The sequence below is a fragment of the Pelmatolapia mariae genome, linkage group LG23, assembly GCF_036321145.2.
Source record: "Pelmatolapia mariae isolate MD_Pm_ZW linkage group LG23, Pm_UMD_F_2, whole genome shotgun sequence".
Lineage (NCBI taxonomy): Eukaryota > Metazoa > Chordata > Actinopteri > Cichliformes > Cichlidae > Pelmatolapia > Pelmatolapia mariae.
The window spans coordinates 12,288,730-12,577,087 of record NC_086246.1 but is presented as its reverse complement, the minus strand read 5'-3'; the positions used below and the strand labels follow the sequence as shown (position 1 = coordinate 12,577,087).

At 40.8% G+C, this 288,358-nt stretch overlaps 8 protein-coding genes across 24 annotated transcripts; 5 read left to right on the top strand and 3 right to left on the bottom strand.

The window, feature by feature from the left end:
* Positions 1–77,640: 77,640 nt before the first annotated feature.
* Positions 77,641–86,382, top strand: LOC134620483 (L-threonine 3-dehydrogenase, mitochondrial-like). 6 transcript variants are annotated; one of them, XR_010092124.1, is made up of 12 exons: positions 77,641–77,750; positions 81,397–81,558; positions 82,112–82,154; positions 83,261–83,331; positions 83,533–83,682; positions 83,756–83,928; positions 84,070–84,160; positions 84,508–84,600; positions 84,696–84,872; positions 84,963–85,076; positions 85,202–85,475; positions 85,616–86,382. XR_010092124.1 is itself a non-coding variant. In XM_063466659.1 (12 exons), the coding sequence occupies exons 3-12, from the start codon at positions 81,405–81,407 to the stop codon at positions 85,384–85,386; spliced, it is 1,251 nt and encodes a 416-aa protein (XP_063322729.1). In that variant the 5' UTR covers positions 77,663–77,750; positions 79,952–80,059; positions 81,397–81,404; the 3' UTR covers positions 85,387–86,382. The 6 variants fall into 6 exon arrangements, 4 of the variants coding, with proteins under 4 accessions (XP_063322732.1, XP_063322728.1, XP_063322730.1 ...); XR_010092123.1 differs by having other exon boundaries at positions 85,572–86,382; XM_063466659.1 differs by adding an exon at positions 79,952–80,059 and having other exon boundaries at positions 77,663–77,750; positions 85,202–86,382.
* An 895-nt stretch (positions 86,383–87,277) lies between these two features.
* lg23h8orf74 (linkage group 23 C8orf74 homolog) lies at positions 87,278–112,929 on the bottom strand. Of its 5 annotated transcripts, none has more exons than XM_063466175.1 (6): positions 94,315–94,440; positions 89,627–89,776; positions 88,936–89,119; positions 88,387–88,610; positions 88,085–88,240; positions 87,278–87,859 (listed from the first exon to the last, which is right to left on the bottom strand). In XM_063466175.1, exons 2-6 carry the CDS (start codon positions 89,705–89,707, stop codon positions 87,596–87,598), a joined length of 909 nt encoding a protein of 302 aa, XP_063322245.1. In that variant the 5' UTR covers positions 89,708–89,776; positions 94,315–94,440; the 3' UTR covers positions 87,278–87,595. The 5 variants fall into 5 exon arrangements, with proteins under 5 accessions (XP_063322245.1, XP_063322246.1, XP_063322248.1 ...); XM_063466176.1 differs by having other exon boundaries at positions 89,627–89,740; XM_063466178.1 differs by lacking the exons at positions 89,627–89,776; positions 94,315–94,440 and adding an exon at positions 112,681–112,929.
* On the top strand, positions 91,190–110,322 carry rp1l1a (rp1 like 1a). Of its 2 annotated transcripts, none has more exons than XM_063466168.1 (8): positions 91,190–91,332; positions 97,407–97,659; positions 98,453–98,851; positions 98,946–99,189; positions 99,299–104,049; positions 104,527–105,495; positions 105,591–106,604; positions 107,815–110,322. In XM_063466168.1, the coding sequence occupies exons 2-8, from the start codon at positions 97,426–97,428 to the stop codon at positions 108,238–108,240; spliced, it is 8,037 nt and encodes a 2,678-aa protein (XP_063322238.1). In that variant the 5' UTR covers positions 91,190–91,332; positions 97,407–97,425; the 3' UTR covers positions 108,241–110,322. The 2 variants fall into 2 exon arrangements, with proteins under 2 accessions (XP_063322238.1, XP_063322237.1); XM_063466167.1 differs by lacking the exon at positions 91,190–91,332 and adding an exon at positions 95,132–95,325.
* A 103-nt stretch (positions 112,930–113,032) lies between the features above and the next one.
* gckr (glucokinase (hexokinase 4) regulator) lies at positions 113,033–128,748 on the bottom strand. Of its 5 annotated transcripts, none has more exons than XM_063466169.1 (20): positions 128,621–128,748; positions 123,734–123,781; positions 123,466–123,615; positions 123,312–123,380; positions 123,152–123,220; positions 122,843–122,916; positions 122,499–122,565; positions 122,374–122,427; positions 122,109–122,203; positions 121,904–122,009; positions 121,668–121,786; positions 119,247–119,345; positions 118,855–118,952; positions 118,640–118,716; positions 116,591–116,687; positions 116,409–116,518; positions 115,036–115,119; positions 114,584–114,724; positions 114,148–114,282; positions 113,033–113,238 (listed from the first exon to the last, which is right to left on the bottom strand). In XM_063466169.1, the coding sequence occupies exons 1-20, from the start codon at positions 128,669–128,671 to the stop codon at positions 113,125–113,127; spliced, it is 1,857 nt and encodes a 618-aa protein (XP_063322239.1). In that variant the 5' UTR covers positions 128,672–128,748; the 3' UTR covers positions 113,033–113,124. The 5 variants fall into 5 exon arrangements, with proteins under 5 accessions (XP_063322239.1, XP_063322240.1, XP_063322241.1 ...); XM_063466170.1 differs by having other exon boundaries at positions 114,148–114,279; XM_063466171.1 differs by having other exon boundaries at positions 121,904–121,970.
* Positions 128,749–139,243: 10,495 nt separating this feature from the next.
* Positions 139,244–147,478, top strand: xkr6a (XK, Kell blood group complex subunit-related family, member 6a). The gene is made up of 4 exons (XM_063467926.1): positions 139,244–140,402; positions 143,550–143,746; positions 144,320–144,737; positions 145,938–147,478. Exons 1-4 carry the CDS (start codon positions 139,813–139,815, stop codon positions 146,440–146,442), a joined length of 1,710 nt encoding a protein of 569 aa, XP_063323996.1. The 5' UTR covers positions 139,244–139,812; the 3' UTR covers positions 146,443–147,478.
* A 7,204-nt stretch (positions 147,479–154,682) lies between these two features.
* On the bottom strand, positions 154,683–164,464 carry enpp4 (ectonucleotide pyrophosphatase/phosphodiesterase 4). 2 transcript variants are annotated; one of them, XM_063467928.1, is made up of 9 exons: positions 164,320–164,464; positions 162,355–162,592; positions 159,982–160,275; positions 159,768–159,872; positions 158,407–158,605; positions 158,124–158,303; positions 157,708–157,977; positions 157,430–157,553; positions 154,683–157,025 (listed from the first exon to the last, which is right to left on the bottom strand). In XM_063467928.1, exons 2-8 carry the CDS (start codon positions 162,589–162,591, stop codon positions 157,450–157,452), a joined length of 1,389 nt encoding a protein of 462 aa, XP_063323998.1. In that variant the 5' UTR covers position 162,592; positions 164,320–164,464; the 3' UTR covers positions 154,683–157,025; positions 157,430–157,449. The 2 variants fall into 2 exon arrangements, with proteins under 2 accessions (XP_063323998.1, XP_063323997.1); XM_063467927.1 differs by having other exon boundaries at positions 154,683–157,553.
* Positions 164,465–171,428: 6,964 nt separating this feature from the next.
* Positions 171,429–180,062, top strand: clic5a (chloride intracellular channel 5a). The gene is made up of 6 exons (XM_063466160.1): positions 171,429–171,640; positions 174,129–174,238; positions 177,003–177,128; positions 177,213–177,319; positions 177,406–177,569; positions 177,663–180,062. The coding sequence occupies exons 1-6, from the start codon at positions 171,584–171,586 to the stop codon at positions 177,825–177,827; spliced, it is 729 nt and encodes a 242-aa protein (XP_063322230.1). The 5' UTR covers positions 171,429–171,583; the 3' UTR covers positions 177,828–180,062.
* Positions 180,063–181,114: 1,052 nt separating this feature from the next.
* Positions 181,115–286,416, top strand: mgat5 (alpha-1,6-mannosylglycoprotein 6-beta-N-acetylglucosaminyltransferase). Of its 2 annotated transcripts, none has more exons than XM_063465800.1 (17): positions 181,115–181,252; positions 200,749–201,212; positions 211,596–211,760; positions 230,392–230,468; positions 235,475–235,564; positions 240,669–240,740; positions 243,479–243,640; positions 245,008–245,177; positions 245,631–245,765; positions 252,616–252,749; positions 260,794–260,927; positions 273,896–274,045; positions 280,865–281,011; positions 281,118–281,234; positions 283,460–283,534; positions 284,321–284,478; positions 284,770–286,416. In XM_063465800.1, the coding sequence occupies exons 2-17, from the start codon at positions 200,972–200,974 to the stop codon at positions 284,966–284,968; spliced, it is 2,226 nt and encodes a 741-aa protein (XP_063321870.1). In that variant the 5' UTR covers positions 181,115–181,252; positions 200,749–200,971; the 3' UTR covers positions 284,969–286,416. The 2 variants fall into 2 exon arrangements, with proteins under 2 accessions (XP_063321870.1, XP_063321869.1); XM_063465799.1 differs by having other exon boundaries at positions 200,746–201,212.
* Positions 286,417–288,358: the final 1,942 nt, after the last annotated feature.

The window sequence follows — 288,358 nt, the reverse complement described above, 5'->3', positions numbered from 1 at the left end:
AGAAGTGAAGTGAGTTTTTAAAAGAATGTGTGAGTTTCCGATTCACTCTTGTGTCCATTCAGAGCTACAGCACGGACATATTCAGGAAGAAAACCTCAATTTATTTAACACCATTATGTGTGTGTGTGGGGGGGGGGGGGGGTTACTTCACTGGTTGTATCAAATTTTGTTACACCTCAGTTCCCAGTATCGATACTGTGTCGCTATTTATGAAAATATGTATATAAATATAAAAAATGTTAACATTTTTTGCAAGTAGAATGACAGCATAATTATTTCAGTGAGGTCAAACACGTGTAAAATACGATATTATTAATTAAATATGTCAATCACTGAAAAAAGTATGGGGAATTAATTTACACTATACACGCACACTAGATGTTTGCTAGCCTTACAGAGGACAGCCAGATCAAATGCGATGAACTGCAGAGTATTCATTTGCAGTACTGGGTGGCCTGCGGCCTGTGGCATTACTACTGTCCCTTTCATTTGGAAGCGCCTGGAATGATGTGGGTGGATGAGTGTAGGTCCCCGTATCCCATTCGTGTGCAGTTTGTATCAGTCTGTGCATCTCTGTGTATGTGTGGTAGACTGAGCTGAAGGCCAAATGAAAGGAAATCACAGTAATCAAAGTCGACACGGTGAGATGCACTCACACAGCAGATATGGAATGAAGACACAGGGCTGGACCCGATTGTTAGTTTCTTGTACTCACTCTCATACTTAAGAGAGGCAGAGACAGGACCTAGCTGAATGACTGGCATGTATACAAATAACAAAAGACAGGAAGTGTATTGAATGCAAATGTTCTCTTTAAACCCCCTCTTAAATCTGGTTGTGATATGAAGACGAGTATCACTTTACTTTCTTTGGGTCATCGAATGCAGCAGCCTGCAATCACTGGCAATGGGTTACTGGCAAACCATCCCAAAAATACTGAGAAGAAAGATGGCAGGATGGCCCTGTGGTTAAAGAAACTATCATTCAGCCAGAGAATGCGGGTTTAAGCTCCATTCATGAACTGTAAGAATATCTCCCTACTGAGGTGTTCAGCTGAAACTCAAACATAACGCCTCACTGATTCCTGATATTGGATGATTCTTCAGGACCCCAGATAACAATCAATAACCGTGCTGGTAAAAGTTCCCTGCAAACATTTTAACCTCTTAACATTCACCAGGTTTCTGATGAGCCACTTAGGGTTAGAGTTTGCATATTTTTAGAGACTAAAAGTGGTTATTTTTCAAAGTCTGATACAAGCATTTTGGCCTTGCAGTTTGTCTTTTATAAGCTGTTTCGTTTGGGTATACCATTTAGGCAAAATGCTGTACATCAAAGACAGAGTGGGGTTAAGCAGCCTGGCGGAGGTTTAAATGCAGTTTGACAGGTTACAAGCTCTACTTAACAAGGATGTTTAAACATATTGTACTTGACTGTAACGCCTACTGATCTGGTCATACTACAATTAAAAAAGCAAACTTTCACTGGCAATCATTTCATTTTTATTGAGTTGCCATTAGATGTTAATGTAGATGTTTAAATGTAGAATATTCATTTCTGACCATGACAATTCAAATTGGACCAAGAATCAAAGCTTTTTAGCTAGTTTTCATAGTTAGCCATTCAATAACAACTTAGCAAATGTTTCAGCACTGAGTAACGCTCAGCTGCCGGCTGGCATTCAAAATTAAAGTTGAACCAACATTGCGGCTGTTACCACAAAGTCAGTTGGAGGTACGTCTGTAAAAGTTGGCTGAAAGTCTTTTTTAGACAAACATAAGGACATTTGTGTTCATTTACAAATCATATAAGTAATTATTGTTCTTAAGAAAACAAAATTACCATCATTAGCCTTTTATAGGCTACAGTACGTTATACTATACAAGAGATTTATTTATGAAATTTAGTTTGAAATTTTCCTGTTTGCAAGCATCTGCACAGACAACACACTAACACAAAGCTAGCTAGCCAAGAACCCAGAATAGTTATAAAGTTGTATACTGACCCCAGCCCAGCAGCCAGAGCCTGAGCTTCAAGAGGCGACAAAGGCAGTAATGAGCAGTCCAGCGTGCAGTATTGTAGCTTCAGTCTGTAGTTGTGCATCTTTCTATCACTGTGGCGTTGAAGTCTTTTTCAGCTAGTTTTCAACGTTGCTTTCTTTTGTCAGATTTGTGTTCATAGGTCAACACTAGAAAGATCGAATGTGTGTCCTCATTAAGAAAGGGTCTTGTGTCAGTGTATGGTTCTGTATTTTAAGTTTATATAATTAACTGGTAAATATGTAATGTGTTCAGGTCATTTCACGGTGTAACATTAATATAGTATAACTAGTATTGTAACAGCTTTCTCTGGCAAGTAATTCAGTAACGTGTTGCACGCTTTGCAAGAAAAATAACAAGTACAGTGTAATCTGTTAACTTTGTTGGAGTAGCGACCTCAACAAAGTGTCAGTATCCAAGGACTGCATTTTACAGTATTAGCCAACCAGTATGCTAGCCTCAGATGTTTTTTTAAATTCAGAATTTAAACATCTTTGGGTTTGTTTGTTTTTTTACTCTTAATTTTTTTGTTTTCAGACTTATGTACAGTGTGTCATTCAAGGCTTGGAAATTTTATTCTCCAAGTCTGATATTAAATACATAAAGAAAATATATTTTATGTGGTTTCTTGGCATAGTTATAAGTATAGTGCTCATAATTACATACGTTTCATATTACACAAAACAGATCTTGTATCTGGTTTCACTGTTACAGGTCTCAGATCAAATATATAAGTCTTTAGTTTAAAAAAACACATATACATATATATATTTATATCTTTTCCATATGGGACAACCTAGAACACTGTTAAATATGTAGTCTGGTCATGATCCTGTTTCACAGCTCATGGGAACCAGACAGCACTTGCAAGAGGACTGCAGTCCCCTGTGAGGAACAGGAATCTGAAAGGAGTGTTTGAGGAAATTTGAGAACAGTCAGGGAATTTTTGAGCAATGCTGATGTCAGCTTTTATGGCTTTTAGACATCATAAACTGTATGCTGAATACAGGTTAAGCTACATTGCAGATTTAACTCCAACAGGAGGAAGTCAAATTTCAAATATAATAAAAAAATTATTATAAAGCTACGAAAATGAATATTTGTCCTGAAACAAAAAACATATTGTAAACATATTGTGTGTTTAAAAATAGTGTAAACTTAGATGTCATTTTATAATTTATTATTATGTTGTTTTGTTTCTTCAAACATGTTTGGAAGAAATCTTGAGAAGATATTGCTGATCAAAGCTGCAGCCAGAATAATTTTGTAATATTTGGCATTTAACAGGTCTATAGCACGTCAGCATTTAAGGAAACCAAGGAAGCTGCCAAGGGTGAGTGTTGATTACTCTTATCTGAGTGGATAGATTTTCACTTGACTGACACATTTTTAGCATCTGCCCACTGGTTTTCCATCAAAGTCTCTGAAAACTTCTGTGATGACACAGTGCTCATCGAATCCGAGCACCAGTTTTCAATTTTAATTTCAGTAAAGATAAATAATAGCTTTGACTTTATTTCTATGAGATTGCTTTTGAGACATGGTTGACTTTATTTTCTGGTCACACACATTTGCTCACACTACTTCGGAGGTCACCAAATCTTTTCAACCGCAGGAGCATTGAGATAAATAAAGCAATCTAAAGCTGGTCTCTGGGCTCAGCACAGAGCGTTATAGTGAACGTGAAAGAATGCAGATGTCAACATCTCAAACTGGCCACAAATTGGCAGTTGTGACACTACTGAGGTTTTAACTACCCCCCACTCCCATCTTCTCCTTCTCCTTCCTCTAATTCTCCTCCTTTTCCTCCTCCTACTCTGTTCGTATAGTCAGAAATAAAAAAAATTTTAAAAAAAGAACAATGAAAACAGTATTGCAATCAACATTAGCTTTGAATACGTTATGTTTAAAATGAAATTCGTCCTATATAAAGTTAGGTTTGTAAGAACAGTAACATATTTTTTACATCGCCAATCAATATGTAAATGAAGTGCTTACTTTCAGATTTGATTTAAGGTGTATAAAAAAGATATTGAATTAACAAGTGATCGATGAGCAGCTTCATGGTGAGGTATGTTTTGTCATTATTAAGTGAGAAATGAAGTGGATAAAAGAGGTTTTTTTTCCTTGTTACAAATAAAAAATGAGATACTAAAAAATAACAAAGCAACAAAAAGTGAAAAACACTCTCAAAGAGGTAGGCTTATCACTGCCAAAGTATATAATCAATGTGTCTCAATGACTGTAAATATAAAGGTTTTAAAAGATGTGCAAACCACTGGTTACACTCAAGAACAAGAGAGAACCAGAACATTAGGAAGAGAAGAGCATGGAGGCGGAGAAGCTGGCAAACACGGTGAAGGAACTGTTATACTATGGGCATGAATGGCTGCCAGTGGATCTGATCTGTACAGAGATTCAGTATCAATAATAATAATAATGGATTGCATTTATATAGCGCTTTTCGAGACCCTCAAAGCGCTTTACAATTCCACTATTCATTCACTCTCACATTCACACACTGGTGGAGGCAAACTACAGTTGTAGCCACAGCTGCTCTGGGGCAGACTGACAGAAGCGAGGCTGCCATATCGCGCCATCGGCCCCTCTGGCCATCACCAGTAGGCAGTAGGTGAAGTGTCTTGCCCAAGGACACAATGACTGAGACTGTCCGAGCCGGGGCTCAAACCGGCAACCTTCCGATTACAAGACGAACTGCCAACTCTTGAGCCACGATCGCCAGTATCAATATCATTGATACTGATACATTTTTTCTCTTGGTGCCTTTCAAAGCAGCCAAGGTGACCTTGAAACACAAAACTAACAAGGAGAACAAGATTAAAAGAGATTTAAAATCCAGAAATATTATGATTGTAATACATGTAACACAAGATGGTTATAGCTCATCAGAACAGATTGGTTTTGGGTCATGATTTGAGCTATGGCAAAGAGGTTAAGAAGGTGAAGTGGTGATAAGTTCCAAAGACAAGGTGCACTTATGTTGCTAAGTCTGAAGCAAGTAAGTCCTTTGAGCTAATAAGGACAGCTTCCCTTTTATTGCCATTTAGTTTGAGTTGATTGACTTTCATTCAAGTGGCAATGGCCTTGAATGACAATCAGGAGGTAAGGATAGGAAGGGGAAGAGAGGTTCCAGGTTTTGCCTACTGAGACTACAATGACTACTCAGACTACCAAATGATAACCCAAAGTATTCTGCAAAAGCAGCCCAAAAGTTTCTCAAAGCAAAGAAATGGGATATTTTTTAAATAGCCAAGTCAGGCGCTTGACCTTAACCCAGTAGAGCAGTTACAGAAGACAAAACTAAAGACAAAGAGAACCACAAACAAGCGACAACTAAAGGTGACAGCCTCGTAGAGCATTTCAAGGGAGAAAACAGCATTTGTTAATCAATGGTTTCTAGACTTGAGGCAGTCCTGCAGTCCAAAAAGGATTTTTATCCAAGCATTAAGAATGAGCCAATTTAAAATTATGTTAGACTTTCCATTTACTTTTGAGCATTACAAAAACTGAATCAGCACAGAAAGCAGAGATAAGCAGAACTATAAGTTGGTAGGTAGTCAAAGTCATATGGAAGCCCGTTTCCGCCACTAAAAAAAAAAAAAAAAGCAAGTATCCATAACTCAAAATTTCAAGTTATTTTCTTGAAATTTTGAGTTACTTTTCTCAAAATTTCGAGTTAGCTCTGCCAATCAGTAATCTACGGGAATGAGGTCACTTTCTTGTTACCCGGAAGCATATGGCACAGAGTAACGCGCACTCAAAACCGGATCGCAACAAATTGGCACTTTCGCGAGTACGTTTGCCGATAGTAACGCCATGTGATTCAGCTAATAACACAAGAATTTCATCATTTTTGAAGCCACGCTGAAAATACTCAGCAATCTCTGCATTCATGACTGGATGTAATACTGGTAGCTTAGCTGTAGCATTTATACCTGAGGGCTTCAGGTTCCGGGTAACAAGGAAATGACGTCATTCACATAGATTACTGATTGGCAGCGCTAACTCGAAATTTCGAGTTACTTTCGAGTTAATAAGTCAAAATTTCGAGAAAATAAGTCAAAATTTTGAGAAAATAAGTCGAAATTTCGAGTTATGGATCCTTTTTTTTTTTTGTGGAACGTAACTCCAAATTAATCACAGAAAATCAGCACATTCTTTTGTATCTAAAATATTTTCATTTTATTTATTTATTTTACTCATTTTTAAATATTAATGTGAAGAGCTAAATGTCAATTAAATGTATTTTTTACTTAAAAAACATTAACCAAATGATGGTCAAATTCCAAACACAAAGCTCCCAGGAAAATTAAAAAAGGCAGTTATATGCGTATAATCAATGCAAATACCAGGGGTTGACTGTATAATGTTACCCCATGGATACAGTGGGCTAGATGTATTAACTATTCACTAAGGTTTACAGCCAGTTAACCACTAATAATAATAATTAATAAGATAATAAAATTAAGCTGTTCAGCTTTAAGTGCATTTTTATTCACTTTATCCATGACTGCAAAGCTGTCCTGGATATTAAAGTCTTGGAAGTTGAACTAAAAAAAAAGAAAGAAAGAAAAAACACAGTGGTAAAAAGTAAAAGGGTTACACAAACACAGAACCCTTTATGAGACCAAGGATTCAAAAACACCAGACGACAGTGAAGTTCAAATGAGGATACGACTAGGAAGTCAGTCGAGGGAGATGAGCCACCCATCTCAAAAGGGCGGTTTATATCTGTCATTTGTTTTAAAAAAAATGCCTCTGGACATGGAGGAATTTGGCACAGTGGAATTACACAGAAAATATGCTGTGGAGGGGGGAAAAGAAAGGGGAGCGATGGGAAAGAAAAAAGAAAATGTCACAGGCTGAAACAGTGTAGCCTGTTTTGACACGTGTCAAACACAGCAACAATCAGTGCTGCGATGAGTCCTACGAACGATGGCTTTGCGAGAGAAGAAGGACAGAGAAAAAGAAGTGATGAAAAGTTGAAGATTGGGCAATGAATTACAGACAGAGAGGGAATAACTACAGACAAGAAATAATCCATCCCCTCAATTTTATTACAAATTCACACACATCCTAAGATTGTGTGCAAAAGGAGAATTATTGCAGATTAAAAAGAGCGAACAGGAACACTACATGAATACGAATCATTGGATAATCTCCTCATATTGTGACCGTAACTCATTTCTCACTTTCCTCAGTGGCTATATGTGGAATTCTGCTGTCCTGCCAAAAGACAAGACACTGAATTGAAACCAGGAGGAGAGCAGTGTCTATTAACAGAGCATCAGCATCAGGCTTTTGTCCTTTGCCAGGAATTGTCATCCGGAGAACGTGAACAAATAGCTTTATATGCTCTACAGCAGAACAGAGTCTAGCACTTCATGAGGTGTCATGAAATGAAACTGCACCGACTCTTCCAAACCACGGATAAATATTTATTTGGTTTTCTGGTGTCGCCCGTCCTCATGCTAGCCGAGTTGATCTGAGTATTTGATTATCACAGTTGTCTTTTAGTAATAATAATATAGTTTGTGGGTTTTTTCTATTGGAGAGGATTTTGTTTCAGATGGCTGAGATGGTCTGCTTTTTACAGTGTGTGTGCCAACCCTCACCCCTAATGAATCATGCTTTTACAGAAAACACAGAATTCATAATACATGAGAAATAAATCAAGATATTATTTTTCTTTTGTCTGTAACGTTTTTATTAATTTATATTCAACACCCAGTCATAATAATATGATGTAAAGTGAGTGAAGAAACCTTTATTCGAAACCATTTAAAACAGGCTCTTTCGTGGACATAAAACACTTTTAGTTTTTAAAAGTTATTGGTTATAAATGACATTTTGGTAATTAATTTTTTATACACATGGTTTTTACTGATTAATGTTCACAGAACACATTTTGGGGTAATACCGTTTTGTGGAGCTGAAAATTATTCTTTTGTAGATCATCCAGTTTGCCTTCCAGTTAGCATCTGTATATTTTAACAGTTTTAATATACATGAATTGCAATATTTGAGTTTTTAACTCATCCAAGAAGATTTAACTCATTTATGTGATACACCTATTAAAAGTGCCGAACACGTGTTTTGGGTTTAAGCGCTTGTAAAGCCTGTGTAACCACACCTGGCGAGTTTGGCCATAACAATATTACTGAGTACAGTGAGGAAAGATCAACTTATTAAACAACAACAACAAAAATGTAGTAAGAAATTCAGAAAATCCAATTACTCATGTTACAGCTGTTGATCCTTGTTGTTCAATTTCCTTCTGGCTGAATAAAGCTTTACCTTATTACTCTTGTACAACTTAATTACAGTGGATATATAAATCATGTTCAACATTTTGTAGGTTTTTTTTATGTGCAAAACAGGCTCATTCATTTTTACATCACTGAATAATGAAGGAAATATTGAATCAGATGTCAAATTTCTGCAGCAATCAACTCCTTCCACTTGCTGAGCTGTTTAAAAATGATACATGGATTCAAACAGTAAATAAAAGCCCTGCATCCTGGTTATTGAACCTCATCACTCTCAAATTAATTTAAAGGACTTAGTGGAACGGCTGTGGAAAAGCTCTGAGACAGCTCGTGTAAAATATTGGTGCTGAGGGATGAAGGGGGTCGCAGAACTCATCAAGTTTCAAATTCCACTGGTAGTAGCTTAAATTAAATGACTTGTTAAGGTGGATATTTTGGCATACAGGCAGACAGAGCTCAACATATGTACATACAGTATATAATATTGACTGATGGCATTTGCAGGCACAGACACGCTCTCAGTGGTGGCATGGACATAGACTGTAAACTGTCAAATGTCACCAGCCACTCTACACCGTGACACCCAGACGTGTCTGCATAATAAAATAAAACGACTCGATTTCAGTCCGTGATTTAGAGTTCAATTAAAAATAGATCAGGAAGAGCATTTGGACTAACAGGTAACCTGATTACCGATTAGTTACATCGGTTTAAAGCATGATTATTTTTATTAAGTGGGTCTCCTATAATATGAAAGGTTTTTTAGGTATTTTGAAAAAAACAAATATTGCTGCGCATAGTATACATGTGTAGTAGTCACACTAGTTTAAACATGTAGGAAAGCTTTGTGGTTGCTCAGTGATTGCATCAAATGCAAGTAATTGAGGGCTATCTCGGACTGACTGCATAAGGTTTGCAATTAATTACCATTAAATTTATGAAAACAGACAAATTGCCAATATGTTGAAATCAGTGTGACTCAGTCTGTGCTGATGAGTGCAACTTCTCTCTTTGGAATAAGGGACTTTTTAATTTTTATACAGATTAATCATAAACAGGTTGCTTGTAATTTCCAACTGACTCTATCTTATTGCAATTTTTTTCATCGTCTTCATGAACCAGAATTATTTTGAAGATGACAACTATAGGTGAGTTCAATTCAATTCAGTTTTATTCAGTTTTATTTATACAGCACCAAATCACAACAACAGTCGCCTCAAGGTGCTTTATATTGTAAGGTAGACCCTACAATAATACATACAGAGAAAAACCCAACAATCATATGACCCCCTATGAGCAAGCACTTTGGCGACAGTGGGAAGGAAAAACTCCCTTTTACAAGGAAGAAACCTCTGGCAGAACCAGGCTCAGGGAGGGGCGGGGCCATCTGCTGCGACTGGTTGGGGTGAGAGAAGGAAGACAGGATAAAAGACATGCTGTGGAAGAGAGGTAAGTGGTCACAGACCTGGTCTCCATCTTTGAAGCAACCACTTCAAAGGCAAGAAGATCACAAGTTCATAAAACAGGGTTGTGTAAAAATTACAACTGTAGGTCGACTAACTGCAGTGGAGAAAAGTGGGAAACGATCAATCCACAGCTGTGAGATATTTACCTCAAATTTGCTTTGTCAACATAACTTGTCCAACTGCAGCAAAACCTTCATATTTGAGGACTAGAAGAGGATTGGTGTTACTACTATATGCAACATTTGGATCACAGATCAGAACAAAAATCAGACAAACTCAGTTGAAAATCACTGAATTATAATAACAGGATGTATTAAAAGCCCCTCACCATCCACCCCCGCTGGGCCTTAGCACTGGGGACTTTTTTCACATATGACACCACAAACAGTTAACTTTGTCAATCTGTATTATTTGCCTACCTTTAACCATTTTACATATATAATAGACAGCTTCAAAGATTATAATGAAGTTTTAAGACAGAAGTAATAATTGAGGCAGCAGGTGGGGCCAGTCATATTCTGGCAGAACCCACACTTCCCAAATATTCCCCAAAATTAGCAAAATACCTGTTGTAAAGGGCACTCGGATGAAAAAGGCCAATTACCAGCAAAGTTTAATACCAAGATGAATGCAGTGTGACACAACAGTGCTGTAGTAAGTGTTGATTCAGCTTTACGGATGCCCAGATTATCTGATGTTCCAATGGACACTGCTGTTATTTAGCCCAGAATTCAGAAAACCAGGGTTGGCATACGTATGACAGCTGACCAGGCACCTCTTTGTCTCTTACAAGCTTCTTTATTAGCTCCGTCTTATCCGGGGAGTAAGATAAAACATGCATTTGGAGTTCTACCAAACTTTGCTGGGGAACTTGCTGTGTAACTTTCTCCACGCGCCTGCTGCAGTTATTAATAATTTAACTTGAGTGCTGGGTGATAAACAAGCTGGAGAGTAAATCCCCGGGTGTCAAAACAAGTCAACCACACCTCAGCGAGGTCAAATATTTCATCGGATTGTTACCTGCGTCTGGTTCTGTTTCCTATAGGAATTTCGGATAAAAAGAAGCAGTTGCAGCAGTTATTTTGATATAGCTGCTCAGAGAGAAACATAACTCAAATGTCTCAAATACAAACAGACACATGCCAGCACATGTGTAAAGTCTATACAGCTGAATGATGACTAAATCAGTTTGAAAAGCGGGAGAGATGTAAAGAGAGACGACTTTGTTCCCATAAACGAGCAGGCATTAATTTTATCAGTATGGTTGAAGGAGCCTGACTAGAAGGACTTCTCCAAACACACACACACACATAAGCGCACAGAACCTTTCCAAATGAAGGTTTAATGAGGAAGACATGGGTCGGAGAGTGAGTGAGATGATGGTTGTAATGTCAGAGACAGTCTGTCCCACATGGTTCCCATAAGTGTGTTTGTGTGTGTGCATCTCTATTTCTGAGTGGATGTTAATGTGAGTGTGTGGGTCTGTGTGTGTGTGTGTTTTGCTTTAGTGGGATGTGACTTTAAATCACCAGCATCCTTCAGAATGAAATGAATGAAGTTTGGGGGGTCTGGGTAGTGACGGGGCGCGAGTGCAGTAGATATTTAGACGCCAACGCACACATTCAAAACCCCCAAACACACACACACACACACCAGTCAACTACATCTTGATCGTGTTGTCAGCGATCGGTGCCAGCACTCTCATCTCCCTGTCCAAGTCCATATTTCACTCTCACCCTGTCCAACAGCACACACATATATAAATTTATCCACAAACATGCACGCACACACAAATATCATCTCAGCTCTGTATGGGTCACACTTTGCTGCTGATGATTTGTCTGAACATACATACTAAGCTTGCTCATTAATAATACGGTGAAACAAAAGGAATACTTCCCATGAGCCTCACACGCTACTTTTCTTTATGCTAATGATTGAGCTCAAGCTACATACGGTCGCTGTTCAGAATATAATGGCCTTTTATGTGTGGCCTCTTTGTAAGAAGCTGAAAATATAACTACAGGAACTCAAAGGAGAAATTTCCAAGAGGAAAAACACTTAAAGATGAGAAAGCACTGCAGAGACATGCTGATGTGGCTCTTTGGTTTTCCTATCATTTTATTAGTTGCAGGCATAACTCTTGATTTTTCTTTAGTTGTCTGGCCAGTGCCTTCATTCAAAGTGGTTACTGAAACAGTTGAGACTTCAAATGATGATTTTTAGCCATGTTTGAGTTGGAGGATTTTTCTATTTCAGTGTTATATCCTGTTTTATCTATGCTCTCTATTGGCGATTACTTTGGCTCCCATCAAATCTCTCCAATACTTTGTGGCTAAGACTGATTGCTAAACTACTGGTGTAAGAGATGCTGTCGTAACCATCTAAAAAAATGATAAATAAATACATAAATTTAAAAAAGTTCAGGTTTTATGTTTAGTGTTATGTTATGTTTAATAGACAGACTGCATATAAAAGATAAAAAGTCAGATTGCTCATTGGTTGTTGGATCATTACTGAGAAGCCCGACTTTAGCATTATGGTCACCGCCATATTATTTTTTGGTGTTAGAGCTAAGTTATTAGCTATGAATGTGTTGCACAGACATGTGTACCTGCTAATTAGGACTAACATATGTAGTCCTGTGAAAAACTAAGTACACCCCATGTAGCTATTAGAACAACTTTTAGCAGCAATAATTTGAAGTAATCATTCTCTGTACGACTTTATCAGTCTATCACGTCATTATGGAGAAGTTTTAGCCTTTTCTACTTTACAACATTGCTTCAGTTTATTGAAGTTTGTGGGCATTCATTATGCACAGGTTGTTTAAGGTCAGGCATTTGAATCAATTTGAGGTCTGGACTTTGATTGGACCAGTGCAACACTGTGACACCACCACATTTCTTTATTCCATTATAGATTTGCTGCTGTGTTTGGGATCATCGTCTTGTTATCCTGGCCTACCTCTAGAATGCTTTAGCCTACAGAGGAGTCCATGGTCTCAGTGACTGCTGGTGCCCAAATCAACATCCCTCCACCACCATGTTTGACAGTTGCTATGAGGTGTTTGTGCTGATATGCTGTTTGGTTTCCACCAAATGAGGTGTTGTGCATGGCCAAACTCTTTGTCTGTCCAAAGGACATTGTTCCAGAAGTCTTGCGGTTTGATTATATACAACATTGCAAACCTAGGCAGTGCTGCCATGTTCTTTTTAGAAAGAAGATATTTTTTGCTTTCTTCTTTTCTCAGTTATGGTGAGATCGTAACAGTTTACCTTGTCGGTGTGCAGATGTTTTATGTGAGTATATTTTAAGGTTGTTGACTGATTCTCATGTTTGTTTCTATGTAATTATGTTCTTGGCCTGGTCTCCCTTAAAAAAGAGATCTTTGACCTGGTTTCATAAAACAAAATAAAATGGCAGGCTGACTCACTGAAATCAGCCCCCAGTGGCCATTTGAGACACTGCCGTTCTGACACATTTGCACTGGCTTCATTTGTCAGCTTAAAAAGTTGCTGCCTGGTTAAATCAAGCATTTAAGTAAATGAATGCCCTAGTGTCCTAGGTCAAGACAGTAAATACCTACTACTGAGCTACTGCTGTAATTGACTCTGAACTCTAACCTTGCAGTTCAAGGGGTGCACGAGATAAGAGAATATTCACAGTCAGTTCATTAGAAAGCTTTCCTCAGACGGGAGGAATTTGTATCCTCTTGTCTTTGGGTCTGCACATAGTTAAGGCTGTATGAGCTATGCAGAGAGCTACATGTCAGTTTGTGTTGACCTGTGCCTGCCTGAGGCCACTTCTACCCCATAATTAAGTGAATTATCTTGCATAGGACAGCGCCATACATTCCCAGTGGCGGGCAGAAGGCTTGCTGGCTGCTGCAGAAGCCGCCCTGACAAAATGGCCTCTCTGTACATAGATAATGAGGCAGGGGCCTGACAGGTGGGCCCTGATTAGGAAGGAAGGGTCCTTTGGTGGGCGGGGAGGCAACACACACATCCACCCACACACATACACACGCACGCCACACATACGCACAGAGCTCACCCAGTAAACACACTCATCAGCGGGGAGTCTGTCCCTGGAGAGGGAGAGCATGTTTGACATCATTAATTGGCTTTTTCAGTGCAAGGAGTCAGGGAGATGAAAAGCTTTATCAAGCTGAAATAATTAATTTTGCCCTCGCCACCCTGAATTCGCTGACACTTCACTTCTCTCGCAAAATGAAGAAGGGGCAAAAATGACTACTTTTTTCCCTCTCCCTCCCTTTTCTCGATTCACTCCCTCTATTAGCCTCGGTTTTTTTCTCACTCCGACTTGAGGAGACATATTTAATGGAGGTAATATGCGTTTTGTATTAAAATACAATTAAAAGGAGATTTAATTAACTTGAACCTGTATGAAGAGGGAAAAGGTTAGCTTTATCTCAACCACTAACAAAAGCCATAGATTAGAGGGCCACACTATGTGCCCAGTGCACCGTTCATATTATTTCCAATTAATTCTAAATAACCACGAAAATTATAAGGCTTTGATAATACACCATCAGCAGGACTAAAACTTTAATCACTCTGACAATCTAGCTCAGCTCTGGTCGAATAATTAGTTTAATTAAGCTCTTTGAAAGGCACCCGCATGCTGAAGTTGTAAAAGTTTAAACTGCACCTGAACTTTGACAATGTGGCCAAGATGTAGACGCAATTAGTCTGGGAAAAGAGTGGAGTCCTGCCCGGGACCATGAATGGCAGTGAATACACTGTGTTTGTACATCACCCCATCAAAGGGAGAAGTATTGTGCTCATTTCCAACTCCATATTTTTTATTTTTGGACTCCAGTAAAATAGCTTTGACTGAGTGACAGTTCAAAAATAATCCATATTTATATTAGACTGGACCTTGGTGCAGTGGTTTCATCCACTGTCACAAACCAAAGACTGTATATAGAAGATGGCTATACCTCAATGAGACCTTGTTACCTGCTAACTGCAATTTTAGCATCTTAGTTACCAACATGTTGTTTTTCTAGCAAAAAGTCCCAATATTTGGATGAGAGCGTGACGTGCTACAGCATCGGTAAACATTAGCAAGTTTGGTTAGCAAGCTACATTTATTAATTGTACAAATGCAACACGCAGACACACACATTTATTAATTACTGCTGAGCAACAGGTTATTTAAAAAGTAGACTTTTACTCATCAAAACTATAGCACAAATTTCTTGGATGGTCAGTACTCCACAGGATGCCATGTTGGTCAGATTAACCAATTAAAACACTCAGACATGCTCTAACTGAGAGACATATTCATCACCTATACAGTTGTTGTGAAAAAAACCGTAGAGGCCAAAACCATTTTTGTACAAGGTTGTTTATAACTAGGTTGTAAAAATGCTGGAAGTCTATGGGGACTGAATCAAGTTCAAGTAGCCATCTTTTTTTGTACTTTCGCAGTGGCTGTCACTTTTTGTTGCCCCCAGATGTTGCCATTTGCCTGAAACAAACCATTTTAGCTCCATTTTCCCTGCCTTACAACCAACTTTCTTCTAAATCCATATCCTTTGGAAATAGAAGGTTTCAACATTGGAGCTTCTTGTGTGCCTGAGGTGGCGACATTAGGGATATCTCTCATTGACATCATACATTTCTGAAGCCTGAAAATCAGTTTTTGTTGTCGTCTTTGCATAATAGAAACTTTAACCTGCTGTTGACAGATAATACTTTGTGAAAGTGCTCCTGAGCCCATGCAGTGATTTCCATGTCAGACACTTGCATGTTTTTAATACAGTGCCACCCAAGGGCCTGAAGGTCAAGGGCCCAAAGATTTTCAGTCTTCTCCCTTGCACACACAGATTTCTCCAGATTCTCTGAACCTTTTTGATGATTTTATGTAGTGTAGGTGATGATATATTCAGAGTGTCTGTTTACAATTTTATGTAGAGGAATATTATTCTGAAACGGGCAGATGAACACCTGCCCAATCATCTTACCAACCTGTTGCCAGGTAACCATGTTCGTTGCTCAGTGTTCCTCTAGCGGTTTCTTTTTAGTACCATTTACTTTTCCAACCTTTTGCTGTCACCAAATTCAAAAAGACCAAATATTTTTCCTAAAATGCTGAAAGTTTACATTCATGATTTTTTTCTATGTTCTATTCTGAATAAAATATGGGTTTATTGTATTTGCAAATCTTTGCTGTCTGTTTATATTTACATTTTACCCGGCATCCCAACTTTTGGGGAATTGGGATTAAAGTTGAAATTGTGTTGTCAATAGCAACAATAACACATAAAAAGTGTCACTGGAGTTGGAAAGGGAGAAAAGTTGAGAGACTCGCCCAAGGGGGAGGAGGGGATTGCAGCTTAATGTGTTGCACTGTCCACTTGCTACAATAGCATTAGCAATAAGCTACATGCATTACAGATAAAACAGCTTTGCTGTCCCTGAAAATGGGCTTCTATGATCTTTGATGGTCCCTAGCTCCTCGTTGTGGACACACAAAGAAGGGAAGGACTACTTCCAAGGGTTATAAGAACTCTGAAAGTGGTGCCTGTGCATTAGCATTAGCATCAGGTATTTCTAAGCAACAAAGGCTTTTTCAGACTATAGCTATATTCTTCCAAGACACTAGCTGTGAGTTAATCCCTCAGTAAAATACAGTCAGACTTTCCAAATATTTTTCTGTGTGGATCCCACCTCCTCTAATGTTAAATAACAACAACAATAAGAAGAAAAAGAACACCAGCTCCTACAGTCCTCCGGGGCCTGTGCCACTTTTCCCTGCTGGAGCAATTTGAAGAATATGAAGAGACTGAATAATAGAGTCAACTCTTAAGCATACCCACACACACACAGACATACACACAAATACACAGCCCATATTCTCCGAGCCTTCTGGTGGGAGAACAGCAAGGGTTCTGCTTCACTTCCCAAGTGGAGAAGCTACATATTAAACCAAATTCATGTGTGCTTCGTGTGTGTCTGTGTGTGTGTGCATTTGTGTTTTTTTCCCTCTCCTTCTCAGTACCTCTTTAGGCTACTGCCTCGCCTCAGCAGCTCTCAGATGTACACAATATTTACCCTTCTCATTCGTCACACGCTTGCACCGTTATTGTGTTTGCTGCTCTGTGGCCTGAGCCTCCCACACTGTAAAAAATGGAAAAAAAATCTCTGCTATTACAAATAAATTATTGACACACACACACAGGCTTCCATCAGGAACAAAAGCTGCTTTAGCACACGGGTTCGAGCTATATAACCTACATGACTAATAACATATAATGACATGCACATATAGCCGTGTGCTATTAACATTCCTTGATTAAAGTCTAACAGTTATTAATGCTAAGATCATAAGCCAATTAGGATAAATATGAGCAGCTTGTATAAGCTACCCCCATGGTAAATGTAAAGCCACTACTCAATAAAGCGACTGGAAATTATTTATTTATGCTCAGTGTGTGTGCACCGGCAGTTTATTACTTTGAAACCACACAACGGCATGCAGCAATTTTAATTAAGACTAATTGTTTTCTTTATACACACGCTAAAGAAAGCTAATTAAATATAATGCTGGCAACATTTCCCATAAGAGGACAGACACCGGTTTATTCGCAGTGGGATAGTATCTCCGAGTTACGCTTCATCATGCAGCAAAGTTTCGCACAACTCGCACTCAGAGCACCGCCAACACATTTGACTTATTTCTAGTTATTTATAACGTTTTTCCACATTCTCCTTCCAAAACATAATTACAAAAATGAATAATTGCATCTTTTAAATACCTGATTATGTTTCATTTCTTCTTTTTTGTGCTTTAATAAATCAAAGAGTGCTGACTCATGCTCCCTTTTCCACAACATTCTTCTTAACTCCACACACTCTCAGCTGAAAGGAAAACCGCAATCCTCTGCTGCCGCAGCTCTGCCGGAGCCACCGGGGGTTAAGTGCATTGTTGGTTCAACCTTGACAGAGAGTGTTAAAGAGGAGTTTGCAACAAGGGATTCGCTCCAGAAATCGCCCCTCTGAGAAGCTCTCAAAGCGCTGGGCTGCTGCCACCCCATTTGAATTGAAATGGCGTGGAGGTCCCAGATCCTCTGAAGTACAACGGGGCCACACTGCTTCAGTTTCCTGCTTGTCTCTGTAACCTTTTAATGTGTTAATAAACTACTTCTACCATGTGCTTCACATTTGCTTGGAAATCACTTTAATGTGCAAATGTGACGTTTATTTAGTGTTTCAAAATGCTCAAAAAGAACGCTGAGGGTTTTTCAATCAGCATTCATAAAACAGTTGCACTGTCCTTCACAGAACTAGAGCGCTCGACCGGAAACTCCTCACGTAAAAAGTTCCAAAACTTACCAAAGCCACCAGCCCACATGGTCCGCATTCCCATGATGGGCCATGATGCAGAGGGGCTGTATTCAAATGCAAACATGTGGTTTCTACTGCACGGACTGCAGCTGCAGTTTGAAACAGCGAGGGCATTTTGAAAACAGAGGCTGTACACCAGCTGCACGCTGAAGCCTTAAAACACCTCGACTTGAACTCGTATTTTTCTGTTTACAACTTTGAGCTGATAGCTGGCAGCAAAATGTTGCCGCTTTATCTTTATGGATTAAGAAATGAAACAAGAAAAACATAAACATTTTTCCTTCGTTCACTGAGATCTTAGTTTTGAACACTGTATTTCAGATATGCAGCATTATTGCTTGTGTTTTAGCACAGGGATCACTCCTGACCGCAGGGTTGAAGTGGGCTGGAACGATATGGTCCAGCACCTTGGTGAGCAATTAAATCTGATAAGCAGGTTAATGCATATCACCGTCAGACAAGTTCATTCTTCATGTGCTGCAGCCTTTCGTGTGCATTGCTTCTAGAGAAGATGTCTTCCCATAGCCTTCAGTATACCCCGTTCTTGTTCTCATCCCTGTGATATAAATATATATTTGTGGTGGCAGTACTCATTTTCTAGCAATGAAGCATGAACACAGTAATGGTTTTTGTTTGGTAATTAGTTGGGGGGGGGGGGGGGGGGTTAAGTGGCAGTTTATTTCAAATACAACTTTTCAGACAGCTCAATGAGTGCCACCAAACACGCATAATGTGTCTGCTAGATAATATAGAGTTAGCTAGCAGTTAGCTAGATAATGTGCAGTTAGCTAGCAAACAGTTAGCTAGATAATGTGCAGTTAGCTAGGAGAGTAATTATTAATGTTTGCTTTGTTATTGATTAATGTTTGAGAAATTGAGATGTAAGAAAAACTGGATGGAAAAAGATGAGATTATTTTTGAAGGTAAAGACTGCTCAGCAATTGAAACGGTATAAACTGGAAAATTGTAGCGAGCTAAGGAGGAGACAGAGATCTCTATTTTGATTTGCAGTTCCTGTTTTCCATACAACTGCCAACTACAGGAATGCAACTTTATTAGCATAACACCCCAAAACTCAAATGTGACCAGAGCAGTCTCATTTATGTTGGGCATTGCTTGCCCCACTTAATACAGAACAAGCAGCTGCAGTTATGTTATAAATTAACAATATAACAGATAACTGTTATAACACTGTAACTTAACACTTGTAACTTAACAGCATGAATAGTCCCGTGAGGCTTTAGGTTAGTGGCCCCTCCCATCACCCTCCCCAGTACAATATCCTATTTGGTTTAGAGTTTTAAATCATATATTGGATCGATACATGATGTGTTGTGTTGTATTATGTTTGAAAGGTCTCGCAAAAAAGTACACTAATTTTGTGTGGTCCAAATCTTGCAGTTTGGTGCATTTTAGTCTAGACTAGTTAGGCTAGTTTGCAGTAGTGTGAAGTTTGCAGTGATGTGCAGTTCAACATAGAGTTGAACTGGCACTGGGCAGCAATGTTCCCTCTAAGCTGCGCACGTGCGCAATTGCGTACTGCTGGCACGGTCTCTGCGCAAAGAAAATCTGCGTTGCGCACAAAAAAAATCTAACCTGAATTGAAATTAAAATTAATACTTCAACAATCCTGTTTTGCAGTGTTAGTAAGTGAGTGAGTGGCTCCTCCCATATTGGATTAGAACGATGCCACCTTATCCCATAGTTCAGCCAATAATGCGATTCACATTCGCATATACGCAGCCAATCAACGTCGTCGACAGGCTATGACAGCGTCCTTATGTGCCGACACCGGTGTTTTAGCTAGCAAAGCGGCGTGGCTGATCTGGAGTGAAGCCACGTTAATGACAACGTGTACAACCATTGGAGATGTGAGCAGGACAGACGGAACAACTGACGGAAAACGTGTGGACTTTATAGCAGTTTTTAAATTGTGTTGATAGGCCACGTAAAACCAGAGTTATGATAAAAATATATGCAATGTTTGTTTTTCTTCCTGAATACTATCGTTGTTTATATTTACTGCAGGAAGAAACGGTAAAAACTGCGTTTTATAAGGAAAAAGGCTCGAAAGCACTCTCCGCCTGTGAGCAAAAACAAACTCCAACCCCCTCTGCCTTTCCTATTGGTCCAAAAAAGTACCATGTCGACCAATCAAAAAATTATATGGCAACGTAGCATCTAGTTGTTAAGAAACGGGGGGAAGTTTTAGGAGTGACGGCGGTGTTTGAGATGTGAGAGATTTGAGACGTTTAGCACAAATCTTGTGTAGTTAGTGTGTAGTGTAGTCAATAGTTTTGTTGGTGTGTCAGAACAATAAGGCGACTGCTGAATGTTACAGGTGTTACAGGAGTGATACATCTCCTGCTGTCAGGCCTGCAGGTATCAGGCTGTTGTTCTCCTTTATCTCATAGTGGACAGAAATAAATTTTTGGAGTGACACAAATAATTTGTGTGGCATCAAATTTGATGCAGAACAGCTGATTGTTCTGTAAATAGTTTGAAATGTTTATTTAAAAAAATGCCTTGGCTGCATTTAAAAAAATAGCTGCAAAAAACTTTGTTGTTTGCCAAACTGAGTTACTTTTTTGAAGAAGTAACTATATAATTAATTGCCCAACATTGGTCATTATATACTATATTTTGCAGACAAAAAAAATAAAAAAAAGAAAGTTGCGTTTTCGAAATTGGAGTGCAAGTTATTTTTACTTCCAATAGTGTTAACATACTACACAGATCAATGACTAGATTTTTTTTTAATTTTCATTGTAAGTGGGCTAAAGCAGTTAATTAAAAGTAGTCTAACATAAATGTAAATGCTGTAATTTGATTATTTTAATAAACCATGTAACTTGGATGGATTCGATGCTGGCGTGACCACAGTGCACACGTCTGTTGTCGCTCACAGTGGTCCAAGGGATCGCTCAGGGAGTTTGTGTGTTCGCTCAGACACCTGAAAAATTAGAGGGAACATTGCTGGGCAGCCTGTGATCTTCATGGTCAATGCTAAGTTACATGGAGGATAGGGGAGGATAGGGAACATCAATTTATCAACATCTAAACCACATATCAGCCAAATATTTCATGCTGTTTATATCTTTTTCGCTAAATCAAAAAAAAGAAACCAAAAAAAATAAATGATCCAAGCTCAAAAAACAAGTCATGCTGTATTGTTACAATGGATCTTAGGTTTCCTCAACTGCTAAAACCCACTTTAGCTACTTAGTGCATGATGTTAATGCATAAGTGCAACTACTTGTAGTGTACCTTAAATATTTTTTTTTTCAATATGTTGCAAATTAGCCCTAAACAAATTCATAATTTCAGTTACACCGGAGAAAAGTCAGCCTAGCTTGGCAATGTTTTGACAGTGAGTGTATTAATATATACACATATGTGGCACATTAGCTTAGCTTACTCTCTCTCAGTGTCAAACTACTATTCCTTTAAAGAAATTGTTCAGCGTATTGTGGCATAATTTTATTTTCTTGGAGATTTGTTGAAAATGTTGTTGGACCTCATTTCTGTGTTATAAATACAAAATTATAACCAGTTAGAAGTTAGCCTAGCTTCACGTAAAAATCTGAAATCAGAGGAAACTTGGGCTTGGCTTTATCTTGTTCATTTGATGAATGCTCAGTTAATATTAGTTTAATGGTCAGGTACCAACAGACACTCCGTCCTATTTAACACACTTATATAAAAAGCTATATCAGATCCCGTATACTAAAATTCAAAGGCATTTTTTAACATGTTAAAAACTATATTTAAGGTTTTACTGCAACTGCAACAGGTGCAGCTACAATTAGCATCATTTCGTGCAGAGAAGAGGAGAAGCTTTTATTCTGGATGATCAGCCTGTGAATTAAAAAATTACGATTAATCTTGGCTTGACAGAAAATAGCTACGTCCTCTGTGGCCTCCATGTCCACTCTGGGTGACAGCTGCTAATTGAAAACGAAGAAATAATTACTGTCTTAAAAGTGATAGAGGAGACACTGGGGACTCTGGGAAATATGGGACTCCACCGAGACTGGAAAGTCTCACTGGGAGTCGGAGTGCCCACTGGGAATTCCTCCATTGTCCATCAGTCAGCACCCAGTGGGACTTACACATATGCATGCATTTATTTCACATTTGTTTTTCCCTGCATGCACATATATGAACACAATTTTTCGTCGCACAGAAGTATGTGGAATGCAAAATTATTCTTCACACTCACAGCAGACCCTTACAGACACACTGTAGTCCTGGGGGACCAGGACTATAATAACCCCACCAGGCTGTGCTGTGTGTGTGAGAGCTGATAACAAATGGCGATGGACTGGCGGCTCTGTGGTGTTGTCTGAGGAACAGTTGGTCCTCTGACCATCCTCATCAGTAGATTTCAATTGGCAGTGCAGCCTAGCATGAAGACCCTAATCTCTCTGCAGACAGTTATTTACATTTATTACCTTGCTAAGGAAGCACAAGATACATAAAACATATACACAAGTATGCAGATCCACAAATAAAATTCCCAAAATATTTACTTATTATTATTTACAGGCTGATAGACTGATGAATGATAACCTGATACTGAATTAGTATGAATAAAACAGAGATTTAACGAGAAAAGAGTTGATGAAAACACCCTGTCCATCCATCTTGCTTTGCAGACACTCGACTCGCCCCTTTTGATTTTCAGTTGGCCCCGCCCCTTATTGCTCATGTCAAACAAATCCGTCTGATACAAATGAAATCAATGCACCCGTGTTAGACCCTGCAAATGACGTTTTGCACGTAGCGTAATCATCTTAAAACACTAATATGTTGAATTTATTTACATTTTTTATTTATTTAAAACACTTTCAAGCCCTGTAGATATACAAAAGGGCAGTGTGTATATCTATTAGACAAAATCGCTTTGCTATATTTCCACACACGATAGGCTGAAACAGAGCAGTGCACAGTGTGTGTGTGTGTCTGTGTGTGTGTGTGCATGCAGATCCAACGCGGGGGACTCTAAGCGAGGGAGTCGTGTATAATCTGCAGAAGAGCACTTTCTAGCGGCGTGTTCAGAGCACAGCAGTGAGGGCTCAGCGGGAGCAGACTGCCTCTCAGTCTGTTGTCTGTCGCTGCTTCATCCTAGCAGCCAGGCTTTTCTCTCTCACAGACACACACACACACACAAATATGTATCTGAGAGCAGGCTGTCTTTTCACAGCAACAACAAACACTGTACTTGCGACATGCCGCTACATGGGAGATGCCACAAATAACCGACTGGTTTTGGAGAAAACATGTTTTGATGTGGAGAAGTTGTCACGGCACTGGTCTAGATTCTGTGAGGTTCTGCTATAAGAATAACCCAAGCTGACTTTTGGTTTTTATATTCAACCTTTGACTGCCCAAAGTTGTCTATTTTCCCATTATATTTTTAGGCATCTTCACTTTCTTTAGTAGAGCAGTGAAGAATGGACACTTGGAAGAAAAAGCATGTGGGGGAAGATTTGCAGCAAAGGGCCCCACCTGGACTTGAACCCGAGCCACTGCATTGAGCCTTGTGGCATATGGTTGCCTGCTCAGTCAGGTGAGCTGAAGCAGGACCCACTCCCACAGCATTTTACTGGGGAGAGAATTTGTCTCCATAAAAATGAAGATTATTAGATGTGAAAACACTGCACCCTAATTTTCCCTCTTTAAAGTGTCATTTAGTATCCATTACACCATCATCAAACCTCATTGACCTCAGGACTAGAGGCAGGGTTATCCTTCAATAGCCACCATTTACAATGGCTAACAATAGGACCAAATGGCCTGGATGTTTGCATCCACAACAACAGACCACCAGCATCCACCATCCATCACAGTCAGGACGGTCCCAGTGTCCCGGATGAACTGGATGATATAACTCCCTATTTAGAGCACAGTCTAAACAGGGAGTTGCTACTCCCTACACCATTACCAGCTACAAATATACATTTGTAGTTGGTCATGGTGGATGTATGATAGCTGCTGCAGCATGCTTATTAATAATAAAAAAAAAGGTTAATCATTAAAAGCAACAACTACTAACCACTCATGTCTTGCTTTCTTGTTTAACTGTTATATTTCAGATGAGTCTTGATTGGGTTCCTCAAAGGCGCAGCATTTGTGTTACCTAGCGGATGTCTGTGCATTTTCCTGTTATTGTTGTCCATTTAATAAAGTCCTCACTTCAAACGGTGGATTAAAAAAGTTTCATTGTAGTCCTCGTGTTTTCATACTGGAGGAATTCCAAGAGGGCGCCAGCATGATCGTGGTGCAGAGGTTGCATTTCAGCCACATGCCAATTGATTGCAATTTCAGAAAGTGAACTCTCTTACATGTATCTTGGCCTTGCATTTCTTTAGGACGATGTCATAAGATCTTTTTCTGAGTTTTACAAAAAAGGTGAACTTAATCCTTACCCTGAAAATGTCATCACCTATAAACCTTACTTACCTGCGACCATGAGCCCACTGAGCTCTACAGACTAATTCTTAAAGACAGGACATAAACATACAATTAAACTATTAATAATCACTGAGCTCTGTAGGTTTTCATGATCACTACTCAGATAGGAAGCTTTTTTCATCTGTAGATGAATAGACATTATTGTCGTAATGACTATTACTGACTAAAACTGATCTATAATGATGTTCTCAAAACAGACAATGGGGAGGAAAAAGATATATCAGGCTTTGGATACACACCCAGTAATTGTTTCACTTGTAATATAATTCCATGCTCAACCATAATATTAGTCAAGCATCTGAACTAGGAGACAAAAGACTCTTTTTTCTCACTTTCCTCCTGGTGCAGCAGCCCAAGCCTGAGCCAATCTGTAGGACAGCCGGACCCGAGGGACCCTCTAGCCACCAGCTGACTGACCAAGCGGTTTACTCAAAGGCACAATTAGAGGGTCTTTGTTTCACCCGGAGTGGCCCTTTGTGCCGTAATGTCGCCTGGCACTGGAGGGGAACGTCATCAGTCACTGGCTGAATGGTGTGAGTTGAAGGAGAGATCTCGCACATGCAGGTTGGAGGTTTGTGGTCCTATCAGAACGAAGGATCTGATGGCACCCTGAGGCGCTTCAATAGGCAGCTCTCCCAGCTCGCTTCTTCAATAAAAGCGGGTGCTAATGTCATGCGGATGACGGTTCATCAATAGATTCTTGGCTGTCACTTTCTAGCTTAGTACATGCAGGATTTGCCAGACTTTTACTCGGGCTTTACCACGTAAGTGCTAATTATGCACCCAGCTCTAACTATAATCCCCTTCTTCTCCTCACCACTGTCCATTTCTTTGAAAACACTTAGTTGTAGAAAAGAAATTAGTGTAACACGTTTGATGGAGGACTTTGCAAAAACACAAAAACACCAACACCAAAGCATTTTTTGTCCTGGTTCTTCTTGCAGTCGTGGATAAGCAACATTGTGCTCCGTAGGGTTAGAGGTTGGAGAGCTTTAGAAACCAGAAAAACCCCAAGTCATCATCATCCCTCCTCTCATCTTCCATCTCTCTGCAAAAATGACACATGACCTGAGCCAACGCTGTCAGCAAGCTCATAATCACAGACCAATTGATCCCCAATCAGTGTCAAAACCAAGCATGATGTTGCGGTTACAGAGTACCAACTTTAAAAGATTGTGGCTTTACAATTCATCAGAGAAAAACCTTAGGGAGCTACTTGTGAGAGCAAGACATCAGACATGGATTGTAACAAGGAGACAGAGACAAAAATATCTTCGTTTTAAGGGCTCGAATGTGGTAATTGAAGAGCGAAGTCGTTTGTTGAAACACTGTCACCCAGCTGCTGGTTTTGTTTGTACAGTGTTTCATTTGATTAAAAATATCTTTTTCTATAGGAAATGTAGGACAGTTGAAGCTGCAAATAAATAATAACCCACTGAGGTTTAAGTCGTCACAGGTAACTCTATCCTAACGTCTACATTTCGGAGTAAAGCAAAACAGACTTTTTTGAAAATATGAACAGTTTTCCAGGTGTGTCAGAATGATTATTTTATTTGTTACTTGATTGCAAAGACTTGGTAGGAAAACAAAGACGGCATACTGTGAAGGCCTAGGGTTAGGGGTAGGTTTGGGCTTTTCACCAGTGATCAGTGTTGGGAAGGTTACTTTTAAAATGTATTCCACTACAGATTACAGAATACATGCCCCAAAATGTATTTTGTAACGTATTCCGTTACGTTACTCAATGAGAGTAACGTATTCTGAATACTTTGGATTTACAACTACATGAATGTACTATTGCTGTGTGATTTATTACTTTTACTGAAGGCTACTCGCCATACCAATACCAACTAGATTTTTAAATCTTAATATAAATGAGTAACAGTAGGTGGACATTAGGTAAGGCTGCACTTTTTGCAGCGATCTCGTATAGAAAACTATTCCGCGTGTATATAAAACAGGTCTACGGCTCCGAGCCGTAGTAAAGGGACCTCTGGCTAATACGTCGGGTTCGTGTCGGGCTTGTAGCCGAAAACTAGCTTTACTTTGTTGTCTGGGTCAACTTTGCTAGTGAGAGACAGAGAGAGGCGCTGAAAGGCTGCTCCAACAGAACTTATTGTTTCGGAGGAAAACACGAACACAGTGTACAGTCGAGTCTTAATAGCGTACTTACAACTGGGCTCGTCAGGCACTCTTTTTGGCTGCTGTGGTTATTATTATATTTACATGCTTCCAGCTCCCGTTTCTGGTTGGTGACAAGTCGTACTTTTCCTTTTTCTCCCTCCCTCGCACTCACAGACCCATAACGTGCATGGCAGTCCATTCTCCCTGCAGCACGGACTACACTGCAACATCAGGCTACATTCTTTAGGGCGATGCCTGTAACACTCTGCTTATTGCCTTCATATTAAATAATTTTTTGATAATTTAAAAAAATATTTTGGCACGTCATTATGCGGGCGGCAAGTAGAGGTGACATGGGCCGTGAGATTGAGACACAGGCATTTGAGCCTCTTAATGCGTGTTTCGTTTGGGTTTCCACCGACGTGGAATTACCAAAAATAGAGAGGGCATAGCCGAACATATGAAACAGGAAAAGACCGCCGTGTAATCCCTTTATTTCAACAAAGTAAATGTATTTTGAATACCAGCCTTTTAAACGGTAACTGTAACGGAATACAGTTACTCATATTTTGTATTTTAAACACGTAACGGCGGTACATGTATTCCGTTACTCCCCAACACTGCCAGTGATGGCTTAAGACCTCAGAGAGTTAACCTCTTAACATCTACCAGGTCACCAACAATCTGCTAAAGGCTAGGGCTGGGGTGCAAATTCTAAGCAATCTCAGTTTAATAAACTAGAAAATGCTACATTTCGAAGCAGCTCCCTTACATGCATTTTTACCTTCCAGGTCTTCTTTTGTTGTTGTTTGGCACATCTTTATATAATGAGCTGAATGTTCCCTTAGTCCTAACCTTAAACTGGTCACTAGCAACCTTGTTATTAGTTATTTTTTGTAAATATAAGGCAGGAAAGGTCTAAAATTTCTTTCTCTTAAAGTAAGTTTCTAAAGAAGCACTATGAACAAATCCTTACATTTTGATTTTCCAGACTGTCAGGCTGACCATGATTTCCCCGGTCATGCGTATCACACATCACAGATGTCAGATCAGAGAACTTAAGATAAGAGCTCTGTGTCAAGGGCCCTGACCAATCCACACATCTCTCTCTTAAAATTGTAGTTTCTTCAGTGGAGTCCAGCTTGGATTATGACATGGTTGACATCATTTGATTTGCCTTCCCAGGAGCTCTGAAAGTGCTCCATTAGAGTTATTGCTGGTGGGGCGGCATGCCAACGCCAGCAGCCTGCCCCTGTTACCCACAGACTTACCTGCTGAGTGTAATCTGTCCTGTTAAGGTTAAGCCAAGTTTAAATTTACACATACTTTGAGGTCTTTGCGCTGTATCAAACAATAGAGCAAGTTTATTCTTATTCACATTCATCCACCAGGCACGAATCATTGTTCCCATTGAGAATCGGCTCGGAGTAGGAAGAGGCAGGCTCATAAACACAGGTTTCTAATCTTATAATTCACTGGTGTCTGTATTATGGATTCAGTCAAGAGAGAACATGTTCAATAAAGATGCCCAAAAATGACAATGTGACTTAAACCAAAAGTCAAGCCTTGAACTCTCTACAATGGGTCATGAAAGCTGAACGAGCCCTTTGCCAAGGCATGGATTCAAAACCGAGCTGAGAATAGAGCAGGACAATAAATCAACAGGGAGTCCTTTTATTTTCTTCCTGGTTCTGGTCTTCATATCTTCCTAGGACATGTTGTTTTTCTCAAGATGGAAGAAGAGAGGGAGGAGTGTGGTGGATGTAGGAGGAGGAGGAGTGTGTGTGTGTGTGTGTGTGTGTTTGGGGGGGGTGACTAGAGAAAATAAGAGGTGGAGGGCAGGCGGGCAAGCAGGACAGTGACATTCACGCATTACGACGTGGCGACACTGACAAGGTGTCCACCCTGCCGTTCGGCCAAGCTGTTATCACAGTCGGCCCCCGTTTCCAGGTCGCAACCCTCAGCGGCACCGGCATTATTGGGTCGCGGCTTGGTGCCACCAGCCAACCCCGGTGTGGGCCGACCATGCTATTGTCCAACGGTGAAGCGTGGCTTTGAGATACTGAACACACACACAGGCACACACACAGGCCCACTGATCCGCCCTGGCAACCTCCCTAGCAACCATCTGTCCTGCTTTGCCATGCTCAGGCTTGGGCACAGCTAGCAATGGGCATGCCTTGACACGTCTGAGTTAATGGGACAAAACGGAGGCACGCAAAAGGACAAAAGGACTCACAAATGAAAGAACATAGCCAACAGAGAGAAGTCAGAGAAAGAAAGATGGCCTTCATGAGAGTTTGGCTCGAAAAGTCCAAAAGTAAGACCGATGTTGTTTTGTCCTTTGTGTTGATTTAAGTTCTACTGAAGCTAAAATTATCCAGGATTGCTTTCAATGAACCAATTAAATAATACATGAACGGCACATTGTACATTTGATTTGTAGATAAATGAGAATCAAATTTGCCAAAAATCTTTGACATAATAGAAATTGTCCAGGGTGCGAAAATGTCTTTCCCTCATCAAGTTTTCGTCCGTATTCAGCATCTTGCCCATTTCGACATCATCACTCATTTCAATTATTCAGTTATGTTGTCATTGTATTGACGGCTATTAGCATTACAACCAACAGCAAACTGGCGACATGAGAATACGTCAAGCGTTGACAAAGACCTCACGTGTGAATGCGTAAGGCTTTCCTGAGAAGCATAAAGGGATTATAGCTGAATGTGCATTTGTAGAACACAGAAGAAAGTCGGCTGGAAAGGAGGTGAGCAATTTGAACAATAGGACTTCTGACCGTCCTGATTTGGTTGTTCAACTTACTTTTGTATTAACAGCGTCGCTCGCATTGTGATATCTACACGGAAAAGTTCGGAACGTTGACGCCCTTGAGGTCAACGTGTCATTGGAACAGTGCTGGAAGAATGACGGTTTGCTTCCTGATGCTATAGATTTGAGGTTGGTAGGGGGGTTGGATAAGAGTGGGGCAGGGTGGGGCAGGTCTGGGCGCGACGCTATATCACAAGTAGATACATCTTCCTCTGTCTAACATGCTCGCTTGTGTTGCCTTATCAGCATTGCGCCAATGGCCCCAGAAACAGCACAGCAATGACCTCACGTCTTTCTCCCACCCAAAAAAACAGCCTTTTCTTAACATGCAAAAGCGCTGCCTTTGTCAGCCCTCGTAGACACAAATCAATTCCCCGCCCCTTCTAGCACCCAAAACCTCGGGCTCATCCAAGAAGCAGAGGGAAGCCTCAGACAACTGGTGATAGAGCCTCTTTTGATGGGAACTATGTTTTGTAGCATCCGTTCCTCTAGAGTATGATTTATAGTGCAAGCAAGCTTGGAAAAAATGTTCTTAAGAACATAAAGAACAGCCTGGTTTATTCTAAGGTGTCCAAATTATAAAAACAAGATTACACGTTTACGACGAGAACTCCTCTGACGACCATCAACCTTTTTGCACCAATACGCCTGTTCAGAAGTAGACTAAAGAGAAAACACTTCACTGGGTTGTGAAGGCGAACTGATCAAGCGGTCATCGTTCCTGAGTTTTGTGCAGCTTTTACTTCTTTCCGCTGAGACCCTGGGTTCTGGCAACAACAAAAAAAAGTGGTTTGATGAAAAAGTGATGGTCAGAATTACAGGGTGAATGTAGCAGATAAAAATCAGGGGGAAATTATGTGCCTTGCCAGCTCTCTACTAAACAGCCCCCCCTTTCCCTTAACCCCACAGCCCTTCCCTTTTTCTTTCACCGTCTTGCATTTTCAAAGAGCTGAGAGGCCATAGCGAAAGTGAATGAAGCATGACCGCAGGCAGATGCTCCCCACATCTTTCTCTCTCTCTCTAGTCGTACCCTTCCCAGTTTACACCCTCTATTTCCCACAACTACCTAAACACTGCTGTTTCAAAGGGACACACAGCTCATTTACCTAAACACTGCTGTGTAGATGATTACAATTTAAAGTGGACTTACAGACTTATGAGGTAAAAGTTCAGTTACAATGATTTTACAGTACAATAGTATAAAGCTAGGACCTACATTTTTACCAAATATTTCTTTTACATTTAAACTTTTTTTTAATGTATTGTTTTATATAAATGTGCTCATGATAAGTGTTTTTTGTTGTTGCTGTTGTTGTTGTTGCAGTGCCATTTTGAGTAAATGCCATTTGTTAATTTCCCCTAATTCCCCCTGGGCACTTGAAGGCTAAATGAGCACAGATGGGACATTTTCAGTCCTTTGGAACAGTTCATTTCAGTGATTTGGATTCAGATTTGTTGTTTCACAGTCTACATATCACATTGACTCTTCTTGTAAGCTTGAGTGGAGAAAGTTGCTGAAACCATACTGACTGTGATGGTATACAAGTGCAACTTTAAACCCAAGTAGCAGTGAATTTTCGATTTGCATGCCATCAAAATAACAAAAAAAAGTCTCGTCATGGTCACTGCAGGAGCTTCTGTCTGTGATACATCCTCTAAACACTCATCTGTAGTAAACAACTGCTTTTTTATTTTCTTGGTCTTAAAGTGGAAAATTGTGGAAAAGTCGGAACTTTTGAAGAATTTTAAAATTTTTAATTAGACGACAAACTGTTTGTTCATGTTTTTGAACACAGAATTTAATTTAGGTTTTTATTTGACAGCAATAACAGGATATTATGAACCAAAACTCATATATATATATATATATATACATATATATATATGTATATATATATATATGTATATATATATATATATATATATATACATATATATATATATATATATATATATATATACACATAGAGAGAGAGAGATAACATGAATACTTCATAACAGCTGTTGTAATATATAGTTACTATTACAACTGAATAAATGAAATAAATAGTGATATTCTAATATATCTAAATATCATCACATAGATCATGTAATAAAATATTATTTTAAACTGGACTTTGTTTGTTTTTTTGGCATCAGTCCTGCGCATATATCGGGTCTGAAGAGAAGTTGTTGTATTTTAACCCAGATCACATTTTCCATAAACGAAGCAAAATCAAACAAATAAAAACAATGAGAGAGAAAAGACGTACGGGACACTGCCGCGCAATCTGCCTACTCATGAGGGCTTTAAATAAAGTACATTAATCATCATTCATGAGCATCCAGATTGGTTATTGTATAGTAGCAACTGTTTTCCAAACTATTTACAGTTTAAACAGTAGTATAGCCTTTATCATCTATTACTAATTATTATTATTATTCACTATTATATATTGTTGCCAATCGGTAATTTATTATGTTGTATAAATAATCTTCTTTTTTTTTTTAAATAGTGTATAGTGAACTTGATCTGTGAGCTATTTTCCATTAACTGGTTTTGATATTTAATTTTTATATATATATATATGAGAAAGCCTTTTGGTAATTTAAAGACGACCACGACTATCAGTGGTTCATTTCTTGGGCTTATTTGTCAAATAAACACACACACACACACACACACATATAATGAAAGTACTGAGTGTGTGTGTGTGTTTGTACAAAATCTATAAATATTGTTTATGCAACAGTATATTGTAAGAACAGCTACAAAAAGGAAGTGTTTTTCATATCCATCAACTTTACTACTGTGTTAGGCATAATTTTATATCAAAGATAAGAAGATCCATTCACTGTGTGTGTGTGTGTGTGTGTGTGTGTGTGTGTGTGTGTGTGTGTGTGTGTGTGTGTGTGTGTGTGTGTAAAAACCACATTTCTGAGGCAGGAATGAGGCCAGTCACTGGCAAGTGACGGGGCAGTGAAGCGACCCAAAATTCACTCTCCTCACTCTCAGTAGGCTTGTTTTCACCACGAAGCCAACAGCTCTGGCTCATCAGCCCGCTCTGCCAAAAACAATGTTTGTCTTAAGAATTTCCATTCCGAGGTGTTGCCTGGAATGAGAAACATAACTCGACCTGATAAAAATGTTAGCAGTTTGGCAGCTGAGGACTAAGATTACCCATTATTCATAAACTGAGAGCGAGACATTGTTGTATTTGTGCCATTAATACTATTAATACCTGATTGTACTGGTTTAATCTCTCAGTCTGCCTCTGCTGTGTGTTTTTATTTATTATTTTGAGTGATAGGTGTGTGCTATAGTGTGAAAAAAAAATGAAAGATTTATATAGTGAAGAGTACGTTGAATGCACTCTAAAAAAACAACCTTGTATATCTTGCATCGTGTTTTTGCTGTACATTTTCATCTTCTATTTAATTTTAATCTTTTAATCCTTTTATCCTCTTATTAAAGTGTTTTTATATTAGCCTGGGCTTTTTTAGACGCGCTCGTAATCCTTACTTATGTCTTATGTATAGCCTCTGCTGTTGAAATGTGCAATATATGAGCGCAATAATCCCAATGGTCACATAAATGATCTTAAAACAAGCTCATGCTGCAATATTTGAGGTTGTTTTTATGTGTGTGTTATTAAAAACTACAATTTGTACCAATTCAGTATAAAAGAAGACCTTTATATCCACGTAGTTTCTTAAAAAATTAAAAAATTACTACAATAATACTTTGACATATTTCTCATCATGTCATTTGGACTTTCAGGCATTTGAAGGAAAGAAATTCTATAAAATCGAGATCTACGTTTTGCATTTAAGCATCATGGCTAATTACAGATCTAGCTTTCATAGAGTAGTAAATGTGCTTAGTAGTCACCTGAAAAAAAATGTTTTTTTGAGACTTTATATTTCAAAATCAGGGCAATTATCTTTCATAAAAAAATATAGCAATAAAGAATAAATGTAGTTTTACTAATTACTATGAGGAACCTGTAACCACACAGGAGTATGGCGGACATGATATATGCTATAATCCCTCCTTAGAAAAAAAAAAGAAAAAAAAAAAAGGTCGGAAATCCGTCACCAAATAATTCTGTAAATTGAAACTACTCTATTGCTGCGCATCGGCTCTGATGTGTACGGCATGTTATTGCTGAAGACAACTTCTCTGTTTGGAGACGGAGAGGAGGCTCCTTCCTCTCGCTCCTGATAAAAAGGTAGAGCAGATGAGGAGGAGGAGGAGGGGGGACGAGAGGTGATACAGCGCACAGAGAAATTTCATTTCCTGCCTTGTACGGAGAAAATAGTATCAGCTGGGAAAACCTGGCCAAGAGATGGGAGATTTCCCCTCCGAACATTGATAACCATTTGTTCATTTCCTGACAACAACAGCGCAAAAAAAAAAAAAATTACACGACTCTTCTCTGAAATGGAATAGGTTGAGTTTTCCCTCTCATTCTTGTTTTGTTCTGCGGGAGCACAGGAGTCTATTTCATCAGCAACATGCAGCAGAGGTCCTAATCACAGGATCAGTTATTATTGGAGGGAGCGCACGCTGCATCGGCTGCATAGCTGAGAGACGAAAAAGAAGGGGTCTGCGGTCAAATTCTCCCACTTTTGTGTCGCTTAGCTTCTCTCCGCCAGGTCGGATTTGCATTTTAATGGAAGGCTTTTATAGACTTCTCGGTGGCGTTCGCAGCACCACAAGTGGCATCATTAAGTGAACTAAGCCGGATTAGAGGCGATGCTGAGGTCAGATACCCATACGCCAAAAACAGAACCCAAGCTTTCACCTCCGGGATTAGACAGAGACCGAGAGACGACAGTGGAGGGCTGGGTGGGGGCGAAGGGGTTTGGAGGCGAGGGGAGAGGAGGAGATTTTTTTTAAGGACATAGGCGAACGGAACAACAAGAGAGAAAGAGAGAGAGAGAGTTTCTTTTTTTTAAATGAGCAGGAGCAGTGGAAAGAGAGGGAAATGGGAGAGAGACATAAGGGGAAAGAGGAGAGACAGGTCACAGCGTGGTGATGAATTGCTTTTAAAGTGTCTCCCCTTCAGCTCGAGGGCCTTGCACATCCTCGGCTTGGCTTTAGTACCAGCTTCTCACAGTATAATATTAAACACAAACATGGAAACGGCAGTGTTTGGGGACAGTTCTTGACTTAGAAAGGGGTGGCAGTACTTTTCATGCTGTGACAGCCAAGCGGTCAGCCATAGAAATCAGCCAGCATTGCCCAGTGCTGGCTGTCCATGGCAGGACAAGGCCAAGTATGGCACCAAAATGAAAGTTAATTAGTTTTTCTTAGGTCACTTTAAATACTTTTCATTCATGTTGTTGTCAACCTCTCACCAACAAGTCTAACCCTAGATGGTGACCCATCTAGGGTTAGGGTTAGGTTAACATCCACCTCTACATTTTTCACCAATTAGAAATGGAAAAGCTGTTAAAAAAGGAAAGATTTTATTTCAAAATGAACATATGATAAATCATTTGAAAGGTTACACTTTCTAGTTTCTGAAGTTTTGCCTATTTTGGAAATGCAGAGGTCACTAGCGAGCTGTCCCGTGCCAAAGCTGACAACCACATGAAAGTTATGTTGATGTCGACGGATATCAGTTTGAAACGGTGATCCAAGAGATCCCCAAACTAACTGATTGTGACGTTCTTATCTGTTACCAATAAATATTTCACTCACTTCATGTGAAATTTTCACTAGCAAGTTTGAATAACTGGTAGTGTGTGAAGCCAATCCTGTGCAAATCTGTCATGGCCAAACAAAGAGACCTATTCGCCCTGTCTGCCATTTCACTGTGCAAGACTTATGGATTCTGCTTTGATAATTACAGCAGAATTTTAGGAAAGCATTCAGGAGGGCTTGCACTGCTACACAGCATGGAGATCTATTCATAGAAAGGACAACTTCAGGTTCATCTGCAGTAAAAAAAAATCTCAAAGTGTGCTGAACATGCATGGACGTGTTGGTATTTGCTGTTTTTAAACAGGCTTAGCAGTTACAACGTGGCAGCCTATTAATATCAACCCTGACTTTACAGCTGTTGACCGTAGATGTAAATAAATCTGAGTAAAACAGAGACTTCAATTATCAGGTGTGAATGTGTCACACGAACATCGGGTGTCATTTCTATATCACACGAAGTCCTCTGCTTATCATAATCAAGAAAATTCCAATCATCATCACAGTGGAGTGATAATAAATAAAAAAGTGGATTAATTTTTCATGTCAGAGTCTCTCAGCAAACCTTGTATTTAATGATAAAAGCTGTAAAACTCTATGAGGCGTGTTCTTGGGGTGGGAAATGTCATACTTAGAAATTTAGATTTTTTTAGGATGTGGTTAAGGTCGGCCACGTGAGGTCTATTTTAATCCAAACCAAGAACTTCTCCTACATGTTGTCAAGAAGGTGCAGTTCCTCTAATGGCCACTTGAGGCTTACTCCATAAGGAAGTCAGCCTGCATAGATGCTTATGTTAAAATGCCCAATTTTAAGGTATAAATAAGACTTTTTAATAATATATACCAGTATCAGTATTTATAGTGACAGATAAGTGAAAAGTGTCTGTAAGAAAAAAAAAATCGATATATCCGATTATAGGTTTTAAAAACCGTTTATCAGTCAGACTCTGTTTGTTAGGGCTTAAAATCAGGGGGAGTGGCAGCTTTGACTGGCAGGTGTACAGACAGTTCTGATGTGAGAAATTCTCATTTTTTTACCACTTTCCCTAAAATTAAATATTTTACTGTTAATGTTTTAACGTGTGCATGTCGAGATTAAGTATGCGGTGAAACACCCACCTTTTTATTTTATAGAACGTACTAACTTCACCTTCATTGTCCACTAGAGCGCCAGAAAACACACTAAATCTGCAAACTTTCAACTGTTCTGCTGCCTTGTTTTCCAATTAACCTTTCCAGAGGCCAACCTTTGCATGGAATGACATGGATCAATGCCCACAGTGATAAACATCTGCAGAGCACCTATAACTGACTGGAAAAGTGGCTTTGTAAATGCTGTGTAAATATTAACTAACGGGTGTTTGCCGTCACTTCACAGGTCTGATGCGTGCCAGGTGCAGATATGAAGGGGAAGTTGCTGAACCGTTGCGTTGCGAACGTCAAGGTTGCAGGTTAGAGTGAAGGTGAACTGCTGGAAATGGGAAGGATTTGACAAGCGTCCAAGCTTATATCCGTCCACTCCTGCCTCGTATTGTTCTTTAACGCTGTTAAAAGACTGAAAATGCAGCCATAATCTAAGAAACCACAAAGCACTGCAGAGACAAGTGACACATTCAGCAGAGGGAATATAAGGATTTGTTTATTTAGTTAGAGAGCTGTCGAGGTCGTCTTCTCACAGTAATGGAGAAGGATAAAGGAGACATTTTCTGCAGTTAGCATACAATTCATGACGCTGCCGAAGTTTTTAAGCCATGTCGTCCAGCATCAATGTGAGGATTCATTTTTGTAAGTAAACTCGCATCTGAAGTTCACATGTGAACTAGTCAATCTATACGAGTGAATAGAGCTCAAAGTGCTACAATAATTATTTGCATCTGCTTCTAGACAAAAAAATATATGTATATTTTTCAGTCATCGGTATTGGATTAAGAAAATATGAATACACGAAAGTAAATTTGCTCATAAAATGCTAGCATTCAGCTAATAAAGCTAATCCCCATTCATTCTGGCTCATTTGATTGCTACAATAAAACATTCAGTTTTAAAAGAGACAGTTCTTCACCACCAAAAAAGTCCACACTAAATTTTAATTTTTAATATTTATTTTTTAGTTCTAATCATTTGAATATTAAAACACTTTAATAGATGAACACTTGTGCTTGTTTTGACATTTTCAGACCGAACAAAACAGCTTGAAGTACATTAGCACAACCTTCTCAGCTTGACTAGCACTCATTTGCACGTATCGGGTTTTTCCCGCTTAAAAATTTGTTTGTACCCCAGAAAAAGGTTTTAGCCAAAACCGTTGCATTCATGAAATGGCAGAAAAGTTTTTCTCAAATAATGTAAAACAAATGTATTATTTTTATATATGTGGACTAATTATGCTTACACAGAAAATAACCTCCAGAAGTCCCAATCAGAGGCAGAAAAAGCCATGGACGGGGGGCAGGGTCATGTCCACAAATGATTGGAGAATCTGGATAGGAACAACGGGGAAATGTAACTTACTGAAAAATGTAAACAAGGTACAAAAACACTGTATACCACTGTTCTGTACTACATCATTTTTATTTAAATTATTAGTTAACTCCAACTTTGTTCTTTGTCCCAACTGTGCCTGTTTACCTCTAAATAATCTATTAACCCAATTCCGCAAATGTTGGGACTCTTAGTAAAGTGTAAATAAAACCAGAATGCAACACTGGAGATCTCATAAACTCATATTTTATACACAATAGAACATATTGTCCCCAGATGTTTTCAGACTGCTGTTAAAAGAAGAGATGGATGCTACACAATGGTAAAACCAACTTTCTGAGACATGTTGCCACCATCAAACTCAAAATGATCTTTATTAAAATGATGTATTTTCTCAGTTTAAACCTTTTGATATGTTTTTTTATGTTCTATCGTGAATAAAATATAGTTTTTTTTTATTTGCGCATCTTTGCATTCTGTTGTATTGACATTTACAGACTGTCCCAACATCAGGATTGGGTTCAGAAATTGGTGGAGTCAGCACTCAAAATCTTTGATTTGGTGTCTTTACTGATTTAAATCCCATAACGTGACAAATTTGAGTGATTTTAAGTCATGCGTGTCATAAAAGATACCCACTTCCCTTGGAATATGGACAGAAAGCCTCTGTTTGATGTTTCTAAATGTATTCGAAACACATTTTCTGCCTGCAGAGGCTGCAGATTGGTAGTGGTAGAGTGGGAGGGGTCACTTTAGGTCACTAACTTTAAAAAAAAAAAACATCAGAAAAAGAGTAATCTAATATTTGAGGTAAAAAAGGGAAAAAAAGTAAAGTGTTGTCTGGTTTTGTTGTAGGTTGGAATTCACCACCGCACAAAATAACTAGATGTTATTTGTGGCTGTACAATAGTGTGTGTACGCGTTGTTCATGTGCCTAACACAGCGTGCTGTGCAGAGATGAGCGGCCCGTCACTCAGCAGGCATCAGGCCATGGAGGTCACACCCCAACAGTTGCGGGAAGAAGAGATTACGCCTGTGTGTGTTTGTGTGTGTGTGTTTTCTAAAAAGCAGAGATTATGCATTGTGATATCAAACTGGGTTAATGTAGCGGACTGTGTTTGCATACAGGGGTGCCACGGACTCGCGGGTTTTAGCTTTAATCCCCACACACAACGGAATGCTCACCGGCTGATTTGGCACTTTTTCAGAGTATTAGGCGACCAGGCGAGGAAGCTTTGTTTACCCGACAGACAAGTCATCATGATTCATAAAATCCCTACTAGCCTGCGTTTTCCTCTACTCTTACACTTTTATGGGACTTTTGCTTTCTTGGTCTACTTCAGTAACCTTGAACCCTCATTTTTTCATGTTTCTGATCCTCATTTCAAAAGACATGTAGTCATCCACGCGGTAAGATAAAAACAAATATAAAGAAGTACTACTGCACTGTAAAATGTAATATTGTGTTTAATTAAAAATATTAAATAGGCTGAGCTCAATTTTTATCAATTTGTTATTAGAACTCAATTTAAATAACTTACCAGTACTTTTTATGCAAAAATGCTGATAAACTCGATTAATTTGAGCTGTCCTAACTTAGAAAAACTAAGTAAGCTGGAAGTTTTGCTTCTCTGGGCGGAAGGATGAAAGATGTGTTTTGAAAATGCCACGTGACTACCGTCCTCCTCCCTCCCGGATCAGTCCGCATGTTCATGGCGCCAGCATTTGTTATGGAATATATTGAGCAAACCTGGAGATATTATTGTTGTCATTGCTGTGGATCTTTACCTGATACACTGACTTGGTGAGTAAATGTTTACTCTTATTCAAACTGATTTTGTGGCTTCTCTTAGTTTAGCACCAGGTTTATAATCTTGCTAGCTAGTTAGTGTTAGCCTAGCGTTGCTGCTGCCGCTGTGCTCATGTTACTTAAAAATTAACACCACAGCCTTAAAAACCTTACATAAAACTATGTCGGTGAATTTTTTTGTTGATTGTTTGAAATAAATAAGTGAGATAAGAGCCCAGACAAAATTCTTTGGGAGGTGCAGCCGTTAGGGGTGGGGTGGGTGTGGGGGGTGGATAACGGAGCTCTCCGAAAACGTGGAAGCACTTTTGCAAATATGTGATATTTTGATAAATCAAGTAGATATTTGAGCATTACACAGCTACATTCTCGCCTGAAAATATCTTAAAAGGTTATTTTGTGACCCAGAAAGGGTAGTCTGGGGAAAAGGAGGATCGCATTTGTCGGCCATGGTTGTCGGAGCCTGTGCGCACTTGTAAGCGCGGCAATGGCGGAGGAGCGTGGCTAAAAAACTTATTACTTTTTCTGGGTCACAAAATAAACTTTTAAGATATTTTCAGGCGAGAATGTAGCTGTGTAAAGCTCAAATATCTGCTCGATTTATCAAGACATCACATATTTGCAAAAATGCTCCGACGTTTTCGGAGACGTCTATTTTTTCATGCTTTGTGGCAGCTTTAGAACATCTGTGGCATCTATTAATGCCAAATCTAGCCTTTATTTAACAAAATAAGCAAACTCTATGTTACAATGATTGCACAACCATTAAGGATCAAATCAGTTTCTGAAAAATGTTCTGTTTTTTCTCCCTCTGCTTGCTTCTTACTGTCTTTGAGGCTCGGGACCAGCACTCCTGTTGTTGGACAGAAAGACATCAACTCAGTGGTAAGTATTTTGGTTTTCCAATATATTAGCAACTGTCAGTGACATTTATATTAATCAGGCTGAACTTTAATCATACTTTAGATCAGCCTGTTTTACTTATTGTTTTGTTTGTGCTTTGGTTTGGGGAAGTTGTTTCTTTACTGATCTTTTCCTGTCTTCTGTTATTAGACTTGAGATATGACTGCACTGTGCTGTTGCTGTGACTCCAGTTAATTCTACAAGACATGCTGTGTAAGTAAACAAACAACAACAGTTTGGTCTGCATTTCTTCAAACTTAGTTTAGAGGGTCTACACTGTATATAGTGAAGTCTGCAAGTTTTCTAACAGCAAAATTTGTTTTGTGCCCAAATCATTTTGCACATCATTAGAATGAAAGTTATTGCCCATGTTTGCATAGCCCTTTTTAAAATGATGCTTTCATGACAATATTGTGTGTTGCGTGGTGGTCACGGCTATCTAGACTGACAATTTGGGACATTGAATGTCACCTCTCCGGTGGGGAGGGAGCCTGAGATTGTCTAAATTGGAGTCTGTTTTATACCAAATGCAGAAAAAAATGTTTTAAGAAAGCAATTAAGTTCATGTTCCAAAAAATATGATTGTTTGCTTGCAGGACACCAGGAGAGATGAGTCCTTCATCACAGATGGTGTGGTCAGTGAAGGTGGTCACCTGCAGGTTCAAGCTCATTGCATCTCCAACCCACATCCACTGCCACTGTACTTAAGGGAAGTTAAAGACTTTCTTCTGCACCTACATTTGGATCACCTCGATCCATGACAGTCATTCAGGCAGTAATACCTGGACTGGAAACAAGCCATCCTTAAAATATTACAACATTCCAGCTCATGTGTTGGAATGAAAAACGAATGTGTTGTTTAAATTAGAGACTGCACTTGTGACAGAACAACAAATATTTTATTTTGATTATATAAGTGAGTACAAAACAAACTTGTGGTAGGCCTAAACTTATTTTCAGAATAATTACATCTGAGACTTTGTTTCATTGTAAGATTATAACAGTGATGGCAACATAATTTTTATTCAGCAGAACAGTGTCCAGTATGTTGGCTGTTGTACTTTGTTGTGTTTGAAAATAAAAGTTGTGCTCATTTTAACATCATTACAAAAAGTGTTGTTAATTATTTTTAGTCATAATCAGGTTACCACAAATTGTTTTTTCATTTAGTTGAACTTGAAATGTTTGTCAGTAGGTAAACAATTAGTATTGTACAGTCAGAAATATCAAGTTATTCTTAATACTGCAGACTTGCAATGTATAAGTTGTCCTAACAGTCATCCTAAGTAAGCTTTACTTAGTTTTTTTGAGGCAACGAGTTTCCATAATTTTTTTGAGTTCTGGGAACTAACACGGCTGTGTACATTTTGAGTAGGGTGTACTCAAAATGAGTAAGTTGCCCTAACTTGGTCATCTTACGCAAACTTGATCCAATTTTTTTGAGTTCTAGGAACAAATGAGCTTGTACAGAGTACTCAAAATAAATACGTTGTCCTAACTTAGTCATTTTTAGCTAAGCTTTACTCAATTTTTTTGAGGCAACGAGTTTCCATAATTTTTTTGAGTTCTGGGAACTAATTAGATTTTACAGTGTGTAGTACTTCAGTACTGCAAACCTTTTCATGAGTTAAATCTTCTATCAGAATAGCAGACTGTCATGATGGGTTCATAAAATACAACGCCAACAGTTATTTCTATCCAAAGTTTGAAAATGTGTGTATTTTTGTTTGTTTTCCAGTCAAACTAGGCCGGGATTACGCTCTCTGCCGATACAGGGGAAGCATACACATTCATACACAGCCACAGCATAACCGCACATCTTTATGAAACAGGGAAGTCACTCACTACACCACTAAATTCTACACTGATTTTACATTTCAGAGCAGGAAGCTATGTCCATCTCTTATATATATCATCTATTGTAATGCATACACATGCATACACACATAAAGCGTAGATATGAATATAAAATAATGAACAGAAGAAAACAAAACATGTATGGCTTTAATAGTTCACTGATGTAAACTAGTGCTTATCTATGCTCCAAACGTCAAAACCAGAAGGTATCATGTAAGATTTGAGTCGTTCCAGGGAAGCTTTGTTATAAAAAGAGATCAAGAAATTTCAATAATCCAATGAAATAAAAGCGTGATGACAAATTCTAATTCAGAGCACGACACAATGGAGCTCAACTTGGAAAACTGAGTAAAGAGTAAAAGCCGAGTCAAAAATATACCCCTGATAGTAGATTTAGCAAAAGTGTCAAGTGACTCCAATTATCAGAGGTGAGGCCTGGCAGTCACTGACCTTTCAACAGCACAATGGCTATGAAAGGGGAAGTCAGCTAAACTGGTTTTTGTACCAGGCTACAAACCTGAGAGACCATTCGAAGAACTATTTGTGTTAATACATGTGTTTAATTTTTAACCTGGAGGTTGCCGCCTGGCACTGACCGCCTGATGATGAAATTTATGTCACTTAGAGCAGCGGTCCCCAACCTTTTTTGCACCACAGACCGGTTTAATGTCAGATAATATTTTCACGGCCTTTAAGGTGTGGCGGATAAATATAACAGAATAAAATGAAAAAAATGGTATTTTGTAAATATAATATTAAACGTGAATTCACTGTATAATTGTGTAACTTTATTAGCAGCATCCTCCTGAAATGTGCCAACAACATTAAGAGTAACATCCTCCTCTCTGCCTCTTAATGCTCTCTAATCGCTATGGTAACGTGTAAATATTTCTTTCAAAATAAGACACACAACTACAACACGAGAAAAGAGCCAGGGAAGCCGAGTTAACGATAAAATCCCTGAAAACCATAAATTTCACACTAGAGCCTCAACTCTCACGGCCCGGTGCCAAACGACTCACGGACCGGTACCGGTCCATGGCCCAGGGGTTGGGGACCACTGGCTTAGACCATAACGTTGTCATGTATGCAAAAAACTGGATTTACTTGGGTTGAATTGGGGCGGGTTGGAAACCTGTGGTTGGATAAATGTAATACTTTTTAAAGACCCTTTCACAGATACAGCTGCTAAAGATTTCAGATCATGTTTTCCACCTTAAAATGAGAAATATCATATCCTTTAACCAAAGTCATTTTTGACCTTCACCAGCTTTCTCCAGACCAGTAAGCAGACCTTTAGTCAATGCCATTTTTACTGTTAAATGACTTATATTTGCTATAACATTTCCTTCTGCCTTGTAAAGACGACTTGTGATGAAGGATGTACATGTGCATCACATCAGTGTTTCACCTCGATATTTCTATATTTTTCACCCCTGCTTGTTGCTTTAAAAGTTTAAAAATGTAATCAGCCGACTCCAGCCACTGGCATACAAGCATATTCCATTTGTTTTTCACATTTGAAATGCAGCAGGTCTATTTATTACCAGCAGCAAACTAAAAGCACAGTAGTCTGTGTGGAAATTAACTAAAGGGATTAAATAATAGATTGAAATCAATAGGAAAAAACATCACTTTGCGGTTGCTTTGATTAATGGTCTCTCCTAAAATGATAAATTAAAGTTGAAAACTTTCTGTACACATTATTAACCCCCCGTTTTCTAACTCATTTAAAAAGCTGCAGGCTTATTTCCCATTATGTTGATAATATGGGTATGGTTAGCCAAAACTCTTTGTGCTAATTGTGTGTTGGTTCAAAAAGCCATTTTCTGTTAGAGTGCACAAATCCATTACGACCTCCTCCTTAGGCCTGATAATGGGGATTGGATTAATGCAGGGGGTAAAATATGTGGCCCAGGACTCCTAAAGATATGATTGATCACCTTATTCCTGAGTATTCAACCAGTTTGGTTTGTGTTAATCAATACCATTACCTCTTTTGGATTAAACAGTGGCCTGTAAACAAAATAGAGTCAAAAAAATCTAGATGTGGGAATGTTGTCTGATGGTTAAACTAGGTAATACACATCTCAGACCATCAGAGACTATTTTACATCAAGCACTGGCAGCTGAATTGGTTCCAATTAGAATAAGTATATTCAACAGCTTATGCCATAAGTTGAAGAATTCCCATATCAGACAGTTATAGAGAGCCAATATTATCTACATTTCTAGATCAGCAAGGAAAAATACTTCTGCGTCAAATCACTAAGGAAACAAGTATTTGGTATTTTATATTTGATACTGCGATACAATATTATTTGATACAGATATTCCTGATGCTAATTCATTGTTTATATAAAGCACACCTGTCCACAGAATCAGTCTCTTCTATTCCAACCTCTCCACCACGATGGGAAAGACCAAAGACTTGTCCAAGGACATGCAGGGACAGACGTGCACAAGGCTGGAATTGGCTACAAGACCATCAGTGAGAAGTTTGGTGAGAAACTAACAACTGCTGTTAACATTATTTGGAAATAAAGGAAATACAAAATAAGTCAGCCTCAGTCTGGAGCTCCATGCAAGCTCATCCTTACCCCATGAGGGTGAGGTGAGGATCAGCCCCAAACTACACAGGAGGCACTAGTTAATGATCTGAAGGCAGATCATCAGTCAAGCATGGAGGTGGAAGCATTGTAACTTTACCACATTGATGGGCCAATGGATGGAGACACGAACCAAAAAACCTTGAACAAGAACCTTCTTCCCCCAGTCAGAAAACAGAAGATGGGTCGTGGATGGGTCTTCCAGCATGACAGTGGCCCAAAACTGCCACAAAGATGTGGCTATAAAAGAAGCACAATAAAGATCATGGAGTGGCCTGGACCGTCTCCAGACATCAGTCATATAGAAAATCTGTTGAGGGAGCTGAATCTTTGAGTTGCCAAGCAAAGAGAAAACCCTAAAGGATTTAGATTTTTAAATACCTGTAATGTAATCCATCTGTGGCTTGTAGACGTTTATTGGAAGGGTTAGTAAGATTCATATTTCCCCCTTTATATGAGAGTTTAATATGTACGGTATAGAAAAATAGTAATCTTATAAGGAGAAATGCATATAAGAGACCTAGGCTGAAAGACAGCATCTTCTAGTGTCTGAAAACATGATTATTTGGCATGTTTCTAAAATGCTACCCTATGCCTGCCCCCTACCTTGTTGTCATTATAGGCTGAGGGACCCTGTATTATTTTCCAAACACCAGGTTTTACCATCCTAACAGAAAGGGCAACCTATCTAGATCTGGCAATTTACAAAGAAGCCAAGCAAAGGTGCAGCAATCAGATTACACAGCAGGTAGTGATGACATATCGCCCACTGAACAATTCCGATCATGATTGGATTGTGTGTTGCAAAGATACACCCTTCTTTCTGTTTGTGTCTTTGCTGCCAACTTGGTCACAGCCAAATGATCTGTAATGAATAAATAAAACCCAGAAAATAACAGACAAGTCACTGCACTGTAGACTAAATGAATAACCTCTTTTCTCTCGCTGTTTATTTTCAGATGATAAAGCAAAATAACAAAACTGAGCTTTCAGAGCATTCACGAATGGAGCTATTGAAATGTAGAAGAATGTGTGTTGGGGGTTAGACAGCAGGGCAGGTCATAGCAGGAGGGGTGAGAGGTGTTAGCTAATCTGCTGCAGGATGATATAGATAAACAGAGATGCCTCCCAGAGAGCGGATGTTGTACCCAGATGGCCACAGAGCGGTTGGTGGCAGCAGGAGAGATCAGATAGTCAGAGAGAGACACAAAGAGGGGGAACACTGCAAAAAATATCTCACGGTTTTATTTTTACGAGGTGAATGTTTCAGGTTTGTAAAAAAATAAATAAATCTATGTTTAGTGGAACATTTTTGAAAAACAAAATGTATTTCATCATTTATTTCATGTTTGTTTCTTGATTTTTACTACTTTCTACATTGTAGAGATGTACTGAAGACATCAAATATATAAAGCAAGATATATGGAATTATGTAGCAAAGAAAAAATAAATAACTCTGAATATGTCTTATATTCTAGATTCCTGAAAGTAGCCACCCTTTGCTACTTTCAGGGTTGACAGCACTGCAAACCCTCTCAGTGAGTTTCATGATGCAGTCACCTGAAATGGTTTTCACTTCACAGGTGTGTCTTGTCAGGGTTTATTTGTGGAGTTTCTTGCCTTCTTAATGGGGTTGGGACCATCAGTTGTGTTGTGCAGAAGTCAGGTTAGTTAAAAGCTGACAGCCCTATTTGACAACTGTTAGAATTCATATTATGGCAAGAACCAATCAGCTAAGTATAGAGAAACAACAGTCCATCATTACTTTAAGAGCTGAAGGTCAGTCAGTTCTGAAAATTGCAAAAAAAAAAAAAAAATTTCTCCCCAAATGTAGTCGCACAAACAATCAAGTGTTACGACAAAACTGGCTCACATGAGGACCGACCCAGGAAAAGAAGACCAAGAGTCACCTCTGCTGTTGAGGATAAATTTATCCGAGTCACCAGCCTCACAAATCACAAGTTAACAGCACCTCAGATTAGAGCCCAGATACATACCAGACAGAGTTCCAGTAACAGACACATCTCTACATCAACTGTTCAGAGGAGACTGTGTGAATCAGGCCGTTATGGTCAAATAGCTGCTAAGAAACCATGACTAAGGAAAAGCAACAAGCAGAAGAGTGTTTGGGCCAAGAAACACAAGGAATGGACATTAGACCAGTGGAAATCTGTGCTTTGGTCTGATCAGTCCAAATTTGAGATCTTTGGCTCAACCAGCTGTGTCTTTGTGCGATGCAGAAAAGGTGAACGGATGGTCTCTACATGCATGGTTCCCACCGTGAAGCATGGTGGAGGAGGTGTGATGGTGTTGGGGTGCTTTGCTAGTGACACTGTTGGGGACACTACCACAGCATCCTGCAGCGACATGCCATCCCATCCAGTTTGGGTTTATTTGGACCTTTTATTTTTCAACAGGGCACTGACCCCAAACACACCTCCAGGCTGAGTAAGGGCTATTTGAGCAAGAAGGAGAGTGAAGGAGTGCTACACCAGATGGCCTGGCCTCCACAGTCACCTGACCTAAACCTAATTGAGATGGTTTGGGATGAGATGGACCACAGAGTGAAGGCAAAAGGGCCAACAAGTGCTCCACATCTCTGGGAACTCCTTCAAGACTGTTGGAAAACCATTTCAGGTGACGATCTCAAGAAGCTCATCGAGAGAATGCCAAGAGTGTGCAAAGCAGTAATGAAAGCAAAGGGCGGCTATTTTAAAGAATCTAAAACAGTTATTTCACACTTTCTTGTTTCTTGTTTATTGTGTTCAGTACTTATTATTAAATGACTAAGGGACACTTTTTGCAGCAAGCAGCCATGCACATGGAAGAAGAGAAAGCAGGGAGATCCGACTCCCTGTCCAGGACTCCTCGTGTGTGTCATCTCGCACTAATAACCCTCCTCTGATCTGAATCTTCCTCCTTTTTTTCTCCTCCCGTCTGCTTTTTTCCTCATGTCTATCGCTTCGCCACCTTCTTTTCCCTTCCCCTCTCTATCCCCCTCTTTGGATGTATCCTTCTCTTTCTCTGTCCCATCTCCTTCTCATTAGAGCTTATCTGGGCTTCCACATTCAGTGCTGGTTTTTATCTGTCTAATTATGTTGCTCCTCACCTATGGAGGGAGTAAAAGCAGCCCTGTGGCACGCTGGGAAGACGATTCTTGTCTGGTGCTCTCCTGTGTCCTGCCCCCTTGACTTTTGCACACCCTCTCTCACCCACCTATGGAGATGAGCAGCTTTTCCCTATCCTCTTTTCAATTCCATCACCTTTTCAGCATCACCGGGGCCCTTTGAGCGGGGCCCCCGGCCTCTAAGTCCCCCGAACAGCCAGGCTCGATGATAAAATTCCCCAGACACTTCTCCATTATGGAGCAATGATATGAGGTGATGCTGGGAGTAACAAAAACATACACGCACACACTCACTGCCATCGTCATGCACATGCAAGGATCAGGGCATGCACATTCAAACAGTATACACAAAAGCACATAAAGCAGTTTTCACTCCTCCCTGCTTCCTTATCGAGCTTTTTCAGTGTGCAGTGCGTGAGCTGCATGTGCTCATCTCCCACACAAATGTGTGAGAATGCAGCAGTCATTGATAGAATATTTATAATGATACTGCCGGCCTGTGATGTATCAGAAAATAGGATTGGTAACGACTGTACTGGTTGTCTGCATGTTTTTTTATTCATTCTTATTCACACCAATAACAACAGGCCACACACTGCAGGTATTTTTGATGCTTTCGTTTTGCGGAAAATAAAAAAATCCAGTCTATAATATCATGTTTTTAAGGCATTGTAGGTAAAAAATAGAATAAAATAAATAATAGTTATGAATGAATGATGTCTTTAACTGTGAACTACAGACTGTATGAAAGAAGGCTGTATTCATGATGATGTCACCATGCTGGTGTTGGGACTCTTGATTGGATTAGATGAGATGTTACATGATCAGCTAATGCTAGCAAGCTAACACTAAAAGCATATTTGGTGCTCCTAACATCATCTATGGCAATGAGCTTTGAGTAGTGACAAAAAAATGAGACTACAGTTAAATGTCAATGTAGGTTCTCAGTAGCTACCTGAAGAAACCTGTTAGAGAAAAGTCTTTGCAATCCAGGAACAAGTCCAGCTGTCTTCTTTTCAAGCAATCAAGTCTGCAGTATTAAGGGGCAGAAATTAATTTCCTCTGTAGGGTGTCTGGGCGCTTTCCTAGAGATGAAGAAGCCTGGTAATATGGAAAAGACTTCGGCTTACAAACACCAAGAAGAACTGGGGATGGATGGATGGATGGATGGATGGATGGATGGATGGATGGATGATAAAATACTAGAATTTCCCTCAGCAATTTGAAAAGCAAACTTGGACAGTATGTACCCCACAGCAGGCCTAAATATTGGTTGGATAATTCCATTAGAAAAATTCCAAAAGACACCAACAGCACAAGCACAACGGAAAGCTCCAGTCAGCATATTTTAGGCCTAGTAGACACTGATTGGCAAAAGCTACCCTTTTTTTATTTCACTTGCCAATTAAAGTAGCCATTCTAATAATTCTGAGCCTCTGCAAAATCCACATGGATAAATTATACTTGATTTATGATTTGATTTTGCAGCCAACCTCAAGTGGCCATTAGATGAACTGCACTTCTGAGCCGACTTAATTTGTTCAGTTCAGGAAGTTCAGGATACTCTAAAGGTAAATGTGTAGAAACTTGTAGCTGACTTCATCTAAACCTTTAGACCTTCATGTATTGGAAGTGAGCAGCATATGTCCTTTTTTTTCATGAAGTACACTCTAGTCTAGTCTAATTCAGTTTCTGCTGTACACTCACGGCTTCTCCGGACATAGATTGAACTGTACTGTGAAGTTCACAGACAACGTCACCTTCATCAGCTAGATTCCAGACAGCCAAGAGACTTGATATTGGAAGGAAATCTATAGTTTTACAGTTTGGAGCAAAGAAAAACTGACTGCCTGATGGAAGGGATTTAGAAAGAAGGAGGCAAAGACACACTCCGTGAGACTGCGCCCAATTCCAATGCTTCACCCTGGTAGTGTATCCAAAGCACAGTTTAGGTTGTGCCTGGAAGAGCCCCAGAACTGCATGTCACCCACCAGACGCTCCCTGGTGAAGTGCCCTGGCAGATTCGGCCCCTGTCCTTACCAAGGTACTAAACTCATATCCATCTGATTCATCTAGGACCATTTTGCCTTCGGAGACCGTAGCAGGGGCTAATGCATCAGACCACACAGCTTCCAATATCACAAGGGCACAAAAACCCCTCTTCCATGTTAAGGTGGCAATTTTTTCAACACTATAATTTGTAAAAACAGTGATCAGAGCCATAATAAGGAAACACAGCCGCAGTAACACCTTCTTTTATGTTTTACACAACTGGTTTACAGCAGGTGTTGTTAAGTCTCTGCTAGAGGGTCTGTGTACCTGAGGCAGGACAAAACTTCCTTAATGTTTCTTCAGCACTCATCTCAGCAGGTTGTTTGCATGTCTGGGGCACACTGTAACAGATACTGCTTACTGCAGTCTCTTGGGGTTGAAATGAGGCACAGAGGGTGAGTGGGGTGGAGGTAGGGTGGGGCAGAGGGGTCACATGAATGTGCGCATTTGTGTTAATGTGTGTGGTAGACCTACAAGGGGGTGATAACCCCAATAACGGTGGCCCTTACCTTTCTGCTCCCTTGATCCACACACACATGCTACACACACACACACACACACACACAGACACCATGCCACTGTGCGTACAATATGTGATTTTAATGAACCTAATCTCCAGGATCACCAGGTCTCTGAGCCGGGAAATTAACGAGAGCAGGTTAAACACACACAGTAGGTTCAGTGAAACCCCTTTCAAATCATGTGTGTGTGTGTGTGTGTGTGTGTGTGTGTGTGTGTGTGTGTGTGTGTGTGTGTGTGTGTGTGTGTGTGTGTAGGGGTGAAATTGGTTTTCCTCAGGATTAAAGGATTAAAAAGGCTGTTAGTTCCTCAAAGTGCTCCAAATACCCCCCTCAATATTCATTACAGCAGATACAAAAGGCAGAGAGGAGCTCATAATGGGCCCCAACCTTCTAATCATTTCAAGCAGGGACGCTCCTGATCTTGCACGCCGCCACACATACACCCATACGCTCTCTTTTATTATCATTATCCACACTATTAGCATGATATAAGAACTGTCTGGAGATCACAACGGGGCGAATTTGATATAGAAAAGAGATTATTGAGGAAACTGTGGCTGAAAATGATCCAAATATTTGTACACATTTGAAATGCGTACACCCCACCCACACCCCCCACACCCCGGCTGCTTTTAAGCAGACTCCAGTCTTTTCCAATACTCCAAGCTAATGACTCCCTGATGCCAGCAGGTCTGGTGCGAGGTCTGCCAGCCATAGAGTTTGTTAAAGAGGATAATAAATCAATATCAAAGTGCCATCACAGTCAGGAGGTGGCCTAAGTGCCCCCTTAAAACACACACCCCATGGAAAAACTGTCCTTTTAAAGTCCCTTCAAGCACAGAGGAGGGGGGAATAATTGAAAGTGATTGAGAGCACTCTTCACTGTGCCCTTTTTGCACCCAGCAGGTAGCCACTTGTTCGCTGACAGCAATGGAGGATTGGTTTACATTGTGTGCTGCTGGCCCGCCGCCGCGTGTGTGTTTGCGTGCGCACACAAGCTCGTGGAAACCTAACAAGGCTGAAATTGATGGTGTTTTAGCTGGGGAGTCATTTTTGATGGTCGCTGACATTCAGCTCCAGAAAATATTGCATTGGATGTGGAAAAGGTCAAAACCAAGGGCGAGAGAGTGAAGAAAATAAGAAAAAAATGGAAAAACAGAATGAAAGCATACTTGACGATTGAACCTTCTCAGTAAAAATAATGTGTATGCATTAAAACTGAAGCTGTGGAAATCAAATGTATCGTTTGTCTGCATTTATGCAGCTTCAGTTTGGAGCCTAGGATTTTGTAGTTTGGTGCCGTACAGCACAGAAGAAAAGTCATTTTATTGTTTTTTTCAATTCGAAATATGCAAGACACTCATATACTCCTGCTCAAGGCTTACTTTCTGAGCTGATTATCCATGGATGTATCCAGAAAAAAGTACTTGAGAACTCCCACTCTCTGGATTTCAGATTCAGGAGGTGTGTAAGAGCCAACGTCGATGTTTATGTTTTGTTTATTTGTTACGGTGGCACAGGTGTTTAGATTTTGCTGCATCTCAGGTGATTGCATGGTGGTGTGGTCGCATGTCATTTACCTGATGCCAGTGTTCGCAACAGGGGCGTTGGGGTGAGTGGTTTGTGGGCAAACTTTTCTGTTGACCGTCATTTTAGCACGTCAGTTAATGTATGCGCTATTTGTTTAAAAGTATCTTGTTTTGTTCTTAAAATAAATACTCAAAATACCAGTACGACTCGTATGTATGGATCATTGGAGACGAGTCACAGCAACACAACCAACTCAGCCCGCTGCGATTTTATTTATGCATGGAAGTCGCAACAAGGTGGTTCCATACTGCAGTGGTTAGCACATTCGCCTTATATGCAAAGGTTCAAGAGGAGACCCAGTGTAGAAGTCAAACACCTGAATTCTTCATTGTGGATACGGGAGCAGCCGAGGATCAGAGACGTGACCCCAACAAAAAAAACCCTATAAACAGTGTCAGTAAAACACCTTGTAATAGTACCCAACACTTTTTTCACTTCTCATACATATAATAATAATAATAATGCAATTCAATTGTATTTACTTATATAGCACCAATTCACAGCAAAAGCCACTTCCCTGTGCTTCATATTTTAAGGTAAAGCCCCTGCAGTAATACAGAGAAACCCCAACAATCAGACAACCCCCTTCCAACAGTGGGAAGGAAGAACTCCCTTTTAACAGGAAGAAAGCTCCAGGTGCAGGGAAGTTTCTTCTTACAGTGCACCCCCAAACGGTAGCAGCCGTTTGGGGGTGCATTGAGGGAGATAGCACAGAAGACGTGCATAATGATACTAATACTAATAATAATCATCACTAATAATTCTGCTTATCCAACAGATCACATCAGCAAAAATAGGTTTTCTAATAAATGTGATAATGAAAAGAAGCAAAGCCGTCAAATAGATTTTTTCCCTTTAAAGCAGCATCGCTGTGTTTAGTTTCAGTAAATTTTCCACCCAAAATGCAACATATGTGAGAAAATGTCTACTGTTTTTTCTCTACAGCAGCTGTTCCATGACTTTAGTTATTTTTGCATGTATGTATGCTATTTATACTATTCATGTGACAAAGTGCATAATTAGATTGCGCGGGGTTAGGATTTAGAGTTGCTTGGACATTTGAAGGTCTCTGATTTGTCATGGTTTTCAAAGTTTCAGTGAAATCGAGGCAGAAGGTTTGGAGGAAATGTATGCTGTAGTTTAATTTGGAGGACTTGTTGCTATACTTCAAATCTTCAGCACAAGAAAAAGTGCAGTTCCTAAGTAAATTTTATGCCACATTTTTTAAAATTAAAAAAATATTAGAATAAAGTATCCTTTAAAAAATGGCAGTACATACAATTAATGGTTTTCCATAAATGCAAGATATTAACAACTTTTCTTTTACATTGTTTGGTCAAAAAAAGAAAATAAAACATTTTAAAAATACAGGAAGACATCAGTTTAGTGAGTAGGAATTTCTAATGACCCGCTAACAGGTTATCATTAAACACTGGTCGCCCAACATTCCACAGCTCAATGGTTTCACTGTCCAAAGAGAAGAAAACCCTCCGAGTTTGTTTTCAAAGGCACTCTTTAGGCACAAAACACCCCATCAGCTACTGCAGGAGACAGGAAACTATTATGCACATCATTTTTCTTTGTTGCTGGCACACTGAAGCAATCACAGTAACCCCCTCTCACAGACCTCCTCCTGTATCTTCTTCCCCCGGTAACAGCGCGGAGAAAAACTCCAGACAGAATAAATTCTGCTACCTCGGCCCCACAGCTCGTCGGCTCGGTTTTCTTTCCCCGACTCTCCGTTCCCCCCGCCCCATCATCCGTTCAGAAGGGATTTTATTTTATTTACTTTTTTTTTTTTTTGCTTTATTTTCTAAATCCACAAATGCATGTCAGCATTTCTCCAAGTCAGCTCGTATTTCACTGATTTTTTTACTCTGTGATTAATCTGAATTTTTCCATTCTGCGAGGGGAAACTGCTGCAGAGAAGCATGTTTGAATTAAGTGTAAAAATCTGAACAATCTTACACATGGATTCCACACTATTGCTGTGCCGTACTGCAAATTTTGGTATCGATCTGATACCAAGTAAACACAGGGCCGATATATTGTAAACATATTTTAAAAATCCGTAAATCACTGTGATTTTAATTTTACACTATAATTAGTTAAGATACCTTCCAGCTTTTCATGTATTTTGCCTGGGATGTAAATCTGTCTCTAAAACACTTTGGGTCCACTTCTCTTGTTTAAATGTGCTATAGGTATTATTTTTCACTTCAATTTATTCAAATGATTAATTTAACAGAATTCAATGGACTACATATCAAAATTAGAGGAGAAGCAAAGTATCAGTCCTATTGTGTTAGTATCGATTCAATACAATACTATCAATACCATATATAGATACTGTCCAGCCTTTTCAGGTGTTACAAATGTATTTCGAACATCATGTTACAGAGATGTTTAAAACACGTCCAGTCCAAACTAATTGCTGCACTGGTAACTATGATTTAAGCTTTTTCTTTCTAAGTTACCTGGAAAGTTTTCCCGCCACTGTAAAATTGGTGCAATAGAACAAATAAGCAACAACAAATGTTATTGACACATGTCATTTTATTTGCAGACGTTCTGATATCAGTCAACATGGCCGATGACGTGGAAGCGCAGAGGAGCCGACTTGAAGGTTTCTGCATGCTTATTAAAGCCATATCGGTGCATGGAACTTATTTTCATTCCTCCTTTAAAGATAGTAATCCTGTTTCTTGTTGGTCCTAAATCGAGATGAGGGACACCGCTTGACGGTTCTTTACCAAAAAAAAAAGGTTTTTCATAAACCTGGCCTGTTGCCACGCCGGCTCATCGGCTCCGTGCTCCGTCTCTCAGCAACAAGTTTGCTCGAGCTAACAAGCTACATGCATGCAGAACATCTGAATTTGACTGCACAGGAAAACAATATTTAACAGGTAAATAATGGGACACATAGATTCTGTTTTTTGGAGGGATTTTGTTGCTACTTTAAAACACTGATGTTCAATCCAGTCATCTGTCATTTTATTATTTCTTTACATTGTTTTTCTTACTTTCCAGATTTCTCACTTTCTCCTTGCTACCCCCTCTCTTTTCCTTCCCTCTCTTTTCCTTCCATCTACCTTTTCCTCGCCCTCTATCTTGGTTCTGCCGAACTTGGCTTAATTAAAACGCTAATGAGCCCCATTAATGGACCCAGAAATCAATTCTGTTTGCGATTACTTGAGCCTCTGCTAATAAGGTCTGATTTGTATTAGTTTTATACACCTCACCTCTGTGTGTGTGAACTCTGACCATTACTGATTTTCTGTATGGTCTGGAAATGCCTGAGCGGACTTTCTCAAATGATTTCTGTCACTTAAAGAGACAATTACAGAATGAGTCCCAGCAGCCGCTATCAAACTTAACCTAAAATAGTGTAAAGTGCACCAGTGACAGAGAGACATTTTTCTTCTTGTCCAGCGCCTCTTTTTTGTCTGTCTCTCCCCCTCTCTCTCTCTCTGTGTCTCCATGTTTTGCATTATCCCCACCAGTCTCTGTGGTTTTGAAGTGTCAGTGAAGGCATGGACCTCCATGGCTGAAGCATCCCAGAGGTTTTAAGGAAATCACAGTTTGATGGCATTCCCATATGCTTCCAGCTGACTGGGACAGTCCACTCCATGTCGGCTGTTCCGTAATAATTCTTTGAATTTGTTTTAACCATTAAAGACAGCCAGATGTTTAGTGTTTGGTGCACAGAATCAGCAGTGGCGCTGAAAGGAAATGTAAGAAAGTGTGAAAAATGGGAATTAAGGGACACCTACAGGTATTATTATTGCATCATTACCAGCAGGGTTTCCTCAACTTTCACTGGGAAGATTCATAGGATCTAGAAAAGTTTATCTATATTTTTTCTGCACATGTATAATTAAACATAAATATAATTATACAATATGCATTTCATATTTCAAACTCTAAAAATTGTCCCTTTTCCTTTTTTTTCTTGAGTCTGCTACAGTTAAAGCTCAGACATACAGTGTTAAACAATGTCATTTTTAAGCAGTTCCTCTAAAGCTGAGTTCAACTTGTAAGCTGTAATTTACTGTAAATTTACAGTAAAATCTTTTTCAACGTTGATTTTTCAGCTATAAATTTGTTGAGCAAAAGTAAAGAATGACACAGAAAAGAGTTGGAATTTATTTAACAGGAAAACTTGTTCTGAATTCGTTGTTTCCTGGTTGGAAATGGGTAATTAAATTATGCTGAAAAACAACCAAGTGAATAAGAGTTTGTGCAGGACTCCCTACTTTCATTGTCTGATGTTATCTGTGCGTCTCTTACAGACGGGGCCTTTGAGGATTCCCCTCTGAGGGCTGCGGATGATATTGTTCTCTGCGGTTTGCATCTGCTGGTTTGATAATCCAGTGATTCCGCCGTCAGAGGGGGATTCTGGGAGCGCAAATACGCAACAACACACAAACTCCTGGACTGTGACGGCAGCCATTGTTCCTCCCAAACAATGTCTTCACTTTGATGTCTGTGATGCTTGGCCGGCCGAGGGAAGTTTTTTCAGTCTGCGCTTTAGCACCCAGTTCCCTTTTAAGTCTTTGCTGCCGAGAAACCCAGAAACTACAAAAAATCAGATGAATGCATATTTATATTAGCTTTAATAATATATCAGGTGGCTTTGTAGAATTTTACAACTGAAAAAAGGACAGTATATTTTATAATAAATGCACAGCAGACAGGATTAGATGCTTAGTTTTACAGAGTCGTTGCTTTTTATTCATTTTCTACATTAATATATGGTGGAAGTGTCTTTAATGTCAGGCTGTGCTCCAAAATTAGCCTCTGCTGAGTTAACACACATATAGGCATGATTTTTTTCCCTCTTCAATCAAAGGTCTGTTCTTAGAGATCTCAGGATTTTTTCTCAGTATTTTAATTCATAAATTATATAAAATTGATGCTTTTTTTTAGCTTAATCTTTGTTAGCAAATGCAGACAAAGTTATGAATTCAATTTCAAAAGGCTTTACTGGAATAAAATCTTCCATATCGCTGTACAACATGATGCATCCTCTGTGGAAAGGGCTTCGTTTTTGTTTCACTGAAGGCCCTTCAAAGGCTCCCATAAAGGAATGTTTTTTTTCATTGTCCTGCTGCAGGGGCAACATGCTGCTGCGAGTCTTGACTGACAGCTCGAATCCTCCAATGTTCTTTGGCACAAAAGGCGACAAGCAAAAAGGAAATTGGCTTTTGTCCTTGCCTCCGAGCTCCTTAACCTGATGCCTGTTTTCTCATTTATTAAAACTTGAACTGTACTAACTAACAAACACAACTAGTACGTGTTTGGTTAATTGTCCTGAGTGTGTGTTTTAATAGGCTGTCCACAAGTTCTTTATTTGATTTGATTTGATTTTACTTTAGTTTTTATTTTGTGTGTGTGTAATTCACAGCAATTATTAAAATAAATAATTTGAGTCATTTTAAAAGAAAATCATAATTTTTAACTAATTTAACCAAACACTTTATTTTCCTTTAGCATTTTATTTTTCTTTTTTATTAACTTAATTATATTTATTTCCAACAAACAGCCCCCCTGCAGTCATTGAAAAGGTGCTTTTAAATGATTCTTTTCTTTTCTTTCCATTTAACTAGTCCAACAACCTTAAAAGAATATCTTTTCAAACAGAGTTTAAATTGTTTTCTTTTTTTAAGACGATAAAAAATAGATTTTTTTCATTTTTCCAGCTCTTAAATTTAAAAACCCAAACCCTAAAAATCAGACTCACACAGCCGAGCGAGTGAGGTGGCCAGAGGTGGAGGCCTCTCTGTTTGGCCTGTAATGACTCTAAGCCAGTAGTTTTGTGCCCCCTTCTGGCAATCCTGGCAATAGGTGACCAGCTGATATAGTTGTGATAAACAAAAATGAGACGCATGCTTGTAATGTTGTGGTAATATCATCTCTCCTGCCGCCACATGGCCAAAAACGCCCTGGTATTATCTCCTTTATTAGATGTCCGAAAGAGTATGAAAACAATATTAAGGAGTATATAAAACCCAACTGGTCTCACATTGCTGATGATGTCAGCGTTCAAAGCACCTTTAAAAAATCAAATTTGGGATGGACCGCAGAACAGATTCATGAGTCTTTTATTAAACTGAACACATAAACAAGTCACCCCTTCCTAAATGACCCAACTTCAACCCTTCAGCATCAAATAGGACTGTTTAACAGAAGGCCAGCGGTGATAGAGTCGAAAAGAAGCTCAGGCAGAGCAACATAATCAGAAGCAAATCAGCCGTTTCCCCTGTCACCTCTCTGTACTCGGGAAACTAACAAGGCAGCGGGCTCTACATCCGCTCCTTCGCTCCCTCCCTCTCCTTTGCGACTCCATAACTTGTCACATTCCTTATTAATTTCCAAGACAGATGCTGACTTTGCCTCTCCACCTTTCTTTCCCTCACTCCCCGTCTCTCTCTGCCCGCATTCCCCATTTCTGCCTCCTTCTCCTCCATTTATCTCTGCCTCTTTGCCTTTATCTGCGTCTTCCATCCTTTCTCCTGCTATCTTCACCTTCCTTTCAGACTCTCCACCTTTCCCTCTAAGTGCTCCACCTGCTCTCGCCTTTCTCGGCTCTCCTGTCATTATCTCATTCTTTTTATTTCAATACCATTTTCAAGCCTTCATTCCCACAAAAGAGATGCCGACTTTGCAGGGCCGGTTCTGAGATGAGTGCGAACACGTCACAATTAATGTAGATTTTTAACTGTGGGGAGAGAGCAAGAAGATCATAGCCCGACATGTTTAAGCAACTGATGGCTTCCAATTAAGGGAAGGGAATGCTGATTTCTTATCATGGAAAAGAGAAGAGAGATTGGGAGATGAAAGAAGAGGAGAATAGAAATTGGGAGCAAAGGAGAAGACAGAGCAGATAGGAAGCAGATTATTGACAGAAAGAAGAAACTAGAAAATGATGAAGCAAAAGGAATAAAGAAGGCGAGGAGAAAAAAGAAGGAAGACGAGTGTAAAGGAAGATTTCAAAAAGAGGGGGCCAGGTGGAGGATAAGAGCGAGTGATTAGAACAAAGGAAGAAAGAGTGGAAGCTAGAAATGGGTTGTAGATAAGAGAAGGAAAAATTTAAAGAGCAAGAAAGTGTTTGTGTCAGTGCTCGAAGAGATCACTTATGTCTGCAAGTAAACTCATTCTGAAGCCCGAGAGCACTACTAAAAATATATTACAGAAGGTGCTTTAGGTACGTAATAAATCATTTAATATGACGTAAAGCATGAGATGTTTCTGGGTGTAATAAGCCAGGAAGTGCTCCTGTGTTGTTTTAAAAACTGCATTCATTATTCAGGCATTTCATTTGGTGCATTAACAATTTCTCAAAATATTTGCCATAAATGTTATGCGTGATATTAGATGATGGATGTTATCCATGTCATCCCCCTCTAAATAAATCTATGCGAGGTTTGGAGTGCTGGACGTGCTGTTATTGACTTACAGAGTGATGCAAAGGTTGCTGTTACAGAGCAGCTTCTCATTTCAGCTGGACACACCGCTGAGTGTCATTGTAAACGCAGACTGATGATAGCAGTGATATCTGAAAATGATGTGTCAATATTGTGTCACATATAAAACTGCAACTAACTGTGCTGCTTCTATTTTAAATTTACCAGAAAAAGACAGCACAAATATGTATCTATTTTTAACTCTTTGTAGATGTAAGGACAGTATTGTGAAAGATCTTGAAATATGATTTTCGATTTGTTCCTGTAGCTGTTTTTTGGTCATTTCATGCAATATGTCAGGTTTATGCTTGCATGGGTATGGAATCAATGCTTTCCATAAGTCTCTATGGAAGCATTCAGTGTGGGCAGCTATAGCTTACTTGGTTGTCCAGGTATGCAAATACTGAAAAGCTACAGGGACGTGAGTTTGACTCTGTCCCAGACCCTTTTCTGCCTAGTATTTCTCTCTGCCCTCTCCCACTGTTCTATCCATTAAATGCTAAAAATGCCTGGGAAAAAAAAAACTTTAGCTAATTGCTAATTAGACGAATAGCAGGGCTGATATATGCAGTGTATCTCTGTACACAGAGAGAGATGAGCGAGACAGCAGGCACTTCAAGCATGAAGAGAGAGTAATGTGTATATGTAGAGCATCAGGAAAGCCCAGAATCACATTTAACCTAGTTCATATACAGTAATGACTGATCTAAGCCAAACTAATTAGTAGGCGTATCATTGTTATTATTAAAATGATTTATTTAATTTATTTCAATTCAGTTTAATTTTATTTGTACAGCACCAAATCACAACAACAGTCACATCAAGGTGCTAACAAGTGCTAACAGGTCGTCTCACTAAGATCAAGATCGTTTTTACAAGCAATAGCTGTGTACAGCAAACATATGCAAAAACTGAGACATGCATTTAGTGACGCAACATTATAAATAATCACAAATTAGGAAAAATGCAAAAGTTGCTGCAGATAAACAAATATAACCTTTTTTAAATGTCGTGGGGGTTTTGCAGCTCATTGGACTTACAGGCAGTGTGAATCTGTGGTACAATAATGTTAAAGTGTTCTGAAACCTGACATTGTGTTTAAATTCAAACAGCAAGAAGCATTCAATCATTTCAGTAGAGCCTTGTAAATAAACAATATACAGCGCTCCTTTCCTCAGTTACGGAGGACCATCCCAGTTTTTAATATAAGATGTGATAGTGAGTAAGGCTCAGTGTGTTGGGATTTATCGTCTGTGATAAATCCCAACACACTGAGGCGTCAAGGCGGACGAAGATGCACGCATATAAACAATATCACCATAATCAAGTGCAGACAAAAATATGAAGAAACAAGATTTGTTTCTATATAAAAACCCAGCTTTAGTTTTCAGTTTTCTTGAAAGATGTGAGAGTAGCATCTAGGCAGAGTCCAGAGTATTTGTAACAATAAACAGTTTCAGCTTTATGACCATGAAGGGTTTGACCTTGTAAATATCATGCACTTAGTTTTAACTGAACTTTTCCAAAAATTGTGTGATACAAGATTTCTAGGATTTATAAAAAAAAGGGATTTGCAGATATTAATTGGCCTGATCAAGAATCACGAGGGGCCGGTGGTTTTTAAAATAGTGTCATCAGCATAAAAGTGTACAATCTTGGGTGGCAGAGACAATATTGTTTTATGTACAAGATGAATAAAAGAAGTCCAAAATTGGATCCCTGTCGAATACCTACAAATGTCTGTCAGAAAGATAATCATTAAACCGTTTAATGCACTGTTCATCTAAGACGACTAAGACTAACTTTTCTCGTATTTTTGGGAAAGACTGTAGTAGTGGGGGACTTACTTGGTTCAAATTAGATCTGTTGAAGTGAAATTAAGAAGACTTTCTTTGTTTGGTCAGTAGCAGAGAGAGCAACTGATACAAGTTAAGCTCTAAGTAGTTTTCATTTAGTGCCGCTGAGCTCTCTTAAAGTTCAGCTGTAGTAAAAGAAGTTGTTACATTAGCTTCATTCTTTTATTATTTCATAAAGCTGTTTTATGGACAAAACAGGAACACAGGGCAAATAAGACACATTAACTAAGAGTTAATAAGGGTTGTGTCTTGTCTTGAAAAAAACCTACATGTTTAGGACCAGCAGGGAGTAAACGATGGTCTCCCATGCCACCGACTTAAATACCCACAGAAATACCAGTAAAAAAGGTGACATTTACCAGTGTGGATAGCTGGTGTTGATCTCTTGTGTCACATTTAATTTGGTCTGACTACACTAATTGTACAAACATTCTGTGATAAAGAGCTAAAGGTCTTTCATGAGGATTACACAGTTTCCCTGCAACAACCAAAAACACAAAAAAGGAGATTTAAAATAACAGGAGTGACGCTGGGACTTGTACTGAATCTGCACTGGGAGATGCTGAGTATTTTTCTGTGTACAGCTACGGTGTACTCAGGTCCGTTCTTACAGAACAAGAAATAAAGTCTACATTAATAAAGGAAATTCATGTGTATTTGTCATTTTTATTACAACTCCATGTACACAGAGTACTACTACTATACTACTACCGCTCTTTCTAATGGTCACCAGGAAGTGATTACTGTGGTTACAAAAGGAATTCAATAGACGTCTATGGGAAAACAGACTTGAGCCCTGACCTCTGCTAATACTTTCCACTCTTACTAGATAAAATTTGTTGGTTTGTCGTGTTTTTAACTAGTGAGATTTAATCTACACAGTTTACAAAATGTCTTATTTTCCTTCACATAAAATGCAAAATGTGTCCATTTCTTTTTCTCCCGAGGGTTCACGTTTTGTCATTTTTTCATGAGAAACAGGGAGCATGGGAGCTAGTTGCACCTTTTCCTGAAAAAGGTGCAACTAGCTCCAGTGCCCGGGGACAGATGAGAGGGGGGAATATCTAACCTTATTGCACAAGGAGAGTCCTGATTGGATCACCTCCAAAATTGTCCCGCCTTTCTGCACAACTTAATTAGCTCTGATTGGATCTCGCCTCTCCACAATGTTTTCACCTCATTTGTATTAGCTGAAAAAAGTGTCTTCATGCATTTTGTTTTCAGCAGAAAAAAAAGGTCACATGTGACAAATATGTCGAACACTTTTGGTTAATGAAATGAGCACTGCTTCAGAGCAAGAGGTTCATCTGTTTGAGACGTTCTTGAGGTGAGTTACCCTTTCATTATTTTTCAGCAAGAAAAAAAAAAGTCTGGTTATTCAGCTTAAAAAATGGTTTTCATTATTAGTTCATTCCAGGATTTCTAAGATCAAAATTGTCCAGTTAATTTTCTGTTGTCCAGTGTCCATCTTTTCACAAATAACCTTCACGCCTGGCTTGCTGAGTTCACCGCGGCTTTTCTCACGGTCCTGGGCGGCGGCCCAGCAACGGTCGGGTCGTATTGTTTTTGTTGTCGCCACGTGCAAGCGGGAGGGTAAACAAATCCAGTTTTAATAAGGCCTTGTAGCTCATAATCCCCGCCCGCCAGCAGGTGAGGACCAACATATGGGGCGAGACTACGACGAAGGGGCAGCACGAACTCGTGCACAAATACACACCCGCACCGTGCGCACGCGAACACACACAGCAGCTGTCGCTTGTTTTCCGAGGCAAGACCGATCCAACAAGAACACGGTGGGTCTTTGGGAGCTGGGCCAAGATGGGGGGGAGGAAGGGGGGGAGGCATATTGATGCAAATGACAGAAGGTGAAGGGAAGGAAGAAAGGCGGGAAGGATTCCAAGTAGAGTTTATCTGCTTCTCCCTCCCATTAAAGTCCACTCGCTTCCTGCCACTCTTACATTCCCTAAGCCGATAAATGACACAGGGTTAAGTACTCCACGGCTATTATAACCGAACGTGGAGCGAAGCAATAGCACAATATTTTTCTGTGCTGAAGCCAAGAGTGTCAGAGCTCAACTAATTTACCACTCTGCTGTTTTGTAAACATAATACGTTTGAGTAGCGGGACTTGTTCATGGTTACTTTGCCCTTGTGTACTTTACAGCGATAAAATTCTTTCAGCGAGAGCGGAGAGGAAGGGGGAAAAAAAAATCAATTTCCCCCCTGACTGATTTGGTTACACACGGCTCGGGCACACTCTCCCTACAACTTGTTGTCTTGTTTTAAAGCTTAACAAATGTACTTTTTTCTCTCGTTGTTGTTTGGGCTTATTTCATAAGAGAGCTTCTCATAAATCACCGTAGGTCACTGTAATCTTTCAGTCCGAGTTTAAACATAAAAATCAAAGCAGAGCTGAGGTTTTAATGATTTTATGTCCTCTTCTCCGCAGGGCCTACTCAGTATGGTTTATAACTCTGCCTTCGCCTATCTTCTCGTGCCTTCTTTTAGCCTCTTCTCTCCTCCCTCCTTTGTTGACTGTATTTCCCTCTCAATCTTTCCCCTTGTTCTTTATTCCTGACCTATTCCCTTCCTCCTTCTCGTAATCTGCCTCCCCTCTCTCTCTCTTCTATCTCAGCCCATTTCTGCTTCTTATGAAGTGTGAAAAATGATTGTCTGCAGGATGAAGTGGACAGAATTCGCCGGCGTAATGGCCTGACAAAATGAATCGCGGCCTTCCTCGCCATCCATCACCACTCCGAGGCGACTGCTGGCTTATTGATTACTAGTTGTAACTACAAAGTGTCTGATTCAGTGCTTGTGGCGTTGCGTACCGAGGGAGGGGTGGGAGTTTGAGAAAGGTGGTTGGCAGCGGGTGGAAGGGAACGCAGGCAGCTGTAGCACTCTCAAAAATCCTCCTTTGATAGATTTTAAATGGTGAAATATTGATTTCTGTCTGGTCCAAGGCCCGGCCGAGCTGGCCGCAACTATTTGTCGGAGGTATAATGCTGGACACCCGTTTCTGCTGGCCACCATAAGTCATACTGACACCGGGAAAAATGAGGAAGGTGGAAAAGGGGGAAAAGGGGGAGAAAAATAAATATGTGGCTCACCCCTTTACCTTCATTCTAGTGTAGTCCAGCAGTGTCTCCCATGTTAAATCGCACATACGAAAGCACAAGCTGAATAATCTTGCTTCTATTTAATTCACTTTTCTATATCCTTGTTTTATACAGATATAAAATTATGTAGATGTGGTTTGAGCAGTGGGTACATAAAGTGCCTTAGGTGTTTCTCCTCTACCTAATTTCCTGAATTCTGGTGAATTTTTATCACACCAGTTTATGAAGGAAATGTTGGATTATCTAAAGGGAAAGAAAAACTGGGCACAAAGTGAGATTTCAATTCTGGATTCATTTACTGGGATATTATATATGATGGAGAGGTTGTGACGATGACCCAGTGAGATGAGAGTGATACCCTGCACTTATATGGTGAAACATACATAAACATACATCAAACATATGAATCTAATCCATGCCCTTCAGTCTAGCAACGTGGCAACGATCCATGTCATCTTTTTAAATCCAGATTATAATCAACCGCCAGTAGTCCCAGTGGTTTCCCCCATTTCTGCTGAAAATGATGAGTCCTTGCATTGAGATCAGATCGAATGGAAATACAAGCAGGATCTCTGACCCACTACACCATATGTCTTTCTTTGCTAACATCACAAAGACAGACTGGGTCACATCCTCCTTTCCCTTAAGAGAGGCGGGAACCTTTGCAAGCAGACGTAGAAGTGGATTTGCCAAAACCTCATGATCTACTGCTGCACTATACTGCTACCCAGAACATTTGAATTTTCATGCATTCCCACAAATAATGCAACCTGGTGCCTACATGAGATTTCTGTTTGGGACAGTTTGGCGAGGTTTCCGTTCCGTGCTTATGATAGATGTGTGCATATATGCAGATGTAGTGCAAAATATTGTATTGTGAACTCAATTGCAACATTTCGTCTTTTACACATTTGAGCCTTGGCCATGAAAGTGAACACTTGTTCTTTCACGATTTCATGTTCCTCCTCATGTTCAAACACATCACGCATACATGTAGTATTTGTGTTTTGTAAAAAATGTTTTTTGAATCATCGAGGCCATTATTAAGGCTGGCACGATAGCCAAAACACTTTTACGCATGAAAAACTTTCATGCGAGGCGGGGAATATTACATTTACTACAAAAGACGAATTCACATTTTAGGATTGAAAAGACCTACTCCTCAGGCCTGTCTGTGCAACGTTATAAGGATATCATAATACAATGTGTTTTATATCATTGCAAGTCCTACAATATTAGAGAGAGAAACTTAATGATCAAAAAATTGTCTTAGAAAGCATTAATGGCAACAGCGGAGAGGAAGAACTTAAAAGGAAGAGCCCTCCAACAGAACCAGGCGCAGGAAGGAGGAGCCGTCTGTCATTCCTGGATGCTAAAGGTTCAAGAAAAAGCAAACAAATACTTCTGAATATTCTGCATATTTCCTAAAGTGTTGACTCATGCTAGCGTTTAGGAAAACAAAATAACGCCCATTAAAATGCAACACACAATAACACCGACACCCTTTAAGACCTTCCTCATTACCCTGCATTTGAAAAAGTGGTGTGACTGTGTGGAGGGTGGGGGCTGTTATGAGGATAGTGACCTACTAAGAGAGCAGACCATGAAAAGGTGATTATTGCTCTTAATTGCCGTCTGCAGAGGCTGCCAAAACGCAGGCAGGTAGCATTAATCTACATTAAAGACATTAGAGACAGCGCACACAGCACTTTTCTGCCGATTCACACTTATTTAAGGCTGCGTATTGTTCCGCCGATAAGCTTCAATTAATAGCATTTTTAATGCTGAGCTACTGAGTTCTGCAGTTAGCGCACTGTGGTCTCCGTCTCAGACAACACCAACAGATATTCTGATGGCCACTGCACAACAGGAGTGAACAACCTAGAAGAAAAGAAAATACTGCACCTGAATTTATTATGTTTGATTTATTGTATAAATAGGTGCCATTCTTGCATGTTTGCATTGCATGATGGATGAATAACACACTGTTACAATACTAGTTTTTGTCCTTCTAAAGGCTAACTATTCTAATAGATACACACATACTGCCCATAATCCTATAAACCAATATGAGATTAAATATACTTTGTGTATTTTGAATTAATTTTTTTGTCTACATTAAACCTAAGACAGGGCAGTGCAGTGGTTAGCACTGTTGCCTCACAGACAGAAGGTCCTGAGTTTGAATCCATAGGTAAGGGTTCTTTCCAGGTACACCAGCTTCCTCCCACAGACATCTAGTTATTGGGGTTAGGCTAATTGGGAATTCTAAATTGTCCATATGTGTGATTGTGAATGGTGGTCTGTTTCTCTGTATTAGCCCTGCAACAGACTGCCAACTTGTCCAGGGACTACTCCACCTCTCGCCCTATGGTAGCTGGGACTGACTCCAGCATGACCCTAAATTGAATAAGAGGAGGAAGGTGGGTGGATGTTAATCTGTCATTTTGCATTTGATCACCTTCAGCTCATCCCAACATCTCAGTATCTTTCAACCTGGTATTTGAATTTCTTCTGGCATGCAACTTTTCTGTTTTAATTCATTCCTCTGCTTCTTCTTTGATTCATTAGACCCTTCAGCAGCCATAGGTTTGACTTTAAAAAGGGTTACAGCCCACCTGTGGCCCAAAGTTGGAGGAAACTTTGGCTGAAGTTAGCTAACGTTGCAATAAATATTATTTATCCCTGAACTGTCTGACTTTATACTTGTTTACATAATAAAATATAAATATCTGATAATTAGAAAACTTTGCAAGTCACAAAATTCTTGGCTTCTTACTATAATACATCAAATCTCTGTCTGTCCATCTGTCTGTCTGCATGTTTATCCATAAACTCCTCCTATGTGATCAGGAGATGAGCAACAAAACTTTCTACACGGGTACATTTGAGGCTCCTGAAGGTTCTCATCTATATCAGATGTTGTGCTGTCACCATATTGCCTTGCAGCCACGTTCCACTGGGCTAAAATGATCTATTTTTAGCATTTATGCACCTGTAATACCTAATAAAAACATTCCATCATTTAAATTTCACAACAACAAATTTATACCCACAAAATCTACTGTTATATATATATATATATATATGATACTTCATGAGGCCATCACATTTACCTAGAAATTACCTAGCAATAACATTCATTTAGTTTTGAATTTTTACATTATATTATTATATAGTTTTTATATTTTTTTAGTTCAATTTATATCTTCTATTTATTTCTATAAACAACATACACCAACTCTATTATTTTTAACTTTTCTCAATGTGATATCATAACACCACAAACAAACCACACAATACTGTACATGGGCATGCACCCACTCAACATTTACAATACTAAGAGTCAATATGAATTTGTTTATTTGAATTTTGCTCTTTAATCCATCATATTTTGGTTTTAACACCATGCTGGGTGCGTTGCAATGTTTTGGTCCTGAGAAAAACTGAAATTAGGTTTAGAGCAGGTGGTGACTGCCACCCACACACCCTCCACCCGACAGACACACATACACACATACATATGCAGCACAGAGGAAGCTCAGTCCTGGTGGGAGGTCTGAGGTCTGGCCCTCCACATTCCACAGACAAGTGTCTAGCACCTGCTAGGCCTCAGTCAGCCTTTACTGGCCAACAGATTAGGACGGGCGGACACACTCCAAATCCATTTACTTTACAGTCTGTGTATTTGCGTGTGTGTGTGTGTGTGCGGGGGGGGGGGGGGGGGGGGGGGGGGGGGGGGGGGGGGGGGGGGGGGAGATTTCAGGAAAGAAATCATTCTGCAAAATTAAAATTTGAGGTGAATTATATTGTAGATTTTGGCATTTCAGTATTAAAGCCTCACCCAGACAAGACTTCACACACACACAGTATACAGTATGTACATATAAATGCGCACACACCTTCAGCAGGCCATGTCTGACAGGTGCACATGTCAGTGGTTAGTTCAACCTGGATCAGAGCATTTGGTCTCACTCTGTCGCAGCCAGGCCTCTAGGGTGTGTGTGTGTGTGTGTGTGTGTGTGTGTGTGCATGTGTAAAACCCAAGGACCCGATGCTCAGTACCCAGACACTACCCATATTGTTTTCTTCAGTGGAGCTAGAAAAAAGGAAGCTGATTTACAGAGCTGTCTGGCACTGGAGCACACGGATGCATGACTGACTCGGCCTAATGGAGTTTTCAGCCCTGGATTTACACTTCTCCATCTCTGTGCGAGGAGCACAGCCCGGCTGCTTCACGGCTCCCTGGAAGCTATGTTAGCTCACTGATCTCGTCCCGCATCCAAGTTTGCTTCATCATCAACCCCACTTCAACCTTCCTGCAGCCATAAAAATTTACTGAATAAAAAGACATTTAAGCATATGCACGCACTTACTTCATATATCACGTGCACAGGAAAGTGTCATCAAAGCCTCTTTACAATTCTCAGTCCAGCGTGTTAGCACATTTACTGTCAGTGTTCATTAATGCTAGCTTAGCAACACTGGCTTCACTCGATACACGTCATGCTAATATAAAGAACAAGTCACTTTGAGGTCAAACTAGAGTGCCTGACAATAAAAAGAAGGATGAAGGTCGGAGGTTCTGAAGTGTCCAAAAAGCCATCAAAAATGAACAAAGCGCTGTGAGCCGGAGCCGATGATGTGGGAATTCAACATTAACGTGTTAAGTGGACCTAAACCAGTTTGGTCTGTGTCGGATTGCTGGACTGCCATCAGGGCAGGACTGTGTAACTGCCAGCAGCTGCCCCTGAATACCGGCCTTAACAAATTATCTATTTCACAGCTCACAAAGCATTTAGCCTTCAAACTATGTGAACTAATCCATTCCCGTGCTTTTAGAAGGAAAGCCACCCAATATTTTTGATCAGTGATCGTGATGTAGTGGGCACGCCAAGACTGTAAACACCATGTTAATAAATATGGCGTTATCACGTCTACCTGATTGACCCCATATCAGTAGCTGAAAAATGCACATCCAGGTGTCAGTGCTAGCATCTCAGAAAACAAAGGATTGAAAATGAAATAACTGATTTTAATCAGCCACAATGACCATATAATTCTTTTTTTGTTCATGGCTATCCCATGGTCATCATCACTACTGAGCCTAAATGCTATGGGTGTTGAAAAGAATAGAGAGTTTGTTAGCTTGAGCTTTAGGAAACATTAGTGAAGAAATGCACAACCCCCACATTTTGTACCCCTGGATTTCGTGTCCTTTCCTTTACCTACAGGTAGTGCATCGCCTCTGTCAGTGCGCCCCAGGGTAGCTGTGGCTACAATGTAGCTTGCCATCACCAGTGTGTGAATGTGTGTGTAAATGGGTGGATGACTGGATGTGTAAAGCGCTTTGTATACAAATACAGGCCATTTACCATTTTTACCATTGTTCCACTACATTAAAAAAATGGAAAAAAAAAATTTAGTACCCCTCAAGATTTGATTAAGACACATCACTACAGAATAGCTTCCTCCTGCCATCAGATTGGCTCCACCCACAAATCCCACCATTGCCATTTACAATAATTTAACAAGTTCTGTGCTAAGATCATTTTTTTGTCTTTGCTCTGCTTCTGTTGCCATTTAATCCAACCATTGTGCATTCATTCTAAAGTCTCAATCTTTAAGCCAAAATTGATATGATACAACAGAGTATATGCAAGTATTGGCAATCCTCATCAGTTATTGTGCTTTGAATTGCCCATTAGCTGACATCAGTCAACAAAGTCAATACCAAGCCAATGTTTGGTTGATATATCAGTGCATCCCTATAGTAGATGATGCTGATCAATAAGATTAGCACTGGGTTGTCTTTATTTTAAGGCCTAGGAACTGGTCACTTACCAGTAACCACTGGTCATTAGAGACAATTTTGTCCCAACCAGCTGGCAAGTAGTTGTCAGAGGTTTCTTGCTGTCAGTAAGAGAAATTAATTGTACACATGTATGTATTGCTTGACCTATTATCAGGTCAATATTATCAGCTGATTCTAGGCATTTGATGATGTATTGATCTCACCATTTAAAACAGCCAATATTAAAAACTAAAGAAGAGACGGTAGAGACACCCTTCAACCATGTTATCAGTGCTGACATTGCATAGTTTGTCCACTAGAGGGCACTCTGCTACTTTCCTTTCAGCAACACACTCTCAAAACTCCACAAATACAATAACCATCTGATCTGGGCAGAGTCAGACAGAGTGTAAATGAGAAAATAAATAGCTGAGCATAACAAATGTTAGGAAATCTGTAATTTCCCTAATAATGTGTCTAAAAAATTAATGACTCAATATATAGGAACATTACGTTTTTAAATCACTACATATTGGCATTAAACTTATGAATCCTATCTCAGTGAGGCTCTAGACCTTACAAAAGAAATTAACTGTCACCTGATCTGACACAGCTCCTGTTCATCAGCAGGAAATGTTGCCCGGCCATTCAGCGAGCCAGTCAAAGACTGAAGGACCAGCCCTCGACTGTGTGAGAGCAAACCACGAGCACCAGACCTTATTATTTCCTCATTTTGCAGGGTTTGTCAGGGGACCTTGAAGCATTTATGCCAGAAACTCAGGGTGGAATAGCTCTCATAGTGGAAGCTTTGGTCCAACATCAACTGTTGGCAGTGGCTAATGAATGGTATATAAACTGGAAAACTGATTTCCTTAATCCACTTACGTTTCTTTAGATTCTATGGTGTGGTAAGCCTATTAGGCCACAGAGCTGTGGAGAATCATGCAATAAGTGTTGAAAGTAACAGCAGTGGGAGGCTGAGGAGGAAGGAACAACTGTGGCACAATAGTCTCCTTAAAGAAACACCCCGAAGAATACCGTATGAAACATTTGATCGAATCGTGCTTAATATAAGCCGCAGAAAGAAAGAAACCAAACTGATTTCTTCATCGCTTACATCCAGAGCGGTAAGCTCGGATTTGTCTCCTGGGTTCCTTCTGCAACATTTATCGAGGATAAAAAAAAAGGGGAAAAAAACAGGAGCGAGAGAGAGAGAGACCAAGGGAGACAGAAAGTGAGAGAAGGATCAAGGTCTCTCCGTATAATTACAAAGATAGCACGGTCTCCACTCTCCCCAGTGGAGGCTCCGAGGCGTCACTCCCCGTCCCTTCATATTGTATAAAGACTGTTCTATCAGCCCACGAACGGCATCATTGCTTGTAAATTAATTTGGGGTTCCTGTCAGTCGGGCCCTTCTCCTCTCTTATCTGGAAGTGTAATATGGGAAGCTGAGAGGCTTGGGAGATACTGCTGAGAGCGCTGGAGGAGAGGAGGTGAGGGGAGGTGGGGTGGGGGGTGAAAGTGAGTATTAAAGAGAGGAGAGAGAGAGAGAGATAGGAAAGAGAGAGGCAGGGACAAAACAAGAGAAGTGAGTGGGAGAAGCAAATGGGTCCCTGTGGATGTCAGGAGTGGATCCGATGGAGGACCTGACTCAGTGATAAGTGAATATGGTCTGGCTTCCTATTTTACACACACACACACACACACACACACACATGCAAGCCATTTGTCATCCAGACTGGACTCTACATCGAGAGGCCTTCACCTAGCAGCACTATTTGTTGCCGTGTCACAGCCTGCGGATAAATCTTCTCCCAAGGATCCTTGTTTAAATCTGCCCCCTATTACCAAAGGTCCGGCCCTCTCATGATCACATGAGCTACACACACAAGCACGCACACGGACACCTCTGACCCCTTCAGTTGTTTGTAATTAACCCCTCACCCACTGTATGTTGCCTCAATTCCCTAATGGCAATAAATAGGCCTGACTACAATCCCATTAGCCAACTGAGTCATGATGGTGAATTAGGGGGGACACTGACTAAACGCTGGGCTGAAATTGAATATGAGCGTCGTTACTTGAGCTGACACCGTGTCCCTTTATTTTCCGCAAAAGCTCATTTACACGAATTGTCCTTTTTATTGTTCATTTATTGAAATATCTATTTGTTCGAAACACATTTCGTTTCCACCGTGGCGCCCTTTTGTTAAAACACTCCCGTTTAAATACAGCTTATTCCGAGTTAATTGCGTTTGTGTATACAGTATCTGTGGAAATAATACGTGTTGACAGAGCAGTGTTTATGACAAGTAGTTCAGGTTGGGCTGAAGTCAGTTGTGGGTGGTTAAATGAGGCAGAGGCAAAATGAAAATACAGCTCCAAATTAATAGAGCTGTGTTATATCAGACAGGACTGCTTTTATTCTGAAGCCAGCGGGGACTGTGGTTGACACAGGCTAACTTAATAACTTAGTGGTTTCTGATGTTGACAAAAGCTCAGATATTAAGTAACATGGATGTTTTTAGGTGATAGGCTTTTACTATACTCAAATACAATTTTAGATGATTATTTTCATTTTCTACAACACTGTGCATTTTGTCTGTTTCATTACCAGTACTATTTCATCACCTTAAAAAATATGATGTTTTGTCCTGGATTAAATAGGAATGCACCAATATTGAAGCCGTGAGTGAGTACAAATGTCACTGTATAAATGACTTGCATTTGGCCGAGAGTCCCACTAAAAATGTGCTTTCACTTAGTTTGATTTGTTGCCATTCATTCTAGATTTTTCTGCCAAAACAGATTTTCATTTTTTAAGAAACAAATTTTTTCTGTTTGTCTCAACTCACTGATATCGGCCGATATCTGTCAATGTTCGGTCAACACATCGGTGTATCCTTAAAATATCCAGCATCATATGTAGTCATTAAAACTGTCTCAAGCTTGAATTTAACAAAAAATGCTGCTTACCCTCAAATGCACCAGTAATATTATTATTGTAGAATACGTGTGTTATGTACAGCATTTTTACTAATTAATTTTGAGCATGTAATGCTAAAAATGTGAGCAATAATTTAAAAGAAGCCTGTAGATGTTTATAAAGATTTTATTTAATGAAGTTTGAATACAATAAAAAGCTGTTTTCCAACATATAGTAATGTTAATCATTTACAGCAAATTGTATTGTCTTAATGGTGTCCACGACTATACTGTAGGACATCACTTCATTGTGTATTATGGCTAAAATCCTTTGTTTATGAGTAATCGCATTCATGTTTGCCTGTGTGAGCAATAATTATTTCCACTCCGCATTAAACAAAGAATATCTTCTTCTTCATGTGGAGACCCACGGCGACCACAGCAATAAAAATTTTTTTTACAAAGCTTTGTGTTTTTTACACTCCATCATTTTGAGCATTCACACAAAGCAACAATGAGCAAAACAAGCTAGGAGTATGTGAACGTATTATATTTGGCAGGCCTCCAAAAGTGGCAAAAACAACAGAGCCTTTTTAAGCAAAAGAACAATAAGACATGAATCATCTATTGTGGCCCGCTCTGCAGGGTTGGAACTGAATCCACATGAAGAATTGGTTCATTTCCAAACGTATGGAGTGTGGAAGTAGACGGGGCACTGAAGCACTCCTGATGGATAAATCCTGTCAAGTTCAATTCAACAGAAGTCACAGTAAAGCCTTTTTGTGCATATTTTTGTTTGTTATTATGTTGTCCAAGTAGCAAAGATGAAGATTAGATTATAAAATAGAAATATTAAAAAATTTAAAATTAAAAATAAAATACAACCTAATATAAAAATGGAAATACACACGTAGTTTATTATATTTTCAGCAGGTAATTATGAAAAGAGAAGTATACAACTGATTCTTCTTTTTCTGTGCAGAGTGGAAAGCACAGATTAAGGCCTCTTTATTTTTCTAATTTCTGGGTATCTACCGCCACCTGGTGGCTACAAGCCGACAGGCATGACTAAAGCGTGTGCAATACGGGAAAAGTATATAGTTTTGAGATTAAATGCTACATTAAATATAGTTTTTCTAGTTCTAGACAAACAAACAAAAATACTTTATTTATTTATATTAGGCGTCAGCGAGGTCAATTACAGTGTGAGCCAAACCAGCTCTCCCTCTAGGAAACAGTGAAAAGCTCAAAGGGTAAAATGAGCATTCTTTTGAAAATGTAAAACGAATTTTACATTTTAACCGTCCAAAAACTACCAAACTTTCTGCTTAATTTTTACTTTTCTTTTTCCACTGCAAACCAAAATACTAAACTTGCTTAATTACTTTCTTAATTTTTAAGAATGAATTAGTTTCATATGTTATTGTGCCATGTGTTATTTTGCATTCATGGTTTTGTAAGTACCAAAATGTTAAAATGAAAGATTGCAGTACATTAAATTTTGATATTTAGCCTATATAAAATGGATTTTGCTGGTCCTTGTTGACAAAATAAGAGATACATGCAAATCTAAATTACAGATGATTTGTGGATACTTTAGAATAGTATGTGGCAAAAGTTCATTTCTATTCAGTTTTATTTATAGAGTGCCAAATCACAACAACAGTTGCCTCAAGACACATATAAACACAAATCTCAGATTTCTAATCAATTATGGCAGTAATGACATCTTACCTAAATATCTTGTTTGTGCATAAAGCTTAAATATGAGCATGTTACATGAATATTTTACAGATGTGTGTCTGGATTTGGGATTTTTCAGGGTCCAATCTTTTGCGTTTACTAAGATATCGCAAACACGTATCCATCAACCACCCATGCATTGTATCTACAATATCCGAAAACCAGCTACATAAAAGATAAGGTTAATTTGCAAAGAGATCAGAGAAGAATAAATATCGCTCTATTACACATATATTCGACAGATGGGTATCCAGTCATGTCCAAAAGATCTCACCAACTTGTAAAAATCTCAAAAACAAATCAAAGCTCCAGATCACATTGTTCAGGATATTGTCCAGATCTGTGACAAATGCAAATCTATCCCTACCTTGGACAGTATTGTATTGTAGTGCTTTTATTCCATATCATGTTCTGTTGCATTGATTATGACTTGAAATCAGAAACCATAAACTCAGCATGACAAGGATTTGCTGAGGCCACAGAGCAAGAACGACACTGGCAATTTTTATAACCACCCAAGTCACCATTAAAAGAATGCAGGCTTAATACAGTTTGACTTCTCCTTCCAAAGCTTAAAGCCATATCCATCTTTTACATACAGTCTATTCACCACAAACTGGGCCCCCAAAAATACAAACAGACGTATAGGCCAGGAGAAAAATGTCCTGTCCCCTTACAGAATCTTCAAATTGGTCAAAAAAGACTGATATTATGACAAAAAGCTCTAAGAAATGTAGATTCATGTTCATGTACATCTAGGAGTGTATGTGTGCGCATGTGTCCACCGTTTGTTAGTGGTGGAAGACACAGATTAATCTCTTTGCATGCAACAGAGGATAAATCAATTGCACATAATTAGCAGGGGCAAGGTTATAACTGACACTAGGTTTCATCTTAATTACAGAAGTGGTTGCATGAACACGTCTCAACTTAATCACACCTGCCACTGTTCTCACCACAGCTTGATAATTTATTCTTATGGGAGCTTTTACTAATAATCATGTTTTAGTTTGTATAAAATTCATGTAGAGTTACATATGTTAGTGGGCAAGTGCAATGTTGGCCACTGATCTGATGAGTCACCAAAATTTATAACAAAGAAAATTCATATTTGTGGGACTGTTCATATGTAATGCTAAATATGATACAGGGTACCCTAAAAGCAAAACACACACACACACACACACACACACACAGAGAGAGAGAGAGAGATACAAAAAAGCCAGCAAAAACATATATGGCAATTCCAACAAGCTGGGCAGTAAATATGTTTCCTGCTGAAACATGAAGTTGTTGCCAGTCAGAGCCTTTCACCACTGACCGAACTGCAGAACCAAACCATGACAGAGCTGTATTTCACTTTGTTTTACAGATGACTGTTGTGCCACTCAGTTGACTTCCTCCATGTACTGATGATGGTTTGAACCAAAAACTTCAAATTTGGATTTATTAGTCCAAAAAGACCAGTTTCCACTGATTTTCAGTCTAGTTCAGTCAGTCTGGCTTCTTGGCAGCCACTCTTCCACTGAGACTATTTCTGATAAGAAACTGCACACCATGCTGCCAGGTTTTTGGCTAATAGCTCTATGGGAATTACCCAAAGTAGAAAAATACTATTTTATGTCTGTCAAACTGTGTTATCTTTGGAATTTATCATAAATTCAACTAAAGAAATGGGAACAATGTGACCGGCCACTAGTAACAAAGTGCCCTAAAATTGGTTCTTTGCCAGTATGTTGGTATGTAGACACCACACTCGTTAATCCCTTGAGTTAGGCACCTTTTCTATGCCTGATTATCATCAGGCTTAAAAAAAAAAAAAAAAAAAAAATGGTGTCCAAAGAAAACCTTAGACACTGGCTTTTACCTTCAGAGAACCTGGAGAACTGTTCCTCAAGACCACTTAAAAAAATACTAGTAAGTCTGAGTCTTTGGAAGCAATATAATAAGTAGTGGCTCAAGTTTTTTGCACAGTATTGTATATGAAATTGATTAAATCAATAAATGAAATGTATTATTCAAATTTGTCAGTTTAATAGTATTAGCACAAAAAATGTCTGGCAATTTCAACATACGCCTGTCTTGCTGTTTTCTGCTTAGTTTTCTAAATGTTTTTATTTTTGTTGATTTGCTGTTGCTTTCCATATTAGTTTCAGACATTTTATATAATGTTAGGGTGTTCTTCATCATTATTATTGTTGTTGTTGTTGTTGGTGTTCATCTATCCATTCATCTTCTTCCGCTTAGCCGGGCCGGGCTTAGCAGCCAACCTCTCTCTCCCCGGCCACCTCCTCCAGCTCGCCAGGGGAACGCCCCTTCCCAACCCAACCACATGTATTAGATATGAGAGATATGTATTATTATTATTATTATTATTATTATTATTATTATCGCCAGCAGGCTTATGAGATTTTACTCTGAAAGTTACAGCCGGAAGTTTAGATTTTCCTAAGTCTTGTTCTGTCGCGAGCCTCCGTACTGTAAGCCAATCACAGAGCAGAATAAGCTTTGCAGTATATACGCGCGACTATTTCCATGTTTTGATCGCAAACAGCGGAGGGCTTCGGAGTCGTATTCTGAGCCAGCTTCTCCAGGTCGCATTAAAGTAAGGAGAACATGAGTTTAGCTTGTTTTCTATGCTCCCTGCACAGGAGCTTCAGTTGGCTACACTTCATGTCATCTGTAAAAGCTCGCATTACATTACGTTATTTTTACAGCACGTATCATTTTTAAGTTAACTGAATAAGATGGTCTGAATCTCAACATATGCAACCGGTATCTAGGTAAAGCTAGTTATCCTCGGTGGTTAGGATCCTACTTGAGGGGACACTATCTTCATTTAAAGAAACACATCCGTTAAACAAAGTATATAACTGTTAAAGTGAGCTATTTTTAATAGCTGGAATACCTTATACCCCAGATAAGACCGAAATAATTGGGTAGCTTTGGGAATTGATACGAAATTTCCCTTTATGCACTTTTATTGTGTCCAGTGGTACTAACAAAAGAAAAAAAATGTCTTTAAACTTGTTTTTCTCGTTTTTCTGAATAGCACTGATTCAGTTGTGCCGTTACTAGTTGTTTTACCTCTAATAAATAAATACGTTTATTTAACTAGTTTAACACACAAAGTATTTACTGCAAGGCTGCTAGACTCCATTGCTCTGAAAGGGTTTGTCCACATTAACCTGTGCTCCACCATAGGCTTAATGGTGGTCTGGAATATAGATAAAGAGGTCTATATTTAGACCAAGTCAGCAGGAGGCTGTTAAGAAGCTAATCTGAGATGGGTGTTGGGGGTCGGGCAAGGCTTTCACATGTTGGGTTTATTTTGACAGTTTTAAGTTGATATATGCACAAAATACCCCTTATAAACTCATCTTTCTTAACGTAGAGCAGGTAGAAAAGCATAACATGCCACAAAATGTCTGCATTTAGAAATTAGACAGCAGTAATTTGCAACTTTCCAGTGGTTGCAATCAGTTCAAGTCAGACTGCAACTGGGCTCAATTCAGTTCAGTTTTAATTATAAAGTGCAAAATCAAAACAACACCTCAAGGTGCTTTATATTGTAAGGTAAAGACCCTACAATAATAGAGAAAACACCAACAATCATATAAACCTGTATAAGCAAGCACTTGGCAACAGTGGGAAAGAAAAACTCTCTTTAAATAGGAAGAAAAGTAACCTCCAGGATGGCGGTGTAGCCATTTGCTGCAAGCGGTTGGGGGTGATCGGAGGGAGATGTGGCAAAATACTCGCTGTGGAAGAGCGCCGAAGTTAAATAATAACTAATGATTGAATGCAGAGTGTTGTTATAAACATGCAGAGAGTGAAAAGAGGTGAGTGAAGAGGAAACAATCAGTGCATCATGGGAAACCCACCCTTAACAGCCCTATTCCTATTGCAGTCTGAAGGATTCGGGGTCACCCTAACTATATACATTATAAAGGAGTTTTAGGTCTAATCTTATAAGTAGAGAGGATGTCTTTCTCCCAAATCCAAACTGAGAGCTAGTTCCACAGAAGAGGGCCCTGGAAGCTAAAGGCACTGCCTCCCATTCTACTTTTAGAAACTTTAGGAACCACAAGTAATCCAGCAGCCTGGGAGTGGGGCGGGGTGATATGGTACTATGAGGTCTTCAGGATAAAATAGGACCTTATTAGTCAAGACGTGTGTGAGGAGAAGGATTTTAAATTTCCCTGTCAGTACTCTTGCATTTTGGATCAGCTGAAGGCTTTTCAAGGAGTTTTTAGGACGTCCTGATAATATTGAATTACAGTTGTCCAGCCTAGAAGTAGAAGAAGCAGTAAGGTACTTTTTCATCATCACTCTGATACAGGATGTTTCTAATCTTAGAGATTAGGCAGAAATTCGAGAAAGCAGTCCTACGTATTTGTTTAATGTGCACATTGAAGGACATATCCTGGTCAAAAATGACTCCAAGACTCCTCACAGTGCTATGGGAGACCAAGGTAATGCCATCCAGAGTAAGCATCTAGATAGACACCATGTTTCTAAGATTTTTATAGCCGAGTACAATAACCTCAGATTTATCTGGATTTAGAAGCAGGAAACTAGAGGTCATCCAGGTATTTATGTCTCTGAGACATTCCTGTAGTTTAACTATTTGCAGGAAAGTCGCCTCCTGTCAGCTAACCTGTGCAAGCTTGCCATCAAAAATGGTCAATTGTGAAACACCCTCAAATTCTGGCCAATCATTTAGTGACTACAAGTTCCAAACAGATGTGAAAAAAATCATTACAATTATGAGGCCTCACCAATTTTTAATTTTTTTTATTTAAGGAGCCTGCTGTCCTATTTTTACTCATGTGACTGAGCCATTAGCTTGCTCTGAGGAAGTAGCTTTGTCGAGCTAAGTGTTGGATGGTTTTTCAGTTGAACTGATTTAAGGTAAGTTTAACTAAGCTAACATTATCACAGGATGATGGTGTTAATATAATAATATGTGTGTCCACAGTAGAGCTGGGCGATAGAACGATAACGATATGTATTGCGAAATAACTTTTTCTCGATAGAAAAAATAAACTATTGCGATAGACCTTGCTCTCTTAAAAAAAAAGAAAAGAACAGCCAATCCAAATTAAGTAGCGCAGAGCCGAACCAATCACAGCCGCAGTGTCACGTCATGTGACTTGTTACGTACAGCACAAGTGCCAAGCCGCATATGTGTAGTTGTTTCGGAAGCAGCCAGCCGGGCTGCCCAGGTAATGGAGGAAATGAGTGTGCCGACTAGAGAAAAATCAACCGAGAGCGTGGGTGACCAGGTTACCGAAGAGAAAAGAGATGATGGCTCCAATGCCGGAGAGATTGTCGAACGGAAGGGCCATAGAAGTTCCGTAGTGCGAAGGTATTTCGTAGTGATGTGTCGGTCGCGACTTTTGACGTGAACGACGCGATCCGGCTCCTTATTACGAGCCGTGGGGTTTTTTACTTTCTTTCTCTCACCCTCTCTCTCGCACTCTTTTCCGCTTCACTCCGCACGCGAGCCTTGTGCTTTGCGCTGGGAAGAGGGGGGAGGGGCGGTAGTTACACTCGCAGTAGCACAGGAACAGAGCGGGAGGGAGAGAGAGAGAAAGAGAGCCAGGGACGACAACCTCACATTAGAAAGGTATAGTAATCATCCACAACTATTTTCAGTTGCGGATGACAAAGGATTCAGAAAGTTCAGAAAGCTATACAACAAGGAGAGATTGAAAATTTCCTTTTAGTTCTCAGTTTATTTGATATTGACAAAAGTTAGTCAATTTTGTCTGTTCTTCTGTAAAACAAACTAAGATTTATTTTTAGAATTAATATTTTGTTTCTAAGTGGAATTGACAATTTAGTAGTCTGTTTTGTTTGTTCTATTTTGAAACTTAAAGGCTTTAGCGGCTGCCTTTTGTGTAGTTTGCAATATTTGCCTTTATCTGAAAAAGTCTCATGTTCCTTAAGTACATCTACCCTGTTGAACTTATTATGGGAAATAAATATTAAAATCAAGACAAGCTGCTGATTATTTCACATTTTACTTGTGAGCAACGGCACATTTGAATCTTACAAATATAGTTATTTGGCTTATATCGTCATATATATCGTTATCGCCTGAAATGAAAAAAACATATCGTGATATGAAAAAATCTTATATCTCCCAGCTCTAGTCCACAGTAATAATAATGTAACCCCACTTGCATATACTAAGGCTGTGGATGCACTCAGTGTTTCATGTTAATATGTGCTTTTGTTAATAGGAGGTATTATGATGCCGGTGGTTCAGTTGCTGAGAGCTGCATTGAAGCATGCTGGGAACAGGCCCCCACGCTGTGTTATGCAGACGACCTCTGCAGTACATGGCGTCAGAACACATGCTTCATCCTGCACTGATGGTGACAAACCCAAAGTCCTCATTACTGGTTAGTTTTTGTGTCATACCTCTTGTGTTACTTAAGCTCTGTAATGGGAAAATTCTAGTTAACCCTCACATTTAGATATAGGTGGTTAGAACTTCACTGTATGATTTTTGTGTAACCTTTGCATGCTTAGATGAAGTATGTGTATGTGTCAGTATGACCTCGTGAAATAAAAAACTGCTTAGCTAGGCCTAACAATGTTTCACTATGTTATCTGCTAACTGTTTGGCTCAGAAGGATGAAGGTCAGGGCCAGCGCCAGGTGCTGGCCTGGGAAAAGATAGTGGGAGTCTTCTCTGTTCAGCAACAGCCCAGGGTGGACAAAAGACTGTTGTAACTGAAAGATACACAGAGTTTGATGATGACATAAGAACGCTCATTACTATGAACCTGTGATGTTTTGATGTATGTATCCATTCTCCTGCGCGTAGTAATAAATAGTTTGACCACAGCTCTTTCTGTGTTGCAGACTTTATTTACAAAAATTCCACGACAGCTCTTAAAAGTGCTTAAACTGCTTGGTAATTTGCTTCTTTTTCTCTAATTTATCCTTGTAGGAGGACTTGGACAGCTGGGGGTGGGGCTTGCTAAGTCATTAAGGTAAGAAGCTTAAATAACCTCTGATTTCCGTTGTTTAGCTTTTTCCATATGTAGCGTAGTTTTCTTTGCGTATACGTGATACTGATACTGGGTTTTCAGGCTGATACCAGTAAAAATTCTATCGATATACACATACCAGTCACTGTATTAGTTGTGGCCACACCATTCTGTACATTCCTGCTCCAGTCTGATCCCAGAAACTAAACAGGGTTGGGCTTGGTTAGTATTTGTCTGGGAGACCGCCTGGGTATACCAGGTGGTTAAAGCTTGGTCGTGGCAGATGGAGGATTCTTCCAGTTAAAAGTTAAAAGTTTTTCCTTCCTACTTTCACCAAGTGCTTGCTTGTAAGGGGTCACCTAACTTCTGTAGCTATACTGTAGATTTTTTTGATGTGTAAAACAAACAGCTAAGGATGCATCAGGTTGTATGACGGAGGACTCCAGCTAGCTTTTTCCCAGTAAAGGTTATAATGGTGATTTACAGGAACAGAGCTGCTGTTTTGGACGCTAAAAAACCTTTTTCTTTCACTCCACCTGAGCACACCGTCTCGGAAATGACTCCGCATTTAGACAGACCCCGGCTCAACATTAAACTATGACATTAAACCCTCATCTTTACTGCTGCTGTTGTGTTATCAGTCTTTTTGTTGAAACACTGGAGGCTGCGTGAGCTTAATGTTGTCATACTTTTAATTCTCACGCGCACTCCTATTGCAGGTCTATTTTTGATCGCAAATGTTGGTGAGCACCACATTGTCACGCATTAAACAAAGCATCAAAGCAAGGAAATTGTTTTTTTTATAGTCGAGTTATTCAATTACTCAATGAATCGTTGCAGACCTCTTTTAAACTGCTGTGGTGAACTGTGGTGATACCAGTCCTAAATCCAGCAATTTTATTAAAAAAAAGAAATAGAAAAACTTCCAAAAGGTGATACCTGTGAGTCAAACCTATATGGGGTGTAATGTGTGAGCTGTTGAAACAACTGTTAAAATGATATATAATGAAAGAGAGCTTAAAGACGTCATGTGATCATGTCATTTGTACCGCAGACCAGCTTTCTTAGTAGAGTTACCAAAACTGACCGCTCTAATGTTTCTTCTTCAGGAGGAGATTTGGAAAATTCAATGTGATCCTGTCTGACATCCGGAAACCCCCCAACCACGTCTACAATAACGGTGTGTGTATTGTTTTTACCTTCTCCACATATTCTACAAGTTAGTAAAAACCCTACAAAGGCCATGCAGTCTTTCTGTTTAGGAGCTCCATTCTTGTTCAGTGCAAATGCAAACCACATGTCCATAAAACTGCACTCCTTGGGTAAAACTTTCCAAAACTGAGTGGGTCGACACACACAGTCTATTGTGTGTCCTGCACAGGTCCATTCATCTTCTCTGACATTCTGGACTATAAGAACCTCAGGGAGATCGTGGTCAACAATAACATCAGCTGGCTGGTTCACTACTCAGCTGTGCTGTCCGCTGTGGGGGAGCACAACGTGGCCCTGGCTAAAGAGGTCAACATCACAGGTAGACACCTCTGTAACGCATGTACCAGAGCATTAACATAGCAGACTTATGCACAGCCTCTCTTTCTTTCTAGGTTTCCATAACATATTAGATATAGCCACCGAACATGGTCTGCGTGTGTTTGTCCCCAGCACAATCGGTGCCTTCGGTCCATCCTCCCCTAAAGACCCCACTCCTGATCTGTGTGTGCAGAGGCCACGCACTATTTACGGTGTATCCAAGGTCCACGCGGAGCTGATGGGTGAGGTGAGACACACTCTGTAGAGACTTTGAAAACACATACCCGTATTTCTTCTCCGCACTTACAACTGTTGTAGCTCCAGTCCTCATTCTGAGCTCTATTCATCTTATTTCTGGCGTTTTTGAGTCTTTTCCTCCCATTATCAGTACTACCACCAAAGGTATGGGCTGGATTTCCGCTGTCTCAGGTATCCAGGCATCATCTCGGCTGACTCCCAGCCTGGAGGAGGAACCACAGGTGAGTAGGCCTGAGATACAAATACCCAAAGACCTTCTAGGAATAAGTGTTGGCCCTCAACAGTCACCTTTGCAATATGGTTAAAGTTTTGGTTCACTTCCTTTTTAAATGAACGGGTATAGAGGCTCAGCAATAATTTTGATGGAAACTGACACATAACAGATGCATTTATAATATCACCATCATCACCTCCACCACTTATCTTGTATAATGTCTCTGGAAATACTGAAGGTGCAGGCTAACTGACAATGTAAGGAAGATGGTGCACCATTTGGAAATGTTTGGGTTTTTTGCTCCATGTCTTTGATGCAGTCTGATTCTGATGGTCTCTTTTCACTGTTTTCTAGACTACGGCGTCCAGATCTTTCACGCAGCTGTGAAGAGCGGTCACTTTGAGTGCAACCTGCGCAGCGACACACGGCTGCCTATGATGTACATCGGTAAAGCAAACTTTGATGCGTTTTGTTTTGCCGACATTGGCACTGAAGCATTCCCGTTTCACTCATCTCTTCCTCCGTCCACCTCTCCTACCCAGATGACTGTATCAGGGCCACTATGGAATTCCTGGAGGCTCCAGACGACGCGCTCGTCAGCCGCACCTACAACATCAACGCCATGAGCTTCACGCCACAGGACCTCACCCGAGAGATCCAGAAAGTCCTGTCTGACTTCAAGGTTACCTATAATGTGGATCCTGTCCGGCAGGCGATCGGTGAGACTGCTGGGATACCGGTGTCATAGTTTTATCCTTTCAGAGTGTTCACTGGCTACTATCATCTTCTTCTCTGCTACATCTTTTCAGCCGACGGCTGGCCAAAAGCACTGGAGGACAGCGCAGCGAGACAGGACTGGGGCTGGAAGCACGAGTACAACCTGCCGGAGATGGTGCAGACCATGCTGACTCACATTACTCTGGGTAACAAGCTAGCGCGCGCCTTCTGAAACATTTGCAGCATTTTTGTAGCTTTATTTAAAAACTGAATGTGACAATCTCAAGTAGCAAAATCTTAAAACGTTTTTTTTTTCTTGTAAATCATCTAGGGCCTGCTCTCCGTATGCGGGTTGATGTTTTAGTGGGGAGAAATCCCTGGCACTTTGACATGCTCCCACATCTTTTAGCCCTTGATAAGTTACCCATAGCCACAAATTCAACCCTCGACAGGATGGGTGCACTGATCATTGCTTCAGTTAGAAGGGAGTGCATTGTTAGCACCGGTAATAAGTAATATTATGTGGGATTTCCTGCAATTGGCTATAAAGAATTATGAATGAAATCAACAAATGATCTGATATCCCCTCACAGGAGGATTCACAGGTACACGTTTTACTAGCGTCTCATCTATTTTGAATGTCATGTTATCTCAAAAGAGAAGTTCAACATGTCATGGGTACTTGTGACTCTTCCCTGCAGAAACTCTTGTGAGGATGATTTCTTTTTTCAAACTCCCCTTCCAGATGACCTTGGATCTTTCTAGCAGTGTACGGAGAACAGGCCACAGACCCAACAAAGACTTTGAAGATGATAGGCAGAAAGTCTAAAAAGGATGACTGAAATTGAGATTTCCACAATATGTTTGTTAAGAAGCAAAACAAAAGGCATTCCTACTGAACCATCAACCCGATGCCTCTTTTCTTTTCCTCTCTGTGAGTCCGTCCAGCATTTGTGATTAGTTTGCTGCTAGAGAGCGCTGAATGTTTTCACCAAAGCAAGATGCTGAACTTTTAAGAGTTATGGTCTCTTTCTGAGTGTACACAGTATGTATGTGCTGTCTCTAAGTGTGCTACCAGTCTGTTGCGGTGTGCCTTAAGGGGCACGTCTGCCACACTTGAAAACGACCTGGCTTTTAATAAGAGCTTCACTCCCACTGTTTACTAGTGTGAACTGTGTCCTGAAACAGTGGTGCAGATAACTGTGGAAATAGTGACCTACACAGTACTGCTGCAGGGACTGCACAAGATGGGTAAACAGAAAAGGAAACCTAGCAGTGCTTGAGGCCTTAAATTATGTGCAGCAAAGGAAATTAGCTTATAGATCCTGCTTGATCTTTGCACTGGTGTGTTTTGGGCATTTTATTTATTCATTTATTTATATGTTTTGGGGTGGTGAATGGATTAACGCGTCTGCATTAGATAAGCAGGGCTCTTCTGTGTGGAGGTGTAAATAGAAAGGACTGGATGTTCTGTTAATGTTTGTTATTTATAAAGCTATTATTTCAGAATTATTGCTGTTTTTTTTTTTAATAAATCCTTTTGAAAAAAAACAAGTTTTTCTGACTTTTCTTTGTAACTACGCAGTACTGAAAAGTGACGCCAATGCTGATGAGCCATAACAGCTACAATGGGTGAATTTTAGCTTTCTTGAAAGCTTTCTACTAGGCCTCACCTCCACTAATACCATTCACTGAAGGCAAGCTAAGTTCAGCAGATTTTAAATGATAAAAAAAAAAACATTCAGAAAAAATGAGCATCACAACATAATAAAAGGAAAAATAACCAAATGTAACTCTTAACACAACAAGTAGAAATTGAGAGTAAAAGTTAACAAGTTAAAAGTCTTTTTAGGTGTTAGCATTAGGTGTCTGTGTTGCTAACCAAGCTTGCTAATGCTAGCTGACAACTTAGCATTCCACCCAGTTATGGCCATGTCTGTCTGGAGAAAAGCAACCTTGCAGCAGTCAAAAAGCTATCCCTGGCTTCAAAATGTGGAGTCCAGAAACCAACCAGTGGCGTCACGTTGGCTATGTCCATTTTTTATATACAGTTCATGGTAACCATGTTGCTGTGGCTGTGAAACTTGCTTTTTACCCTTTAAAGCCTGAATCATGAAATAATTAGTAGAAAATTGTAATTTCTTTGAAATTTTATAACCAGAAGGTCTTTATTGAACCTTCTGGTAATTTCTACAATGAAATATTAATTTGCATATTCATCCATTCTCTTCTGCTTAGAGACAGACAATTATTCACACTCACATTTCCACCTATTGGCAAATTAAAATCACCAAATAACCCCACTAATTGCACATCTCTAGGCTGTGGGAGGAAGCCACAGTACATGGGAAGAACAAAAAACTCCACACAGACGGGCTCATATATTTGCACATATGAGTTTTAATTTGTTTAATATGTATTTATTACATCCAACATTTCTTTTTTGCAATTTGTCGCTAAAAATGTGCAATTTATTCAGTTTTTTCGAGGAGAGTGGGATTACACCGAACATGTAGAAGTTTAAAACCTCACAAAAACTCATGTATCAAATATGACATAATAGGTGTTAAGGGATACATTTCAAATACAGAAATCTTCAAATAATAAATATAAGATGTGCAATAATGATGATAATAATAATGATAATAATAATAATACAAGCTTGAGCATCCAAAAGTAACACAGTTAGCCAAAACTGTGACTGTTACTAAATGGTTCAACATTCTTACTTCTGATCAGGTTTATTCACTGACTTCCTGCCCTCTGCTTTTCCAGACGCCTTCCCTCCTGTTTTAGTTTTGGCAGTTTGTACCTTTGCATTTGTCTCTGTATTGGTAGGAGAAGTATTGTTGTGCCTCCCAGTGGCCAGATCCTCCTGCTGCAGTTTCAGCTGCAGGATGTCACTGAGCAGATCGGCCTCTTGGACTAGGCTTGCCACTATCTGGCTCTCGGTGGCCCTCACTGCTGCACGAACCAACTCCACAATGCCCTACTTGGGGAGCCAAAAACAGTGACAGTCAGTCAGTCCGAATAATTTCACTAAGGGAAGTAGCTCAGCTAGCATAACCATAATCCTATGTTTTGGAGAGTATTAAAAAAAGGGCTGGTTTAGAAAAAAAATATTTTTTGTCTAGGAGAAAAACATTGAAAACACAAAACCACATATTCTCGTAGCACACTGCATGATTAGATATTAGGGTTAGGGAACATGAACCTGTTTATCCAGATGCTTATCCTCTGGAAGAGTGATGTCCTCCAGAGTGACCCGTGACCCCTGTCTCAGACACCTCAGCTCGTTTTCCTTCTGCTCCAAGGTCGAAGTGAGACTAGCTTCATGCTGCTGACTTTCCCACTCTTGCAGATCAATGCCCTGCAGTAAAAAGCAGTCACTTTCTAAGTTTGAAACAAATTGGGACATATTATATGGATTCCAGTACCATCAGATAGCAGCCCTGAATCTGCATGATGATTATGCAGTCCAGGTTTGCTAGCCGCTACTTAAAGAGGCCTCCATACCTGTGCTAAGGGAGGGGGTGTGGGTGGCAGTTGCACCTCCAAGTGTAGCTGAGTGACAGACACGTTAGCAGCTCCATCGACCACCGCCTGGAAAAGCTTCCGCCGTGTGATGCAGGTGTCTGTGAGATACTTGGTGAAGTCATGTCGATGGACGGGGGTGAGGTTCGGTACTCTCTCACACAGCACCTCTCTCAGTAGGGACAGCAAGTTGAGTACATCGGGATCTGATGGATAGAAAACAGTCCAGAAGTTTTAAACGAGGTTTACTGAACCAAACCCCAGCAGCACATGATCCTGCACACTGTGAACAGGTGGGCCTGCATTACTAACACTGGATGAGTAATGTTTTAATAGGGCACACAGAGAATGACTCACAGTCAATGAATCACTCAGTCTGGTATGCTAGGGTGTCTGTATTGGCTTATGAGCAATGAGAGCTTTACATCTGATAATAATTCTCTGGTGGCCATGTAAAGGGCCACGACCTCTCGGTTAAGCAGTGTGTCCTCTAACAGGCCACTTTATAGTACACTGCTATTTGACTCTGACCGTCCAGCCGTGGAAAGATGTCTCTGGCGATCACAGCTGCCCGGATAACGTTCGGCCAGGAGAAGCCACAGTCTGCAGCGAACACGACCACGTCATACACAAACTCTTGATGGAAGCATCGTCGCTCGTCACTGAACTCGGGCCACGAGAGGTAATGGCTGAGCATCTGCACACCAGCATCTCTCTGACAAACACAATCACACAGACACAAAAGTGAGAAATGTTGAGCAACACGTAGAACCATTTTTACAAGTTATTTTAGTTATTTATTCATAAATGGTCTGGTTATGTCTTTATTTTTGCAGTTCTGCTCCAAGGTTATTACATTAACTAAAACTAAACTGGATACTAAACATTTTTAAATAATTTAATTATAATAAAACAATTTTTAAAAAGTCAACATGAAATTAATTTTTAAAAAAGCGCATGTAGGGCTAGCTGGCTGTAAAGTCCACTCTACCCTAGTTTGCTGTACGTAAACAAATAACTTCAGGCTCAGAAAATTAAACCAATAACCAATAAGAAAATAATGTGCGTGCATGACTTCAAGCTAACTCTCTAACCAGTCGCTTACTTTAAGATTTAGGTCAAATTATAAATTTTAGCGCCATTTAAAAAAAATGCTGGGACACAACTTCGTCTTTATATCGCTTAAATCAAATGTCTGGGTGTTAATTCAGTGGCCGCCTACCTGTAGCCTCGCTATCTGAGCTATTTCACTCTCTGTTAGGGAATCCATCCTGATAAACACACAGCTGAGCTCGGTTGCCATTGGAGACTGACGCGATGACGTAGGGACGTAAAGCTGCTGATTGAACGTGTGAAGAGAATTCAGTGTTACCTGTAAATAACATCATATCACACGTAATTACTCAGTGCTTGTTTGTTCGTAGGTTTACTAGCGACTGTCTGGTATTAAACCACACAGTCTTCATGTATGGGGCTGTTTCAGGGCTAAGAAAAGAGCAGGCTGGTAATGTAACTGGGCTTATTATCAGTCTGTGGCCACAGATGGCGGAAAGCTCTAATCCTCTTTAGCACCAACCCCAGCCCTCTCTCTTCTTCTCTCTTCTTCTGCCTTTCCTCTCCTCCTCCTCCTCCTGTTCTCCACCAAATAATGTCAAGGTAACGGCTGTTGAAAATAGTCGGTAGTGTCCAATTGCCGGTTGTGTCTTTAAAAATAAAAGCTTTATTTCAGGTGCGATTTTTGATGCAAATGTAGTTACCCCTTTTCACATTTGCAAATCTCAGTTCAGTTGCGTACACATTACAATGTTGCCTTCAATTCAATTCAGTTTTATCAGTCACCTCAAGGTGCTTTATATTGTAATGCAAAGATCTACATACAAAATAAGCGTCCTAATTAGGATTAAGAACCATTCATAATCAGTATTCACAGATTTCAATATAATACAATAGTTTTAGGGTGGACCCTTCAGTTATTAAACCCAAGGCAACACTGTGTAGACTCATCACTGTGCATTACATATGCCAATTACAAGAGTGGACAATAGGTCTGTAGTCTGTCACATGCTTGTGTGCAAGCAAGAGCTACGCCTGCTCATCTACTAAGTTAAACTGTCACCCTAGCAGCTCCACTTTTAACAAACAAATACATTCTGCTGTTAAAGCCAGTTTCTTCCAGCTGAGGGCCCTTGCAAAGATTAAGACAATTCTCTCATCTGCCGATTTTGAGAAAGTAATTCCAGTGCCTTCCAGAATTGATTTTAGGATCCTTTTGTTTATTATTAAGGCAAAAAATAGATCAGCACTCTCTTACATTTTTGAACTTGTAACTATGCACACTCCTAGATCATTAAGGTTAACTGACTAGATGCTTCTAGTTGTTCTTGTTGTTTAAATCAGGCCTTTTTCTTTAGTTGCACCTAAAATTTGGAACAGTCTTCCTCTTCAAAATAGGACATCACCAGTACTCAACATCTTTGAAACTCACTCGAAGACAGATCGTACCTCCCTTGTGTTTTTCTTTTATTTAGTTTAGTTTATGTTTCAAATTTAGTTAAAAGCCAATCTAAATTAGTCTTGCTACTTTATTGCTTTCACAATAAATAAACTGATTGGACTTGATTTTCCGAGCTGTACAGTTTGTGTGTTTACGTTCAATCCAGCCGTTTTTACTGAAAGGCTTTCAAGTCATTACTTTGAAAGTCTTAATCGCTGTACTTCCGGTTTTCATGCCGCGGACTTGCAGCGTGCCTGAACGCGCGCGCCCGCAACCTGTGCGCACTTCTCAAATCTCAGATAGCGAGCTCGCGGCGCTGTCTGCCGCTGACCACACCTGACTTTATTATCACTCTGTTATCAAACTGCTTCTTTATCGGGATCTACACTCGGACACTGATCTTCACTGGTTCCTTCCAGCATGTTTCCTCACAGGTAAGATGAACCTCTCTTTCTCACCTGTTGCTTTACAAACACCTGCTTCTCTGAACTTAGACAAAGCTGAACATCTGTGGTAAGGTTCTGTGTTTGGGTTTTTTTAATTTAATTTAATTTAATTTATTTTAGTGAGAATGTAAACCCCAATGAGCAAGTGCTCATATATCCAGTAGGCTTGTGTTTGTGTATGTGGTCCAGTTGTGGGAATAAGGTGATCACACACCTGCTTATAGGATAAGAGACAAAAGGGATTGAGCAAAGGAGTGAGCGCACTTCCAAAAGTAGGCCACCGCACGCGGAATAATCTCTGCTCTGTTTTCCTCTTCATTTTTTCTGCTGACTGAAGTGAAAACACAAGAGCAAGAGCAGAACTTCTCTCCGTTTTCAGTTAGTTTTAAGGTGAACATGTTCAAATTCAATGATTCACTGTGTACATATCACAAAGGAAAGTACTCCTGCAGGACTGAAGCCTATACCCATGTGTAACATCATCAGGCAAAGCGCACAGGTGATGAACTGCTTGATTTATCCTCTAGGAATACACATTAGTACCAAAACTTTCTCAGAGAGCAGCATCCTGACGCCTCACTGTGATGCCTCAGGTTCCTGTCAGCACCGGAACTACTCATCCTTAACTTCCTGTCTACCCAGAATCCCCCCGAGGGCCGCCTACCTCTCCTCTGTCTCTCATTAAGGCTGTGAAGCAGATACAGATTGATGAAATGAGGAGTTACATAAGTTTTACTTATGTAATAAGACACTTCTATAAAACCAAGACATATTTCAAGGACATTTTGAGCCTGTAGATGGAAATAATAAACGTCCCTGGTGTTTTTAAAAGTGTAAAAAGACGTGTTTGATTCTTTTTTTCTTCTTCTGCTCTTACTAGAGATTATTTTTAACTCCACAACACAGCATGCCCCTGAACAGCGATACCAAACACTTCTCTGATTAAACATTTGTAACAAACCAACCTGTTGAGTAATAATTTAATTTGTCAACTTAACAAATGAAATAAAATAGAAAAAATAAAATAAAAACTTTTTCTGCTTGCAATGTATTTAAAAGATCTGCAGCTAAGCCTCAGCGAAAAACAGCAATACTGGTGAATTTTTCAAAACTATGGAGGCCCAGAACAGCCAAAATATATAAATGATGATTAATTTTAAACAGTTATTTACTGTTAATGGCACCTAACATAAAATATATATTTAAAAAAATGTATACAGAAATTTAAATGGATGTTTTCAGATGTATTTTTTTATTATTTCCTTAATTTATTTACTTTTCCATTTAATTTATTTTTAGATGTATTTATTCCCTTTGTATTTCCCGTTTGTTTGTTTGTTTGTTTGTTTTGGGGGGTTTTGTCTCTTGCTTCATTTCTTTTCTGCTTGTGTATAAAGGTGATGTGGCTGCCATTCAAAGGGTATCGTGGGGTTTACATGGCACCTGTTGGCTCATGTACACACATCTTACGCTCCACACTGGCAGCTGGGGAAGCGTGTTTTGAAAAGAATAGGAGACTGAGGTTGTTGTTGATGACGTTAGCTTGACCACATGCGTATTTTCTTAAAATTATTATTATAAACAAATCAGGTCAGCAGCTAAATAGGACATATCCAGGACAAGGAAATCGCAGACTTACAACAGCAACACTAACAGAAAAACAATCACCGGAACAGGAGGATAGTAGGGACAGTGTGCAAAGGAGACCATTCTCATTCCCAGTGTGCAACATACCGCCGATTTGTCACGTCCCAAGGCGTCCCATAGGAACACAAAAGGTAACTTTCTGCGTCCCTGTGATATGCTTTTGTGGATGCAATCCAATAGACTCCCGGCAGTAACACACGTTCCAGCCGTGTATTCCAGCCCTAACCCTAACCTTAATCCTAATCATAAACACAATCTTAATCATATTAGATAGTGTTTTCCAAAGCGATTAATGATGAAAAGGTAAAATAAATGTACATGTGTTGATTCATTCTAAAAGGTTCTCATGTTTCCGAACACGTAACATACAGACGGATGTGGTGACTGAAAGCGTAACATACCGAGGATTTGTCACATAGCGTCGGTATGTTACGCTTTGGGATGAGAACGTGTTGGTGCAAAGACCCACTGTGTGAGGATGCTTAACCATGTTGCCTCACTGATCAACTAAAGGATGAGATAAAATAAATGCTAATAGTATTTATAACAATACTTTAAGTAATAACTATAATCCTTGTCCTGCTATATGCTGGAATCATAAGTATACATATAGTGTTTTAACACCCAAATACCCACCTATGACAAGAAGAAAAAAATATGTGTGTACATTTATACATACACCAATGCTATAAGGTTCTATGGGGTGACCAAGCTTCGTGATCTAATAGTAAATACATTAGAGGATTACCTAGGCAACCATAACCTGGAACATCAAGTCTCTTTGGTGAATGTCTTTTCCACCAGTGCGATATTTGAATTTGCTCCAATCATATTCCTATGCTAACGGCAGCTAAAATGACCATGTATAATCTGACCAGCATCACTTATGAATCCACAAATAATTAACACTCTGTCTCTAACACGCTTTATATGCATGTTTGTGTGAGCCTCTTTTCGCTCACTGTTTTGTTCACCCTCATCGTTGGTGTCAGTACCATCTCCCGACCACAGTGGGCAGTTCTTTTCCAGATAATAAAAAACTTAAAAGAAAATTAAAATATGAAAAAGCTGGCAACAGTCTGATGAAATTATCAGAGCCAATAGCAGCTAAAGAGCTTGTTAAGTTGGGACGTGTTCTTTAGGTACAGATATAGACCGTTAATCCCACTAAAAGAAAGGATAGTGGAATAAGAACTGTGGACATAAATAATATGCCATCCCCTTACCCACACTGGGAAAGCAATACACAACATTCAGATTTATCATTTAGAATACCTACTAGACAAATACTTTTTTTTTTCTGCAAGCCGCTGTGCAACCCACCTTGCCCTCCAGCTCCTTTCATGCTGTGTCCAGCCTAATCAGTGCCACATCTGTTGTCTCTGGTGCTGGTTTTGTGCTGGGTCTTGCTGCTGCTCTTTCCCCTTCTGGCCTTGTGAGATGGTGCTTTGCCAGACAGAGACAATCAGCTGGTCGTGATTGGCTCATTACAGATTTACTGCTACTCTGTCTGTAGTATTAGAGGGTTTTTTTCCAGGGCAGCAGTTGGTGGTTTCAGGGGTTTCTAGACAGGAGGAACCCTGCTGTTAGACAGACTGTGTGTAATTAAAATCCTCCAACTAGATCCTTGTGTGTGAGGAAGACACAGATAGAGGGGGTTATATGTGCTAAAACCTGTGGCCTCTGCACCAACTCTGCAATCAGAATGTGAAAACCGACTGCCTTTATCTGACTTTATCTAAGTCAGACTTCAGACTTTTTTTTAAGACTATCTACCTAACTTTGTCCTTCGGCGTCCTGTAACTTTCATGTTGACATGATTCAAATTATAATTTCACTAACAATCTAATCATCTTTGATGTATTTGCCACTTGCCTATTAATATTTCTATTCAATCTCAATAATTCAACCTCACTAGCATTAGCATATGCGTCTTCTCCTGCTCAGGTGCGGCATGCATAAGAGCATCACTTGCCTTATTAACGTCTTGGCCTCACCATAGCAACCCCTCCTTCTCCCACACACACACAGAGGTTCTTAAGCAGGCTTTTCATTCTATCCTTAGCCTCACCCCTCCTGTCTTCTCCTATCTCCTCAGTTCTCCTCTCTCCACCCCCACTCCCTTCCTCCCTCCTCTTGTCCATCTGCCATTTTACCCTGAGAGCTGGAGAGTGGAATCAGGGACTCTGCTGTATATGTACACGTATGACTCGGGGATCGCCACCATACACACTTACTGCACAAATACTGCAAACCAGTCTCCTGGTCTGACTAGATATCCATAAATTTCTCTTCAGCTTTTCCATACCTCTTTGGACCATGCTTCCTGAATATGTGAGTAGTGCAACTAATATGGCATGGAAAAAGTGGTTGTTAATTAGTGGTACCAGTCATTCTCCTGTTCTTTTACGACAATGGTAAGCATCTTCAAATCATTTGAAAAAGATTCTAAACGAGCAAAAACATAAAATCTGCTATAATAATGCTTTCATGGGAAAATAATAGAGCTTCATGTTGAAAAGGCTTAAACCTACAATGCTGTTATCTGTTAATGGTTTGCTTTAGTGTAATGTGTTAAAGGCTAATATATGTGAGTCAGAGTTTTGTATTGGAAAGAAAAATCTGTGTGTTAGATATGAAATTTTCGCTCCATCGAGCAGTCCGTCCACAGCTTTTCATTTAACAGATGAGTCATTTATTCTGCTTAAATGTGAGAACTTTAAGCTTTGTTTGTCATATATAAACTGGGACTGTTGGTGTGCTTCTAAAAAAATAGTTTTTAAGAAGTATTTGTAATTCATTAAGTCTAAAAATAGCACTGAAGAAACTAGATGAGATTAACAGAAAGTGAAAATATTCCTTTATTCCACTGATATATTGATTCCATTAAATCTTGAATGGCAGTGAGAAAGAAGCAGAGGGTGATAATGAAACACTAACTGAATGTGTTGAAGTGTCTGAAAGCTCTAAGCTAACATTTGCTTGGATTAACTTGCCTCTTTGCTGGAAAAACTTGCTTAGTCCACATGGACGTCAGCATAGCTGTAAGCCTAAGACCTTCCTTTAGTCCCACAGCATAATCACTTTCCCACAGCTTCAGTGGTTGCTTTTAATGTTGCACATCAAAAGCAACTTTGTTGTCCATTTCAGAAAAAAGCCAGAATAAGTTATATGAGATTGACTGAGTCAGTTTCAAGTGTAAAATAAACGTTACAGTCAGTTTTATTTGTGCTGTTCTACACTGAAAACCTGTTTAACGTGTGCCTAAATGTTGGGTTAACTGTGCCCTTCATAGAATTTTAAATGATATGTTTGATGTAATGTTATTAGGAAAGACTGAGCTAAAGAGGCATTAAGAAGCAGTGTCAACACTGATTTGGCCTCATGAGACTTAAAAGCCTGCTAAGCCTATCGGAAGACATAACAGGAAACAATCAAGAGGCACATTGTGACCACATGTACTGAGTAGAAAAAGTGATATTTGTCTTGATGCTGAAGGATTTAAGGGTCGCCACAGCAGATCTTTCAACATACACGTGATATTAGCTTGTGGTTTTATAACTTTATGTATTATATAAGCTAATATGTGTGACGATACAGACCTGAAACCCATCAAAACTCAAAACTAACAAGTAGTTATTTGTTGTGTTCATCTATGTTCATCCATGTGTTGTAAAACTAGAGAAAAAAGCTAAATGTTTGAAATACTCAGCCTATGTTATGTAAGCTGATTGATGCTGCCTTTCCAGAAGCAGGGCAGAAACCTTTTACGTCTGTTCCAAACAGGATTTCTGTATGTGTCCTAGGCCACACTAATAAAAATAGCTCCCTGTGCAAAGCTCTGCCTTTAACATCCATGTAAATATAGCATTTGTCTACAGTTTATCTTGTTAATTTACATTAAAGTATGTGGCTTGTTTTTGTTGAACTTTGATACATTTGTAGGATTTGCAGTTCTTATTCAAAAAACAAATTGAAACTGATCAATGATCAAGGGGGGGGGGGGGGGGGGGCACACTGCACAGAAAATTTTGAGGGAATCCAGGTAAATGTCTTTTTCTAGAAAGGTCAAGGAAGTTTAGAAATTTCTAAACTTCCTGATTGACTTCCTAATGATTTAAATCATTACGAGTTTTGGTCTTTTTGCCTGTTTAAACAGCAGAAAATAACACATTCACCTCAGCAGGTGGAAAAGTGACAGCTTCTTATTAGAATTTAGTTGTAAATGATACAGAAGGTTGTTCCCACCAATGTCAGCTAGTCCTTCCAGCGGATGTCCTGTCCTAAATCCGACATTAAACATCCTGATTAAGACTTGTTCTTCTTGTGAGTGTGATTAGCACGCACGGGACCAGAAAAATAAACAGTAACCTACAGAAAAAACAAACATGTTCTTATCTTTGTGTGTTTCCCAGGTGTGTGTGAGACCACAGCATGCATTCGGTCCAGACAGGGCTGTGGAACCCCCGGCCCCCATTTAAACATGTCTTCCCCATCCCTGCCCCGCCCCCTTCCAACTCGCGCCCTGCTCACGTGACCTCAACCACCCCAGCCAAACGGATCACATTCTACAAAAGTGGTGACAGCCAGTTTGGGGGCGTCAGGATGGCCATCCACAAGCGCAGCTTCAAATGCTTTGACGCCCTGCTGGACGACCTTTCTCAAAAGGTTAGATGAACTATAGTAGAGACTTCTTTTGAAGCTGAACGCTTAGATGCATGCATATAGGTCAGGGGTGTCAAACATTAGGCCTGGAGACCAGAACTGATGAGTAAAAGACTCCAATATGGCCCTTGGACAGCTTTGCAAAATGTGAAGTAGGATATAAATGTATAAATTTTAGACTTTTAACTGTATTTAAGCATTTCCTACTAATAAAGACCTCTCTCATGGCCATCCATACGACACAAAAGTAATATCACAGTGTAAAAAACAAAACAAAAACACAAGAACAGACATTTTCTGTCAATTAACAAAAATGTTATGCTTTATACTTACAGGACAGTCTGAGCAATGAACTACCACAACATTTTCTTTAATTTTATACATTTATCACATATTTTCACTCATCTGGCCCACTAAGATATAAGTAGGCTGTACGTGGCTTTGACTTTACTGATGCAGATCTTTTCACCTCTTAACATCCACGCTAATCAAAGGTTATGGTTGGGTTTTGCTTTAGCCACATGATAAATAAGCAATTTTTCAGGAACTGTTTATTTCAAATTAAATCCCAATTACTTTGTCATTACATGTTCCAAACAATTGAAAATCCTACAAAATGGGGTGGATATTTAATTAACCCTAGATGGGTCATCACTGACCTGGTGGATGTTAAGTGGCTAAAACGGCCTTGTCCTGATCAGCAGTGCTTTATACAATGTAGGGAGAGCAATACATGGGTACGAGATAGAGACAGATTAACAGTCACATTTGATATTTATGTACAATTTGTCCACAGGTGCCGCTGCCATTTGGTGTGCGGACTGTGACCACCCCTCGTGGCACTCACACCATCAAACACCTGGAGCAGCTCCAGGATGGTGGCTGCTACCTCTGCTCTGACCGACGCCAGGCGAAGCCAGTAAACATGGAGCTGGTCAACAAACACTCAGGCATCTGGTACCATCACAACCGGAGGCCCCAGAGGCCTGAAACGTCATCCGCAACACCACCTGGCCATTTGCATATGCCTTACAGACAGCGACGGATCTTGCTGGTGAAGAACAGCGAACCGGGGATGAGGAGGAGCGTGGTCCTGAGCAGAAGGACAGCCAGGAGCCTGAGAGCTTTTTTAGATGAGGTGTCCGAAGTGATGCAGTTTCATGTCCGCAAGATCTACACTGTAGAGGGACGCAGGGTAAAAAGTTATATCTATTTGAATTCGCATAGTATAACTTTGCAAAGGTTGCTCATTTTAGTGAAAACTGTTGACTCTGGTGAATTTTTTCCAGATTGACAGCGTTCAAAGCCTGATGACTTGTCCAGGCGTTCTGGTGTGTGTTGGCCGGGAAGCCTTCAGCCCCTTGCTGATAAACTTTATTAGGAAAAGTTCAGAAGAGAAACTCCCTGGTCTGGGTCCCCGGACTCCTGGAAATGGGGCACGATCCCCTGCTACTCAAGGAATAAGGTCCCCACCTCATGGAGCTCAATCCAGAGCCAGTGAGTACAGCGAAGGACATGAAAGCAAGAAAAATGGTGAGTTTTTTAGACAACTGGGCAAGTTAACAACAGACAAGTTTTAAAAGGTACAAGAAAAAGAGGGAATACATTTTGTTAAATATTGTACTTTTCTCTTTTCCTTCAGTTAACTTTGGTCTGGAAACCAAAAAGAGCATCATTCACCCTCGTTCTGATTCCTCAAACCGCTCGGCACGTTTCTCTTTTTCCTCTGAAAAGTCATATGGCAATGGTGTCACCGCATGCCCCCAGGGAAAGCCAGCGATTATGAATGATGACATTGAAAAGCGTGTTCTGGTAAATAAAGATGGCAGCCTCTCAGTGGAGATGAGGGTGCGTTTTCACCTCCAGAATGACGAGACCCTCCAGTGGTCCACTCAAATTAAAAAATCTCCATCTCTGAGCAATGAATGTTGCCCTCTAAGTCAGGCTCAGCCTCATTATCTCCAGCAGGGCCAGTCAGAAAGTTGTTCTGACCCTGATTCAACATCCTTTGATCAGGACGGTGTGGACTATTCCAGCCAGCCGCTGCAGTGCGAGTTGGAAGGGAACCGCTGCCCGTGTTGCCACCAGAGGCATGAACAGCATTACGACTTATGGGAAAACCCTGCACACAGCCATAAATCAGCTCCTGTTCCACCCCCACATGCACCCAGCCACACCCACAGTATGATGAGACATACACACTCTTCTAGCTCTTCCTCATCGTGCAATTCAAGAAGGGTGGTGCGCTGCAGAGCACGGCTCTCCAGCTGCGGGGGTGGCTCAGGTTCAGAGCAGAGCCAACTGGTCCAAGAGGAAATGTGTGTAACCGAGCAGGTTGAGCACAGATTAGAGGTAGAGCAGGATGGGGACACCCATATTAAGGTACACAAGGTGAGCCGGTGTTGCAGTCGAAGTGAAGTGGTTGTCGCGGACAGTAACCTTCAACCACTCAACAGAAAGTCAGCTGAGGACGAAGAAGATCGCCCGCCGTCAGCAGTCAGCAGCTCCTCACATGTCCTTCGGTCGTTGAAAGAGGATGAAGATGATGAGGACGATGATCTGCCACCAAGCATCTCACGGTGTTGCCATAGCAATGAACCGTCCCCAACCCCTGAAACTCAACTGCACGAAAAGCCAACAAATGACGTCTCAGCCAATTCTTTCCACTCTACCAAACACAAGGAGCAGGAAGAGCTAGGAAGCAGGGCAGTGTCGGCAGCCTCTTCCTGTCTCTGTGGAGGAGCTGCCGCTTGCTCAGCTGGCCCAGATGAGGTAGATCAAGTCCCTTGCAACACATCTAAAATAAGCGTAACCAGGATGCCAGAATCAGAGGAAGGAGGGGCCTGTGATGATGATGAAGGGATAAAGAGGGCTGTAAGTGGCTTGTCAGGTCACACAGGACTCTCAGCAAGCTCTCAAAAGTCAGCGACAACCAGCGTGTGTCCGAATTGCGGGGGCTGCAAACGCAAGGTTGATTCTGTTTCCGGTGGCAGGGAATCACAGAGAACCAATCGTTCCAACCAAGCCTCCCCCCTTCCTAACAGTGATGATGCTGCCTCAGATGTTTCTACCCAATCCAACAAAACCAACCTCACCAATAATGGACGCCTCTCTGCCACATCAAATATCTTGGAGGGCAAAGTATCCAGTGCCATGTCTAGAACATCCAGTCCTCAGGCAACACAAAAAGAGAAAGAAAGGGCTCCCAGTGCTACTTCAGCTACAAGCCACAGGTCCAATAGATCACACAACTCTGGCTGTAAGGGCAACACTGATATTTGTGCAAAAAAAGAGGACGAGAGAAGCTTCAGCGTAGTGTCAAATCAGTCTGCAAAGTCCAGCAAGTCTGAACACACAAGTGAAGCTCCTGACATCAGTTCAAGGGAGACAGCAGTGGGCGAGAACACTGTAGAAAGAGCAGTCAGCTCCTTGTCAGCCAAATCTTGTGTTTCAGCTCAGACTGATGCATCAGTCAAGTCTCGTAACTCCACCTGTCAGTCAGGAGCTAAAGGCACATCCCAAAGTGACAATCCAGCTGTAGAAGAGCATGACCCAAACAACAGAGCTCCCAGTAGCCTCTCTGTGAAGTCAAATGTTTCTGCAAAGGCTGGAAAGGCTGAAAGACCTGATAGTGCTAGATCAAAAAACTCAAATATTTCTGTAAAGTCCAGCATATCTCAGAGGTCGACTTGCAGTAACTGTGCAAAAGCGACAGGAGTTGAAGCTACCATAGAGGTAACTGGAAAAGGAACAGAAACAGAGGTAGAGGAAAGACCAACAAGTGCAATGTCATCAAAGTCCAACCTGTCTGCAAAGTCTATTAAATCCCATAAGTCCACTAAAGCCTCAGAGCCTGGGGGAGAGGGAGAAGAAAGAGCACCAAGTCAAATGTCTGGCACGTCAGTTAAATCGGACAAGTCTGCTAAGTCTACAAAGTCGTTCAGGTCTAAATGTGATGGCAATGAAATGGTGACATGTTCAAGCTCAAAGACAGCAGATGAAGCTGAAGAAAAAAAGAACAATCTTAAACTGGTAAATAACGAGAGGGCACCCAGTGCAGAGTCCTCCAAATGTCATGAATCTGACAGTAATCAAAACACAGAATCAGACTCTGAAATAGTACACAAAACAGAAAAAGCTGAGAAGCGAACTGCTAGTATTTTATCCCATAAATCAGCTTCCTCTGCAAAGTCTCACAGTACAAAGATAGAGGGAGATGACATGGTGGACAGAGCCCCTAGTGCCAAGTCCTCCAAGTCCCAGAAGTCAAATCACACAACTGCATCTCCAGTTCCAAGTGAAGCTAAAGAAAATCAGGAGAGGGTGGAAAGTGTCATGTCTGCCAAGTCAAAATCTTCAGTAAGGTCCAACATTTCTCATAAATCAAATTCAAGTGCAAATGTTGTCACCATTAAAACGCCTACAGTTGATGACGAGGAAAATGTGACGAATGAGAGAACACCAAGTGCTGCATCGGGAAGATCAAATGTTTCATCTACAGTATCTCAAAAGTCAAATTGTAATGGAAAAACTGGTATTTCTATTATTGAAACAGCGGATGGAGACAAAAAGGTAACAAATGAGAGTGCACCAAAAATTAAATCTAATGTCCAAACTCTCTCACCTAAGCGAACACGTTCGCCACGGATGCGCTCTCCCGACGCTTCAGCCGCATCCACCAAAAGTTGTAAGTCTCCTGTGCAGCAGTTGTTGAATGGCTCTGATGCTGGAGACACAAGAGGGCCCAGTGTCTTGTCAGTTCATTCCGCGAGCTCTGCTAAATCTGGCAAATCCAAATGCTGCTGTGGAGCCGCTTCAGAATTTGATGAGGCAAAGACAGAAAAGGAGAACAAGGATAAAGAGGTGAAGCTCGAGGTGAAAAGTGAGAATGCTTCTGAGCGAGCAGCCAGCGCCCTGTCATCAGGAGGCACAGACCATCCTTTGAGTCGGAACTCAACAGAATCGGTCTCTCTTGGGTTACCTGAAGAAACATCTGACTCAGACAGTGGGAAGTCTAGCGTCTGTGTTCACAGAAGTGCTGAGGGCAATGATGAGGGCCAGGCAAAGACCTCAACTCCCAGTCTCCCAAAAAGCCCAGAGGTTTCCACCATGAAGGAGGACGTGGAGATAACGGGGTCCACTGTTTCTCAAAAATCCAACAGTACTGGCAGGAAGAGTGGTTCAGTAGTGGATATCCCAACTATTGAAACTCCATCAGGTGAAGAAAATGGATTGCAAAAGGCAGAAAAAGCAGCAAGTACAATTTCAGTCAGAAGCAGCAGGTCTAACAAGTCTTCTTGCAACTGTAAGTCTAAAGAAAAACACGCTAATGCTAGCTCGACCAAAGTTGGAAATGGCAGTGAAACAGAAAATATGAAGTCTGCTCCAGTGACAAATGGTAGCAACGACAGGAACTCATCTGCAATGTCATCAGCAGGTGCGAAAGTCCAGATAAAATCCTCTGCAAACACAACAGCAAAAACAGTTCCTGGAAACTCAGAAAATAATGGCACGGAAAATCAAGAAAACCCTAGAGCAGCTAGTGAGGCCAAACAGGAAGAAGACACTGCATACAGTAAAGTAATCTCCTCCCAAAGTCCCTGTTGCCTCAGGGCTGAGTCGGCAGATTTAGCTTCAGATCAGAGTAAAGAAAAAGATCAGGTCGAATGCAAGTCCAGATTTAGCACAGGGAGCGATTGTGGTAGTGTCAAAATGGCCAGCTCTCTGAAGAAAGGAACCCCTATCAAGTCCTCAAGCCCCTGTCCCTTACACAGCAAAGTAGAGACATGCAGTGAAAGCACTTTGTCTCAATCTCTGTCTGCTGCTGACTTGCTAAAGGAAACAATGACTGCAGCACGCCCGTGCAGCCGACAATCTAAAGCCAGTAAGTCCAGTGACAAGTCCAAGAGCAAGAAAAGTGGAATGTGTCAAAGAAGCAGCAATCAGATGGATAAAAGAGAGGAACTGACACCTGCCTGTTTGCCCAACACGTCCCCCAGTGAGGTTGTTAGTGACTGGCTGCGAAGTATTCCTGCTAACAGCAGCATGCTAGCACTTGGCGATGAGTTTAATGAGGAAGAGCTGACGCCAAAGGAAATGGAAGAGATGCCTGGAGGAGAGTTAGCACAGGAGAGTCCTGAAGGTGAGAAGTTAGAAGTGGAGGAAAAAGGTGACCCTGAAGAGGATGAAGAGAAAGAAGATGAAGCTAAATGTGAGATAGCACAGGAGGAGAAGGGCTCAGATCCAACTTCAGGAGATGCAGAGGGGACTTCTGGTTACCCTAGTGCTCTACTATTACAAAGTGAGGCTCTGCCTAGAAGCTGGCAGTCTTCTGCAGCTGTGATGAAAGTTCTTCTAAGTTCTTCTCTGGGTCGATGTAGGAGTATGCCCGAGGTAAGCCAGTTACTTTTTTGTGACAGAAAATTATTCTGCTATACAGAGCTATAAATAAAAAGTTGCATCACCAGAGGCATCTGGGATAAAACTGCCAAGTTTGTGGCAATCACTTGTGAGCAAGGAAGCAACCAAAAGTACTTGACTTGCTAGGAAATGTACCATGTGCATGATCCATGAACATAGTTAACATGCAAATTTTCAAATTTAGAAGTTATTTGTTTTGGGTTAGATATGCCAAATATGTGAAAATAGCATGAAAAGAGGTGGATGTTAACATAAACTACCTTCAATCCTAAACAGGCAACCAGTGTCCCCGCACATCTTAGATCTTAAATGTAGAAATCTTAAAATTCTGCTCAGTTAATTTCAGGATTTTGAAATTCCTTTTTAACCAGTTGTAATTATTTGAATTTGACTATAATTCCTGCATTGAACATATTCTACATTCTCTGAATGTTTTATTTTTGATCTTAGGTGTCTCCGGTTTATGGACGCCGACTAAGCACATCAGCCAGGGGTCTTTTGGACTGTTTGGCCCAGCTCCAGCTCATTGAGCCTGCATTGGGCCCTGGCTGTGATGTACAGAAGGGTCGCAGCCAGCAGTATGAGGACATCATGGCTATCCTTCATTCCCTCTGGCTCACTGAGCCTGGGAACATCGAAGCCAAGGAGGCAAAGGAGAACAAGAACAGTAGCCCAGAGCAGGTGACACCACCAAGGTCCTCATCTGGGGTGGATATGAGCAGTGGCTCTGCAGGTTCAGGGAAGGAAAATGGCAATCAAGGAGGAGATGAGACACCTCCAAAAGAGAGAGAATCTCTACATGCACACGAGGTAGCAGAGAACATTGTAGAAGAGGAGGAAGAGGGAAATGCAATGGCAGGAGATACAGAAATTGAGACAGAACACAAGGAAACATTCACAGACCAAGCTAAGGCAGACACAGCAGAGGAACCAGTGCAAAGTGAAGAAGCTCCTCAAAAAAGCGAAAGCTCCAAACCCTCAGAGTCATCAGACAAGACCTCTGCCAAAGACGGTTCCAAATCTCCCACCGATAATGAGCGCGAGACATTGGAAGACTCTAGTACAGGCACACCCCCAACTGTTCTTCGAGCACCTTTGGCCAAAAGACCATCCCAAGACCCTGACCCAGTGTGGGTACTTCACCTTCTGAAGAAGCTTGAAAAACAGTTTATGGACCACTACATTAATGCAATGGCAGAGTTCAAAGTTCGATGGGATCTGGATGACAGTCTCATCCTGGACACCATGATCTGCGAGCTGAGGGATGAGGTGAGCCGACGCATCCAGAGCAGTATTGAACGTGAAATGAGGAAGATTCAGGGTCGAGCGGGGAGAGGTGGTAGGTTACCTCGGCCGCCACAAGGAACACATCTCTCCAGAGAGTCCACTACAACAGAGAAGAGACGTCAGATGTTGAAGGTAAATCTACCACAAACTGTCTTCATAGCAGAAGATACTGCTTGAATGGCATACATTGTTGGATTTAATTTTTGTTTGTTTGTTTGTCTTTTTAGATTATGAAGAAACAGTCGGTGAAGACCGGCGATTCCCTCAGCGACGGAGAGATGACGGGGGAGTTCAGCGACCAGCGAAGTGACGACGAATACTGTCCATGTGAAGCTTGTGTTCGCAAGAAAATGGCTGCACGGCCTTTCAAAACCAACCCGCTAGCGGCTGAAGCACCGGTGATGAAGGACTTTGACCTACTTAAGATACTTCAGCTGAAGAAAAGCCCGGCCCCTGCAACCGTGCCGCAGCCTGCGGCAGTGGAAGACGAAAGCCAGGCGGCTGTAGACGACGATGGGAGGAATTTAGACGTAGTCCAGGAGGAAGAGGAAGACGATGAAACCAAAGAGGACATCAGAGCGGTTGTTGTTTTAGAGGAGACGATTGCAGAGGAAGATGAAGAGGCTGAAAAAGAAAACGATGACGGTAAAGCAAGGGAAGAAGAGGAGACAGAAGATGAACAGGAGGAAAATGAGGAAAGTGGTGCAAGCAAAGAGGAGCAGGAAGAAGAAGGAACAAGTGGTGAAGAAGTGAGAGAAGATGAGACATCAGAAACTGGAGAGGAGGATGAAGAACGTCAGTGTAAATGTACCAGAAACGAGGAGGAGAGTGACCAAGAGGAGGAGGGAGAGGAGCAAACAGGAGAGGATGAAGAAGAGATGGGAGAAGATGAAACAGAGGAAAATGAGGGAGACACAGGAACTGGCGAAGAAGAGGAGACAAGCGACCAAGACACAGTAAAAGAGGCATCAGTGGGCAAAGGAGAAACCCCAGAAAATGAAGAGAGTGATGAGAGAGTAGACGATAAAGAAAAACCCACCGAGGGTGAAAGTGAGGAAGAGGGGGAGGATAGTGCCGCAGAAACTACAGAAAATGAAAAGTCGACGTTGTCAAAGGAGGTTGCAGAGAGGGACAGTGCGTCAGCAGAGGGTGAAGGTGACGAGGAAGACGGCACAGGAGAGGGTGAATCGAGTGAGGAACAGGAAGGGGAGGCATCTGAAGAGGAAAGAACCTCGCCACAGGTAAATGTGAACCATGTTTTTACTGAAGTTTATTCAGTAATTATTATGTATAACACAAAGGATAGCATTGTTTTCTTTTTTTCTTTTAAAGGACAATCACTTTCATGTTAGTAAAACAGCACTGCACTCGTGGAAGTTTAACCGCATTGATTAAAGATGTCAGATAGGCCAAGAAACATGATCAGACTGACTCTCCAGCTTAATTTTGACTCCCCTTTAGTGCCGTGCAGTACCGCAAATTATTGTATCAATTCAATACAAGTGAATACAGGGTCAGTGTTCCCAGTACTGATACTTTTAACCTTTTAAAGAAAACACACCTTTCAGCCTCTCGTGTATTTTGAAACTAGGTTTTTTTAGAGAATATAAATGTGCCTGTTTCAGGGCTACATACTGAACTTGGAAGTATCGATCATATTGTGCTAGTGTCAATCTAATGCCAATACCAGCATTGGCATCGAAGCTTAGATATCAGTAATTAGATGGATCCGCCCACCTCTGCTTGCCTTACATGATGTAGTGAGGCAAACACTCAGGTTTTAGTATTTATTTATATATATATATGACATATATCACAGCATAATTTTTAATTGCATCTATCCAATGTACATTTTCACAAGTTAGGAGTATATTTATGCTATAGGTGATGGTAATAAAATTATTACACACCAGTTCCCCCACATTAAATGTTCTTTAAAATTTAAACCCAATTAATAACAGTTTCTGTGGCATTATTGTCTTGCACTCTATTTTAAAACACCACTGAGTCCCTGAACAACAAACTGTGCTGTCCCTTAAAGAGGAATCTGACCTACTGCATCCTCACCACTAATTCTAAGCCTGTGGGAAAAGATAATCTCGCCATCCAATTAGAGAGCCTGAACAAATCTGTTTTGTTTGGCACCAACATGAAGCTTCTGCTGATGGACATATGCTGCTTTTGCCAGTTTCAGAAAAAGCTTCAACATGTTAAAAATACTTCTAAACTGTGTATTTTTGCCTCCATCGGAAGCTGAAACCAGTTAAGGATCAGTTTGGTGATATTATTTATTGGCACCTCCCTGCACTGATTAGCTCATTTTAATCTCACACATTAATTTGGTGGTACTATGTAAGCATCTTGTAGATGTAATTACAGCACTCTAATGCCCAATTCATCTAATTAAAACTGCTCAGAGATCATTTATTGTTATCTCATTTAACCCTACAGGGGCAGGACGCGATTCCAGCTGCCTGCATGACCGAGGGAGAGGAGGCAGACGCGGAAGACTCGGACATAGACAGCAAACGTTCAAGTGACACCACTGCTGACAAATCGGGATCGGAGGAGAAGGAAGAGAGTGGAGAAGACAAAGATGAGGAGGAAGATGCTGTTAAAGAGTTCAAGCCAGAGGAAGAGGATAAGGCGAATGGAAGCAAAAGAGAGGATGGTGCTCTTCTGCATCAGTTCACCAGAACCTCAGTGGAGTCCCAGCCTGGCTCGTTGGAGGACATTGACACTGAGTCCCCACAAAATCCTGTGGACTCCAATGAAGTGTCCAAAACAGCTGACAGCATATCCACAGGTGGTAGCAATGGCCAGAGAAGGAGCCGGTCACCAGCCAGGGCCAAGCAACTCAAACCAAAAGAGGGTTAAGACAAACTGGACAGCTTTTAATTCATGGATACACCTCAGGACACTTTCAAAGACTATTCGCCAGGTGAATCCCCAACTTAGTGACATAGTTATAAAAACATCATTTGCTCTTTCTGAGACTACACTGGATCAACATAGGCATTTTTTATAGGTTTAAAGACTCACTTAAAAACTTGAAGCACTTTATTAATCCAGATCTTGTTTAGGAGGAGCAAAACTGATTTATGTTACAAAAGCAAAATGAAACTTGAAATCAGTCTATCGTACATTTATTGTGTTTATAATGGATCTGTGTATATTTTTGAAGTTAACTGTATGTAAGAAGGCATATGAGAATATATTTTTGAAAAACTAACACTTGGTATCTATGGGTGAATTATCAGAACTCAGTTTTGTGCTCAGTGGACAGATTTATTGCTGTATTGAATGGAATAGCCTTTTATATTTACTACACGTTAGCTCAGCCGTGGCGGTTGTATTTACTTGGGTTATCGGTTCAGTTCTGTGATTATTTCTTGGAGCTGTATCATTGAGTCAGTGCTGGATTCTCAGGGTTTTGGACACCCAGCTTGCTTTGATTTTTTACCCTGAAAAACATACTAGAAGTAACCCTTGAAGATCTTTAATGAACTGTGGGGTTTTTGTCATATTTCACCCTGCTTATAAAACAAAGTGACTGGGTGTGCATCAGAAGTTAGTGAGGGTGGTCTCTGCCGCTGCAGCTACGGAAAAACCCCAAACTATTCTACTCTACTGTTCTTCAAACCATGTCTCCATTATATATATATATATTTAGTTGTCAAAACTCGTCATTAAGTGTACAAAGGAAGTCATAAAATGTCATCGTCATGGAGATTTAAAAAAGGTAATTTCCTAGCTTACCTATTATCTGACTACTTGTTTAAATCTTTAACCTGTTAAGTCAATTGTTTAAATCTATACAAGTCTGTAATGTGATTACATTAGATTCTTTTCTTTTTTTTTTGAAAAATAGGCTTGTTTGCTTTCTTGCTGAGCTAGTGTGAAGACTTATCAGCACTATCAAGCGTACACACTTACAAAGCTAGAATTAGCTTAGCTTAGCTTAGCTAATTACTGACCTTTAGAGTTGCTAGTAAACTAATGTCATTTTTATTGTCCTCTAAACAAAGCTAGCTCACAGTTTCCTTTTTCTTCCAGTGTTAAGTTAAACAAAGCTCATTAACCCCCGACTTTTTATTCATTTAGCATTTAGCTTGCATTTATAAATGTTTTCTTAGTCAATTCTTAGCAAGAAAGTGAACAGCTGTATTTTTCAAAATGTCAAAATATTCGATTTTCAGGTACCTTCAAACAATACATACTGTACTTTAATAACAATGTATTATCTTTGAATTCTTGACAGTAAGAATGTGTTTTAACTGTGCTGTACCTCACTGTATTTATGTAATCCTATTACTGTGATCATACCGTAAATGCTTTTTGTCCCAGGAGAAACAGTGTGCAGCGTGTAGCTGCAGGAAATTTTAGGAGACGACAGCCTGACTTTAAGGTTGATGTAAACCTTTCTCTGCTGCTTTGGTAAAGGAGTCTCCTTAGGTGTGTGTTACATGCTGTAGATACTGGCGGAGTTTGCATACCAGCCATGTGGAACAACAGCGTGAAATGTGTTACTGATGCCTTATTGTATCCATGGTTACATAGAGGATGATCGACACAAACAGAGGAGGAGATCAAACTTAAGTTAGTGGCTCTCCATTAGACTCACAAAGCCTGTTAAACAAGCTGGAATGAGTCAAAGCTGCTGTTAAAGGCTTCAGGCTTACTCTTCAACTGTACATTAGAGCAGGGACACTGCACACGGTCAGTGTGTGCTCAGGACAGTGAGAATGAGGCGCTTATCTCTTACTGCTTAGTTTGACAAAAGCCTCCTATTTTGTGGTACCAAGAAGGTGTGTGTGCCTATGCTGTTACTGGTCTGTCTGTCTGTCCACTGATCTTAAGCATCACAAAGTGAACATCATGTACTTAGAGCAAATGATTATATGAATGTAATGATACTGACAGAAATAAAATAAATGCACTTAATGGTAATTCTCAAAATGTTCTATAATAATCTGGACACATTTCTGTAACTCGGCAGTGTTTGATGGAGCTGAAACTCCAAGTCAGTTATGCAAGCATGTATCGTGGAAGTACGTCTATTAGTCAGATGAAATGAAACTAGAGCTCTTTGGTCATAGACACACTGATTATGTTTAAAGAAAGATGGGAGAGTTGTCTTTTCTTTAGTCTTTAGTTTCTCCTACACCATGGAGCGCATCGGCCAGCTATTGATTTCCATTGTTGGTGATCAGCGGCTATTGCTTCGGCTTCATCCAAGTTAACGCTGGCATGCTCCAGATCATCTATTAAGGTCCGGCACCAGGTGGTCTTAGGACCTCCTCTTTTGCGTTTACCTCTATGTGGAAACCATGTCATGGCGACTTTGGCTGGCCGGTGAAGGAGTAGGCAAAGGAATTTTCCTGCAAACCGAAATCAACGTTGAGCAACAATGTCGGCTAGGGGAAGCATACCTGCTCTTTGTAGCACCTCTTTGTTCATTATCCGGTCCCAGAAATTTCAAAATTCGCCGGAGGCCACGTTGTTGGAGCACGTTCAGCTGACGGATTGTTGCATTTGTTGATTGCCATGTCTCGCTAACGTAGAGGGCGGTTGGGATGACAATGGAGTTGAACAGATGAATCTTGATCGGCGTGTTCAGTAAAGTTGAGTTCCAGATGGGCTGTAACTCCAGACACCATGCCAATCCTGGAGCAAACATCTCGATTGGAGACACCGTCGTTTGAGATAATGCTGCCTAGGTAGCAGAAATTCTCAACTTCGTCAGCTTGTTGCTGTCTGATCATGACTGGTACTCAAATGCAAGCATAACCCACACGAAGTATCTGTCTTCTTGGCGCTTATTCATAATCCGGTCTTCGCTGCCTCTCGTAAGTTCTTGTTGAGTGGAGCCCAGGAGTGCGATGTCCACATCGACAAGTTTCTGCGCTTCTCTCCAGAAAATACCAGCGTTCATTTGATCAACCGATCGCCACATGTCCAGCAGGCACTTAGTAGTTTCGTGCTGTATAACCCAATAACACCGCAATCCCCACAGTGAAACACGGTGGTGAGAGTATTATGATGTTGGGATCCTTCAGTGTGTCTGTAACTGGGAATCTTGTCAAGGTGGAAGGAATCATGAAGGAGAAAGGATATGTGAAGATTTTTAAAGAAAACCTCAAGCAGTCAGCAGCAAAACTATGTTTGGGTCATCACTTTTTTTCCAACATGACCATAACCCAAAACATATGTTGCTTCTGGTGAAGAACAGTGTATCTAACATGCCTGTTTTGGTGTGTTAACCTCATTCCAGGATCAACATTGCAACTAAGCAATCATGTTGTCATAGCTTTGCAATGTGGATAAAAAAAAGAAGAAAAATACCCTTCTTTATATAAAACTTTCTTGTCAGAAAAATGGTAAGAATTTGAATTTATTAATTTTATTGATATAATGAATATATTATCAAGTTTGGTTTCCTCTTAGCCAAATTTAGGTTACTAAAGTTGGTTTGCTAATGATACTTTTTAATAGCATTAGTTAACTTCTTGACTAAAGATAATTGAATGCTTAGACATATTGGTTGGTTGCGATGTTGATCCGGGACTATCGTTATTATGATGTTGGGACAACGCCAACACGGAGATATCAGATCTTGCGGTGTGTGTGAAAAACTGCCCCAGAAGACCTAAGTGAATGTGACTGACTGGCCGGCACAAGGCCCTGATATGTTTAATAATTCTGTCCTCATCTGTAAATGATTGTTAAATGCAGTGAAATGTCTAAAAATGTCAGTTCCTCTAATGGCCACTTGAGGTTGCTCCAAAAGTGAGTTATAACCACAGACCACCATGTTAAAATGCCCAGCTTTAGAGTATTGAAACGCAAACTTACATTAATAAGTCTATAGTTACATGGTGATTAGCTTAGGTTAGCATGGCATCTAACCAGAAAGAAACAGCTAGCATGGCTAAACGCCTATAAACTCAAAACCTACAGGTGAAAGGAACTTCCATTAGTAGCCGTTTACAGACAATTAGAGACTTTGATTGTGTAATAAATTTGTTTCTGTGTATAGATCAAAACCCAAGAAATGAGAGAGAGCAAGATGTTTCCTTCTACTTTCAGGTTTTTAAGCTAAGCTAATCACTTCCCGGCTTTAGTCTTACACATAATAGAGTGCAATGATCTCAGGTCCTTTACTTCCATTATTTCCTGCACTTGTTAACATCATGCTACAAAATCAAACAGCCAGCAGTGTAAGTAATAAATGGTTTATGAAGTAAAATCACAGTGATTTTATAGGTGGCAAACAGAAATGCTGAGAATTGTGTCCTAACGCTTTCTGATCCAGACCTGATGTGCACTTCATCTTCTTGGGACCTCCTTCTCTCTGGGCTTCCCCGCTGTGTTTGGCTCTCCTCCAGTGGAGTTCCAAAGCTGTTCAACCTCTCTCTCAAGATACTCACACATACATCACGCTAATCCCCTACCTGTGAGTAAGTTGAGCAAAAGAGGGATTGAGATTGACTTACATCACACGGACAGATCCAGCTGAGCCTTTAAACTCCAGAAAACGCTTACAGAACATAGAGTGTCAGGCTTTCTAACATATTTTAGTGAATTTGAGTCAAAAAGGCAAAAACTTTCATTATCTTAGAAAACAACACACTTTTTTTTTATTTACTTATTTTATTTCAATCACATTAAATTAAAATAGAAGTATGTTCATTTAAGAGTGAGATAAAAGTGCTCAAATCTGTGTGTTTTGTATGTAAGATTTTAGCTTAACGGCCTCAGTTACCACATCCACTGAGCCACGGCTTCCCTAACAATTGGCTGCTGCTTCAAATGTGACTCCGCCTCCATGAGTGACCAACCGGTAAGTAAAATGACCAAAGCCAGAGGGACCACCTAAAAAGAGGGAGACAACAGCCGTTTAGTTCCTCTCTCTTCAGTCATTCAGCTCTTTATGTGATGACCTAATCCGTACCAGAAACCAGATCTTTTTTCAACCATGTGGGTCATTCTACATAAAGTAATTTATTCAATTTAATTCACTTTTATTTATATACCGCTAAATCACAACAACAATATAAAGCACTTTATATTATCAGTTAAATACCCTACAATAATACAGAGAAAACAACAACAGTCAGACAAAACCCTATGAGCAAGCACTCAGCGACAGTGGGAAGGAAAAACTCCCTTTTAATGGGAAGAAACTTCCAGCAGAACCAGACACAGGAAAGGGAGGCAATCAGCTGTGTTAGGGTGGGGGTGAGGGGAAGAAGACCAAAGTTAACTTCTAAACATGATTCTTTCTATGTCACAAGCATCTTTGGATCAATGGACAATCTGACGATTAGCAAAATCAAGCAAAGAGATGAGGAGTGCCACAGCAGTTGGCACTTCCCCTCTGAAATGGAGTAAAATGAGTAAAAGTGAATGTGATGTAATCCCAAGAGAAAACTATCACAGGCTGAACAGATAGCAAAGCAACAAATTGTGACGAATGCCTCGGCTCATCCTGAGACCCTCTTCATTATAAGAACTTTGATAAAAACCTCCAACCTATTACACAGAACCAATGAACAGCAATATAGTAGTTTTCACAGCTATAGGCTAATTTCACGAGTGTCAAAATAATATTATTATTTTAAAAAACGGTTGTTTTTAAATTCTAAAATGTGTTTCAACATATGTTTGTAAAGCTTTTTAAAGCACTTACCTATAACTGAAAGAGGTAATGACAAGAAGAAACCTTTTTTAAATCGGGTTTCTGGTACGGATCTGTCAGCAACAGGCACACCACCTCTTTACCTTGGTGCTGTTTCTGGCAAAGCACGTGTGTGTGGTGATGTCAGAGGATGTCATCTCCACTGTCAGCATGTCTACTCGGTAGACTGCCTTTAAAAGAGCTTCCTCACATTTTTCCTCTGGACATGCAGAAAGCTTCTGAAAATAGAATGATTAAGCCTTAATTTACCTCTAAGTTCTAGTCAGTTAAAGTCTTCTTTGCTGAATGTGCTACACGTAAACAGGAAGAAAAGTAAGAAGATGGACTTATTTAAAAAAACAAAACACTTTGTCCTGTGGGTTCCCATCATGTTGTTTATTGGTTACTAATTATGGTATAAGACTAAAAAAAAGGGCATAGTGTGAAAATGGTAGTCAGTAATCATGAAAAGGACGGACCACAAACAGTACACCCTGTAATGCAGTGTTTAAGCTTTGTTAGCGTTTTACATCACAGTACCTGGAGTAAACGCGTGGCCCTGCGGTACAGTTTAGTGTTGGTGACCTGCAGGTCAATCATGTGGTTCTGGTATATCTTCCCCTTTAAGACATGAGCTCCAGTGCTCACAGCGTTCAGCACCAGCTTGGTGGACAGCTCCCGCTGCTCACACAGAAAAGTTATTGATTTTCCTTCCCCTGCATTTATAAAAACCACACTGAGAGGAAACATTAAAGAAAATAACCTGCCATCCAAAATAAGATCTACAGAAGCAAGAAAAATTGAGAATCAATAAAGATGACTTTTTTGACACTCCCTCCTTCCACTGTATTTATCTCTTTATATGGGTGCAAACGTCTCTAAGGAAAGAAGGTGGCAGAAATATAATGGCAGAGCATTTAATATTATGTTATTTCTCATGCTTCAGTGAGTTGTTGGGCTAATGTGTGTCAAAGTGTGTGTGTATACTGTACCATATGCTGCAAGGTCCCTGAAACAAGTGCTTCTTGAGGCCAAGTTATCTTTAGGGTAGATAAACACAGCTTTTGGATGTCGTCCTGCAAAGAAAAGATAAATCAATAGCTGGCTAATACATTACAGTACAGTTGTTATAAAAGTTTGTGAACCTTGATTTTTGTATCAATTAATGCTAATATGTTATCTGATTTTCATATAAGTCACAATTGTAGCCAGACACCATCTGACTACACTATACCCAGACACATTCATGATCACTCATGGTTCAGGCTGGAAGAACTTAGTCAGACGTTTCTATACAATACAAACCCACTAATGTCCCACAGTAAGCTGAACCACGACCAGGCCCTTTTGGTAACCATCAACTTCTGACACGATTCTGGCTTAATATTTGATCAGTCTTCCTGGCAGAATTCATAGAGTTCATTTAAATTGGTAGATTTACTACCACAGACCTGACTTTAAGCACAGCACATTTATGCTGTTAAACTAATCTTTTTTACACCGGGGAAGAAAAACTACGAGTTGTAGTCCATCCAAAACATTCCCTCAAGGAACTCCTGAGACATTCAAGGTTAAAGTACAGGTTTGAGATCAAAGATGTACTGAAATTTCATCCAGGTGTTCCTCAGATGTTCTCGAATTGGAAATGGAAAGGAAAGAGAACCTGAACACATAATGCCTCTAGCAACAACTGTCACTGGCACATCCCAAGTTTGCAACAGAGCACTTGACAGATGAGAAAAAATTTGTTGTGATACCTCAGGGCATGGAAAACCTGTAATTACTGAGGGAACAACTGATTTAACAGTCTATAAACATATTTTAAAGAGGACTTTGAGTGCAGCAGTACATAACCTGAAACAAAATGGCTAATGAAAGAAGAAAATTCATATTTTTAAATGCCAAAATACTGATGAACTGAAATAGTTTTGTAGGTCTGCTACAAAAGCAGAAATGGCTGATGGAGGTTGTTATGCTAAAGAAGGTCTTACAACAGCTTGGCTCATGCTAATGTCAAAGCAATGCAGTTAAACCTTGAACAGGTGTTCGTACATGCAGTGAGCACAGCAGTGTGTGTAAAATCCATCAGTCAGCACTGTGTGTGAAACAAGATTCAAGATTAACGTGTGAACACAGACCTCACTGTAGGCTGAGTGATTGTCAAGTCACTGCCAAAATGAAAAATAGAGCTTAATTTTTAAAATGACACTTAGTTTGGGCTGGACATGTGAAAGCTTTATGTTTAGCATTGAGAATAACAGTGCAGTTTGTGTGTTATTAGTTTAGCTAGATCCTTTCTGTCTCTAATTGTGACTCCATAAAGATCAGACCATAATATTGCAGTTCCAAAACTTCAGACATCTACTTGTTGTAAAGAAGCTGCTGTGTCTCCATCAGCCTGGTGATAAACAGCATGGAGGTTGGGCGTCTTTTCTCTCACTCTGCGGGCCATGTTCCCCACTTCAGTGGCATCATCTGTGGAGAGAGGCTGTCAAAACACTTGCTGCTCCGGAAAAAATCCAAGTTACAAACAAAGCGCCGTCTCACCGGAGTGCGTGTAGATTAGCAGCACAGTGTCCTTATCAGTAAGACTCGGCAGGATCAGATGTAGGAAGTCCTCATGTGCTATGGAGAACTTGGGGCCCTACAGGAAAGACACAGTTTCAGAGAAAACTATGGTATAGCCAGGACCACTGAAGAAGAAGAAGACTGGTATTAGCATCTCTCTGCCCTGTCACATGTTTATAATGAAAGCAAAGGGCAGCGTGGCCTCAGCACAGAACAGAACGGGCAACGATGACAGAAGATGTGGAGCTGAGCTGGAGGTGGGTTGGAAGGTGGTGTGCAGCAATAGCAGCTGTGGAAAGCTGTTCACCGAGGCGTGCCACGGTTCCACTGTTTTGGGGGGGTTTGTATTCTTAGTTAATATTTGACTTTCAGTTTCAGTTTTACTGTTTTTACACTTCAGAGAACTTTGGGGGGGTTTTGTTTGTAGAGACTTTGAATGTTTTTTATGATTTTAGTATGTATTCTAGTTTTTGGTTCTCTCTGTGTTATCCATGTCTGTCACTGTCATGTCTTAGTATTTATTTGTTCAAGGTTAATCTTTATCTATTTAAGTCAGTTTGACTTCCTCCCTTTTCCCTCATTTCTGACTTTCACTCTTCCCTGTTTCACCCGTGTCCTGTTGCCCTAATTCGTGCAATAGGACACGCCTCTCTTTGACGGGGTGTCTACTAATAGTATGTTTCCCCTTTTTTTTCCATTGTGATATTCTTGTGATTCTTCTGGAAGTTTCTTCCTCTTAAAAGGGACTTTTTCCTTCCCACTGTCGCCAAGTGCTTGCTCAAAGAGGGACATCAGATTGTCGGGTTTTTCTCTGTATTAGTGTAGCGTCTTTACCTTACAATATAAACCGCCTTGAGGTGACTGTTTTTGTGATTTGGCCCTTTAAACTGAAATAAAATGAATTGAATTCAACTTTTGTTCTCTTGGACTGCCTCCTTGCCTCCTGTATCTTGGATTTTGGGTCCTTTAATAAGACTTAATGATTCACACAGTTTGCAAAACTGCAGCAGTATGCTATATCACATTTTCCAGTTAAATGTGTAGAAGGATGTCAGATGATGCAGGCTAAGTTTGGCTCTGTTCCTTGCATTCAGATTATTTTGCTAATACACATTTATGACTTGGTGGTGACCTGGTCATAAATGTCAGTAGAAAAACATCTGGAGCCACAAGTTCGGGCTTGTAAGACGAAATACTACCTGGGGATCCGCTGAGGCTGGGATGCTAGGAAATCAAGAGTAAGTCAGAACTAGTCAGTGACAATAGCCCTTTGTACTACCTGCTAGCTAAATTTGTGGCAACAGGCACCTCAGCATGCACTTGCTAGCTGTAATGCTTTAATAAATATGTTATTTTTCTCTGTTTTCTACATTAATCTTGCTCATTTTTTTCCATTATTTTTGTCCTACTCCGACGGGGACACAAAGAAGTGTAGAATGAATTCTTTATTTATGTATCCTAACTGGGGACCTAGATATGGTTCTCTGTTCAACATTCATATTAGCCCATTCATATAATCCCTACCCTGAAACAGGTGAATGCTGGAGCAAACATGTAATTTTATGTCTAAATGACTGATAGAGTGCCCTGTAAGTCCTACCGACACTGATATGAAAATCTAATTAACACCAACAAGCGGTATAATTAAAAAAAAAGATTAAGGAACATTGAGCAGATACAGCAGTGTGTATTTTACTCTAATCCTGCTCTAGTCTCTGGTCTGCAGAGACAGATGTGTCATTGCAAGGTACACAACAAGACCTGGATGTTAATGTTAATTGGATTTTACAGGATTTCAGACATGTTATTACTTTGTGTGGCCTTGTTTCAAACCCACAGACATGTTAGAATAGAAATCTCCATGCTTGCAGTCAGCTGGTAGTGGCAGGATTTCTGTAGAAGAAGAATCTGTGCACTTCACTGTGAATTGATTGAGCATTGTGTGAAATGAAAGATTTGATGCAGTAATTACTTAATCGTTTATCTTTTGTCTAAATAGATGTTATTACATTGTTTTCTTTCACACACCAGTGAAGTTAAGGGACCATCATTGTTATTCAGCTCTCTGTATCCTCCGCTGATGAAGCCTCGAACGTCTTCATAGTCTGTGCCACACAGACACACACACACACACACACACACAGTTTCCATCACTAGTTGCGATGCGAGACATAAAGAAAAAAAGACATTTTCTTTATGGCAGTGTAGTTTGGCTCCTAATGAAGACATCGCACTGCACTTACCTGCACCAAATGTGGGGCTACACTCACTGGCATCAATGAGGCCCAGCAAAGCCAGCGAACCCCAGCCCAGGTAATACACGTGCCTGCTGCACCGCAAACTGAAACACAGCCGGAAGCACATCAGACTGAAACTGCCGACCCGACATGAAAAATGTCACGGGGGGAAGTTCAGAAGCTTTCTCTACTCACAGCAAACAGATTTGAGTATGGCAACATGTCAAGTATCTGTAGTCATTTTTGCTTCTATGCTTTTTGTGCTGATTCATCAACTAATTCAGTTGTCACCTGCACTAACAGCTAGAACCAGTGTGCTGCTATAAATCAACATACTTCGTTTTCTTTGTCAGTGAGTTTCGAGGCGTCAGTTAAAGGTGTCGGATGAGATGTTCTACCTTTGTCCCGCTGCCTCCACCAGAGTAGTGATGCCGTCAGTCTGAGAGTACGTGACATCCAGAGTTCTCTCATATGCCTTCATGTGCTGCAGAACACCACTATTGAACAGACACAAAAACAAAGCACAGATTTTTGTGTCTATCATCATGCCAAACAGATTTTCTTTTCTGTAATGACCTCTAGAGGTCAGCAAAACCCAATAAAACACGCTGTCGTGTCCTCCACTACACATAACAGCTTTTCTGCTTATTCTCAACTTGCTGGTGATCTCAGCTTCAAGGACATTTCAGTAAATTTTCTGTGGGTTATGAGAACATGAGCAGATACTGAATTGATACATGCAACTGACAAGCACACAATGTGAGTTATTGTGAGTAAAGTTGGGTTATGATGGAGACCCAGAAGTAACTGTACATTCTGTCTTTTTATTATTTTATTAAATACACATGAAACTATTTTGGTTTAGCTGTTCTTATATAGTCTTCCAATCACTATCAATCAATCAAAAATGATCTGATTTACTAAATTGTGACAAAGCTCTTATACGTAATTAAACAAATCTATATATCAAAAGCTCTTCTATATTTCTTTAAGTGTATTTTCCATTTACAAGACGTGACCCTAATAGGGATCATAGATTATAATTGTATCCTCTAACACTTAAACTAACAAATGAAGTCTTTTGGATCCACAGATCGCCCCCTAGTGGGTATTTGAAATGTATACGTTTAAGGTATTTTGGCTACATTTTCTGACTCAGACGATGGTGAGCCTGAAGAGACACCAAAGGCTGAATTTACAGCAAAAGCTATCCTTTTATTTAAGCAGGAAAGAAGTCAACTAGGCATGTGTCTAAGCCTAATCTACCTACTGGCTTAGTCCACTAGACAGACTAGTGTTTATTTATACCTAGGTGTGTGTTTATGTCTATCCACTAGAGAAGTGTTTCCCAACCACTGTGCCGCGGCACATAGGTGTGGAAGATTATCTGGTTCCACCTGATTAGTACTCTAAGCCAGCGGTCCCCAACCTTTTTTGCACCACAGACCGGTTTATGTCCAACAATATTTTCACGGACCGGCGTGTCGCGGACAAATACAACAAAATAAAACCAGTAGCGCTGACAAAAAAAGAAGATTTATTCATAACACACAGGAAAAGACTCAGGGAAACCGAGTTAGCGATAAAAACGACAACAAAATAACGATAAAAACCTATAAAAACCCTGAAAACCATAAATTTCACACCCGAGCCTCGACTCTCACAGCCCGGTACCAAACGACTCACGGACCAGTCTCTGGCCCGGGGGTTGGGGACCGCTACTCTAAGCGACTGGCGTGAATAATGGGCAGAACAATTACATTCTCCTCCACTAGAGGGCAGTACAACTACCTGCTGTAATTGAATGGGTTGCCAACTGCCAGTAAAACAGAAGGAGATCAAGAAGAAATTACGTAATAGTGAGACGATGCAGCGCATAATAGCAATAGATAAATATTTGAAAAGAAAAAGTAACCAGTCTGACCAGGGTCCTGGAGAAAACTCCGACCCAGATGAAGGCCAAAGCATGAGTGCTGATCAGAAGAAAGCAAAAAAGGTATACTGGGGACAAACTGAGCCAATTCCGCTATGCCTGGTGTGAGGGGAAAAATTATCAATATGCTTTTTGTGATATTTTTCTTTGGTGGTGCGGTTCTGAAACGCTGCACTAGATGGACTAGGCCTAAACATATTGAAACCCAATGCTTACACGTAGTCCAAAATGTATGCTCACTTAAAGCTTACACGCTGTATGTTATTTATGTGGTCTGTGTATTTGATCGAAATCTATTGTTTCATTTCTTTGCAACACAGGAAACTTCCATAAACATAAACTGTCAAACAAATAACACAGACTCAGGAATTTCTAGCAGATGAGAAACACGGCAGTTCATCCCCACGCCCCGAGGCCTAAGGAAGGCTTTAATATGTAACGGGTAATATATGAACCAGTGGCACCGTCATCTAAATCCTCACTTGTAGGCCACTTTGAAGTAGGTATACAGTGGTCCCTCGCTTTAACGCGGTTCACTTTTCACAGCCTCGCTGTTTTGCGGATTTTTTGGGGGCAATTTTGCATGCTGGGTTTTTTTTTTTTTTGACAGCACATTGTGTTCTGCGTCCTGATTGGCTGTAGACCATTGTCAATCAATCTCCTCCGTGCCGTGTCTCCTGTACAGTACAGAATGCATTCAGCTTGTCAAATTTACATAAATCATTGGTCGCTAGCAGTGTGACTCTGAAGTGCTGTACTGTATGTTTGTAAGTTTTCTGTCCCTTTATCTAATCTTGTGGCACACTTGCAACAGCAACATGCCAAGAGTTAGCATGTTCATGACATTACATGGCGTATGACACATGACATATGTCTTCCAGCTTACTTATGTGTGATAGGTGTGTTGGAGAAAGTGGCAGCATGAGCAGCAGAGAAGGCAACTTCCAGGAGAATCTTAGTTGCACTGCCTCCCTTCATCCTGGAGGACCCACTGATGGCTTCTGGCTGAACAGACACACACAGTCACCAGCCAATCATAAACACACCGCTCACTTACTTTTTTGAATATAAATGCACATCGACCGTAATGTGTAGGACATCAAGTTCAAAAGGTGCAAGTACCCCAACTGCTGGGTTAATGAGGAAGGCCTTCTGGCTTTTTGCAAGTTCTTGCATTCTTTGTACCACACTGTGAAACGTGAAGGTACAGTCTTGTATGGGCTCATCTCTACATACATAAAGACAGTTTGTTTCAAAGACAAAATGGATATTTATTCACAACTTATCACATATCATACATTCATTGCAAATATTTAAAGTCCTGTACCTGGCCTGATGTGCAGGGTTGAAGCCAACCAGCACAGGTGTGTAGACTTCAGGGTGCTGCAAGCAGAAATCCAGCTGCCCTGCCACAAATGGAGCCTATGGGGGCAGAAATCGCACACACAAGAAGTTAAATGGTTGTGAACGCCAAAACTCAAAGGTTGATCTCGAGTTACCTGCAGATTGAATTGTTTCTCAGGTATGAGCAAGGTAAACCTTATTTGCTATACACTATTCAAACTCTGACCTCAGAGCTGAGGCTGACTTACAGACAGTCCACAGGAAATGCCAATGAACAAGACTCGCTTCTTTCCCTCACACACCTGCAGAGAACAACATGCTGTGGTCAAAATGCTCACAAAACACAAGATAAACACTCCAGGATGTCCCAGACCTTCTTCAGACTGAGCACGCCCAGTCTGGGGTCGTCTTCGGGAGCCTCTTGGGAGGAAAGCAGAGCTCTGAGGACATGAGCATAAAGGAAAAGTGACAGCATGTAATCATAGAAGGAAAGACAAAGCACATTCTTGCTCTTCTAAAATGAAAAGTTGGACTCTTAAGTCATAAAATTACACTTTTATTATTTTTGCTGAAAGCTTTCTAATGTTCGCTAAAGCCACCAAAAGCTACAGTTCATACCAGAACATGTATGTGTGCGTATGTCAGGGTAATTACAGGATTTTAATCAAGCAAACAAATTGCTGCTGGTTATATTGTGTTTACACAACCCCAACTCACCTGTCTCCTCCTGCAATGATGTATGAATACACTTTACTTTGGTTCAGCTGACTCAGTGCTTTGTTGAAGCCTGACTAACAACACAAACAGACAATAAACACACAATACAGGAAGCATTTTTTTTCCATGAGCAAGAGAGATCTGATCACATAATTTAATTAAGAGCCATTTTTCTCATATTACTGGCAGGGTCTGTTTCGTTCTGCTCTGGCTCACTGTGCACTTGATTTTCCATTATGAACGTTCAAGTAACTGATACGCTTTCCAGAAGCCTGAACAGCGCAGAGAGTATTTTGGTACAACTTTTACCGAGATCAGGAAAGCCAGCCGACCAGAAGTGCCACAACCGCTCATCACAACACAGCTCTCCTGAGGATCCTGTTAAAGACACAGAAGGCACAATAGCCTATGACCGACTGACCGACGCAAATACAGATCCAAATATTGAGGGAGGAGAAAAAAAAGGCACCTTAATTATGACCTCCACCCTTTTAGCAACCTCCATTAAGGTTTTCACCACTCGGTCACTCAAAAGCCTCTGAAAATGAGATTTAAAGAAAGAAATTCTCAAAAGGAAATTTTGAGAATACATTTTCCCATCATGAAGGCTAGTACTGATATACCTGGTAGGTCGTTCCTGCCTCTTCCTGGAACATCTGGGAATCACAAACTTGTAACATCTTCACAATGCTATAGGCCGAAGCTCGGTCGATGTCACGTGTCAGGGGGTTAGACTTCTCTGAAACAGGAAGTGAAGGCTCATAATCTGCGGACTAAGAAACAACAAATTAGACTGACGACTAACTGACTTCTATCTTTGAAAAGTGAATCCAACATGAAAAAAATTGCATCATTTTGAAGGACCACCAAAGCGCGATCGCTGTGACTGACCTCAGGCTTATATAACGATGAGAAAAATGGCCCTCTGCCTTGACCTTCCTGATGAGTTTATGAGTTCAAATCAATCATTTCAGCTCATGGTGTATAAAACATGTTCATTTTATACATGCCGGTCAGTCTCAGTGTCACAGTGTCCTCATTGACTAACAACCTGTGATTAATAAGTTGTTAGCAGTTTCACAATCTCTTCTGCCTCATGCTGGTCACATCCAGTTTTCAAACAGCAAGATGGCGGCGGTAAAAGTTCTCAGCACTAAGCTTCAAAACAGGACTTTTATAACTTTTATAACTTTAAAAAAGGTGACCAAGTAGTTAGGTCCATCTTTTATACGGTTTATTGCGTACCTAGAATAAATAGATGGCATGAAGCAAACTACGTTTACCTGAGCTAGCATAAAATGAATGAAGCAAGTAAGATCCAGCAGTCAACTACTTTAGCTAGCATAAAGTAGCTAACATGAAGCAAGGATGAGCCAAATGGGGAAAACTTAAGGTTGGTTACCTTAGCTAGAATAAATACTGTAAAATGGCTAAATTATTCATCTGACTCTGTCCTACAGTGCTGTGAAAAAGTATTTGCTCCTTCCTTGATTTCTTATATTTCCCACATTTGTCACATTTACTTGTTTCAAGTCATCAAACAAATTTTAATATTAGACCACTCAACTAAATGCAAAATGTAGTTTTTAAATGATGATTTCATTAATTAATGGAATAAAGCCATCCAAAGCTACCTGACCCTGTGTAAATAAATGCGCCCTCCAAATTTAGTAACTGGTTGCATCACCCTTGGCAACAAGAACTGCAATCAAGCATTTGTGATAACTGGCAATGAGTCTTTTCCATCATTTTGCGGAATTTTTTTTAATCCAGCCACATCTGAGGTTTTTAAACATCAAGGGTCTCTTTAAGGTCATGCCAAAGTATCTCAATAGTCCATACTTTGGCTTCAAATCATTGTCTTGCTGCATGATCCAAGCGTGGATGAGCATCAGGCCATGAACTGATGGTTGGACATTGTCTTTCAGGATTTTCTGGTAGAGAGCAGAATTCATGATTCCATCAATTACAGAAAGTCATCCAGGTCCTGAAGCAGCAAAACAATACCACACCATCACACTACCACCACCAAAAACATCTCAGTATGATGTTCTCTTTATGAAATGCTGTGTTAGTTTTACAAGAGATGTAAGAGGACTCAAACCTTCCAAAAAGTTCAGCATTTGTCTCGTCAGTCCACAGAATATTATTCCCAAAAAATCATCAAAATTTTGTTTTTTTGGTAAATGTGAGGCGAGCATTTGTGCTCTTTTTGATCAGCAGTGGTTTTCACTGGTTTGGAAGTCTTGATTTTTGACCGTTCTCCTTATTGTTGAATAATGACCTCTGACCTTAACTGAGACGAGTTAGGCCTGCAGTACTTTAAATGTTGGTCTGGGTTTTTATGATCTCCTGGATGAGTCATCAACGCACCCATGGAGTAGTTTTGGTCAACTGGTCACTCCTGGGAAGGTTCACTACTGTTCAAAGTGTTTGTGGATAAGGGCTTTCACTGTGGTTTGCAAAAGTCCCAAAGCTTTAAAAACGGCTTGGTAATCCTTTCTATATGGATAGAGATCAGTAACTTTGTTTCTAAGCTTTTTATTTAGATTGTGGCTTCTTCAGTTTGTCTGTTTAAGTGATTTCTTGATTCATCAGGTCTGTCAGTAATCAGGCCTGGGTGTTGCTAGTGAAACTGAACTCAGCTTTCCAAACAATGTGGTTAATCACAGTAAATTCATGATTTGACAAGGGGTGGGGAGTAGAGCTGGGCGATATGACCCAAAATTCATATCTCAATATTTTTTAGCTGGATGGCGATATACGATATATATCTCGATATATATATTTTTTAAGCCATAAGGTAAGAACAAAAAGAGAGTTCTTAGTCAAAGCTGTGTCCCAGATGTCACACAGGCACTTTTATTAACATACAGGGTAGATGTACATGAAGAAATTACTCAAAAATAAATAATAATGCTCCATAAATAAAAGAAACACAATGTTGTTTTTGTGCATAACAAAAAGCTCACAATTGTGCAGTCAAAATGTAAACTAAAAGACGCTGAGCATAATAACAAAGAGACAGATTTCACAGCTGCTCTATTCCCAAGTTCTACTGCGTTACTGACAGCCTTGAGTTTGAAATCCTCTTTGTAACCATGTCTCTTAACAGGTGCCATTTATGGTTCTTATACACACACAATACGGTAATGTTACGTTGAAGCACAGTACGTATCACTCCACGAGGCTCCACTACAGTAGCCGTAATGCTCCGACAATCCATCAAGTGGTGTGGCTCCGTAGCTTACCAAAGTCGTACTAAAACATTTTTTGACAGATTGCTGAGCGCCCTGTACCACATAAAATCGGTTCGTGGTCAGTAAGCACAACCAGAATTCATACATAAGGTGCACTGTCGATTTTTGAGAAAATGAAAGGATTTTAGGTTAACCGTCGTTAGCGCGATTAGCTCGTTAGCGCGGTTAGCTCGCTAACACGTTGACGCCGTCCAGCCCCACGCACGGGGCGATCCGCGGTAACTCGTTAACGGAGATTTGCTGTGTCCATCTTGTCGTTGCCTGCAGGTGAAGCTATGGGGGAGGGGGAGTTGTGTTCAGTGAAGGAGAGGCGAGGCCCAGTAACGCAGCGTAGAGACAAAAATGGACGAAAGAGAGGCAAACTTGCGGCTCCACAAGTATAATTATAACCAATGTTCCCTCTAAGCTGCGCACGTGCGCAATTGCGCACTGCTGGCACGGTCTCTGCGCACAGAAAATCTGTGTTGCGCACAAAAAAATCTAACCTGATTTGAAATTAAAATTAATACTTTAACAATTCTGTTTTGCAGTGTTAGTCAATAAGTGACTGGCTGCTCCTGTATGGGATTAGAACAATGCCACCTTATCCCATAGTCCAGCCAATAATGCGATTTACATTCGTATATACGCAGCTAATCAACGTGGTTGACAGGCTATGACAGCGTCCTTATGTGCGACACCGGTGTTTTAGCTAGCAAAGCGGCGTGGCTGATGTGGAGTGAAGCCACGTTAATGACAACGTGTACAACCATTGGAGATGTGAGCAGGACAGACGGAACAACTGACGGGAAAAGTGTGGACTTTATACCAGTTTTTAAATTGTGTTGATCGGCCACGTAAAACCAGAGTTATGATAAAAATCTATGCAATGTTTGGTTTTCTTCCTGAATACTATCGTTGTTTATATTTACTGCGGGAAGAAACGGTAAAAACGGCGTTTTATAAGGAAAACGCTCGAAAGCACTGTCCGCCTGTGAGCAAAAACAAACTCCACCCCCTTTCCTATTCGTCCAAAAAAGTACCTTGTCGACCAATCAAAAAAAATGATATGGCAACGTGACATCTAGTTGTTAAGAAACGGGGGGAAGTTTTAGGAGTGACGGTGGTGTTTTAGCGCAAATCTTGTGTAGTTAGTGTGTAGTGTAGTTTTTGTTGTGTGTGTCAGAACAATGAGGCGACTGCTGAATGTTACATTTGTTACAGCAGTGATACATTTGTTGTCAGGCCTGCAGATATCAGGCTGTTGTTCTCCTTTATCTCATAGTGGACAGAAATTAATTTTTGGAGTGGCACAAATAATTTGTGTGGCATCAGACTTGATGCAGAACAGCTGATTGTTCTGTAAATAGTTTGAAATGTTTATTTAAAAACACCTTGGCTGCATTTAAAAAAGTAGCTGCAAAAAACTTTGTTGTTTGCAAAACTCAGTTACTCTTTTTTAAAGAAGTAACTATATAATTAATTGCCCAGCATTGGTCATTATATACTGTATTTTGCAGACAGAGTTACAGGACTCTCTCCCAGACCACAGACTCATAATACAAGTCAGAGCTTTATTTAAAAAAAAAAAAAAGAAAGTTGTGTTTTCAAAATTGGTGTTCAAGTAAATTTTTACTTCCAATAGTGTTAATATACTACACAGGTCATGAACAAGATTTTTTTTTACATTTTCATTGTAAGTGGGCTAAAGCAGTTAATTAAAAGTAGTCTAACATAAATGTAAATGCTGTAATTTGATTATTTTAATAAACCATGTAACTTGGATGGATTCGATGCTGGCGTGACCACATTGCACACGTCTGATGTTGCTCACAGTGGTCCAAGGGATCGCTCAGGGAGTTTGTGTGTTCGCTCAGACACGTGAAAAATTAGAGGGAACATTGATTATAACGTAACATATACTATATCGATATAAACGATATTGTCACATCTTATCTCTCGTATGAAAATATATCGATATTTTTAAAAAACTCGATATATCGCCCAGCTCTAGTGGGGAGGTAATTAGTTTTCTTTTTTCACACATGACCAAGTAGATTTTGATATGTTTTCCCCCTTAAATAAATAAAATCATCATTTAAAAACTGCATTTTGTATATTACTTACGTTGTCTGATACTGAAATTTGTTTGATGATCTGAACTAAGTGTAACAAATATGGACTTGCTTGTTTGTGATTTCTGTCATCATTTACTGCATTTTTCTTAATTGATTTAAATGAGGTATTGATTAAACCGAATGCCAAAGTTTTACTGTATTTTTACTGTAAGAATATGAACACACAGTGCATATTTACACTATACACTGCACGCCAGAGTCTCCATTATTTGATAGTTTAAAAGTTAGCAACCCTAATCAAGACTTTTGCACAATAATGTATCAAACCAAATCCTGTCTGTAGCTATACAAAATATTTACCACTATATTTACTGTCAAAAGCGGTGTTAATCTTCTCATCTAACTCTTTGCAGGAAAAGAAATCACTTCCCTAAACAGTCCGTCGATTTCTACAAACTTACTTCCCATTGATGTAAAGTGGAAACACCATAAGTCCAGTCTAATCCTGCCATTGTCCACTTTATCTGGCAAAAATGGTCACTGGTAACGATTTGCAGAGAAAACAGAAACTGCGAGCGAAAGGGGGAAGTGGGCGGGACCTGATTTAACTTCCCTCAACTTCCAGGTCGGCGACTGAAAAGTGACAACGAATGAGAATGAAGAATGCCGTTGATTGACACATGACCTGGTAGTAAATATAATAGAGGGTCACCCAGGCAACCGCAGCTTGGAAAGTCCGCCGTCAGCTTCAAAGCGACGCGTGAGGAACGAATCGCTTCGTGTGTGGAGGCAGCTACAGTCCTAACAAACGCTCCAGCCTGTGTCTGTTTGTTTACAGCATCTCAGAATAAAAACCACAAAGGGCACCGCTCTGTCTGTAGTAGCAAAGTTCACCTATTTGACCTTTGAGACCAGGAAAAGGGAAACACACACAGGTCGTGTCCAAATTCATGGGCTGCATCCTCCTGAGGACCGGACCTTCGCAATCTAAGTGGGCCGGGTCCTCAGACGGTCGGGTAGGCCGGAAGTAAACGGCAGTGAAATTGGACGGTCCAGCCTTCTGATTAACGTCACCGCTGTCTCGGTGGAGTTTAATAAACTCGGCCGTCTGCTCCTTGCTATATAAAATATAACAGGACACTGGAGTAAATTCTCGACCGTCTCACACTTCTGTTTAATCAGTTTTCTGTTTGACGTTTAGTCAGCTGTATAAAAACCAAGGAGGAACCCACTCGGGGGATTAATAAAGTTTTATTTTATCTAATCTAATCTATTAACTTTAATCTCAGCCAAACCGATTTACTCACAAAGAAACAAAACACTGTAAAAGCCCAACAATAGCATTTTTAGGTTGTCTCAGGTTATATTTCATGATTATACTTATATACTACGTTTAACCCGAGTAGCGAAAGTCCGCGGTGATCTGAAAATGATGTGCCGGGAGTTGTGCCGTTCTCGGCGGCTTCAGTGACCCTCGAGCTCCCGGCTCACTATCGAGCTGGTGGGTAGCAGGCGTCTCCGAAAACGTCGAAGCACTTTTCCAAATATACGATATCTTGATAAACCGAGCAGATATTTGATGTTTACACAGCTACTTTCTCGCCTGAAAATATGTTAAAAGTTTACTTTGTGACCCAGAAAAATTAATAAGAGTAATTTTAAAACGTAGTACCGGCCGCCATTACCGGAAACTAGAGTTTGGCTGGGCCGCGCTATGAATTCTGGGATATGATGGGCAAAGAAGGATACATCAGACCCATCCTCAAATTCGGAGAAAATGAGGACCCATTTGTCGGCTGCATTCGGAGCAGCCTATGAATTTCGCTGTGACGTAATCGGTCTACAAATGCGGCCTCAGGAGGAGGCAGCCCATGAATTTGGACACGACCACAATCACCACTATGAGCACCTGTGTGTTTATCTGGCAAATGTCATTCCTGAAAATAAAGTGTAGCCGTCTCTCTTTAACGGAACCAACGATCAAACATTTCCGATCCCTGGTTTTAAATCATGCTGCCACAGTAGCAGTTGGAACATGGAGATCAAACTGAAAGCTCAGCATTAGAAAGTCCTTGATCTCAGCTCCGAGAGTGCTGGCGCAGTTTAAATAAGAACCTCTTCTTCCATCATTATCCAACATGCTTTTCAACCCTACGGCGTACCAAAAGACCCAACTGATTCTCAGCAGTGTGAAAATATTTACACCACAGCAGATTGTGGAGTCTAATATATTTCATCACTCCTCCAAACTCCCACCAGTCTCTCGTGGCTGCCGGCTAATTGCTGTCAGCGACACTGCAGAGAGGACATTTTTCACATCATGTTCCATCAACAAAGAAAAGACTAATGTTATTTCTCCTCGCACTTCATAAATCGTGTCGCCTCTTTTCTCTCTCTCTCCTACATGAAATAAATTTGAATTTTCAGTGAAGGCCTGTGACTTTGTAGTGATGCATTTGTACTTCTCATTAATGGCTCACACTGTTTATTAAAGATACCAGACATCTGAAGCACAGTTTGACTCAATCAAATATGACTCAGTCCAACACCAGAGCTGTGCGTGGGACTCTGTGGGAAGTCACAACCAGGACATATCTCCACATTAGTTTGTTGGCGGCACCAACTCAGGATATTGAGGGGTAAAACCACAACTACAAACAGCAGAGCTCAGCTGCTGTTTGGAAAAACAGGATTACGTGATTTGATACAATCAGGTAATTTAATCTAGTTTTTTATCTGGATCAATCCTCCAGTTTCTGTTGTTTAAATTATTTAAATCAGATAAGGATTACTTTGATCCAAAATATTAGGAGTACTCTGATCCCAGCAGAGGGCTGGATTCAGACTGGATTACAAAGGAAACGTGAAATAAAAACTCAAAATGTTCTCAGCAAACGGTGTAAAAAATAGTGATGCAATTCTCTTAACTCTAACTTTCTACACTGCTCAAAAACGTACACTTTGAAAATACATTAGCTCTAAATCGGGAAAAATCATGCTGGATATCTATACCGCTGTGAACTGTGTAATAGAATGAAAGATGCCACATTGTTTGATGGAAAGTATCAAACTACAGGGCATTCAAAGATACTAAAAAAATCAAAGTGAAAAAATGATGCAGCAGGTTAGTCCATTTTTTAGGAATTTCATTGCAGGAACTTAAAATGTTAATCAGTAGTTTGTATGGCCCCCACGTGCTTGTATGCCTGCCTGACAACAGTGGGGCATTCTCCTAATGACACAGCGAATTGTGTCCTTAGGGATCTCCTCGCAGATCTGGATCCACTGAGCTCTTGGACAGTCTTTGGTTATACCTAATGGCTCTCAGGGTGTCGTAGCTTAGCTTGTAAAGGTCTGTGTGTCACTCCATGGATATGCCTCCCCAGACCATTACTGACCTACCACCAAACTGGTCATGCTGAACAATGTTACAAGCAGCATCTCAACAGCTTCTCCAGACCGTGTCACATCAGTCACAAGTGCTCAGGGTGAACTTTAACTCATGTGTGAAAAGCACAGGGCACCAATTTCAATTCAGTTTATTTATACAGCACCAAATCACAACAACAGTTGCCTCAAGGTGTTTTATATTATAAGGTAGACCCTACAATAATACATACAGAGAAAAACCCAACCATCATATGACCCCCTATGAGCAAGCACTTTGGCAACAGTGGGAAGGAAAAACTCCCTTTTAATAGGAAGAAACCTCCAGCAGAACCAGGCTCAGGGAGGGGTAGCCATCTGCCAGGACTGGTTGGGGTAATCTGCTAAAAAAAATTGTTGCCTGTCCCATTTGGTTCTTTAGCCGTCAGAATTGTTGTCTGAAGGCCAACAAAGATACCCAACGGATTTACTTTACCGAGTAAAGTAAATCCAACCTGCCGGGACTGGTTGGGGTAATCTGCTAATTCTGGTATTCTGTGGCAAATGTCAGTCATCCTCCACGGTGCTGGGCAGTGACCAGGGTCCACTAGAGGACATTGGGCCGTTAGGCCACCTTCATGAAGTCTGTTTATGATTGTTTGGTCAGAGACATTTACACCAGTAACCTGATGGAGCTCATTTTGTAGCTCTAACAGTGCTCATCCTGTCCCTCCTTCACAAAGGAGCAGATATCGGTCCTGTTGATGGGTTAAGTACCTTCTCTGGTCCTGTCCAGCTCTCCTGGAGTAACTGTCTGTCTCCTTGAATCTCCAACATGCTCTCGAGACTGTGCTGGGAGACACAGCAACCCTTCTGGCAATGGTATGTATTGATGTGCAATCCTGGAGGAATTGGACTGCGTGTGCAACTTCTGTAGGATCCAGGTATCGCCTCATGCTACCAGTAGGGACACTGACCCTATCAAAATGCAAAACTAGTGGAAAAAAAATAGTCAGAAAGGATGAGGAGGGAAAAAATGTCAGTGGTCTCCAGCTGTAAAACCATTCCTGTTTTAGAGGTCTCATTGTTATCCCTCTGGTGCCCCTGTGGTTCATTTCATTAACATCAAAGCAACTGAAACTGATTAACAACCCCCACTGCTACCTAAATAACCAGTTCAATATCCCAGAAGTTTAACTGTGAGCATTGTGGTAAAGTCGAAACATGCAAGTTTTACACTACATGCTTTCTGAGGTTCTGATCTCTGATAATTAATGAATGTAAAAAAGTCTCTTAAGAAATTCACTAGTTTTGCATTTAGCTAGGAGTGAAGACGTATTCTCTGGAGAGAAGAATAATCTGGGTTTGATGGTTGTCAGAACGGTATCTGTCTGATTGCAGTGTGCCAAGTGTAAAGTTTGGTGGAGGGGATATAATGGTGATGGGCTTTTTTGTTTTCAGGAGTTGGGCTCAGCTCCTTAGTTCCAGTGAAAGGAACTCTTAATGTTTCAGCATACCAAGACATTTTGGACAATTTCATGATCCCAACTTTGTCGGAAAAGTTTGACCCCTTCCTGTTCAAGCACGACCGCGCACCAGCACACAAAGCAAGGTCCATAAAGACATGGATGAGTGAGTTTGGTGTGGAAGAATTTGGCTGGGCTGCACAGAGTCCTGACCTCAACCCAACAGAAAACATTTGGGATAAATCAGAGTGCAGACTGTGAGTCAATCCTTCTTTTTTAGATTTTTTGTGGCATTTTTGATTTATTAGACAGTGAAACAGTGAAGATAGACAAAAAAGCAGGGAAGATATGCTGCAAAGGGTATCTTTGCTGCAAAGAGTGCATACTGATGCTAAATGAAGAGAAATTTGTAACTTGGATTTTCAGCTTTTTTACTTGAACGCAGGCTGGCATGTGGTTGCCTGCTCACCAACTGAGCTAAACTGGCACCAGAGTCGGGCCTTCTTGACCTCATAAATGTACTTCTGAACGAATGGTCAATGGTTCCCATAAACACGGACTTAAGCCTTGTGGAAAGCCTTCCCAGAAGGCTTGAAGCTGTTATAACTGCAAAGGGGGAGCGACATCATATTTAACCCTGTGGATTAAGAATGGTACTGATAATTTGGATTTGGTAATTCCTAGAAGTCTTGACTAGACTCATTTTAATTCCTGTGTCTTTAGGATTTCCCTCTCTAAAACCCTATTTACTTTTCACTGTCCAACTTCCAGATGCCTGCCAAAGAGCAGCCATTGCAACTCATTGTGTGATCGCTTGCTAGCTGTACTTCCTGGTGTGCTGTGCCTAGCAGATGACTTTAAGAAGGAATCCATGAGCTCGTCACTAAAGATGAAAAAAAAAAAAACCCATAATGTAGAGCAGTCTAAACTACAAACATTTACCATTTAAAACTTTGGCCATATTTTTGTTTGAACATCTAACAGTGTGAGGTGCTTTTGGCTGTTCTGTTATTTCCCAAGAGGTCACCACAGCAGATGAATCCACATGTTTGATTTTGCACAGATTTAATGGTGCTGTCCTCCCATTTTCCCAGGCTTGGGACCACCATCGGGAGTATACCAGGTTGTGACCACTGATGCTAGGGTTATGTTTCCCAGACTAAAACTGGATTTCTTTCATGTGTAAGGTGTGAATGGCGTAGTGTAAACAACTACACCACAGAGCCATCTAAGCATCAGACAGTGTAGCATTATAAATATGCCAAAAAAATATGTCCTGCTTCAGTCCTTGTTCAAGACTCGCATCCTTTTTGCTTTTACTCTCGGATAGTCCTATTAATATTAAATTAAATAACCCCCACAGCAAACCTGTGTGATGTGGCAGAGGTCACATTACAAACAGGGTTGGGAGAACAGGAAGTTAATGAGGAGCCACCAGTTCATTTTTCCCTTGGGCCACCCTATCAGGTTAAAAAATATAGATTTGTTCTGCTGCATATTTTTGTGAATAGTAGAAGTTCAATTTGGTTGCCAGATAGATAATTTACTTCTCAGATAAACAGTCTTAAAGGAACAGGGAAGTGTCAGAGGCTTTATTTCACACACTTAAACTAAAACTAACTCAATTTTAATTTGTAGGAACCCAAGGATCAGTGGTCAGTCAGAGCTGACTCTTTAATTAACCTAACTGATAATGATCTTTCCCCACAGAGCTGGAAACAGATGGTGAAGGAGGCAGAAATGCACAGGACACTATTACATTTCTTTTTCTTGCAGGACAAAAACAGCCTTCTAGTCTATCCAGGTCTCTCTTTACTGTCTTGAATTGGCACAAATCTAACATGCCACTTAAACTGTAAATGTCTGCATTTGTGTCTGTGGTGGCCGAGCAGAGAAGCAGCTGTGCTGCATTTTTCACAAACTGAACACAGCGTCCCCACTGAATGAATCAGCAGCAGACTCGTTGACCAGCTGATAACAGTGTCTGAATTTGTACATCCTACAGTCTGAGGAAATCAAGCACAACGTGTCTTGTTCTCTTCTTACCTCAGCTGCTGAGTACAGTCAATTTCCTTCTATGTCTGCTCATATTGTCTCTCAGCAACTACAGGATGTTTACTCGGGCTTTCAAAACCAACATCTTTTCGAACCTGTTCACAGAAGCACCTCGTAAATAGTAAATACCTATTCACCTGAGCTAACCCCTGCATTCAAAACAGAGGGGTTAGCTCAAGGTCAGTGTGCACTGTCTGACTGCAGTAGGCAGCGATTCACTGCCCACTGACCTTGGCAGCAAACCATAAAAGGCCCTTCGATTTTGAAGAAGCTGCAGGATCTCCTTCTCATCATACTTATTCCCAGTATAGTTCTTAATTCTTGACAAATCATCCACCCCGGAGGAGCAAGAAAGCCATCAACACGTAAGTGGCTCTTCATATTATCAACCATAAAACCCTGGAAGAGAAAATTGTTCGTCTGGAGTGTGGAGGGGAAAACATGTTGTTTCTTGGAGCTCTGCTGTAATTTCTTGTGTGACATTGTCACCAAGTCAAATACAAACCAGTGTCGGGTACTGTAGAACCTCCCTGAATTATAATACAACGTTCTTTATTTAAAATACTTTTTATGGATGTCTCCTCTCTAACTTTGCCTTTTTTTCTTCAAGTTCAATTAGGAGCCAATGGAATGAAAGCAAGATGCACTTTTGCAATTAAAAAAACAGTTTCAAACTGCTTCTGTAAGGCAAACAGAACAAGTATGAAATGATCAGCTATGGCTGTAGATTTACATCCACAAAAGGTGTGTCTCTATTAGATGTGCATTTTTTTCAGACATCTCTCTCTTGGCATTTAAGAGGTTTACATTTTATACAGTCATCCTGAAATATTGGTATATTTAAAAAAGATATAGTGCTACACAAAATAAACCTTTACTTTATTCTTCACTATAGTACAAAGAGAATTATGATGCTTTTTTATTTTTTTACTTTTTTTTTTACTTTTTTATTATTATTGTACGGTCCTTACAATATAAAACACCTTAAGGTGACTACTGTTGTGATTTGGTGCTATATAAATAAAACTGAATTGAACTGAATTGAATTTACACACTGACACCTCGAGTTATTGTTGGTTTTGCCTTAATCGGAGACTTTATTTGCTTCTGTACACATGTCAAAAGGTTTTTGAGAAAAGACCCTGAATTCCAAGCACCAAAAACATTACAGATTCTGCGAAATGAATGTTCAGGATAGATAGGAGGGATAAAGAGATGCTTACCCGTGAATTTATCTGTAATAATGACCTTGTCCTAAAATAGATAAAACAGAAACAAGACACAAATTTGTTTGGCTGATGACTTCTGCTCAGGCTCAGCAGTGAGATCGAGCTACAAAATTATGGTGTGATGGCATGTGCTCCTGTTGGAACCACAAATCTTTAAACTTTGTTTTAACAAAAAAGCATTTTATGTGGGCCTGGGTACTGGGACCTGGTTCAGCAGAAGAGGGGCCTGTAAACTGAAGACTCTGCCTCCCATTCTACTTTTAAATATCCTGGGAACTACAAGTAAACCTCTCAGTCTGAGAGCAAAGTTGGATGATATGGTACTATGAGGTCCTTAAGACAAGATGGGGTCTGATTATTCAAGACCTTGTCTGTCAAGAGAAGGAATTTCAGTTCAATCTTTTCATTGACTCAACAGGGAATCAATGAAGAGAAGCTAATGTGGGAGAAATATGCTTTCTCTTTTTGTCCCAGTTAACTAAAGATGCTGTCTTTCAAATCAATTTCATCTTATGGTTCTTCTTTTATAATATTTCCACTTGGATATGCCATAAATCAAAAAACATGTAATGGGATGTAAACCTGAAACTAACTCTGTAGATGTTAAGAGGTAAAGTGATATCTTGAATGCAGAACATTTATGTAAATTGAGTCGATATGCATAGCTACAGAGCAGGATTGCCACTGGATCTGAACACAGTTTTCCACCACTGTAGGATTCTATTTAGAGGCTGAAAGTTGTTAGCATCCTCCCTGGTAATCCTCCCTACTGTGCTTACATTATCTTCAGCAGTGTGATCTCTATCTAGAGCCAAATGACAACCCACTTTGGATGCATTTTTTTTTCCACCGGTCTGTGCACTGTAAGCACAGACCAGTGGAAACTCTCAGTGCTCTCCACTGCAATCAAACGCACGTCTCTTGCTGTTAGATTTGTAATCAACTTCATTTTCCGACTCAGCTTTTCCTCTAAGCTGCACAAATCACTGTCCTGTACGCTGAATGGAATGAGCTGAATTGTCTAATTACATCTATATCTCATCTAGCTCCCTCCACAGTCACAGCCACATTAAACTTCCTATTTGTGTCCTCATGATTCCCATCAGCTCAGAACAAGGCCACTGTTTTGATCTTCTGAAGTTCACTGCTGATGTAACTACTGCTTCCTTTCCTTTGTCTCGAGCAAATCATCGGCACGCGTTTGATCTCAAGTCAAGTCTTCTTTGCAAATTCATTGGGATAAATATTGTATAGGAGGCTGGGAGGCTGGGAGGCTGCAGCTGCGACCTCAGCTGATTCTCTGCCCTTTTCCAAAAGACCGGGTTTAATTACCCTCAAGTCCAGGTGTTACGACCTGTATGACTAAATACCTCGAGTGTTGCTGTCACTCACTCACTCCTATTGCTCACATGCAAATGGCTTTACAACCATCTCCCTGTCCTTCAGCCAGCTACGGTTGTCATGACAACAGAGCGGCTAATCTCCAGTGGACAGAGAGAGAGAAAGAAAGTGCATGAGCTCGCACAGAAACGTGCTTCTGGGGACGCGGAAAAGGCGTGCGAGTGTGATGAAGAGATGCAGGGCACGCTTGCTTACGTCTGTCTGTGTGTGTGTGTGTGTGTGTGTGTGTGTGTGTGTGTACAGGTTCGTACTATCCTGGTGGGGACCAAAATCTGACTTTTACTATCCTGGTGGGGACTTTCTGCACCGTGGGGACCAAAATCCAGGTCCCCTCGGGGTTGAAAGCAATTTTCACACTCAAAATGCGGTTTTACTGTCAGGGTTACAATTAGGTTATGGTTAGGTTTAGGGTAAGGGTCAGGGTTAGGCATTCATTTTTAATGGTTAGGGTTAGGGTAAGGGGCTAGGGAAAGCATTATGTCAATGGGATGTCCCCACGAGGATAGCAAACCAGACTATGTGTGTGTGTGTGTGTGTGTGTGTGTGTGTGTGTGTGTGTGTGTGTGTGTGTGTGTGTGTGTGTGTGAGAGAGAGAGAGAGATTGTGTGAGCTTTTTTAAAAATAATAATGGAATATGATTGGAAAAAAACACACATTTTCTCCATCTCACTGAGAATTCCTAAATCAACTCTTCCCTTCTCCCTTTTAAAAATAATTATCTCCTCCCATTTTCCCTTCTCCTGACCTTCATCATCTATATCTACTTCCCCATCCTAACTTCTTTCCATTTAAATCTCCTAAATGTGCTCATTTTTGTTATTATTTTTTATGTCATTTCGTTGTTTTGTTCCACTCCGTTTCACCATATATTTTCTGGCCTTTCCCCCCTCTTCTACCTCTGACACAACCTCTTCATCCCGTCAACAACAATTCCTTAATCTTCCACACTCATCCTCTCTCTCTTGCATTCATCCCATCAGCCTTTTCATCCTCTCAAACTGCTTCAGCTGAACCGTCTTTTCTATCTTTGTCTCTCTCTCTCTCTGCACACCTCCTTTCATCCATGCTCTCATTTCTACCCCCGTCTCCGCGCATACATATACAGTGTCCATCCATTTCCTCGTGTTCCTAAATCCTTCCCTCTCTGGCACCATGTTTGCCTAGCAGGGATCTCTCAAACGCACATATGTTAGGGCTGATTAGGCTGGCACAGCCACTGGGCGCTCAGCCCACTGGAGGAGATGATAGAGAGATTCATGGAGAGTGTGAGGGAGTCATGGAGAGCTGTGTGTGTGTGTGTGTGTGGGGGGGGGGGGGGGGGGGGGTATTGATTGATTGAGCGTCAGTTTCTGGGAATTTTTTTTCCAATGAAAAACTACTTGGAAAAACAGTTACATATGTTCCCATACAGTGCACGACCATAGCCTGTGTGCGCGCGCTCGCTCGAGTGTGTGTGCGGATGTGGATCGGGAGGTTTGAAGTTGTTATCCGGTAGAGGGCGGAGTGAAAGTGTGAGAGAAAGTGAGGAGAGGGGAAGCAGGAGCTGCAGAGGGCTGGAGCTGCGGAAAGGAACGGAGCGGACATGGGTGGCAGCGGATGCCGGGCACCTGCAGCCTGAGTGCGGGCGGCAGGAGGAGCGGGAGGGCCTCCAGTTGACTGAACAGGAAGGTTTACATTAGCAGAGCCGCGGTTAAAGAGAATAGCCTACTGTCCGTTTAGCGCCTACACACACACACACACACACACACACACACAGTCACTCACTCACACATCTTAAGAACAGCGGGAGATGCATTACGTCATAGCCTCTCATTGCCCTAGATGACCGCGCGCGCAGGACGGGGAGGATGCGGGGCTGCCGGACTAGAACGGTAACAGATTCCGCTGCTGCTGACTGCGAGCCCCCGGCGGGTGTGTGTCGGCCGGTAGAGAAAGAAGAGGAGCCGCCGTCGCGCGGCCGCCGGCTCTGATGGCTCCTCGCGCCCAGGGCGGGAAAGAGTCACAGCAGTCGCCGCGGAGCGAGGGGGTAGGGGACAGCAGGTATCTGGGAAGTGACGTGGTGTCCGCGCCCCACAAGAAAGCAAAACGGTGCGTTTGTCGTGCGTCTCACAGGAGGGCAGGAGCGGGAAGGCGAACATGGCCGCACAGTCCGACGGCGGCAAAGCCGGGGTCGGGTGCGGCGGCGGCGGGGGTTTCGCCCAGCTCTATGATGTTGACGCCGAGGAGCCTCTGGACTCCGCGGCGATCCACATCTGTCAGTGCTGCCGCTCTTCCGCTTGCTACTGGGGTTGCCGCTCAGCTTGCCTCGGCTCTCTGCTCGGCGGAAGTCCGCCTGCCGGAGGGGTCGGCATCCGGGAGACTCACTGCCCGCCCCGGGAGCAGCTGTGGCTGGACTGCCTCTGGATCATCCTTGCCCTCCTTGTCTTCTTCTGGGACGTCGGCACGGACCTGTGCCTGGCGATGGACTACTACCAGAGGCAGGACTACCTCTGGTTCGGCCTCACTCTTTTCTTCGTACTGGTGCCCTCGGTACTGGTCCAGATTCTGAGTTTCCGATGGTTCGTGCAGGACTACACCGGCGGGGGCCTCGGGGAGGTCGAGGGGCTGACCAAGCGGGGCACGGTGGTTCTGGGGTGCCTGTATCCTGGCAGGGACCGCCTGCAGCTGGCCACTATCTGGCTGTGGCAGGCCACCATACACATCCTCCAGCTGGGACAAGTGTGGAGGTAAGAGGGGGAGGGGGGCAACACAAACACACCTGATCCTTCCCTCTCTCTCTCTCTCTCTCTCTAACAGGCTCACAAAAACTTAATGCTCCTAATGAGCAGAGCAGGGTGTCCACTTGATGTGGCTACTAGAAAAGACAGCTCGCTTCACAGTGACAGGCAGGAGAGAAAAGCGAGAGGAAGACATGGAAAGGCTCTCTGCGACTTCCTCTGTGCTTCAGTTGCTGTCTGGGAATGACAGGAAGATATTAAGAGAGACAGTCAGGAGAACAGAGAGCCTGATTTCACACACAAACTCTGATCTGTTGAAAGTTTTCATTTCTGACTCATCCTATGAAAAGCTAATTCAGCAACTCGCTGACCGCCCTGCAGTAAGAAAGAGTAGAATTCACAGCCAGAACAGAACCTGAGTAAAGCATCTGCAGTTGCAGAGTAGCTACAGTCAAGCCTTCACACAGTGCAAAGAAACAAAGTGAGCCACATCCTTCAGAGTGTGTGTTTTAAGGGCTGACCGAAGCGCTCTCCATGGTGCTGAACACATTCCCAGCATTTCCAGCTTTCGGTCAAGGCTCTTCCCTTCTGAAACGTCAGCATGCCTTTGTGTGTATCTGTGTGTGCGCTGACACATGTCAGCACGTGTGTGTGACCAGTGGAAAAACGGTGTCAAGGCTCTTCCCATGAGTGTCAGCATGCATGGAGAGTACAAAGAGGAAAAGCATCTGCGCTTCTGGCAGCACATCTCTTACTCTCTCTCTCTCTCTCTTTCCCTCTCTCTATTTATCTCTCTCTCTCTCTCTCACACACACACACATATATATTCCCACAGTTGGACAATGTTAGGTGTTAATTGTGGTGCTAAAAGCACTGTTGGGGGAAAAAACTGAAATACACACACTTCTTTTCATTGTGGGCTTCTTGCCTCATATAAGCATGCAGCTTGGTCTACACACACAAACACACACACTGTAGTTGTAGAAGTAACACGAGTGCGCTGTTTTTTTTCTTTTCCAGCCTCCCAGTCTTCTATGTAAGGACAACGTTTGCTCTCTTCCCTCCCTCCTCTCTCTTCTCTCTGAGAAGACTTCTTAATGGTGTCCACTTGCCCCTGGGTGGGCAGCAGGGAGAGTAGAGTAGTGTGTGTGTGTATGTGTGTGTGCGTGTGTGTGTGTGTTTACGTCCTACTATGCTGATGTGCTACACAGCTTCTACGCTTTGGTTGTAGGGTTAAATCAACCCCTCTCACACCCATACACACTTCCCAGTAGTTGTCCCCTCTTGGCCCGCAGAATGGACTCTCCCACCTGGAGGAAGGGCCGGATGGGAAGGAGCAGAGAGAGGGTGGGGGAGAAGAAGGCGAGAAAGGGCGGTTGTAGCTGGGGAAATGGCACGGCCTGATTGAGACTGAGAGATGGAGAGGCCGTGGAGAGGGAGAGATGGGGGTGAGGACGTGCACAAGTGGAGTGAAAAAGAAGGGGGAGGGGAGAGGAAGGAGAAGTGAGAGTGGTGGGGGCAGGGTGGGCTGGATGGAAGATCAGCTGTACTTGGTTTGAGACCACCTCCTTCCATGTCAGGGCATTAAGGAGCTCGCCTGCTACACTCAACACTAACCGTGACCACTGCAGACCAGAGCTCCTGTTTACAGAAGCCAAACAAATGATACTGATTATTTATCCTTCACTGCTCTTGAGTCAAGGACACGCATCCTTCTGGCCTTATTTTAAAACCAAAACATCTCGAAATGGTTCGTTTGGGAGGGCCGGCATGCTGTAAATCAATGCACATGTGGGCGTTTTCTTCCAGGGATGCTGCATTATTTATGGGGCGTGAATTAACCTCCAGCTCTAATAGGCGTACTGTACATAATGTAGAAGTGCACGTCTGCATGGAGGACACCCATGCATGCACTGCAGCCATGCACGCACGGGGAAGCTGAAGGATTTTATTTTTACAGCACGTTTACATTTGTGTGCATACTCCTCACACACACACACACACACACATGCTCAGTGTGGCAGTGAGGCAGTTTAATTGAGATCACTGCCTACATCCTGCCCACATGTGCTGTAGTTTCCCACATCAAGCACGTATAGATCAGCATCTCTTCAAGGCTGTTTATAGAAAGGTTAAATTCAGTGTAATGAAGTAATGAAGGCTAGAAATATTCACAGCCACCAATCAGGTGAAACAGGAATAAGCCAGAGTGTTGCTTTTGATTTAGTTGCCCGATTAGGCGAAAGAACGCAAGAGAAGATGTGACCTATTAGGCTCATTTCCAGCTCCTTATTCTTATTCCTGGACTCTGGTAGAGTTCAAAATAATCCATATCTGTCTGATACGGGACCTTGATGAAGTCCACGAGTTTGACTGCCGTCTGAGACCAGCTCTTTTGGCGCCCTTTAAACCAGCTTTTTCTAATTGGCCGGCCCTCTGCAGCAGGCGGGAAGCTGCTTGTGTGCCTTAGATGACCATATTAGGGAGATCTGCTATCAGTGACAGCATACAGATTTTTTATTTATATTTTTTTCATCTAAAGGAGGTGTGTTAAAAATAAGGCCTGAGGGCCAGAAGTGGCCCAGTGCAGGCTCCAACCCGACCCAGTGGACATCTTTGGAGGAGTCTAAAGGAGGGCGTAAATTTTGAATTTATCTATATTTTAATAAATTTGACATCTTGTTCACCATCCATACTACATCAAAGTAATGAAGTAATAGATTTTTCATGATCTACTATAAAAATGTGAGTTTTTTTCAGTTTGTCCTCAGTAAAATATAATTAATTAATTAAAAAAGATATTTTCTGTGATTTAACAAAAACATTCTGCTTCAAACGTACAGGACAATCCAGAACTTTTACTGTAATTTTTACACATTTATTTCTTACATTTTAAGCCCAAAGAGTCATTTCTTTATCATGTAGAAAAACTAACATGTACTGTTGAATTTACACTTCTTTTTTATTACATTGTGATATTGCAGAGATTTAATGTGCAGATAAACTGCTTTACACTTTGATCTTAAGTGAGTCTGGCACACTTAAGATCAAAGCAGGCCGTACATGGCCCACGACGTGAAATGAGTTTGACTTCCCTGATTGAAAGTGTGTAGAAAAGCCTGACATATGCGTGTTTGCCCCTCTGAACCCCTACAGGTACATCAGGACGCTGTACCTAGGCGTCATGTCGCGTCGGCAGAAGGAGCACCAGCGGCGCTGGTACTGGGCCATGATGTTCGAGTACGCCGACGTCAACATGTTGCGTTTGCTGGAAACGTTTCTGGAGTCGGCGCCTCAGTTGGTCCTGCAGCTCTGCATCATGATCCAGGAGAACCGAGCCGAGACGCTACAGTGTAGGTGGTTGGATGGATTTACAGACTGCGCTGTACCGGCGTAATAGCATGTTTTCGCGTAGCCGGCAAACAGCATGCAAATGAGCAGCTGCTCAAGTGCTAATTATCAATTTGCACCTATTGTGCTTGATTATGTGTAGCTGCAGATGGCTGCTGGATTTTGCAGGTTTTTACTGTTGTTCAGGTTGTCAAAGATAGAAAGGGATGTGCGAGTCAGACTCCATCATCCTCCTCTTCCGTGTTGCATGCATCATCTTGGGCGGCCACCCACTGGTGTTATTCATCGCACTCACTCTGGAGTTTTGGGACACAGTTTACCTTAATGGAAAGATGTGACGAGTACACAAGGGGGCGGATACACACGGCAGCTGGGACATTAAAAATAACTTCGTATTTGAGATTCGTCATTACCAAATGTCTCGGTCGTGACACACACTACCTCTTACTTACTGTATGCTCACACCATTACACAAAACAACCCTCCCCCCTCTCCCTCCCTAGTGAGTCATTATAATGTCGTGTTTATACAAAACAGGAGAAGCATGGAAATCATCCACCTCTGTCTCCCTGCAGGCATCTCCTCCCTAGCCTCCCTCCTGTCTCTCGCCTGGGTTCTGGCCTCCTACCACAAACTGCTCCGAGACTCTCGTGACGACCAGCGCAGCATGAGTTACCGCGGGGCGCTGCTGCACCTCTTCTGGCGCCTCTTCACCATCTTCTCCCGCGTCCTCTCACTCGCCCTCTTTGCCTCCCTCTTCCACATCTACTTCGGCATCTTCGTGGTGCTCCACTGGTGCGCCATGGCCTTCTGGGTGGTGCACGGAGGCACTGACTTCTGCATGTCCAAGTGGGAGGAGGTGCTCTTCAACATGGTGGTCGGCATTGTCTACATCTTCTGCTGGTTCAACGTGAAAGAGGGTCGGACGCGATACAGGATGGTGGCGTACTACACCGTGGTGCTGGCCGAGAACAGCATCCTGACCGGCCTGTGGTGAGTTTAGCGCCGTTTGCATTCTCTGACATCCCTGATGCAACAAGCGTAAAATCGTAAAATATGTTTTTTCACATAAATATCACAGAATGTATGCAAGAATATCCAAAAACTATAAAAGGTAGGCGTACCTCTTACTTCACAAGGAGCTACCGTAAAGGTACGCAGCGTCCTGCAGCTTCTCAGTTTCGCACCTACAAGGTTCATCCAGCTTCACAAAGCTAAATGGCAACGATCTGTGTAATGATCTCTTTCTAATTCTCTTATAAATTCTTTTTCTTTTTTACCTTCCTTTGTAATTTTGGAGTTTTTTATCTTTTCTATGCTGCCTGTGTTCTCTCGGTCTTTCCTTTCATTCTTTACTTCCTGTTTTATTTTGAAGGTTACTTGTTCTCGTTCTGCTGAGTATTTAATCTGTATTGTATCCTGCTCAGACTTCAAATTTATTCTGAAATGAAGAAGTAAACAGACACATTTAAAGTATACCATAAGTGCTTACCAAGGCTTAGTCTATTTACGACACTAGCAAGGTAAGCCTATATCACAATATTCATGTAATAAAAGGCTAGTAAATGCTTTCTTGATGAGTTTACTGCCATACTACTTGCAACATAACTGATGGCCACATGGCCCAGGGCCAGTAAGTAGTACACTGGAAAATTGTTTTGCCAGTTGATGACTCATTGGGACCAATGACAGTGTTTCTGGCAGCCAGAGTCATCACAGTCATGGCTTTATTGAAATTCATCCATCTTTTCATGTGCTCTCATCCACCACCAGCATCCATTACATGGTTGTGCAGTCGTTTTAATATGCTAAAGCAAAAAGCTGCGTGTATGCAAACAAACTGCTAGCTTAATTTGGCAGATCGCTTTAAAGTTTGGTGCCCTCCACCTCTCCCTCTAGCAGTGCCACCTGCAGCATGCAGGGGCTTGTCTAAAAGAAGGGTTACTGAGTGTACGACTCTACATTTATTTTAAAACGATGATTAGAAATTATTTTGCCGATTTAGATTATTAATATTAAGTACAACTCCACTAATAAACCATGTTTTAAAATGCACACTGGGCTACCGATCAGTAGATAAAACAATTCTAATCAGCTTTGGGGAACCAGTGGGAAAGATGGTTTACTGCTGTAAACACGTGTAGATGTACACCTATTAATTTAACCCCTGTACTGTCACCTGTCATCCTGTAGGTATGCCTACAGAGATCCAGTGCTGACCGACTCCTATGCCGTCCCGGCACTGTGCAGCGTCTACCTGACATTCGCAGGGGGCGTCCTGGTCATGCTGCTGTACTACGGTTTCCTCCATCCTGCCACTGCCCACCTCCAGCCAAGTCCCGCGTCATCCTGCTGTGCCCAGCTGCTCTGGGGTCTCCCTCTCCCCCCGTCAGCCCCACCCACAGCCCCTCCCACACCAGCCCACATGGCCAAGTCACAGACGGAAGAGGATGTGGCCGAGACGTGTCTTCCCGTCTTCCAGGTGAGGTCTGCGCCCCCCACTTCTAAGCCCGAGGGCCCGCTTATAAAGATCGACATGCCCAGGAAGCGTTACCCAGCATGGGATGCCCACTATGTAGACAGGCGCCTGCGGAGGACTATAAACATCCTGCAGTACATAACGCCAGCCGCTGTGGGCATCCGCTATCGTGATGGACCCCTCCTGTATGAACTGTTGCAGTATGAGTCCTCACTCTGACAAACACACAAATCAGCACACACACACACATATACAGACAAGTACACAAAAGCACATGTGCACCATAAAAAAACATGTATGTATATGTGGATGTTCAGATTTAGAGAAGATTTAGAAACACATTCATGCACAGAAAGTCACACTTGATATAAGCACATACACACACAGAAGCAATCTGTCACACTTATATGTGTGCGCACACACGCGATCACACTTACATTCCTTACGGGCACCTGCGACCTGTGAGTCCCATGGCCATGACTCAACAAGCTGCTCCGGCGCGAGTCCGTCTCCTCCTCTCTTAAACCTTTTGTCACTCTATTTAACTTTAATCGTCCCTCACTTGGTCTCATTTCTTTAATTTCACATGTGCGCGCTCCGCTGCAAAGAAAAAAAAAAAGTGAAAATATGAAAAATAAGCGTAGTTTTACGATGGAGTCCTTGACCACCGCAAGCCATTTATGTTGCACGCGTTCACAGGTTTAAGAAGAATAAAAGGATGTGACACAATGACGGTCACTTTTAATAAAATGAGTTGTAACATGTCGTTATTAGTCTGGTCAAAAGATAGTGTATATATTTTCTATGTACAGAGAGGATGTTTTTTAATCTGTTGTTATGTTGTTGTTGGACACATCAGTTTCTCGACATCACTGACAAGGTTAACGGGGAGAGTGGCCGAGCATGATGGAAAAGATGGAGACAAAGTGGCAGTAATGGCATCCAATGCACACTCAAACAACATTTTTTACATTTGCAGCCTCAATTTTAAAGAATCTAAAATTTTAGCTACAGTTTCTCAAAAGGACAGTTTTAGTTTAGTAGATTTACTTGTTGTCTTGTTAAAGGCAACAAGTAAAACATTAGCACTAGAGAGTTGATTAGCTTAGCTTAGCTTAAAAAACTAAAAACAGGTAGAAACAGCTAGCCTGGATGTCTTCTCCTAAAGTATCTAGTAGCTAGCATCTTGTCTTTTTTAAATTATACAAAAAGATAAATGTAAAAAATAGTTTTTTGTGGGTTCAGAAAGTAGCCAAACCATCTACCATTAAGAATAATTGCACATTTACTTGCTCCTAAGACAGTAAAAGAGTAACTCTTCGAATTTTGGAGTTCATGTGCTTGTGATTCAAAATATGAAAACAAATTCATGCTATAAATAATTATTATTCTTATTGATGAGGGCTTTTAAAAGAAATGTGTTAGTTGATACCTGACCTATCAGGGTAATCAGGGGAGTAAGTTTTCCAGCTAATCTGGGTTACTTTGTGTAGCGCAATGGTAGATGCTATGTTATAAATTCATACTTATCTAACTAAATAAAAGCATGTATATGAATTTGTAGCAAATGTTATTTCTATCAACAAAATAGTTACTTTTCTATGCTCGTTTATACCTACACGATGTCAACAACTCAGCAAGTCCTGCCACAAAATCTGACTCGAGATCTTGAAAGCTAAAGGTTTCTACCTGTTTTTGGTTGTTATGCTAACCTAGGCAGTCTGCTTGCAGGAACTCATATTTAATGAAGAGATAAAGAACTAGTACAACTTTCCTCATGTAACTCAAAGACCAATTGAGCATAGAACAAAGCAAGCCCAACTATATCCTTAAGATAGACTTGAAAAAAGTATGTTGAGGGCAGTTAGCAACATGTTAGCTGTAACGTGGAAAAATGAAAAACAGTCGCTTCTTAAAGCATAGTACAAAAGCACTTGCTGAACATTTGGAAAAGTAAAAATGTAAAAAAAATTATGGTGATTTCAGTGTCTTTAACCGTTTTCAAAGTAAACCAAACTACAACACCTACACAGGACTAGCTAGCTTTCGTTAGATGTTAGCTAAAACGCGGTTTCAGATTTCATGAATATATAAGCCATGCATATGTCCCAACTATTTGAAAATTCTGAAACAAACTGAAGACTCTTAAAGAATTGACTTCCATGTTAGTGGAACAAGATTCATAAGAAATGTTTCTGCCTTAAATCTGCCATAGGTACATCATGACTGCAAACTCATTTGAAGCCCTATGCTATATTCATGCATGCACCTCCACATGTAACTACATGTGGTGTCAGTGCAGCTCCCAACAACTGTTACAAAAGCCTGGCAGTGTCTGCTTGCCTAGGCTATGTCATAGACTCTACATAGATATACTACAAAATAGCATAAGTAAAGTCCTAGATGATGTTGGTCATAACCATATTGCTCATCTGGGAGGGAAATAAAGTGTGAAATTTGAATGCCATCTTAGGGGAAGTTCTCCATCATTTCCTTTTATGCTCCAAGCAGTTGTGGGAGGTCTTTTTATATCATAAAAATAAGGGTAGATTCAAGAGTAATTATTTTTGATCGAGGTCTACTACATTTTTTTCTGCGTGATAGCTTAATCATGTTGGTCCCACACTAACAGGGTGCTGCCACTGAAGCTGACATAAAACAGTTTTGGACTTCAGTCATCACAACCCTCCCAGTGACTTGTCTTCTCCTGTTTCGTGTCCAATATCAACTCCTCCAAAGCCACCCACGGCTGAGCTGTGGTGTATGGCTCATTATTTATTTCTTTTGGTTTGTTTACCCCTGTAATCCAAGCTGTTACATTGGCAGGCGAAAACACATGAGCTGAGATATTAGTCATCAGCATGTCAACGGGAACGGTGCAACTCCTGAAATCTCACGCCGTTTGGGGGGGGGGGGGGGGGTGTTTCCTCCGATCCTGTTCCATGAGCCCAGTTTCTCCTGCTTTCTACAACCGCCTTTGCTATGAGGGCTGGGTATAGAGAGAGTTAAAATTGGGGTACGTCAACAAATTTTGTAATTTTGGTAAAAGTCAAAGTCTTTCTGAGGGCGACTTGCAAATATACGTAATTTATTAATTTATTAGTCCTCAAATTATAATTCTGTGATTGATTTCAACCAGTGACCCAGAAGTATGAGAATCTTTTGAATTATTGGTAAAACCTGCAATTTTAAGGTATCACATTAAAATTTGGTTGTAGAAAAGCTTGACGGATATGACCAGAGCTCCCTTTCCATGGCCACTGACTCTGAAGATACCAAGGCATTCCCAAAACAACCAAGAGACAATATCTTTAGTTTGTCCTGGGTCTACCCAAGGTCTCTCCTCAGTAGTCTCACCTAAGAAACTTCCAGGATGCATATTAGTCAGATGCCCGAAACACCTCACTTGGTGTCTTTATATGCTGAGAAGAAACATCTCTACTCTGAGTCCTTACCTTATCTCTAAGGATGAGTCCAGACAGTCTTTTGAGTCTTCTTTCTGGTAGTTGTATCCACCGTTTTATTCCTTCAGTCACTACTCACAGTTTGTGGCCAAATAGTTACGGATCACTACAAACATTGTACCAATCTCTGGTCAGCCTCCCAATCCATTTTCCCCCATTCATGAGCAAGACCCCAAGACACTTTAACTCCTCTATTTGAGAAAACAGCCTGTCCCCATAGCAAAGTGGGCAATCCACCTTCTTCTGGCTCAGAAACATCACTTCAGACTTACAGGTGCTAACTATCAACCCCGCTGCTTATTAGCTGTGAACCACTTAGTGTCTGGAAAGCAAAAAAGTCAGCATCGTACTCAAACAACCAAGACGCAATGCCAAGACCCAATATCCTCTGTCCTTAGCTGTTCCTACAAATTCTGTGTATGAAAGTTCAGAGAAAAATGACAAAGTTGGAGCAACAAAAAACCAAAACTTAGCGATAATGATAGTCCTGATCCTTACGTTGGGAAACATTGCCAGCTTTAACCCTAAGGCTTGTTTAAGGGTTAGGGTCACATCTACCATTTAGAGCTTTCACCTGTTTGGTGAAATGCAACCCTAACGGCAACCCTACCACCAAAGTGGTTCACCGATGAACTGGCGGATGTTAAGAACACGATTAATGACTGATAAAGTTAATCAGTAGATAAAACTGTAATAATTACCCCAGTGTGGAAACTTTTTTATTTAAATAAGGAGACTAAAAGCAGAAATACAGCGTCCCTTTAAGTGTGAACGATAGGTGGGCTCACATTATTTTTCTGTGGTGCTAGCCGACTAACAAAACAAAAGACAAATCGGTCCATTTGCTGCGATCCGGCGAGTAGAAACATTAGGTGCGAACGCGTAACAGAAGCAGCAGCATCAGTGTTCATATGGTGCAACACTCTCGAGCTTCAGAGTCAACTGGCTGCTAATCCCACTTCATATGGTGCAAATACAAAACACACATGTACTTATGGTGCAATAAGGGCAGATTGTCTCTTTGAATTCTATGGTGCAACTTGAGTACTGCCTTCAGTTATCAGCCAAGGCTGTGCCAAAGGCTCCGTCCAAACGGACAACTGCTCTTCCTGTCCTGCAGAAGCTATGCAAGTCTCCAACATGGGGGAGATGTGCTTAGTGTACACACACACACACACACAAACACACACGGTTTTCCTCTGAAGCAGGGAGAGACACACAATGAAAAGCAGTGTAATAACATGGGATGTATCCCTACCTCACCGCTTGAACACACACAAACACACTCACACACCAATGTCCGGTATTCCCTTACCCCTTTATAATTTGGGAACAATATTCATATGGTGCTATTGAGTAAAGCTAGATGGTTTTTGTATAGTTGTGGTTACGGTGAAGAATTAGCCAAATATGTGTATCAAACATTCAGATCGATTAAACAGTCTAATTTCTTCATGTTGACAGCGTATGTAAAAAACAGCAACACTTTCCGTCTCTGTGAAACACATCAAAGCAACAATGCCTTATCTGCTCGACTGAAGTGGAGGTGGTTCCTTTTTTTCTTTCTCTTTTTCTGTGTGTGTGTGGTTTTTTTTAAGATATGAGTCATAGGAGGGTGGTGCTACTTTTCTGGTACACTCTGATCTGGACATGCACTGTACATGAAGAATAGCGTCAGCACGCAGAAATCAAAGGAAAACAGCGTCAGCACGATGTCCTGTAAACCAAACATGTGCCATTTAGAAAGCGCAGTCAGGCATCTCCTGCTCGTTTCACAGAAAAACAAATAATCTTGCATGAGCGATCTGGATTTGAGAGTAAATATAAATGGCCAAGAGTCACAGCTTATATGTTTCTGAACAAAGAGCAGCTGCCCCGCTTGTTTTTTTCCCACAGCATTGACCGCTGATTTATTTATTTATTTTTTGGATCCAATCCACAGCTCTTTGCACCCAGAGCTCCAGCCAATGAGAAATCAGGTTTATTATAGCCAAATCAGGTTAGAAGCAACCAAATAATACAATTCTCTCTCTTTATATGGAACTACTCATAAGGAGCGTTCAGACTCAGCAATAGCCTCATGATCAAAGTCCAGGTATCATACATCAGTCTCGGTTGTGTCACCCAGCAGTCAAAAATCATCCACACTGGGCCTATGACTGAGCCTGCGCGCTCTGAGTGATAAGTTTCTTCCTTCATTGAGAAAACCAGAGCCTTACCCATGCCCACACTGTAAGAGAATTTAAATCCAGTCGGTGTTATGTCACTGTTGTATGGCTTCACATCCACAGCTATGCAAGGTTACGAGCAAGAAGGTTCTGGCCTTAGATAACCTTTACAGAAATACCACATCACTGTTCTCACGCGTTGCTTGTTTTTATATATATGTTTTAGGCTTTTTTTTCTCTTAGGAGGAAGGAATAAACCATAAAGTGTTGATGTGCAGAATTGCAAATATGTGATGTACCATTTGTTTACAGATTTTAAGCTTTTTGCATTTTTCTTAAATAATTTGGTGATTATTTTTATGGACTTTACATTGTTCTCTATCAGGATTGACTTCTGATGGTTTAAAATTGGTCGGGAGGGGAAAACTGTACCTTGGGAATAACTGGGATGAATGCCACCTCCCGACTGAGGAATGTGTATCTTGCTGTGAAAATGAAATGAAAACCAAGGAGTTGTTTTTCCTTTGGATAAAATACATAAATGTTCCACTATCAGGGTCTACAAAGCATAAGAGGCCTGTGGTAAGGCTGTGTGTGTGTGTGTGTCTGAGCACAAGCTACCATACCGTGTCATGAATGCTTCATATATTCTTTTACGTGCTTGGTCTAGAGCTGTGAAAGTATGGTTTTATTGAGGCCAGATGTTAAGTTGTTTCTGATCTCAGACCAGTTTTTACCAGATCTGAGTCCGATGACAATTCAAATCCTTTCCTTGAGGAACCGAAGAGGTTTGGTAGTTTTGGCACAGAAAATGAACAAAAAGGATTTCAGTGGTTTGACTCAGGTTTGGATACTATAAGCACAGGGCAGGGTCAAACTAAACCTTAACTTGGAAGTACCTGTTAGACGTACCATGAGCTTTTATTTTGTTAGGGTCATGCTTTTCTACCATGTTCTTCAGCTTGGGGGGGAAAAAAACGTAGCTCTAGCGACTTCGATGTGCAAAAATAACTTTTATTTTCTTGTGGGTGGCATTTTGATTGTAAATACCTTTTTCTGGTAATCCTTCTCAGTTGGATCTATGTTCCATGGGTTTGCTTAGATGGCTCTTTGAAATGTACTGATAGTAAATGTTCTTTCTAAATATCCAGAATGTAAAACGAGAGAAGAAAAATTCAGCCTGACTGGAAGCTGTGTTTTCATAGGAATCTGTGCCATTGTGTTGTCTTGAGTATAAGCACACTGATATTAGCTCTGTGGGTGGGATGAAGTTTTTGGAGGTGATTTGCCAGACAACTGTGCTCCCTTTTTTTTTTTTTTACTTTAAAATAAAAATAATTATTAAGCAATAATTTCTTTCAAAAGAAACCTTCACAAGAAATGTTTATCATAATGTATAACAAAAATAATTTGTTATACATTATGATTTTACTCACAGAAAATTCAGAGAGAAGACTTTCATGTTTATGGGGAAAAATTAACAAGACAAAATAATGGTAAATGTAAAAATAAAAAAAGTTAACATAACATTCTGACAACTAATTATTTTTTTTTAACCTTAATCTTGATTTCTGAGTTCAATCTTGCACATTTATCACTTCATCAATTCAGGTTATCTTTGCTTACATATTACTACAAAAATGTCAAATTAAAAAATCCATTGGGTAATTATTTTTGCTTCAGTTTAAAGTTTAACGTACAAGGAAATGGCTAATTAGCTAGCTAGCTAGTTCTGGCCAAAAAGCTAACGCTAACGAAAAAGTTTTTCGCACAATTGGTTTTGTTTGGAATAAATAACATAAAAGATATAAAATATTAAATCGAAAGTATTCATTTATTATAAAAGAAAACTTCTCCCACATCTAATCTCTGTACAAACCTTATCTAGAGAGTTTGTGACTTCTAGTCACGTTTATGATTTATCTTTTAGCCGTATATTTAGCATACATATCATTAGACATGACAGCAGCATCTTTTTATAATTGTCCTATTTTCCAAGTCAGTCATTAGTTTTTACCTTCATTAAAAAAAATGTTCAATTTCTTAATTCACCCCAATTCCAAATATTAGCTCGCTAGTTTGGTTCTGACTAAAAATACAGTATCTCATACAAAAACAAAAAAAGCTAACTAGCCATTTCCCTTTTCCTGCAGTCCAGGTGATTGTGATAAAAATGTATATATTTGATAAGGAGGACATTTTAAACTCTACATAGAATCAACTAGCTGAGTGCAGTGCAAACACAAAAAAGCCAAAACATGGGCGTGTATTACATTTCATATGCGAGTCGGGCTGTCTGGCTAACATGTCCTAACTTCACTGCAGAAATTCAAATCGCTCCCACGTCAGCTCATGAGAGATACCATTCAGGGGGTTTCCCTAATTCACAACAAATACAAATGGGAGGGAAACGAGAAGACACATCATGTACCTTCAGTTTGTCTGTGTATTGCGTGTCTACGATAGTACCTAAGCATTACGGTTAAGAGTTGAATGATATTTTCGGTGATTCTAGGCAGCCACCATTAGGAAATGTGTTATTTTTGTTACAATACCTCCTGAAAATAAAGTCTATTTATCTGTGAAGAGACAAAGATTTACAATAATACAGATGACTACATAGAAATTATGACAGATTTTAAATGATGTGAAAGAAATATAAATGAAAACATGTACAGTTCGTTTGGTTTTCAACACAGAACAAATGTATATGTGTCAGTATTGAGTTTGATTTTATATGTTTATCATTTTATTACATTGTAATGTGACTGCGATGGAGAAAAAAAAATATAAAGGAATATAAATTAATTTTTCCCAAAGGTGTCTCGGTTGTTTTTCCCAATGCCAGCTGACATAAGGAGTTTTAATCCTCCTCAGAATCACTACACAAAGAGACGAATCAGGCTTCCCAACATTTTTTATTTTGTCAAAATCTCCTAACTACACAAATATTTTGACATGTCAGACCCAATTTGCATAGTACAGATTTCTTTTACACTTCTAAAAACAGTAACTTTAAACATCAATCCTTGATGCGAGTGCAATACAGACAGAGGATACATGTAGCATTTAAACACATGGATATGACATCTGCATTTAAAAAAAAATTGTCATACCAGTGGCCTGAATTTAACTCAGTGCACAACTTGCTCTACTTCCTGAGCCACAGCTGCCCACATATGTGCACATTACATAAAGCCATCAGAAATAACTATATGTGCAATATGCAGAAGAGGGAACATCACATGGCAAACTTTACAAAAGTTAGGGTTTCACATTCTAAATGGTTAAAGTATGCAAGCAGCTCTGCACTGAGTGCAAGTTGTATGTTTTTATTCTGTAATGTGATTATACTCAATAAATCCCTTGAAAAGTACAGAAAATATTTCACCCATTTCATTATATATATATAATCCATTTAATAAAGAAACAATAAACAAAACAACTGGGACCTTTGGTTTGCATTAAATCTTACAAGAGAAACAAGATAGAAGTTTTTTATGTTATTAAATATTCATCTAGTGCTCTGGTGAGGAGAAGCAGTGTGTCACTGATGTTCTTTAAAATTTTGGGGGGAAACAGGAAAGGTTACAAGCACAAGAGCAACATTCCCAAAAAACATGTGTCATATGGATCCATCCCTCATTGGTTCGAGTCATGTTGTTGAATTTGCCAATAATAGGAGTGTTAAATATCAACAGGCTCATGCTGTGACCTTGAGCGGTGACAGTTTCTGATCCCTGCTAACAGGCGTGTGCTCTATCTAAATTCCTTGATCAGGACAGCAGACCTGTGGTTGCTCCCTCTGTGAGCATCAGATTAAATAAAACAGCCTTTGAAATTACTATTCAAGTTTCAAACTACTACCTGAATTTGCGTTTGTACTGTTTCTTTAAAAAAAAAGTGTGCAGCTAACCTATCTGATGCTAAAAATAACAATTACAGTTTTAATTTTGTAATACAAATCCCTGTGTAAGAAAAAAAAAAGACGTAAGTGCTGATTATTTCTTTGTGCATCTAACAGTCTTTGGTATCACTCATGTACAGGAAGCACAGATGGACCCCTGACACACCCTCATGTAAAGTGAACAATTGGCATAGAAAGCTACTGTGAGGAATTACCTGTAATTCTACAAATTAATATTATTGTACCAATTCAGATTTAAAATTCAGGTTTTGGCAGACTTGGGTAACAGTGTAACAAACAAAACAGAACACCTCATAAAGAAAACTGAAGGTTAATCACAATCAAATCTTTGTCACAGCTGAGTTAAATGAGCTAGTGGCTCCCTCTGCTGATAAAATGTAACAGCACACAACTTCAAACAACATTACCAAAGAAAAATGGAAAGAAAAGTAAGATAAATGAAAGTAGTCTCTTAAATCAGTAGCTTTTGTCTCTTCTTTGAGAATATTAATAATAATAATATCAGTCTCATTGTTACCGTCTTCCCACCAAAGACTTCGCCAATATTTCCCCAAAATTTCACAGCTAATCACCACTGGCTTCTTGTCACATGTTCAAGTCCAAGGATTTTTAACAGCAGTAACATTATGGAGACTCAGTAACAACAACAGAATATAGCATTACCCACAGCTGTATTTATACCAGTGCACGACTCAACATAGGGGATCTGCAGACCTGAGGCCTGTATTATTAAGCTAGTTTTACACACCCGGGATGTCTTTTCATTATCTGGGTTCACTAAACCCGACCTCTGTAATCAGGCTTAGCAGTCACACAAACGTTGTTATCCACGGATTCCCAGTCTAGCTGTGAGCGGATTTTGGAACATAAGACCGATCACCAACGTGGACAGGAAGCAGAGCGGCATATTTTACAATCATAATACCAGACAATTAAAGAGAGGTTAAACATAATACAGGCTAAACTGTTAATACAGTAGGGAGTGTGTGTAATAAGAAAAGTGCCATGTTTAGTTATGGTAAAAAAAGTCCACTCTTGGCCATTTCTTGCATGTCACTACCACTCTGCCTCCCAGCTTTCCTTTCTAGTCCGCACCGTCCCTGGAAAATGTGACTCCTGGATTGGACCGTTGGCAGCGACTCCGTTCTCACCACCAGCAATGATCTTCCAAATTCAAATGGTTTGTTGACGTCGTCAGAAAGGGACTCTTACAGCGTGATCTGAAAGTAGCCAGGCTGGAAGCTGTGTGAACATGCTTGACATTATAATCTTTAAAGGAGAAAAAAATAATCTCTGGTAAAGTTCTGAGTCTGTTCGCTGAACTCTGAACTTCCTCATATGTTTCTGTCTTTAACCTTTACGTGCTCCCAAGAGCAAAGCCTGGGGAGCAGCTGAAAGAGTAGCATGGCATATTTATGTCTCATAACACAATCACGTAATAAACTGCACAATTGTACTCTCTTCCCCATAATGATGGGGAAGTAAGTGATAGGCCTACTAAATTATACAGATTGCATTTCCTTCCAGGCTTTAGTTGAAGCAGCTTCTTTTTGTTTTGTTTTTTTGCTTTTAGCCTGGATTACATTTTTACATTCTTGTTTTCAGTTGCATTGTGGTCTGCTCTTGATAAATGTGTGGTTCTAAACCTGTTTGCGACACAGTTGGTTTACTCCAACAAGGGGTCGTCGTCATCATCATCATAGTCGACCTGCAGCCTCCGGAAAGGCCGAGGCCCTGATTGGCGGCGAGTGCTCAGAGACCTGAACAAAACTGAGGAGGAGAAAAAAGAAAAAACAAATCATAGCTTGTTCATCTCAGTCGGCTGAGAAAATGTTGGGGGTTTCCACAGGGTTCCAATCTGGGTCCCCTTTTTTTCCCCCCACATCAACACAATACAACAAGAAGACACGTTATTCTTACTCACCAGTGATTGTAGTGAGTACCAGCAGGACACCCACCACCAGGCCGATAACCAGGGGAAGATCTACGCAGGCCTCAGCGGCCAACAGGCACCGAGCCTGGGTCAGGGTGCCATTGTTGGGCTGCGCGGGCACTGACAGCAGGCGGCACATGAGTGCATAAACATCCACAGTTTCTAAGCTGTTCAGCTGATAACCCTGACGGAAGCCAGGCCCAGTCGCTGCCAGGAAAGGGTGCATGCTGGGAAGAGCATTGTCATAGCCATGATCGCCCACTAAAAGTAAAAAGGAGTAATAGGAGGATTACCAGGCATTAATATTGTAGGCAGTTAATTCATTGTGCTTTGGCTTTTGTCTTTTACTCTTAACATATCAAAAACTCAACATTATTTTAAAAAATACATTTTAAAAAAGCACGTACATCTCGGCAACTTGTTCCCCTTCTTCACTATGGTCCAGCCTTCGTCAGCAATCAGTATGATTGGCTGAATGCGCACATTGTTCTGGTAGTGCAGCCTATCAGGAATGGACTTCTTCAAGTATGCCGTCATGTGGGGGTGGCACTTACTCAGCGCATTGAAGACAGCATCAGCTTGATCACCTGGGCAGCAGACACATGGAAAATTGCAACTGGGAGCTCAATGCACAGAATAACAGAGACACAAGTTTCATTATGTAATATGAGATGAGCTCAGCACGGTTACTTTGATTTGGGAAGAGCGCCGCCACAGGTGTGAGGTCCACCAGTGTGTAGTTGTCTTCAGGGAGGCACTTGTCCAGCTGTATGAGGCGATCGGCTGAGCACTGGGCCATCCCGTGGTCGCTCGTTATCACCACGTTGATGCGACCCCAGAGGCCGGTCCGATTTAGCTCAGACATCAGCAGGCCGATGTTGTCGTCAACCTGATCGCACACAAGTAGACACAAATGTCTGCATCAAGTAAAAAAAAAAGACTTGCACCACTGGAACTAGTCTTTCATTTTAGTGGAGAGACAGTATATCAGAATATTGGTCTGGAGCTCCAGGCAAGATGTGTTGAGGATGATCAAGAGAAAGGTCTCGGATCAGCCCAAAACTACATGGGAGGAGCTTGTTAATGATAACGCACCAGCCTGCATTTGATTGAAATCTTGTTGTGCCTCTGCTCAGAGAAGCCACATGTACAGCTCCGTCTGAAGTTTACCAGTGAACATCTCACTGATTTAGAGAAGGACTGGGAGAAAGCTGTGGTTAAACAAAACCAAAATCAAGCTCTTTGGCATCGACTCAATCTGCCGTGTAGCCAAGAGAAATGTGACCCAATGAATAGCAGCCCTACAGTAAAGCGCGGAAATGGAAACATTATGGATTGGGTCTGTTTTTCTGCTGAGAGTGCAGGATGACTTCACTGCATGTAGGGGCCAATGAATGGGGCCATAAAAAGTGCATGAGTACCTCCTTCCCTCAGCCAGAACACTAACGATGGGTCATGATGGGTCTTTCAGCATGACAATGACCCAAAACATTACACCAAGGCCACAAAGGAGTGGCTAAAGAACCACATTAGGGTCATGGAGTGGCTTAGCTGGTCTCCAGACCTCAGTCGTGCTGCCACTTATAAACTTAAAACTAAAGCTTTAAGTTTATAAGTGGCAGCCAAGAAACGTAAAGGATTTAGAGAGTTTCTGGAAAGAGGAGTGGGTCAAAATCCCTCCTAATGTGTGTCCAAACATGGTGACCAACTACAAGAAACGTCTTACAGCTGTGCTTGCTAACAAGGGTTTCTCCTCCAATAATATCAAATTTTTCTGCTTGGGAGCCAATTATTTCACTCATGACATGCAAATCAGTTTATAACTTTTATGTATTAGGTTTCAGGATTTTTGGCTGATATTTTGTCTTTCTGCATTAAAATGAAACGACCACAAAAATTACAGACTCTTCATTTGTTTTTAAGTGAGCAAACTTACAAATTCAACAGAGGACCCAGTAATTATTTCCTCCACTGTACATGCAGGTTTGCTGTAGCAGTATGACAACCTAGTAAGCTTGTTTGAGCATTTAAATATAACCAAATGACTGTACCTCCTTCAGCGCTTTGCCCATGGCGGTGGTGTTGTCAGGGCCGAACGTGTGACCTGATTTGTCCGGCTCCTCCCAGTAGAGAGCTGCAAACTTCACTCTTTGTTCCTGGTGGGATTATAAAAATCATAAACAATGTCAAACCTTCCAGCTTTTCCAAATTAGACCATCTCCACAAAGCGCCACAAATAGGAACACAGAGACATGATATTTCAACCTTTTCATTTCCTAACAGCCAGTTTGTCACATTCCCCAGTCGTTCCTGGAATGTTACGTTGGGGTTGTAGGGAAAGAAGTGTGTAGGTGTGCGGTTCCTGATGGTCACGTCGGAGCCGGGCCACATCATGGCTGCAGTGCTGTAGCCGGAGTCCAGCGCGGTGATCCAGAGGGGCTCTGCCCCATTCCACCACATCGGGTCGGTGTCGTTGCTAAGGCTGAAGTGCTTCTTGCTGATGGGATCATACATTCTACTGGCCAGGATACCATGAGACTCTGCATAAAGCCCTGTAACCTGCAGAGGTAACAATAATAAAAACAATAATATTATACTGTCTATGTGATTTTGTTCTATTATCTATCTTTAAGAGACTTGATTAGTCAAGCATGAAAAGCAGCTTCCAAAATGTTAAAAGGTGAAAAGTCTGGGAACCCAGTTAACTGAATTTTGATTTGATTTGAATGTCTGTCCCAGCAGAATGCAAAGAGCTTGTTCCTAGAAGTGGATCTCGATGCATTGCTTGGAAGTCTTTAGCAATAGGCCAAGTGGTATAAACCAAGAACAAATCATATGCAAAGAATGATGCGCAGCCAAGCAACACAACTGCACTGAAAATACAGTCCCCAGTTTAATTTAGCACTAGGTTTTTGTACAGCTCCATACGTGGATCTGAAAGCAGTGTTATGCTTACTTCACAGTGCAATAAAAACATTTTTGTCCTTAAAAATAAATGAATGATCATGACAAATAGCCATCATCACAGTACTGATCAAAAACAATCGTGTAGCACTAATATCACACTTTGAAATTGATTCTTTTTTATATTTCCTTTTAAATCTGACGACAGTAACAAACTTCCATGACAATTAGGGCTGCACGATTTTGCATAAAATGAGAATCACGATTTTTTTGCTTAGAATTGAGATCACGATTCTCTCACGATTTTCTTTTCCAATATAAATATTTATTGCACTTATTAACTGCACATCAACTTCGTAACATAAAAACAATAAATAAACATAAAAACAATAAAGGCCTCACATTTTGTCGTTGCCGGAAAATGTTGTACTGCTTGAAATTCTCAGTGTCTCCACCGTTGCTCGACACTGCGTGTATACACCAGACGCCAACAATAGAAAAATAGTTGCGGGACGGCACTGTGTAGCGTTTGTCTAGGGTGTTGATCATTTTCCTAAATCCCTCGTTTTGCACAGTGTTGATGGGAGCCATATCTTTAGCCAGGTGATAAGTAATAGCCTCCGTAATTTCTTTGTGCCTGCAGGAGTTCGACGTGTATAGGGAAGCGCTGTATAAGGTTCCCGTTATTGATGTTTGGGTGGTTGACCCAGACGGATTTTCTCCTGTCACTTCCTCGTCATCCCTGACGTGTTCTCCGTTGTTTTTCCCTGCCAATTTGAGCATCACAGGCACAGCTTCTGTATCACGTGGTATAAGGCTCCGCCCTTGTCATTTGTTCAGCAGGAAGAGTGAGCGCTTGTTTTCATGCAGATTACGTCCCGGATCAAAATGCGGTACAATCGTCGTCGTCTTTTTTTTTTTTTTTTTAATCGTTGTCATTTAGAAATGAGATCGCACATAAGTATGAATCGAGATCGCGATTTTCTAACGATTAATCGTGCAGCCCTAATGACAATATCACATTTACAAGGCTTTTATGGGAAAATTGAAAATCTTGTGTGATTTAAAAAAATAAATATATAAAAGACCCAGTGAAACATTTTGCAGCTAATGACATTAATTAATAATTAGAATGATTATTAAAACAAGACCCAACTCTTAAACCTGCATTCTTGCTGTTGGCCACCTGGGGGCAACCCATATGGTAGAATAATAGCCCTCTTAATTGTGTTCTTTATTTGCAATCAGAAAGGCAGATTAAAAGGAGTTTACTCATCAGCTAATGACTTGTCAATCACAGGTGTTCAGCATCTCCCAACTCAAGTCACTATGCCCATCTTTTATATACAGTCTATGGTTCTGACCAAGTCAATTTTTTGGTGTAACTTTTCACTCTAGAGATACTCCAGCTCAACAAAAGCTCTGTTCTTTCTTTTTAATGCATGCTTACAGACTAAATAAACAGGAGGAAACGACTAGTGAATCTGATGAAAGATGAAAGCAGTGAGGCTTTTGGTTTTTTTTCTTGGAAATCCTGAGTGTTGTCGCCTCTGGGTTAAACGGTAGCGAAAGAAAGGCTGTGGGTTTTGAGGCAATGTGTTTTTCAGAGAAGAACCTGCTTATTTCTTGCATCAAATTCAAAGGAAGGAAGTGTTTTCAGACCAGAATTAGACACAGCTATCAGACAGATCATCTTTCAAATACACACACGCAAACAAACAAAAGCAGGCTTACCAGGCTGTAATGGTTTGGAAACGTCTTGGTGATGAAGACATTAGTGAGCTGCTCCACCAGGACCCCCTGGCTGTACAGGAGCTTCAGGTTCGGCATGGGGAACCTCTTCAGGTAGTCAGCTCGAAACCCATCAAATGACACCAGCAGCAGCGGCGGCGGTTCCTGCTGGGTGGTGGTATTTTCTGTGGCCCAAACGCCAACACCACAAAGGAAAGCCAGCACCAATTGAAACAACATCCTGAAAATGTGTCAGACAAAAAACAGAAACCTGAAATACTCGAACCAAGCTGAGAGGGGTTTTAATTTCACATTGCTAAGCTAAAGGTTACAGTGTGCCAGACTGAAAACCCCACCTGCAGGAAATTAATCTGCTTTCAGGATAAAGATACAAAAAAGGCTAAATAAATGAGATCGGCTTACACCGGGTATGATTTCCCTAGGTGTAAGTCTCACATAGACAAAGGAAATGAATATTCTCAAAATACCAGAATTATTCTTTGGCCCTTCACTTTTACTTTATAGGAAGTGAAACTTATAGTTGTTGGCTTTGCAGTCAAAGAAAGCCAGAAAACTCCAACCAGCTAAAAATACCAGTCGCCAGAAACCGTAAGAATCTTTTAACACGCTGTGACCACGGTCTAAACCAGGTTTAAGCTGGAAGGTTTGTTCTTCCTGCAGGTTTGCACGTGGATAAACAGGATGTGTTTTGTGCAAACAAAGTCAATAAGTGGCTCAAGTGACATAAGAGTATGTCACAGTGGTGGAAGAACTGGCTTGAACAGAGGCTCAGAGAGAGCCAAGTGAGGGGTGAGGATTATTTCTGCATGTATAGAGTTACATTGGTGGATGCTCATAATGGACAAGGCCAATCTTTTAATGAATGATGAGTAGAAGTGATCACTGAGAGTCAGAAGCTCAGGTTGTAGCCTGCCATAAGCTCTTCACTTTAGACAGTTTGTTCTGGGGGGGGGGGGGGTTGTAACCCAATTTTGGTCTATATGACATCAATAAGAGCAGATACCACAAATAAGGCCATCTTTCACACCACCCACCTGCTTCATCTGTTTAGGCACAGGTAACCATCAGAACATCGGCTTAAAGAACAGCTCGTTTCAGACAGAAGATAAGCTGTCTGAAACAAGCTCAGAATCACACAAACAAGGATTATTTTGAACGGTCACTCATGTGTTCAAATATAACATGTTTTATATGGAAATTTGCCATTTAAAAAACGAAACCACTATTTGGGCACAAACAAATGAAAGCAGACAAAGGATTTTTCTTCACACACATCCTAACCATGGACATTCATGCAAAGGGCCCTGATACTCCACTAGATAAGCCACACAAACAGCCCCAGTTGAAATAATTTAATTTCCAGTTGAAATTAAATGATGCTGATGCTAACCACTATCCTCACTGGGACCAGTTTCTCCAGCGCTTTCTTCCTATTCACAACTTTGCCATTTACGTTCGATTTTATTTTATCAGTGCATGGAGTAGTGCGGCAAAGAAAACACAATTAATAAGTTTATAAAAATAAAATTATACCTTATTCATTAATTTAACTCTTTATTTTAAAGACATTTTGTTTTATTTATACACTACCTAGTTACATTTCATGCACGTGTTGGAGGAAGTACTGAAGTGCCACCAAGGACTTCCAGCGAAAAGCCTTGGCTTTCACAGTAATAGTCTGAGAAATAAACACAACAAGGAAGTCGCCGTTCTTAAAGGGAAAATATCGACACAGCTCTACTTATAACACAGCGAATAAACACTGAAAACCATGCAAAAACTCGTGTTTTCTACTGGCAGATTGGAAATGCAAAAAGTGTTGGGTCACCCGACCAAGAAAATTTTTATTTTCACTTTCAGCAGGGGCGCCTGTTAGCAGTTCGTATACCAAGTTAGCTTGCTAATGTCACAGCGTTCCCCCAACAACAGTCCGTTTAAACACGTTACCTGCCCTGGCAGAGCTGACGGATAACTGTGCTCCAAACAGCGCCTCTGAACACCTTTCCCCCCCTATCTTCGCAGCAACATCACCGGTGGACTTTCACAAAACACACAAACAAACGCTGCTGAGACGCTGTCTAGTTGGCTAATGTCATTCTCACTCAGTTCCGGTGAGAAATTTCAAAATAAATCGCGCCTCTAACGGCGATACAAAATAATGCAATTCTTTGGCGTCTGGTAGTTTCGTTTGCTATTTTAATGCCAACTTAATTGGTTTTTTATAATTAATAAATGCTATATTTGCACAACTTGGTTTATTCATAGAGCGTTAAAATGTAGTGCTTTAATTTTGAAATAAACCTTTCGCTATTTGCTTTTGTTGTAGCAAACTTGACGTACCGGTCGATTGACGCCATGACCAGGGAAAAATTACACATCTTCTCTTCTTTCGACTACTACCTATAGGGGTCGCTAAAGAGGAACATCTGCTTAGTGGCGTGCAATGCTGCAATTTTTGGTATCGATTCACTATCAAATATTGCAGAAACCAACACAGATACCAATATTTTTAACTTATAAAGGCAGCTTATAATAATATAGATCAATCAAGTGGACCAATATGGCATTGCCATCATTTCTCCACTTGAAAAAATAAATCTGTTGGGCATCTTTCCTGCCCTTCCAACAACAGTTCTGATTGCTAAAGTACTGAACGGGACAGGCAAGAAAAATAAATAAATAAAATAAAAATAAAGGCAGCTTATGTAGGAAAGAGTGGTGTGTCATGACTTATGAGATGAATCTGAACACATTTTATTAACCACTAAATAACTCTGATCTTTATTTTATTCAGAATAATTAGGTAACATGTTAAAACAAGTTGATGGTGTTGTCACAATAGAGAATTTCCTACAGATCAAAAAGAAGTGTGGCCCAGGTTGTATGCAGTTTTTAGTAAATCTGTTAAAAAAAACAACTGAGATAATATTTTCCAACATGATGCCCCTCAAGGTAACATTTTAGCCGTGTGTTGGAATTTCCCTTGACATTTCTGATGATGGAAATTCCCTTTTTGGACCATTAAACCCACAAAGAAAGCCGTGTAGATTTGTATGCACAAATTTGTGCATATCAGAGTGGAAAAAAAGTAGGTTGTACACCAGTTTTAGTGAGATGAGAGTTTAAAAGTTAAACCAAACTTGTGTAATCTGTCATTTAACAGGTGAAATTATGAGAGTTTATAGGATCCAGTTTACTTTTTTGTCCTGCAGGTTTCACCTAAAATATTATTTGATATTAAATCTAAAACACACTTTTGCTTTAGGCAGCTGGGTAAAAAGTATTTTAAAATAAATAAAATTCAAATTTTTTCCATCACCAATGTGATCCATAAGCTGAAAATTTGGCCTATCTCAGCCTGGTGTGCAATGTGTCCTTAAGAAATTTAAGGAAACTAAGTGGATGAGAAAAGAAGAAGTGGCGGATCTATAAATGTATCTACAGCAAATGATGAGTATCTGACAGTCATATCCTTAAGACCTAACAAATGCATCTGGCCCTGTAGTTGCTCTTCACTGAAGCCACATGAGAAATGTCTTCAGTAGAAGGGTGGCTGTCAAGAAGCCATTTTTGGCATCATGGTGATCCACACCATAAAACAGAGTGGAGGCTCTGTTATGGTTACGGGCTCCTTTTTAACCAGCACTGTTGAGGATCTATCGATGGAATTATGAATACAGAAAAGAATCAACAGTGTTGGATCATGTGATACCATTTGGCTTGACTTTTCGGCACGACAATGATCCAGAGCAAACTGCCAATATAGTAAAAGTATATCAGGATAGAAAACATACAATGGGACACTATCGGTCATGGATTGGTCTCCCCGGAGCACAGACCTCAACATTACCTAAGCAGTGTGAGATCATCATGACAGAGAACAGAAGAAAAAGCAGCCAACATCCTTAAAAGAGCCTTGGAATGTCCTCCAAGAAGCATTTAGAGTTATTCCTAAAGACTACTTAAGGAAATTACATAAAAGCTAACATATGAGAGGTCAGGTTGTGTTGCGAAAATACAGTTGGTCCCATGGTTTTGAGGTGGTTTAGGGTTCCTTCGTTGCCTTCCTAGTGTTTTTCCCTTCAGGTGGCCATGAGTGGATTGTCTGCCCAATGTTTGAGCCATCTCAGTTGCTGCTCCTCACCAAGGACTAGCTCAAGACACAACTGTATGTCAGATCGGCATGGTAATCAAGATCATGTAAGCTCACAGTGTGCTCAACAATTTAACCTGTGCTTATATCTTGCCTTCTCTGTTTTCAAAGTTGAGTCTTAAATATTGGGAAAGCATTCCCTGGGCTTTCCAAGCTGGTCTGCATCCTCTGAGAAAGGAACTGAGGAAACCAATATGCCATAGTCAGCTGCATGTCAACCTTCACATCTCTGGTCTCTCCGTGGAGCCCTGGTCAGTCCATTCCTGTCCCACCATTGCCTCCCAAGAAACATCAAGGAAGAACCTAATCCAGTTAAGACACTCCATCCTCATAATAGCTCTAGCTTCCACTGACCTTTCTCTCCTTTCCTGACAGAACTGCTACTTGAACCGAGTCCTGAAAAAACCATGGCGTTTGACCGCGGCATCAAGTCTTTGCTCCTTACGAAGAGAGCCTTGTGTTAATACAATTTTTGAACAGCACTTTGTCACTTGTTGGGTTGTGCTTTAGAGTGTGAAACCTTTTTAGCCAACTTTGATTTATGGCAGGCAGTCATACAAAATATTAACTTCTAAGCTCTCTAGAATTCTACAAGCTCTTTCTCTTATATGCTGGATTTCCATGTGTGTCTACACATGTTCTTTTAAACCTTGACCTGTGCTTCAGTTGTGACAAAGCTATTATGACAAATTGCACATGCTGATAACCCAACTGACAAAACATTTCTCTGTGCAATTTTACTTTATTTGTCTTGTTGCGCTCCCTACCTAGCTTTCTCCAAATCATAAAAAATATAATAACCTCGACATTACCGTGGACAATTACAATCTGTCAAAAGAGTTCTGCTGCATCTGAAGTACAGTTTAGATATGTGTTCAGCTGACATAGACAGTGTGAACATAATTTTGGAATGAATGGACCCTCATATATATTTTTTAAACATGCTTATATTGTGTTTATAGACACTAAAACAGTAATAACATGCAGTATACTGACTTACTGCAGTTCCCCTTGGCCCAGCCTTTCGGCCATCCCTGTCCAAAGTCCTGATTGGGGTATCTTCTGATAAGATAGGCCCTGTTGCGATCGCCCTCACTCTGCTTTACACCTTGGCACGCTCCACCATCTCTGTTTGATTTCTCCAACCAGGATGGATCTTTCTGAGGGGAATGTGTACGAGAACCCAGAGCCGACCTACCAGAACCAGTCGTCAGGTGAATATGAATTGCCCTACGAGGCCCCATACGAAGATCTTTCGCATCTGACTCCTGAGTATGAAAACGCCGAAGTGGCCTCGAGAAGAATACCAGCTCCTCCTTCAATCCCGGCGCCTGAGCCTCCCGCAGAGGAGAGGCGAGGGAGCACGTCCTCTTCCTCATCCTCCTCATCGTCTTCATCTTCTTCTTCTTCTTCTTCTCGTGAGAAAGAAGAGGAGAAAGTGGAGCTGGGGAGTTCCAGTGGGGAGGAGGAGGTAGAGGAAGAAAAAGAAGAAAAAGAGGAAGAAGAAGAGGAGAACACACAGGTAGAGCCGTTGAATGAGTTAAACTGGGAGATGGAGGTGGACAAATCACGCAGATCCTCATCATCATCTTCATCAGCCTCTGAGAAGGAAACAGCTAAGGAGAAGCCAGTGCCTGACAAAGATGGACCAAAGGTCATGCTCTTTGTTAAGGTAGGAAAGAGAAAGGCTCAGATCAGGTGAATGTAAAATATATTGTGGCTCTACAGGACACGCACACACATACATACACGCCGTCTTCTTTTTCTTTGAACTAACTTATAGCGTCCATAAATTTCAGTCATGATTAGGTTCATATCATCGTGGTGTACAAGGTCGGTGACTATCTATAGTGTGTGAATTTATGTGGAATGTGATAAAGCCACATTTGAACCTTATGCCTCTTCCGTACAAACATCCTTCTATTAATAGGCCATAGTATTTAGTCATTTCTCTGCACATGTGCGCATGTGTGCTGGAGGGAGATACTCTGATTCTAAATATAAGCTCAGTTGAACTGACGGGAATGTTCGGAGTCAGTGCCGGGATAGTTGGGGACGGTCCCTGTCAAATGACCATGTGAAGACTGGTATGTGCATGTGTGTTACGTATACAGTGAGAGTGTGTCCGTTTCATTCGTCTATCGAGCTTATATTAGCGATAAGCATTCTAAATCCACACATGTGCTATTACACAATCAGCACATTCCACACTAAAGTCCACTATCACTCAAGTACACAGGGATCATAAATGTTACACATTGACACTAAAGCAGCACATAGCAATATAACCCAGAGGCCACTGCAGCAGAATTAGAGAGGCCGAAGTCTGCTGCAGGCAACAACAAAGAGCCCGCAAACTAATCCCAGGGTCTCCGAACTCTTTCATTGTGAAAATCCTGATTCATTTAAACTAATCCGTTTGATGCCACTTTCTCTTAGACTCATTCTAAAACCTCTAAATTAAAACGTCTGAAACACGTACCTCTGGTTAGATTCAGTTTTATAATCTTTTATTTCTTTTATCTTTTGCCTGCAAAGCAGTTTGAATAACTTCTAAGGTCTGATAAGGTGCTGTCTAAATTACCTTGCACTTACGTTAGCCTTGCGTTATCTTAGGAACCAAACTTTAGTCACTAGATAGCTATACACATTTAATATACAGACACAGCTAGCTAACTCTGGTTACTGTGTACACTGCTATACTCTACATTCACTTAAACCTGACTAGCTAGCATCAGTTGCTATGATTTGTCAGCTAGTAAGCAAAAATTTCGGTACTCATTTCTAAAGAGCACCTTTATAAAGATAACATGATAAATGATTTATTCATTTTTTATGTTGGAAATTATTGTGTTACAGACTTTAGCATACTAATACTACTAATAATAAAAATAATAATAACAGAAGAAACTATTTTCAGTTGCTTCCTTATTCACAAAGGGTCACCACAGCGAGTGGCTCCACATGTTTGATTTGGCTGATTTTTACACCACATGCCCTTCCTGACAGGGGAAACTCCCTTGTGAAATAATAATAATGATAATAATAACAATAATAATAATATAGATGCTCATCTGTAATTAGCTATATTAAAGGCTACATCATTGCTTTGACAAAGCAGTGGAAGTACAACGAGATAAAGTTCTCTTTATCTTTTACCTCCTGGAACATGTCCACAGGTCGTTTGGAAAACTCTACATACTAATTACAAATGCTCATTTGGCAGAATAGTGTGAGGGTGTTTCCTTAATGATTTATTAGCCTGTATGATGTACAAACTTTCTGTGAGAGACCAGTCATACAGTAAAGATCGTAATGCTTAGTGTAGAAATACACTCATATTTGTCTTTCTTTTGTCAGCTGTATATTATGATTGTATACACTTTATTATTTGTAGTAAAGTGTACAAGTACCAACTCCTTACAGGGTTGCCACTTATGCAAAATGTTCAAAACAGGATACACTGGTGTGACAAAAGTTCTGAATGTAAAAATAACGTAGTTTGAAAACAAAATCTGAAATATGCCAAAAACTATTATTGTAAAAATGCCTTAAATTGGATAAAATATACATCTGGTGTTATTCAGGTTGCACTTCTTAGTTCTATAGATATATCAAATGAGAAATAATTTTTTTGTATGTTTTTCGTTTTACACTGTTGCCTAAAAATATCCCCATAGCACCACCATGTTTCACGTTGGGGATGGTAATGGCCAGGTTATGAGCAGTGCCTAGTTTCCTCCAGACATGACTTTTGGCATTTAGTCCAAAGAGTTCAGTCTTTTCTATGACAGTCCTTCAGGTGTCTTTTGGCAAACTCTAGGCGGGCTATCATGTGCCTTTTACCAAGAAGTCTCACCATCTGCCATCAGGCCTGATTAGTCCAGCAGATATGGCTGTCCTCCTAGAAAGTTTCTCCTATCTCCACCCAGAAACCCTGGAGCTTTGTCAAAATGATTACCAGGTTCTTGGTCACCTCCCTTACCAAGGCCCTTCTAGTCCCATTGCTCAGATTGCTCAGATAAAACCTGCAGGACACTGGCCCTCGAGGCCTGGAGTTGCCCACCCCTGGTCTAAATACTTGCTTCACTACTTTGCAAATCATGTCTTCACAAGACTTAGGTTTCTTCCTGCTAAAATGGAGTTTTTCCTTCCCACTGTTGCCAGTGGGGGGGTCATCTGATTGTTGTGGTTTTCTTTCTATTATGGTAAGATCTTTACCTTACAATATAAAGCACACTGATGCAACTGTTGTTGTCATTTGGCACTACATAAATGAACTGAACTGGAATAGAAGTTTAAACTTGTGTGCAGTCCCACTGTAATGTAATATCATCTGTATTAAAGGGCTATATCACAGGGCAAAAAATAAAATAAAATTATGCCTAATGTTTTCTACATCAACTTTGTACACTGTATTTAGTTATCATGTTTCTTGTTCCTCATCCCCTTTAAAACATCTTGGTCAGAGGGATGAACAGCACTGATATAGGGTGCAAAACAAACCATGCACTGTGTGAGAAGCTCTCTGTGTGTTTGACATCACCTTGCAGCCATGCTGACACAGACACCATGAGACCTATGGGTGGTGATGTCTGAGTCACCACAAGTCTGAGATGGTAACAATGACTAGTGGTGATTCAGAATCACCCAGCTGTTGTCCATCAAAGCTGTAAGAGGTGCGAGGGGCCAGGGCACCCTTGCTCTGCTCTTTCCCTACTTACTGTATTAGTACTTTCACCAACACCCCCACCCCTCCACAGAGGGGTTATTTTTGCTCAGCAATGTCACGCCCCCACGGCTAAGAACTCAGGTAGAAAACTGAACCCCTTACAAACACACACACCACCCCCTCCACCTTCTTTCCCTCTCTCTCTCTTCGTCACTCATCCTCAGCTGACACTCTGACAGAGCTGCTGTGGGACTGAGCTGACTTTACCGAATGGACCCGGAGGAGAATCTGCTGAAAACTGAGCTGGCTCACTAACATATACACACAAACAAATACAACTGCACTGTGGAAATAAAACACGCAAACAAAGCCAGTCTTTCTTGACCATGACGGATACTGCCGCCGAGGAGGACAAGGACCCTGATATTGAGCTGTTTGTCAAGGTGGGGGTCTAAATGTGTGCATTTTGGTGTGAGTACATCACAAACTAACATCAAACTAATATTCGATCATTTCTTGTCTCACTTCTGAATCTAATGTCGCTGCACATTTGCATATGTTTGCATGCTGCTGATAATGTTTTTCGTTTTATGTATGACAAGTAACATTTAAGTTCAGTATGCACACATTATTATCACCTAAATAACGACTGTGTTTGGTAAGGTGGGGGGTTAGCGGCTTCTTCAAGCGTGTGCATGCCATGTTGTTGTTGTAGCGTGCTGATTTTCCATGTGTTAACCTGACACCCACGTGCACAAACAATCTCTCTCTTGCTCTCTCCTACTGAATTATTACTGGGGTCCTTTCAGTATTGAGAGCAGCAGCTTTTAATAGCTGAAGGTTAAGCCACAATATCTGTTGGCATGTGGCGTAATATGCTAATGCATAACATGTATCCTTGCTACGTATACTAAGTAATACGTTCCTCTAACCAACTGAGGTCAAAGCTGTTGACGACTACAAACCCTAACCATAACTCTAAAAGTAACCAATCAGAATATTTACATTTTACAATCCTCACAATCAGCAGTCAAGGAAATTATGAATTATTAAACTGTTCATGAATTTGTTTCTACCTAACAGAAATAAAAAAAAATTTAGTATTTTTTTTCCAAAAAGTCTGTTTTTCTGTTCTTCAGAATAAGAGTCGTCACTAGTGATGACGAGATGACTCTAAGGCAAATTCCTCCCACTTTACAAGTTACTGACATATCTGTAAAGAGAACATTCATTTCCTTTCTGAAATGAGACCATAACATGAATGTATAACCTTTCAAGTAGTTTTCATTATGTTACTTTACCATTTTTTATTCCTTTATTCCATTTTTGTGGACACTTGAACATATATGCTGAGTTAAAAATAATAGAAAAAAGGAGACATTAGCTAGCCATGTAAGCTAGCACATCTCTCATCATCTCTACAGTCCAGAAATTAACATTCATTTCATTTGTTTGAATTAACCGAGTGTCATTGTTTCTTAATTTTGTTTGATTAGTTTCTATCCAAACTGAGTCTCTAACAGATCCAGACAAACTGTTTTCCTTATTTCTGGTCTTTATGCTAAAATGAACTGACTGGCTAACTAGTAAACTTTAAGCTATCTGGTTTAACTTTTAGCTTGTTTTGAGACTGTTAGTGGATTTAAAAAATAATAATTTTATAGATTAAAATTCTGATTCTAATATATATTCTGATATATATATATATATCTATATATCTATATCTATATATATATATCTATATATATATATATATATACATATATATATATATATATCTACCAATATTTTTTTAATTGAGGTTTTGCAGAACTGTGACCATTGACCACTTGGCGTTAACTTTAACTGGCGTTAATCATTTTTGTTGTCAGTCGTGGTGCTGCTATAGGATCAGTTGAAAAAGACCCATCTGGCAACCACCAGTCGTGAGGAAATAAAGAGTATTCCCTAACTGGCTGTGAGTGTTCTCTGCAGCCGCTGAGAAATTTACCACTAAAGTCACAGTTAGGCAAGTCTACAGACTGGTCAGTGAACTTTCCCTTTGCTAGCTGCAGCAATCAACAAGGGCAGGAAGAGAATCCTGCTTTTTGTTACTTTCCTGCTGATTTTGATAGAAGAAGAGGTTGGATTGGAGAAGTGAATCGGAAACAATGGTAGCTTACTGTATACAGTAGATGCAGTGAGCATTTAATTACCAATTACCACAAATCACATGAAAATATGATTTAAGTGGTATATAAGTCAGGTTCTTCACATTGCAACTGATTAAAATGTATATATTATGCAACATTCAGTGCTTCAGTGTCTTCTGTACTGTACCTGAATTGATGGCAACAGCAATGAGAAAATTCTTGAAACACTATAAGCTTCATACAGTACATTTTTGGCTAAAATAGGTTTTCGTCTCTTAAAATAAGATTGAAAAATGTTTTAGGTGAAGTATGAGTGTTTCCTTGGCTCGACAGTGAGCGCTGTTGTATGATTTGATACACACTGCTGCAGTAGGTAGGGACCAGAAGTCCAAACAGGCAGTGAAGCATGTAATGGAAGCAGCGTGGATTATTCATGTTAGACCTGGTGTCTCGTTACAGTGTCCTGTTGCAGCTTTGCATTCACGCACACACTGAAGAACACATGTACACAAACATACACACTTTCTATTTCGATAATATACACACGAGCCCAACTGCAAAACCCCTGCTTCACACTATAAAGCACTGATTCTTCGTCTTTCACTGTGCCAGTGAGCTGATTAATTGATAGCTCATCGGGACTGCATGCATTGTGTGCAAGTGTGTGAATCAGTGTATGTGTGTAAATGTGTCTGTCAGTGGATCCTTGCATGCATTAAAAGAAGAGTAAGTCAGCATTCATCTCTATGTATTACAAATGCACATTCTGTTTTGTACTCAGCTCTAAACTATATTACAGGCTGGGAGTGATGGTGAGAGCATTGGAAACTGTCCTTTCTCCCAGCGCCTCTTCATGATCCTGTGGCTGAAAGGTGTTGTCTTCAACGTCACCACTGTTGACCTAAAGAGGTAATAACTAAATGTTATTGTGTTACATGATAACACAGTGTTGTGCTGTCAAGTTACAGTTCACAATCAAGCCATTTACATATTATAAAGTATATAAAATATCTCAGCTGGTGTTTTTTGTTGTTTGGGTTGGGGTTTTTTGTGCCTGTTTTTATTTGAGCCCCAAAATTCATATAAATTCTTTTCTTGGTTGCGTTCCTTGTAAAAATAAATAAATAAATAAATAAAATAAATTAATAGATACACAATGTAATGCAAATAAAGTTTTGTCACAATATTAGTATTACGTTTAGATCTGTATTTTCAGCTGCACAGTTGTAGGAACAGGAATTCTGTCTGTTTAGCTCTTTGTTGCAGTAAGGCAAGGCAAGGCAAGGTAAGGCAAGTTTATTTATATAGCACAATTCAACAACAAGGTGATTCAAAGTGCTTTACAGAGACATTAAAAAACAAAAACAAATAAAAAGCATGATTTAAAATTGATTAAAAAAACAGTAGATAAAATCAGAACAGTAGATAAAATCTGTAGTTAAAATGTAAGTTTTGAAATTTAAGCTTAAAAGTGTGGATTTGGTGTTTTATTCAAATGCAGTAATTCTCTTTTACCAAACGGTCAAAATTTCGCCTCGTTTAACTCATAGATTCCATGTAATAGATGGATGTAGCTTTTGGAGCCTTCGGGTTGCCATTTTAAAAACACATTTGGACGAGAGGGTAGTCTGTGGGAATTAGTAGCTAACATTTCAATTGTTAGCTTGCTAGCTAAGGGCTATGATGCTAATTTTGGCTAGCAAGCAAGCTATCCATAGAATATGTCTATGGGTAGGTGCCTCTATCATTCAAAACAGCCACAGCCTTAATCATGCTTACTTTTAAGCCTTAATACAGTTCACGATACAGTTATCATCCAGTGTTGTGCAAAAGTCTTCATCCTCCCTTCATTTCTTTGTTTTGCTATGAAAATGGGAACAAGAGCTGTGGCCAAATTCATAGGCTGCATCCTGCTGAGGCTGCATTTGTAGGCCGATTACATCACAGCGACACGACGAAGGCTGTCCTAGGGTGTCCAACCGTCGAGATTGATGAAAATGTCCGGGTTTTCCTACAGAGGACCCATATGTGTAACGTCATCTCCAAGCTGCGGCTTTGTGAGTTGTTGTTCTGCCCTCACAGACGGGACAGACAGCGCGCAGCAGCGCGCCTGGTGATGTTTAAAAGATGCCAAAGCGCAACTGCAGCTTTACAGACGAACTGCAAAAGAAATTTCCCTCGTACCGTCCCGGTACTGGTCATTTTTCTTATACAGATGAGCATTATTTCTGTACCATTATTTAATTCCAGAGGTTTTTAAGTTATTTTTTTTGCCCTTGTTGACTTGTAAAAGTCTATATGACTTTTTTGTTTCACCATTCATTAACCGCACAGAGAAGGCATAGTTTAAATATGTTAAAATTTTCTTTAAGCCAACAGTATTATTAAAGTTCTTCATGACTGGGCCAAGTGTCCTCTTTTTTGGAAATCAAAATATGGTCACCCTAGGGTGTCCAAATTCGTAGACTCTTCCAAAAGCGTCCTCCTTCTTCCCAGATTTGAAGCAGAGGTCGGGTGTATCCTTCGTGGCCCAACCTATCCCAGAATTCATAGCGTGGCCCAGCCAATTCCAGTTTCCAACAATACTTAGTTTTAATATTACTCTTATTACTCTTTCTGAGTCACAAAATAAACTTTTAAGATATTTTCAGGCGAGAATGGAGCTGCGTAAACTTCAAATATCTGTTCGGTTTATCAAGATATCACATATTTCCAAAAGTGCTCCGACGTTTTCGGAGACATTTGTTTCCCAGCTCGATAGCTAGCCGGCGAGAACACCGGACTCCAGGCACATTCTTTTCATACCCCCCGCGGTCTTTCGCTACTCAGGTTAAACATGATATATAAGTCCCTTAGATAACTTAAACAGTTATTGTTTGGCTTTTTTCAGTGTTTTATTTGTTCGTGAGTAAATCAGTTTGGCTGAGATTAAAGTTATAGTTTTTACACAGCTGAAAAAACGTTAAACAGAAAAACTGATTAAACAGAAGTGTAAGATGGTCGAGAATTTACGGCAGTGTCCTGTTATATTTTAGATAGCAAGGAGCAGACGGCCGAGTTTATTAAACTCCACAGAGACAGCGGTGATGCAAATCTGAAGGCTAGACCGTCCCATTTCACAGCCGCTCACTTCCAGCCTACCCGGCCTTCGGAGGACCCGACCCACGTAGAGCGCGAAAGCCGGGTCCTAAGGAGGATGCAGCCTCTGAATTTGGACACAGCTTAGATGTAGCGATTTATTGAAACATGTAAACATACTACGAAATGTATTACATTGTATATTGTATGACTATCTTTTTAACATTCTTTTATAAGCTTTATTGAAATTTCTTTAAGCAGTCTTTGAGAATAGTTCCTAGTTCTGTGAATCGAAATAGTCATAAAACAAACATTGTTAAATAAGAAAAACAAAAAAAATGTTTGATATTGTTTGCAGTATTACACAAACCTACTTAACATTTTCTTTTATCGACAAAAGTTAAAAATAGCTTTCAGAGGTCTATTTAATTACGCTCTGGCTCCAAGTGCTGCTCTGAGATATACATGACGGTAATAAACAAAGTCTCTGAGGGTCGCAATTAAGTTTTAAGAGCCTCATTACTACATTATCAGTGTTATTACATATTTGACACATTTATTGAAGAGGGTGTAAAAATGATTCCACTCTAATCAGGAAACCAGCTGATCTTCACAACCTGGCTCCTGGCACACACCCACCCTTCCTCACTTTCGAAGGGGAAGTTTACTCTGATGTCAACAAAATAGAGGAATTCCTGGAGGAAAAGCTGGCTCCACCAAAGTAGGTCTCACACACAAGCAGACAAAAAGAGATTGGTAAATAGGCCAGGTAACAGCCCGAAACAATGTTCTGCTGTTTTGTCAGGTACCCCAAACTTGCAGCAAAGAATCGTGAATCCAACACAGCAGGAAATGACATATTTGCCAGATTTTCAGCTTTTGTCAAAAACACTAAACCGGATAAAAATCGAGGTGAGCATGCAGCACCCAGGAAATATGTCTATAATTGGGTTTGTCGTCTTTTAAAATCCTATGTTAATGCTTCCTGTGTGTTTTAGCTTTAGAGGCCAATCTAAACAAGGCCCTGGCTAAGCTGGACGAGTACCTGATTAGTCCTCTCCCTGATGAGGCAGACGAGGGAGAATCCACTCGCAAGTTCCTGGACGGAAATGAACTGACACTTGCTGACTGCAACCTTCTACCAAAGCTTCATGTCGTTAAGGTAGCCTCCGCCGGAGTGGTTTCTTTATCTTCAGCTACTTTAATCATTTAACTTTGGCTTTTAGCAGTGTCAAAATAACTTGCGCTTTTGCAGGTGGTTGCAAAGAAATACAGAAACTATGAGATCCCGTCAGAGTTCAGAGGTTTGTGGCGGTACCTCGGAAATGCTTACAAACAGGACGAGTTCATCAACACCTGTGCAGCTGATGTGGAAATCGAGCTAGCCTATAAGGATGTCGCCAGGAGGCTGGGGAAATGAATGCATCACAAGCACTCAAGAACCTTTTTATCTTTTATTGAGAAATATCTAATAAATCACTTCTTTTTTTTTTGAAAACCATTACATACACTTTTGGCACAGTGTGTGTCACTTGTAATAGTAATATAATAAATATGTTTAACTGTAGCACACTGGTATGATGTTTCAGAGAAGATGCTAAAAATCATGAATCGTGTTTGTAATGGTACTGTGTAGCAGCATATGTCTGACGCATCAAACGATGCTTGCAAACTAAAGAGGCTGAAAATTGTTTCATAATGATTACATTACAATCATTTTTCAAAAAAGATTCAGTGAGGAAAAATGTATGAAGTTTGCAGCTCAGTGTTTAGTTATAGTAAATCCCTGCCTTAAGCAACAACTGTACAGTCATCAGTGATTAATGAACTGACAGCAGGTGAACTAAGTAAAATCGCCTGGGGAGTGTAGTTCACACTACATTCAAACACAATGATCAACGCAAAAATGTACAAATAGGAAAAAACTGTAGCATTAATATCAAATGCCAGCAATTTTTTTTTAAAAAAGAAAGACAAACAAACAAAAAACATTCAGTTAAATTTAGCGCAAATAAAAAAAAACAAATCCCTTTTTGTTTACAGGTCATGCAAATATAACACACCCTACTATTCATAGTCAAGTGCAAGGAAGGACTGCTTTGCTTAGTACAGAGTTTTGTGGTGGTATTGTACCAAGCAACATTACATCATTAGCCTCTAGAAACATTATGTGTTAATAAACACTAATAATTAAATAAGTAGCAATAGCTGAAACCTCGCATACTCAATTTTACTTTTACAACTTCATATTAAACATATTAAAAACTACCGATAGGCAGATATTTTCACAGCTGGGAAACCTTTTAAATCACAAAACCGTCCCAGTATTCTTTTATGGTTTACATGGGTCAGATTCTCTGCAAATATTGGTCATTCTTTTAGCCTTTCTTGGGTAAATAAACAAATATTGAATTGAAATAATAATAAAATAAGAATAATAGAATAATAAAAAAAATAAAGAAACTGTTGTATTTGTTGTAGTTTTATTTTTGCTTTAACTTTTGCCAAGTTAGCCTTAATTTGCTAATTGGCTAGCTTTTTCTTCAAGGCTCATAGACAGGGGCCACTGGGGGGGGGGGTGTCAAGAGAAAGGAAGACCCTACAATAGCAACACACACACACACACACACACACACACACACACACACACACACATTTAGCATAATTGCCTACGTTGCTTCAGCTAACGATGCTCTAAAGTTGATGTTAACAGTCATTCAAACCAAGGTGTCAAAAGTGTAAGAAAATTTTTTGTAAAAATCTGCACTCGACAGCAGATCCCCAAACAGCCAGTGAGTGTTAGGAGGTTAAGATGTGTTTATCCCAATTTCTACTAAAGTATTATCTCCTTACTAATTAAAATCATATTTTTAGTGTCATAAATGTCTTGGATATTGGTGAATCTAACTGTTCTGTTTGTTTGTTTCTTTTCTTTTTTTTTCCTGTTGATTTTGATATGATTTTGTGTTTTCCAGTTTTCCTGAGTGTTTGAGGAAAGCACTGCTAAAAACGTGTCTCAGCCAAAGCAGTTTGTCTTTTACTGGTGCAGCGTCAGCGCTGTGATGGCCTTCCTTTTTCTAACAAGGCAATTAACCATTTATTTGATCAGTTAAATACAGAGTACAAGACAGATTTTCTTAAGAAGTTACAAATCTTTGTTTTTCTTTTGTTAATATAGTTTTCTTGTTATATTGCCTCACACTGTAGTTTACAGCAAATACTTACTCTGTAGCCCCTTTTTAATAGGTTACAGTCTTGTTTTCAACAATAACTTTCTTTTTCTGATTAATAAACAACAATGCTCTCAGTCTGGGAAATCAGCCTGTAATAAAAAGATCATACATGACAGTAACCACCTAAATAAACCAAATTTAGCTAGTTCTTTTATGCACACTGATGGTAGAGGGTTTAATCACGGGTGCCTTAGTGAGAATCAAGCTCACCTCTGCCTTCGGCTCTATGTCTGTACAGTAAATTATGCATGTTTGAATATGATAGGAATGTGAATTTTTCATGTCATCTCTGTAGAGCTGCTGGGAAAAAACCCCAAACTTCATATGTCTGTAAATGATCAACTACCATATTCGTCTTCTCTCTGATGATTGCAAGCCACTGTGTAGACTGTGTTGCTTATTTGAATATTAAATCTATTTTCTCAGAGGCTGACCTCGGGGCTCGTGGTTTTTCACTGGAAACTGTTTCATCATGCATGCTGCGGTCTAGTCATACAAAAGACCAGTGAACAAGTGACAGCACTCATGTTCCCAGTAAAACACAAAACAGGTTTTCTCTGATTTGTTTATGGAAATACATTTCATCATATTCCACGACAGCACAACCACCCACTTTATTTTCACTCAGGCTGAAAATGCCTTTCTCTGGAGGTGATGAATACAGCTCTCACAAGCTTTAGATTGAAATTCTCTGTTTTCATGGGTCAGTGAAAAAAAGTGTAATTTATTTGCATTGCAGTATTTTTTTTAAATTTCCGGAATTCTGATATCAGTATCTGCTTGAAGGTATGATCCCGGTTGAATGAGAAAATGCACTGTATATGTAACAGCAGGACAGATGTGCAAAAAGGACCGTGTCTGATGAAGGAGCAGCAATTGACAGTAATGATGACTGAGTGCTTTACAGTCCAGATATGAACAGTCTGTGGCTTCTAGCAGCCAGCAGATGGCAGCAAACACAAAGTTTTATTGCTCTGTAACAGAGCGTATATAAAGCAAGGAGCATGCAGTTAGGGACCGTCTTAATATAGGTGTCTTCTTTCTGTTAAACAGTCACATTTAAAGGGAATTGCCACCTGTCATAAATGTCATTAAAAATAAACAAAAAAGATAATTGTGGTATAAAATCATATCATGTTTCTTTGAAGCCTGATCATCTGTTGTGCTAATCACTATCAGAAAAGATAGTTAAAAAGCAGCATTGATGTGTATTGACACTTTGTTCACTATAGATCCCTCTCAGTATTATACGTAATATAATAATAATAATAATTATTACTATTACTATTAGTAGTAGTAGTAGTAGCGGGTGTGGTGGTATTAGTATAAGTATTATTAGTATATTAGCAGTATTATTAGCAGCAGTAGTAATAGTAGCGATACAGTTTTGTGGTTTTGTGCGTTTTTCCGCGGGCTGGTAACACGCGGACGGTCCCTGAACGCTTATTCGCCTCGCAAGTGGGCAGAGCGAACACAGAGGCTCGTGCGCTGTGCCCAGAATCTCTCTGGTATATTCAACATAACGACGTCTCCGCACGCTCAATGTGGGGTCTCAAGCCTTAAAACCATCTCGTAGCATCACGGCGGGCTGCCGACAGAAACCACTGCAAAGGTGAGACCCGTCTTTCCCCACAGCAACGGCTCCGGGGCTCGTTTTCTGCCCCGTAGTTAGGGTTATATCGCTGGAAGAAGAGGCGCAGTGTTTTGCCTTGTGTGCTCGGGAGTGGGCGACTTGTCATTGCGGCTGTTTTGTTGTGAAATGTGTGGTGGTCGTAGCTAGGAAGCTAGACAGCTAGGCATCTCCCTATTCCAAAGCAAAGCTAGGATAGCCTGATAGCTGGCACGAAAGGCGGCTGGATGTGTAAAAGGCGAGCCCGGTGGTGGGTAACAGAGCTGAATAGCTAACGTGAACGCTAGCTGATTTTTCGAGCCAGTTGGGGAGTCAGGACGTTAATCGCCGCAGCGAGCAGGGGGTCCCATTGTTATTACACGGCCAGTTTAGCTAGCTTATAACTAAAACTACAGTAACGCGGTGTTACAGTGAAGGCGGCGATGGCTGCTCTTTCTGCCCGAATGGCATCACTACGGAGAACAGGTTGTTCAGGAATAACTAAAAGCCCAACTCTCAGGTCATTGTAACATGTCTCGGTCAAGGACAGTTTATTTAAGCAGCCTCGGAGCAGCTGTCTGCACTTCACCAGGAGGGCTCCGTGTTGTTTCACTCCACGGAGCTGTTAACCGGACGAAGGTGAGTCGTTAACATTCCGCGGTGTGTGGCTGACAGACGACCTTGTTCTTCTCGGACTGTGTTGCACTTCCTCGTGTTTTTTAAGAGCACTTTCTTAACTCGGTGAAACAGTAACAGGGCATTCCAGCTTGTTAGACACGAGCGAGGGAGACGCGTCTGCTCCCAGAGGTGATGTTGCGTTTTGGTGACACAGGCTGATATAGCAGGCTGTAGAAGTTAATCGTGTTAATTCTTGCCCCGTGCCCCCGCCCGGCGTTTTCTCTGGAAGAACCTGCGTTTTTGATCAGCTGCCCGGAAAAGGACTGGTGTTTGAAAATGAAAGGAAATGCCTGGAGAAAATACCAGGGCAGGCAAAGCTGGTCATACCTGGTGACAAGGACATACAGAGAGTGAGATATTCTTTGTGTGCTCATTGCTCAAGCACTCAGCTCGCTAGAGCAGGCCACTCATTTTCAGCGTGCACCCATTAGTAGCCTCATGTAATCAGGTTATGACACACTGATTTGATCATATGAAATGCATCCTGCTTTATTATCATGCAGGCTCCAAATGTGATTGTATTGTCTACACAAAGGATGTAAAGATGTCTTTAAACATGTGTGGTGGTACAAGTTTGGCGATTTCCCCCCAGAATGGGAGGAAATCCTGTATTATTAGACGTGACCCAGCAAAACCTCACCTCCTTCCTGCTTATGATCCTCGACTGTACGCTGTGAGCTAATGCTGGGAGTAGTGTCCATCCAGAGGTGAGCCACTGACTGCCCTCTGGCTTTATAAAGAGCTCTTTGAGTTGCTTTTTTTTGCTGCTGGAGCCTTTGGGATTATAAATCCTGAGGAAAAGGAGCTTTGCTTCAGTGGCATGCTTCACTGGCAAGAAATCGTTGGAGAGTCCGTGTGTGCAAGTGCGAGGGGAGGGTGTGCTCTGGTGGGCTCCGGTGGAGAGCCAGCAGAAGCAGCAGAGGGGTGAGGAAGGAGGGACTGAAGATGGAGGGATTGAGGCACTGTGGTGATGATGGAAACCACACAGGGAAAATAGAACACTTGGCTTTTCTGTGATTAAAAGGCTCCTGTTTCTCTTAGGACAAACACACCTGTGTTTCTGCTGTGTGCCAGCTTTCTGGCTACTGATCGCTGAGCTAAAAAATTCAGTATGGTAAAAGCCAGCGATTTCTGAAAGTTATCAGATTTCCAATGGGGCTGCACTGTTATATCGGCCAGTATTGGCTTTGTTAATTGATATCCGTATCTAAGCAAACAATGTGTGGCAGTGGCCAGCATTTATTTGTTGTGTCACATTGGTTTTCAGTGTTTCCAAAAAGCCGGAGATCTCTGAAAGTGATTGGATTTACAACAGGGATGTACCAATATATCGGCCAAGGATCGTTTTTGGCTGCTTGGGGCCCTTTTGACTGACATCGGTCAATGTTCAGTTAAGCTGTCAGTGGACAAAATTGAAGTATTTCCATATATTTCAGTAAGACTTGAAAGCAAATACATTTGTAGTAGGTTGCACCAATATACCCTGCATATATTCATATTGGTTGATAGCTCTGTGGTTGACTGACATCAGTTAATCACAAACACGGTATGAAAGATGGACCTAACTTCCAGGTTGGAAAAATAAAGCCAGCATGGAAGTGCCTTAAGCCTGAATTGTATTTGAAGGCCACCAGATGGCGATAGCAATTATTATTATTATTTGTAAATAATACAGGGTGGGCCATTTATGTGGATACACCGTAATAACATGGGAATGGTTGGTGATATTAAAGTCCTGCTTGTGGCACATTAGTATATGTGAGGGGGCAAACTCCTCAAGACGGGTGGTGACCATGGTGGCCATTTAGAAGTCGGCCATCTTGGATACAACTTTTGTTTTTTCAATAGGAAGAGGGCCATGTGACACATCAAACTTATTGGTAATGTCACAAGAAAAACAATGGTGTGCTTGGTTTCAACGTAACTTTATTCTTTCATGAGTTATTTACAAGTTTCTCACCACTTATAAAATGTGTTCAATGTGCTGTCCATTGTGTTGGATTGTCAATGCAACCCTCTTCTCCGACTCTTCACACACTGATAGCAACACCGCAGGAGAAATGCCAGCACAGGCATCCAGTATCCGTAGTTTCAGGTGCTGCACATCTCGTATCTTCACACCATAGACAATTGCCTTCAGATGACCCCAAAGATAAAAGTCTAAGGGGGTCAGATCGGGAGACCTTGGGGGCCATTCAACTGGCCCACGACGACCAATCCACTTTCCAGGAAACTGTTCATCTAGGAATGCTCGGACCTGGCACCCATAATGTGGTGGTGCACCATCTTGCTGGAAAAACTCAGGGAACGTGCTAGCTTCAGTGCATAAAGAGGGTAACACATCATCATGTAGCAATTTCAAATATCCAGTGGCCTTGAGGTTTCCATTGATGAAGAATGGACCCACTATCGTTGTACCCCATATACCACACCAAACCATCACTTTTGTTGTTCCAACAGTCTTGGAGGGATCCATCCAATGTGGGTTAGTGTCAGACCAATAGCGTTTTGTTTGTTAACTTCACCATTCACATAAAAGTTTGCCTCATCACTGAACAAAATCTTCTGCGTGAACTGAGGGTCCTGTTCCAATTTTTGTTTTGCCCATTCTGCAAATTCTGTGCGCCGATCTGGGTCATCCTCGTTGAGATGCTGCAGTAGCTGGAGTTTGTAAGGGTGCCATTTGTGAGTAGCTAATATCCGCCGAAGGGATGTTTGACTAATGCCACTCTCCAGTGACGTGCGGCGAGTGCTACGCTGTGGGCTCTTGCTGAATGAAGCTAGGACAGCCACTGATGTTTCTTCATTAGTGACAGTTTTCTTGCGTCCACATTTTGGCAAATCCAACACTGAACCAGTTTCACGAAACTTAGCAAGCAGTTTGCTAACTGTAGCATGGGAGATGGGTGGTCTCGTAGGGTGTCTTGCATTGAAATCTGCTGCAATGACCCAGTTACTGCGTTCACCAGATATCAACACAATTTCGATCCGCTCCTCACGTGTTAACCTCTTCGACATGTCAATGGCTGTGAACAAAGAGAAACTTGTAAATAACTCATGAAAGAATAAAGTTACGTTGAAACCAAGCACACCATTGTTTTTCTTGTGACATTACCAATAGGTTTGATGTGTCACATGGCCCTCTTCCTATTGAAAAAACAAAAGTTGTATCCAAGATGGCCGACTTCTAAATGGCCACCATGGTCACCACCCATCTTGAGGAGTTTGCCCCCTCACATATACTAATGTGCCACAAGCAGGACTTTAATATCACCAACCATTCCCATTTTATTACGGTGTATCCATATAAATGGCCCACCCTGTAGAAACCTTGTCTATAAATTTCTTTGTTGCACTTCATAGTTCAGTGGTTACAAAGGTCGGGGCCACTTTGCATTGCTAATTGTTATTTACCAGTCACTGAGCTCATCAACTTTCTCTAGTCTCTTATCTCCTTTCCTCGGAACAAATGTGGCAATAATAAAACTAAAAATAGAAAAAAGAAAAAGAATATCGGCATAGGCTGTCAGTCATATTGTTATGTTGTTTCATTGTATTAGTATTGGCCCAGAATTTTGCGATCCCTAATTTCCAATTGTATTAAATGACATTTTCATATTATATTATCAGCTTTTTTGCTATTTCCTCTCTGAACTGGTTCTTTCCCACGATGCAATCACTTCTTTATAGGTGGTGAAAGGGCTGGTGTAAGCTCTGCTGTTTCATAACCCTCCCTTGTTTTGTCAAACCTGGAATAATAAAAGTAGTGCACCATGGTCCAGAGAATCTGGTTTTACCTGTCTGCCAACATAAATGTCACTGCTGGAGCTTTAATGAGAGGAAGGGGGGACATTTTGCCACTTGTGACATCTTTAAGGGGTTTTAGAGGATTTGGCCGTGCATTAAGAGTGAAGAGCAGAAAAAGGATTAGTTTTATGTTGGGGAAAGTGAAGTGTTACGGTTTAGAGCTTTAATGTAGTCAGTGAAAGTCAGTACAGGCATGTTAGTGTTAGTGTATGTATGTCATGCTGGAACATTGCCCTTAAATGCTGCACTTGATTTATAGAACAGCTGAGTCAGCTGAGGATAATTTGCCCATGTGTAAAATGTAAGGTGTGTGCTTCCATGTTTTTCTCACTTTAATGTTTTCGTGTGCCATGTTTTTGTTATCATTAACAACAGCAAAAAAGCTCGTATGCATCACGAACAGGAAGAAGGAAGAGCTTTGTGTAGCTTCAGCACCCCATCTGCAGTTACCATACATGCAGGTCATGTTGTGGCCTGTTGAACCTGTCGTTCCTGGTCTGTAGTGCCTGAGCTGCAAAGGCTCTGTGAAGTCAAGTGCCATAAAAACCAGTTTGTGACAGTTGTGTGTAGTGCTGGGCGATATGACGATATATATGGTGTGGACGATAGAAAAGTGTCTATCGTGCCATTTGTCTTCTATCGTTTCTATCGTTTCTAACCCGAATTTTACAAATTATTAGATAAAATATATCATTAACCCTTTACAACCGGTTGGAGCAGGCACACTCCGTTTTGCCTAACTATTTTTAAATCCCTGTAGAACTGTAACCACGTAAGGTAGCGCAATAATGTTTTTTTTGCATATGAAACCATAGGAGTTGTACTTACATCTTATTCCATTAGCTTGCCCTAGGTCACAGTTTTCTTCCACATATAGCTTTGCAAAAATTGCATAAAAAGCACTTCCAGCAACAAAAACATAATATTCCAGACTTGCAGCAACAAAAACATAATATTCCAGAAACAGGCTTTGCCGATCCGATCAGCTGTTCATAACACTTCTTAGGTTGGAATATAAGTCAGCGCGAACTTTCGCATGTCCGCCATTACCTGTCCGAAACCGGAAGTGACGTCATCTTCGCGGAAAATGTAGTTTTTTAAGCTTCAAAGCCTATGTTAATGTTTTTAAAAGTCATGTTTGACTTTATGCTTTTCTGTATCATTTCTGGGATGCTTAGAAGTCAAATTACACTGTTGGAAATAGTTTATTTTGATGCACATGCTGTGTTTTTGCAAATTTGCATTTATTTATTTTCATTTTTCCCGTAGTATATAAAAATTTGCGTATCTCAAAAATAAAACTATGAAGACACTCAAAATAAATTTCTCGTGGTTGGAAACTATTTTGTGCAACTTTTTTGTATTTACAGTTTTGAGGGATAAACCTCTTAAATTTCTCTAACTAGAAATATATGTAAAAAAAAAAAAGATTTTCAATTTTTTTGTAGTTTATTGCACTTTTTTGCAATTTATGTAGTTAATATGGACTTAATGCATACATATTATTAAAATTTGGGCTATAACGGTTGTATTGATGTATAGCAACTTGAAATGCTCCCACAAATGGCACTGCAGCATGTAAAATGTAAAGATAAGCTCTGGCGGACTTGGTTCTATGGTAGGTCTTAAAGGGTTAAATAGCCTGTGCAAATATATTAGTGTTGTCTTCTCACTATACATACTCTTAACTTTATGCAAGAGAAAATAAAGTATAAAAAAAATGATATTTTTCGCAAAGAAACTCTGTCTTGTGGTTTTGCAACATGGTGCTGCTTTACGTGCACCCGGATTTGCAACATGCTTTACGGTAACTCAAAACAAAGACTGCACCCTCTCCACTCGCTGTTTAAAGACTGCATACTTTCCAGATGACCACAGGTCAGGTGGTATATCGTGATATATATCGTTATCGTGATATAAAAGAATTCATATCGTGATAAATATTTTTTCCATATCGCCCAGCACTAGTTGTGTGCAAAGAGCTTGTGGTTGGGTTATTGGCACCCACAAAGAGCAGTTCCTGTAAAGTCAGCCCTGCAGGTTCTGGGTATTCACAGGTTGAGTTTGGGTTCTGGCATCATCTTTCTGCTGCTGTGTTTACCACGTACTTGTGGTGTTAGTGTTTTGTTTTGTTTTTTCAGGCATTGTTGAACAATACTAGGGTTTGATGTAACCGCTGTCTCTATAGCCAAAAGTCTGTCGGGCAAGTTGATTGGTCGGCTGCTGGCTTGTTTGGGCCAGCAACAGCGTTTCCACCAAGCACAGATATGACTTCACCTTTTTTTTTATTGTTGGTGATGTGGGGCTGGACACAGAGAACAATTACTAAAAGAACATATACAATGACTGTAAAATATATTTAGAGACACAGAGTATGCACACAAAGTGTGTGCATACAAAGTATTGCCAGATTTAACCCCGTCAGCCTCCATTTTTGACATCGCAACAACAGCTAAGATGGTGCTGTCATGGTTTATGATGGAGCTGGGGCTCCTCTCACACACATGCTGCAAGCAGCAAAAACGCACAACAAGATAACCCAGGTGTTTCCTGACCATGTTTCCTCACATACAAGGTCTTGAATAATCAGGCCCCATCTTATCTTAAAGACTTCATACTACTGTATCACCCCAGTAGTGCACTGGGAGCACTCTCAGACTGCTGGTTTATGTGTCGTTTCTAGGATATTTAGAAGAAGAATGGGAGACAGAGCCTTCATCTTTCATGCCCCGCTTTGGATTCGGGATATAGACAGCCTCTTGGTCAGCCAAGCCACTGAAGAGATTTTTAATCTCAAGAGTTTCACTTCTTCGTTAAATAAAGTAAATAAATAAATAAATAAATAAAACAGCCAAACTGGGTTTCTGCTGGGTTTTGCCACCGTATTACTGCCATCCTGCTGATCTTAATTACTCTGACTTTTTTCCTCCTCTTTTTAAGCACATCTGTGGCTCACCACCTACTTCTTTTCCTTAAGTCTGTGTGAGAGCCACTGTGTTCCCTTTTGGGAGGCCAGTCTGATTCTCAGTCTCAGCTGACGGTCCTCCCAGCCGTCCATGCTGCCTATGATCACAGTTGATTGGATTTAGACTTCTGTGCTGGACCTAGATTTCTCACTGTGGAGATAAAGGTTTAAGGTCAGGCACACTGTTCAAAGCTCTGAATAAATATGGCTGAGGGAGCTGTCACCAAGCTCGATCCCTTCCTGTAAAGATAACCCGATGGTGCTTAACGGCACTTTGGTGTTTCTTTTCAAACATTTTCTTATTTTTCAGCATTTTGTCTGTATCTTTATTGAATTCAAATTGTGTGTCATATTAGAAGATTGTGTAATTGTATCTATCGGTATCAACGTCTTTGGCGATACCAATGGCTTGTTTTGTCTGATTAACAGAAAAAGCCAAATATGTCTTATTTGTAAAGATGGAAAAGAGTGCTGACATAAGTAAGAACTCCAGCTTCTTCCGACAATCCACAGACATGCATGGATTAGGTAAAGTTGGTATTGTAAATTGGCCGTAGGTGTTCGCTGCAACCCCTGAATTGGATAAGTGGAAGAAAATGGGTGGATGGGAAATGATGGGTCAGCGGTGGTAGTGCTGGTAGACGAGCAGTTCGCCGGTAGCTACGGGCTGCCTGTCTGCTTACAGAGAGTGCTTGTCTGTTCTGTCTGGTCAACATGATGTCAGCTGATAAAATGTTACACCTGGAACTCGTCTGTTTACAGCACCAACAAAATAAAGTACTGACAGTGTGGGTCGTTGTTACTGACAGACTGTTGTTTCATCTGGCTGAAAATAACGGGGTGTCTATAGAAGACCAGCAGTTTGAGAGAACTACTCAAGCTAAAGCCACGCTCGTAATGACTAGCTACCCCTGGCGGAGGTCGGGTGGGGCTTCTGTGCACACAGCCAAAGACGTGTTCTTGAGATGACCATAGTTGGGATACCTGCTCTCACTGTCATTGTACTCTTTACAGAGAGTAGGAAAAACTGTCTGAGCTCATTATTTAAAACTGTTTCCAAGGTAAATATGAATATTCACTACTGTAACTTATTACATTTAAATATAATATATCAGAAGATAATGAAAAGCATAAACAGCCTAATTTAAACTGAGCAAAGGAAATGTATCTAATTAGCATTTTTATTATTCACTTCTACAGTTTAGTCACTCATTCATGTGTAAATATGCAGATTAGAATAGGCCTACATTGCTGAAATTACTCATTGCACTTAGCTAGTAAATATGTGACTAATATCGTATTGTATATGTAGGTATGGGTAAATAATATTTCTAGCAATACTGAAAATGAAACAATGGAGATGGTAGTGTTCACATTGAGATGTCTCTGTTTCCCTGACTTGTGCAAATTCATTTGTGTTTGTGATGAGAGGTGTATATCCTCTGGTGGTACATCAACCCATCCCCCCCCCCCCATCTTATCAGCAGATTCACTGGAAGCTCGATCAAATATAGAAAAATAATCACTTTCTCTTTTCTCTCTACTTCTATGGTGCCCTCACTGTCACCATCTCAAGCCTGTTGAAGTTTTGTCTTATTAAATCTGATCCTTGTTTAGTTATGAAGGTGGGTTTTTTCTTCTAAAGAAAAAAAAGTGACTGAATGGAGATCTCATTAACATTGATCTGGGTGCCTAGATAAACTTCCCGCCCGACTCCCAAGCCCAGGATTGGCTGCTGATATCTGGTTCCAAGCTGAATTCACACCAGTGAGGTGACGAAGCCGCAGCATGGTCTGTTTCTCTGGAGGGCCCATATGAATAATTAAGAGGTGGAGCTTATGTGAAGGAGTCAGTTAAGATGCAGAGTCACAGTGGTCTCCATGGTAGCAGGATCATATTATCAGGATCACGTCTCCTTTGGCCAGGTGACAGTCGAAATAGGACTGTGTTAGGCTGAGAGAGATTGGACTGGAAGGAGGATTTTTATTTCAACTGGATGGTTTCACAACATCAGTGAGTCAAAACTTTGGTTTAGATTCATTATTTTGTGGTCAAAGTTGTTCAGCTGTTCATATTTCATTACTTTTCTATGACTGGGTCTGTGGTGTTTTTCACCCAGCTGAAACCAAATAAGGGAAACTGCAGGTGAAAGTGACCCTGAGGCTGGTGCTCCGTTAGGTTCCAGCAGTTCCTGGCTGCATTAGAGCTGTCAGCAATAACTACAAAACCCCCCAGCAAAAAACAAAACAAAAACACAGGTTCAGATCATTCAAATATTGCATTATAATCCACAAGAGGGCCAAAAATCACAAGAACTACTTTGATAAGTGGTTATAGTTCAGCATAAACATGTTTTAAAGGATCTACATACCTACACATTAGAAGGGCTGCAGTTCCCTGTTGTGGTCGGTGGCTTTGTAATATCCTAGAACTAGAACCACCAGTAAACTGGCACTGTGCATTAAATACATCAGAATTCATTTGACCGACTAGCCCAACCGATACAGGCTTTTTAAGCTTGATACAGATACCAATATTTCATGCCTTTAAAGACTGATATTCTGATACATGAGCCGATATTTCTTTTGTAATGGTTTTCTTTTTTCATTCCAAACATGTTTGTTGCTAACAATGAAGCTGCGTAGTGTCCTCTGGCAGAAATGCTTTGCATTTTCAGTCGTCATTGAGGACGTTTCTCTCAAGTTGAATCTACACCCAGTGTCTTCAAAGGGAAACTCAACAACCCCACACTGCTTGCATCAGTACTGCTTTCCCCCATTTGTTTCATTTTCACTATTGAATGTTTTTTTCTTTCAACATTTAGTTATACAATTGAATTTGGCATATTTGTTGACAGTGCTTGTCTGCAGGAAGGAAAGGCTAGAAAGCCAAAGGACAAGAAGAGCTTCAGCCAAGTTGTGTGTGTGCAGGTTTTTCTGGAATTTCAGTTAGTTTTTAGGTGCTTGATCGTAATAAACACGAACACTAATTCTGTCTTTGGACGATAGCATTAATCCTAAAAGTATGTGTATCGCAAAAGTCAGACAAAGTAAGGCTGTTGGTTGTCACCGCCTGAGAGCTCTGCGGTCACCTGGATGTGAGAAGTCAAGACCCTATTTATATTCACAGGGAAAATAGATCCTTTTTCAAAGCTGATCAATAATTGATGGCTGAGGCTACATCTAGAGCATATTTCACTACTTTTTGTGCTTATGCAACAAGCTCTTAGTGTATGCTTTTTTTCAGTTCAGTTGAATTCTCTTTATTTTAGGCCTGAAGTGATGCAGTGGAATTAATCTAGACCTCCCTGAGTCTGCTTCACCTTTATGAAACATCCCCCAAACTGCACTTTAAAGGAAGTTATTTTCAGCTCTAATCTCAGATGTGGAGGAAATGGATGGAGCCTGTATCTCGCTTTGCAGCATGGCCCGTTCATAATCGTATGAGGGCAAAGGCTATGTGATTGGTGGATTGTGGAAGGATAGTGAAGCCAGAGATGATTGACAATGATGAGATATCATTTTTTTACTCTTAATCCCTGTGACTTTACCGAGAATGCAGGGAAAATAAACCTCCTGGCCATGATTGCACCAGGCTAGACTGATAGCACTGATTGTAAGCAATTGTATTTGATACTGCTATGACCTAGAGCAACCATAAGGGCTTTGGTTAATCTGAACAGACATTTGTAAGAGCTGGACAGGCTATACATTATGAAGGTACTTAATCGCGGATAGTGCCACTAGTGGTGACTCCAAAATTGACACAGTTTCATATTTTGTAACTGAGTGTGTCTTCAGTTTGCTGAGTCTGTTATATACTGTAGCTAGCACATGAAATTTATATTCATAATGTAGTTTTTAAAGGGAAATTAAATTCTGTCATTTTTTGTTTTTAAACCAAAATGATGCAAGCAGCAACCTCTGGGGCTAAAAAATCAGCTCATAGATGTTAATAACTGTAGGACCACGTGTATCCCCATTCAACTTCCATGTTAAAGTTCCCGATTTTAACCATGTGAATCATTTAACATGTGCACAGACTAGTATAAAAATATTCCTAATTTCTATTTGCAGTTAATAATTTTCTCATTCTTTTGGATACTTGTAAGGTTTAAGTTAGGGGCCATTGAAGCAGGGTTATTATAGTGAACTAAAACAAAAAGATTTTCTAAAAAGCTGAAACAAGAAAAAAACATTCTGAAAATGAACTGTAACTAAATTGAATTAAGACAAATATTGAAAATGAATCCCAAAATACAATTGAATTACAAAATGCTAAACTATAACAACTCTGGTTTGAAGTGTGTCCAAGATACATGCGGTCCAGGTTAGGGCTGGGCCATATCATACCGTTCACGGTAATACTGGTATAATGTTGGGCAACGATAAGAAAATGAAATATCGCCATAGAATATGGGTAAAACGCGCATGCACAGTGCCTTTGTTTTCATACGCACATGGTGGAAAAAGCATGGCGGCGATGGAGAATGAGAAGGGTGAAAGTGGATCGTTGAATGAAACGGATGAACCAGAATTGGTTTGTAAAAATGCTGCAACTTCAATGGTGTGGAACTGGTTTAGCTTTCGTCCGTCAGATACACAACAAAGCACTATTTTTGGTAGAGCATGCTAGCGGGCTGTCGTTATTACCGTGTTTTTTGAAAAATACGGCACACTTAAAATCTGAAAATCGACAGTGCCCCTTATAATCCCGTGTGCCTTATGTATGAATTCTGGTTGCGTTTACTGACCTCGAAACAATTTTATGTGGTACACGGCGCTCGAAAATCTGTCAAATGTTTTAGTACGACTTTGCTAAGCTACGAAGCCGCACCGCTTGATGGATTGTCGCAGCATTACGGCTATCGTAGGCAGTAGCCTCGCGGAGTGATACGTACTGTGCTTCAACATAATATTACCATATTGTGTGTGTATAACCTCTTTTTAAGTTTTGTAGATATTATACATGGTTATGCTGAGGATATGTCAGCCAGTTTCCACTGGAAATGTCTTTTGGTTAAACGGTCAGCAAGGAATTTGCATTTGCACTGTTAAATTTTTATATAACTTTAATGCACCTAAAAAACAGCTGCTTGTTTAAGTGAAAATACATTGATGGGGTTTTTTTTTTTTTTACACTAACAAAGTTGTGGAGTTGTAAAGTATTTTGTCTAGTGTCAATTATATCGTCAGTTATATCGTTATCGAAAATTTTCAAATGTATATCGTGATAAATATTTTTGGTCATATCGCCCTGCTCTAGTCCAGGTTCTATTCCTCTGTTACTTAGCACTTGCTGTATATGCACATTACTAATTAAGCTTGCTAACATTAGCTGGGAACTGCCGAGCACTATAATCTCTAAATATGGCCATGGCCTCAAAAAAACATGACAGTTGACATTGAACATTGAAACTTCAAAATCCGGAGTTTTGAAACCACTGGGTAAGGTAACAGTGGCTACACCTATCTTTTATTTACGGTTTTTACTCTGACAGTAAAACACACACACTCACTCACTCACTCTGCTAACACATCCTTTAGACATCTCCCTCAAAGAAAAACCTCATGGTCTGTTTGCCAGTGTTGTTGTTGTTGATCACTGTCTTTTTTAGATTATAATCTTTCCTCACGACTTGAATTTCAGCAGTGGCCTTAAGGCTATTGGACAGAATTCAATGCATTCCTTCAAATGTAGTTGGAAAATCCCCCGCATATTTACAGCGATCTAATCGTTTTTATAACAGTTGCACTACTGTGGAATTGGGGAAGAAGCGCTGCACACAGAGACTGAATACTGACCTGGGCAGCATTTGATGCATAGCTAGACTCGTTTCAAACATATTTAAAGTATGTAAATGTGGCTCTGATGAAGAACACTTTCTGGGGGAAAGATGCCAAACAGCAGTTCCAGTTGATGTTAACACTGTTAATCTTCAGACAGAAAGCAGAAACCTTACCAAGTACGGGGACAGAAATTATAAAACACAATCTATATTTATGTTTGCCTAATGCGTAAAAGGTCCTGGGTTTGAGACCGGGAGGAAATACTCCTCCCTCAAGGGAGCGGCCAAAAAAAGCCTCTTTCTATTGTGGGAAATCCTATTTTTATGGAAATGTGAGTTTTAGTCCTCATCCTTTTAGTTTTAATTCCAGCTAGACAACTAGAAGTTTGCCTTGGATGCTTGTTTTCCGCCATCGGCATCATCATACTCTTAGCTGTTACAGTTCACCCTCTCTGTCGCTGTGGTCGATGTGAAACTCGCTGCTATTGTTGCAGCCATGCAGAAATGCCACCACAGAAACTGCATTTGAAAGTCTAATATCAGTGCCAGATCTACCTGGAGCACATAGGGTTAATGCTTTAAACTCAACAGCTGAAGCTTAAATTTCACCGCTTTTGTCCCAGCAGGATAAAGTGCTTTGCCACTGCTCTGGGAGGACACTGATTTCTGTCAGAACTGAATGATTCAGTTGTTTTTATCTTTACCGTCGCCTCTTGAACCTTCAGAGTTTGATGCACTGCCATGTCTTCCAACAATGAAATGGCCATTCAGCAGGTAGTTATGTCATCATCTCAAGTTGCCACGGATCATATTTTCTGCTACCGTAGCCGGCTGTCATCACACAGAGTTTCAGTGGGCTGTTGCTGGTGAGAGCCAGGGGGCTCCCTGCCAGACTAATTAAGATCCTGAATTAGAAACCAGAAGGCAACTGAGAGGCAATATATGCACCACTGGGGGCTGAATGGTTGCATTGCTCCTTTCTCTAGGGATCACAGGACATCAGAAAGCCTCCTAACAAAGGGGTTATGGATTTCAGAGTTAAATAAGACGGATAGATGCAGGAAATCAGGTCAGACGAGAGAGCTGGCGCCAACTGGGACCATGTGTGTTTTCAGAAACCGAAGCGGTTGAGTCAGTGTTCTGTGTAGGTTTTGGCTCGTGCATCTTACAGCGATGTACCACGGGGTTGTCTGAGCAGCGTTCCTTTCTGATAAACAGCCCCAGAGCCTCCCATGCTTGTCAGCGCCCAACTAGAGAGCACTGCCAGCCTTTTTTCGTGCCCTCCTCCAACAGAGTCCCGAGCAGCGAGAGACATCCGATGTTATCAGCACTGCAGATTTGCCAGCGCTGCTGCCAAAGGCTTGTCTTATGAATTCACAGTGAAGTACCGAGATTTTTCTTTCTTTCCTTTTTTTTATTGTCGTTCCCGTTATGCACACATCACAAAGCAAATTGGACTAGTAAATGTCCGAAAGACGGAATACAGAATTGGCTTAATTTCTGACAATGTCATATTTGTACAAATGTATAAAACCATTTCTGTGCACGCAAAAAGCAAACACAGGCCTCCGTCCTAAATGACTGAACATTTATGGTGTGTCATAACCTGCAGTGAGATTCCAGCCCTGCTGGAAGCTGCTCGCAGCTGTCTCTGACCTATTTATGAAGCTGATGGATGGAAGGTGAAAAGAGCCTTTGTGTGGCTGCCTTTTGTGTTTCTTGGGAAGGTGCTGATGATTTCCTTTCGGCACTTAATTGCTGGCGTATCCATCTTTGCTGTGCTTTAGATCCAGGACGAATATTCCTCTCTAAATGTTCAACAAATTCAGTAATTCTGATACAGGCAGGAGCATGTGGTGTTGTAGTTGTTTCGGTCAAGTGAGTATTGGGGTTTTTCAAAGTGTTGCATTCATGCAAGCGGCTGTGGTTTTGACCTGGTTAGAGCTGCTTTAAAAGGGTCTAAGAAAGACGCAGTTCAGAAGCAAGGCTGCAGAAATCCTCTCCTCACACTTACCCTCGTTTACAGCAGCAGTGGCTGAATGCAGATGACAACACATCTTTTTTCTTTTGGCTTGACTGCGTGCTGTAAAGTTTGTTTGTTTTTTTTGTTGTTGTTTTTGATGTTGTTGTTGCTGTGGCATAATGCCTAAAGCCAGAGGCATTTATTTAGCTTAGCAGAAATTGCCTAGAGGTCGTCAGTTAATACTTGTTGAACTATTTAACAGCTCCAAAAAGTGCTGCAGGGCAGCCTCATTTTACATTATGGGCAAAAAGCTTGATGGTTAAAGCCAAATTTGCTGATAATGGCGCAGTTATGTTCAGCTAGCTATAAAGCCAGGGAGTGCAGCAAATTAGAGTTGAATGTTTATGCTGATTAGCCTGGTGAGGTTTTCTCTAAGATACAAGAAGCTGTTTGCACGGCAGAGAACAGAACAATGTGTTATAATCAGAAAAGGGATGTTTGTTTCGGTTTCATTCATGTGGTCAGGCATGCACGCAAATGCTGGTTAATAAGATATCTGGTAGCTGCTTGTTTACAGCACACACAGGCACCAGCATAGATTAATATTAATGATGTGTGCCAGTGTTTCTGATAAATGTTATTTCTTGTTGCTGTAAATAACAATCGGAGTATTCAATACTCTCATCAAGTATATTCTGCTAAGATTAGCGCAGGAGTTGCAGGTTAAAGGTGATCTGTTATTCTTGTTATGGCTCCATTCTGTTATCTTTTCTTTAATATAACTCAGCATATGGCTTCAGTGTAGAGCTATTCGATATAACGATATATATTGGATGACGATATGAAAACGTCTATCGTTTCATCTTAAGCTTTCGTTTGTTTCATGGTGTCGCAAAATAAACTGTTTACGGCAATATTTTTTCATGGTTTTGATGGTCGCTTTAGTGGCTATATTAATTTCTTAAAGTTCTCCCTTTCTCTTATATTTAAAATAACTACACTACGGACGGTCAAGTGACTGTTTTTACGCATTGTCGTTAGCAACAACGACGATAAAACCAGCGTGTGGCTCCATCATCCGCTTGTTTATTTTCCACATACACCTTTCACAATAAAGCTGAAGATCCTGTTGAGATTTTTTAAAATAAACTGAGATGATGACAAACAGAAAGACCAGTCAAAACAAATCCAGGATCTTATTCCTAAACAAGAGGCTACCTCTGTAGCATGGACATGGTTTGGTTATGAAAAGTCTGACACGGACCAGAAGATTGTACTATGGAAATTATGCAGGAAACCGGACCCCATATCAGACTCAAACACAGCAAACCTCGTCTACCACATACACAAGAATCACGTGAAAGAGTGTGGAGAGAGTTTACGGATGAGAAGCAAAAAAGAGTCGTCAGGTGCTCCAAATAAACCTTAGACTCAAACGTTAGAACAGGCTTTTCCCAGCAGCACGCCGCGTAATAAATAATCGCAAAGAAAATGGCGGCCATTACAACTTACATCTTAAAATGTATAGTGTCAAGCATCGGTCAAAACTCGACTCCAGGTACACGACGCCCAGCTGAAAACACTTCACGCAAGTCGAGTTGCCCGAGATTCACAGAATTGACAGAAAATGTAAAATTTTTGTGATATATATCGTTGTCGGGGCGATAAATGTCTTATATCGGGATAACAGTCTTGTAACCTGCTTAGCTCGGAGGCTCCATGTGATTTAAATGCTGTCTCACAAAATGAGCGATACTACAAGCACAGCAAAAGGGCGGTTTGATGCAAGAAGCATATACAGGCTGCTGACTGGACAGATTACATGTGCTATGTGCAAACCTGCATTCCAGCTAATCATAAAGGTACGACGCCACATGTGTACAACTTCTGCTGACTGGATTTCAGTGATGGGCTTTTGATATTCTTCATCGGGCATGCTCTAAAAACTTAAAACGAGAAGAAATAGCTCTAAAAACTCTCTCTTCCTGTGACTTGAAAAGATTCAAAGTCTGTGTCCTCCAAACTCAGGTGTGAATTTATTTTGAATAGTAGACTTTTTTCCTTTTTTTTTTAACGAATATCAACAGCTGAGCTTAAAAAAAAAGTGTAGTTCATTTAGTACAGTACCACAAACAGCTGCTGAAAAGGCAAGACTGTCTCAGACTGTTGGAAGTTGTAGACAATTATTAAACAACTGGTTGATTAATAATTTAAATGTTAGTGAAACCCAGGCCCCGTATTAACTGATGAATTAATTGTAGCTCAGCTTGTCTCGCCTTACTGTGTTTACCTGTACGCCTCAAACTCGCGTACTGCTGTCCGACCCCACACGCAGACCAAGTCTGAGAGCCCCTCTCTAAACGTGTTGCGAACATGAGAGTGCGATGACAAAAAGTGAAAGGGTTTAAAATTCTGTTTGTGTTCTCACCTGTCAGTGAGGAAGATAAATTGTAAGCTATTCAAATGTTTTTATTTCAGGGACAGTATACACCCTTTTGCATAAACATTCACACAGCAACATCAATCACACACGATACTATCTGGATTAAACAAGACTGCTTCTGTTTCAAGAGTCGCAGAAGCATTAAAGTCATTTCTTTTTCTTCTTTTTTCCTTTTCTTTCTGTTGGTTTTTTTGTTTTACTAGTCAAATTTGGTGTGTTACCATGCGACACGCAAATGAACCTCCACACACTGAGCACAGCAGCCTTCAGCTGGGTGTGCTCCAGCTCCGTTGTGTGTGGCCTGCTGCAGTTAGAAACAGGTTGATCTTCTTAAACTAATAGTGGAGGAGAAGTACGCTTCACTGACATTGATCACCTCCACCCAGTTACTCATTTTCAAGAATTTGTTCAACTAAATTGCATGCCTGTATTGTTTTCAGCATCTATGGTCATGCTTTATTGCTTATAGGTTTTGGTCTGCTGGTTAAGTTGTTGCACCTTTTGCAAATCCACCTTTATCTCACAGTTCATCTCCGGTAAATATTATTTTATACAGGTGATGATGCAGGATTTATATGGTGAATGGACAAGTTCCTTTTTTCTACTCCTACCCGCCTTGTTTAACATTTGCACACACAGTCACACTTCGACGGGTGATTCGGTGGCAGTTCGGGGTTCTCCGTCTTGCCTCGGGATACATTGTCGTGCAGACTGGAGTAGTTGGGGAATCACCACTCCAAAGTGGTAGTCGACCCGCTCTACCTCCTGAGCCACAGCCAATAGAGCTGCGTCATATTTAATTTAAAGATTTAACATGGCTTGAGTTGTGTGTGTTTACATTAATCAATCTTAATGTGTTAGTTTGAGGCATGTGTTTGTTGTCCGAGTATGAGGTACAGGACAGGTGGTCTAGATTATTCCCTGTGTTTTGTTTATAATGGGAATTTTTTCATCAGCAGGATGCAAAATTATTCTGATCTTCTCATATGAAACAGTGCTTTGCTGTTATTTTGACAGGTATGTGTTGAGGTCTAGTAAATAACTTATGCTTGTATGCTTTTGCAGAACTTCTCAGCTGTAGAAGTAAAACAGTTTAGAAAGCAGTTTATATCCATTTATTCAACAATCAGCAGACAAAATAATTATTTTCAGTTTGGTTCCCTTTCTTTGTGAGTGTGACACGCCCATACTATATTTTTTTTCATATTAAAAGAAATGGTTAAACTTCATAGTTACCTCAAAACTCCAGTAAGTTACTAGATCTTGTCTCACTGAAACAACTGAAGTGGTCTGTTACTTGAATCAACTACAAATATTTAACTGAATATGAGTTGCGGTGCACAAAAAACAAATGTTGTGTTGTTGCATAATTTTTCACTAAGTTTTTAACTTTAACAAATAACAGGGCATTGGCTCATTAACTGCTTTAATCTTTTCGCTGCTAATACCGAGGCTCTGAGCTCGGGATAGGTTTAGCTACCACTTTAGCTACTTTGCCTTTGTTGGATTTTTTAAAATCTCCATGTTTATCTGGGTGAGGGTGATTGAAGTAGTTTTGTTGTTTACTTTGGTAAACTTTGCGTCTTCACTTACAGTGAAGTATTTCCATACTAGTGACATATGGGCATGTGGCTGAGTGTGTGTATGTTGTGCATGCTTGTAATAGGACCCCACCTCAGTTTACTGTAAGTTATATCTCAAACTGCCAAACCTCTCTTGGTTATCAGTGTTTTTAAATAATCATGGTCATGTGGGATTGTCCTAGGGAAGGCAACTCCCTTGTTATCTGAGTTTACCAAAGCAACTACCTAACTCGTAATCTCTCCTTCCTCTCTGTTTGTGTTTTCTGCAGCAGGTTGGACTCTGCCCCCTGAGATGTTACTGAGCGGTGAGGATGGATCAAAGAAGGAAATCATGACGGTGACGAGCTGCATGCCACCCTCCAAAAACTGCCGCAGTCGCTCCAACTGACACAGATATGCCTCGCCTGCCCTCCTGATTCCTTTTGCCCAACTCTTTATCTTTCCCCCTGTCCAGTCAAAGTCAGTCCAGCTCTTCCAAGTCTCTGTCCTGTCAGCATGGCTACACCTTTCCTGTGGAAACTGTCCTCTCAGAAGCTGGGCTTCTTCCTGGTCAGCTTCGGCTTCATCTGGGGCATGATGCTGCTGCATTTCACCATCCAGCAGCGAGCCAGCCACGAGAACAGTGCCGTGCTGCGTCAGCAGATCCTCGACCTTAGCAAGCGCTACATCAAAGCACTGGCTGAGGAGAACCAAAGTGTCATGGATGGTCCGTATGTAGGAACCATGACGGCTTATGGTGAGTAGTCGACTCTCTAACATGGCTACTCTGCTTTTAGCAAACGAGAGCAATCTTTCTACCTTTACTACAGAATCTTTGTCGCCAAATGTGCTCTTCAGCAAGGCCAGGATGCATATCTCAATCAGTCACAAAATAGTTTGACACATGCTTCCAGAGCTGAACATTTCTGGGACTTACCTGACAGTGCATGTCATCAATCAGTGTTTGACCTCTGGAGTATGAATCTCTGTGAGACTGCTGTGATTTGCAAGTAGTCTGGGGCACTTACTGCTCACAAGTGGTGGGCCTGTACTTGGCATCATACACACCCTTATTAAAGCAGCTTCCTTGCTTAGACCACAGAGTATTGCAGAAGTGCAAATGCATATGAAGCAGATCGTTTCCTGGTGCGTGGTATGTAAGAGCTGAAGAAAATCATTTGACCTGATTCTCTTGATAGTGCCCCCCATCTCCATCTTACTGATATCGCTCTCCAGGTTTAAGGTTGGGTATGGTTGGTTATTTTAGTGCTGTAAATGTGTCACTTTAAGTGTAAAAGGCCAGATACATGTACATGTTTAAGTGTGAAGCATAGCAAAATTCAAGACAGTTATTTTAGGCTGTTGGCCTCTGTTTTCACATCTTCTTTAAATTGGATGGAATAGTTCCACTTGTCTGCCTCCTGAACAGGTGCAGCATCGGCTCTATTTTTAAAAAAAAAATGTTCGGGAGCTTTAACGTCAATACAGCTGCATTGGAGCATAATACTGTAATAGCACAGGTCCAGAAGAGCCATCAATAAGTTATTCATGCCATTAATAGACCTGTATGGCTCAATGGGAGGCTTCATTAGAAACCTGAGATTGGAATTGATTGTTCTCTAATGCCCAGAGAAACAACAGGATACAGTAGAGCTCCTGGAGATTAGGAACGTGAAGAAGGAGCCAGAGCGAGAAGAGAAACAAGTGCGCTGGTAGCATAGGGTGTCAAATTTCTGCTCCCCCCCTTTTCTGACACGCATTAAACTGCTTTTGTTTATTTCAAAGTGCATGCAGAATGTGGAAAAAATTCAGGCCCCTACGCAAAACGTCTTCCTATCCAAATTACTGCCAGTAATCAGGCTCTGCTTAAAACATTTAACTCAGCAGTGTCATCTGAGCTGCTTGGAGGAAATAAACTTCAACATCTGCATTATTATATTAAGTCATTATTATTGCTCGCTTGTGCTGCTTTCATTGCCCAGACTTGAAGTACATTTGCATGGGACCTATCCTCCTGTAAACTCTGTGATTTGTTTGGGGTAAAGTGGTCTGAGCCCCATCCATAGATTTATTTGTAATACATCAGCCTGCCGTTCCAGGGAACAGATTCCTGTCCAGTTTGTTTTGTTCCCTTATATGATCGATTGATTTTCACACTGCTGTAGCAGTCTGCTGACCGGCGTCCAATATCCCATCACAGTCCATTTCAAGTCCTTGATTAGATAGCCGAGCACTGGGATCCTCTGTGCTTCCTGTGTTTGGCTTGATACAATTTGTAATGAGTTTACTGGGAAACAGCGTTTCCTCCTTTACCACCCATAAATGACCCATGCCATCTTAATGCATGTGGCTTTAATACTGTAACTCCTGAAAGCTGATTTGGGCCACTTAGTTGCTTTTAATGGTCAGGATAATTTTAAGAAACCCACATGTTGAAAAGCATCTAATGAGTGAGTCCAAACCTTTTTGTACACAGCCAGTGGCTGAAAGATTTCAGGTATTTGTTTCTCTCTGCGGGTGTTTAAAAACATCTTCAGGGTTATATTTAGATTTTTAAAAATCCTGTGCTACTATATGGACTGAATTCGTCAACAGGTAAAAGTGTATTTTTAGGAAGATTGAATTAGTGGGGGAGTACTTAGAACCACTCGTAGCTGATTTCCCACATAGCAAGAAAGTCCTGGGTTCACATCATCAGCCGGCTGGGGCCTTTCTGTGTGGAGATGTTCTTCGTGTGACTGCATGGGTTCTCTGTGGGTACTCCAGCTTCATCCCACAGTCCAAAAACATGCTTGTTAGATTAATTGGTGATTCTAAATTGGCTGTAGGTGTGACTGTAAGCATGAATGATTGTCTGTGTCTCTGGATTAGCCCTGCATTGAACTGGCAGCTTGTTTAGGATGTAAAATACCTTTCACTGTATGAAAGCTGTGTTAGACTCAGCACCCTGTAACCTTAAATTGAATAAGTGAATGAGAAAGTGGATTTATGAATTACATTTGAAATATATGGTTCTGATTGGTAGAAATCCCTTTAGTACAAGTATACTGAATTCCCTGTTTTGCTTCCTAACTATAATTTCTTTCAAGCCCGTTTCTTCAAGCAACTTTAAAGTGGACTTTGTGTTCCTGCTTTATTAATCTTCTGTTTTAGTTTTCAGTGTGTAAAAGGTTTCAATTATATTTCAGTAGATTGCAGTCAACTGACTTCGGCTATCTTACATCTCACAATTCAAGTGCATAACCCTAGCTACAGTGGCTGCTACAGGACAAACATGTTTTAGTTATCCAAGAGAGATCAAAAACATTATAAACATGCCATACTCCATAGCGCCAGCTGGCGTGTTTCTGCTGCTGTTTGGCCTGGATCTGCCCCAGAGTCAGTCCACTGTTTACCTCAGGTGTCAATGCCGAGTGAGAATCGTCCAGCTTTATTTACTCTGGAAGAAGCTTTAAAACTTAATGAAAGGAGTCTGATACAAGTCGAAAAGTTAGACAAGCTCACTTCTGATTTATGACACTGATACTCAAGTGAGTTGTTAAGGATATGCTGAACTGTCAGTAGCGCTGCTGTTTTCTTTCAACTCATTCAATGTTTCAATTCAGCTACCGTTAGACTCTTTGAGGTTCACCAGTAGTAGTAAAACATACAGTCTGGCACATTACGAACAAACTGTGAGAATGTAATCAAGCTGTTTATCAGAGGGAAAGTGTGATTTCTAATATGATACTTGTTTGTTGAAGAGGACCCATTCTCCGGCAATAACACATAGGTATAAAGTAAGGCGCAGACACAAATTTAATTGTCACTCCACTGCAGGCAAAAGCTTACAACCTCTCTTCTTCTCCATTGGTGTACTATATATATGACCCGTCTCTGGCCACATATGTAAAATGTGATTAGCCAGAAGGGGGATGTGCTTCCAGGCCACCGTATTCAAATATGGTGGAAGGACGTGGCAGCAGAAAAGTCACTGACTGCACCTTTCTGTTTGTTTACTGTTATTTAGGCGATCGTGGCTCAAGAGTTGGCGGTTCGTCTTGTAATCGGAAGGTTGCCGGTTCGAGCCCCGGCTCCGACAGTCTCAGTCGTTGTGTCCTTGGGCAAGACACTTCACCCGTTGCCTACTGGTGGTGGTCAGAGGGCCCAGTGGCACCAGTGTTCGGCAGCCTCGCCTCTGTCAGTGCGCCCCAGGGCAGCTGTGGCTACAATGTAGCTTACCATCACCAGTGTGTGAATGTGTGGATGACTGAACGTGTAAAGCGCTTTGGGGTCCTTAGGGACTAAGTAAAGCGCTATACAAATACAGGCCATTTACCATTTATGATCATGCTAGTAGAACATGTTAGGTCACTGCAAGTGCAATGAAAGCTTCCCATCAAGTGAACATAACGTTATGAGGGATTGAGCAGCTGACAGGGAAAACAGAGTTTTTCAGTCATGTCATCTCACTTGACCAGCCAGCGTCAGTTTTAAACCTGAATAAAAAGGCTGTTAGAAATGGATATGATTGGATATGAGCTTTACTCTTCCGCTTTTCCAAAACTGATCCATGAAACTGGTTGGAACGATCTGCTTTTACCATGTAGCTATCAAGCTGTTGTGGATTTCTTTCATGGTTGGGAAACATATAAAGCTCTTGTGCTCTGTGCTTGGCCCGGCAGCCTCGGTATGTTGCTTTCCTAATCATCTTCGTCCTCTCCAGGATGGTAGGTCACCGTGTGCCTCCCTGCTCTTTGCTACATTATGTCAGTCAGATGGAGCCCACTGCCTGGCTGGATTGAGCTTTTGGTTGTGGATGATAGGAAAGAACAGGGGTTGCTGATAAATGCTTTGGGCTTGTGTTTCTGTGTAATCACTTCTTTTTAATGCTCACGAGCCTAATGAAATGTCCCAGGTGATTGTGTAACCACATCATTGCCTAGCTTGACACTATTGTTTATAGCAGAATGAATTTCACTATGTTTATTGCTGCAGGGTTGTTTTTGCAAGTGCATCACTGTAATAAGAAGGATGGAGGCCGGCAGAAATGTTTCCCTAGGTGTGCCATTACTCATCCAGCTTACCTGGCAGCACATTTAATGCACACAAGGACAGGTCAAAGCATTATTCACAGCAACACACAGCCTAATGAAGGTTTCTGAATCACAATCTCACATTTAATTATAGTGAAGCCTCACATTTAACTATAGTAATTATAGTGACAGATATTACTTCCTCACTTGATAAATACTCCTATCGATGCTACTCTCCATATTTTACTATAAAATAAAGACATGATGGTGGTTATAGTCACTGATGTTTTTCATTTCCTACTAAGCAGATGTGCTGGTGTTTATTAATGTTCCTCCAGGGTCAAGGGCTGGGATAATCCCCCTAAAGTTCTCAAAGTATTCCAATTTAACTTTCTCAGCTCATCCTATGATCCAACTCGCTAGTGCTGTGATCGAGATTCCTCAGAAATCGGATGTCGTAACTTTTAGTGCATTCCAGAAAATGTCCAAAAAAAAAAACTAAACAAACTGAATTTGTTATGGTTCTTAGCAAAGTAGAGCCATTCACTATCATTAGCAAAAAGCATAATGTGTACTTTTTGCATCTAAAAAAAACCACATTCATGGCTAGAGCCTGATCACTGCTCTGCTTGTGACTTGTGTATTTTTGACTCATTAAATAACAGTTGCAGTACAGATTAAAAGTTTAAAGTTGTAAAAAAAATGTATGTTTACATTCAGTGTTGCCATCTTGGATCGCTAACTCGGGGCACGTTGGTCTGCTCTGACTTTCTGAGTGGGAAATCCGAGTTGGCACTGAGAGCTACGACTTATTCAAGAACGCACCACAAGTTCAGCAAGTTCAACACCTGCTACCTGCAGGTGTTGTTGCTCAACAGAGAGGGTATAGCTACTGCCTCTTCCAAATCTAATGATATATGGAAAGTGGCAATTTTTATGCATATTGACTTTCCTTGGGTTGATATCTTTTCACAACAAACTTGGCAACAGAGAGTCTGATTACATAGTCCACCGGCTTGGTGTAAGCCGGGGCTGTTGGTTTTCTGAAAAAAACAAAACAAAAGCAAAAAACAAAGGATAAGATCATTTAAATACGTTCTAAAAAAGGAATGTTAACTGTATCCTAACTTCATCAAAACGGTTTCATCTTGACTCGAGGTTGAAACAGTTGCTTTAACAGTTTGGCAAATCCCATCAGCATCAGACCTAAAGCAGCCAACTACACTGCACTGATTCAAATTTAAAGTCAGATTTGTATATGTGTCAGGGTTTTTACAGAGCATCTAACCTTTTACATGCGGAATATCACATTGAGCTCCGTTTTTCATTAAATACAGTAAAGTGAGCACAAACCTTTGAACATGTTGCCCTGTCAGCCATGACAGTAGAGCACAGAGAAACATGGCAACATCAAGAATAATCCCTCGACACTAAGTGTCATTACTACTGACACTTAGCTGACATTTTAAAATTCCTATGTTGGTATTGCATATATTAACATTGCATAAATATCAATAGCTGTACCTTTTTGTCTAGGTGCCTGTCTGGTCTGTGTGTGTGCCTATTTAATACTGGTCCCAGTACTCATGCTTAATGGTAATAAACACAATAGGTAAATTACCCTACTGGCTTGCTCAGGTAAGTCTGGTTTAACTGGAGTGACCATGGACAGTGTTTGGACTCTTGTTGTGGAGAACATTTAACATATACACACTATAATTTCATACATCTGTCACATAAGCTAGAAGTTTCTATCTTTTGCTCTCCTATTGGAAAGATGTACCAAATGAAGTCTAATGAATCTCTGTGTTATTTTGCCTGAAGTCAGAAGGCACATGCCTCTGTTTCTGGGGTGAATATATTATGTTCGGCCCAATAGCTTGGCATGGCTACTCCAAAGCTTTCCGTTTGGGTTCTTCCTGGTGTCACTGAGCTGCTCTCTGTACATCTGCTCCTCCCAGCATACCTCGGCTCGTCCAAATCAGACAAATGCTCTGGCCTTTCCCTTCACACGAAACATACTGGTGGTGCCGTGCCAGGCCTCGTTGTCCTATTGCCAATCTGTCTGACGTGATGAAAAATGGCGTGTTAAATGCATCATGGCGCGGGAAAAAGTGGTGTTTGCATGTGACAGACAAGCAGCAATTACCATCTTCTGAGTAAAGCAACCCTGAGCCATTTTGGATTAGTTCAGTAGATATTTAAGCCAATATACAAATAATATAACTGGCTATGGCTTTTAAGAGTATCTCAGACCTTTTCTCTCAATGAAAATTAGCAGGCGTAGGCGTTTTATCTCTGTTAAATACATGACATGACATTTAAACTGTCGCTAATATTCATTTGTGTTCCTGATGTTGCTGCATTTAAGTTATCTTTATGTAACCTCTCTTAGCTTTGCTGGCTAATATAAATAACAACTGTTGGCTGTAGCTTCAATGCTATCATTGTTTGCATAGCTGTGTAATGGCCTTTGGCTCCATTGATAGTCATTAGCGTAACCTTTTTAAATGGATGCATTCATAGAAGCGGACTTGCGTCTGTTACCTATGTACCCTTGCTTTTCAATGGTAGGGGATACTCTGTGCTCTGAGTAGCATTTCCAGCAGCTTTACACAACTTAACATTTAAGATAAGATACCTTTATTAGTCCCACAAGTGGGAAATTTCACTTGTGGGAAACTTCACTTCCTCTGTAAATGCCAGTGCATTTGTTACAGGTTAAAGTATCAAGACAAGTACCTTGATAAATGGGTCCAAAAATACAGTATTTAAGCATTGTGACTGTGCTAAATATAATTTAAATATGGCCTCATCTATCTGGCTACTGGTCAGGAACATTCCTACATGTTCTGCATTTTGCCATGGTTGTGTTTTATGGAAGTAAATTTAGAAAAGATTCATGTGGAAATGCAAAGACCCTCACTAAACTGGAGGAACAGGAAGTCATTTGCAAAGACTCGGGTGCTCCCCATTAATATTTAAATGAGCCGGAAGCTGGTCCCTGAAGCCTCAAGAATGTCTTGTTGTAGGACCTGAGCTTGTCATTGAAGCTGAAGCTATATATTGTCAGAGATAGCTGAGCAATTTTCCTCAGTCAGTTGCATGTGGGGACTTTTACAGAAAGGCAAGCACTACTTGCCTCGCTTGTCCTGACTGAATACCACTGCTCATACTACAGATGGCAGCTTTAATGGCACGTTTGTGTTGATTTCTAAAGAAATATCACAATTGACCAACCACGTTTGAGCTGGTTTTTGCTGCAAACTAATAAACAGTGTTTGGAGTATGTGGAAAGCAAAAGAAAGAGAATGTAATCTTGAAACTACTATCCTTTCCGTTTTGTGGTAATTAAGCTGTAAAACATTGGCTGTTGCTCTCAGAGGTCACCTTACAGGGGCCCAGCCCAAGATCCTGGACTGGGCATGTGTTGTTGGTAATAATATTATTTTAAGAAACTAAGAAAATTATTGCTGAATTATATTAGAGGCTCATATAGACACTTGTGGCTGCCTCAAGCTTTTTGGTCAACTTCTAATTGTTTTCTAGTGCACCCAAAAAATTGTAACATTTATGGCTTTGGGTACAAACCTTAAGTGTTGGATGAAATGCCATTGCATTTTGCCCCCACACTTGTCTCCTCCTGAGGATAGATTGGGATAGCTCTGGTATTTATACAGTGTTTTAATCAGGTCAAAATTTAAATGAGATTAATATTTCACTTTAAGTAATTTAACTGCAAAAACTGATGGTATTTTCTACAGACTCTTGTTCAAAGAAACAAAACAGGAGCACCATAAGGTCACAAAACAAAACACGAGTCCAAAACCAAAAACACTAGAGCCCAAGAAAACAGAGTCCATAAGAAGTTCGGGGAGCCGACCAGGAGGCCTGCAGCACAGAGGTCCAAAACAGTTCAGGAGGCCGACTGCGCGGAAGGCAGCGGCAGCAGCGACACAGGCGAAGGGAATCTGGAGGCCGACCGCGCGGAAGGAGGCGGCAACGCAGTTCAGGAGGCCGCAACGCAGTTCAGGAGGCTGACCACGACCTCATTGATGTCCAGCCAGTGGTCTGGAACGTGGCCGGTGATGCTGAGGTGCAGGACGTGGACCAGACAGTGGCGTGGCAGCCGCAGGAACAGACGAGGCAGGAGCTGCTGGCGACAGCGTGGAAGCCACAGGTGATGACACTGCTGGCGACGGCGTGGAAGCCGCAGGTGGTGACACTGCAGGCTGAACGGGCCCCTCGAACCCTCCAGCAGAGGCAGCCTGCTGAGACAGTTCTCCTGAACTGCCAGCAGCGACAGACAGTGGTATGGGAGCCGCGGAGTGCCGGATTGGCCCAGTCGAGCTTCCAGCAGGAGCTGATGCAGGGCCAGAAGGTATTGAGACCCCTGGCTGAATATGTAGCTGAGTGGCAGACTGGATGGGCGACAGAGGTACTGGGGACTGAACTAGTGGTGACAGAGCTGCAGGTGACTGAACTGGGGGCAGCTGAGCAGGTGACAGAGCTAATGGCTGAGCTTAAGAGGAGACTGAACTAGAGATTGTAGTGGGGTTTGTGGTGAAAGTGGAGCTAGTAGTTGAGTAAATGGCTGAACTGCACACTGGGGAGAAGGCTGAACTGCAGACTGCACTAATGGCAGAGCTACAGGCTGAACGACTGACTGCGTAGCATCCTGAGTGGCCGAGTGTAGTGATGGTTGTGGTGGGAGTGAAGCAGGTGGTTGAGTGGATGACTGAGCTGCTAAGGGCGACTGAACAGGAGACTGGGCTGCTAAGGCTGACTGAGCTTCTGGCTGGGTGAGAGCAGTCTCCGGAAAAACAGTCACAGCTGGCTGAGAGACATGCCGGTTTAGTTTAGGGAACTAAACTAAACAAAGCCTAAACTGGGAGCAGCTACAAAACAATACAAAGGGACAAAAACCTGAGACTAGAAAACTAAAAACCTGGAACATGGAGAAGTCCAACAGGGTCTACACAGGAGACATACAGGTGACGGTACACAGACGAACCAGCAACTAACAGAAGCAAACACAAGGCTTAAATACACAGAGGGATAACGAGGGAATGAGACACAGAAGAAGAGCACAGCTGGGAGTAATCAGACATGGCGAGACCATGGGGAAGCAAAACTCAATACACTGACATAAGACACGGACCTTCACAACAAAACAGGAAATACACAAAGATGCAGACCAGAGGGGGAGAGAAAAACACTGAGGAGCACGAGGGAGAGCACAGACATGACGAGCTGGAGAGACATGGAATCAAACACAAGGAGAGGAAACCCAGTAAACTAAACTGAACAACTTAGGACTGATAGAATAACTCCAAGAACAACAAATGAACTTAACATGATACAGAAACACAAGGAAACAAAGAATGCTGGGTCAAAATGACCCAGGACCATGACACTTAAGCTGGAGACCCAAATTTAAAATAAAAAACAAACAAAAGTGTTAGGACTTTAGTCAAAATCCTTCTAGGAGCAACTTGTGCCACTTGGTGACTATCTCACACTCAGATGGCAGCCGGCGGTAGTAGTCCTTGTTCTGCTTCGTCGAGCTCCATGAAGCTACACGTGAACCACCTTGCAGCCGATCACCAGAGCAGAAGATGTACTACCATCTCGCAGTGTTGCTAGCTACAGTCCAAAGTTACAGCTTCTGTTTCTCATTCCACAAGAGCACTGAGCAAATATCATATTTTATGGATTGAGTAAGTGAAAAAAAATCAAAGATACACTTGCCTATGTCTATGCCATAGTAACAGTATGCCTGCCACTACACAGCTGAAACCTCAACTGTGCAGTCGTACCATTACAGTAACTGGTTTTCTGGGAACAGGGGCAAGACAAGTGCCAACTTTGGTTTTATAAAATTCTTGGAAATTTCTAGCCTGGTTTTTATTCCTCTCCCTTAAAATGTTTGCTTTAGTCACACAACACTTTCAGCTTTTAGAAGAAATCCCCCGTTGATGCCATTCCCACCACTGTTTAGATTAAAGGTTGATTTTGACAACTTAAGCTCTTGGACAACTTAAGCACTCTACTCCAACTAATGGACCTGACACAACGCTTGTTTTTGCTGGAGAGAAATAAAATTTAACATTCTTGTTTTGCAGACCTGAAGAAGACTCTCGCAGTCCTGCTGGATAACATCATGATGAGGCTGGGCAAGCTAGAGTCCAAGGTGGAGAACATCTACAATGGCACAGGGCCCAACCTGAGCAACGGCACCAGCACTATTACGCCCAGCGCTCCAAACTCAGAGAAAGTAAACGTGGCAGGTATGTGCTGCAGTCTTCTTTCGCTTTGGAATAGAGTGTTTGTGTGCATGCTGTGCCAAGGTGGGGGGCAGTCTAAAGGATTTATTTTGCATTTGGATTTGTAAATGTTATCAGTACAATCTTAGAATCAGAAACCTTCCTGGCTCCAGTGGTCATTGATCCTGTGCCACTTAGAAAGACTATAAATGTGTCTGTGCACTCATCGTTTTAGAAGTGTTTGATACATACACAGTACTGAGAAATGGGAATAAGCTGATTGTGGCTGTAGAAAATTTCTTTAAAACTACTCTAGTCAATATCTTTCCTGCGGCATGCAGCTAGCTAAACTTTCCCAGTATTGCCACTGCACTTGATGGGTCCAGACCGCATCCTTGGACTTGATTCAAATAAGGCCTGTGTTCACGCTGCATGACCCTTTTATTAGTTTTCATTGATTTTCCTGCCAGCTTTCAGATGATGAATTCAGCCCAGCTGAGAGAATGAGGTGTTGGTTTTTCTGAGACCCCTCTGAGGGACTTGCTCTCAGTTGTTTGCGCAGCATTAAACAGTAGGAATGTGAAGCTGCACAGCGAAGCAGTATGTGCAGAATTGGATTAGACTGATTGAGATGTTCAAAGAAACACTGGCATTAGTGTAATTCTAATGAGAACTGCTGTGCTGCCGCCATCATTTTGGAAGTGCTGATGAGGCCTTTGTGAATTTGTTTTTTCACATGACAAAGGACGGTAAGAATACGACAAAATTATGTAGAGTTGAATGAAAGTGTGAGTGTTTGTGATGAAAATACCTGTCAAGGATATAAACAGGCCACTCACTCTTATAGCAGTAAATTCAAAGAGATACAGTGTAGAACATTTGAAAGGCAACACCGAGTAAATTACATGACCAAAGTGTGTGAAATGAATGTATATTGTTTTCAGAGCTGCCCAAGGAAATGAAGTTCTAGTCATATATACGGGCAGGGCAGTTTCTATTAGAAAATTGAAGCTGTTGAAGTTTCCTCCAGGGAAGAGAACATAGATCACCTGCCCACAGATCTAAAAGAAAAGGCAGCGTCGCATTAAAAATCTTATGGCTGAGTAACTAAACAGATTAATTGGTTTTTATTGTGTTTAAAAACTGTTATTTCATCTTCTTTTTCTTTTCTTTTTTTGCTTTAACTATATTCTATAACTATATATGTAACCACCCTGCACAGGCCTGTGGTGAGCCACGGTAAACCTTGGATGCATCATTTTGAAACAAAATGCAAATTAAAAAAAGAAAATGTGATAATGAAAAAACTGTAATCAATATAGTAACGGTCCCAGACGGTGTCCGACTTTCAGAATTGCTCGGTAAAAAACAACAAACCCTCAATTTCTCTTCCTGTTTCTGTGATATTCAAAGCCTGTTTTTCAGTCGTTCTAAAACCACATCCTTTCACCTACCTTGGTTTATTTGCCTGGCACTAAAGCAATTTTCTGCTCTTCTTTAGCATCTTTGGAAGGTTGCCTTTGACTGTACCTCTATGAGTTCTCTGCTCTTTCACTAATAGAAACGTTTGTACAGTGAAATGACTCAAAATGATGTAATCAAAAGCCAGAGTAGAGGGCTTTTAAAAGTTAGTGTTATGCATTGAATCGTCTGGACATCTTTCAGTTTCTTGACGACGTTTCACCTCTGATCAGAGAAGCTTCTTCAGTTCTGAAGCTTCTTGGATGAGATGTGAAAGATGTCCAGACGCTTTTCTTTCCAAGCTCCTCAGACCAGGAGTCATATTGTTTCTCATTCAGGAGCTGTTTTCAGTAAGCGTATTAAAACCATTGTGCATATTCTTTCTCATGTTCAAAATAACAACAGTGTTTTTTTGTTGTTGTTTTTTTTACTTGGGGTAACAATACTGCAGTCTGTTTGGGGTTGCATAAGGTTCTGATCTGCAGTTACTGTGTTACCTGTAGCTAATGGCAGTATTTACACCCCCCACCTGTACAGAAACTAAAGCCGTGCACTGCTGTGGGCACGGCTGGCAGTAAAATGAATTTTAGCCACCAAACAGAAGGAATCGATATCTGTTTTAGTGGATTCTATATTTAGAACATTTTCACTGCTTCACCTGCTGTCAGACGGGCCTTTACGACGAGGAAGCAGGGCTGTTACGCTCCACCAGACTCCATTGACAAAATGAGGAATTTCGCCTCATAAAAGATTTGAGCTGTCTGCTACTGCTTTGATTGGTTATTTAGTGGTGTATTTGCATGTACTAGTCAAATCAACAGTGAAAGTAAAAAAAAAAAACTCAGCAGACTGTGTGCAATAGTTTCTACAAATCAACAAACCTTGCAACTGTTGCCCCAGGTTAAGATTACATAAATGTGTCCTGTCAAACTTTATTATATAAATTTATATCCATTGTTGAAAGAGCAGCACTGTCTTGCTCTGTGAAGTATAGATGGAGACATGAGGGCAGAGCTGCGCTGGCACAGCTTTATGTAATACAACATCAAAGCATAACCATATCAGCAATATTGTCCCATTCCATCTCCATTATGAAGATATATCTATGCATTAATATATGTAATTAAAAACAAACAAACACACAAACAAAATGTAATATTATGACCCAGTCCTAAATTTGAGCATAAAACCTTGTCATTAATTACAGCTTAATTACATTTTTGCAAACCAAGGAATTAGCAGATTAATCAGTAGCTAATTGCAGCTGTGGCTGTCAGATAGTGAAGAAAAAGCTTACATATAATTACATGGAAATGGAATTAAAAATAAAAAAAATAGATGTAATATTCGTAGAGGTTTATGGAAGGCTAGACTTCTTAGATGGAGCGGGTTTTCTGACATTAGGTGGCGGTTAATGAGCCCTGCCTTTGCAGGCAATCGTGATAAAACATTGTCAGAGCACTCTTGGCTTGAACTGCCCTGTTCCGCAGAAATCGTAGCTGGACCTGTGACTCATCTCAGTGAACTTGCAGTGGCCTGTTGGCCTAAAACAACCAGTGGCACCCTTCAGAGATATCTGGAGCCTGAATGTATGTCAAAGCTGACAAAGCTGCACCAATGTCTCTCTTGGCAGTTGAACTAAAGGCCCCAGCACTCCAGAGCCTCCATCGGAGCATGTCCTCTGTCTTGGAGCAGGGGCAGTGCTGTTGCCAGCTCCACTGGCGCTCCTCCCTGACTGGAACGCAATTACAGAGATAAGAATCTGGACAGTGAGTGCAACACGCCTGCCTTTCAGGGAGGCTGCTATCAAGATGGAGCTGAGCAGCAGCTCTGGGACTGCGCCGTTTCCACCTCCATTGGATACGTTTTCCTTGCCAAGGACTCTGACATGTCAGGGACCAAATGGAGGCCCTGTTATTTTTCCTGGCTTTTCTTCAGCCTGGCTTTGCATGCAAAACAGGTGCAGCTTTACTGCATATGCTGAGCTTCAATTTAAATTTAAGGCCAAATTTAAAGCACACCTCTCTCAATTACTGTTGTGAATGTGAATTGTCCTGGTGGGCGCTTTGCACACAGAAATTACATAAATTAAAAGAACCTAGTTAGATCAGGGGTGTCAAATTCATTTAGTTTATGGCCCACCAACGACCCAGTTTGGGCTCAAGTGTGCCAGACCAGTAAAAACATTCATAGTACCCTGTGAGAATCAGGTCAGATAGCATAAAATAATATATAAAAAAAAAAAGCTTAATGCATTAATTAGATGGAATTCACCTTGGATTCAGCTCTTAGGCTGAATTTGAAAAAGATAGCCTTCCCCTGGCTTATCTTTGGCTTCGTGTTTGAAGCTTTTGCCCTTGAAATGGCTGAAAACTCAAATAAGGTTTGCAGCTTTCAAACATGTTATTTCATTTCAGTGTTTTTTGTATCGTAAAAACTCTGCATTCTTACAGAGAGAACCACAACAATAAGGGCATTAACCCATGAACTAGCATTCTGTGAGAGTGGGGAGCAAGATCTCCCCTTTGACAGGAAGAGACGTCCAGTCCGAGAGGTTCAGCCATCTTCCACAACCACCTGGTGGTAAAATGGAAAGAGGGAACAGAAAAGAGGCGCATAGAGAGACTACAAACCAAAACTACTGGAGTGAGGAGTCTTGAACTCCTCACTCCTTTAAATCTCACATTGCTGAAATAAAAAGGAACCAGATCTTTAGCCACATAAGGCCATGAATGATTTGCATACAATGCTGGTAGTTCCCTGCCAACTGTTTAGACATTGTGAAGCGCTCCTTCTGTCTTGAGATTGCAGCTGCCTTGCATTGTTGTACAAGCTTCATTAGAGGCTGAGGAATTACATTAACATGGTACGATTTTTCTTCAGCCAAAGACAACAGGCACAGATGTCTCTTATGGTGGCCTTTAGATTGCTTCTTAGCAGTAAGCAGATGGGGCCTGGTCAAACTGCATGTGATGCCATGTCTCACCACGCTGTTGCTAATGTAGCTGATCAACCTCTGTAACCGTGTTTCATCCAAAGTTCTGCCCCTGGCATGGAGTCTATGTGGACACACACACACACACACACACACACACACACACACACACACACACACACACACACACACACACACACACACACACACACACCAGGCATAGAGATAGATGTAACGAACGGTCAGGTGGTGATTTGCAGCATCTAACTCTCCCACGACTCTCACTTGTTCCGTTTCATTCCCCCTGCGATGTATTTCTCTTCCCTTTGCGAGTGTTTAAGGTTATCAATGTCCCCTCCGTCTCAGCCACACCACTGGTGATGTTTGGCTGATTTGCAGCTCGCCGTCTCTCAGACGCCGCCGGCCAAACAGAGATGCTTGCATTCACCGCTCGCGGCATCTTTGCCGCTTTGTCTCTTTCAGCTATCGATCGGCTTGATTTTCTGTTTAATGTTCTCAGTGAAAGATGAGATCCAATCCTCAGTATCAACAAAGGAAAGAGACGAGGATAGTGCTTCTGCTGGGAATTGCTGGTGGCTCTCTCATTGTGCCTTATTTTCTCTTTATTCATCTGCTCGATATTCCTCATTTTCCAAAGCCACTTGTGTGTCCAATGTACCTCACAACAAGACCTCACTATTGTCAGTTTAATAATAAATAAATTTTTCTACTTGGGTTTAGATTAGACTGGATACCATCTTGTTTTTGAAGGCCTGGATTCTCGGCGTACAGATGAAAACTAATAAAATACACATGCAATTCAATTCATTGCTAAGAAGTTGCAGAGAGATGCTATCCACTCCCACACACTAAAATCCTCCCACGAATCCTGACTTTCATCACCCTAAAATCTTTGAATATTGCATAGCAGCATAAATGAAACCAGAATTTGAACCATTGCTTTTACAGCTGTTGGATTTGTGTTGTATTTCTCAGTGTTTTAGTTTCGCCTTCAGTGTTTCTTACAGATTTACTTTCTAGTTGTGGTTGTGGCTGTCAGTACTCTGCTCTAAACCCTTGGTATAGCAGCACATTAAGCAGTAAGGGTGGCTTTGCAAGATAGTATCTTATGTCTTACAGTGTCTCACAGGTTAGAGCGGACATGGATAAATCTTATAACAGAAGCGCTGAAGACCAAACTTTAGCGTTTAAAAATCTAGCATCATCGGTCTTGACGTACCATTCAGTCTCACCCATTCTTGATGCAGTCATTCACCAACCAACTTTAATCTCAACTTTAATTTTTAAGGATTAATTTTTTGAGGATAATTTTATCTTTTTCTTTCTTTTTTTTGCTCCCAGTACCAAAGTCAAGTGGCACTATTCTGGCTCCTTAAAGCAAAAAGAATCTTGACCATCTGCAGTCAGTCCAGAATGCTGCGGCAAGGCTTTTAACAAGGACACGAAAAAGAGAGCTCAGTAGATCAGTTTTACGCTCATTAAACTGGCTTCCAGTACATTTTAGAATTCATTTTAAAATCTTAGTACTGACTTTTAAAGCTTTGAATCATGACGCTCCTGTCTATATTTCTGATCTTTTAGAACCTCACACTCCCTCTCGCAGCCTGAGATCATCTAATCAAAGGCTGTTGGTAGTTCCCCGAACACGTTTTAAAACCAGAGGTGATAGATCTTTTAGAGCGGTGGCTCTCCCTCCATCTTTACGTTGCCTGGATTGTATTTATTCTTTTAAACATCATTTTAAGACTCATTTATTTAGACTAGCTTTTAATTAGATTTGTGCTGTATGTTTGATTGTGCTGTTTTATGTTTATCTGTTTTATATTATTGTGAAGCACTTTGTGGTTTTTATCCTGTGAAGAGTGCTATATAAATCAATAAAGTAAAGTAAGTAAGGGTGTTGGCGATGACCCGATGCATGTTAAGAGTTCAGCTTTGATGTGGCATTCTTGGAAGAAAGTCTCACTCTGCTCTACTTCCTCCACATCTTGTGCGTACCTGTCTGTTTTAGCTTGACGTGGACTGAGCCTCTCCAGGACTTTGCCCACTCGCACATGATTGCACGTCAAGCACAGCAAACTTCTTCCACTGTGATTGTAATTGCCCTGTGTGCATACTTTCATTACCTTATAGTATCTATCGCAGCAAACTGTGTACTTAAGTTTGATTTTCAATGAACGGACATTCAAGTTTTGCCATACGATAGTCAAACTCGTGCCATACCTTTGCAAGCATGCCTGGAGTCACTGTAGCTGTTGTCAAGCTACAACCGGCAACCACACAAAACGCACCAATCCGCTCTTTCTAACAGTGCATTCGATCATTAGCAGTGAACAGCTGCAAAATTGAAGCACGTTGAAATCTGTGTCTCATGAATAAGATACTCCATGGATAACACATCTGACTCTATTAGATTAGATAAAAGGGAGTCATGATGGCCAGTTTTTTAAGTCCCTCCCCCCCAAAAAAAAGTTTACAGTTATCAAACATCAACATAGTAACGGCCTCTTTGGCACATAGCCCATCTGAAGGCTGTTTACAGATACAGATATTTTTTTGTTGTTGTGAGATCACATAGTGTAAATCCCCTCGTGTCGCTCCTTTCCCTCCACACTTTTATTTCTCTATTTCAGCCCTTTATCCCGCAGGCAGGCTTGTATGTACCCTTGAGGTCTTGACTGGGTTGAGTGGAAGGAACATCTGGGGCTGATGCGCCATTGGCTGCGACACGTGCATCCAACTTTTTCTTCTTTGTTTTCGTCTCTCATCTTACGACTTCCCTCTTTTTCTTTTTCTTTTTTTCTGCCCAGTGACTGTTTGCAGGGAATCTGCTAATTATGAAATCTGACAAACACTGAGAGTTTAACGGTGTGTTAGGTCCAAAACGCCATACCATATTTTTCTGCTTTTACCATTTCTAATTCTCGTCCCTCTTGTTTACCTTCAGTCTCTCTCCGTGTTTTTTTTCTTTTCCCCTCTTTGTATGCTGCCCTCTCTCTTCCCCCCCTACTTCCTCTTCCTCTGTGCCAGTTTTGCTGCTCTGCTGGTTCAAGCCGCTGCTCCGGCCCTATAGGAATATTATGTGCTTTGACTCCTTCCACCAAATATCAACCATTTCCCCAGGTATATTTTATATATTTTTTTTTATTTATTTATTTTTTAATAGACGGGTAAACACACACACACACTCCAGTTTTCATTCACTGCAGCTGCAGATTTTTCAGGATCCAGATGACAGAACAGAGCAGCAGGCGCACATGAACGCAGAGCTGATGCAATACAATCCTTTTTCACACAGAGACTGACGACTGCATTATCGCCCGTGCTTGTTCATATTCGGGTTGCATGTTTAGACACCCATCCACACACGACAGGAAACCAAATTTTCTGCATATTTTCCTGCATCCAGCTCCCTTCCTCTAAGGCCGTATCTTGCATTGTAACACCGGTCGCAGAGAGTGCATGTGTCTAGCAGTTGGTCAGAAACAATTCAAGGTTTCAGGCCTTGCAGAGGAAATGGAACATCTGCAATAAACTTGCTGCTATTTTTAGTCTAGTTTCTCAGGTCTGTTTAAAATCTGTCATCAAAACAGTGAATTCTTTGAAGACACAAGCCAGTCTTCACAGCCTTGCCCCTCTAACCACAATTGGTAGAAATCAGCAGTGGAACATTAGTCATAGCTCGGCAATGATGAGAGCTAATCACAGCTTTCTGGCAGCCCTGTGTCCTTGTGTCGCTTTTGGTGCAAAATCGGCATCGTCCTCTATTTTCGGAGGGAACAGCGAACCGATCAGATTGCTCAAGCACAAAAGAGGGATTGATTACAGACAGAGTTTCTGTTCTGTGGAACAGAGGAAGGGAGAGTAATAGGAAACTTGGTGTGGGCTGGATGTTGGGGTTACGTGGGGAAATTTGGACTTGGTTCTTTTAGCCTCCAGGACTTTGCAGTGGAACACTTGTGTGGACCAAAGGCAGAGAGACACATGTGTTTTGACCACTTCCAAACACGTGCCGCCTCGTATTGGGAAGCCCCTCTGGTGTGTGTGTGTTACCCTGCTGTGGTCCCTTCAGGTGGCAGCCTGGCCTAAAGAAATGGCTTTCAGTAGCTTTTGGGAGTTTCATTTAAGGGGTGCAGGTCAAGTTTTACAATGTACACAAACACTGTAAACGCAAAGCTGTCCGTAATCCTTCTATAGTTCTAATGTTTACATTTTTTACATTTTGGAGTGATGTAATTATTACTTCAGTTGTGTATTTTTGCGTATGAATGTTGTGGTTTCCAAAGTTTGAGTAGCTGAGAGTGTAAATGTTTCGTAGCTAGGGCTCGTGTAGCAGTTAATTGCCTACCTCTCTGTGTTATTCTGGGTTATTAATACGCTTTTAATAAAATGTAATTTCCTATATGAGACATTGAAAAACTGAGCAAAAACTGAGCTCGTTACACATGAAGAAAAGCTTGTGTACAACAAATGTAGGTAAATCTCTACCTACATTTGTTTAGCTTTTTTACTTAAGCAAGCAATCTCAAGATAATATTAAGCTGACTTGTCCTACCTATGTGTTGATTATAATAATATTTTTTGATTATAATAATATTTTTTGTCCATTTTTCTTTGAGGCAGTGGGTTTACACAGTTTATAAAAAATACATTAAATTTTACAGTGTACTCAAAAGTTAGGCTTAAACTTTTGTGTTTCTGGCATTTTCTGCTTTAATATACAACATTTTGTTTAATAATGTGAATGAATGTGTATTTGGTATATCCTGTACCAGAGGTTTTTTTAAAATGTTTTTTATTGCATTTAGATTTAGAATTCACTGAACGCTGGTGTAGTCTCCATAAACATACGCATCAACACATCTTTGTGCTTGTTGTCTTGGTAAATTTGACCATATTTAAAAAAAAAAAAAAAAAAAAAAACTAAGGACATTAGTATTATTATTTTGTACCGTTTCAGTCAGTGTTTATTTTTTCCTAAAGTTTATGTCTTTAATTTCAATTTGTATTTCTTTTAACTAATTGTTTTCTCACAGTTTTGAGTTGATTATAATAATCTTGATATCTGCTTCTCTTGGTGTGAGGCAACAGCAAGAAAAGGAAGTAAGATAAAACCGTTAGCGTGTTCCTTATTTATTGAAATAAAACTTTCTAACAGGTAGATATAATTGAGTTGACTTATTAGACAATTATTAATTTAACTGTAATGGAAAGGGACAGGTGCTATTAAAATATTTTTAAAGGGGAAGCTTTAAATGAATCAGTGTGGCTTTGATAGAGGGTTAGATTTCACAGGTTTAATGTTTAGTTTAGTGTCGCATGTCACTTCCTCATTATATAAGGTCACACAGTTTCCTCTCTTCTGTGTGAGCTCTGTCATGGATCTGTCTGCAGCTCTCAGATACAGATCTAAAAGTCACAGGAAAGTAAATGAAAACAGCAGAAAGGAACATTAACTGTATCACGTCTTAACGTGTCTGATTCCTAGAAACCCTTAAGGTCAGCCGGTGGCATCCGTAGCGTTAACTTGAACTTTAACTCCGCACTTGAACCCAAGTAGACTAGAGTAGTAGTCTACTTAGTAGTAGTAGTAGTAGAGTTAAAAGTGAAGAGCAGAAGCACTGTGAACAGGCTGAACAGGCTCATAGCCTAAGGAGGTGGTGGATAATCAGCTTTATGATAGGGTTTGTGTGAAGCCAGGCGAGCCAATGAGAGTCGAGCTAAGTTGAACTTGTTCGTAGCACTCCCTGATGACAGTCGCTGATCTCTCCACCTGCACAGCTGTCGATTCTCTTTGGTGACTGCGCTCGTCAGCCTTCCTCGTGTCTAATTGATGAGCTGCTGCTGAGATGTACCCTCGCTGATACCTCTGCTTCTTCTCGCAAAGTGCATCTAAAATTAGTGTTTCTAAGCGAGTGGATCAGAGGACACGGCGACAGAGGATATGCTGCACTTCTCCCCTCTGTAATTTATTTTTTTCATTTTTATTTTTCAAGCTTTTATCTCAGCTGTCACCATGGTGACAGTTAACGCATCATGTGCTTTAAAATTGCTCATTGCTCCAGCGTCTTTGTTTAGCTAATTGTATTGTTGAGAGTTAGATTCTTACCGTCTTGGATTTGCACAGCCCTTCTCTTTTGCATTCCAGTTAATTTGGTGACTTATTTGAGTCCCACTGACCAAATTATGCCATTAAAGCAGGGCCTTGGCACATGTCACGTTATCTGAGGGTTTTTAGTTAGGAACGCCTGAGAGGGAAATCATTGAGAGTGAGATGGATAGAGAGAATAACACAAACCACATATAACATAAACCAGATGTCTTCAATCCAGTTCTGGAGTTGTCAAATGTCAGATTACCTCATGGACTTGGACAAACACACTGGGACAGGGAACGGGGAAAAAAACCCCTCTGTGTCTGTTTGTGTGTAATATCGCATATTGTTCAGAGATGATGCTATTTAAGGGCTCTCAGATGGCCAACACTGTGTGCTGGGAGCTGGCTAATGGTGACCTCAGTGCTGTGAGCTCTTGTGTATCTTATGCAAGGTGGAGTGATCTCATCTGTTTTCTTCCTCTGGTTCGCTGTATTTTTATTATTGTGAGAAAAAATCTAGAACGAATAAATCCTTTTTGGGATTCATTTTCACTACAAAGGGTACAAAAGTGTAACCTTTATTTTGGCCTGACACACCCACCATTTCCTGCAAGGTTTAGCCAATCAGAAGAAAGCAGGCTTGGTTGGGAGGTATAGTCTTGTATGGGGGCGGAGTTAAAACTGCTGCCTATGAAATAAGGAATATTTTTGAACTGTGAATCATGCAAAGCAACTCTAGTAGAGTCTCTGTATAAAGAAAGGAGGTGAAAATGTACATAATATGCTTACGTTCAAGAAAATGCCTTTTATTAACGTGGACACATAATTATGTTATGAATTACCAGAATACTTGATGACAGCTTTAACTGACTTTTTCTGGTTAACTCATTAACTATTTACATATCTAACATACAACTTTTATTTTAAAAGCAAAAGTAAAAATGATAGTATGTTTGTTTTTTTGTTTCTAGCAGTTTTGCCATCAGCTCTCTGTTTGTATAGCCGTCCCTCACAGGGTTGCTTGTTTCTGTTAGAAATAAGCCAGGTTATTTCATAGAATTAGGATAAAAAAAAAAAAACAGCTTTGTGGGTTGTTCTTGGAATACTCTTTAAAGGAGTTTGTTGTTTTAAGCTCCATGCACTGTTTCCTCTTCCCTGCCTCTGTTTTGTGTACACTAGACTGAGGTGTGGTTTGCTGCTTGGCTTTTCACCTCAAATTGCCGCTTAAAGACGTCAGTCATGCTTCACATCATCCGATTCAGCGTCAAGCTGCATGACAGCTAGGAATTGTGAGGCTTATTTCTACAGAATTTCTTTATTTCTTTTCTGGTCAGTAAAGGCCCTGCTGATGCACCTCGACACCGTGCCGGGCGGGGTTACTTCGGCCATGCTTTTCCCTGCTTTAATGTGCAGCAGTAGATGATTTGTGCTGAAAATGATCGTGGTTCTCTGTGAAGCAGGTCATTTTGTCCGACCTAAACATCCCTGGTGTAGCAGAGGTGAATAACTAGGAAATTGCTCCTTTTGAGGCAGCACCACCTCTTCTACGTTTGATCATGAAAGGAACTATATTTAGGTTGTCTTTGGAAACGGCTTCTTCCACTTCATTACAGCTAGGAGAGAAGATTTGCCTGGTGGCGTTGGCGCTTGCTGACCAACTGGCTGAATGACAGGCTGCCTCTTCGGCTGTTTGCTTGGTTGGTCTGGTGGGTTGGTTGGCAGACTGACTGGGTGGATGAAATGACAGGAACTCGCTCTGTCTCTTGTGCGCTGCACAAGATGGCCCCGTCACCAAATAACAAATCACAAGTCACATTTGTTTAGCTTATTCAATACACACAGTCAGCAGACTGTGATTTACAGAAGAGCAGGGAACTCAAAGGAAATAAAGAAGAACGATGAAAAGAACAAGATACATTTCAAACGTAGCCCAGATGTTTTCACACAAGTGTGATCCTCCCCATGGGTTTGAGAGCTGCAGCTCTCTTATTTTTCATTTTTTCTCTTATTTGCTTTCCTCGTTTTTGCTTTGCTTTCATAAGATGTCATTAGGTTGTAACTCTGGTAGGTGAAATAGTAAGGGGAATTAGTTTATAGTGACTGCATATTTTAATAAAAGTTATTAAAAAAAAATAGAAATTTAGCTTCATTGTAAGGGCAATCACATCGCTATAGGAAGTGATGTAAATTTAGCATTTGGTCCAACCTTGAGTTTTAACGATATAAGTATTTTAAAACCAGGACTGATATTTGGTGATTTCAAAATCTGATATTCTGATGGGTCAGCCAATATTTTTTTCTTTATTGTGACAAATTAAACATAAACAGATTTCCACAAAGTGCATAAATTTTCTTTTATGGGCCATTATGCTAATTATGCAAATGCGGATATCAGCCGATAAATCAGTGGCTCTCCAGTCCTACACTGTCATTATGAAGAAAGCTTGATTCTCATGGTGAGTTTAGGCCAAAAGCAAAATAAACACCCTATATACTTCAGTACAGTCAAGGAGACTCTTACAGCAACTGGAAGAACTACTTTGTTCCAAAGTACATCTGATAACAGGACTTATCAGTAACGTAACGCACAGTGCTATAACCTTAACTCATAACACACAAGCATCTTACTGGCATATATCTTATATCTCTATCTCTTTATGGCTGTGTTTATATGCCCGTCTAATGTTTAATAGTTCAGACAGGTCTCCATTATTTGTTTATAGAAGGCCAAACCTTACTCTGGCTGTTTGTTGCTCAGCTCCTGCTGTCCTCAGAGACAAGAAGAGGTTTTGATTGTGTCCATCTTTTGTGAGATACTAGAGTGGCTCTCAGGCCTCCCACAGCTTCCCTCAGTTTTCTGCAGAGCAGTAACTTCACATGAATTGCCAAAAAAATCTTGTGCGTTGTGCTTCAAGATTACTGTCAGAAATAATGTATTTGGTGTAATTAGTTGGCCCAAGACAAAGAACTGTTATTCCGACTGGTTTGCTGTTGTACCTCTGTAGGAATCGTGGTAATCATTTCCTTATCGGGGGTGGTAACGGAGTCCAAAAAGTGAATCTGTTTGTGTGATAGTCTTTCTGACTGCTGTTTTGGTGTCTCAGCCCCACTAACTTTCTCTAGGGGCGTCTGTCTTTGGGTTCTGACACGTTCTTATGGAAAGCACCCAATTTCTGTCCTGCACTTCAGGTGTGTATGAAAGAAATGTCAAATCTTATCAGCAGAATGACATTTCATAAGATCAGAAGTTATTTTGTGGTGTATTACCATTACCAACATTACTAACGTTGACATATCACAATCAGGTATTTCTTCTTTTAAGCTTCTTGAAGGCTGAGTGGCTGTTCTGGCAGTAAATCAAGGCTATCATTGGCTGATGATGAACTTCAACATCGACGGATGTTGAAAATGATATTTATTGTATGTGATTGTGTTGCGCTGTCCTAAACTGTGTGAGTGTTAAATCTGTTCCACTGCAAATGATTGCAGCTACTGCTACTGTACAGCATTGATCATGTTGTTATTTTTGTGTGTGTGTAGATTACCCAAGTTAAAGTTTGACATTGATGAACCACAGTACTGAGGAGAAGGGACTTTGAGCCAAGTGACTCGTCTGTGGCTTTTATTTCAAGTCAACGTTTGACAGGATAGTAAACTGGTTTGGATGCCAGAGTAATCTTGTCAGATTTTACTTTCTATAGTTTTTCCCAGCACAACAAGAAAAGAAGCTACAGAAATCTGTCAATGAAAAAGGTTTATTCCATGACTGTTATGGTGAAAGTAAGACAAGCATTTTGACATGAAAATACGTAGTTTCAATTTCACTTCTACCTTGTAGTATGAGTATAGTTTACTGTATATCGTTACCAGTTCAGTATTTGTCAGGGAGCGCCCTGGGTTATAATTATTATCTTTATTATAATTACTTTATTACTTAATTACTTTATACTTTATTATAAAACAGCATAACTATGGGGGGTGAAGTTGACATCAAGCAATGATGAGCCAATTGACCCACACTAGCATCTTGCTGTGTGTCGAGGTAAAATAGCATTATTTTACTATTTATACATTCATTACTGTGACATGTTTTTACCTATGAGCGCACTTGTTATCAAATGCCACAGTCTTATTGGTCAGATCTGCTTAAGCTGGGCATACACTGCGATTTTCTTTCAGTCCTATATTCAGCTCCTGCTCAAACTATACGGTTGAATAGCAGGGGTTAGAAGTTCGTAGGTCACGATGCAGGGTCTCACACTATACGGCCCCATGCTCTGATGCGACCTGAGTGCTCACACTGTGCGTCCATAACATGAAGTGGTATGGATGCACAGTGCAAGAGACAGATTTTATAACACAAAATCTGTCTCTTGCTCTCCCTCTCTGTCTTTCTCACACACACACACACACACACACACACACACACACACACACACACACACACACACACACACACACACACACACACACACATCGCTTGTGTCCAGATCAAACGCTGCACTTCCGTGCTACTTTGTCTTTTTCATTTCCATCTTTGTGTTTGCGCAAACAGGTTAGATTTTCTTGTGACCATACGATTGCTGATCGGGAGCTGGTCGTGAGGTGTTAATCGCCTGTCGTTACCCCATGTATACTACACAATGCGCGACACACGATTAAGGTAAAACTCGGCCGATCCCCAAAACGGTTGCACGACTGAAAAATCGTCTCAAAATGGGCCAAAAATCGCACGGTGTATGCCCAGCTTTATTTGGATCAGAAGAAATCGGGAAAAAAATGTAATTTTGTTATAAAACATGAATCCTGCAAATTCATCCAGCAAAATTATGCGGTTGATGTAAACGACTGCATTAAGAACGGGTGAGTCCGAATACTTTAAACGCACAAAATGTTAGTGAGACTTTATGTTTAAATCCTTTCATCTTAAATACTTTTTAAACTAACTAACTGAGAAATTGACCTGAAAATTGACAAGTTAACTTTTTTGAGATTTGACTTCTTTGCCGTATTTTAATAAATATTTTCCAGTATTGATATCAAGTTTAAAATTCCAGGATCATGACAACCTTGGTGTATAGACCTCTGCATCCAAGCATATAGCAGCATGGCGGTGGATAGCTGCAACCAGCGTGTATATGTGGATGGTGAATTGGGACTGTAGTAAGAGAGGAAGTTGGCTTAAAATGGGGAATAATTAAAAACACACCACCTTTATAGCCAAGCGCTCAGCTTTGCTGCCAACAAGCGTTTTATTGGTTAATAGCTTACAGAAGATAAAACGCAAACCTGAAAAGACACTAATGGTATGTCATGCTGACTCGACCGGTTCAAATCTGTTGCGTACTCGAAACCTCCTCTTCTGCATTCCTGGGTAATGACTAAGGCAACGAATGTAAAGTTTCTGTAGATCTGCATCTAACTGTTGAGGTGTTCTTTGATATGATGACGCTCATTCCTCTGAAAACAAACTGAGCAACAGAAAGAGGTAGACAGAGAGAAAGTTTATTGATAGCAGTTGTTTATTGCGGCAACTTGTCAGTGCAAATACGCTGAGCCTCTACTCTGCCTTCCCCCTTTCCACCCACAGAAGCCTGACCCACTGCTGGAGCTGCTGATTAGCTCCATGCATACGCCTCCATAACGGCACGCAGCCTCCTCTTAAAACACCACTCGCAAACTCATTACGTCAGCCTGGCATTCACCTCTGAGCTTTTTATCCATTTGCCTTCCATTATTTATATTCTGGCACTAAAGGTCAGGGCGGATGACGACTCTGAATGACGATATCAGAAAAGATGATTATAAGACTGGGAGCCGTGCAGGCCATGCACGTTAATCCTGCAGGGACATTCAAATCAGTGTAGAGGAGATCTCACAGGAGCTCGCTCCTCCAACTGCAGCTTCTGGTTTTTATTCTTCTTCTACTGTTTGCATCACTGCAGCTTCAGCTGGTGCAGCTCTTGCCCCTGTGTGGTTTTTCGTTTTTATGGAGTTGAGACTACAGAGCCGAAGGTGATGCTATCGGATGACCATCATCCCTGACCGCAGGGTAATGGCCAGTATCCATTTGCAAATTCAAAAGACATCCAGACATAAAGTGCTGAGAGTGTTCTGCACTGGAATGATTGTGTAATTTTATTTCATTTCACACTGCGCAATAGGTCTAATGCAATTCTTGTCACATTGTCTGATGACTCATGTCATGGGCATAAATACTTGTGCAAAACTTCCAGTTTAGGTTAAAGTAAAAATCAACCCTTGTGATCTCTTGTTTTATTTGGAGCAGGAGCGAGTACAACTTCATCTTGTGGCAAATTCTTTTAACGCACAGCCTCAAAGCACTTTCAGTTCTTTTTCTTATTCGCTGGTCTGTCTTAATCAAGTTTCAAGTGAAACGATGTGATGAGTTCCTACTTTGAAATTACAGACACAAAGACGAAGCTCTCGAGTCGTCAAGCAGATGCTGTCGTCTTCGATTTGCAGAAAATAACTTTAAAGTAGCACGTTATTTATCTCACTGGCTGTTTCTGTCTGTTGAGCTGGACGTGATATTGACACAGTCGACGGGCCAAAATTCCCTTTATTTTGGCATCAGTGGGCTGTATTTTATTTCTACAAGCTGCTTTTGGCATGCGGCTGCACTTTGAGGTGGCATCTCTCACTTCTACAGAAAGTGGGTGAGTTGTGATGAAAAGGTCAGGTAAAATCTGGATTATATCTCTGTGCGTTCCAGACAAGCTGCTGCTAACTTGTTAACATTAACTATTATTTTGAAGTTGATGTTTCATTAATTTCAATGACAATTATTACAAGCCTTTTGCAGGGAACACATTCTATTTTCTATACAAAGGAAACCTTTGTGGGCCCTCCTTTCCAGTTTGATGTTTACATTGGACTCTACAAAGGTACCTTTGCATAGACCATGGTTCATAATAATCCTAGTTTGTTATCCTGGGCCTTGGTGCAGACACTCAGCTTGAAACAAGCTCACTTTCAGCCATCTTTCTTCTGATTGGCCACCTTTTGTACAGAAAAGGCTTGAACAGCTGGTTACTGGCTTGTTACCACAAGCTTCACTCACAAAGTCACACACATTCTGCAGTCCTGTCTTTGCACCTTAACACAGGGGCAGCTCAAGGGTTCAGCATGTTGCCCAAGGATGCTTTGACATGTAGGCTGGAGGAGTCAGTGTTGTATAAATAAAATTGCCACTGCCCCTGTGTATCTTCTCCCTCGCCACACCGCCAGCAGGTCGTAGCAGATGTTTGCCCCTCCCCGAGCCTGGTCCTGCTGGATGTTTCTTTCTTCACACACCCACCTCATTTTGGGCAGGTTTAATGATTGTTAACTACTATATGTGACAGAAAATAAGGAGAAGCATAAGAGGTGACATTTAACCAAAGCAAAGCTTTTTGAATTTAAACATTGTTTGTTATTGCTTCCTTATTATATGATGCTTCTTGTCCGTGGAGCATCACATCTAAAAAATTCCTACACTCTTTTGTATCTTTACTGCTTTCTTTCTTGTGTCACTTAGCATCTGTTTAAACTTGTTTTGTCACAGCTACCATCGTGTTCTGCAGAATAGCAGTAGCAGAAATTGTTGCGATTGCATTGCCAGTTATTACAGCCTAAGGATAAGAAGTAGTGGATAAACATCAACAAGATCAAAAATAAAAGCAGATTTTGTATCTACGTGTTTGCATTTAAAATTCTTTGTGTGTTGTAAAGACATCTGATAGGTCATTCAGAATGTAGGCAGTCGCACACAATAGCCCTAATGACCTACATAGTTTGTGTTTATGTTATGTTTATTGTAAGTATTATAATGTAAACTAGTTAGCAGTCAACAGAAGGGGGAATAAAGGTGTTGACAGTGTGATTGGAGCTAGAAAGATAAATGTGTGACACGGTTGTGTGTGGGCTTTGTGTACTCCACACATGCTCCATTTCCCCTCACAATTCAGACCATCAGTGTGAACTGCAGATGTTAATATTTGTGTCTCTATTACATCCAGTGTAATAGTGATGTATCCAGTAAAACAAAACAAAAAACCCCCCACACAGACAGATAAAGAATTCTGGAGCTGACTGACTCGACCTTATTGATTTAGTTTCTCTCTCTTTCTCTTTATCCAGACCTCCTAAACGGAGCCCAGGAGAAGTGCGAGCTGCCGCCTTTGGATGGTTTCCCTCACTGCGAGGGCAAGCTCAAGGTGAATCAAACATACAAACACACATTAAAAACAGGCCTCTCCATCCCACTCTCTGAGCACAGCTGTGAAAAGGAGGTTTGAAACATGTGAAAGACGAGCTACTGAAAGGAGAACTGCCTGCAGAAATTCATAGCGAACAGAAAAGAAAACAAATGACAGTGTAATCTACAAAACATAACCAGGATCTGGCTTATAGCTTCTACATGGACAGTTGACAAAAAGAGTTGATGCAGGGGCGTTAATTAGTTTATTAAATTGCATTAATAGTCAAAATATGAAAATAAAAGGTGTAATTTTAGGGCCAATAAAACTCTGAGCTGCAGGTCTGAAGTTTGTTAGGTTGGACATTAATTAACATGTACACCATCATAACGCCTTATTTTCATCAGCACAAAAACTTTGCATCATAGCACGGGGCAGACCTTAAAATGCTGATATGCTCGCTTTTCTTCATTGCAGCCATCACGTTGTCTTTTAAAGGCTTACAGACACAAAAGCTTTAACACAAAAACTCATAAAGCCTTCCAAGACGACTGAGTAAAGGTACATTTTTTTGTTTGGGGGTTTTTTCACAGGTAAAACAAAAAACATTGCGATTTCCGTAATGGAAACCAATGAGCAGCTCATTTTGAATTTGACCTGTGTTTTTTCTCTTTTTTTATTATTTATTAATGCTCATTAATAAAACGAAAGTATCTCTTATTAGATGAATTGATTGAATAATCAACAGCAGCAGTGTCGGTGAACCTGGTAACAAACTTTGAAACAAGCAGACGCGACACTAGTTTTATCCATACTGGAGGTGTTTGCGTTACATTTAATGTGATTCATGATGAATTTCAATGAAATCTATATTGCACATTTTTTGACCACTAGTGTAAGCAAAATATATATATATTAGGGGTGCAACGATACACAAAATTCACGGTTCGGTTCGGTTCGATACTTTGGTGTCACGGTTCGATATTTTTTCGATACAAAAGAATGTTCATGCTTTTTTAATTTGTCATTTATTAAAATTATAAATATATATTTTAACTCAAAAGTACAGTTTTTAAATTTAATGTTGCTGAAACGACAAAGTAATAAAAAAATAAATATCTCATGGAAAAATCCCTCATCTTTGGAAAAGAGAGTTTATTACAGAGAAATGGCTCTTTCCAAAATAAAAGCTATACTATACGCTTCTTCTGGGGTATACTCTCAGCAGCATATTAAACATATCAGGTCCCCATAAGGAGAATCATGTGCTAACGGCTGTCTAAATGACTCGGGTAAAGTCTGTAGCATGCGTGCTTGTTGTTTTTGTCTGCTTCCACTTGTCTTTACACTAGGATGATGTCGGAGTAAATGTGCAGTCATATTCATTGTGTTCCCACTAGTGCTGTCAGCGTTAATCTGAAATGACATTAACGCCACAACACGGCAAATCTCCGTTAACGAGCTACCGCAGATCGCCCCGTGCGTGGGGCTGGACGGCGTCAACACGTTAACGAGCAAACTGCGCTAACGCACTAGTTCCCACCCATGTAATTGAGCATTGCGTGGCACATCCGACATACTGTTTTACTTTTGTCCATGATACGCTTACCTTCAGGGTCATACTTCACATGAAGACCAAAATAGTTCCAAAGGCCAGGTCTGAATGAGGGTGGGGGAGGTTCAATTTGCCATGTAACAACGAGCTTAGCTTCTGTCTCGCTAGCTTGCGCTGCGCTCAGTGGATCTGCGCTCGACAGTGCAGCCTAGGCGGAGTAGTCGAACGCAGATCCACAGCATCGTCAGAAGAAAAGTTGATAAAATAAATTAAAAATTTTGTATTGTTCGATACACATGCGTACCGAACCGAAAGCACTGTATCGAACGGTTCAATATCGATACGAGTATCGTTGCACCCCTAATATATATATATATATTTAAATCCTGATTGCACCTGTAACTACGTAATCTTTATTAATGTTCCTGTAGTATTTTTTATTATTATTTAAAAGTAGCCTGTGGAGTATTCCTGTGAATACTCTCAGTGTTTCCTGCCAGATCATGGCCTTAAGAGGCACAGGTTACATGACTGACGTCTAGGAGGATTCTGCATACCTACCTGTGTGTTAATTTATGGGTGGCCCAGGTATTTGAGGTCAGTTAGTAATGATGCTGTTTTCTAGATTGAAATGGTGATGCACTGAAGAACCATTTATGTAACCCACACGTCACACCGATCGCAACCGATTCCCTCAGCTTCTTTTCAGCACCACACAACATCAGTCATCTCATATATAATGAGCCTTGTATTCTGTGCTCTACGTTTTTAATCTGTCATATGTTATAAACATGTTGCTGTTAATGAGGTAACACTTCTGACTCGCTAACAAAAGGAGAGAAAACATACCTCAGAGCCTGTTTCTGTAAATTTCCCTGGATCACAAGATAGACTGGGATAACTGTTACTCAGGTCAACTCAGGTCTGGGAAACACTTTTGTTGCTCTGCATTTTTATTACAGGAAAAATCTGCAATGCAGCTTGAAGCTGGAAACACCCACACAGATTTAAAAGAGCACCACCGGCTCATATTTCGAATAACTGTGAATGATTAATGAATGTTTTTTTTATAGTTGTTTGCATTAAATTACTCAGTGCATATATGTAGTTGTAATAAGATCTCTTATTACAAAAGTGCAGAGCCCCTAAAGTCCTGAAGGAGGATGCTTTTCATCTGGTGTGAACCTAATTATCTTGCCTGCACAGTCAGTGAAGCTAAAGCCTGATAAGCTGAGTTCTTTGCATTTTTTTGGTGGCTGGGTGCAATTAAATCGGTTAATTAGTCAATTATCTGGTGTACACAGGACAGCTAAATATTATTTTCCAAGGCGTCCAACAACTTCAGACACATAACAACAAGTTTTAGTTTGAACTCAGGATGTTATGCAGTGAAGTTCATCTTTGTCTTAAATCCTTTGCACAAGATAACTTATATGTTATCTTATATGACGTATATACAGTGTGTTTAGATACCGGGCATAACATTATGACTGACAGGTGACATGAATAACTGATTATCTCTTCATCATAGCACCTGTTCATGGGGGCGACATATTAGGGAGTGTTAGAAGCACAAAAAATGGGCAACTGTAAGGATTTGAGCCAGTTTGACAAGGAGCCAAACTGTGATGGGTAGACGAATAGGTCTCAAAATCTGCAGCTTTTGTGGGGTGTTCCCAGTCAGAAATGGTCAATATCTATCAAAAGTGGTCCAAGGAAGGAAAAGTTGTGAACCACTGACAGGGTCATGGGGCCAAGACTCATTGATGGACCAAAGGCTGGCCCGTTTGGTCGGATCAATCAGACGAGCTACTGTAGCTCAAATTGCTAAAAAAAAAAACCTAACGGCGGTTCTGATAGAAGAGAGTCCCTATCATGGAAACGGTAATCCTTGATCTTTCAGGAGGATAATGGTCCCTGCCGCAGAGCAAAGATGGTTCATGAATGGTTTTAGGAACACAACAACGTCTGAGTAAGCTGTGAGGTGTGTGAAGTCTTTTGGCTCAGACGTCACACAGTTTGACTATTTTTGTTCACTCTTCACGACATCACCAAGAGATGATATCCCTAATATGGTCATCTCAGACACACAGTCCGACCTGAGCACATTTACCCCACCCACCTGCTGTTCAGACCTCCTGTTTGCAAGTGGCAACCAATCAGAAGAAAGTTTGTTTAAATGACTTGTTTTAAACAGTGGATGAAATGAGGGGGCTGGACCAAGGTCCATCATAAAGCAAAAAAGGATTATTTCGAAGCAGAACTCATGCGGAGCTACTCTAGTACAGTCTGAGATTGAAGAGATGGAGCTGGGAATAAGAAAGTGCTTTCTATCTATCTAGTTAATTCAGTCTGTGATGGCACACTGCTGCCTTCACTTTTAAACATCTAACACATCACTGCCGTTGTGAATGCATACTTCCCAAAACTCCCACATGACGCTGCTGTACAGTACCTGCAGGCCGGATGAGCAGATGACAGCCAGGTTTAAATCTGGGGCAGACGGGTACTGGCAGACACAGTTGCCTACACCCAAATAAAACGCATAACACATGCTGTACATATGCTTGTCCATTGTCTCGTTTTGTTTTTTGTCTGTGTGTTGGTGAGTCTGTGTCCCTGAAGCTGACGGGGGACTATCATACACACCATCTGCTCAGCCAATCCTAATCTTCCACTTGTACTGTTAGAATTTCCAACTTGGCCTGAGGAAATGCCAAAGCTTTCCTTACACATACACCATCTACACGAGTGCTGCACATGAACTCCTTTTTCCTTTCAGAAAAGGGATCAAAATTCAGTAAACTGGCATTTCACATGAGTAAAACATCTGAAAAATACATTTTCTCCTACTCACAGAACTCTTTTTGGTCATTGTTTAAAGTAACGCAATCTCTATGCATTTGCCTTCCAAACGACTCAGAGCCCATCTGCCAGTTCTCCCAACTATGAAGCGCTTTGAATAGTCGATTTCCTGTTTGCCAGTGCGCTGCTCCCTTAGGTTACTGCAAATCAGCATGCATGACGTATTGGAGCCTACGAGCAGGATAGCTGTCAGTCCACATCTCAGCTCAGCAGCCCTTCCACTTCCACAGAAATGCCAGTGTCACAGAAATCTGCCCCCCGGACATCAAATTAGAAGAAGAGTTTCTCATCGCAGTCCACATCCAGAGTCTCCATCAATCCCGGCTTTCCACACATTTTATTGAGGACATTCTACATTCTTCCATTTCAGTGAAGAATGACATTTTCACATTGACGGATTTCCACTCAGTCACACATGAAAGTTGCACCAAAGTTAGTAAGGCTGCTCTCAAACACATCACCCTCTCATTCAGATACGGTCACTATAGTTTCAGCAGTGGAGGTCTTTTATATACAGTCTGTGGCTCTTACAATATACGTGTGACATTAAAGTTTATGTTGGGTCAGTATGCACGTCTCACATTTGTCTTCTCCTCTTTCTCAGTGGATGAAGGAGATGTGGCGCTCTGACGCCTGCTACGCCAACTACGGCGTGGATGGATCCACCTGCTCCTTCTTCATCTACCTCAGCGAGGTAAATCCTTTGTCTTTTTTGTGTTAATAAATGTAGATAAAAAAGACTGATTGTATTACATCGTCATGATTACTTTTCATGTGGTACAAAATCAACATGGCAAAAGCAGCAGTGGTGTATGAGTGCCTGACCAGCATCTTAACAAGCTGGTTACTGTTTACCATTTATATACAGGCTTTGCGTTTATTGATGGCAGATACACCATTGGACCTCAGATACGCCACTGTTCTCTGTATGCTGCTAAGTGTCCGTCTCTGTGTGTCTGCATGTTTTCTCATTAGTTGGCTTTTATATATATCTGTCTCCTTTACTGGTTTCTTTTAATCTGCCTACATTCAGATGTTAAAAGCAGAAATGAGTAGAAATCACCTTCATCCACATATTATTTTATAAATGTTTGTCCACCGAGCAGAACAGTTTTTAAATACACTGCTAAACATGGTGTAATTGTTATAACTGGTTTCTTGTGTTAATTTAAGTCAGTTTAAAAGTTGAAGTAGTTGCATATGAGCCGCATACTGTAATCATTCACTGGCTGTTTCATTTTTTCGCGTAATTGTTTCACTTCCTCATCGCCCAGTCACTCTTTAAAAAGAGATTGTTACCTGGGTAAATAAAAATAGTTTTCCTTTAAATGCAGTGCTTTTCTACCAACTATATAAAATGATAAATGAGTTACTCATTTTCCTGTCTTTAAAAAATACGTGAACCTATTTCCAGCCTTCTGTTTTTATTATTGGACTGTACCGGCATAGCTTGGCATGATTCACAGATCAAAATAATCCTTATTTAGTTTACATTGGCTCATGGCACAACCCCCCAGTTCTTCCCATCTGAAACAGCACTAAAAATGATTTTTCAACCTCAGTAAACATGAAGCAATAATTTTTTTGTAAAATGTAACTGAAATATATAAAATCAAAGGCTTATTTGTTCAAATACCTAATCATTAAGGAAAATGTGCCTGTTATAAACTGAATGTAAACCAATCAAGTAAGTTTTATTTTATATTGTGCTGGTATAACAAAATTACCTGAAATTAAAATAGCATTTATATTTGAAATGCTAGTTAAATTAGCATTCTGGGCAGATTTATTTTGTTTTGTTTTATTTTATTTTATTTTATTTTATTTTATTTTATTTTATTTTATTTTTTTAGTGAAGCTGTTTTTGCTCCCTTCTCATCCACTTAAGGCAACTTCATTTGGTTGGCTGCCTCTTATTCAAATGTTTAAAATAACACTTGAATACACTTGGTGGGTGGGGCAAGCAACTGCTTGAGCAACTGAGTTACATCATACAGAGCTGAAAGTAAAGAAAGTTGCCTGAAACAGAGTGTTTTAGAGCAGTCTCTAAAACACTCTGAGCGTTTGGCTCACTGGGGCTCCTTGTAGATGAGCCAGCTTCATTATTTACAGCCTGAAATGAAATATCTGATGTGGTTACTGACAAATAAAGCAAAACAAAAATTTTAGTTTTAATTTGTTTCATGTTTGCTACATTCACCATTTTTGTGCAACAAGTATTCCTCACTGTAGCAAGTGCTTGTGTCTTATTTGAATATTATAATATGTATTATTACTATTATTGTATATATGTCTCAAAAAGTCAGTCAATCACAATGATGTAGAGGTCTCAAAGCTCATGTATCAAATAGGATTCGCTTGGCATTGCAGGTTTAACATCCAGCTTTGAAACAGCGTAAAATAAGGAAACGCATAACAGTTTCCCTTAAAAGCAGAAGAACGCTGTGATGAAACATTCTTGTTTTTTGCGTATATTCGAAGAATGAAGAGTCTTACATTCTTTTCAGAAGCCTGCAGTTGCTTGATCTGTTTTCCCGCTGCTTGCATGGTCTCTTTCTGCGGTATATTTTTGGTTTGTGCTTTGGGTTTGTTCTCTTTGGACTCAATAAGTGCGATAAGAGCTGCAAAAAACCACAGACAACCAGTAAAAAATGGATACTGCATACCCAGAGTGGCCTGACAACATTCCTCCAAACTGAGAGTGATCACAAAAGAATGAAGTGCTAAAAATAAGTAGAGAGGTAAAAGGGGGATTTCATTTTTCATGAGAGCAAATTAGTGTGTTGAGGAGGACGGTGAGGGAGAACGAGGAGATGATTCAGTGGGAAGCTGGGGAGTGGGGAGGGGGGTGATGTGGTAATGTGCGAGGCACTCCTTCAAGGGATGAGTTTGCAGCATATGAAGGGAGATTCAGAATGAATTCACTTCAGTCCCGGCAAATTGGGGGAAAAAGCCACGGTGGAGGGATTATTCATTATTGACGAGTTCCTTCAAGGGACACTTTCAGACCTTCAATTTTTTGCATGATTTATCTTTGCCCCAAACACGGACATGTACTCGTTTTGTGGCGACAGAGCTAATCTTTTCCTTAATTCTAATTAAAGTCTGGCATTAAAAATTTAATCTGATTCTGAATACAAAAGTTGTACTAATGAAATGCTGGATAAAATTCGCCATTCCCCCCCCACCCCAAAAAAAAAACTAAAAAAAAACCCAGCTTTGCTTCACGTAAAACTTCCGCTGTGATTTCTCATTTCAAAGATCTTCCGCAGATCACAGCAGCTGATTACGTTTGATCAGCGAGCCTTTCGTTTCTCTCGGACGAGTTTGCCTTAAATTTGTTTCATCAACTAATTCTAAAGTTGGAAATTGAGCTTCCACTAGAGAGCTCTTCCATGTTTGTTTTGTTTTGAGGCGTGATATTTTTGGGAAAAGTAGGATTTCAGATTCAGAGAGGTCAGCAGCCTCTTATGAATTTTGTATATGAGCTGAAAGCGGTCGACTGGTAAAGAAGGCAGAAAGCCTGGCTTGGTCGGTATGGGAATAGAAGCGAGATGGACATTAGTGGAATCCATTAGGTTTGAGAGAAACCTCGTCTTTCTATTCATGGAAGCAGGAAGCAAACAGAAATATTTGTCAGAATTTATAAAGACTCTCTGCTAAGCTAACATCCTTCACTCTTCACCTCTAGTCTTACAGTTCTTCTTAGCTAAGAGGAAAAAAAAAATTCAAGCTCAGATCATACACCCTTTACCATGTATAATTCATACGTGTCATGCGCTGCATTAACCTTGCAAAGGGGCAGCGCATCCTGATGGATGTCAGCGGGAGAAGGTCAGGGTTTAGCTAATGGTGGTGTGTTGCTGATTGACAGTAAACACTTGCAACTTGTACAGAGCCAAATTTTGCCAAGACAAGCAAAATGCACAATTAAGCTTCACTTCTCCATAAACATCTGTATGTACAAACGGTTGAAGAAAAGAGGAAGGAACTGCAGAAGCAATCGCTGAGAAAGAAGAAGTGATTTAAATCAGGCGTACGAACAGGATGGAATATGGAGACTGCAGTCAGAGTGGAAGTTGTTCAGCATCAGCCAAATCCTCAGCTGTGTGGCTGTGTCCCACCTTCACCTACCTACAGACCCGTGTGTTGCTCTAGCGGTAACAGTTGGGTACTTTTCCCTCGTCTATGGAGGGCAGAGACACAGCACGAAAACCAGTCCTCTTCCCCAGACAGCCGCAAGGACAACTCCTTGATATGTTGATATATGTTGTGTTTATATGAAAGTAAATTTACAAAGCTGGAGGAGTTAAAAAGTAGATTGAAGTGGGCCAAAACAACAAACACATCAATGGTCCACAAGGGTCATATGGGACGCACACGCACCCACAAAAACAGTCATCCAACAAGTCGTAAATCTACATGATTAAAACAAAATTCTAAATTTTAGAATCTTTTCTCATAAACTTGTGAATTTGTTCTTGGAAAACAGGGATTTTCCTTTTTAAGTTTAAGATTTTTTTCCTTATAAAGTCTTGTTTTTTGTCCTCACGAGTTTGGCCATTAGTCTTTTACATTTGTGGGGTTTTTCTTGCTTTTTTCCCCCTTAATTCATTATTTTTATTTATATTTTTAAACCTTCAATGGCCCTCACATATTATCAAGTACCAAACCAAAAAACTAGAACATATCTCCCTTTCTAAAATAAACAGGAAGACATCATTAAAAGTAAACAGCGGCTCACGAACACAGCGTACAGCAAGATGTGGCTGTTTTGGATGAACAAGACCAAATCCCTGCCCTGAGGTGTTAACATATATATATCATCAAACAGGAGCCACTCATCTGCGAGCTGGAATTTACCACCCAGATCACACCAGCGTACCTGCATATGAAGCAGTTGTATCTGCTTCATATGTTCAGACAGTTGTTGGCGTAAACACAGAAGCCACACCCACCTGCTGTTTAACCCTTTGTTTATGTTGAAGGACATGCTGTTTGAATGGGATGGGTGTGAATGCACTCTGAACCTTGTGAGGCGTGTGGTTTCTAACAGAAAGTCAGACAAAATAATAGTTTCTTGCATTTTTCAGTTTCTGTTTGGTCCAGTGCTTTTCTTCTTGTTATTAGTTTGTTTCATGTATGAAATAAATAATTGGTGGGGACGAGGGGGAAGCTTGCTTAAATGGTTGAAGTAAAGTTTGGCACTGGTGTATAATCTGTGAAAAGCTGGATGAAAACAGTAAGTGACACAGGCAGACGGAGAATTAAGGAAAACTACTTTTGTAATGGCAGGAATGGCCACAGCTTAAATGTACAGTGGAATTTTATTTCCTGAAGAAGGTGAGCTTGAAGGCCAAAGCTTCTACCTCTAAAAATGGAGGAACAGTAGCACAACCGTCATGTCGAGAATGTAAAGCAGTAATGCTGCTGGAAACGTACAGCCAATCCATTAAATGCTTTCTAAGTAAGAGGAGTATTTTAAATTGTCTTGAGTTGCTATCTAATGCAAAGAGCTGAAGAAAAGTGTTATATAATCACATATATATGATCTTGAGAGGATTCCTGCAGTTGCTTCTTGGCATTTAGTACTCCAAGTTTAGCAACAGTGAACAGCAGCAGGGTCCATTTACATCTCTAGTAAAGTGAAGAGTTGTGCTAATGTACTCAAAGTGCGTATGTTGACATTTCTGTGCGTGCGTGCGTGTGTGTGTGTCTCACGGTTCCGGTGGATGTCTGATAAAAGGTTAAAAAAAGAAAGCTGTAAACTGAACAGGTGTTTTGGGCTTCTTCCGTAGGTGGAGAACTGGTGTCCTCGTCTGCCCTGGCGAGCCAAGACCCTGAATGAAGAAATGGACCAGAGAGGCCAGGTGAGAGAAAAACAGCACACATCTCCTGTTAACTGTAAACTGAAAACACAATGGACCGTTGAACTACTTCAGCTGCCCTTCGAGATGAACCTTTCAGAGGCTCTCACATCACGAGCTACTGCTCGGACAGGAGAGATAATAGTCTCCCCTCGCTACTAACCCCTCGTGTTGTTACAAAAATAGGCTTGTGTGAGAGTAACCAGTTGCAGTTGCTCACTATTAAAAAAAATCTACTTGGTTGGCCTATATCTATTAGGCACCGTTATGCCGGGGTTATTCGGGTGTCGCATTACAACACAGATGCCATAGCTGTGTTCCATTTAACTGAATGGATTTCATGGATGCTTGTATGCGTGATGGCCAGTTTTATCATTAGCATTAATTTTCCTTACATGTTTAGGCCTACTCCATTATGCTTCATTTATAGGATATTTCATTTTAAGAAATAAGGGGTTGCTGTATCTCAGGAGGTAGAGCAGGTCATCGGTTAAACAGAACGTTGGCAGTTTGATCGCTGGCTGCTCCAGCATGGTTGCCGAAGTACTCTCAGGCAAGTTACTGAACCAATACTGATGATCTGTTGCTTTTAGCTGACCTTATTTTTTCAGACAGGTTCTATTGAAATGAATGTCTAGTAAAATTATGCAGACATGTGGTCAAATGTATAAGTGTGATACATATGCAAAAAACAGGAAATCGGGAAGCAGCAAATGCTTTTTTTCTCTTCAGCACTGTATATCAGTTGCTTAGCGTTAGCCGCAGAGCAGACAGTAATATACATTAAAATACTATGAACTGGTAGTCAGGTGAAAGTAAGTGTCATAACAATAAAAACTGTCCACCAATAGCTAACATTTTAAAATGTTTGCTTTTCAAGCTGCCTTTACAACCAATTAAAGTAAAATCGAGCCAGCGAATGAGCAAACGGGCTGAGCTGAACTGTAAACATACCTCGATAGCTTATGATAGCTTATGCTATCGAGGTATGTTTAGCCTCTAGAAGACGAAAGCCGGAGTGACGGAACCATGGGTCAAATCTGAAATAATGATCTTGCATCTGTGCCAATGCAGTAGCTCAGTCAAATCCCACTTACATAGCTTGCTTGCAGGCTTGTACAAAGTCTACTGTATCTTCCCCCTCCCCCTGCCTTTTCCTCTGCTTTGGGTGAATCGATATTAAGCGCTCTTCATCCCCCTCTCTGGAAGCATCAACAGCACTGAGCCCTCAGTAGCAGGGACATGCCATTTGACAGGCTTTGGAGTTTTTAATTCAGACACAGATTTTAATAGCTTCAGTCCGTGCAAGCGATTTCCTGTCGTGATGAGGGATGCTAATGCCTCGCTACAACCTTGTTTCAGCCACCTTAGCAGTTAGTAATGGCACTGTGGTTTCTCCTTAGCACTCTATCTTTCTCCCACTAGCGCCGCCTCACTCACAGCTTCACTTCTTTTCCTAAAAATTATATTCAGGTTTGTTTATATCACACCTAATTATAACAACAGTCGCCTGAAGGCACTTTATGCTGGAAGGGAAAGACCCTACAGCGTTCTGGAGAAAACCAGCACTTGGCGACAGTGGGAAGGAAAAACTGGCTTCTAACAGGAAGAAACCTCCTGCAGATCCAGGCTCAGGGAGGGGCAGCCATCTGCTGTGACTGGTTGAGGGTTAAGAGGGAAAAGGGAAAGAAAGACGAGAGCGGAGGGAGACGTGACAAAGCACATTACTCTGCTCAGCGTCATATTCAGATGAGACAGGGTGATATTTGAATGTGTTTACACTATTTCCCTTTCTGTGGCCGTCTGTGACCTCACGTTCATTTCCATCCTTCAGCTTGACAGCAGTCTCAAAACAGAGGCAAAGATTACTAACATGCAGATAGATGTTTCACAGCATGAGCCGCTTTGCTTCACAACCTTTTTATTAAACATTTAGTTGATGACGATGTCCCGTCTCTTGAAATCTGTGCCCCCAGAAAAAAGTAGCAGTGATCCTTCTTTGTGCTTTTTATGTCTCTTCTGTGGGAATCATCAAACCCTGCACAGTTAAGCCTTCTTCCTCTTCTCCCTTTAGACATTTGTTTGTAACAGGGAGCACTTGGCGCTCCAAATGTTTCAGCACCTGATGTTCCTGTAACCATAACTACAGTATAGTGATTTCTCAATTCACTATATGTACTTATAACTCACTGTATAAGATTTTTGTTTTCAGATCATTAAAAAAGAATCCCTTGAATAGGACAAATAGGGCACATTAAAGCCCAGATTCACCAGTCATTCATCCACCCCCCTATTCCGCAGACCAGCTCCGCCTTTCTGTCTCCATCCGTTTAATCCATCTGCTGATCCAAGGAGATACAATGCGAGACTCAGTCAGTTTGGATAAACCTTTTAATCGTAGCTACACAGTGCTGGGGTTGAGCTGGGGATCTTGTATTAGTGGAGCTCACTCCAAGAAAACGAGCCTTTGGCAACTTGGAAGGCAATATTGCAAATTCTGAATTAGATTAGATAAAATTTTAAAGATTGCTTTGGGATTTTCTTGCAGCAGGAGAACAAAGCAGCCATGAAGAAACACAAGTGAAGCAGATAACAAAGTGAACATAATCACTGTCTTGATGAGAGATTTTAAAGAAGTAACTTGATGGTCATGTTTTCAGTGGACCTACACGCGCACGTTATCAGATTACAGTCGCTGTTTGCACTTACAATAGCACACTTGTGTCCACGTTTCCACGCAGGCGGAGATCCGGACCAGTTTCGAGGAGCTTTACCGGATGATGTCACAACGGGAGGAGTTCCGCTGGATGATGCTGAGGATCAAACGCATGGCCGAGCCGTGGGTCAGCGCCATCCGCTCGCTGGCTGCAAAGCAGAACCTGGGCAAGCGACGGAAGAAGAAGGTGGGCATGACAGATGATGATGTAGTTCGCTGGAGCTTTTGTCCACTCAGGTTTTGTTTTCAGGGACGAAAAGAAGCTGCTCGTTTTTTGCGCTACAGTTGTTTTGTAAAGAGTAACTGCAGGCTCCAACATAAATGTGTCACTTCCTCTCTGCCAGGAAAGGCCCTCTAGACAGCGTTCAGAATAATGGATGAAAAGCTTTTGTGAGCTCAGTGTCCTGTTTGTGTATTATATGTAGAAGATGGAGACACAGTACCAAAGTATGCAGTGAAACTCCCAAGTTTAGTCGGCTAAAAGGGAAGACTGGTGCTTTTCAGAAAAATATTCTAGCTGAATAAGTGAAATGCTAATATTTATCTACCTAAAACTCAGCAGGATGCAGCTTTTTTTTTTTTAGCTTACAACCAGCCAGTTGAAATGAATGCACCACCTTTATGTATACCAATACCAATATACACCCAAACACACTTTGACACACTTGTAGACCGCCTCACTTCTGCTCAGAGAAGAGCTGATGCTGGGAAAGGACTGACACAGATATTCCATTGTGTCCCAAGCTAGAAGCTGCTCCCAGCTCTGAATAACTGCACACTTCCCTTGGGCCTTCTGAATAATTCACATCGTGCTCCCTTGATACCGTGGTGCTGAAGTGAGGCAGCGTCCCCTTCATGTGAAACTCAGAGTACAAGAAACAAGAAATCTCATGATCTTACCCGGCCGTTGCTTTTTTCCACCCACTTTGTTGAATCTGTTCAGTCTCTAATGAAACAAAGAACAGTTTCTTGTGATAATTTCAGCTTCTGATTTGTTCAGGAATTCATCTGTACATGTGAGTCCTTCACAAGTGTGTTTGTGGGACGCTGTCAGCAGTGAAAAATGTGTTGGTCACTTCAAACAAAGCCTTCTATTACTTTCAGCTCCCACTGTGGAACACTATGTTCCCGCTCGGCAGCTGAAAACCATCCTGTGTGTTCATGTTTTACTTAAGTTGTGTGTGTTTTCTCAGCATGTGACACTGCTCACCTGTCAGCATAGGAAAAACTAGAACTGCTTTTACAGCAAAACCTCTTATTATAATGAGCACTGTAAACATTTGCACTCTTAATAATCTAACCAGTTATTTTAGATAGGAAACCAGTAACGTGTCTTTTATTTGTCCACTCTTCTTGTGAGCTACGGTGGCTCAAAACAGTCAAAAACAGGAAAGAAAGAAATGGCTCAGTCACTGCTGTCTTTCATAAACTGTATGATCGCCCTTTTATCCCACATTCACAAACATTAACAAGTATTCTCATCTTCTAAATGAAAAGCTGCGCTACATTAGTTCCTGCGCTTACTTTTTATTTTCCTATTTTCTCCTCTGTCAGATCCTGGTCCATCTTGGTCTGCTGACCAAGGAGTCCGGCTTCAAGATTGCAGAAAATGCTTTCAGTGGGGGCCCACTGGGGGAGCTGGTCCAGTGGAGTGACCTCATAACCACATTGTACCTGCTGGGCCACAACATTCGCATCTCTGCTTCCCTCAATGAGCTCAAAGAGTAAGATTATTATTATTAAACTGTCTAATTAAGGTGGACTGATGTTAAGAACACTCATGTGGAGGATGATCGTTCATAAATAATTGAGTAAAAGGCAGCTATATGGGTATAATTCTCTGTATAGTCAAACCAACACCTTTAACATTTGTGTTAATCTTATTTACAAAGTGTAAACTCCTGTAGTAGCTCACCTTATGAACTGTCAGCAGTCTGACTAAACAAAGTTGTTTGTGCTTTTCTATTATAATGATGATGATGATGATGATGATAAGACAAAATTTCCATGCCAAGTCACAATCCTTAATCCTGAGTTTGACAGATTCCTTTCTCTGTTGTATACGTGCTTGGCTTTGATCAGTGGCCTGTCTAGTAAAATTAAATGCAGTGGCTGCCTGCTGACTAATTTGACATGTGGATCAATTTGCTGAATTAGAGTTTTTCTTTTTTCTACAGGATCATGCGAAAGGTTATGGGAAACAAATCCAGCTGCCCCACCCAGGGCGATAAAGTGGTAGAGCTTATATACATCGACATCGTGGGTCTGACCCAGTTTAAGAAGACTCTGGGGCCTTCCTGGGTCCACTACCAGTAAGTATATTTGTATTTTACATTTGAAGGCCATTAAACTTGCTGTAAAGTTGGGCCTTTTAACCAACCTCAAGTGGACATTAGAGGAACTGCAGCAGTTTTGGGCACTTCCAAGTTAGAGGTTGCCTTTTGGCGTACACCTAGGCAGATTGATAACCTTGGAGGTGCCAAAAGGAAGAAGATTATTTCCTTTTAAAATGTCTTAACTTGCTAAGCTCCAGAAGTTTAGAAGTTGCTAGCTTGCTAGCTTCCTAAGTAGTGTTTTCTAGTAATGCATTATAATTTGTAAAAAAAAAATCATCCCAGAGTATACATGTGTGTTATATGTTGTGAATGGTAAGACTATTTCAAACACGACTAGAAATCTTGGAGAAAAACATGTATTACAGTAAAATATTTAGTTTACAAGTTTAAAAGCTGCTAGCTTACTACCTTGCTAGCTTGTGTCCTTAAATAATATATTATGATTTCTAAAAATCATTCATAAGTAGGGATGAGTATCGTTTAGGTTTTATCCGATACCGGTGCCAAACCGGTACTTTTGAAATGGTGCCGGTGCTTAAAGAATGGAGAACACAGACTTTGTCTAAAAACCTCTTGTGTTTTTATTTTTAGCAGTCTCTTTTTTTCTGCAAAATGATAATGAAGTTAGCCTTTTCTGTTGATACAACATGAAGGGAGTATCTGCCATCAAACAAGAAGACAGCCGCATGTAACTACGACGGTGTTTGCTAGTTCACCTTACGTGCATTAATTTAATAACGTGGTTAGCCTACTCAACGTAAATTACACACAAACAACATTAAGCTACTCACCCAGAGAAGAACGGCTGCTGCTGCCATCACCATCCGTCATCATTTCTGCTACACTGGCAGGGCTAGGGGCCAGGACTCTACTCTTCGGGTTCTTGGGGGATGTTGCTAACTCCAGGTCCGATAACAGGCACCACACCTGCAGTAGATGTGCTCGGTGTGAGGTCTTGCAGCAAGCTATCAAACACGGTGAATTTCTCGGCTTTTAAAAAAACGCTATGCGTCGGCAGGTGTTTCATCAGATTCGAGGTGTTACCTCCTTTGCACAGTATCACCTTAAAGCACTTCTTGCAGGTTGCTGAGTTTGCATCTTTTGCTGTGAAGTACAGCAAGCTTTTGACCGCTTCGCCTTGGCCATTTTTAATCTGTAGATCTGCTCTAAAAGAACGTACGTACCTGGGCCCGCTTACTGTCCTTGGAAAGGTAAAATGATTGGCTAGAATCCAAAGTGTATGACATCTCAGGAAAAAAAGCACCGAAATAAAGCAGCGAAATGTGCGCTGCTTTTCGGTCTGGTTACTACCGTTTATGCCAGAACCGGTGCAATTATGGCACCGAATATCGGTACCCATCCCTATTCATAAGTAGAGATGTATATATTGTGAATGTTAAGACCACTTCAAACATGATTAGAAATCTTAGAGAAAAATGTCTGATGTATTACAGTTAAATATTTACTTTCAGAAGTTTAAAAGTTGCTAGCTTGCTAGCTTATATTATATTATGATTTCTAACAATCATCCCAAAGTAAGAAATAAAACAGCATGCTTGTGTGTTGGCTCAGCGGGCTTAATATTAATGAGAAAATAAAATCGGTCACATTAAACAGCTAGAAACATTTCATATCATTTACTTCGTTATAGCTATCAGTTAAATATCATGTATAGCTATCGAGGGCTCTCATATCATTTCTCTTTCCTCATGTAAAAATCTGGACACCACTGCTGCCAACTGTGGCTGCCAGCAGCTTCCCTCACGTAGGCACATGTCGCTGGGTCGAGGTTTGTCTGGCACTCGTTGTGACAAAGAGTCTATTTTCTGCTCATACATTGCCACAATTTCCCAAAAGGCCCAAGGAGCGTCTGTTGTTCATGATGTTGTGACCAATTCTATTCTGTCTCCCCAACTGCTCCACTGAGGACTGTAGATTAGGCCTTCCCGGTTTGTTTTGAAAAAGAGCCTCCTGTCAGCGCCGACTGACAGGAAAAAAGAAGGAACAATAACTCTGGGGCAGTAATAGCTCTGTCGGTTCCTCCTGCTTGTCACCAGGTTTTGTTTGTGTGAGACTGAACACTTTAACCTGCATCCGCTCGCTTTATGCCCTGAGGAAATTGGCTTAGCCTCAGGTATAATGTAAGGTCCAGATGCTGTTATTGGTGTTAATTCTCCCACCATTATTGAACAGTTATGTCAAAGCGCTTTGTGTCACTGTATACTTCATATGCACTTTTGTGAAATAAGACCTGGAGTGCAGGCTGAAAAGTTATTTTTCCACTAAGTGTAACCTTAGAGTCTAGGAAATAATATCTCTTCCTTTTAAGGCCTGAGAATCCCACAGTCCCTTTTATTTTCTTTATATTCATACAGGGAGGTACCCGATGTACAGAAGAAGCCAGATTTGTTTGTTTATTTTCATTTAAGACCCCAAATTCTTAAAAGCAATAAACTCTAATAATAACTGATATTTTTTGTGTGATGGGACAAAGCAAACAAGTCTGTCCAAGCTGTTTGTGATTGCTGTTTTGTTATTCCTGCCATCAGTCTTTATGTTTCATACTACTCTGTAATGGAAATACTCCGAGTTGTTATTTTCTTGGTAAAAACTAGAACAGGTGTTTGCCTATCGTTCAATTTAATTTAATACTTTCATCGCCTTGCTTAATCAGACACGCTTCCAGGGATCTAGTGGTTAACACGTTCGCTCCAGGTCACTGGTTTAGTTCCAGCTAGAGACATGGTTCCTCACTGGGGTTGTGTCACGAAGGGAGTCCAGCTTAAATCTCTGACAAATTAGACATGCAGAGCCACCTGCTGTAGTGAGCCCTGTGGCGAGGGAGCAGCCTGTTTATTCAAGCACAATATCTAATTCAATTTCATTTATAATGCAGCAAAACACAACAATAGTCGCTTCAAGGCACTTTATGTTGTAAGGTAAATACCCTTCAATAATAAAGAGAAAACCGCAGCGATCAGACTACCTGCTGTTAGCAAGCAGCTGGCAACAGTGCGAAGGAAAAACTCCCGTTTAACAGGAAGAAACAGCAGTATCTGCCACAACTGGTTGGGGTCGAGGTGAAAGAGATGGGACAAAAGACTCAAGTCTTGATACAAGTATTTCCTGTTTCTTCCTTTGTTCAATTTATTTTGCCGTTTCTATTGTTTTGACAACTTTTTTTGTTTTTTGTAGGCAAGTTTGTTTTTTTGTGACTCATGCTGTTGTTTACCTTCTCTACTGTGTCAGTGCAGAGGTATGACTTGCAAGTCCTTAAATAGAAACATGTAGGTAATAGACGTTGACATTTTTGGCGTGCCATCGTAGCATTGTTCACACACAGCCTACAGCACTGTCCAGAATTCGTGGTATCTATGGAAACATCTAGTCTTTAAATCGAGACTTAAAGATTAACAGGTTTTTCACGTTTACTTCAGTTAACATTTGAAATGTAGACCTTACTGACTCAAACTAACTCAACTTTGTGTTGAGTAAGACAATAAAGGCCGAGTCTAACAAAATATACCTTACAAGAAATTACCAAGACTGGCTACAGGTCATAATCTTATCTCAGGACTGGGTTGCTAATGTTATCCTAAACTGATAACACTGTGTAACATCCAGGGACACAATCATACACTGGGCGACAGCGTTGCATTTTGGTTTTTCTATCCTAATATCATTTTGTAATGCTGTGTGTACAGCTTCAATGCAGGTAACTAAATTAAACTAAAATCAAACTAGTTGTCTTTCTTCTTTCTAGGTCAGTTTGTAGCTTGTTTAGCATGTCAGAAATGTTATAGCGATTACCTTATGGCCTAATATTTACTGGATACAGTGAACTAAAGGATGAACTGAGCCTATGTTATTATAAAGGAACATTAATGGTTCACAAGGAGCCAGTGGGACCACAAAATAATAACAGTTAGATGGTGTTAAGAGTGTTACAATTTTCACGTTTTTATTAGACAAACCATTAACTCATATCTCTGTTTATCATTCAGCTCTTGTGTTTAGCTTCAGGCATGTGCAGACCTGTAACAGACCGGCAGATAGATCAGCTGAAGACCAAATGTTTCACTGACTGTTGGATGTGTTTGTGTCGCATCTGAGATAACCATGCTATGAGAGAAAACTGACATTTACTATAGCGATCATCATAATTTATTTATTTGGCTGGTGTTTATGGGGAAATCGGACTCATACTGTAAAAAACAAAAACAATAATAGCCCAGCTTGATTGAAATAAAGCAGCGAGTATCACCAAGTACATACTTCTTCATCTAAACAGCCTCATCTCCTGCCACATTATGACGCCCACAACTCACGGGCCTCGCTACAGCCATATTTACATCGTTTTACAGCTCCAGCAGCACTACCCCATCTGTTAAGGGTATATCTACCAGGGACAGATGAGGGTTGTTTTCCTCTGGAGTGACTGGAGATGGCATGTGGGCATGTTGTTGTTCTGCTTTCATTTTAAAGTTTCCTCTTGGCGAGTCTGTTTCCAACCTCCCCACTCTCCCAGGGTGTTTCACAGTTCACACAGCCAGCTGCACAGCGTCTGGGTGGGCGGAGAGGCAATCAGTGACTGAATCAAAGTCTGTGTGTGTGTGTGTGGTTTTGTGTCTTCCATATATGCACCTGGCTTCTTGTTATCATAGTGATTAATGCTGAGTTTTGTACCATGACCAAAAAGTGAAAGACACTTAACTTTAGTTACCTCTGAGAAAATCCACAAGAACATAGCAGTCTAAAGAGGAAGGGAGGGTTAGTCAGTGGGGACAAGATTAGCAGCTTGATATTAATTTTTATGTTGTTCAATGATTTTTTTATGCCTATCTAATGAAAAATGAACCCAAATAATAGAGGTGGAAATACCCCACAATGCAATGTTACTATAATTTTTAACATTTTGCATTATCGTTAGTATTGCGGTAACTGCGGTAACACCAGTTTGTTGCAGGGCTAACACAGATACCACTCGCACTCACATTCACACCTATGGGCAATTTAGAAATACCAATGGTGTTAACCCCAGTAACTCTGTGTCTTTGGACTGTGTGAGGAAGCTAGAGTACCCAAAGAGAACCCACATGGACACGGGGAGAACCGTGCTGCCCTAATATAAAGTTAAGTTCTCAGTTAAGTTGTTTTTTTCCTGCAAAATTGTCTGGCATACCAACACTGTCACTAAATGTGACATAAGCGTTCCTATAAGACGGAGTCAGTCTGCTTTCAATCTGCCGTTGAATTGCGATTAGATACAACATGTTTCTGATAATATAACAATTAACTGTGATACATCATCAACAATCACATATCTGTTGCTGTTTGCATAGACAGAAATTCACATTTAACTCAGATTTACATGGCTATTACAATTACATCTGGACTGATAGTTACATGTTGGAATTATGTCTGCATTCATAAAAAAACGTCTCTGGAGCGATTGCAGAAAGGTTGTTTCCTTTCAGGCAACCTGTGAAATCGCAATTAAAAGTGGCGAAAGTGTGCAATGTTATCAAGCTCTGGGCAACCATGTAGTCACCACAAGTTACAATCAGTCATAGAATGTGAAAAAATTCAATACCGTCAGCATGTAGCCACCAGTTTTTTTTTTAATGCTTTTGTTTTTGTTTGTTCATTTTTGTTGATACGAGGAAGCTGCTGTCCTATTTTTACTCGCGTGGCTGACCCGTTAGCTTTCTCTGAATTAGCACGTAGCTTTGTCAAGCTGAGTGTGTCCAATATGTTTATGTTTAGCTCTAAAAATAAATAAATGAATAACATGGCATTTGCTGAAATGCCAACTCGGGCTTAAAAACCAATGAATAACATCACATTGGCCACATCCATCTTTTCTATACAGTCTGTAACATTGACTCGATTTAGCCTCTGGGACCAGTGATCGCTGTTTTGGAAACTTCTGTGTAGCTACCCGATATTGAAATAATGTATACATGATATCTAAACCAACACTTCTTCTTTCATGTACCAGGCATTGTTTATAATGAGAACACTGAAGCAAATACATTTAAAAGAAGGTAATGAAAGCAGTGAGCCCTGCTCTTTTGCTTTCCACACAGACTGTTTACTTGCATGCAGGTGAAGTCTGCTGAGTCGTGACTCACACTACAACTGGAAACCAGAAAGCTTCTAGGGCCAAAACTGTTTCTTTCCTACAGATTCTCCATATTTATATGCAGATATCTGTTTGTGGAGATTAGCGAATGCACAGCACGGAGTTAAAGGTCAGGAAGTGCTTTACAATTCCCTCCCCTGGTTTTTGGTCTAATTAATCCCACACTGTGACCTTTAAGTCAGCCATGATGTTCCCTCACAGCCACACCTTCAGAACAAGCCTCAGTATCATAGTCTGAGGATTTATATTTGTGATTTAAATTTAAATATAGTGTCATTCAAAAGCTAACACAAAAACTTCAGCATTTATTTCTTGAGCTAAACACTACTATTAGTAAACCCTTCTGTTTCTTCAGTAAGGTGGCTTAAATGGAGAGATTAGGAGTTCAAATGTTGACGAATTTTGAATCATGCTCTTTCTCAGTAGAGTAGCTTAACATGTCCTCTTTCAAATAAATAATTATGAGCTTGTTTCTGTGTGCTTCACTAAAAACAATGGGCAGGAACACAAATTGGTGATTTTAATTGCGTGCACTGTGCTGTTAGTGTATTGTTCTCTGGAAGATCAAGGGTGGATTTATGTGATTGATATTGTTTAATGTTACACAACGTGTATGCATGCATACATCTGTGCATCTGACCGTCATTAAAACTTGTGTGTTTTTGTTTTGTTTTTCCGCAGGTGCATGTTGCGGGTGCTGGATTCATTTGGGACTGAGCCAGAGTTCAACCACGCTCACTATGCCCAGTCCAAAGGCCACAAGACGCCCTGGGGGAAGTGGAACCTCAACCCGCAGCAGTTCAACACCATGTTTCGTAAGTCGGCAGATTTTAAGAACACCCGCTCTCTGCAAAGCCGACTGTTAACGGTCGCTGAGAGGACTAGTAAGCTGTAGCCATTTGATTGAATGCAGGATTTATAAAATAGTTAACGTAATGAAACCCATCATCTCTGAGCCAGCAGGATAATCCTGTGCATCCAAGAATGTTAGTGTTTGAGAATAACACTGGTCTTCTTTACACTAAGACATGAAAGATTTCATCACCTCTCCAAGTGGCCCACACTGCTGTTTAAATAAAGTCAAGCTGCCGTACGAGGCCGCTTGCAACATAAATCAGTTTAACTGCTCAGCACTCCGGGCTGTCATCTGTGTCTACAGGTCAGTTAGATGTTGAAGTTTCTGTAAAAAGAAGAGGCATAAAACACGCTCTGAGCATCCAGTACAGTGCGAGTTAATGGAATCTCATCAAGCAGATTAGTAAGTAAGAGGTCAGGCACTCAGCTCTCCATTTTGCTGTGATTATGAATGTAGGACGTAGTGTGTGAATGCTACGGGTGTGTGTGTGTGTGTGTGTGGGCGCATCGCTCCTGCTGTGGGATCACTGTGTAACTGGAATCAGCCGCATTTGCTGAGACAGATGAGCGGCGGCAGCACAGCAGACGCGACAGCATTAGCTGGGCAGGAAAGGGAGCCAGCATCCCCGGAGTACTGACCTTTTCCCCATAGCTAAGAGAAAGTGAAATGTTACCCCTACAAATCCTCCGTTTGCGAGGTGAGGCCCGGAGCTATCCAGAATGCCACTGCACCTGAATAGCTCATTGTGCACTGAATAGGGTATGTCTTTCTCATAAAACACTGGAGCCTTTGCACAAAATCCAGTCGAGAGTCGCTGGGTTAGATGATATCGCTGGTAAAACAAGTGCACAGCAGTTGGGCTGAGTGTTAAAACCACAGAATGGCATCACTTCCAGACATGAGAGACAAGAACAACTCTTCCCCCCCCCCCCCCCCCCCCTCTGCATTGTGCTGCGTTACACCGGCCTTCAGGCTGAAGTCTGCTGTTTGAAACTTTGAACATTTAATATTTTCACATTATGCACACATTGTTTTTGCACATGGAGCTGCTATTGCTCATCGCGTTGCTTTAGCTTTACAGTTAGTGGCATCGTCAGCTTCACATCGTTTCAGTGAGTTTCTCAGCGTTCCTTTGGGTTATTATTTTTAGTTTATTTATTTAAACCTTGAATTAAAATTAAGAAAGGTACAGTTCTAAAAGGTCTTATAGTTGCCCACATTTTCCTGACGATATTAATTTCAGTTTTCCTGCATGAAAAGAAAGTAATGTAGGCTTAATACTAACTTATAAAAGCCAAAACATTTGCGACCTTATTTTGACCTTTTCATTGTCTTAAAATGCTCTTTAAGAAGTGCTGATTTTCACATTTTCAGTGTGAAACATAATCTGTAACCGTGATGATTCAGATTAGGTCTTCAGAGTGTGAACACAGCTTCATAGCCCAACAGTCAGAACTCCTCTGAAATGGATTACTCGCATTTCTTGCTGTATCAAACTGTTTTTCCGTGTCACATATTGAAGGGAGATGTAACAGCGGAGTAATTGAGTTCGGCTCGATAATTTATGCTAGATTCGGATTGGTTCATTTATAAGGATAAATCATTGGCTCGGGTGGGATTGGGAGTGTGTGGCCTGTGGTCAATAAGACAAGACAAGACCAAATGACCTCATTAATCTATTTCAGAGTCGGGAAAGCAGAGAGAGTTTTCTAGTGTACAAATTGTATTCAAATAGGCTGCGTATCCTAACACGAGTCATTAATAATCAGAAGATCTGAAGATTTGGCGGAATAATTATGTAGATCCGTGCAGCGCAGAAGAGTGACATTTGATTTGATTTCACTTTGTCAGGGAAAACTTGTGAAATTTGTCTTGCATCCCAGGATGTGTGCCGTCTCACATGAATAACAAAAACACAACAGCTGCTGTGTTCAGCTAGCCAGGTAGCAGAGCAGCCTGTTATTAGGTGGGCGGGGCTTTGTCGCTCTATTAAAGAATAGAGAAAAAAGATGGAGGATGAAGAAATGAGATGAGCTGCATTTGCTGTTTGGAAGTCTTTAGGTTTTAAAAAGACAGAGAGATGGGGAGTTTTTTTGTTTTTTCTGAAAGGCCTAACCGGCTCCTCCACAAGTAGCAACAGGGAGCCAGGTGAGGTGGTGATCCAGTGTTACGCAACGCCAACAGGTGTGTGTGTGTCGTCGTCCCCCCCGATGACATATTCCCAGCTCTGCAGCGGAAAATGTAAGCCAAAAGGAGTGTCATGTTTAAGTGCAGTGAGAGGAAAAAGTGGCAATACAACTTATCTGAATTCATGTTTGCAGGATTAGTAAGTGTCTTTCACGTGTAATTTATTCATGGATTCATCAGCTTAGAAATCCACATTTTTGTAAGTTACATAGGCCTGAAGTGACTGCAGATAGATTGAGTATAGCCAGGCTTTAGATCTCTTTTTTTCTGGGCTTAAATCACTCAACATTGCTGACGCTACTGGGGATTTTATTAATTGGTTAAACATTGCAAGGATAAGTAATTTGCATTGCTTGTTCTTGCTTATCAATGCAAAAAGAATCTGAAGAAAGCCTTCAGATGCAGCGAGATTCATCTATTCCTGTGTTGTTGTGATCCCTCAGATTTGCATTCACTATAATAGGTTCTTATCCACCATATGTTCGTGCCCAGTTTCCTTTGTGTTGCTCTGCTACCGAATGTTTAATCCTTCATGGAAATCATGATTAATACTGGTCAGAGGTCAAATGTAGCAGATGATAGCATTTATCTCTGAACCTTTGCCAACTACGTAATTGACCCTGATGTCTGCTTGGCCGGTAGTGCCCTGAGAGCTTTGATTGATAATGGCGCTGCCACACATGTTGTCTTAAGTATTTCTTTTAATCTGTTGTTTGCTCTCTGACTTTCCCTCTCAGCATGCCTACTTTACATGGCATCAAAAGTACAAGAGCATCTGTTTACAACAATGAAACGAGAGCCCTCTGTCAAACCAGCGCACCTGCTTTTCCAGTCAGTCAGTATCAGAAGGGAGGATTATCTGGGGTTAGCAGATTGGCTCATTGGCTAACAACTTGTCAATCACAAGCTGTTAGCTGATGACGTGCAGTTTATCAGTCAAAGCCACTCCTTGCTCATTACATTCATTTTCAAAATACCAAGATGGTGAGAGGAAAAACACTCAGCTCTCAGGCCACAGTGGCTGTGCAGTAAATGAATCAAATCGTCCTGTTTATGAGGGGAAGCACATCAGAAAAAAAATATTCAGTGACAAAAGCTGAACTTTTTGTGCCCCGTTACATCTGGTGTAAAACTAACACAGGATTTCATAAATAGAACATCATACCAACATGGTGGTGGTAGTGTGATTGCCTGGGCCTGCTTAGCTGTTTTACCACCTGGACCACTCACAATGTGTCCGGCCTTCAGTTCACCGTCTGAAAATTTAAGAGCACTTGGGTTACGCAGGACGATGATGTGAAACACACCAGGTGTCCACATCTGAATTGCCCAAAAACACCAAAATGAAGGTTTTAAAGTGGACTAATCAAAGCCTGGACTTGGCACGACCTTAAACAGGCAATTCATGCTAAATTAAAACAATTCTGCAAATAAGATGTGAAAGACTCATCACCAATTATCATAAAAACACTTGATTGCAGTTCTTGCTACAAAGGGTGGCACAACCTGTTATTAGGGTTAGGGGACAATTACTTTTCCACACAGGGCCAGGTAGATTTGGACAATTTTTTTCCCTAATTAATGAAAAAATCATTTAAAAACAGCATGATCTGAATTACTCAGGTTATCTTTGTGTAAAATTAAAATTTGTTTGGTAAAATAAAACAATAAGAAACCAGGAAGAGGGGTAAATACTTTATCACACCACGTCTCTATGTCAAAATAGATTTGGATAGAACAGAATAGAATAGCCCTTTATTGTCATTGGACATGTACAACGAAATTTGCATTACTTTGAAATGTTTGTCCCTGACAAGAAAATGTAATTCCTGAAAAGTAGAATCCGTGTGCCTGTTTCTGTTTAGCAATGCTCGCAGTGAAGGGGACACTGAGGGTGTTATTTTGATCTAATTCAGCGCCTCACACTGTGTTCTTACCCTGCTTCATTTGAAACCTTTTCAGATGCTCATTTAGATTGATTGTAGTGGATTTCTATAATATCAGTGGAGGAGAAGCCTCAGACAATATAGGAATGCTGCCGAGAAACGCAAATATGGCTATTTCATTCTGTTCTGCCTATACTATAAGTGGTTGGTAGTTAAAGAACACCTAACTAAGAAGCAGACATTTACTTTCCAGATCTGCTGTATCAATTTATACTAATGGTTTCCTAATGTTATCCTTCCATTCAATTACACTAAATAGAATATGCTGAGAAAGAAAGGCTGTTAGCGACCCTTTCAGTTTTCCTCGTTGAATTCAAAAAGATCAAAACTCTGCTCGAGATTTAAAATCTCAAACTTGCAGATGTAGCTTGTTTATTTTCCCCCTTCAGGGCCATTCAGAGATGCTGTAAGACCCTGAAGTCTTTGATGTAGGTTTTTCAAAGCGTCTGAGATTTAAGCGCTGATGTTGCGTTTTTGCAGTTCTGTCTGGCCAGCAGAATAAAAGTTTCTTGTTGGGCCAACACTAATCACATAATCCCTAGTTTATAATTTGGGATTACATTTGTCTGATATTTTTTTGTGCAGGAGCCATTGTACGATGACAAATAGTCAGGATTTACTGAGATCTTACTGCTTCTTTAGGCAATAAATATCCCACAACGATATCTTGCTCTTGAGAGTCCTATATTGACTGCTAATCTAACAGAGTAAGTCTAGGCTTCCTTAGAAAGCAAATTTGCTCCCTCACCTCTGGCGCTCAGAGCAAGTGCTTCTCCGACAGCGCTGTCCTCCCAGGCTGTTTGTTAGCTAATAGCGAATGAAGCTGTGGCAAGTTGAGTGACATTTTGAGTAGCGGCCCTTGTGGGACAAGAAGCATCTGTTACCAAGTGCATCAAGAAGGCTGAACACTAATTAATAGCCTGTCCTGTTTACACAGTTAGTTTGATGGAAGAGTGTTAGTTCAGTCTCCTCCAAGTTCTCAGGACACCTCCGCCTCTTTGGCATTAGAAAACCATCATAGTCTCTTGTTATCATCTGAGTGGGCATCTTTTTGGATCTGACTATGTAAAAATACATTATATTAAAATACGTATTTAAATATAATGTTAAATATAAGCTGAGTCGTCAATCAGCTCTTGGAGTAATTATGAAGACTGACCTCTGCTCCAAGTTTTTCTCCAATCTAGCTTTTACCATGCTAGCTTTGTTATCCTTTCCACACTAACAGCTGTCAATGACTTTAAATATATGTTTCTGCTTTCTCAAAAAATCTTTTACTGTCACGGCGGTAACAATGTTTGTAAAGTAGCTCCAAACACAGAGATGTTCAGCAGCCAACAGGACACCAGATCACAGCCCGAGTAAATATACTTTCAATTTAATTTTATTTATATTGTGCAAAATCACAACAACAGTCACTCAAGGCCCTTTGTATTGTAGGGTAAAGGCCCTACAATAGTACAAAGAAAACCTTGGGAATCAAGTCAGTCCTCTATTAGCACGCACTTGGCGACAGTGGGAAGGAAAAACTCCATTTTAACAGGAAGAGGCTCAAGGAGGTCTGCCGCGACCAGTTGGGGATAAGGGGAGGGAGTGTGTAAACAAACGGAGTGAAAAGAGATGAGTTAAGTGGCAAATCAGTTGAATTAAACACTCCAGGGACATGGATAGTAAGGCACAGGTAGATTTACTCAAAACATTACTGAGGGCAGGAAAAACACAAAGGAGGGAAGTATAAACAGAGAGAGTGAGCAGCTGACTTGCAAAAAAAAAGCAGGAAGTAAAGTAAAAGAGGGATTGGAGGGAATATAGGAGGACATTAAAAAGGAAGGGACTCAGGAAACATAAATGCAAAGGATTAAAGGATTACACCAATAAACAAGGAGCGGTACAATGACCGTAACACAGTAACGATGACCAAAAATATACATTTTATTCTCTGATTCTTTCCCTCCCACAGACGACAGTTAGCTGAGTAAAAGAGATTAAAGGGATAATCCACAGATAATGTTGACAGACTCACAAATGAACACACAAAAAGGTCACAACTGAAGTAACAGGATGTGAAATCCTGAATTTTAAGTCTTTGGGATGTGGCAGTTTCCATCTATTGTCAAATTTCCTTTAAATGTCACAGGGAAGGGCTCTCATGCTTAAAGAGATCGGTGCTTATCAGCAATTTTATGTTAACCTTACATTGTGTATTTTGGGAGTGGCGCTTGACTCCTTCCCACACTGACACCTCGTACAGACGTGGCAATATCTCCACAACAGCTACTCCCACGTTATTGCACTCTCCCACACTCCTCACACAAAGTGAATCACCTGTGATGTTGGGTCAAAGGTTCCTTTGTGTTTTCATGTTAGGAAGTGAAGAGCAATAGTTTTGACTATAATAGACAGGAATTGAAATCGCATGATAGTGTTCTACCCTCGCCCCGCAGCACTTTGCCCAAAGAATAAGCTGCTTATGTAACCGTGCATCTCCCCAAAGTGAAGAGTTTGACGTGTAACGGGTGAGGCGCGTGTGATGACTGTCCCAAATGAAATATTTCAGCACAGTCATGGAAACTTTGAAATCTGCATTTGCTTTATGTTCAGGCAGACCGTAACAACCGCTGTCTCCTTGCGCCCTTTTCAAGTCATTGCAGAAAAGGATGCGACTGCATATTTTTGTCATCATTCAGGAGTTGCGTGGACTGTTGCTGGGCTCATTTACTCTGCATAGCCATTCCCTTTTCTTTTTTTTTGTTTGCCTAAACATATTAAGCGTGAGCCAATATGTGAACTGCCCGGTGAGATGGCAAAAGCAAACACGGTCTCTTTCTCAAGCGGGACGCTGTACCAGTCCAGCCAGCACCATGACAAAGAACACGTCAGTCTTACTTGTAGAAATGAGAAAAGTCATGCTTTCTGTATTCCTGCCATCATGTGTCAAAAGTCACAATATATTCCTTCATGTTACATAAAGTATTATTAATCCACAGCTTAATTGCAGCGCTTGAACTTGAGTTGTTTAAGTGCTGGCAGGTAGTTGAATTCCTCTCTCAATCTTTCCCTTATTTACTGCCCTGAAGCTCATTCCGTCTCCCCTGACTGACTGACCTCAGTTTGCCTTTGTAGTAATAAGCTTGCGGTAAGAACAAGCTCCGACCGCAGTGGCTCCCCGGAGCTCCAGCTCAAACCACAAATGCGTAGCCAACCGCCTCCCCAACACAACCTCGCTCCGTTCGCTTCCAGAGGTGAAGGCACGGGCTTCTTTCTAGTGCTCCGTTATTTTGTTTTAAATGATGTTATTAAGCCATTTAATTCCTGACTGAGTCTTTCCTGTCCGCGCTCCAAACCCTTGTCTTCACACTTGTTTTACAAGGCAGATGCTAGTGAGGTAAAACGCTGCCAGCTACAGGCTCCGCACTCAACGCTGAGTAGAAGTGGAATGAAAGGAACGAGGATGCAGTGTGCGCTGGTCTCTCTCCCGGCAAAGCTCAACTCTGATCAATTTAAGTGTGTTTTATTTTTAGAGAAATTAAAACATTTATCGTCCTCCTTGTTTGTTTGTTTGTTTGTTTGTTTTTCATATTCAAGTCCTGATGCAGTGACATCATCAGAGTCTTCTAAACAAAATTTATTGTTTAGTTATTGTTAGGTGCACGTGGTCTTTCAGTCAGTCAGTCTCAGGTTTTCAGGACAGTTAACAATGAAGTCTCATGGTTAATGGTGAACGAGGCCACATGGTGTGCTGACTTAAATATAGATGTCACACGGCACCAAATAAGCTTTACACGTAAATGCAAAGCTGACCTTTGTCAGGTACAAATGACACCAATTCTGTAGAATTGCTCACATATTCTTTCCCCCGTTCTCTCGCAGCTCACACCCCAGACAACAGTTTTCTGGGCTTTGTTGTGGAGCAGCACCTCAACGCCAGTGACATCAAGCACATCGATGACGTTAAGAGACAGAATCAGTCACTAGTCTATGGCAAGGTGGACAACTTCTGGAAGGTAACATCATCTTTAAATGCTCTTATATTAAACTTACATTCATTTATATTGTTACTTATATGTGCCTTTAAGTTTTTCTTTGCACATGTTTATGATCTACATTCACCGCTTGCAGTCACTGTGTCTATACACCTGCAGATTCCAACTTTTTAACACTTACAAATGGGCACAAAGTTAGATATGTATGTCCTCCCTGTGAAGATGACAGGGACAGACTTCACTAAGCATGCCAGAGAAGCCCAATGCACCAAGGATAACCCATTGTCAGCCCTCTGAGAGCTCCACAGTGAAACTCTTTGAACAACCTTGGGTGAAACTTTCACAGGAAACTTAATAGCAGTCTGGTTTAGGAGCTCAAATTCAGCTTATCACCTCCTTGGTGGAGGTTTTAATATATTCAAATGCATGCTCACTCTGCAGCACAGAGACCAAGGGATTACTGTATCCTAGACAAAAATGGCTTGGAGACTTTGGGGAGATTTGAACATTGTTTGGCTCGACATGGATGGCTGGATTAGTACCCAGGCCTTGATGAGCTTTCAGCTGACACCATGTATGCTTCTGAGTGGGTTGCTCCAGATCCAACTGACTCTATAGATGTCTGAACTCGATGGGATAATAATAGATGCTACAAAGAGAACTGTCCTCGTGTAGGAGGCAGTGTGATAAAGATGTGGAGGATTAAATAATAAGCCCAACCTAACCGATTAATGATCTTACTCTGGAAATAATACTGTTCCTGTGGATTGTTCCACTTGCTTTTATCTAACTTTACTTGCTGCCTTTAAGCTCATGTAAAATATGCGTACTGGTTTTTTTTTATTCATACCTTTACTGTGTCTCGGAAAATCTGAGAGAACAGTTCTCAGCAGCTCTAACTGCGTCGGCAGACTTCAGCTTTGGAATAAAACAGAGCGCAGACAGCCTTCACTTGACAGAGAGTGACCCTGTCTGCAAGTATACACTTTGCACTGTGTGCAGAGGATATTGATGGAAAGGATTTTGTTCCTAAGAACAGCAACACGATGTGTCATTATGCACCACAATGAAAACTGTGATTATTAATTTGAAGCTAATATTTGTGGTGAAACATATTAAATCAGCTAAATTAATACTTCTTGGCTATCTAACTCATGGACAAGCTGCTCTCTAGTCCCTAAATTAACTTAATAATCAACTAATAATCAACTAAGTGTTGCATTAGTTAAATATTACTTTAGCTGCTCTAACAAAGGCAACATAATGACCCCCAAAGTTATCATCACAAACAGATTACGCACAAAATATAACACCGCAATCCAAATAAAGTACATTAATCAGTAACTGACAGTCCTCATTTTCCACACAGTGGTGCTCTAGCAGAGCACGTTGGCCTATTCTTGCTACACAGTCGACTGGTTAGTAATGACATGTTCACGCTGTCATGTTTTCATACGAAGAAACTCATTGTGTGTTTGTTTGAATTCGTGCTACAGCCGGTGGTAGAATGTGACTTTGTTAGCATGCTCATTTCTGTTAAATGCATCTAGCTAACGATTTCAGCTGTTTGTATCGATATAATTACCTGTTTGCACTTACAGTTTTAATTACACTTTGAGCTTCATCTTAGCACTGACGTTATCTATCTATCTAGTTATTGTTATCATTATTATTATTATTTCCTGCTGGCTTGCTAAGGGTGTTAGTAGCTGACTGGCTTATTATTATGCCAACCACTGAGGTGATTCATCCTCAGAGAGGACAGTGAGAAGAAGTTCAAAAAAAAAGAAAAGAGCCCTCCTAATGTAAAACATATTCAACACTTACACTTCCAAGCCACTTTATAAGTCTGTAAATCCTGAGGCGTTACAGTTTTTAATCCAGAGGTATCTGGTGTACTGCTGTGGTTGATGGCTTCTTCTGGTGAGCCACTACACACACAGTATTGTGCCATTCAGTCTGGCTTTAAAAGGGCAGACGGGGAAGCCCATCAGCTCCCAGCAAGGGGCATTAGCTGCTAATCAGACTCCCGAGCGCGTTCATTACCTCCTGCTTTTAATTAAAGGGCCGTTTTAGGGCTGACTGATAACGAGTTGACTGGCTTACTGCGTTTCCCTTCCTTGTTCGCTTAAACCGTGCGGTGCTGCCATCTCCTTCTATGTACTCGAGAGGTTTCATTTCAAAATGACGTATCGTCTTTTTAAAGTAGAAAGTGAGACCTGCTGTAAGAAGAGGCATAATGATTTCTGGCGTTAAATTACAATTCCCAATAAGAGCTGTCTACTTTTACGATTCCTTTCTTCAGTTTTTCTCATTATTTTTACCTGTGATGTATGCTTTATGAGTTTGAGTCAAATTAAAGGTAAATTCAAACTGAAAAACACGATTTTATTTAACTAACAGTAAAATAATTCAGACTGCAACAAAAGGACAGGGTTTGATGATAAACTGTATATAAAAGATGTACTTCTTGCACTCAGTATTTTCTACTTTTTAATTGTTTTTTTTTTTTATTAAAAAAATTATTTTGTTGCAGAATTAATTTGTAGTATAAAACAACCCATTATAATATACTGTTATAGATTATGTTGGCCCACTAAATCACTAGTGAAAAATGTTGCCATAGAAGCGTAAGGAGTATAATGATGCTATTAATGGAGACAGGAAGAGGAAATGATGAAATTCTGCTTCTGTTCTCACATCCCCTTTAACCCATGTCCACACTAGTTCAGAGCTCACACTGCCTTTAAAAACAAAAGCTTCTTATGCATCATCCAAACAGCAGCGCTTTGTAAATTCACATTTATTTTATTTATTTGTTGCTCTCAGTGAGCGTAAAGCTGATCTCTAGATAAGTCTTATCAAATGTTTTTGTTTTATTGAGACAAAAAAAAAAGGAGCGTGAAGAAAGTGGACACTGAGGATGATAATGTGTGGCCCAAACAGGAGCCAGCGGACTTTAGCCGAAAACAGCCTCCTGCACAGGCCTCAGTTTTGGAGGTTTAATGTGGGGTTTGGTGGGTAATAGACTTTATGTAAAACAGAGCTGCTTGAAAGTATGCAAAGGTGCGCTGGTCACTTTCATCCCACAGGTGTGTGATGGGAAGCAGTGTGTGGAGTAGATCGATCACAGGGACGCACACTCTCTCTTTTATAACGTTTGTGTAGATTATTGGAATGTTATACGTACTTTTGTTTTTCTTTTTTCTTTTTTTTTACATAATTTGAGCTATTTTCAAAAATCTTGCAAGATACACGTTATTAAACCTTTCATGTGGGCAAGAGCGATACCCATGTGCCATATTTGTACCTCCAAACAGGAATCTGGTGGGAACACGGGGTACAGAACAAAAAAATGCAGTCTTTCTGAAACCCCACAGAGATTTAATTAGAAAAAAACACGCATGGTGGGAGCTTACAGAGGGGGAGGTGTTCCATGTTCATTACATCCTTCTCCAGAGAGGATATATACTCAGAGCCTGAACACTGGTGTCAGAAGCGCTTCCCTGTGTCATGAAAAATTCATGCGTGATAAGGTCTGTCTGGCTGAAATGTTGCAAATAGAACTAACTGTGAGCTCATTAAGTGCAGACAGTGACCGAGACAAGGTTACAGCAAAGGTCCCTTAAAAGAAACCAATCATTATATCTCCTCATTTTCTATCTTATGTGTGCTGTTCGACATGTTGGATGTTTATATTAAGCATGGCCAACATGTTAAATAAGGTCAGTTTATATACACATATACTCCTCTAAATGCTCCATTTCACACGGTATTTTTCTACTCTTGGCTCTACGTGACATTAGTAATATCCAATACAGAAGCCCCATTCACCCACTGTTCAAACCAACTCTTTACATGTTAGAAGAAATTTGTCTCAAAGAGAGGAAAGTGAGCAAAAACGAAAAAGGTGGAGATGAACTGGAAGGGTGGCACCAAGGCTCAGTATACAATTACGCTCCTATTAACTGTTTGCCAGACGACACCCCTGGGCAACAGAAATATTAAGTCTTGCGTGAAACTAAAACATGTCACAGGTTATTTGGGAGCAGTTTAGAGTCGGGGGAGCTGTGAGTGCTGCACCTAGTGTTGACCAGGATTATGAAAACTGAGGTGGAAATGAGTTAATCTCTTTAATAAAAATCTTACTCTAGCAATCGTGGCTGATCGTATGTCTGTTAATCAACATGCATGAAACGTGCTATATAAATTGCCTTCAGTACCAGGATTATCAGCATCTGTATAGCTTCATGGATTTGTTTTATAACACTTAAATGTGTTGTTTTAACACATGATATTAATTTAGAGGAGGTGCTACATTAATAATAAACTGGCTGTTTTTCATTTGGCTGTGTGTGACCTCTGAAAAGCACACGGTAGCAGGTGGCTCATCTGACCTCGAGGTCGAGCACGGCTGCACGTGAAACGGCGAGGGAGGTCCTGGGGAACAAAGACATGGATATTAAAAAATTATTTTGTTTTTATAAGAGCCAAGGTTGATTTTTGAGACCTGAAATAAGATGGCTAGACTTCCTTTGAGAGAGCTGTTTCTATAGCAACCCATAGCTGGAGGAGTAGAAATGCAGACCCAAGCAGCTGAGAGTGACCAAATGCCCCCCCTTAATCTTTTTCCATTCATTCACACATACACACACACATTATACAATCGAGCTGTGTGTCGGTGGCCGCTCCTGGCAGGTCAATGTTAAGAATGTAATGGCAATACAGTTTCACCAAGGAGCAATGAACAGGCAGTGATGATGCCATTAATGTTCAGTAACTCAATATTAATTGTAACTGTAATAATAAAAGTAAAAATGATACATTTAGAAGATTTATAATATATTAAAGAGGAGGGATTCTTCTCTAACGCGTCTAGGTTTAATTAAAAACATCAATGAGTGATTATTGCTTTTACCTTGACTTACAGCAGCAGCGTGCTACATTAGTCGGTTTTCCTATTTCACAGCATTCAGCGTGTAAGAGAGCATTTGATGAGACAGAAGGGAACATGGAGAAAGGTGAGAATGAGTGGGCTGTACAGAGAGGGAGAGCTGCAGGCCCTTGGCGGCAGATCAGAGGACATGGTGAAGAAAGACGAATCGCACCGCGCTGACAGGGAGAGAGACACAAACGCACACACGGAGCTCACACAATCAGCACAGTCAGAGCACTCTAACCCTTGTAGGCTCATAAGCAGACAGCATTGTGATTCCCCTTCTATGATAATCCAGTTGAGTCGAACATTAAAGCTGAATATGAAGTTTGAGAGAAGAGATGGGCTGGGTTGGAAACATTTTTTATTGCGGTTATTAAATTGACTTCTCCTGTCACAGATGTTTTATTAAATTAGGCTCAAGACATTTCCAGAAGGTGGGAGCTGTTATTGCTTTTCTTTGTTGATCTGCAGTGTTAAATATTCAGTTTGCCATTTGTAGTATTTTGCAACTGGAAAAGCAGGACATTCTGAAAAGAAACAATACTTAGCAGCTAAATTCATGCATTTGGTGCTGAAATGTACAAAAATTCATAAAATATTGGTACACATGATAAAATACTTTAACTAAGCCTCTGTCTGTATTTCGAAAAAACAAAAACTTAGAAATTACTCAGTTTTCTGATAAACGTTTTTTATACTTTTTATACAGTATATATAATTATATTTTCAAATACAGATATAACAGATATAATAGACAACAGTGTTACTATTCAAATACAAGTATATGATACAATTCATGCATGAATTAACTTTAGTACCACTGCAATGAATGAAGGCTAGGCTATGATTTATTTATTTTTTTATGAACAGATTTTTCCACCTCCGGCCTTCAGGCCCCATGTGTGATACTTATCTACTTATATATTGCAAAGTAAAGACCCTACAATAATATAGAGAAAACCCCAACAATCAGATGACCCTCTACATTAGGCGACAGCAAGAAGGAAAGACGTCCTTTTAACAGGTAGAAACCTCCTACAGGACGAGGGATACGGGACAAGGAAGAATACCCATTTCGGTTCAAAGTAAAAATTTAACCTGACCATCAGCTGGATGTCCTCTGTTGGTAGTGTAGCAAAGAGGCTAATAAAACCAACAGAAGCCATAGGTGTGTACCTACAACGCTAGCAGAACTAACACACACACACACTGTGTATACAGTCTTATATTTGAGGAGCAGACAGACAATTAGAACGCGGTCTTTAATAATTCTTTAATAATGTTTGTCTACCCTAGATTGAAATTTGATTTCAATCACTGAAATTGTGAAACAGTGGCAGCTGATAATTCGACCAGTGAGAAGAGTTGAACTGTCAGCTCTGTGATTTAAAGAGACAAGTGAAGCTGGCAGGGTCATTTGTCATTGTATGTCCTAGTTTTATAAAAGTAAAGAGGAAACACGCATTGAATATTGACACTCTCTGCTTCCACAGACATTTACAGGAGAGGTGTTTAATTTAGACAGCACAAGGACAGAGCAGGAGAACACACAGAAACCATAAATAAATCAGTAAATTATAGTAGCTCCATTTGGTTAACAAGGAGAAATGTATTACCCAGCACCATATCCATACTGAACGTGAGTACCTTTCTTAGCCAGGAATTAGCTTAAACTCCTCCCAGTAGCACCTATTTTCCTCACTGCACCCTTTTGTGCTTTAAATGTATGGAAAAATGGTGTTCCTCGGTGCCTTGAGCTGCCATATACAAGCCTTTAATAGCACCCATTGAAGCATGTGACAGGTACAGGTGTTTCTATCACAGCAGGGCAAACAAGGATATTATAGCTGCGGTGTCTCTGTTTGCTTTTTTTATGATTATTAGTCCTCCTCTACAGGACTCAACGCTTTGTCACACACCAGTCCAGGCTGAAACACTTGGATGATTAACGCAGAGCCTATACACACAGCTGGGCTGGCAGTCATGTAGCACCTCCTCTACTGTCTCACAATCAAAAACATGCTCCGTGTGGTGGAACCACCAGATTCCTCCAGTAGATTAGAGACTGCTCTGCCTAATGGGGTATTGCAGGGTATTGAAGTGTAATGACCTTTCCTGACTGCACTCCAAGCATCTCTGGATGCAGATTTATCACCAGCATTCCTGTGGCTATTCCTTCAGCATCTGTCAAGGTAGCTATTGAATTTTCCAGATTGTCCAAGAAGGTAGCAGTGCCAAATGAGCCAACACACTGGTTGAGCCTTTTGCCCCACTGATAAAAGTATTCCAGTATATTGTGCTTTAATATTTGTCACAGCAATGGTTTAAAAGCATTTAAACGTTATGAAATCATCACAAGAGAAGCAGTGTTTGTAAGCTTTGCACCTGCCACTGCTGTTTACCACACATGCATCTACAATAGGAAACAACAGCAGGTCAATTTGAAATACTAATAGAAGCAGAGGGAGCAGCAACGGTGAGCTGTTAAGTTAGTAACTCATCAGGGGTTTGGTATGTACACTATAAGCTAAAAGTACTCACTGGTCTGCTTTCACACTCGTATGAACCTGAGTGACATCATATTCTTAATCCGTAGGGTTTAATATGATGTGGGCCCCACCCTTTGCAGCTGTAAAAGCTTCAATTCTTCAGCGAAGTGTGTTTATAGGAATTCTTCCAGAAGCACATTTGTGAGGTCAGGAAATGACAATGACATTGGACTCTGTGCAGGCCAGTCAAGTGCTTCCACACCAAACTCTCATCCATGTCTTTGTGGACCCTGCTTTTTGTACTGGTGCACAGTCATGTTGGAACAGGAAGCAGCCATACTCACAGAGCTGGTATGCTGAAACATTAGGAGTTCCTTTCAGTGGAACTAAGGCAGAGGTTGTGCAGGTCATCTGCTAATCGGAAGGTTGGTGGTTCAGTTCCTGGTTGCTCCCAGTCTGCGTGCCAAATATCCTTCGGGAAGATATTAACCCCAAGTTCTACGAATGTTAGATAAAAAGCAATCACTTAGAAAAAGCATAGAAAAAAGTGCTTGTGTGAATGGTACCTGATGACTAAAGTCATTGTGTTGGCCACTACATCTGCTTTACATATCTGTGTATGTGATATTTTCTTTTTGGGATGTGTGAAAGGGAATCATTGAGCCATCAGCAGATGTGATACTGAGCTCGACTCTGTGTCCTCCCTGAAGTGACTCCATGGTTGATTTTTAAAACATACAGTGACAGAGATAAACCTCTCTGCAGCACCGTGTACACATCACACTTAAACTGCAGCCTTTCTCTGAGGCTCAGTATATCACTGCAGTATGTGTGTTGAATGGATCTGAGTGTTGTGGAGGGAAATGATTTTTCCCGTCTCTCTGAAGAATGGCTGAAGTGATTTTTTTTTTTTTAACTTTATTTTACTCTTTGCTTTGATTGACAAGCTTGCAGTTTTGGGGGCCCCCAGAGTCTCAGTTGGAAATAATTTCAGATTGGGGAGGGGGCTGATCTGAGGTGCGTTTGATGTTCGATGTTGAAGGCAGTTTGATGGTCATGTAAGTCAAAGCGCATGCATCTGTCTGCATTCTGATGAGGCTCAAGCTCCCTGCGTCTCTTCAGGTTACTGCTCGACTCAAAAGTCTGCTCTCTTTTCTTTAACTTGAGGCCTGAGAACAAAATCAAGTTTAGGAGGACTATATACAGTTGTGTATTTCAATGATTTTCTTTTTTAAACATGTCAGACCACTGTATTGAGCTCAGTGTTTTACCAGTTGAAATAATCCTTCTTTTTATCCTATACCTGTCTGGAACAAAAAGCAATTTAACTTCTACCTTTAAGAAAACCTCTTCTGATTGGCTGCCTCTTTGTAAATAGGTTTGTAGAGATGTTGCGAGCCAAGAGTAGAAAAAACCCTCTAAAGCCTGAGCTTTTTGGCTTACAGAGATCACTTGTACTTACACTGGCCTTACTTTTTTATCCATGTTTAATATAAGCCACTGTTCTAACTGTTTATGCGTATGAAAGGAAATAAATAAAAGCATAATAGATTCCCTTTAAACCAAAAATGTGTGTGGGTCTGCTGTTCTCCGAGTCTGTGTCGCTCACGCTGTCTGCTTCCATCCCTGGACACTCATCCCTCAGCCCGACAGAAAGCAGCAGCCTCCTCTCCTGTTTCCTCTTTGAGCCAAGGTTTACAAATTCCCTCTGATTTACAAGGTCATAAAACGCACCTCCTCCTCCTCCCCCTGCTTCAATCAGCCTCGCCAGCTCAGGCAGTTATTTTATAACTCCCCGAGCACGTGCTCCTGTACAAGGCCGCCGCAATCAACCTGCTCCCTGGTTTCACGTTGCATATCGCACGCGCTCTGAAACCTACACATATACGTACAGTACGGACGGGCGCCCATCACTCTGCTCGCCCAAATGCACGCAGGCTGTCAGAGGGGGAAGACTTTGAGCCTGTTAGTGCTCTAAAGTCGTAACTTCTTTGTAATTCACAGCGTGCTGACAGCTGAGACAGGATCACGAATAGAAGTTGACATAATATCATTACAGGAAAGCAAAGCCAAGGAAATCCACGATAAATCAAAAAAAATGGTGATCCACTTTGCCGTCATGCTCCTCTAGCTCGTCGTTGTTTTTTTAATGTTCTTCATGCTCTAGAAGACATCTGGATAGTAAGTATAAAGCTCAGTGTGGCCTGTGGTCGCAGCAGTCGACTGTGTATTCATCCTCCGCATACAATCAGGCTTACTGGAGCAGTCCCCATTTATTTAAAAAAAAAAAAGAAGCTCACATCCTGCTGCCTTCAGACTTCCTCCTTTTATTGTGTGTGGATTTTTTTTAAGTTGCATATTTGCAAATCACTCTTACAGATGACGCAACCTGTCACACACTTATTTTACAGCACGTATACTCACCCCATGCTTACAGGAATGGCAAACAGGGAAGTAACCGCTGGGACATCACATATCAGTTTGGTGTTTTGAAGCTGAGCATGATGAGCGAGGGGCAGATGTGACCGTGAAGACCAGGGACAGTGCGCGACTGTAGGCTGACAGCTTGGCGTTAACACTTTAACACTGTAGGCATGCATTACAGGATTTTATCCTTGTTTTTAACTCTAGTGGGGACCATCAGCTACAAAATTTAGACAAACTGAATTGATTATGCACTTATCAAGAACGTGAGAGCCATTGCGTCACCCCCTGCTGGCCGTTAGAAACAATGCACGTTTAAGGCAGTTAGCTTTGGTTTCACAGTTCATACAGACAGTTAAACCATGATTTAGTCACGCAAGAGCTATCACTGTTGCACATTGACTTACTGAACACACTGTGGCACTTGGTGCATTTGAGGGTTTTTTTGAGTTTTATTGTGTTTTGCAGTCTTGCTGTTGTGTAAAAGTTGCAAGAGTCGTTTTTTATTATAGGGTTTGTTGGTCATAAAGAAAGACGTGACTGCCAACCGACTGCAGTAATATTCAGAGTATTAGTTTATGAACATAACATCAAAAACTCTGCTTTTAAAGTAATCCTAGCTCTTTTAGTCAGTCAGTGCACCATAAACTGATGTAAAAGTAAAAAATATGTTGCATATGTACATATTTAAAATATTGATGTGAATCACCAGACTGCATTAGACATATTTCGGTTATTGCTTTAAATAAGGCAAACTTGTAAAATATCAGAGTTATAGACCAGCAGTTTATTTGCTCGTCTTTTTTTCCTTAGCGTCTTCTGAGCTCCTGCAGCATCGCGTTAGAGTTTCAACGCCATGTTTTGCTTTCTCTTCAGATACCTACCAGTAACCTTGATTAGTAAAGACCTTCTCACTCTCTCACTCTCACACAGGCATGCACGCACACAAATCCTAGCTCAGCTCTCCTGAGTGAGGAGATTACAGGATAGTGATTTCACCTTCTAATTAGGACTTCATCTCTCTCTCTCTCTCACTCACACACACACACACACACACACACACACACACACAGGCTGCTTTAGTTACAGCAGGCTGGCTGGAGGCATCTGATAGCCAGGCCTCCAGGGACCCTGACGAGCGACTACCTGAAATTTAACCCCCAAAAGGAAGTACTGTGGGAGACACACACACACACACAACAGCACGGAGCAGGAACAGATCCTGGAGGTAGAACAGATTCAAAGGCAGGCTCGTGTGTAGGATATCTGATTTATACTTTTAACAACAGTGAAGCCTTGCCTCTCTATGAGTGTTAAAGCTCTTGTAAGTGTGTGTGTGTGTGTGTGTGTGTGTGTGTGTGTGTGTGTACACACACATACTGGTAATTGTGGCTTCACGTCACGATGGAGAAGAGTGGCAGCTTTCATCTTACTGCCTCCCTGAAGGGTTCTACCTTAAGAGCGCTCAGCTGCACTGTACCTCGCTCCCACAGGGCTCAGTGCTTAGAAGGCACAGGATACAGTTAAAAACATATTTTGCACTTCAGTTCAGTATTTTATGTTCGAGTGTTGCTGGGTTATACAACAGTTATGTCCTTGTTTTTAAAAGTCAAACACCTGCTGCGGGTTTCTCTGTGGGAGAAACTTAAATATTATAGCCGAGAATAAGGAATAATGTGCAGAACCATGTCAAAAGCAAGTCCAGAAAACTTTTGACTGGGAGTTTTTAAAGAGCCCATTTTTCTAATTCACATGTTGCCATGTCTTCTGTTCATCATTAGCTAACACATGTCCTTTTAACACCTTTTGCATATCTAAATCTGCAAACAACAATCTGATGTGACTTAGTGACAGTGGGGAGGAAGAGCTTCCTTTTTAACAGGAAGAGATCTTTAACAAGGCTTAGGGAGGATCTACCACGACACCTTTGTGGGCTGCATGTCCCTCTACTTGACATTAGTTTGTAGAGAGGCATGCATCAGATGTCAGCTGGTAGACTTCTATTGCTCTGAATGAACTGAGAAAATTTAGTTCAGTTTTATTAATGTAGCACTGAATCACAACAACAGTATGCTTTATACTGAAAGGTAAAGACCCTACAGTAGTCCAGAGAAAACCCTAACAATCAGACAACCCCCCACCCCCAAACAAGCACTTGGCTACACTGGGAAGGAAAAACTCCCTTTTAACATGAAGAGGCTCCGAAGAGAGGCAGAGATGAATAATAACTGATTAAATGCAAAGTAATGTATAAACACAGAGAGTGAAACCCACTTTGAATGCTGTTTATTGTGAGGCGGCACTGCTTCCTGTCATATCCGTCCTCTCTTCAAACCTGTGTGAAATACCTACAAACTCTTTATGCTGTCGGTTTGATTCAAAATAACAGGTGTGAAATGACGCCAACCAAACAGTTAAACCTCGTTCCAGTGTGGAGAATCTGTAGTTCAGGCCAGCTTTAACATCTGCGAGTATGGCTGCAAGTTGCTTAACTAATTACCAAAAAGGAGCTGACATATCCTGAATTGCAGTGCCTAGTATTTGTCTCAAGTTAAAAACAAAAAATGGTCCTACATTTACCACAAAGCTACTTTTATATAGCTGTAGCTGTTTGTCTTTAAAACTCCTTTCCCCCATTGTAAAATTGCTAAAAAGAAAGTAGACGCCCCTTTAAATTAGATTAGATTGTTTTTCTATCCATGTTTCACATTTGACCTGATAATCAGTTTGTCAGCATTCCTGTGCAGTAGAAACAGGCCAGGCATGACTTTATGTGTAAAAGTAGCAGGATTACTTGGTTTTGGGTCTTCTTCTTTAGGAGCATAACAGAGCAGGTAGACTTTACTAACAACAGATACTGTGTGCACTGATGCTCCTTTTACAGTGCTATTTTTAGCTGAGCCCACCACTCAAGCCAGATGGTCTGTCGAGTAGCCTGAACAAAAGTTCACCAGGACACGAAATGAAATACTGATACTGATCCACTCAAACAGAAATTGCTATTCGAAGGGCTTCATAGCAGGAGATTTTGTTTCTAGATTATACCAGTTTAACCTGGTATAAAGGTTGATGTTTGAATGCTGCTTTGAACCTAATTTAAATTGATCTGCTTCATTTCCTCCCCATTTGTTTTTTAGGACAAGAAAAAGTACCTGGACATCATTCACAGCTACATGGAGGTTCACGGCACAGTACACGGCACCAGCACCGTGCACCTCCCGAGCTACGTTAAGAACCACGGCATCCTTAGCGGCCGAGACCTTCAGTTCCTCCTGAGAGAAACGAAGGTGAGAGATCCTCACTTTAAATCGTCTAACATGGAAAAATGAGCCTTGAGGGAAATAAAAGTACATGGCTGCAGTTCTTACTAGGTGGCTGTAAAAGCCACAGATCAACTCCCACACTTTCCCACACTGACATTTTTTTAAGTTAAATAATGAAGAAATTGTAGCGAGGCTTACCTGCAGTATATCGAAGCAACTCTGTATCTTTTTTTAACTAACCTTGGACTTTTTTATGCGCCGTGACTACAAAATCACCTCTGAGTGTTTTTCTTCTTGCTTTATATTTAGTCTGCTTGTCAAAAGAAATTGAAAAAAGAAATATTGAAGCACATGTCAGTGCTACAAAAATAAGTCTACAGGCAAGTTGGAGTAAATATTTGATTCTTCTGAGACTTATTGGAGGTTTGGGTGGAAAAAATGTCTTTATGTGAATAGAGGTCTTCTTCTGAAAGAGCCTTGAGCCAAGTGGCTGTGCTTTCTCTGAGCCTGGCCGTTCACAGAGGTACTTCCCCATTCAGGTCATGACTTGTCCCTTCCTCTCACTACTCAAACCACTTGCACTGACAAAGACAACTACATGGCAACACACACTGTAGCCAGTATGAATTGTGTTGTGTAGAGCAAGCTCTTCAGAGGCAGTGACGTATGAGAGGCAGGTTTCTAGGTTTTTACGAATGTATGCAAGGCTGCTAAACATACAACACTTTGTTTTACACCTATTAAAACAAACACTTGTAGGTAAAAATAATAAATAATTCCCAGAAGCTGCAGTCCCCTCTTGTTGTTAAAGCAGTTGCTTTATATCTAGAATTAGCTGTCCGCTGCAGTTCTATCAAGGCTTAAAGTTAAACATTATTAGAGTTATTGCAGCTTTGTGCAGGTTCATTTTTGATATACAATCTAGGTTTTAAACTAGACAGTTTTACCACCGGATTGATTTATCTTGGGACACATTCATTACACAAATATACCTATTGCCCTATAAGTCTGCTAAAGGTCAGGACACTGCTTCTCACTTGAGCCTAAACCCTGATAGTGTCCATAACTGCCACACAGAACAGAAATACAAGGAGAAGAAGCAGAAATCGATTTCCTGTGAGGTCTGCCATGACCTGTCATGGTTTTGCTAAGACTGCACGGTCATGAGGGGACGTGTTCTGAACGGTCTGTGGGCCCACTTTGAAAACGTATCCAAAAAATTCCCACTGAGCTGCAAACTTCTAAAGAGCTACAGAATGAAAATGACAAGATCTTCAGATAGCTGACAGCAACATCCGCTGGAGGTGCAAACTGGCACTAATTCAGCTAAGAATCTCTCTGGCTTCAGTCTTCATCCCTTTCAGGAAAAAATGAGGTGAGGGGAGGCTTCGATTTTCTTTAGCCTCTGAAACCAGATACTTTCCTGTCAGGCAAGGGAGGGACATCAGAGCGAGACAGCCACAGCTCACGATACAGTCAGTTATAGAAAAAAAGATGGATATATATCTAAACCTCTTTGTCCTTAGCAGAGCTGCAGAGTTGCTTTAGCCATAAAACATTAGTGATTCTGTCCTGAGCACCTGAAACCAAGGATCCGGTGATGTTCGAGGCACCGAGGCACAGAAAGACAAAGATGCATTCTGCAGTGGAGCAGATCATTAAAGACTGAAGGCAAACAACGCTCCACCAACAGTGCAGTGAATTATGATTTGCTGGAGCGAGAGCTTTATTAGCAAAGTCTGGCAGGTAAACACACAACAGAACCGGGATATAATATAAACCTCCATATCTTCTCATTACATGCGTTCCTGGCTGGAAACCCATCGGGGAACGGCCAATTAAATCGCACAAAACCAGACATTTCTCCGGCATTCTTGTTTAAGAGTTTACAAGCAAAACAAGGGGCGTTGTAGGCACTCGTCCTTTCGTCGCTTAAACAACACGTTTACTGTTACCTGCGAGCAGACAGCCTCAGCTAATTGGCCTCGTGAGGTTTAGCTTTAAAAGTACTCCTGCGTTGAGGCGCTTTTGCGAATACGTTGCCTTGTGACATTTGAAGGAAGGGGGGGGGGGTTGTTCAAGCTCCAAATTCCCTGAAATAAACTGTGACGTGCTGCGCTCTATCAGGTGAATAGCGTGGATGATCAAACCGCTGACATGCAGCAAAGCGTTGCTGCGTCATGTTGCAGACTGACAGAGTCAGAGGTTTTTGATGTTTTTCTCTCTGCCTTCTCACATCCGTCTCACAGGCCTGTCTAACTCAACCTGTTAGATTCTCTAGCTTCTGTTTTTCCACTTTCTGCACACACCGTGCTTTCAGCAACCAATTGTATGCTATTGTATGCAGTGTGTGCAAAATAAGAAATGGTGTTAGTATGGTAATGGTGTTTGTCTTGCTCCACCGTTAATGCCGCTGTAATCAGCATAAAGGGAAAACTCAAACATCCCATGGCAGGTGCTGGGATTAGAAATATCATGAACAAACAGCCTAATTAACTCGCTGGGTCATTAGACTCAGAAGCCACCGTGTTTTTAAGCCCTGCGTGGCAACGGCAGAAATCTGATGTTGTTCCAGCACGTTTTGCATGACGACTTTCACTCCAGATACCTCGTTAGCTTAAATTTACATGCTAGTCAAAGGTGCAGATAGCAGCTTCTTCTCCTTTGTATATGATCTTGATCTGGCGCTGAGTTCTGCAAGTTACTAAGAGATTGTGGAAGTTGTAGCACCACTTTATGTTTTGGTTTCTGGGAGTGTTCAGGTCTTTTGACTAATAGCTGCTCACTGTTCCAGGGAAAGACAGTTGAAATAATCAGAAATGCAAAACACCTGCTGCTGCTGTGGCTAAGAACTAAGACGCTATTGTTGCACGAGATAATGTTGGAAAGTTCAGGTGATGTCTGACATTTAACAGACACCGTAATGTAAAGAAGAACACATTAAATACCATTTATAGAGCACTTTAGTTTCCACGGACAAATTTCACCGCTTGTATTTCTCAACAATACTGAATATACAATGAATATACAGTGATATAAAGATGGTAAAGTTATACTGTTTCACCTCAGACACACAGCTAGATGCAGCTTCGAGTCGAATGACTGACCCAATCTCTCTGAATTGATCACCTCGGATGTGATCCCTACCCTTCCAGCAAGAGTTCAAACTGCCCCACGGGCGAATATCCTGAAATTCGTACGAAAGCGTGCGAGGCAGCATCAACTCCTGGATCAAACTATGAAATTCTCCCTACTGTTGCCGTCTCCTGAGGATCGGATTAGTGTTTACAAGCATCAGGACCAGCTCACCATCACTTGATGTTGACTCCAGTTTAATCATAGTGCATTTTTGGGTGGATTTTGGCAAAACTTTAGCAAAATCGCAACTGTTTCGATGTTATATGACAAATTTGCATCAAAAATCTTCAATGTGCTCAGTGCATAAAGGTGTTAGCCGAAAGCTTAGGCTGATCTAAAGTGTCCGTTAGTCTCCATTTCATCCACTATGTTTCTGTGTGATGTCAAAGAGAGCAGATACTTTAATTCCTGACTAAATTCCAAGAGTAGAACATTTATTTGGCTGGGAATGATCATAAGAGTTTAACTTTTAGTGTGTGAGCGCGTCACATTTATTAGTAAAAGAAAAATCCCCTCCCTCCGCCCTCAAACCACATCTGCAAGGTGATACATGATATTTTCATATCTATATAACTTCTTATATGCACAGTCTCACTTTCACTCACCCGTTCAAACTGTTTTTCTGATCATTTTGTCAAAGCTTGCAAAAAACCCTGAGGGCGTTTATGCTTCTTCTTCTGAAAGTGTTTAAAACAAACAAGCCAAAAAAAAAAAAAACTGGTAAAGGAAACAAAAGCAAGTGATCTTTGATATTTAATAACTGCAGGTAACTAGTACTACAGTAACTGCTGTTCTTCCCTACAACATTTAAGTGCTTTCAGAGACAGCTACTGGTATTAAAAAAAACGATTCTTGGCCCTCATTAATATTTTTAGTAAAATGCAGCTGACATATATAAAATCCAAGGTTTATTTATTTAAGGAAAATATGCATATGTATGGTAAATGGTAAATGGACTGGTTCTTATATAGCGCTTTTCTACTCATCTGAGCACTCAAAGCGCTTTACACAACTTGTGCATTCACCCATTCACACCACATTCGCACAAGCACATTGTTCTAAGTGCTTTCTAAGTAACATTCACACACATTCATACTCCGATGGATGCATCGGAGAGCAATTTGGGGTTAGTATCTTGCCCAAGGATATTTGGCATGCAGACTAGGGGAAGCCAGGAATCGAACCACCAACCTTCCGATCAGTAGATGACCTGCTCTACCGCCTGAGCTACAGCCACCCCTATGTATACCAATGAAATCCATTAAATTTGACCAGATTCTAGTTAAATCTAAAGTTTTTGAATGTACTTGCGTTTACAGAACATTTACATGTAGTCAGGCTGCTTAAAGGCAACGTTTTGAGGCTCCAGTGATTACACTACAGCAGCGGTCCCCAACCCCCGGGCCTCGGACCGGTACCGGTCCGTGAGTCGTTTGGTACCGGGCCGCGAGAGTTGAGGCTCAGGTGTGAAATGTATGGTTTTCAGGGTTTTTATCGGTTTTCAGCGTTATTTTGTTATCGTTTTTATCGTTAACTCGGTTTTCCTGGGTCTTTTCACGTGTGTTATGAATAAATCTTCTTTTTTTCGGTACCGGTACTAGTTTTATTTTGTTGTATTTATCCGCGACACCTTAAAGGCCGGTCCGTGAAAATATTGTCGGGCATAAACCGGTCCGTGGCACAAAAAAGGTTGGGGACCGCTGCAATACAGGATGTTCACACAACAAAAACACTTTTTTCATTAACAGCATACACACACAAAAATACACAGTTATTGTAAAAAAAATCAACAGAAATTAATCATATTTTATCCATTCAATATCAATATTTTATCATGAGTGCATAGTTACTGATCAGTCATTTCTATTAAGTAAGAAAGTACTCATGGTAAAATATTGATATTAAATGGATAAAATATGATTGATTTCTGTTGATTTTTTTTTTACAATAGTTGTATATTTTGTACAGTTGCTGTTACAGACTCCCGCATTGCCCTCATGCATATTTGACTGTTAGCATTGATGCTACTTTTTTCCTTCAGATGTTCTGCAGATAATCATTAGGTGCGTCCCTCGACTTTAAAGCTGAGCGATGAGAGCAGAAATGAAATCTTCTCGTGTCGTAGGTGTGTGTCCTTTGCATGAGTAAGGCAGGATGTTTCCTCAGGGGTCCAAATCGATAGCAGCTTTCATGTGGAGAGCTGCATGATGTTGAAGTCAGCCTGTCCATGAGCACGGGACTCCAGAGCCGTTGTAAACTAATGATGAGATTGTGGGTCAGTGCCATAAACTTGTTTTTGTTTTTGTTTTTTAAATCCATTCACATCTAGCTACAATCAATTTGCAAGCGTTAGTCATAAACTCCCACCTGAGTTATTCAGTGTGTTTATCTCAGCTCTTCTCCCCCTCTGTGTCCTCTCCCTACAAGTACCAGCTGACTGGTTTGCAGCTTTCAGGAGCCTTTGCATACATGCGATTAAAGAATGCACGTGCTTTGCTGCCACCTGTTGGCAGAAATATTTCAGTAACACTCACAGCTGAAAGAGCAGAATTCACTCCACAGGTCTGATTATTCATGTGACTACAGGCATACCTCATGACACAGCGCTGCATTGTGCACTTAAAGAAAGCGTGTGTATGTAACACCGACTCAAACACACAGATAAGCCATTGTGTCAGCCAGCTGGCTCCACTCAATAAGCCACTCAGCTGGCACCCGGCCTCCCCTCTCAGTTTCTCGATTGCTGTCTCACTACTCATGCAGGCGAGCTCCACAAATATTTGCTTTCTTTTCACTCAGGAGAAGAAAAGTTGCTTTAAGAACCCTCCACCCGTTTTCACTGTTTACTGAAATAAATGTTTGGGATTCTGGCTAAGCACAAACAGTGGAGACACTATACCGTAGCATAAACACTCAGAAACTTCCAGAGTCCCGGTCTTCCGTCAGGTTTTGTGGAATGTCACAGTTTTACTTTCAGTGCTGAGAAGCCACTCGTTCCTTGTACAGAGCCTTCTTTTTTTTGTTTAATATGGAAAACGACATGTTTACTAGGTGGTGGAAAATTGTCAGACGGTCCCCTTTGAGCAAGCACATGGCGACAGCAGGAAGGAAAACCACTTTTTAACAGAAAGAAGCCTCCAGCAGAACCAGGCTTAGAGGTTTGAGTAGAAAAATTACGTATTTCTTTGTTAGTAATGGCTAATGTGGTGCCAAACAAGCCGAAGAAACACCTAAAAGACATAAACGTTGGTTTAAATGAGTCATTTCAGAGCTGAAAGGCGGTTCTAAGGTGTCTCTGCCAGTTTCCATGATTGTTTACTATCTGATTTGACTGCTGAGCTATTATGTGCCTCCACGTCTAAGATATCAAACTCCTTCAGGCCCGTGGGAGGAGTAAACGTAAGAGTGATGTCTTCATATTATCGCGCTTGTTTTCTCTCCCTTGTTTCATGGCGAAAATGTGCTGCCTCCGTCACAATTTGTGCTGATAACAGGGGAGATTTGTTTCTACAAGGCACTATTGGCGACTCCTCAACACAGCCAGTAAACTTCGGCGCCCCTCTGCCTACTCCCACTGGCACCTTTAGTTGTGCTTATTTCAGGACCTGCACACTGCTGTTCACACATGCCTCCTCCTTACTGACTTGTGTCTGTTAATATCCAGCCTATGGAGCCTGACAGCCATGTGTGTTCTCTCCTCTGCAGCTGTTTGTGGGTCTTTCCTTCCCCTACGAGGGTCCCGCCCCCCTGGAGGCCATTGCCAACGGCTGTGCTTTCCTCAACCCCAAGTTCAACCCTTCGAAGAGCAGCAAGAACACAGACTTCTTCAAGGGCAAACCCACCCTGAGAGAGGTGAGAGGAGTGCGGGATTTCTCCCCCGCAGCTCGACCCATAACTTTTAAATCGTTTGATTTTCCTAACCCCCCCACCCCTCTCATTTCTGCTTTGCTGCCTGCAGCTGACCTCTCAGCACCCATACGCCGAGGTGTACATCGGTCGGCCCCACGTGTGGACGGTGGATATCGAGAACTCTGCCGAAGTAGAGAGGGCCATCCGCTCCATCCTCAGCCAAAAGGTAACCGCGGGCGACTGAAAGACGCTGAAATTTGGTGCAATTTCACAAATGTTATTGCATATTTGTTTCTACAACAAGGGCAGAAGCCCCTTAGGTGCTGTACAGACACACAAGCTTTCGGCCCTACTGCTGCATAGCTGCAAACATCTTTTAACTAAATTGCACATTCAGCAAACTTTAACTGACAGACTTTAAAACCATAAATGAACTTAAATACAAACACAACAAGTCATCTTTATATTCCCTTTTATGCCCCTTTTATCCTCACTGGGTTTCCGCACTTTTCACCTTCATTTCTTGCCAGTGTCTGGCTCCTGGGTGTTCAGTCAGTAATTGCAGTGAGTCTCTCATCATGAGCTGACAGATCTGACGCGCCTTCTTCTCAACCTGCTTCCTTCTTTATTTTTTCTTTCAGTTACTCTTTTTTTTTACCCCCCCTTATCAAGTTAAATGTCAGACCTTTTCTCTTTTTTTCTCCACCTGAGCCGCTGTCTGAATCTCAGAGGACGCAACATTCACCTGATCTGTATTGCAGCGCAGGCACTTCCCAAAGGTGTGCTTTTTCCGGCTTCATCCTCTGACACTATTCTTTCAATTTCCTCACTTGTGAAATTCTTGTGCTTTTTTTTTAAGCTGCCAGGCTTCTCTCTTTAGCATCACCACTTTTTCCACAATACACCTCCAGGGAAATTTCCATATATAGTGAATGTTCTAAATGGTGGTGGTTCTAATATATAGCACCAAACCACAACAACAGTTGCTTCAAGGTGCTTTACATTGCAAGGTAAGGACCATATTGTAATACAAGAAAATTTAGGAAACCCCAACAGTCATATGACCCCCTATGAGCCATCTGCCGCGACCGGTTGGGGGTGAATGAATGAAAAAAATTAAATGAGCTTCAGTGTGCGCTTGTTTGTTGTACAGACCTTCTTGCTGCTCTACATAAACATGATTGATTCCAGCAGTGTCACTGTTAGTGAAATGGACCTGAGTTGATGTGTCAAGTGATTGTAACATAAAACCTCCTGTGTCTGGGAGGTCCAGTCTCTTTTTTAGTATTCCTGCTACAATTGCAACATGAGGACAAAAGTGTGCTCTAAGCCACTCAGAGAACAGATTGAAAAGTAAAAGTCAGGACGTGGCGATTTGTCCAATTGAGGTTCTTTGGCCTGATGAGACAGAATTTGAGCTTGTTGTAGACATCCCCACAAATACACCATCTCCACTGTGAAGCATGGTGGAGGCAGCATCATGCTCTGGGGGTGCTTCTCAGCAGCGAGCCCCGGAAGGCTTGTAAAGGCAGAGAAGGACATGAATGCAGACAAATATGCACCAAAGCAGAGAAATGATCCACAGACAACAAGGTGAATGTTCTGGATTGGCCCAGATCTCAGTCTGATCGAGAACTTGTGGCTGGACTTGAAAAGAGTGTGAGTGAGCTTTTTTTATTAACGTTATTGCCTCCATTCCCTTTGCTGTAGTATTTGGTGTAAAGAGGGAATGAATTTGTTTACTGAATATAAATGTGGACAGCTGCTTTCATAGATTCCTTATATGATGAGCTGCAGTGAATGAATTTGAAAAATTCAAATCTTCATAAGTTAAAAAGCAAGTGTGCCTCACATGTCTTAACATGGAGTAAAAAAGAGGGTGTGATTGTGTAAATGGCATCCTGGCTGACCGGAGTCGTTAAGGAAAACCTTGTCGGAGCCGCAGGAGGATTGATGGAGATATCGTGTTCCGTCTCCTGGTCCGGGCCCATGCATATTTAAAACCGGACTCAGGACCTCGTTGTGTTGTTGTACTCCGCCGAGCTGGTCAGAACAATGCCTGTGTTCACTGGACGAGCCTGCAGAGCCTCATATGCTCCGTGATCCGTGGCGAGACGCAGCCTACCAGGCTCCGGCTCTCCTCCTGCTCCCCCCCTCCCTTCCCCTCTCCTCATCCTTGCTTCCTCCCAGCGGCCAAAGGCTCAGAGGGAGCACGGAGCGACTCAGTTCAGTAACAAAGGCTGCGGTTGTTGGTCGTCCCCCGTTTGAAGTTTCCTTCAGCAAATCGGAGAGTGTGTGGAGGCGGACAGCGGCGCAAAGATCAGACAGCGAGCTAACGCTTCACCGGGAGGAGCTCTCTGAGCGTCATCATAGAAACACTGTCGAGCACAAGAGTTTACAAGCTCCCTCGCCCTGCACGTGTTTTAACAGTCTGTGTTTTGTGTTATTCAGATTGAGCCCTACCTGCCCTATGAGTTCACCTGCGAGGGGATGCTGCAGAGAGTGAACGCCTTCATCGAGAACCAGGTACTGCCTCTGCAGAGCGCCTCTCCATCTTTTCCACGTGCACACAAGTCAGAATGAAACCATGTCGGGGCTTTAATTCATGCCACCCTCAGCTGTGGTTGGCGTCCCCAGGGCCGTATAGATTTTAAAAACCAGCAAGTTCAGCTGCTGCTGATTAAAATTCAAAGATTAAAGCCTGTCGAAATAACTCAACATAAGCATTTACAGAAAGTAGACATCAAAGCAAAATGAAATATGAGAGGAAGTAGAAGCTATAAGAGCGATCAAAACATCCCATGAAATGAACAAAATCTACAATAAAGATGAATTTAATGAAGTTTGACAGGTATGCCAACACCTTTCTGTCATCTTCCTGATCATTTCCTGTTATCTTCAAATTAAAGGTATAACATGCCAACAAAATGCTTTTATTCAGATTAATTTTGCTCTTATTTTTTGTCATATTGTGTTACAGTGTTGGAAGATCATATTAAAGACGGCCATGTTTTTAAATAATGAGGTCGGCACGTCTACAAAGAATACTACACGTTTCATTTCTGTCAGCTTTTAAGCTCTTGGATCTGTGTAATCTCCGAGCACAGAAGCCCCGCCCACCTCCTGTTTAAACCTTCTGCTTGCATGTGGCAACCAATTATATGAAAGTTAGTTTTAAGAGCGGCAGAACTAATGTATTTTTACTTTCTTTACATAAAGCATACAGGTATTACAGAGTTACGGGGTTTTTTTTCCTTTTCTTTTTTCCTCCTTTTTGCACTCCTGTTGTTTAACATCATGTTGTGTCCTCAGGACTTCTGTCACGGTCAGGTCATGTGGCCTCCCCTCAGCGCCCTGCAAGTGAAGCTGGCAGAGCCCGGGCACTCCTGCAAGCAGGTCTGTCAGGAGGAGCAGCTCATCTGTGAGCCCTCCTTCTTCCAGCACCTTAACAAGGACAAAGACCTGGCCAGGTGGGACACATACTTTGTCTCAATATTAGTGGCCACCAGGTGGCAGCACGACACAGGCTTGAGCTCATGTGAGCAGTTTATCATTCTCTGACGAGCTGCTAAAACCTGCAGTTATAGTTATGACCACTAGTGGGCTGAGTTTAGTTACAGAAGAAAAATGGATTATCAAGCCTGCAGCTCAAAGACACCAGTCCCCTTATGAGTGTGCATGTGTTTTCTCCTCTTGTCTCTCCTTCACATTAAAAAAAAGTGTTGAAAAATAAAATCTAAAGTGGTCCGTCTCTCCGTCAGGTTTGGCATGGACTGTCAAACGGTGGAGTCGAGCGCCGACACCGTTGTGCCAGCATACAGTGAGACTCGCCATCACTGCATCTTCCAGTCGGACCTGCTGCTGTTCAGCTGCGCCGGCGCCCACTCGACACTGCAGCGCATTTGTCCCTGCCGTGACTACATGAAGGGCCAGGTGGCGCTGTGCAAAGACTGCCTATAGCAGCAGCACCCAGGCTGACAGAGGGTCAGGAGTCAGATGGGATTGCGGTGATCGGGGAGGGGGCGGTGGTGGGCGGATGTACAGCAGCTTGAAGGAGTGTGGTTGAGGGAGACGCACATTCCCGAGCAGTCATGCAGCTATCAAACACACAAACCAGACTCCTTTGTGACAACAACAGAACAAAAAGAACAATCACAGGACTGAGCTCGCTCTTCATATTTATTGTTTTCCTCCGGTAGCTGGAGGAGGAGCACTCCTGCAGCTGACCGGAGCATCTGCCAACTCTCACCTTCATCAGCGGGTGGCGCTATGAGGCCTGGAAGTGGCGTGGATTTACTTGAATCAACAAAGGGAGTCGTACGAAGTCGCAGCAGATGAGGTGGACTGCACATATCGGTGACCCCCCACCCTCCACCCCTCCACTCCACCCCTCCGTCCATCTCACCCCTGCTCTAATCTGAAACTGTTATTTTTAGGTAGGTTTGCACTGGACCGGCACCGCTGAAGGCCCACATCCCCCAGCATACACACACACACACACACACACATAGAAACACACACAAACACAGTGGGCTGTAATCAGATTTACACTGTAACCAACCCATTCGTCTCTTCTGGACAAAAAAGACTAGATCGGACAAGTAAAAGTAGAAATCTAGATTTTTATCCTGGCAGTTTCGATCGTTTCCTGACGCATCCTTACCAGACTCAGTGATCTTCATCCTCACCCCACCCCCACCCTTAAAAGAGAGGAAATTCAAGACTGTCGTGTTCAGTTTTCATACATTTAAGTTGCACACGTGTTTTAAAACGTTGTAAAGATGAGGGACTGTGTGTGTCTGTGAGTGTGTGTGTTTCTGCAAAAGGCCAGTAGAGAATTGTAATTTTTTTTTGTTTGTCTGCCCGTTTTAAGCACACCATCCGGCACTAGGCACGCACCAAAATGAAATCGCTCGTTCTCTGTGTCGTGACGTCGAGTCGTAGACGATAGCCGTCATCAGTAGCAGCGGTAACACCTTACAACAAAAGGCTGGGAAGCCTTACTGTCAACACGTTGTTCCGAAGACTCAGAGAGAAACACAAAATCCTTACTTACAGAGATGTTCGTCCATGTCTTTGCGTAGTAAACTGTTTTTAAAAAAAGACTAAGAAAAAAAAAGACAAAACACAGATTCACACTCGTCTCCCATCTTCCACACGACCGCTGCAAATCCTTTGCAGCATACTGTACGCACCACAGACATGTCAACAAAGAGCTCCGCGGTGGGCGCTACACCTTGCATCTCCTCCTTTTCTTTGGATAATCCTTAGGATCTTAATTTGCCTGTTTATTTGCTAAAAAAAAAAAGATAAATAAGGAAAAAAAGATGAGATTTGTATTTCTTGTGGTGAATGGAAAAAATGCACTAAGTTAATCAGAGGTTTAACATGATATTAGTAACACTGTATATTGTTCATATGAGTTTTAAAGGTTTTCTTTTGTATTTATTTTGTATACAGATCTTTATCGCTGTGTTTGGCTGGAAATCCTTTTCTTTTTTTATTTATAGGATGGGTGTCTTTTCTTTTGTTTCCCTTTTTATTGACTTTTATTTATGGAGGGTAATTTAAATGTAATTAAAAAAAGCATATTTGTCTCTAGGTGTATGAATAAAGACAAGGAGACTTTGTCTTCTGCTGTCCTGCTTTCAGCTGTGATATGAGACCAAAAAAAGCAACAAAAATAAAATATTGGAGCATTTTTATTTTGCACCAGAATTTGGTCTCAAATGGATTTACGTACCTAAGTCAGGCCTGTGTCTGTCTGGCTGCTTTGTGATAATTCTAGAAAGTATAGTATAGAAAATATCTTATCAAATGTTTGATTATTTATTCCTTAAAGAGCTTAAATGACACATAAAGATTGGTTTAAAGTCAAACTTTCCAGTCTAAACGTAACTCTCATCGCGCTCTCTGTAAGGCAGACAGTAGTGGACAAACATGCTTGTTTTGTGGGGAAATGAGCCTCGTACACTTTGTGCTTTGCTTTCATTTCACTGTTGTTTCTGTTTGCACAGGTTTCAGTTCAGCCTGAATGGCGCCTTTTTCTTCTTTTTTTTTCTTACCCTGTTAAGCAGGTCACCGATCTGCCGCCAAGTTAAGTGTTTCAAAAAACATGACGTGCCTTTTTTATGGTTTAACTTCAGTTCTGCTTTTGTTTGACGACTGTTGGTGAGCTGTTTGTGGCAGGGTGACGTTACTCTGTTATACATGTTTACTTCTGCAACATCAGAGTCAGGTTGGGTTTTTTTGTTTGTTTTTTGATTTAAATTCATTTTAAGAAATTTAAATTGGCTGTCCACATCTTAAGATTGTTTTGATGAAGATATTTGGAAAAGTGATAAAACTGATAGGCTCTTTGTTTTTCAGAACTAAAGTCAAAAAGAAAGAAAGCAGTGTCAGCTCATCATGTTTACCAGTCAAGCTAGGCAGTGGATTCACGTGTGTGATAGTAATGTGATTAACCAGTTGAGTAGTCAGTAATAAGAGGAATCAGATGATCACAGCACATGTAGAATAAATGGGTTGTCTGATTTTGAATGCCTTAAACTGATTACTCATAGTTATCTGGTCCTTTCTAAACGTGACCTGCAGCACATGTGACAGATACACAAGTGGCTTCAAGCTTGAAGAAAGAAAAAAAGAGTGTTTTTTAAACTTTCATGAAAAGCATCTGGTGGTGCTTCAAAACAAATCCCATAAAAAAACCAAAACCAACAGTGCATTAGTGCAAATCGTTAGTTTCCGCATTGGTTCCTGCTAAAAATGTAAAACTGGAGTCCAGTAATCAGTTTCAGGGGCATGCATTTAAAAGGAGGCATACCTACAGTTTGATCAATGAATTGTGAAATATCACAGTATGTGCTGTTCTACAATAAATAATGAAGCAATAATCAGCTGCCTCTCCAGTGACTCTGTCATCAAGCAGACGACTCAGTTTGTGTCAAACTGCAGCTGGTACTTCTTTACTTACTTCTACTTGAAATGAAAGTCCAAGGGGAGTTAGAGTACATCTGACTGAGTCAAGAAGCAGCTGACCATTATCGAGCCTGCTAGTAGGAAAGACGAGCCAGGAGCCGTTTGTCATGCTTGCCCATGGGGGGGGGCCGTGCTTGCCCATGGGGGTGCCGTGCTTGCCCATGGGGGGCCGCGCTTGCCCATGGTAAGTTGTTGGGGTTGTCTCTGTGTTGTAGCACCTTGAGGTCACTGTTGTTGTGATTTGGTTATATAACTGAAACTGAATTGAAGTAACTTTCAGAATAAAAGAAAAGGGGTTGTCAGCTAATAGATCAATCTGGATGGTGACATTTTGGGGTTTTATAGAATTCTTTTTTTTAGAATTCAAAAAAA

Coding starts and splice junctions, on each gene's coding strand:
- enpp4 (XM_063467927.1), bottom strand. CDS start 162,591: ATGTTGTTTCAATTGGTGCTGGCTTTCCTTTGTGGTGTTGGCGTTTGG. Junction 158,606..159,767: donor TGGGCAAAGCGCTGAAGGAG/GTACAGTCATTT, acceptor GTGTGCGATCAG/GTTGACGACAACATCGGCCT. Junction 157,978..158,123: donor GGGGAACAAGTTGCCGAGAT/GTACGTGCTTTT, acceptor TTTTACTTTTAG/TGGGCGATCATGGCTATGAC.
- xkr6a (XM_063467926.1), top strand. CDS start 139,813: ATGGCCGCACAGTCCGACGGCGGCAAAGCCGGGGTCGGGTGCGGCGGC. Junction 143,747..144,319: donor CCGAGCCGAGACGCTACAGT/GTAGGTGGTTGG, acceptor GTCTCCCTGCAG/GCATCTCCTCCCTAGCCTCC. Junction 144,738..145,937: donor AGCATCCTGACCGGCCTGTG/GTGAGTTTAGCG, acceptor GTCATCCTGTAG/GTATGCCTACAGAGATCCAG.
- mgat5 (XM_063465800.1), top strand. CDS start 200,972: ATGGCTACACCTTTCCTGTGGAAACTGTCCTCTCAGAAGCTGGGCTTC. Junction 230,469..235,474: donor ACTGCGAGGGCAAGCTCAAG/GTGAATCAAACA, acceptor CCTCTTTCTCAG/TGGATGAAGGAGATGTGGCG. Junction 284,479..284,769: donor AAGGACAAAGACCTGGCCAG/GTGGGACACATA, acceptor TCTCTCCGTCAG/GTTTGGCATGGACTGTCAAA.
- clic5a (XM_063466160.1), top strand. CDS start 171,584: ATGACGGATACTGCCGCCGAGGAGGACAAGGACCCTGATATTGAGCTG. Junction 174,239..177,002: donor ACCACTGTTGACCTAAAGAG/GTAATAACTAAA, acceptor CACTCTAATCAG/GAAACCAGCTGATCTTCACA. Junction 177,129..177,212: donor GAAAAGCTGGCTCCACCAAA/GTAGGTCTCACA, acceptor CTGTTTTGTCAG/GTACCCCAAACTTGCAGCAA.
- LOC134620483 (XM_063466658.1), top strand. CDS start 81,405: ATGATGCCGGTGGTTCAGTTGCTGAGAGCTGCATTGAAGCATGCTGGG. Junction 84,161..84,507: donor GCCTGGAGGAGGAACCACAG/GTGAGTAGGCCT, acceptor ACTGTTTTCTAG/ACTACGGCGTCCAGATCTTT. Junction 84,601..84,695: donor GCTGCCTATGATGTACATCG/GTAAAGCAAACT, acceptor TCTCCTACCCAG/ATGACTGTATCAGGGCCACT.
- gckr (XM_063466169.1), bottom strand. CDS start 128,671: ATGGCAGGATTAGACTGGACTTATGGTGTTTCCACTTTACATCAATGG. Junction 118,717..118,854: donor TAGCCCCACATTTGGTGCAG/GTAAGTGCAGTG, acceptor TGTGTGGCACAG/ACTATGAAGACGTTCGAGGC. Junction 113,239..114,147: donor TTGCCAGAAACAGCACCAAG/GTAAAGAGGTGG, acceptor CCCTCTTTTTAG/GTGGTCCCTCTGGCTTTGGT.
- lg23h8orf74 (XM_063466175.1), bottom strand. CDS start 89,707: ATGGCAACCGAGCTCAGCTGTGTGTTTATCAGGATGGATTCCCTAACA. Junction 89,120..89,626: donor CTCAGATAGCGAGGCTACAG/GTAGGCGGCCAC, acceptor TGTGTTTGTCAG/AGAGATGCTGGTGTGCAGAT. Junction 88,611..88,935: donor CATCTTTCCACGGCTGGACG/GTCAGAGTCAAA, acceptor TCTATCCATCAG/ATCCCGATGTACTCAACTTG.
- rp1l1a (XM_063466168.1), top strand. CDS start 97,426: ATGCATTCGGTCCAGACAGGGCTGTGGAACCCCCGGCCCCCATTTAAA. Junction 97,660..98,452: donor TGGACGACCTTTCTCAAAAG/GTTAGATGAACT, acceptor ATTTGTCCACAG/GTGCCGCTGCCATTTGGTGT. Junction 106,605..107,814: donor AGGAAAGAACCTCGCCACAG/GTAAATGTGAAC, acceptor TTAACCCTACAG/GGGCAGGACGCGATTCCAGC.